This window comes from Cuculus canorus, chromosome 12 (assembly GCF_017976375.1).
Source record: "Cuculus canorus isolate bCucCan1 chromosome 12, bCucCan1.pri, whole genome shotgun sequence".
Classification (NCBI taxonomy): Eukaryota; Metazoa; Chordata; class Aves; order Cuculiformes; family Cuculidae; genus Cuculus; species Cuculus canorus.
Genome location: NC_071412.1, coordinates 3,264,456 through 3,552,813, shown reverse-complemented (window position 1 = coordinate 3,552,813; position 288,358 = coordinate 3,264,456). Strand labels below are relative to the sequence as shown.

The following is a 288,358-nucleotide window of genomic DNA, read 5'->3' as shown; positions in this document are numbered from 1 at the left end:
TAATCCTTGCTGTGGCTTTTGTTTTGATTTGGTTTTCTGACTAAAAAGCTTTCCAGCAATGAGCCACAAAGCCTGGCTTTGAAGCTGTTGGTCTGACGGGACACGCTGTGGCATTGACTCAGTGAGCACGAGGCTGGGAGCAGCTGGCCCTGGCTCAGGTGTTCCCAGGAACCTGCTGTCCTCACTGCGGGGCTTCCTGCTCCCCCGGCACTCATTTCCTGCCTCCAAGAAGCAGAGTTTGTTCTTTCCGTCCTCAACAGAGCAGCGTGACCTTGCGTGTTTGTTTTGAAAAACTGTCTGCAGAACTCTTTAGGGTTGTTCTCTGTTATAAAAGGGAAAAATTAAAATCAAGTGAACAGTCACCTCTTTAAAAAATAAAAGGAAAGCAAGTGATTTTGCTTTGCGTAGCAAGATGCACTGGCTTCTGCATTTGCCAAGGATAATGGTTACAGATTTTACCGGCATAAAGTGACTTACAGCTTAAATTTTTCCCACAAGTCCCTAAGGCCAGACCTACATTAGAAGCTCACGATAATAAAGAGATGCTGGTTAAAGAGAAGATTTCTTTTATGCCATTTCTGTGTCATTAAAAAACCATTGTAGGTGTATAATTAACTCCACTTTTTTTTCCTGTTTAGGTTATTTTACCTACTGAACTGGGAGAGGCTCTGCCAGCAATGGTATCCTTACCAGGAAAGTTTTTTCATTTTTACTGCAATGAGAAGAGGTGGTGTTAGAGACAGAGCTGCTGTGCCAAGGCTTTTTTTTTTTTTTCTAGACTATGTCTTCAGACCAGAGATTTAAGTGTATTTTGGATAGCAGGTAGTTGTCAAACTGCCTTTAGCAGTCTGAATCCTGGGGACTAAAGCCAATCAACCATCAGTGTAACTTCTATGATCAGATGTAACTTCTATCACCCAGTTCCACCCCCTGCCACAGGCAAGGGACACCTCCCACTGGCTCAGGCTGCCCAAGGCCCATCCAGCCTGGCCTGGAACCCCTCCAGGGATGGGGCAGCCACAGCTTCCCTGGGCAACCTGGGCCAGGGCCTCACCACTGTCATCATGAAGAATTTCTTCCTAATGTCTAATCTAAATCTTCCCCATTCCAATTTAAAGCCATTTGCCTTCATCCTCTCACTCCACGCCCTTGTAAAAAGTCCCTCCTCAGCTCTCTGTAGCCCCTTCAGGTACTGGAAGGTCACTCTAAGGTCTCCTTGGAGCCTTCTTTTCACCAGGCTGAACAACCCCAAGTCTCTCAGCCTGTCCTCATAGCAAAGGTGCTCCATTCCTCTGATCGTCTTTGTAGCCCTCCTCTGGACCTGTTCCAACAGCTCCATCCTCTTATCTGGGAATTCCAGAACTGGACACAGTGCTCCAACTGGTGTCTCATGAGAGCAGAGTAGAGGGGCAGAATCCCCTCCCTCGCCCTGCTGGCCACATTTCTTTTGATGCAGCCCAGGACATGGTTGGCCTTCTGGGCTGCGAGCACGTGTTGCTGGCTCATGTTGAGCTTCTCATCAATCTGCACCCCCAAAGTCCTCCACAGGGCTACTCTCAATCACATTGTCCTCTATCCTGTATTGAATCCATGGATTTCCCCAGGTGTAAGACTTTGGTGCATGTACTGCTTATGTGAATAGTATAACTGAGGTATCAAAGCAGCTTTTGAGTTGGAGAATCTGAGTACTCTTTTGATTCTGATGCAGCAAACTGTTTAAGAATATGCTTATCTCTGTTATAGATCTGACTGGTTAAAAAATGAAACAGAGAACTGTGGTGTAGTAGCCAAATCTCCAGTGCTGATTTAAGGCTTTTCTTCCCTTTGTGGTTTTCTTCTGTCTGGGATTTACAGATGAAAAAAAAAAGAAAAAAGCAAGTAGAGAGCAGCTTCTGGCTGTTCTGGCAGCCCTGAGCAGCAGCCAAGAGGTGCAGAAGGACCTTTTATCCAGAGAGAAGAGCGGTAGATCCAATACATGGGATGGAAGAGTTGTTCCCACATTCTCCAAGGCTTGCAATGGTGTTTGTCAAGTGAAGTTTGTCTAGCTAGACTTCCACTCACAGATCCATGGGAGCTATTACTGACACCGAGTGTCCTGTCCAAGTGCTATTGTGTCCTACATTTTTAGCATTGCTGAGTGTATAACAGATAAGGAGAACGGGCTGCTAAAAAGAGTAAGTGAAGTAGACTCCCAGCTTGGATTACAACAGAGAGCAGAGGCACAAGGTCATGGGAGGAGCATGGGCAACACCACTGGGTGATCAACTCACAGAGCAGCCACAGACTGGGAGAATCAGAAAGGTCATGGAGTGCCTGTGCAAGGGTAGGAGAGGTTTACAGTCCTTATTTCCAGTGGGCAGCAAACAGATGTGGTATTTAAGGCAAAGAAACTCATTGTCATGTACAGGGTTTTACGTTCAGAAACGCTGACAGTTCAGGAGCAGGTCTGATGGTTCAAGCAATGCATCCTCAGAGCTGCTGCACTGCACTGAGTACAGTCTGCTGCTCCGTCAAAGGCTGGGCTCCTGACCTGCCTCTTCTGGCTCTGCTTTAGTCCTTTCCCGGAGCTTCCAGCTGCCATTTTCCTTACCAGCCTGAAACCCTATGTCCTGCCTACCATAAAGATTTGAATTCTGAGCAAGTCTGCACTGAGGTAGTTATTTTGGTCAGAGATTCTGTAAGAGCCTGTAGTTTTAGCAGTTTTGCTTTGAGTTTTGGGTGGAAACCTGCAGGCAAAGTGAGATTCACATGGTGCAAAAGAACCAGGCAGAAGCATTTGCACAAACTTCCGAAAGTTAAAGTTTCAGATTTGTTCAGCCCCTAGAACAGAGTTCTTTTCTGTTCTGAGAGCGCTGGAGCGTAAAGGTGACTCTTGGCAAGAGGGGATGCAGCACACATCCTTCTGTTTCTGACCCTTCTCCCTCTTCAGCCTTACCTCCAAGAGGTTTTATGTGAGGTGCTCTTGGCTAGCATCTGGCTGGATCATCCCACCAGCAAGGGCACCCTAACCTTGTCCCATGTGCGTGGCAGTGAGACCCTACAGCACACACTGTCTGGGTGTGGGGGGGTTGTTCAAATCAGAGGGCCAGCTGAAGACCAAAGTAAATTGAGTGGATGGGTCCTTTATTGGAAAAAAAAAGGGATTGGAGCCTAGGATTTCAGTCACAAACTTCCTTCTTGTTGTAGAAGCCATGAATGGTAAAGATGGACATCTGGGAAACAGGGGAACAGTCAACCTTCTTCAGTGGCTGAGGGAACAGGGTTGTTTAGCCTAGAGAAGGGGAGACCTCTGCACTGTCTACAACTGCCTGAAAGAGAGGTGGGTGCTGGTCTCTTCTCCCATGTAACAAGCGATAGGACGAGAAGGAATGGGCTCAAGCTGTGCCAGGGGAGGTTCAGATTGACATTAGGAAAAACTTCTTCACTAAAAGGGTTCTCAAGCACTGGAAGAGCTGCCCAGGGAGGTGGTGGAGTCACCGTCCCTGGAGGTATTTAAAAGACAGGGAGATGGAGTACTTTGGGATATGATTTAGCAGTGGACAGGTACGGCTGGGCTTGATGTTCTCAAAGGTCTTTTCCAACCTAGCAAGTCTATGATTCTATGATTATACGGAGCTGTAGCATGGCCTACAGTAGTCCTGCTGCTTATCTGTAGGGTCCTGCAGACTTTTTGGGCCTTTTGGTTGTGTGTGTGTCAACTATAGTGGTTGAACCTTAGAGACTCTTGACCTGCTTCTCTTTTGCTGTGGGCCTATTGCTGGTTACCTACTGATCTTGGGGCATGGGTAATATCTGGGCTCTATCAAGCCCAGTTTTTGAGAGAACTGTATATCATTGAGCTCGATCTTTATTTTAATGCTAATTCACTGGCAGGTCACAGACATAGTTTTCTTTCCCTTCCCTTGTCCTGTAGTCCTAGTTGGATGCCTTGGCTGCATGCTGGACAATTTCTGTGTCCTGTGAAGGATGAGGCTGTGGTTGTGCCTTTTATTCTATGACAAGTTCAGTATTTTTTTGAAAGTGCCTGGGCTGAAATTTGGAAGTAAGGGAAGAAGAGACCCAAGTGCAGGTGGTGAGGTGCCAGCCCTCCCTCCCTTCTCTGCCTCGCTGCCTTCCGTGCCTCCCCAGCCCCAAGGGAGAAGCAATACTAGTCTCAGGACTCAGCGCAACATCTGAATTTATGTAATATCTCTGTCCTGTAGTGGCTTAAATGAAGAGCCAACTATTAAAACGACAAAATGCTGTGGGAGCCTGTCTGATTTGAGATCCAAATGTGTGGGATGTTTCTAATTGTCATTGTGTGTGTCCATCCCTAAAGCCACCCCCTCTCCAAATATACAAATGGAGCATCTAGAAGAAAGGAGCTCTGTGACTTCTCAGGACGAGGACAGACACTGCTCCATTTGTCCTCCTCCAGAAAGCATGCTCTCCATGCTGGAGCTGGAAGTCATTAACTGGCATATTTCCAAATACTTTGAACTCTGATCTAAGCCTATTATGCAGAGTTTCCTCTTTGGATCTGTGCAGTGCTGGTTTCGCTGCTGCTCTGATGAAAGAATAGCTGTTTGGAGGCTTGAACACTACATCTTTGCTATGCCCTTGTGACCTGCTCAGAAGATATGGGCTTAATAAGGCAGGATTGTAGGTACTTACAGTCCCACCTGCGCAATGGGAAGGAAGCATGTGCCTGTTTAAATGGGAAGCTGTCTGGAATACAGGAAACCTACTCTGGAACAGGCAGCACTGGAAGGCCCAGTATATACAGCAGTATATATAAGCCATATGTAAGTTGAAGCATTGTTAAGTATTTTCTTGTCCCATGGGACAAAATGAGGAAATGAGCCCCATTCATCTTTGCAATCAGTGAGATTTTGTCCGAGCAAGTGGAGTAGGGCTGAAGATTTTGACTAACCTGCAAAAATAAAGGATTGAAATTAAAAAGTGTAATGCTGCACCAAGTCTGCCTGTAGTGACAGGGACAAAAGGTTTTAAAAGTGGGATACCAAAAGCATATTTGTGACTAGGTGGTCCTGGAGAAATTTAATTGAGGGAATATCTAAATTGTTTATCCTTTCTCAGGGGTGAGGAGAGTCATGAATAAACTGATGTGAGCTTTGATTGACAGTTAATGGCTGCATTCCCTTCTGTCCCCTTCTCACCATAAGAAATGGTTATTGAACAAAGCCCTGTCCAGCCTGGTTGTGTAAACGTATTAAACAGTTTCCATTTAAACTTGATATGTTGATCTAATGTATTCTGTAAGTATACAGGTACATACTCCTAGTGATAGCATCTGGTTCAAAAGGGAAAAAACTGCATCACTGCATCACTGATGTTATTGCAAAGATCACTGAGGGTAGCTACAGTTTCCCTGAGAATTGCTGCTATTTTATTTTACTGCAAGAACATCTGTACAAAGGATATTGTAGCACTTTAAGCTGCTTGATCCTCACGCGCAATATGACCTCTGATTTTTTCCCCCTTCTTTCTTTGCCTTTCCTCTGTTCCCCCTCTCTGTAATAGTTGTTTGTTCTAGAATTTGATCTCCTTACAGAGGTTTTCCTACGTTCATCAGCATTGAGGCCGGTTCATTTGCAGGGTGAGGACTGAGCCAGATACAGCGAGCACGTGGCAGGGTATTTCCACATTTGGGGTAGCGTATCTGTTGTGGATGTTATGTTTCCAGTCTCTGAAGACACACATTCAAACCTCTTGGGTCAAGTCAGTAGGCAGCAAGGTGAATTGCTCCTTACGGAATTACCTCTCGTGTACAGCAGGCACTAACACCACTTCTTACGTGCAACCACTTGTCTTCAGAGAACTTGTAGAACTGTCTAAGACTGGCTATGTCTGTGCTGCCCTGTTACAGCTTCATCCCAGTTATGACCTTCAGGCTTAATATTTTGCTATGCAAGTTGCTGAAATGGCTTTAGTTGGGCCAAAAAAAAGGGGCTGTAAGGGAGGCTGAGCAGGTAAAGCAGGTAGAGCAGAGAGCTGGATTTCTCAAGCAATACCTCAGCCTGCTTTAGCATCTCGGTTGAAAGCACGAGAGCTGGTGGTGCTGAAGGCAAAATAATGACAGTTCAGCTGCAAGCTCTGTAGGGAGACGCCAGCCAAAACAGTATCCCGTACTTAGCTCCACTGACAACTCCCGTGTATCGAGACAGCAAAAGGGTGAGGACTCGCTGAGTGGTCAGCACTCAGCAGGCAGAGCCTTCCACGCAGGTGGCACTGCTGAAGCCCAAGTGCTGAATCTGCAGCATCAACAGCCTCAGTGGTGGGGGCCTCAGGCTGAGGCAGGTGGCCTGGCAGTAGCAGCTTTTATAAGCAGAGATGCTAATTGGCTATCGAGACAGCTGAGGGCCATAAGGCTTTTCTTTTGGCTTTCTTCTACTGAGCCTTGCAGCTTAGTACAGGACATCTCTTAATGAGCAATCAAATGGGCAGCCCAAAACCTGAGTCTCAAGTCCAGAAGCAGGGGGCAGCTTAGCTTGTTACCTCGTGGCCAGCAGAGCTTGGCCAGGACATGGCACGTACTTTGTTCCCTGTGTCCCTCAGGAGCTGCCCATGGCCACTGGGAGCATTAGCACCAAAGAGAAGCGAGGGCACAAGGAGGAGAGAGGAACCTGCCCGTGCTGGACTTGGGCAGCCCTGGGAAAGCATGGGGCCCTCCAGGAGCTGTGGACTCCGAGCTGTGTGAACTTGTTCCCATAAATTGACCTAATCTCTGCTTGGCTGTCCTGGTTGGGCTGTGACTAGTGCGTGCAGGCTTTAGGCAGAGGGCTGACTTCTGAGTAAGAGTGGGGTTTTTGTTTGTTTGTTTTGGCTTTTTTCTTTCCCCTGGTGCAGCACTGTCCAGTCTGGGCCAGCTAGCAGGGCTGGAACAGCCGTTTGCAGGAGCTACTTGCACTGAAGGAACAGTGGATTGGGTTTTTAATGAGAAGAAAAATCTTCTCCCTTTCTTTTTTTTCTGGATCAGCGCTCTTCGAAAGAACATTAAACTGCCTTATTTTTCCTTACCCAGCCCTTTCCACAAAACACTCTTCTATTCTTGTCTCTTTTAGCAACTCCTCTTGCTTGAGTGAGGCATCCTAATAACAAAATATCTCTAGGCTGCTGGCACAGGCTTGGCAAAGCCATCCAGCCCTCCTGAGACGAATATCTATGCAGGGCAATGCCACCAGGTGTAAAGATCCTCTGGAGACAAGGCGGGAAGGGAGATCTGGTCCTCTGCTTGGTTTGTACCCCGAGAGTAGGGGCCTGAATGAGGCTTCATTTTCTGGCCTCTAGCGAGAGTGAATAGTGTGGCGTGGGCTTGGCACCACGGCCAGGCTGTACGTTATGGCAGGTGGAGGAGAGAGAACTGTAGGTGTGGAGAAGGGTGGGTGCAGAGAAACTACTCAGTGGAGAGGTAAGTTAAGAAGGAGTGGGTAGGGAAGAGCCAGAGGCATAGGTGTCAGTTAGGATACTGGTGAGGTGGCTCCTGCCGTTGCGCTCCTCTGGCATCATGCATAACCTTCTTCTGGGCAAACCCTCTTTTGTGGGATTGTTGGACTAAGGAAGGGTCTCCTAGAACACCTCGCCTTCTGAAATCTTCAGGCATTTATCACGAGGTCCTGGAGCATCACAGCACAGCAGTTCTGCTGTTTCCAGTGCCCTGGTCCCTGCCCAGCAGCAATGGATACAAATTTGTGCCCAGACTCACTGCAGGTACAACCAAACACGTAATGGCATTCAAGTATACACCACCCATGTCACTCAGCCTCAGAGAACTCTGAGGTGACAGTGGTGCAACTGGACTTGATGGTACTGCCCAACAGTGCTACCAGCTGCTGGGCATGGCTGTGTCCAGGGAGCTCTGTCAGGGACGTGTGTTGTGTCACAGAGAGTGGTCCCATAGCCAATAGGTTTGCAACAGGCATCACTTTCCTTGGAAACATATTCTCCTCTTCCTCCCTAGCCATCAGAGCCACAGCTCGTTCGAGTGTGCTGGAGCAGCAAATTCTCTAGGTGATGACAGACAGAGCTCCTTACACAGGGCCAAGCTGTGGCAAGGTTTGTGTCAGGGAAACTGAGCATCCTTGGATGAGGAGCAGGTGGTCCTGGCATTGTCTACCCCTTCTCACTGTATATAATGCCCAGGAGAGACTAGGAAGAAATGAAAGTTGCTTTTTCCCATCAGCTTCTTTAAATGTACGTGCCATTACTTCAACCCTGAACCTCAAGAAGGTGTGCTGAAAATCTGGGAGTCCACAGCAAGGTCACTCATGGGTCACAAAGCAGCAAAACACAGTCTCTGCTACCACGGGACAGGGAAGGAGGTTAATGTTTCACAGTATAGTTAGAGTGTGGCGTAGAGCGGAGTAGCTCTGTCAGTGTTTCACTTGGTAGAAATTATTTATTGACAAGGAGGGTTTCCAGACTGTCTCAAGGAAAACTTTTGGGGAAGCTGTTGGGATTACTTCGAAGTTCAGAGAAGCTATTTGGATCATGAGCTGAAAACTGACCCAGGGATGCACTCTCCCATCGATCAGTAGCATTTAGGAAAGAAAAGATTTAAAAACCCAGAGACAGACCCAAACGCTTAAAAGGCAGAAGTATTTGCATTTATTCCAGTGGTAAAATGCCAAGCCTTGAGATTTTATGGACCATATACAGAAAAATGAAAAATATGAACAGGCCAAATACTTAGATCCTCATTACAGAAAAAGGTTGTTTGAAAGTACCTATGATCTGGCCTCCCATCATGGAGATACAACAATTGAGGAAGTTCTTATTGTAGCCCTCAGCCTTGTGCTCAGCATCCTCATTTTTCCTCATCTGCTAACTTTCTTTTTGTTTCCATTCCAATTAAAAGAAAAAAAGAGATGAAACCATCTGCTCTAATTTTACTCTTATTTGTCTGTAGATAAACTGCACGTTAAATGATTCATAGATCTTTATCACTTCAGAAAGTTTAGACTATAAAAAGCTTACCCCCCCTATTTTGACTGATAAAAAAACTATGTAAGCTTTGTGACTGCTGCTTGAAGTCTAAATTAGATGGAGCACTTCTGAGAGCATTTGTTAGTTCCTCAAGTGAGCTCTGGGGCCTTTGCAGAGACAGAGGCAAGTTTGTCCACTCATGTGGCCTTCAGGAAGCATGACTGCATGGTTTCATCCTGAAAGGCCAAGCTATGGAGCCCAGCGAGTTAAAGAAAAGTTGGGTATGGGTGCAAGCTGTGTTTGACTATGTGTGGGGCTGGGCTCAGCAGTCTGCATCTGCTGGTTGTACCTTTAAACCCTAGCGCTGCTAATCAAATTAGAATTTGCATCTGATGAGGGTTTGTGGGTTTTGGTGATAGCACGGCTCTTCACACTAACCCCTCTGTTCCTAGAGCAAGTGCAGTGGCCAGCCTTGCAGTCAACTATTCCACGTCCGTGAGCTGCTCCTTTGCTGTGGTGAGGGGCCTGACGCTTGGTGATGAGAGGAATGAATGAACGGTGTGATATCTTTTGAGCTACAAGTCAGGTTACTTCTTTTTGAAATGAGAGTTTCAGCGGAGCAAACTGCCACTAACCAATGTTTGAATTTTGTACTCAGCCCTTCTCTAATTGGCACATGTCTTCTCCAAGGTCAATGGAGGCTACCTTCAAATCCACAGGAGACGCATTTCAGCACAGAAGTGCACCCAAGGGCTCTTGAGAAATTAGTGGTAGCCTCTTTGGGCATGATTTCTTGCTGGGGAATGGTGAAGTGAACAAGGACATGATTCAACAGAAAAGCTTTGTGAGACACGTATTGTATAAATGGAAACCTTGTTAAACTCTGAGTGTGGATATGGACTAAAAGAACAAGAAGGCATGCAAGGAGGAATCTCTAAGAAGAAACTTCTGAAGGACAAGCGAATCTTTCCCAAGGGAACAGGATGGAGCACTGAGCCCAACTGCAACTGTAATTGTAACTGCAAGAAGATAAACAGAACTTGAAGTAGCAACATAGCAACAATGAATTAACAAGGGACAATGAATTAATAAAGAGCAAATAGTTTTAGTAACTAATCATGTATAAGCTATAACAAAGCACAAAGCACAAAGCATCTTTTGAATGTTAAGGTATATAATCCGGGTTGATTTTGAATAAAGTCGAAGCTTGCCTTATCACTCACACTGAGTCGTCCGCTTGCTTCCCTCGCCCGTCGCAATTTCTGTGTTAGTATCATATTTTAGAAACAAAAAGGATTTGTTGAATTTGCCTTTTATAACAAAGTGCATAGGCTGGATTGGCGTGGCTTTCAGGCAAATACTGGACAAAGCCTGAGAAAGGCTTGACCTCAGAGGTATTTCTCAACAGAGACTGAAGCCTCTTCTGAACCAAGACTTTGGATTCAAACAGCAACTTGTTCTGTCACTGGAAGAAGAGTGAATCTAAGCTTGGGCTTCTGGGCCACCTCAGACCTTGTACATTGATCTGGTTGCCACCAAGCCCAGCTTGAAATTGATGGTTGCCCATAAAGACTGTACAAAATCTATTCCAATGTGGTATTTTATGGAAGCTATTAAATCTGTCAGCTGACCAAATCTGTAACTGAAAATGTTTATCTTCTGTCACACATTCACCTTTCATTAACAATTCAGTAGTTGCAAAGACTTTTTAACCTTTGTCCACACTTTTTCTTCTGATTTAAAATGATAAATGCTCTCCTTGTTAATGTTTATCATTATGCTTCATGCAGTTGCTTTTTAAAATGCAGACTAAAAGGAAGGAGGGAATAGTAGTGACATCTCTTCACCTTGCTAACTTCTCCAGGCTACTGAAGAGCAATGGGAAAACTGGAGGCTGCTCTGCCAATTATTTTAGCAATTGTACATGAATGCTTTGAAATCTAGAGAACAAGGAGGATTTTGGTATGTGAGTATATAGTGTGGAGGAGGATGTACAAGGAAGAAGGGAGCGAGTTTGACTTATCTTAAATCATGTTTAGTACTACTAGTATAGAGAGCAGCAAATATTTCGCATTCCAGTGAACCAGACCAAACCCCTTCACGTAGAGAGAGAGGTTTGCTGCTTTACAGGGACTCTTCCAGCGTTCTTCCTCAGCTGTTCTGTGGCCAGTGACACAACTCAGCATTCAAGTTGGTTGAAGACTGAGCCCTCCGACTGCTGTGATTGGGGGTGCATCTTTAGGAGGGCAAATAGTCTTCAGCCTCACAATAATTAAAATACACTTGTTGGGGCTGGAGCTGTCACTCGAGGCCAACACAGAAGCTCAAGGAACTGGAGGATGGCTTCTACCTCTGCATGTGACTTGGAACACGTGAGTCCAAGCTGGGAGTGCTAAAGGAGTAGGTGGCTGATTCCAGCCTTGTGTATCTGTCCTACCCACGAAACAGCAACGGTGTTGGAGCTGGAGGGAGGGCTCTGCCAGGCATTAAAACTAAACTAGTATGGCAGGTCTGTTCTTCCAGCACTCCCAAAATCCAAGGAGGAAGAGCCCAGCCCCTCCTGCATTAGTGTAATTACTTATCTAGAGAAGGGGGTATCTTCCTGCAGATGAGTGTCTAGATCAATTCTCCCCATTCCTCCTACAGGCCCAGGGGTCTGATTGTGCTTTATGTACAGACCTTTGTAGCAAGTTACGAAAACCAGTCTTAAATGGTCATTCTACTCGGATACTGATAACGGATATGGAGAAGAACTGACGAGTGGTGTTTTCTGCTATGTATTAAGAACACAGCAGGATGCAGCAAATAAAAACCGCGTATCAGTCAGCCCAAAGTAATAACATAAACTCAGGCTGTTTGCAAACTTGATCTTGAAGGATTAGGCTAATTAAATGAAAGGGGCAAAGGGGGAACATCTAGCTCAAATAGGGGAAAAAAAGAACATTTCTGATGAAGAATTTACCTTGGTGTGCCGAGAACTGATGTTACTGCATGTGTTTGCATCTCTTAATTGTTGTACTTTGTGTAGTTTGTATTTTCATGATGAGCGCTAAGCTGAATGTTTCTCTGTGGGTTTGTTCTGTTAAAAACTATTTGTAATTTAGCCTCATGGATATTTCTCGAGCCTGTGTCTGTATTTCTGGTTAAATGGTTGCTCATTACCTTTACGGAGTTATATAGTCAACAAGGCGATGCTCAGCCAGGGGTGTCATAGTAACACTCTTCCTGCTAACGAGGAGGAGTTGTACAGAACTAAAAGGGAAAAAAACCCCCAAAAACTAGCATGTGAGGTATATTTATATTGAATCATTGGACAAAGTTGTGCAACCCTATATGCAACCAAGCGTGGTCAGGCTGCCTCTCCTGCCAGGGATGCCACCCACAGCTGCCTGGGTTATGCCTGCATCAGCTGTTTCCTCCAGCCGTCCACCTTGTGCTGAGCCTGCTGTTGCTGGGTGTTGCTGCTCTACCTCCTGACGTTCCTCCAGGGTCTCTGGGGCTGAGGCTCTGCTCCTCACAACATCTCCTCCTGCAGGCAGCTACGCCTGCTCCTCCTCAGGTGCCTTAGGTCTCCTCAGCCTGCCCATGCCAGAGACCCTGATGGGCCAAGATAATGGAACAAGCCTGGAGGTAAGTAAGCCCTGATTAAAGAAAAAGTTTTTTATCAACGTGTCAGTCACTAACTGGCAAAGTACAGCAGTGATTCAGTAATTCACTGCAAGGAAGTGCTAGGTGAGGCTCCTGCTGGCAGCTGCTTGCAGGAAGCACAGAAGCTTGCTGGAAATACACTGAAATCCAAGAAACACCACGTACAAACCTAGATCACTGGTTGCTGGATCAATTTGTTCTTTAGGTAATGGCTGTTTCTGAGAGTAGAAACAGAATTTAACTTGCAACTGTAAAAACAGGATAATTTCCAGACTTCTTTGGGGACCAGTTTGCCCACTTTTATTCATGAGGTAATGAAAACCTTCCCACTCTATAACTCCTAATGCTCTTTCTGTATTGGTGGCCTATTTTTCTGCTTAAGGACAGGGAGGGACCGTTGAGTCACACACAATCTCATGCCCTCCTCCTCCTCTCATTTAAATATTAATATGATGAATTATTACTAGAATAACAGCTGTGCACTACTCATATCACAGCAACATAACCTTCCCCTCCTCATCGGAGCACAGCTATTCCTGACTCGCATTTTCTGGTCGACCTTCTCACTTCTTCTGGATGACCTTTTAGAAATTACTTTGTTAGTTCTGGTGTGGTATCATTAGGATAATTGTTTGTTCTGTTCTTTCTGCTTAAATATTAATGATTCTGAGGAAGTCAAAAGATAGCTTCAGTAATGGTAAGTTAAATGTCTGTGTGTATTCTCTTATGAGATCTGTTTGTTTAGAGAGAAAGAAGTATAAGGGATTAAGATTGATCTTTCTAGCACTTAAAAACATCTCCCTCTTTGAGAATTACCAAAATAATATATTGTCTTTTATATAAATAAAATCATTGTATATCAGTCAGCTGGTATGTATAGATAGTTCAGAGGAATACCTACCATTGGACCGAGAACTACTAACTCACTGCATTCTCTGTAGATAAAGTATTAGAAGCGAGAGTGCTAATAAAATCATGAGACATCTCTGTATAGACTGCTGAAAACAAATATTTGGCATCAAACAAAGAAGGGGAGGGTATATGAAGGAAAGATAAAACACCATGACTTAACTCAGTATGATTGGAAATACCAAGGTAAAGCATCCCCAGGCAGAGTTGGAAACTACTAGATGTTTTGTGGGTAAAAGTCTTCCTCTGCTGAGCACCTTTTGCACGGTTCTTGTGTTTGTGTGCGTGGTTTACAAACCCACAGGGTTTTTCTCCTTGAAAATGATACTTTCCTGCTGCAGAGAGGGGCAGCTGGATTTGTTGGTTTCTGCATCATTGTTGGGAAGAACTTAAAGCCAGCAGGAGTTTGTAGAAACCAGGTTTACTGGATTTGCTCATATTTAGCACTGGATGAAAATTTTAACTCGAGGCTCTTGCTACTTAGAGAGAAAAAAAATGTGAAATGTTTTTACAGAGGTTTTAAATGTCCATGTTTTTATTTGATCTTTTTTATTTTTAAAATTTGTTTTGGTAAATCAGTTTTATTGAAGTCAAAGAAAATGCTTTCTATTTGAATAAAATATTGTTTTACTGTTTTGTTGGGTTTTTTTAAATAGCTCACAAATATAACGGGGAACCCAAAAAATTAATCCCAATTTGTAAACGATATCCTCCTTTTCCTACTCCTGAAGAAATCAGTTGACATTTTTTTTCCCCAATCAGCCTTATCAGCAATGGGAGGAAGGGAGGCAGGAAGCCCAAGAACTCTTCCCATCCAAAATTAGTGTCTAACCCCATGCCTGGGGTTGGGGTCGGGGAGAAGAAAGAATGAAGAGAGAGTACTGGAAAATGTGTTTCTAAGTCATTGACTGCTGTGATGTAATGCTGAAAGTGGTGCTCTTGTTGAATTATTTTTCCACTCTACTTTTTTCTGAAGAAGTAGTTAGTGGAAACAAAGAGCCCAATTCTGACTGCTTGCGATTCCCACTATAGTCAACAAGAGTAAACTCATGACTGAGACATGCTCAGTACCACCTATAAATATATATATTAGTTTTTTCCCCTCTGTGTTCTCTTCCTCCAAAAGTTTGTAGGTGTTGGAAATTTCCTTTTTCTCAATTTACCATTAACATCGGGGTGTGTGTGTGTGGGGGTGTGTGTTAATTCTTGTGCAGGTTACTGTATTGTGAATTATTTGGCAAAAATTCTGCTTTTAGAAAAAGCCTTGATAAACTTGTAGCATTGTAGCATGTCCTCCAGATAAAATCTCATTTCGAACAGTCCCTTCCGATGATTATCTGCAGTGATTGCCAATGAACCTCGTAGCAATCTCATAACAACTGACCTCGTGGACGGAAAAGAAACCTGCTGTCAGAACTACAAATAATTTACGTAACCCAATTTAAAGCTCTCACAAAATGTTCCCTTGTTAAGAGGATTGTTACACTTGATGTGTGAGATGAAAATACTTTCTGGAGGTCAGGAATGCACAGAAGATAGATTAGATCGCTCAAAAAGACAAAAAATAGGTTTCTACCAGAAATTTTTCCTCTGTCAGATATTCAACTTGGCATTCTCTGAAGCTTATATAAGCACAGCTTTATTTCCTGCAAATGCTGTGTTTGCTCTGCAGAGGGAGAGGAGCCTCAGAGCTCCAGCTCTGCACATAGAAAAATGTAACTGAAGGCAGACTGGGTACTCAGGCTATTTTTTGCCACCTCTGGCAGTATAAATAAAAGGGTTTTTTTAAAGAATACAAGGGTAGATTTTTGGATCTATTTCCTGGATTGTACTGCAGCTAGCATTAAGCTGAAGGACCCCAGGCAGTTTATGTCCCTGCTGCAGGTGAGGCTGTGGGTTCCCAGCAGCTAGCGTGGGGCCAGCCCAGCTGAGGTCCTGCTGGTGGGATTGCATGGGCTTGCTGATGCGTTATGGCATTAACTCATGTAAGCAGGAGTGGCGGGACTGAGCTATCCCTTTCTGTGAGGTCTTCTGCTCATGACCATAGCTTGGTAAAGGCGCTGGAACTGACCTGCCTGCTGCTGAATGACCAAGGGGTGGGACAGCCTCTGCTGAGGCTGGAGATGGGGTCTCCGAGAAATACATCTGACCCAGACAAGGTATCAGAGCACTGAGTCGTGCAGGCCTGGTGTTCAGTGACCTGCTTGCTTACGCTCAGAAGTTAATGCTGTCTTCATAAAAATGTCAAGCAGAGCCACAAAACCTGAATTTGACATGTTGGAAAAGAGCTTTGTGAGATCCAGCTTTTCATAATAGGATCTGGGGGTGGGGCAGGTCTTGAAATGCTTTTCACACAGGATACAGTGGAAATAAAAAGAAATTACAGCTTCTGTAACCAAAGTCAAGTACTGTTGCTGTTGTCTCCACACTCTGCGCAGAGTCACGTGGTTTCTGTCTGTCCCTCCAATTAGCCAAAAATTGAGATTACAAAGAAGGTGATGATGGAGATTATTTAAACAGTTATCTCCTTGCCTCCTTCGATGGTTCATTCCCCTAGTTCCTGGGGTCCCCCTCTTGTAACCCTGCTGTCTCCTACCTGCCCTGATGCTGGCTGCCCCCCAGCCCTGCTAACGGCAGCGGCAGTGAGGGGGCATGGGGTCTGTGCCCAGGACGCAGAGGAAGCAGGAGGGATTGGGTGGCAGTAGAGGCTGAGTGACTGAGCATCTGAGCAAAGTAATAGTAAGAAACTTTGTCCTAAAGAGTGAGGTGTTTTCTTACAGGAAATGTCCTCTTGGTTTCCGCTGCTGAGAGTTGGGTTTTTTTCATAAAATACCTTTGCAAAGGGGAAGAGAAGCTTGAAAAGGGCCCTCTGCATCCCAGCAGTGAGTGCCCGGTGCACTTACGGAACTTCCCTGAGTCCCCCAGCAACCTCTAACCAACCTATGGGGAGAACACTGACAGGCCCATATCTTTCTCAGAAGCTCTCTGGTCCACTTTTTTCCCCCTAATGCATTCCTGTGTAGAAAGACCTTTTTACCACTACCTTCCCTGAGAGCTGGTGGCTGTGGAGCCCCAGGGGTGTCAGAAGAAGGCTGCCTGGAAAGTTGACACAGCCCATGTTAGCTTTCTGTGTACGTTCTGCTGCGGGAGGAGAAAGTGTGAATGTGACTGTTCCTTTGCCCCAGCAGAGGAGTAGAGATGGACAGAGGCTGTACGTGCTGGGAGCAGTGGCATAGCAAAGCAGAACATGGCACATGGCTTGGGCGAGGCTGGGAAGCTCTTGTGTTTGGATTGCCTTGGTCTCAGTGCTTGCCTCAGTTTCAATAGACCATGACTTTGCTGATGGCTAATTCTTTGGAAGGAAAGATTTTTGTGCTAGTTACATTTCCAAATCTGAACTTTGCTGGAACATTTAGCTCAAACATTTTGCCTTTCATTTTACAAGAACCAGGGTGCAGGAGAGCATTAATTTTGTCCTATTTAAAAACAGGCAAACAAAAACCAGTTTTTAAAAGGCTCTTGCCTGCTTCAGAAGAGGAGGGTACTCTTGAAATCCAAAAACAAAGATGTGCATTTTATCTTTGTGGAAAATCTCTTGATGCCTATGAACTAGAGACTTCAGGATTTGCAGACTGAATAGATGTGGTAGCAGATAAATTCCCACACTGTCTGTCGGTCCTGGGCATGCTCTAGCCCAGTCAACTTCTGAACAGCAATTTTCCTGTGACTGCATCCATGGGTTGCTGCAGGCTGTGTTGGGTTTGGGCACCTTAATTGAATATAAGTGGACTGTTCCTCCCACGCACTGCTTTTAGAGGCTCCTGTTGGCTCCAGTTAAGAGCTAGAGGTAGCTGCCTGACTCACGTGCAGAAGAAACAAGGACCAAATAGCTAGGAAATTTTTAAAGAGTAGGTTGGGAAAAAAAAACCCCTTGTAAAAATGAGATTTGAACAGGAAAGGAAAAAAGAAAATAGACACTGCGAAACAGGAGGAGACTTGTAGAAAGGTAAGTAGCTGCAAGGGAGTGCAAGGGCTGGTGTATGGGGTATGCAAACACAGCTACTTGGAGCGTACAAGAACAGATATTCAGCAGCTTCTGGTGCTGGGGAAAATCAGAACTGCCTGGACAAAGCCCAGAATAACTTGCCAAAACTGAGCATTCAGAACTTTGTGAATCTGCACTTGGTGCAAGTCCAATCACTTTGAAAAGTAGGCTGAAAAGTTCAAGAGTGGAATAATAAAGTACCAATCTTTTGCAAAATTCATTTCTGGCAATCTTAGATTGTGCACTAGCTAGTAAGGGCTAGTGTGACCTTGCTCTTTGTGACTCAGTTCAGGGAAGTGGTAATGATAATATCCCAACACTCCTGCAGACTGTAGAAATTAATTTAATGGGTGTTTGCAGAGCCCTAAAACCCTGGTGGTTCTGTCCTCAGACCAGGGCAATATCTGATGAATAAGACATTGGGCAGTACACTTTTTTCTTGGTATCTAATTACTGTTAATCAGGTGAGCTCTTGTCTTGTGCAATGAGTGAAGCAGAGCACTGAGCCACTTGTGAGGAGAAAACGGAATATCTGTTCATGCAGTAAAGCTGTATCAGAGCAGATAGAGCCTGTTCTAATTACTGTGGTTGTCATGTCACATTGAGTTCCTTTGAAAGGTCAGAGTTTACTAGCTGGCATTAAGGCCCATATTCCCATGTTCTCCTGCTATCTGAAACATTACAGCAATCAGGAAGATAAATCTTCTTGTTCCTCTGTGTGAAAAGGTTCAAAAGTTTCCATTACTACCCTGCTGTTTCACTTGATTTCAGCAGTTGCTGAGGGTTCTTGGTTGAAGTTTTCCTATTGACAAGAGCCTATTATAGCCTTGCCACTGATTTACCATTGCCTGGTAATAATTACATTTGTATTGTTTACTAACAAGTATCATTTGACCTAGGATGATAAACATGGGGTGCAGTGTAGTACTTTGATCGCAAATTGTATGTGTAGTCCTTGAATCATTTCTTACTACAAGTAAATGAATTGCCTTAATTATTTAAACAGGGATATTATCACAAACCATAATAATCTCACTTTACTCTGTACTTCTAGGAAGTGTTTAGATAGTCCACACAGCTGTGGGAATACCAGCTTAGGTAGTCTGTCAGAAAAAAAAATGAACAGCTAACATCTCAAAACCTTTGCTGGGGTGGTTTAACTTTGAAAGCAAGGACTGAGACTCATGTCCATCTCTTATTCCTCGGATATACCTTTTCCAAGATAGTCTGTAACTAGTTAATGGCAAGTTAAAGCTGAGAGGTTTGTGAGCTTCTATCTTACCTCTCTGGGCCACGTTTCAAGACACAGGCTGCCAGGAAGAGTTTGTCTGCTGTTGTCTGAAGCCTGATTCTTCATTGCTTTGGGTGGCCAGGTGAGATCTCCGACCGTGCACCTTGACCTTGTCACAAATAGTCTCCCGCTACTGAACACAAGTGAGTGGATTTGTGCACCTAACCTCTGTGAGAATGGATGCAAGGGCACAGAAGAAGGGCTTTCAGCTGGCTTGTGGTGCTGTGAGCCAGTGGGGACATCAGATTACTTAGGAAGCACATGGCAGCTCCTGCTGTCATCCAGGGCAGTGCTGGAGCTGGTAGCAGAGCACACATGGACTATAATCAAGTTGGAGTCGGTTGAATTGCAGCAATCATGAGAACTAAGTCTTGCAATTAGAGTTGGTCCAAAGGCTGAAAGTCCTCTTGTTTGAATCATCTCAATAGCTTTTGTTTTGGGAGTGTCCAGATTAAACAATAAGAAGAAATAAGAGATAACAGTTAGCAACATTTTGTTTACTAAAACAGATTCATCAGCAAATGATTTTAAATTGAGGCCTAAATAGTTCTCCAGTGTTTTATAAAACATGAATAATGAGGGAGGAATATCTTTTCCCCTGTCACAAAATATAGCTTTAGATGTATGTGGTATCTCTTAAGTTTTGGTTTAACAGCTTCTGACCCAGTGCGATCAAAAACTGTTCAGAGATATGCTGGAGATAAAAGAATTCTGATGCATAAACCAGCAGATTTCTCTACCTCTTTAATCTTTCTTAGTTCCAGCTCACTTGCAAAGTAAATCTCACTATTCAGTTCATGAAGGAACCTCTAGGCATAACTATACAGTGAAATGTTTTTCTATACCAGAAAACTTTCTGGTTTTAGGACTGCTTCTCAGTGATTTCTCAGCACCAAGGTGTCCTAGGGAGATATTCCTGAGAAGCAGGCTGCATGAGCCCTGCACAAGAGTGTGTCTGTGGAGGAAGCTATCCAGTGGTGCAATAAATAGGCATGTGAGACAAATTTCCACATAGGTCAAGAAACAATAAAAGATATACAGGATTTCTTTCCAAGTGCAAAAAGAACGAAGCTGGGCTTTACAATTTTAGGCAGAGGTTATGCTTGTGGTCATTAAAGACAGTTGGATTTCCTGCACTGGAGGTCTCATCGAGCTCTGCAAAGGCTGACGGCCTTGTCTGCCTTCTCTTGTACCCTTCTCTCCTGCATACATGCAGGGTGTGAACACCCACTAACAAGTGGATTTACTTTTATGTCCTGGAATGCATACATGAACCGATGTATTCCATTTCTGATTACACAGTCTTTAACTGAGAAAGTATGTAATGGCCCAGTTTCAGAACTGTCACACCTTTAATAGAGGTATTAAATCTTATGTTTCCAAAATAAGAAAAATTCAGATGGATTTTTTTTGGCCTTTAACCAAAAAAAGAAAATTTAGATCATGGGTAAAATCAGTTATTCAGTACAAAAGCTCGAAACCTGTGTAATGTATTATTTACTCCTTTCATAGGTAGCAGGAGCGCTTCCAGGCTGTTCTGCCTGTCGTGGGAACAGATACCTTACAAATGATGGGTAGAAACCATCCACTCCCGATAGCAGGAAGTCTCTGAGGTGTGGTCACAAGAGGGATCAAACATGCACTTTTCTCTTAAAGCAATATTTGTTCCCCTATTCCAAATAAAGCATTTATTTGGGGATAAATTACTGGGTTTTATCTTTACAGAAACCAATAGAAACAAAATGAGACAGTGAGTTGATTCTACAATCTGTGTTACTATTGTGAAGAGGAACAGATAGTTCATGGGATCAGATGAATAGATACAGATTAACCTCTAAGCAGCTATTATTGGAGCCTATTTAAATAGTTTGAGTTGGAAGAGCCTCTGCTGAATCTGATGGGATATGCCAGGGTAAGAAGATGATCCCAATGTTTGGCACCAGTCGGAGTCTGGAGAAACTCCAATGCATGTGTTGGTATTTATAGCATGTCAGGAGGGGAAAGCTCCTCCTCAAGAGTAAAAGGAGCAAATCAGACAATTCTCAGCAGTTTTTCCTCTTCAAAGGAAAATTTAATGTTCCTGGTTTTCATTGTACTGTCGTTGCAAGCAGACAGACTTTTTGCTTGAGCTCTAATAAGACAGAGATCTTGTGTTTCAAAAGCCTCATACCCTCTGCAGTAAATGATGCTTCTGTGGATATTTTTTCCCCGTGTCAATGGTGCAAGTCCCTCTTTCTGAGCACTTCAGGCAGTTGCTCTCCGTGGAGTGGCCTGAGATCTTGCATCATTTCCTGTCATCTGTCCAAAGCTATTTATAAAATGTCTGCTGTTTGTGGCACATAGCCAAAACCCAGTTTTCATGAGAAAACAAATAGTTTGGAAATCTATTCCTTTCCCCTACCAGTGTCTCAAAAGTGTTCAGAAAACCTGCAATGTCCAAGAAAATCTTGGAATGAAAGCTAAGCCATAACGGGGTTGGGGAAAAGAGTAGTCCAATGCATTTGTAGTGGAAATCTATAGAAATAGATGGTGCAACACAGGCTAAGAAAAAGTTGCAGAATATTAAGAGGGAGGAGGTGGTTCCAAAATGTATTTGTTAGGAAAAAAAAACACTTTGGGTTTTTGTTGTCTTAAAATACAACAAAAGTGACTCAAGGTAGCTTCTCTGACATTAAATATTTGCTGTATAATTTGATGGTAGATGTTCTATAAGAAGTTTTTACTTTTCAGTATCTCTTAGGTTTTCAATGTCTTTAGTCTCAGGACTGGAGTACGAGTCTGGCAGAGACAGCAAGAAGCATTAAGCAAAGCAGCGTTCTTCCCAGTCAATCTGCTGTTTATGATAAGTGCTATTTTGGGAACCCTGAAAGAGCGTGTTGGCCACAGACAAAACGCACCCTGAGCAACAGCACTAACATCAACTTCCCATTGGCCTGCCTTGACCCTGCTGGCACTGTATTTCTTGCCTCTTGATCTCTAGCCATCCAATATGCTGCTTGCTTATGAAACAGCTTCATCCGTGAGCTTTGGGCATGTTGGAGGCCACTGTGTGCAGAGCAAAGTGAATGGAGGATGACCTTGGCCTCAGCAGTCACAAAGATACAATTTCTGAATGTGTCTCACAATCCAGCTTGTTTCATCCTGTTTTCACAAAGCACCATAAGTACCAAAGTGCCGCAGGTGGCCTAGGCAGGATTGGAGTCCATGTCCCACTCATGACGGCCTCTACAGGGTACAAATATAAGTAGCAGTAGAGGTCTGAGACTCTTCCACTATGATCCATTAGTATTGCTTTTGTAACGCCTAAGTGTCTCATGGCAGCAACGGATCATCTTCTTGATGGCTAACAGAGATTCACTTCTGGCCATGCCATTCAGATGTAGTTTATTGCGAAATAATAAGTGAAAGTATTTGAGATGTCTCAACTGGCTGCATCTCCCTTCTCTTGCAGGCTTGTAGGTTAACATTTGTTGCTATTTGTTAGGTAAAAGTTGTATAGCCTCAGGCTGCTAAAGCAATGTATTAGCTGATGCCCACGTGTTTGTACTGAACTTTGTCCCCTGTGACTGTATTTCAAGAGGATTCCAACGCTGGTGAAAATGTTAGCAAACGCTGGTATGATTTTTTTCTTCCCTGTAAATGACAAGCATTGCAGCACCAGCTGTATTTATGATTGCACAGCAGAGACTTCATCTCTGTAACGCAATAGCAATCAAAATGCTGCATATAGGAAGGTTTACTGTTCTATAAGAATGAATAAGAACAGTTCCACCTCGCAATATGGATAGATCTGCAACTAAATGCAGTAGTTCTACAAAAACGTATAATTGTTCCACAGGGAAAAAAAAAATCATCAGGCCTTTCCAACTTCTGCTCAAGAGCTCATGTATTTTCCAGTAGGAATCCAAAACCAAATGCATTTTTTGCTGAGAGCATCCGGCCCTGCTTCCAGGGCATGTCTCTACACTGGAGTACTCAAGGTATTACAGGTATTTAAATAATATCTGTAATGTGTTGCCTTACAACTCTAGCAGCACTGCTGGCTATGTGATAACTTAGCACAGGCATGCCTTAAACGATTCCTCTGGTGCCACGACTGTGGGCAGACACGTGATCTCCTAACTGCTTCCCTTGAAATTTTGGAGGTGGAGATGGGAGCAGTGCCTTCGTGTGTGCCTGAATGGGCAGAACAGTCATACACAGAATTCTCTTGTACTCGCTCTGAAGTACTGGGAAAAAAAAACATTTGGTGCTTTTTTGTTTCAGCTTCATCCTATGCTTTGCCTTGTCACTGCTTTCTCTAGAAGGTTTTTCAGCTGTGGATTGATCCACTGAATGGATCGACAGCCTGGGTTCAGCACACCTCCTGTGTTCCGCATTAGGAAGTTAGAAGCAACTCAGGTCACTTGGAGCACCTGCATGTGGAAACATTGGTATTAGGTCATCCTTTAAAAGGTGATTAAACCTGACACACGCTGCCTTAATGGCCTACCTTGGTAAATTTTTCTACTTTTGCTATTCTGTGCACGAAATCCTGCTAGCTACCTATATGCAGTTTTAATTAATGAGGAATTAATGAAGGGCTGAGAAATCTGGGAAAGCTCCAGCCCTGCAAGTGAATTTCACACACAGAAGGCTGATGTTTCCAGTGACGATCCAGCTACAACAGAAGGTTCCTAAGCTTCCCTCTCCTCCCAGTACTGCCGTGGCATTGCCAGCTCCTGGTTTAGGCAGCTGCTCTGCCCCTCTGCTAAGTGTTGGTAAGACATAGATAATGTAGGCAAAGGAATTGCCTGACTTAATAAAATTGTGTGATATCATGCGGTGAGCCTGCACACAGCTAGCTGTACAGATTACTGATGATTTACTAAGGGGAAGGAAAGTTTTGGTTTAGTGTTTAATGACATTTCTGGCTGCAGATTCACAGAATTTCCAAAGTATGTCACAGATCCTATTTATTTCTAACTTCAAAGCTGAACATTTTCTGTGACTTTCTTTTTCCACCTCCATTTGCCCTTTGTACTTTGCTGCTTTTGGTTAGAGTTGGTCTCTGTTAACAGTCTGCTCTTTTCCAGTCTTCCTATTGTTTCACGCAGGGAAAAAGATCTTAGGGTTTGCCTTTTTCCTTTCTTCTAAGTCTCCTAATATTCTCCTAGCTTCTTTCCTGATCAGAATGTAGATGGTACAAATCTTGCTGTAGCAAATTCAATTCCACCAAGCAAGTGCAAGTGAGGTGATAGCATGCTGTCTGTGCCCAGGTAGCTTTGGCTACTGCCAAGTAGACTTCAACTAAAGAAGGATTTTGATGCAAAAAATTGTTTAAAGTTTTTAAGATGGCAACTTCTCTGTGGTTGCCTCCTAATAACAGTGGCATGAAGTATACTTTAATATTTATTGGGAAAACGTTAAAGTCTGCAAACCCAGAGAACATTTTTTAGGAAAATGTGTTTGTGTTAAAAAGACCAAATCCTCTCCCCCCTGCATTTCTAGTATGGAATGATGTAGTCCCACTTTTTGCAGGAAACAGAAGAGCCCAGGAAGTGAAGCTACCTGAACTGCTGGGTTGTCAGCGAAACTCAAATTTAGCTGGACTGTTGGTGCTGAACATTAGCACTGCGAAACTGCAAGCTGGGAGAGCAAGTGATTTATAAAGGCTTTGCTTAACACCTGCAGAGAAGTAGGCTAATTGGACAAGGGAACAGTTAAAGGAGACTCAAACAAAGTATTAAAAACCCTTGTGAGCTCTGCCAGGAAAACCAAATTGAACTTCAGGACCCAGATCTCCCTGCAGAACACAGGTAAGCAGGAACAGGCCAAGGAGGAAGCAGAAACCAAGTGGTTCTCGAACCTCTCCCCATCCCCTTTTAATAAGTTGGGTCTTCTCTCTAAACTCATCCCTACCCTCATGCAAAATTAATCCCAAACTCTGATAAGAAGCATAGGCAGTCCTTAGAAATGTATCCTAGGATATTTTTCCCTTCTTCTGGGAAGCAGTGGCAGGAGTGGTCTGGAGGGCATGGAGGATACTCTCTGCTGTCAGAGTTTTCCCCTATGTGTCTTAGCAAGATCCCGCAGGACAGGCCAAGAACCAGATATCGCCTTTGACACCTTAATCTTCATGGGGAGTGGAGGCTGCTTGATGTGAGGTATGCGCTTAAGTTAAACCTCTTCTGAAAATACCCAGACTCATCAGAGAGAGCTGCATAATACCAGAAAACAAAGATTTCCCGCAGAAAAGCCTAGCAAAGCAGTGAAACTGAGCCAAAAGCCCAGAGCTGCCAAGTCACCTTGGGCAACCTTTTCAAACCATCTCCAAATCTTTCTTCCTTTGCCAATCATAATGGGTGTGGACACTTAAAAATACTTCATTGCCTTTTATGCCACAAGTAACAGTTCACACACAGGATTGAAATATTACATTGGAATTCACTGTTTGATCTTTTTCAACATAGATATAATAAATGAATCATTGCTTTACTTCTAATTATTTTTTAATTGCTGGACTTTATGACCTTCAAAGTCCAGTTCTTTTCTTACTCTGCGTTTTCTTGACAGTTAATATCTGCTAATGTTTTAGAATGATTTGGTATCATATAGCACATCATCTACATGTTACGTAGTTGCATTCTTGCAAGGAATGAGGAAATAATTTGGTATAGTCATTTATAGCCTAATCAATATGATATTAGAATCTGAGAAGAGATTAGCAATTTGCTGGATTAGATAGCCATAAATTGCCAGGTGACGCACAATTAAATTCGAAGCAACTCTCTCTCTTGTGCATTGTAATTCTGTAAATTACGAAGCTGAAAACAAGTAACATTCCCGCACCACGCTCTTCCTCATTGTGTGATTTTGCTCTAGATTGAAGGATCTTGTTCACTAGATCCTACCACAGACTATGCTCTTCAAATTACAGAAAAGAATTTCGAGGGAAAAGAAAAAAAGAAGAGGTAAAATAAGAAAGTAGGTCATAATTTATTAATTAGGAACACAGAAAAATGGTAGTACCTCTGGACTATGTGAGATTTATGTGTGTGTGTTAGCCAGGTGAGGAAGCCTGCTACTTGCTGCAAGCCTCCTCTGTGTTTGCTAAGCTGCTTTCCAAACAGTCTAGGCTTCTGCAGAGCAAACTCCATGGATGCACAATTTCTCCTCCTCACTTATCAGTGGCAATGTGGGTATTGGCAAACAATCAAGTGGGCACCTTATGACTCTCCAGGTGCTGTCGCAAGGCTGTAATATATTTTTTTTCTTACTGCAGTACACTAGGATCAGCTTGCTCTTTTGTCTCTCACAATGAAAATACTTTGCAAGGGCGAAAGGATTCTTTAATTAACTAAATAGCTCTGGATTTAGACATACAACCACTACTGCTCCTGCCTTTTTTGAGTCCCAAATCTCTTCCTTTAACGTAAGTAAACACTCCTCTGTGGCTTGGCTCTGCTTGTCGTCCTAACATCACCTCTTCCAAATATGCACTCCTGCAGTTTTTTTCATAGACTGTATTTAAATACAAGCCCTCTGGAGCAGCCAGAGCTGTAATCTTTCAACGCTTATTTTGCTGGGTGGGCAGAACTACTGCAGCTTTGTTTCTGACTTTTGTCCACTGTTGGCAGCATGGTTAGCTGCCTCTAAATTAGAAAATACCATGACGTGTTGGTTTAGTTACTTACTTCTGTAGGCATGTCATTAGTACAGTGCTGTATTATCAAATGCCCCAGTCACCTCTCCTGCTAGTGGAGGCAGTGTCAGAGTTAGCAATGCATCTGACTAAATTAAAGCAGTTAATGCTTGGTTCCATAATTTAAGAGGTTTTAAAAGTTATTTAAATAACTTTAGAGAAACTGGGTATGGAGCTCCCTAATGCTGATGTACGACTTGTTTACTAAAAACATGGTTATGTGATTTAAAAGCACAAGGGTCAATTAAATGCTTCCGTCCAGATGGCAGCAGAGCAAGCTGCAAAGCCCTATGCAATGTAACTTCTATCCTTGTACTGACTATAGATAACCTGTTTAACCAGACAAAAAATAGTATTAATTGTTTCATCTTCTTTTGAGTCATCCTGCACTGAAAAGGCATACGAGGGACCTAGTGAAACCGCACCCTGTCTTGAGAGTTGTACTGAAACCATGTTAGTGGAAGTGTAAGTCTCTGTTACCTAAGGCCTGCTGTTTTCATGCCTGTCTTGCCCAAATAAGACTGCTGTATAAAAGTCTCACAGAGAAAAAAAATATAATTTATATTGTTTTGCTTTATTTTGTTGTGATTTTCAGGGAAAGGTATTTTACTGTTTCTGCTTGTGTTCGTTTAAGGAGATGCAATATCAAGAGACAAATCCTTTCTGGTGTCTGCAGGGGTGACAGCAATGGCAAGTGGTTTGTAGATGCTTGTGATGAGAACATTCAGATCCTCCATGACACTAAGCCCTCAGAACATCTGAGCCAAAATGCCCCCTTCAGAGAAGGAAAGCCTGCCTCTGTGGTTCCTGCCTGCTCTCTTCCAGCAGTGGTTTTGTTTCTCTGCCATGAGGGGCATCTAAAGCCAGGATGGTTGAAGGAGGCCCACATAACCACTTCCCCAGCTGTCGTTGTTCAGAGCCGCACATGTTGACATCTGTGGGAGCCTCCTTGTCCCACTCTCACCATAGAATCATAGAAAGGTTTGGTTGGAAGGGACCTTAAAGATCACCCAGTTCCAACCCTCTGCCACAGGGAGAGACACCTCCCACTGGATCAGGTTGTTCCAAGGCCCATCCAACCTGGCCTTGAACATGTCCAGATATGGGGCAGCCACAGCTCCCCTGGGCAACCTGGGCCGGTGCCTCATGACCCTCTCAGTAAAAGATTTCTTCCTAATGTCTAGTCTAAATCTCTCCTCTTTCAGCTCCACTCCCTTTCCTCTCCCCCAGCTGTCTCAGGACCTCTAACTCAGGCCTGGAGATATGACCCAGCTCTCACTCCCACATCTCCCCCTTGCATTCCTTCCAGCTGCAGAAAATCTGCATTCCCGCTCCCTTCTCTACCTGTGGGTTTCTTGTGGTGTGCTGTGTTGTGGCTGAGGGAAATGGCAAAGAAATCCAGCCCTAGGCATTGCTGAGTGAGGTTCTGCCAGGGCTCAGGTCAAACGCAGGTTTCCAAGGCATATGTTTGACTGTAGGGAAGCCATCAGGAGGCAGCAGAGATCAAACAGGAGGAGGAAGCAGTGATCTTCATTAGGGAATCAGAATGGTTTGTGTTAGAAGGGACCTCAAAGATCATCCAGTCCCAAACCCCCTGCCATGGGGCACCTCCCCCCAGACCAGGCTGTCCAGCCTGGCCTTGAACACCTCCAGAGATGGGGCAGCCACAACTTTCCTGGGCAACCTGTGCCAGTGCCTCACTGCCCTCATTGTGAAGAAATTCCTTCTTATGTCTAGTCTTACTCTACCCCTCTCCAGTTTATAGCCATTGCCCCTCATCCTATCACCACAAGCTTTGTAAACAGCCCCTCTCCAGCTTTTTTGTAGCCCCTTCAGGTATTGGAAGGTCACTATAAGATCTCCTCAGAGCCTTCTCCAGGCTGAACAAGCCCAATTCTCTCAGCCTGTCCTTGTATGGGAGGTACTCCAGCCCTCAGATCATCTTTGTAGCCCATTCCAACAGCTCCATCTCCTTCTTATGTTGCGGATTCCAGAACTGGACATAATACTCCAGATGAGGTCTCACAAGAGAGGAATAGAGGGGCAGAATCCTCTCCCTCACCCTTCTCGTCACGTTTCTTTTGATGCAGCCCAGGACACAGCTCGTTTCTGGGCTGCGAGCGCACATTGTCAGCTCATGTACAGCTTCTCATCAATGAGCACTCCAAGTCCTTCTCTGCAGGGCTGCTCTCAATCACATCATCCCCCATCCTGTACTGAAACCAGGGATTGCCCCGACGCAGGTATAGGACCTTGCCCTTGGCCTTGTTGAACCTCATGAGGTTCTCACAGCCCCACTTCTCCAGCCTGTCCAGGTCCCTCTGGATGACATCCTGTCTTTCTGGTGAGGCAACTGCAGCACTCAGCTTGGTGTCATCTGCAGACTTGCTGAGGGTGTACTTGATCACTGATGAAGATATTGAACAGCTCTGGTCCCAGTATGGATCCCTGAGGGACACCACTTGTCATGGATCACCATCTGGACTTCAAGCCACTGACCACTACTCTCTGAATATGACCATCCAATCAGTTTCTTGTCCACCGAACCAACCACCCATCAAATCCATCTCTCTCCAATTCTGAGAGAAGGATATTGTGGGGGACTGTGTCAAAGGCTTTGCAGAAATCCAGACAGATCACGTCTGTCGGCTTACCCATCTCCACTGCTGCGGTTTTTCTCATAGGTTGGTCATACAGGATTTGCCCTTGGTGAAGCCATGCTGGCTGCCATTAATCACCTCTGTGTCCTCCATGTGCTTCAGCATAGCTTCTAGGAGGATCTGCCCCATATCTTCCAAGGCACAGAGGTGAGACTGACAGGTCGATAGTTCCCAGGGTCATCCTTTCTACCCTTTTTAAAAATGGGCACAATGTCACCCTACTTCCAGTCACCAGGGACTTCTCCTGACTGCCATGACTTTTCAAATATCAGGGGAGTGGCTTGGTCACCACATCGGCCAGTTCCCTCAGGACTCTGGGAGGCATCTGTGGAGCGGGTGAGGGAACTGGGGTTGTTTAGCCTGGAGAAGAGGAGGCTGAGGGGAGACCTTATTGCTCTCTACAACTGCCTGAAAGGAGGTTGTGGAGAGGAGGGAGCTGGGCTCTTCTCCCAAGTGACAGGGGACAGGACAAGGGGGAATGGCCTCAAGCTCCACCAGGGCAGGTTCAGACTGGATATCAGGAAAAAAATTTTCACAGAAAGGGTCATTGGGCACTGGAACAGCTGCCCAGGGAGGGGGTGGAGTCACCACCCTTGGAGGTATCTAAAAGATGGGTAGACGGGGTGCTGAGGGACACAGTTTAGTGGCAGACAGGAATGGTTGGACTTGGTGATCCAAGAGGTCTTTTCCAGCCTGGTGATTCTGTGATTCTAGTGATTCTATGATTCTATCTCATCCGGTCCCATAGACTTAGATATGTTCAGGTTCCTCAAGTGGTCACGACCCCGATCCTCCTTTCCAATAGGAGGGTGATCCCTGGGAAAATGTATCCATTTGCGTGTAAGTGGGAAATCTATTCTGTAACAGCTCTTGTCTCGCTGCATTGATGGATTGATGGAAGGTACCAGAGCACTTTCCACACGAGGACAGGCTGCGAGAGTTGGGCTTGATCAGCCTGGGGAAGAGAAGGCTCAGAGGAGACCTTAGAGCGGCTTTCCAGTACCTGAAAGCAGCTACAAGAAAGATGGGGAGGGACTTCATGGATGGATGGATGGATGGATGGATGGATGGATGGAGGTCGCTCCCTCGCGTCGCCCCGGTCTGATACACGACACCCGCCTCCCACACTCCACCCGGAGCCTCTCAGCCCTCCGTCGGCGCTGTTCTCGGTGTGACACCGCCTCTCCCCGCCCCGGAGGCGGCGCCTCCCGCTCCTCCCCGCGCCGCGTTCCATGGCGGTGGCGGTGGCTGCGGCGGCCACTGCGGCGAGGCGGGCGGGCGGCGGGCCGGAGGCGGCGGCGGGGCGGCGGGGCCCGGCCGTGTGAGAGCAGCGCAGCCCCTCGAGGAGCCTGGGACGGGCCGTGAGTGGCGGCGGCGGCGGCGATGGGATGAGGGGAAGGATGGCGGGGATGGCCCCGGCGCCGCACAAAGGCGCTTTGTTCCTGGCGGGGCGGCTCCGCACTGCGGCGGCCCCGGGTGAAGGGCGTTTGAAGGCCGCCCGGTGCCCTCCCGGACCCGCCGCGATGGGCTCGGGATCCCTGCCTTCCCCCCCTCTCTGTGTGCGGGAGAAAATGCGTTAGAGTCAGCGAATAGTTCGGGTTGGAAGGCACCTTAAAGCCCACCCGGTTCCAACCCCCCTGCTCTGGGCAGGGACATCCCACAAACGTCCTCCCGGGTGGGTTTGAAACGGATGGAAAAGAGGGGGTTTGGGGGTTGGGAGGAGCGGGCGGGGGGCGCCTCTGCTTTGGGGTAAATCAGGGCCATTTTGGATCAGGCGAAGTTAATTGTGTCGTGGAGGAAGAAAGCGTGGTTGGTTGGTGTCCCTGTCACACGAGTGAGGAGAGCGTTGGTGCTGCCGGCCGGCTTTTATTTCTCTCCGTGGATCTATATCTGTGCCTCTGTGTGTGTAGAAAACGAGTTCGGTGTTTTTATAAAGCAGTTACAAATGCCTGAAAGTGGTGGCGTAAAATAGAGGTAGATTTCAGTTTGGGGTTCAGGAAGTGTGTGTGCTATAAAGCTTAAAGATGGTGGTTTTATAAACCAGTTACAAATTCAAGAAAGTGATGGCTTAAAGTTAGAGGGAGATTTCAGTTTTCGGTTCGGGAGATGTGTGCTGTATAAATCAGAAAGCGGTGGCTTAAAGTAGAGGTAGATTTCAGCTTGGGGTTCAGGAAACGTGTGCTGTAAAGCATATAAACACCAGCTTGGTCTTTTTATAAACCAGTTACGAATTCCAGAAAGTGGTGGCTTAAAATGGATGTAGATTTCAGTTTGGGGTTCAGGAAGTTTGTGCTGTAAAGCTTGAAAATGGTATTTTTATAAAGCAGTTACAAGTTCCAGAAAGTGGTGGCTTAAAGTAGAGGTAGATTTCACTTTGGTGATGTGGTTCAGGAAGCGTGTGCTCTAAAGCATAAAAACACCAACTTGGTCTTTTTATAAACCAGTTACAAATTCCAGAAAGTGGTGGCTTAAAATAGACGTAGATTTCTCTTTGGGGTTCAGGAAACGTGTGTTGTAAACCTTAAAAACACCAGCGTGGTGTCTTTATAAACCGGTTATAAATACCAGAAAGTGGTGGCTTAAAGTTGACTGGTTAACTGTTCAGTGGAACAGCCGATGGTGACAGATCTGCCAAGGTGCTTGTGAGAATTAGTTGGTAAGTTTTGCTGCAGCTGGTATGTACGTTTAATTATCTTGTAATATAAATTTGTCTTGTATCAAGGGATAATGTGCAGATGATCTCCAGACAAGGATGAATAACCTGAAAGAATAAATGGTCTCTTAGAATTGCAAGAATTTATTCATATGCTTAATTGTCTTGTAGCTGGTTTAGGTCAAGAGAGAACCTGTCTTAAGGTTGCAAGAATTTATTCATGTTCTTGATTGACTTGTGAGATGTAGTTGTCTTGGGTCAGGAAATAACCATGTCTGGAGACTTCCTTCAGGTTGGATAACCTAAAAAAATAAACATTCTTTGAGGACTTACGCAGTTCTTTGTCTAAAACTAGCACATATACCTACTGCTTTTGTATGATGGGATGCCTTTTTAGAAGGGTATCCAATTCATCGTTGAATTGTTAAGATAAAAATATTATTGCCTTTGCCTAGAAGACTTTGTCCTTTTAAATAATTTACCAGTGAATAAGTGTTTCTCACATGCAGAAGGCTGATGGTAGGTGTCCTCAGTGGTGAGCTTTCGTTAGATTATCTGAAGGGTTTTTATTTATGATGCAGAAAAATGCAGTGGATTTTTTGTGTGCTTTTACAGATCCTTCAGAAGATTTATAAACTAATAGTAACATTTGCTGACTGCCAGCGCAGAGTTCCCTAAACAGTGTGAGGAGCAAGTAGGAGGCTTTAGAAAAGCGGCAGTTTGGTGAGTTGGACGATGACTCACTCTGCCTACTGACTGCAACGTGGCTGAGCTAAAAAAAATACTTCTGTGCCCTGTATTTTTATAGTCAAAGGGATAGTACTTAGCAGGTTGTATAATATGTCATTAGTCACTGTTGGTCTTTCTCTTGTGAGTAATGATTTGATCATTATGTGGTTTGCATAATCAAATTAACTGGTATCTTTTATTCTTATTTGTATTTCTGAAAAAGTGAACGTCTCATACTTGACTGTGTTTCAGTGTACATCCTGTTTCCTGAAAACTGTGATAAATCCACGTGCAGAGGTTGAGCACAAATTGAAGGGGCTACTTGCATAATACATAAAGCTGGTCCTGTGATGCCTACCAGCACGAGGAATAATTCCAAAGAAGACAACCCTTCTATGGGTCACTTCTGTTTCCTTCTTTAGAACAGATCAGTTGTCTGAAAGCATAGATGTAAACCATTAAAGAAACCAGTATCTTTGTGCCTCCCTCTTTAAACTTTGTGGGAGGAAGGATTGAAAGTATTACTTGGGAAGAAAAAATAACAAACCCACTAGTTCATATAAACTAAATTAAAACATCAGTGCCTATGTGAATAGGCTGTTTGGCCAAAATTGAAATGATAACCCCTACTTTTTTAATGCCACAGTCCATGTATTTCCAGTGGCTAGAGCATGTTGCACAACTGAAAAGGAATTTGTCAATTTTGTTCATTTAGTGTGTATTTTCAAGACAGTTGGTCTAATGGTTATAACTTTCATTGAAACAGAAAATATATAAACATAACAGGTGTTGGCATCACTCTTTGTAAGTGTTAGTGTTTTTGAGAACCCACCTCATTATTTTCCGAAGTTAAAAACGATTATAGGATGCCAACAAGATTTAACAAGATTTGTTACTTCGAGCTCATTTTGGCTTGAGAAAAGCCTTCATTTCTTCTAGATGATTACCCTTTAAGTAACTATGTTAGTCAGAGTGAAAGAAAGTTTGAGGCTAACTTTTTATTTTCCATCCCTCCTATCTGCTTCTGGTCTGCAGGACTATTTGTCTGAAATGTCTGTTTGCTATTAACTCGTGAATGGAGAGACTGGTTTAGCTGCTTCCCGGGCTCCTGGAGCAGGCGGTGCTGGGGGGCTGCCCTCCTGGTGGAGGGGCCACCTCATGAAGAAGCTGGGAGCAGAGGGCTGGCTGGGGGAGAGCTGCATCTGGCATAGTGAAAGAAGTATATCTTGAATGCAAAAGAGGAGATAACTGTAGTTAATGTGTGGGGCTAATTTAGAAGCTTTAAGACCTGCTACAGCATTGTCATCTATTATGTTTCCAAAGTAGAATTTTCAGTGGCAGTAAAGGAAAGATCATTCTGAGATACTGAATCTTAATTTCATTTGGTTTAATAGTGAGGCTCTTTTTGCTAGGACAGTCTCTAATTGTCCTGACCGTATTCATGTGATCTGTATCTGGTAGATATGCTGCCTTTTGGTCAGCTTCCTAGGCCTAGATCCTGTTCTGAATGATAACAGGGCCCTGCTTTTTCTGGCTTCGGGATTAAGTGCTTTGCACATAGTTAAGTAGGAAGTTTGTAGCAGGATCAGGTCAAACTGAAGGCTGCCAGGGGTCGCTTACGTTGTCAACACTTGTTTTCTTAGCTAAATCACTCCGATTCTAAAAATCATAACTACATACCTTCTGAAGATGTTGCAATTAGTGGTCGCCTAGTGGAAGAATGTAGTATAAGCGGATGATTACAAATGCATCATTTCAGGGATGCAGAATGGAAATTTTAGGATTCGTATTGCAGTAAGCAAATGGGCCGTAACTCACTTTCTCCTTGAAGGAGTTATGTCCTAACTGCTCTTGCATCATAGTTCTGCTGCTGCCTTTATTTAGTCACAGCTGTGAAGGGTAAGATCTGAGTTTCGTTGACGAGATCAGCAGATCTTCCTTCTTGCTAGTGATGTGCATCGTCTTGAATCTGAACTTGAAATGCAGTTTAATGGAACTAGCTAAAGAGAGGTTCCAGATGTGTCACCCAGCTGGTACAAACTATTTCAGTATGGGTGCATATTGAAGACATCAGCAATGTGAAACAATAAGCCTAATTATTAGGAAGAATACAACTGGTTTTAGATGGTCCCAAGGATATAAGCTACAGCTTATTGCAGGGTGTTTGAACAGAGGCATTGGACCTCGCGTTAACGTGAAATTTAAAGTGTTGGTATAAGCTACAAAAATGATTTTCCATAACGATTGAGGGGGGTTGTGTGAAAGGAAAATGGTCTGGGGTGATGTGAAGTTTTTTACAGGCACCAGCTCAGAATGAGTGAGCCTGAAAGTGGTGTGTGTGAGTGAGAAAATATTTTTAGGTTTTTTTTTAAAAAAAAAGTTTAAAATCAAGAGGCTTGACTTCTGGTTTTAATAAATCGTTTTTATAATTGTGAACAAAGACTTGGATAGTCACTGGTGCCATCCCAATTAACTCTAGGATAAATTTTATATTCTTTAAGTAAATTTGTGGGTACTACAAGACATCAGTGTGAGGACCCTTCTCAGTACTGATATAAATTCAAGATATCTTTGGAAAAAGTAGTAGTGTTACCTCATTACCTTTGTACAAACATTATAATAACCCTTTTAAAATGCAGTCTAAAATTAGGACTCTTGCCGGTATGTGAAGAAAGGAATCTCAAGGCAATAGTTACGCATGCTGAGTAAAGAAAACTCTGAAGTTCACCCTTCTGGCAGGGTACTGTACGACAGAGGTGGAGGGCAGTTCAGTGCTTTTCAGTTTAGAAATGGTACATTTGTGATCTTTATGTTGGAAAACCCAGCAGAGAGCAAGGTGGTTTTCCTTCTTCCCTGTGTTTATCAGGTGACTGCACAAATACCTGGAGGCAGATGGTGTGTGGCAGAGGGAGTGAGCCAGGGCACTGGGGCTCTGTGTCTTGGTGGCATTAGGGCTTGAGCCTAAGGAACGGTAGTATTTACATGTCTTGAAACAGTCTTGTTTCTGTTTGCTAGTGTGCTTTTCTTTATTTTTTTTTTCTAGATGCAATTCTGATTACTTTAGTGAATTGAGACTGTTATTTAGAATATGTTAATAATTTGTCAGCTGCTCTTGCTGCAGTGGGAAAACTTGTTTTGCTTGGTCCCACTGAAGTGTTAGCACAGTTCTAAGGGAAAACACTTGTATGATTAACTCTTAAATGTTGAAGTAGTTTGGGGAACATTTATTTAGAGAACTGGGTAAAGAGCTAAGATCAAAGTGAAGGCATTTAGTGGTTTCATATGACCTATAGTTGTAGGGAAAGAACATGCAAGTGACTTGTAATGGAATTGCCCAAACCTCACCACACTGTGTAAGGTATACCTTTGACTCTTTGTGGCATCTTTGAGCCTTTAAAAGAAATGAGGATGTTGTGCAAAAGTGAACATGTGGTCTTTATAACTACACTCCGCTGCAGCAGACAGGAAACTCACTGCGAAAATTACCATTTTTGTTTTCGTAAACAGTAGCTGCATTCATTAGACTATTAAAAATAAATGGTGTCTAGGAGTGCCCATATGTTAGGGGAAATGGTTATAGAATATCTTGGTTAGTGTGTAAAATATACTCACTGTTTAGGGTTTTTTTTTGCAGTCTAGGATGACTGTTATAGATATAGAAGTAATTTGTGAAGTAATAATGTTTGTCTCCTGTGGAGGAATGACCCCTAATGATTCCTCTAACAATGATGTGTAGAGACAAAAGCATTACTTGAGATGTTAGTAAACTTTATTCAAAATTGCAAGGGTTTAAACTTTATAAGTGACATTGTATGTGCACTGTATATTCTGGGAAGTCAGTAAATACTGTGAGTGCACAAACCTTACCATTTTCACGTGGGCAGTACCCAGTTATCTGTTATTATGGTGAAATTGTCGAAACCATGGTTTTGTCTTTGAGTAAAAGTTTAGTGGAAAGAATTATTCCCGTTTAGTGACTGAGGTGCAAGATATCATAGTTTGACTTGTCTCTTAACAGCTGTATTGGAGAATTACCAAGTATTCTGTGATATTCCCTTCTTTATTAAGATACAGTAGGATTTTTTCATTGCGTGCCTTATGTTCTCAATAGGTTGTATCTCAGACTTTCACAACATATGTTTAGAAACACTGGTTGGTGATTATTGACAGTTTTCTTCCGCAAGTATGAAACGTGTGTCATTTCTAGTTAGCTTAGCTTTTGTGGTGGTTTCTTATTTCGTAACTAGACACTAGTTGTAAGGTTAGGACAACTTGAGTTGGAGGAGGAGGAAGAATTGTGTGTGCTGGAATACTGATGTGTTTTTCTCTCCTTTTCAGGTTGTCACGGAGTAAAATGGATGGTAGCTTTGACTGTGATTGTGGTGAGCTGGAGCCACCTGATCATTAACAGAAGGCATCTTTTGTAAATCAAGAGCTGCCAGTTTCCCGTTTAACTAGACTGTAAACAAAGGAGAGGAAAAAAAAAGGAGGAAGAAGGAAAAAAATAGTGCTTACCAGCACCGTAGAATGACGCTGCTCAGGACCAGTCCAACACTGAATGTATCTGCACTGTGAGGAGGAGGATGTTAATAGAAGCCTATTACGTGCATATTTATTCACATTTTTGTTAAATGTTAACCAGTTTAGCACAGTAGAGCTGAGTGCATAGTATGTCATTTCATTCCGTTTGAGTTTCTTGTATTTTCTTTAATGTCTGCAGAAATGCTGCACCTTTCTTGAACTATGAATGCTGCAATCTTTCTATCTTATGCTCGGTTTGAGTTCTAGAGCTTACGAGCTCTAATTTCAAGGGGACACAACAGGCCTGGCTGGCTCATAATGAAATGAGAGTGTCAAGAAACCATCTTGCAGTCAAAGCCAAGTGTTTCTTCTCCCTTTCTGCAAGACCTTTCCTCCAGATACCAGTGGAAGTGTCTCCGTGTGTTTACAGAAGCTTAGTAGTTTGAGGAAAAAGAAGCGTAAAGAATTTTAAAATGGCAGAAAAATTTGAAAGTCTCATGAACATTCATGGTTTTGATCTGGGCTCTCGGTATATGGACTTAAAACCACTGGGCTGTGGTGGAAATGGCTTAGTTTTTTCTGCTGTCGATAATGACTGTGATAAAAGAGTGGCCGTCAAGAAAATTGTCCTTACGGATCCCCAGAGTGTTAAACATGCTCTACGTGAGATCAAAATTATTCGAAGACTTGACCATGATAACATTGTCAAAGTATTTGAAATTCTTGGTCCTAGTGGAAGCCAGTTAACAGATGATGTGGGCTCCCTTACAGAATTGAACTGTGTTTACATTGTCCAGGAATACATGGAGACAGATCTGGCTAATCTGCTAGAGCAAGGCCCTTTATTGGAAGATCATGCCAGGCTTTTTATGTACCAGCTGCTACGTGGGCTCAAGTATATTCACTCTGCAAATGTTCTGCATAGAGATCTCAAACCAGCTAATCTTTTCATTAATACTGAAGACTTGGTGCTGAAGATTGGTGACTTTGGTCTTGCACGAATCATGGATCCTCATTATTCCCACAAGGTATGTGAAGAGTGGGAGTATTGAAGAGATGCACTGACAACCGTGCCTTCTTAAAATAGCATCTTTCTCCCTTTCGCAGACATAGATAGTCTGTGGAAGGCCCCGTTAGCAGGTTGGATATGTTAGGCATCACACAGTAGAACTGGAATGCTTGCAGGTGGAGTAAAACAGATCTCTGGAGGATGTTTTGTCTTGGGTAGGACTACTTGCAAGCATAAAACAAAATTACTTTTTTTTTTTTTTACTAGATGTGTTCAGAAAAGCAGATTTTTTAACAGTGAATACAGAACCTGAGATTAAGAGCAGCCGTTAGAGGCATAAATATAGAAGCCTTAAATAGGTTTATAAGTGGTGCGTTTGTATTGTGTGGATACTTCCTGGGATTGATTTAGAGATACTGTCTTCCTGGATCAGATGTCATTTCACAAGAGAGGTCCATATCATCTCTGCATTTGTTTGGCGTCTGGGAGTAAGAAAGTTTTGCTGCAGTATCTCACTTGGCTAATAAATAGTGTGATACTTCCATATTGTTGCTGGTCCATTTTGAAAGGTAGAAGAAGGGTTTAGTCAGGGGCACTTGGTTCTGTCCCTAGGACCTTAAGACCAAAATAAATCTTGTAGAAGTATATTAAAAGATAAGAAACCATAATTTTGAAAGTACCTCTTAAAAATCTTAAGTAAGCTTTTTTGTTCTTAATTTCATTAGGGCCATCTTTCCGAAGGACTAGTTACTAAATGGTACAGATCGCCCCGTCTTTTGCTTTCTCCTAACAACTACACTAAAGCCATTGACATGTGGGCTGCAGGTTGCATCTTTGCTGAAATGCTGACTGGGAAAACCCTCTTTGCAGGTGGGTAGAATAAAAGTGTATATGTGTATTCCTAAAAGGAGTGGTACTCTTTAACTGCCTTCCTAAGGCAAGTTGAGTCTGATGGCTAATATCAATAGTCATTGACTATCAGGATATACTATATTATTGCGTAATTATATAAGCAAGCTATAAATTGATGTTTTTGTAAAGAAATGAGATATTTCCATTTTTATTACTCGTACCGGTGTGTATTTAGATAAATATCACAGTTTCATTTGGTACTCCTATATGGTAAATCTGTCTGTAATTATTTTAAGTTAAATTTATTGGATGCCTAAGAAGCGTTCTAAATATATCAGTTCACTAAAATACATGTATCCAGGGAGTATTTGAGGATTATGAATGCCCAGAATACCATATTCATAAAGATGTTGTTAAGGTAGTCACGCTAATGACTTCTCACTTCTTTATATCTTAAATTATGAAAGAGTAGCCATTTTTTCCCTGTTCTCGATATATATATATTTTTTTTTTTTTTTGGTCATCTACAGGCTGGTTTGACCTGACGTTTGTTTCAGTGGTATGGAAATGATTGTTAAGGCTTAAAATTTAGTGTGGCATATCAAGGAAATGTGTAAACTGCAAATGTTTCTGGTAAGATAGGAAGCAATGCTCTGGTCTCCCTGGGTGTGTCTACATTAGTGCTTTGATTAAGATCAGGAACAAATCTTTGAAGCAAATGTCTTGATGGCCATCCTGTACCACATAGCTGATCTAGCTCTGTGAGCCTTTTTTGATAAAATTAAACTCTCATTTGCGACTGGGAAATCACCCAGCGTGCTCCACCTGCTGGTAGGCATTCAGTTGGTGGGAGCAGATGAGCTAGTCTAGAGTAAACCCCTGAAATGCTTATTTTGTGTGCACCCTGGGGCCTCAGCAGCAGCTGTCTCATTTAGGCTCACTCTTCGATTTCCTCCTGATGGATTATATTAAGTAATTTGTAGGAGTCTGAAGTAGGAAGACAAACCAGCTATTTCAATCCAGCGAACAAGTTAACACGAGGCAGTACTAATTCGTTTGGCGAACGCAGGTCTTGAACAGATTTTCTGTAGTGACTTTGCCCCAGCTTTTTTTGAAGTCGAAGTGTGGTAGCATGTCCAGTGCAGACTGCTGTGCAAACTGCTGAAGTGAACTGGTAGTGCATACATTTGGGGATGGTACAATCTCTTTGTGGGACTATTTAGTTTTGTATTTAATGTCATGTGTACCAGTATTGCTGCTGATTACCCAGGGCTGCTTGGTGAAGGAGACAAACGCTGGTGTGCAAACAATCCTGTATAGTTGCATCTGCTGGTTGAATCTCTAGGGTGCTACGTGCTTCTTGGAGCTGAACAATAAATTGAGGTAGAAAAGCTGTATTTCTGGGTACTCCAGCTGCACTGGCACTGAATATAGATGCTGTTCATTGTTCAAAATTGACCTGCTGTATAGGCCCTTATACTTCTTACCCAGGGAGACTTCAGCTAGTGCTATAAGTGTACTATAATTACAGTCATAATACAGTGCTTTTTTTTAAACAAGATTGCATTGTTTAACTGTCAGATTATTTTTGTCTCGCACCTGAGAGTAATATAGGGTTTCAAAGTATAATATTGATACAAATGGTTGTGCCATGTAAGATCTTTTGCTGAGGTAAACCACTACTGTTTTTACTAATAAGGGACGTATCATTTGAAGTCCAGTCAAATACTGAATTAGGTGAAGCATGGCAGTGTCTAGTTTATATGAAAAAGACAGGGAGTTCCTGTAGGATACCTCTTCCATGGTGAAAACATCCTTGCAAAAGCTTAAGGTTAGGTTGCTTTATCTGCATGTAGCAGCTCTGTAATTCTTTATATGCTACAGCATTTTTGAGAGCTCTTCAGATTTATTATCATTCAAATGTAGAACTTCAGCCTTTCCTCTGTTATAGGATATAATAGACTTGAACTGAAAATAGCTGCTCAGAGCACAAAATTTTGATATGCTTTTTGTATACAGGGATTGAAAGTGTTTGAAATTGAAATGGCAGCTTGTATTTTCTCTTGGTGCTTAGGTGCACATGAACTTGAACAGATGCAGTTGATCCTAGAATCAATTCCTGTTGTACACGAGGAGGACCGTCAGGAGCTTCTCAATGTAATTCCAGTTTACATTAGAAATGATATGACTGAGCCACACAAACCTTTAACTCAGTTGCTTCCAGGCATCAGTCCTGAAGGTAAGTAATTCGGAAAAAAGCACCTCCTGTATTTCAAAATCACAAAATAGTGAACAATTTTACAGTGCGTGTATGTGATTGTTAAAAGCAGGTTTCAGTTGGAAGAATCTGTGTGTTCTCTGAAGATTGTCTTCTGCTGCAATAAAAAAAAAAAATTTGCTTACATGATAACTACTTTTCATCTTTGGGAGTAGAATTGTGAATTTCTGCTGGACCTGTTTGCACTGGATTTGCTCTATTTTGAGACCGGGAACATTGGAATGGAGTCAGTATAAAACAACTGTCTTTCAAATGTTCTTGAAAGAAAGCCCTTCAACCAAACTAGTAGCAATCTTTTCGTATAGCTGTTGGTGGATATTGATTCAGCTTGAAATGTTCTGTTTCTTAGTATCTTTTCCTGCTTTAATTTAAATTACTGTTGATCTTAGATTTGACCTCTACTCTTCTACCTTTCCTGTGGCTGCAGATCACATAGTTGGCAATATACTGTTACTATCAGTTGCTGTTACTTCACAGGTGGCTTCTTGTAAGCAAATGCACACCTTGAGAGCAAAGCACTGCACCTTAATCTCAAATTGTAGATGTCTGAAATGTCATTTTTCTCCTATTTAATGAAAACTTTTTCTACACAGCACTGGACTTTCTGGAGCAAATTTTGACATTTAGTCCCATGGATCGCTTGACAGCAGAAGAAGCTTTGTCCCATCCTTATATGAGCATTTATTCCTTTCCAACGGATGAGCCTATTTCAAGTCATCCTTTTCACATTGAAGACGAGGTTGATGATATTCTGCTGATGGATGAAAGTCACAGCCATATTTACAACTGGGAAAGGTAAATCAATCAGTTTATTGTGGCATGCAACTAATTGAATAGTTTTGTGCTTGAAGTAATGTTGTTTTATGGGCAGCATCATTTCCTGTTCTGTTTATTTCTTCTTAGCTGACCTGAGAATAATCTTTTCCCTTATAGGCAGTGTGTTGTCATTGGGTTTGTAATTCGTTAGACTGACTTGGATATGCTGGTGCATTCCTGAGATGTTCTCAGGGCTCTAGAATCTGAAGTTAATCCCTCCATTACTCTTTTCCTTCAGAATATTTCTCTAAAAAATAAACTTTAAAGGAAGAGAGTTTTGTCAAATGCTTCGCACGTGTGTTAGTAAAGGTTTACAGTAGTCACTTAAGGTCAATTGAACACACTTCAAGAAAGAGCTCTGTAAATGGAGTGAGGTACTGTACATAATTCTGGACTTAGATCTTCCAGATATGCATGTGAGGATTGCTTTATACCAGATTAAATTAAAAACCTGGAAGAGGTACCCAATTGGATTGAGGAAAAACTTTATCTATGTTGAATTTCATTATTCTGTAAGGGAATTTCTAACTGTCTCTATCTTGGGAGCTAGAAGACTGTTTTGTAGCTGCTAACGCTTAGGAAATTGTTTTACAGATACCATGAAAGTCAGTTTTCAGACCATGACTGGCCTATTCATAATAACTATGAAGCTGATGAAGTTCAGCGTGATCCAAGGGCTCTTTCTGATGTTACTGATGAGGAAGAAGTGCAAGTAGATCCTCGCAAATATTTGGATGGAGATCGTGAAAAGTATCTGGAGGATCCTGCCTTTGACACCCACTTCTCTACTGAGCCTTGCTGGCAGTATTCAGATCACCATGAAAACAAGTATTGTGATCTGGAATGTAGTCACACTTGTAATTACAAAATGCGGTCATCTTCATACCTAGATAATTTAGTTTGGCGAGACAGTGAGGTTAACCATTACTATGAGCCCAAGCTTATTATAGATCTTTCAAACTGGAAGGAACAGAGCAAAGAAAAGTCTGATAAGAAAGGCAAGTCTAAATGTGAAAAGAATGGGTTGGTGAAAGCTCAGATAGCACTCGAGGAAGCATCGCAGCAACTTGTTGAAAAAGAAAGGGAGAAGAATAAAGGATTTGACTTTGATTCCTTTATAGCAGAAACCATTCAGCTTAGTTTACAACACGAGTCTACTGATGTTGATAAATTAAATGACTTGAATAGCTCAGTGTCTCAAATAGAGTTGAAAGGATTGATCTCAAAGTCAGTAAGCAGAGAGAAGCAGGAGAAAGGAATGGCTAATTTGGCGCAGTTAGAAGCTCTGTACCAAACTTCTTGGGACAGTCAGTTTGTAGGTAGTGGGGAGGAGTGCTTCCTCATAGACCAGTTCTGTTGTGAAGTAAGAAAAGATGAACAAGTTGAAAAAGAAAATACTTACACCAGTTACTTGGACAAATTTTTTAGTAAGAAAGAAGATGCTGAAATGCTAGAACCTGAGCCAGTAGAAGAGGGGAAGCTTGGGGAGAAGGAGAGAGAAGAGAGCTTTCTCAGTAACAGTGGAGAACTCCTCTTCAACAAGCAGCTTGAGGCTATAGGTATTCCTCAGTTTCACAGCCCTGTTGGTTCGCCACTGAAATCAATACAGGCCACGTTAACGCCTTCTGCTATGAAATCATCTCCCCAAATTCCCCACAAAACATACAGCAGCATTCTGAAACATCTAAATTAAAACACTCAGCAGACTTTTCTTTTATATTCATGAGATGTGTTTGTCTTTTTTTATTACTAGTGTAAGTAATTTTTTTACTTGAATCAGACAGTGTAATTTTGGTATGGATTTCATTAGTTTTCTGTTTACCATTGTTTTTACAATCCAGAATTACTTTCTATACATGAGTTAGTTTTGTTTTTAAACTGGCATGTCGTTTGCACACAAAATTCAAGAATAGAGCAAAGTAATGCAAAATGCAGGAGGTAACAAATATGCACTAAACCAAGTAAAAAACATTCTCTCAGTAAAAGTGTCCATGTTTTGCAGAAAAAGAACCTTGCCTTGAAATTTACACAGTGAGACTGTACATAATTGCATGAAAATATCTATTTTTCCCAAAACATTTTTTCATTCATGTGTATTTTAGAGTTTTTCATACTGTACACATTTCTTAGACACATGATACCAGCAGCAACTGAAATGAATGCAGAATTTGGTACGCATGTGTTATCTACCTCAAGGTAACAGCAGTATGTGGCAAAACATTAACCACCCATAGTGCTTCTCATTATGCACTTCTATTTAGCCAGCATTATTGTCGTAGTTATTCTTATTGAAAATCATTCAATATTTATAAATGTTCTGGTATGCATTCTTTATAGTGAAGTGTTAATATGCAGCACTTTTATTTATTTTAGCAAATAAGTATATTTCTGTAATTATAGAAAGTCAACTTAATTTTTGAGTTACTTTTCAGATAAAAGTTTTTGTTTAGCACTATGGTTTTATTGCCTACATAGCTGGATATATATTAACATCAGCTTATTCTGAGGCTATCCAATACATATTTTATTTGTATTTTCTAGTTTTCATTTCAAGTAAAGCACTCACTGTGTATAGGAGTTTGTAATTGGAGGTGCTTGATCTCTACAAAAGAAATTAGGAATTGCTTTATTATCAAATGCTCCTAGAAGTCTTAATTGTATTCATTTTTAAAAAATTTTGTAATGTTAGTTGTGTGCATGGAAATAATTGAGGTACAACATTACTGTAGGTTAAAGTTCTATATGGTGAGACATTTTGTTTTTACTGTATGTTTTTACTGAATGATTCCTGTCCCACTCCCATTCCCTCTCAAAAGCAAGCATGAATAAAATTAGGTTAAATATAGCATGTAGCATCTCCGTCTTCTGAAAATTTGTTTTACCTTCTGATTTTTTTAAATACTGGATGTATTATTGGCTCCCCTGTTTAAAACGAAAAACAAATAAAAACATGGCCAGCAGAAATGACTTTGTTTTTGATGCTTTGTACAATGAGAAAGATAAAGACCTGCTCATGTACTGAGCTGGTTGTACTGTCAAGACAGGCCTGCTTGCCTGCACTCCCTAGTACAAGGTGCTCAAGGAAGCATGAGAAATTGTCTTGCAGTCTACCCTAGAAGTGCTGTTGCTGTGGGGATGCAGTGCCCTGAAGGAGACTCCAGAACTACCCTTTCATCTCAGTGCCGACAGCCTGCATGGAAGAAAATCTTGTTTAATGGTATGGCTCTGAAGGCATAAGTGAATGGTAGTGTCAGTAACCATTTTTGTTGAAGATAAGATTGACTTGCAGAGCATAAATGAGCATTATTGTGTTATCGACTTTTTAGACAGAATAGCGTTAAAGTGGAAAAGTGGCTGCAAGTGTGTGCGAGCACCGTCATGTCACTGGCAACCTGCAGTGAAGGTAGTCATGCAGGTCCTTCGGCCGAAAGGGTGTCTGGAGCACTTTCACAAGGAGATTTCAGGAGCAGGACCAGGTAACTCCTATGGGATGTTTCAAAATGTGCAACTCAGGTCTCTGTAGCAGCAAGCCCTAAGAACAGTATGTATTTCTCTTAGAGTTCCTCCTGCCAGAACATCTCCCAAGGGAGCTAATTAGCCCTACATAAAGGTACATCTGGCAAACTCCCACAGTTTTTTTCCATAACGGTGTCTTAGTTCTTCCAAATTTTTCCGTCCCTCCTTCCCTGCTCCTCTGGCATATAGAACAGCTGGGACTTGCCTAAAACAAGGAGCTGCCCCCTCAGCATGCCGGAAAGTGGTCACCTTGGGGAGGTGGGGACTCAGTGTATGTCCTTGGGCAGAGTACCTGAATGATTATTTAGCCCTATCAGTTTGGTGGTATGGGGCTGTAGGGAGGAGGAAATGTGGGGTTGCCCTCTCCCCTAGGGAAGGTACTGTTTTGAAGTGGCTGGGTAGGTTTTTTTGAGATTGGATGAAAGCAGTGGGAAGTGCTTAGAAACTGGAAACAAAACTCAGCTTAAAAATACATCTTGTGCAAATGAAGTGGTTTGTTTGTTTGTTTGTTTTAAGAACACCCAATGAAACTCAAGGTGCTTGCGGTGGTAGAAAAGGAACACTTTATACTTAAAAAGAAAAGGGGGAGTCAAGTGTTGAGCCTAAATCCAGTGTGGTGCTTCACTGCCCTTGACTTCTAGTTGTGTTGGAGGAGCAACGCTTTACAGGCACTGCTGGCTGCTTTGGTGAAAGACCTTCTGATAACAGGCTCCAACTATGGATCATTGGAGGGTACAGCTAGGCAGTTTGGCATATGAATTAGAAGTTATTCGCTCTGTGGAGAACAGTAAAGAAAATAAAAGTACTTCTTGAGGACCTAGCAAAGTGAAATCTACTGCCAGAAAATGAAGATATTCTTGAGTGTGGAATTGAATTCTCCCTTGGCAAACTGCTGGATTCTTGCATTGGGAGAGCAGTCAGCAGAAAGTGTGGGGTTTCGTGGGGTGTGCCCAGCAGGTGGGACATGGTTTCTGGCCCACACTCATCAGATATGGCTGTCCCTGCAAGAAAAAAAAATAGGACATTTTAAAATTTGTCTTTAAAAAACAAATAATGGAAGAGGCTTAAATTATAAACCAGATAGTGGGACCAGTGTTTCATTCCAAGGTGCTTGTGAAGTAAAATGGAACACCCTTATTTGACAAAAAAAAAATCCAGGAAATGAGGATGTTAAACATCTTTTAAAATTACCTTTTTCTCCTCTATGTGGTCTTTGGTTAAAAGGCAGCATTTTAAAGTGTATCTAATAATAAATTTGGCTAGAAGAGCTGATGTTTGCCCTTACTGAACAGACCGGGACAGAACATGTTACATGTACTGCCATCACATGAGATCTAATACATACAAACTGGCACAATGCTGAACACTTTGTTCTGATCAGGAGTTCTCAGTCACGATCAGTTAACTTTCTCACAATTGTATTTAATTGTAATGAAATAAGGGTTACTATATATAATCTTGTCTATTTATAGAAGACTTTGCCCATGCTGCTGGTCGTGCTATGATTACACCATGAGTAGTGTGTCTTGGGTAGTCTTTGCTGTGAGCGCAGCAGGTCTGCTGGGGTTGTAGGCTGGCCTGGGGCAGCTCTGCAGTCCTTGCTGCAACGACATCTCCACTCCTGGTCAGCAAGATAGCCTGGATCTCCAGCAGTGAATCCACTGCTCACAGCTGACTTTGCATGACTGGATTTACTTTCTTTACTGGTCACCTTGCTATTGCTTTTTTCTGTGCTGTAGAAGTTCTAAGAAGTGTGCCTGGTACATACATTTAAACCCTTGCTAAATTCTCACTTTAGTCTGGCTTATTGCCTGGAGGCATTATTTTACAGAGAGGTTTTTAATGCTTTTTTCACAGAGAGTCGGTTTCTTTTATATGCAACCAATCGGGGATCTGAACAGGCTGGACCGCTGGGCCGAGGCCAATGGCATGAGGTTCAACAAGGCCAAATGCCGGGTCCTGCACTTGGGGCACAACAACCCTATGCAGTGCTACAGACTGGGGGAAGAGTGGCTGGAGAGCTGCACGGAGGAGAAGGACCTGGGGGTGTTGGTTGACAGCAACTGAACATGAGCCAGCAGTGTGCCCAGGTGGCCAAGAAGGCCAATGGCATCTTGGCTTGGATCAGAAACGGTGTGACCAGCAGGGCCAGGGAGGTGATTCTCCCTCTGTACTCGGCACTGGTGAGACCCCACCTTGAGTACTGTGCTCAGTTCTGGGCCCCTCACCACAAGAAGGATGTTGAGGCTCTGGAGTGTGTCCAGAGAAGAGCAACAAAGCTGGTGAGGGGGCTGGAGAACAAGTCTGACGAGGAGCGGCTGAGAGAGCTGGGGTTGTTTAGCCTGGACAAGAGGAGGCTGAAGGGAGACCTTATTGCTCTCTACAACTACCTGAAAGGAGGTTGTGGAGAGGAGGGAGCTGGGCTCTTCTCCCAAGTGACAGGGGACAGGACAAGGGGGAATGGCCTGGAGCTCCACCAGGGGAGGTTCAGGCTGGACATCAGGAAAAAATTTTTCACGGAAAGAGTCATTGGGCACTGGCAGAGGCTGCCCAGGGAGGTGGTGGAGTCACCTTCCCTGGAGGTGTTTAAGGGATGGATGGATGAGGTGCTGAGGGGCATGGTGTAGTGGTTGATAAGAATGGTTGGACTCGATGATATATAGAATCATAGAATCACTAGGTTCCTTTCCAACCTAGTGTTTCTATGATTCTACATATCATCGAGTCCAACCATTCCTAACAATCCCTAAACCATGCCCCTCAGCACGTCATCCACCCATCCCTTAAACAATAGTCAGAAGTAGCAATTTTTATCCATGTATGGACTTTTCATCCCCTATTCTACAGCCATGTATGCTACAAAACACAGCAAAGTGTGTTTGGATCTTGAGGAATTCAATTACACACCATGGTGCAGATCATTTTTGGGTATCGATAGAGGGGAAAAGCATCCTTGAACTAGATCTGCTCTTACAAGTCTTCTTCCCTTTATTTATACTCGCTTTTCTTTTCTGTTGCTGAGATCTGGAAGTGCTTGTCAAGCCTTCAGTTAGGTTTTACGGGTAATTAAACAGTAGACTGTCTTGGTTCTTCCAAAGATACAAGCCTGAGCAAGAGCAGCTCTGAACCAATCTGTTCCTTATTCCTTGAATTATTTCAGTGCTTACAAAATCCTGCAAATTCTTGTTTGCTGTTCTGCCACTCTTTATGTCAGACGTGAGCCAAACAACCTGGGAAGTAACACTGTGGGGTATTTAGTGACAAGCAAATAATCCAGATCACCACTGGCACGCTGCGCGCTTGGGCTGCCATTCCAGCGTCTCTATATTTAAAATGGTTATCTGCTTACTCCTTAAAATATTCGTTGTTGAAAAGTTCAATGTCTTCTTTCAGCTGAGAATTAGCATCACTGATAAGGTGATTTGCATGCATCAGACCACCTAGGGAGAGAGCTCTGCCCTGGTAGCTCTGTGGATGTGGTCATAGCTGGGTACGACCATGCTCTGCAGAGAGCTGTGTCAATAGTTGGCAGCAGCCATTGCAAAATGTCATTGACTCCTCTGGAATCTGTCTGTCGCATCCTGTCTGCAAAGCATCCCTTCTATAGTGGACTCCGAGAATAAAATTCCCCTTGTAATCTATGTGCTGGGCTTCTGCAGCTAAAATTACTTTCAACCTTCATGTCACCCGGCCTGGATGTTATGCGTGGTATGAAATACAAAGGTGTGCTTTTTGCAGTTGGGTGCAAGACAGGAAACTTATGACTTGGCTGGCTTCGGAGCCAGTGACACCATTGCCTTCCGCAACCTGCTCACCCTCCCCAGCTTTGGCTCCGTTGTTGATAAATAAAGGTGCTGGGCTGTGTTTACTGGCAGGACTGCAGGCAGTGTGCCGGGGCTCCTACTCTGGCTGCCGCATCCTGAACTGCCACAGGGACCGGGCTCCCCTGCTGTCGTCTGGGATGAAGGGCACAGCTGTATTGAGGGATGCGTAGGAAGGAGTTCTGTGCTAACTGGGGACTTGGGGTAATCTACTGTCACTGATAATATGCTTGATCAGCGTTTCTGGGATAGGGAGTTATTCCTAAATTAGTGACTGATGGTTTACTGTTTTTTTTCCAGTTTGTTGGAAGGCTGATATAAGTTGTCCTAATTTGGTGTAGTTCCACATTACTTGTGCCTTCCCTTACACTTCTGATTTTTCCAAATTTCTTGTAACTTCTGATTTAGGCTTATTATGTACTTCTACACTTGTAGCTGAGCACAGTCCGAGGCCTGTGGGTGTTCTCCTGCCTGCTTGGTTAAAGATTACTGGCCACTCTCAGAACAAATGTGAGGCTGGATAAAATAAAGGCTTTCCTTTATATCTAAGTTTTGCCATACTACAAGGCTCCCTTGCTGTGCAGCGTGGGGACTTCTTTGCCACACTAATCGCACCATGGCTGGTACCAGGCAAGTATAAACCTAATCATTTTTTTTCTCGTCATCATCTCTACAGCGTTTTCCCAAAAAGGCGTCTCCACACCACAAGCATCACCAGGGTAGAGTTTCTGCTTTACAAGGTGATTGATCCTTAGACACAGTTTGAGTTTGCAGCCGAGGCTTCAGCTATGGATGCACCAAACCTGGACTCTGGCAATAAAAGGACATTTTCTCATTGCTGTTGTTGGAGGTGCTGTTCAGATGGGCTTAAAGCTCGAACCATCAGTGCTAGAGGCTGTAGAGAGATGATGTTACCATTTAATGTCAGTCTTTGAATTTTATAATTTTTAATCATTTAAAGTCACGTAACTGAGTAACTGAATGACAAATCTACTGTGACTTCTGTGTTTGTTTGGATATAGATTTAAAGAGTACAGTTCTTGAAATAGGTGGATAACTAGCAGAGACATTTTAAAGCTGGTAATTAAGGAAGCAGATGGGTTTGGGTTTTATTTTGTGTTATGTCTGCCTCAGATTTTTTCTGCTAATTCTAGAGTTTCTTAGCAAATTTGATGTTGAAATATACCAAAAGATTAAGTTACTTCTACATGCTGAATTATCTTTTGAGCCCTTACACATGATATTTCTCTGATTTTCCATGCTTCTTTGTTTTCCTATGAAAGAGCAAGGTGCCAGTCTATACAGCTATTGGAGTGCAAAGCAGATGGGAATGTCCTTTGTGTATTGCTGGCACTTATATCCGTATTTCTTTTGACCTTGCTAACAGCATCACGTAGAGTACAGCATTGATTTCCAGCGAGACAAGGTACAAAGCTTCACTCTGTGATTGGCTCAGGGACCTGTACAGAGTGAGGAGATTCATCAACCAGGGCAGAGGAAATCTAAGAGCAGAGCAAACCCTGAAATTCAAGTGAAGCTGTGGCAAACTGGGCAGCCACTGAGCGCCTCCCAGTTTGCAGCTGCACACCAAAAATTCACCACTAGCTGGGGAGAGCATGGAAGAGCCGGGCTGTCCAAGCCCGTAGCAGCTAATCGTTGCCTCATAAAAGCATAAATTATATAAATCATAATTATGTCAACAATGAAGCAGGTTTTTCAGCTCTTCATCCATCATGCAGCAAAATATGGAAGTGCACAGTTGCTTGAGCAATTTTTTGGCTTAGCGGATTTGAAATGACTTTATGTGAAACAGGCAGTTTGCCGTGATGGGGGGCTGAGGCCTCTGGCAGGTAGCGGTGCCAAAAGCGGAGAGGAGCCAAGCGCGACCACGGGAGAGTCCAGCTCATCCACCACAATGCTGGTGCAGCCAGGGAGGAGATTTCCACCCTGCCTGCCAGGAATTACAGTGTGCCTTGGCATGGGCAGGAGGAAAAATATGGTGGGAAACAGGGAGATTAAAATAACTCCGGTGAAAACAGGATGTTGGAAAGCTGGTAATGGAGCAGGGCTGTAGGACCGTCTGTCTGCAGAGGGCTATCTGTCTGTCTGCAGAGGGAGCAGGGAGGCTCACACACAGGCGCTGTTTCGGGGAAAACACCCAGTTCTCGTGTGTTTATGGTCCCACACCAAATCACCGAGGCAGAGGCAGTGCAGCCCTGCTGGCGGCAGGCTGGCATCTCGTGTTCCCCAAAACATGACTGGTCGTGGATATTTACACAAATGTGTTCACTCACCTTCTCTCACCACCTGCCTCTGCTCTCTTTTTCATCAGATGAAGGTCATAAACTATTCCCTACAACGCATCAGCCTGGCATCATATTTATTTAACTGATATGACCTCGCAGGCACTGCCAAGCAGTGAAACGAAGCTCTATTTCACAGCTCAGCTGTCACTGGGGAGCTGTATTTCCCTCCAGCTGATCGCAGCCTGCTCTTCGAGCTATGATCCATGGCTTCCTTCCAGCCTAAGACAAAATAAAAACTAAACTGTGTTTTTCCCTTGCTAACTGGCTCTTCCTTTCAGGGGATGACAGCAGCAGTTACTGGACTGGATTTACAGCAGGGATAGTGGGTTCCTGCAGACGGAGGAGCTGGTTCCCATCCCCAGTAGCCAGTTTGTGAACCATCAGAGCCTTTTGCTGCAGCTGGTGATGAGTTGCTGACTGGCGTTCAGCCAGCTCATCGAATACCTCTCACACACATCCCTGAGGTGTTTCTCTTCCTTTGTGAGTGGGAAGAAATGGGTCCCAGTGGCTGCTCTCAGCCTGGGGTAACGTGATGGTCTCACGAGAGGGCTTTACATTGTGAAGTCCTACTCTCCAGCCTGTGTAGACCACGCTCGGGAGCAAGTATAACCTAATCCTTAACCCCATGAGTTCTTTGAGCCATTAGAAAACGCACACTGAAATCTCTGAGGCTAAACCAAACTGGCTTATTCCTTACGGTAATATAAACATTACCATTTTCCATGAGTCTAAACTGCTATCTGCTTATTTACTATCCATGGTCAAATTTAATCTGCTGTGTACACTGCAAGTGTTTGTCGATGCAATGCAGAATCAGATGGATGCAAAACAGTCCTTGGCTGAGAACTGTATTATTAGTTTTAATCAGCTGGGCTGTGATAATCCCAGAGCAATTTTTCTTGGTCATCTGGTCTTCTTCCAGATGGGCGTTGCAGTTAGATGGGCATCATTCTCTGTCTCAGAGACCTTTCGGCAGGGGAAGACAAGCTCAGTAAATGGTGACTGCCCCAGGCTCTACCCCAGACCGTGCAGGTCCTGCAGCAGTGGAGCTGAGTTCCACTGGATTTCCCTCCTGTATCTGCAAGCTCCTTTTCTAATCAGCGTTGCAGACATTTGGGGTCCTTAGGATGCCAACATGACTGGTATTTCTTGTAGCCTCAGCTTCTCTCCTTCCGCGCTCAATCAGATACATTTGCTCTCTAGGTCCATAAAATAGTTGAAATGCTATGCTCATCCATGAACATCATGGATATTAACTGCATCATGTGATTTTCATGACAGATAAGAAATAATAGAAGGTGATGGAGTGCTTAAAGGGGAATAATTAGCTGAAGTTAGTGCCCTGTCTGCCCTGGGAGCTTAGGCAGTTCCCCGGAGCATGAGGATGCCCAGGCCTTCTAGCAATCAGCCTCAGTACAATTATTTTTTCCCGAGCAGAGATGAGAAGATCTATTTTTAAGCTGAACTTCTTCACCGTTGTGGGATTTGACGTGAATCTTGGTATCTGCAGACAGTGTCACACAAGAGCTGGCTTCAAACCCAGAGAGCAAGAGCTGGGGAGCCCCCCAGCGTGCTGGGAGGGTGATATGGGGGCACCCCTGTGGCAGCCCAGAAAACAGTTCAAATTCATGTTAGTTTTAGATATTTGACTCTAGAAATCTCTCCAGGCACCACTGTAATCCAATTTATTGCATCTGGCTCAAGTGAAGTATGAGAAGAATTTGCTTAAGCTATTCGAGCAGTGCTGTGCTGTGGTTGTGAGCTGTCCCATAGGACCGTGGTGACCCAGGAGCCTGGAGGGCTTGGGAAAGCACCAGCTCCCCAGCGTGGGCACCCCACTGCCTGGCAGTGAGGACAAAGTGGCAGAAGTAGGTGGCAGAACACCTTAGTCCTTCCCTGCTTCTTCTTAAAGTGCTTAGGAAGCTGCTGTGAAAGGCAAGTTGGAGCCCCTGCTGCTCGTGCCCTGCAGTAATTTGCCAGCGGGGCGTGTGGCCTCCGGGTGTCAGGGCTCCTCGCTGCCATCTCACCGCCATGGGCCTCCCCAGCCCCATCACCCACCCGGCTGAGCTCACAGAAATTTGGGAATGAGATCCTTTTGCAACAGTTTAAGCTACCTTCATTTCCTGGTGAAGAAGTCTCGGAAGGCTTTGCAGTAGGTTCAGGTGTTAATTGCTTTCTTCCTGCACCCCTAAGAAATGTGTGTGTTGTCTTTTCCACTTGGAAATGGAAGGTGGAGCGGTTAAGCCTCGGTCCAGCAGAGCAGGGGGATGGCTGGGGTGGGACAACCTGGGCTCCTCCGAGGTGCTGGCATCTGGATCATGTGGGAAGAAGCTTAAGGTAAGGAGAAAAAGTAATTTACAAGATTTAGCTCTTTGTAACTGGATTCTATACAGTGTCCTGGTCATTTATAGAAACTAATGAACCCTGTCATCTGAATATGGAGCAGTTGCAGGGAGAATTGGAGCAGTGGTGGTGATTAAAGGTAGCAGCCAGGCAAGAAAGCAGTAGAAGGGCTCAGCACGGTGCTCCTGTTGGAGAGCAAAGTGTGCCAACGTGGAGAGTGGTGTCATTTGGCAGAGGTAACCAACACATCCTACCTGGACACAGCACTCCAGCTGTGCCGCCTTGTAGGATACTGGGCTGCACTGAGATTTGCTGGCAAAGGAGTGGGGCTCACTGGGACACACCCTGCAAGGCTGGGGCATATCCGGCCTTTGGGGTGAGCGGTGCTCCCAGTGGATGCCGTGCGGGTGATGCTGGAGGTTGCAGCCATGACCGCATCACTGCCCAGGCTCTCAGCTGCTCAGCGTTCCCCACCAGCCCCGGGGGAAGCCCCTGTGGCCTCTCCTCCCACAGGCTCTCACTGTCGGGGTTTGCGGGGTTCCCTCACAGCAGTGTGCCAGGGGGCGCAAGCCCAAGGTGCAGAGCCCCAACCGAGTGACTCAATGTCCTTGTGGCTGTGTTTACCACTTGCTATTTTCCTTGTGGCATTTCTGTGCCTCTGCCCAGGCCCTGCTGCACACAGGTGCTGCTTCCGCTCTTCTCCTTGGGTGAGGGTTGCATTACCAGGGTGATTCCTGACCTTGCTTTCAGGGACGGCACGGAGGGAGAGAAAGAGACAGAAGGTTTGGTCCAGACCGAATGGAAGGGAGGGAAGATCAGGTAAACCTGTTACTGCTGAAATTGTGCCGTTTACCCTGGTAGCATTCGTAACAGAGTAGTCTCAAGGATGGCATCATCACTGCAAGGTGGGATCTTCCACTTCTCTGTTTCTGGAGTTCCTCATACCAGGAAACCAAAGTGGGTCCAGCGTCCAGCTGCTGCTGAAGGACTTGTTTGCGTGGCAGTGCTGGAGCTCCTGCATTCCTGGGGTATGCGCAGAGACTGCCATTCCCTGAGAGCAAGGGTGTAATAATGCCACGGTGAAGCTGTGACGTCCAGAGCCTGGCAGCACAGTGCAGCACAGTCTTATTCCACCTCTGTGGTAAAGCAGTTTTTTCTCACTTGTGACAGACACAAACCTTTTCATGGCTGTGGCACAGCTGCATGAGCTGGCCCTGGGGACAGTCATGTGGCCGTGCATCCAAATTGGCTCAGCTGCCTCTAGTGCAGTTGTAGAAGTATTTTACGGCCATCGTCACCATCTTTCCTGCCTTTCCCTCAGCAGAGGGCTTGGGGAATAATTAATTCATTAGAAACTATAGTTGTACAAATGCCAAGGTAAGTCATTTTATATTGCTAAATAATCAGTTCCAGTTAATGTGTTCTTTTAATTTCTGAGAACGATGCCGCAGTCACTTGGGTGACGTCAGTACTGTTCCCACCCGCTGTAACAGCCCGGACTTTAGGAAGTTGACCGGGCAGTGCCGAGCTGCCGTCTCGGCTATGTTGGCAACACATCCACAGCATTACAGATGAAAATTTCCAAACACGAAGGCAATACTGAGGGAGAGGAAAATCTCCCTCTAGCAAAGTATTCTGCTATTGTTGGGGAACTGTGGAGTGAAAGCAAAAAGGATTTCAAGACCGGCTTTCAGCTGCATGTTGAAGCTCTGATTATAAAACGCAGCCTGAATGCACCATGCCTGAACCAACCCCTCCCCCTGCCCAAACCTTAAGCCTAAGGATTTAAACAAGCTCTTATGTAACACGGGTTTAGTGTTTCCAGTAGAAATAGGTGTTCTAAATATAAATGATTTGCAGATAAAATAGGCTTATATAAAATGCTTTACTTTTATATAACTCTATATTGGCATTGCACCCGACACCTCTATCCTTCACGAGCCCAGCAGACGTGGTGCCGCAGTGCCTGGTGTGGGTGCCTGCCTGGCGGGGCGCAGGCTCGAGAGCCTGCTGGCATAGGTGATCACGAGCCAGTCCTTGTCCTGTCCCCAGCGGCCAGTCAGGCCTCCAGGGATGGTGCCTGCTGGAACAGGTGTGCTTACGTGGATACTTCTCATATTGAAACCCCTGCCTGGGGATTCACACGCAGCAGTGATCGCAGGAGCATCCCATGCTGTGCCCATCAGTGTTGACCCTCAAGCCAGTGAGGACACCTCCAGTTTCTCAGGCTTGAGAGAGTTGGTGTTGTTCAGCCTGGAGAAGAGAAGGCTTCAAGGAGACCTTACAGCAACCTTCCAGTGCCTGAAGGGGCTACAGAAAAGCTGGGGAGGGGCTGTTCACAAAGGCTTGTGGGGATGGGACGAGGGGCAATGGGTGTAAACTGGAGAGGGGCAGATTTAGACCAGACACACGGAGGAATTTCTTCACCATGAGGGTGGTGAGGCCCTGGCCCAGGTTGCCCAGGGAAGCTGTGGCTGCCCCATCCCTGGAGGGGTTCCAGGCCAGGTTGGATGGACCTTGGGCAGCCTGATCCAGTGGGAGCTGTTCCTACCCATGGCAAGGGGATTGGAGTTAGGTGGGCTTGGAGTTCCCTTCCAACCCAAACCATTCTATGATTCCAGCAGCAGTGGCATAGTGGTGGCGATCATCCAGGCTCAGCAGCTGGATGCTGCAGGTACTGTCCCTTGGGGTCAACTGCTTTGGTGCTTTAGGCAAAGAAAGTTGTTTTGAACATTGAGAGCTGGACATCTCCATCCCTATAAACATGAAGGGATGTGTGTGCATATATATATATATGTATATTATAGGTATATATGATGTAGTAAAAGAGCATGCCAGCCTCCTTCAACTTAGGTTTGCAGCCTGGCCTCAGGCTATGGGCTTTTCTCAAGCAGTGGCCACAGGCTCGCTCAGTAGCCAGGCACAGCTTGCCGTCACCGTGAGGCCATATAAACACTTCAGGTTCTTAAGCTAAACATCTCCTTCGCCACAGAGCGTGCTGTCAAAGCGTGAGCCCTCATTTGCAATGCCTCTTCCCCGTGGCCAGCTTCATCAACACCGGTATTGATTTAAGCCAATGTGCTTCTTGTCTCACTCAGTAGTGCATCAGGAGCCGTGACAGCAGCCACTAATATAGCTAAGCAACATATGGCTCGCAACAATTGGCTTGGAAATAGCGTCTTCTGAGCAGAAAACAGTGGCTGCAAAGTAACAATCTTTCTGTATAGGAAAGATATTTAGTCAATCTTGCACAAGAACCTTCAGTGCATGACACCAACCATTTGCTCTTACACGAAGCACTGATTACTAAGTATTTTTAGCTACTGAAGTGTACAACACATGCATGGAGTTCTGTTTGAATATATGGAGGTATGTTTAGATATGCATATCTTGTTTATACACAAAAATATATATTCTCATATATATGAGAAACAAGATGCCTTTTTCAGCTACAGTGTATTTTTACAGTATAATTTATATCTCTTTGCCATTAACATTTCTGCTCAAATAACACCTTATTTATGCCGATTGCAGAGAAGCTCTTTTGACAATGTGGGAAGATACTTTTTTGTTGTGAAGCCGGAACTGTCAGCAGCCTCTATTATTGCTGGTGGGACTGTCAGTCCTCCAAATAACATGACTTCATTTTTAATTCAGGTCTGTTGGAAGGCATTTAATCTGTCCTGCTTTTGTCAGTCACCGAAGGCAAACTTGCCATAAGGAAATGTTATGTGTGACCTTCAAAAGTGACTGTCACCCTTTCCACCCAGGTCTGTGCTCTATTCTTCATAAAAGCCTGTTTTTGTTGTGTATTACGAGGGATATAAGCCATTCATCTTTGTCTCCGCTGCCCTCACTCCTGCTAGGAGAGTCACTGCCTGCAGGAACACAGCAAATTCTGGGTCAAACAGCACTTGGGCATCTTCTAGAGCTGGACCTGCAGCAAATCATCAGTCGCTTCCCTTCTGGAAATCAATAGTTGTCTGTAGTACAAGTGTTTCCGACCCCTGAAAGTTATTAAGTCATACACAGCTAAAAAGCAAAAAAAAATACCCCAAGCAACCCAAATCAAAACAATAGATCTACAAAGTGGTCACAGAGTGTTTTAGACCTGCCAGTACTGAGATCAGCTCTGCAGTGGAGGCTGCACTTGAGCCTCAGTGGTACCTTCAGGTCCATTGACGTAGCTGGGGTGCAGCAGCTTCTTCAGTTTAAATTAATGGTTGTCATAAGTACATAGAAGGCTTCGGGGGCTGTAAATAGGAGCCGAGGCTGTGTGAAGAATGGCATAGCAGACTGAGGTCCAGAGATCTCTTCTTGCGTAGGGCACTGACAACAAGCCCATGTCAAAGCAGTGTTTTGGAGCATGTTTGTGCATGGCACGTCCCTCTCCCTGTCCCTCTTCTTTCTCCCTCTCCTCTCCCTCGAGGTATAATGTGCTTTGCAGCTTCGAGGGCAGTCCATAGACTTTTGTAGTCAACCAGACTTGACACAATGTGCTTAAGCTCAGATTTTATTAATACTTTACCAGATTTTTTTCTCTCTGCAGTTTGTCTCTCAGCCTGTTGTGGTTTTGGGGCATTTACCCCACCATATAAAGAGCCACTGCCAGTGCACCAGTGCATCCCAGCACACCTGGGGCAGTGGCAGACTGCAATCCCAAAGCCTCTTTGAAACCAAGCTGGGCCTCTGCCCAGCCCACCTGTGGCAGCACCAGGTTGTAATTTACTGGTTAAACTCACCAGTTTAATTCCAATGCTCCACAGCGCAGCTTCATGTACATCCTTAGCTTAGAGAAAGAGGCTGAGCACACCCGTTTTTCTCCTGGTGGCTGCAGATGGGCCGTGCGTGCTGTGTGGCGTGGCTGCCCTAACCTTTCTCCCAGCGTTGCGGTGCAGAGAGATACAGCAATTCCCTGGAAAAGGTGCATCTCATAGCAAGGAGGACTCACGGCACATGGTGGAGCCAGAGCACGCTGGCAGAGAGATGGAGAGCGAGCCTTCCTGTATCCCCCTAGAATGAAATCTCTCCTTGCCAGAATGGATGCCTGGGTGCAGTCAAGAAATACCTACATTTTCCATGGCAGTTATAGAATAGCTCAGCAAATTGTCTTCTTGCTGCTGCTGTGCCCTGGTTTAGCACACAGACAGGGCAGACACTGCCAGAGCAGGTAATGCCACAGGCTGTCATAAACATGGACCTAAGAGCTCCTTCCTTTGTAAGGGTGGAAAGACAGAGCCGCATAAGCCACTGCTATGAAAATGGAACTGGAATCACCTTCGAATTACAGTACATTCACATTTGTACTGAAAAATTCCCAGCACAACCAAGCTACAGAGTTATACCGGGAGAAATACATACACTCCTGTATATAATCAGGGCCACCTTCTCTCCCCCCACAGCAAATGCTACGCCAGAAGCAAGTGAGGAGCAAAACTCAGATTGCTCTTTGCACAGTGAAGTGCTGGCTCCTGGGTAAGGCAGCAAAGCAGGAAGAAACGATGACCCTCGGTCTAAATGCTTGATGCCAGTATTGCTCTTTGAATGGAGGGCTCTGCCAGTTCCCCCGTGCTGTGGGAGTCAGGGAGGTACTGCGGCCCTTCTGCCAAATGTAATAGGGCTGGAGAACATGAGAAAAAAAACCCCACAGCTGCAGAGAGGGCTGCAAAGCAGCCAAAGCCCCTGAAGCTTCCTAGGGATGGTTTGTGTATATATATATATATGTATTATGTTTATATATACAGATGTGTGTATTACAGTTATAAATATGTGTATATGCATCTATGTGTTTACATATATATATATATATATATTTCTCGACATATACACATACATATACATACACAGATACAGACAGCTACTCAAACAGATAAGAAGCTCAGCTTGTACAGGTAATTTGCAGTCTTTAAGCAGGCGACCCAGGCAGTAGCACACAGCTCTCTTACTTCCAGTGTTTGTTCTTTTAGGAGCTCCACAGTGATGCTTAGCCCTGGGCCCTTGCAGTAGAAAGTGGTTCACAGTACCTTGATTCAACATAAACCTGCATTTGTACTGGTAACACTTTTCTCCCAAGCTTTCAGCTCACACAGGGTGTGTTCAGCCGTGTGCTTGTGTGAGGTGCTGCAGAGCCCCTCATGCTGACACTGGCCGCATTTGGCCTCCAAACCAAGGGACTGCGGTGGATTTCCCACTTTACAGCCTTGACTGTTTATCGTCCCGGTTTATGGCAATACACAGCTAGTCTCTCTGCCAGAGAGAGATGGCACTTTTCTCTACAGCTTTTACAGTAATGTAAAAAGGCAGTCTGACCTGTGGGGCTCGCATACACGTAGCTAGGTCTTGTCCTGATGCGCTTTGTGCTTTACAATTCATTAAAAACCTAAATTTTGGTTGTGAGACAGCCATGATGCAGTGAGATTGGCGCACCAAAAAAATAAGCTGTCCCTAAGACCCCACCCCTGCCCCTTATTCTGTGTTGCTATATTTCTAAGAAGATGGTTATTATTAATGTGCCACTTTATTTTTCCAGTGACTATGAGAAAAATAAAAATGCTAAGGAAACTGCTGGCAGAAATGCGAAGAAAACTTCCTGGTCTGAAGCTGGGTGATGGGGCACTCAGCATGAAAGTGTACATAAGACTATGAGCCATGCTCATTAAAACTTAATCCAACTTCAGTGGCAGCTCCTGGCAGCAGCCCTTGGCAAACCTCGATCTGTGTGGGTCAACACCATTTCTTCAGATGTAGCGGAGCCTCTGCTAGAAGCTTTGGTTCGGACACTATCCGAGTGCTGCCCGATGACAGCTCAGGTTACTTAGCACACTTTTCCTGCTGTGCTGTATTAGCTTATTTTTAATGCTGTGCTCCTTCCCAGTTTGCTTTCTGTTCCATACCCCTGAAGTACATAAAAATGCCATGTATTTTGCTGCAGAAGGTCAGGGTGCTGGAGGGATTGTAGCTTGCAGCAGCAGCTGTAGGACTACTTTGAGGGCTTCTGTTAACAGCCTACGTCAAGTACACATGAAACCAAGACAGGGCACAAGCACTGCTGAGCTGCACTTCTTCAGAAATAAGTCATCCTATTCACTACATGCATCGGTGTGGTCAGAGCCTGCCTACCTCCCTGCCCATGTCAGAGGGGTTTGTCTGAATGGTGCCAGGGAGATTTGCTCCTTTGCAGTACTGCACTTGCAGCCAGGAAGGAAGCACAGAACTGGTGAATAAATTGTCTTTCATGTCTAACATTGCAGATGGAAATAAGAAGTTATTTTATTGGCAAAAAATATTCAGGTGAGTACTTTTGCAGGCATAAACCAAGCAGCTGCTTGGCAGCCAGGTAGCATGTGGCTGGGAGAAGTCTGTGTGTTGCTATGGAGGGTGAACTCCTGCTCATGGAAAGCTAACAGCAACATTTTTGAGCTAGAATGGCATCTCTGTGGAGAGGAAGGCAGCAGAAAACATAGCTGACCCTTGTGGAGGGAGCAAATCATATCTGTTTTTGCAGGAGGCATGACATGCATATTTCTGTTAAAGCAACAGCATAAAGCACCAAGAACAACCACTGGAAAATTGGCAACATCTGGTTTTCAGTGCTGAAAACATGCCAGCCCAAGCAGGCAACGTGGGACAATTTTAGGAGCTCAAAGACAATGGATGAAATACAGCTACACCCTTGTGTTTTGTATCTGGTGCAGTGATAGCTGGGCACTATGCTGTCACGCTCCGCAGGCTGGCCGGTGCCGGCTGCCATCCAAGCACTGGCCACGCTCAGTCCCGGCATCCCCAGATCAGGCACAAGGCATGCAGGAGATGGTGCTTCCATTTGGTCTCTTGCTTGCTAAACGACACCGCTTGCCCTTGACCAGCTCAGCTTGCCTTTCCTTCGGCTTCTAACAGAGCACCTGTGCTGCAGGACTCCGGCCTCATCTGCTGGTGTGAGTTTGCTGAGTAATAGCAATTTAAACAGCTGAAAAAAGAAAATGGCAATGACCTCAGCTCGTGTTTGACACTGGCTTTTGGTAGTTTCTCCTGAAGTGTGAGACAAAGGCTCTACTTTGCCTGGAGCAGCCCCCTTACTGACATCCAGGACCATCAGCACCAGTCCCTTGACCAGCTTTTCCCTGGGGACATCTGGGGCTGGAGCTCTACCCACAGCAGGGCTCTATTCATGGGCCTCCTTCACTGCATGACCTTCACCTCCCATTCTGTGAGGCAATACCTAAGGAATTTAGATTTAAATTAATCCTTTGGCACCATCAGTCTTCCACCATGAAGACTAATGAGTTGCATTAAGATTAAATCCCATGAAGAATACCAATGTCTTTGCTACTCGGTACTTGTTCAGACCCTTCCACAATCGCAGTCACAGTGCTCTGCGCTCACACTGTTTGGGCTCCAGGGGCTCAGTGGCCACTGAGCGCTGAGCAGCCCGATAAAGCTGGACCTACACTCAGCAAGAGGGAGAGAGAGCATCTTTCAACCTAACTTTCTATGTAGTACTGTAGTACCAAAAGCTTTCTCATAGAAATAACAATAAACTAAAAAAGAAAAGTAGCTACGATAGATACTACCTCTACAGGAGCCTCTGTCTTCTGCTGTTGTTTTCATGTATAACATTGTCACGAGCAGCCCTTTCTTCTGTATTTATCGGCGTAAAACTGACAGAGAAAATGCCTAAGAGAAAAGTAATTTTCTATTAAAGTCTCTGGCATAAATGAAGAACTGTGACTTGCAGGGTTTTTAGTTGGACTCTCTTGTCTCTCTGACTGAAGTCCCTGGGAGTTGTAAGCCCAGCCACCCTCACCACAGACTGCAAAGCCAAAAGCACCTAAAACTCATGGTCACGCTTGAAATAGCAGCTATAAAAAAGAAACGGAGGCACAAACCTACATAAAACTTAAGCATTGCACAGCTGAACTGAAATCCTCAAACTGAAGCTGCCTCTTGAACTTTGGGAAGATTGTCTCAAGATTTGGGCACAGATTTGTGCCTGAACTTTGTACCTCCTAACCATCTCAAATATGCAGCTCAAACTCTTCAGTGATCTCTGATCTTTCAGGGTTAATGTACATATGCAGCTTTGAAGCCCCTGAACTTGTGAACCAGGATGTGTTGGGAAAGGCTGAGGCATGCAAAGATTAGCTGTTTCTCAGGAGCGGAGCATTAGCTGAAGCGATGGGGAGGGTCTGTGTTTGCCAGGGATTTTGCTGATGGGAGGTGATGCTGTGGCCCTGGATTCAGCACACATGGGAGCTCCAGCAGCTTTTCCACACTCATCACCACATGAAATCAGCAGCAGGCACAAATCCACGCCTGCTGCATTTTGCTGTGTGGGGATGGATTGTGCTCTTTTTTAATCTGGTTTCAGCTCAACAGAGATCAAATCCAATCATTTATTACAATTTTTTCTGCAAGGCAGAGCTCCATTCACCCTGCAGCTGCTCAGCCAAACTAACCTAAACCATCACCTCGTGAACCATTTAGACACAAGCGGAGGGCTCCCTGCCTCACAGCCTGAAACTCAAGCCTGGGATGGGGGCAGCTCTGTAGTCCCCACCCTGGGCTGGTGGCCATGCCTGTACCCACCCCACCAGGCTGCGGGGTGTGTGTCCCACACCAACCCAAGATTCCCCATTGCTTTATCTCTGGGTCTTTTGCCCATCACCCCTCCCAGGCATGGCAAGTATTTCCCAAATTATTTGAGTTTTACAATTTAATTTGGTTTTTTACAGTGACCTTCCTGTATCTGAAAGGGCTACAAGAAAACTGGAGAGGGGCAGATTCAGATGAGACATAAGGAGGAATTTCTTCACGCTGAGAGTCGTGATGTCCTGGCCCAGGTTGCCCAGGGAAGCTGTGGAAGTCGTACCCCATCCCTGGAGGTGTTCCAGGCCAGGTTGGATGGGCCTTGGGCAGCCTGAGCCAGTGGGAGGTGTCCCTGCCCATGGCAGGGGGTTGCAATTAGATGATCTTTAAGGTCCCTTCCAATCCAAACTATTCTATGATTAGGATATTATCTGGTACGGAAGACTAAGCAGAGCAACTCGAATGAGATGCAAGATGTGTGTATGTAAAAACTCATTTCTAAAAGAAATTTGAAAACTGGGTACTTCTCCAGAAGAAACTTTTTCTTCCCGTTTCTCTGTTACATATTTCAAAGCAGAATCATATACGATTTTATAGCCATACCTGACCCGGCATCATGCTGTTACCTCCTCAGCAAACATGAGTTCACCATGGAGCAACCTGAACAGGAAAAGCAGCAGCTTTAGAGTTGAGAAAACATTTGTCTAAATTGAGATTGTTGTTTTAAGCCTCTCTGTTTTCTTCCCGTCCCCTCAGCCCTTTTCTACAGGGCGAGGGGTCCCATCACCATGCACGTGGAACCCTTTGCCCAGGCTTTCGGGAGGTTTTGGTGTTCTCCTCCCACAATGACCAAACGAAGGGCGCCTATTCGGCCCATCCGAGGATGCTCGGGGCTCTCACAGCTCAAAAAAACCCTGTTGAGATGCATTTCTTCGCTGCTGGAAGAGGAGAAGCCGCAGAGGGCGGCGGCCGCTGCTCCTCGTGCCGCCCGCAGGGGGCGCTGAAGCCCCGCGCCAGAGACCCCGCGGGTGCCCGGCCGGCAGCGACCCCCGCTGGGCGGAGCGGGAACTGCAGCCCGCACAGCGCCGGGGCGGGGGGAGAGGGGCGGGGGGTTAACGGGCACCGAGTAAACGCCACACGTGTGCGAAGTGAGTACATCTCTGCGCTACAGGCGTGTGCAGTGCTGTTTAATGTCATAGGAACCATAGAACAGTTTGGGTCGAAAGGGACCTTAAAGATCATCTAATTGCAACCCCCCTGCCCTGGGCAGGGACACCTCCCACTGGCTCAGGCTGCCCAAGGCCCATCCAACCTGGCCTGGAACCCCTCCAGGGATGGGGCAGCCACAGCTTCCCTGGGCAACCTGGGCCAGGGCCTCACCGCCCTCAGAGTGAAGAAATTCCTCCTTATGTCTCATCTAAATCTGCCCCTCTCCAGTTTGTCCCCGTCCCCCCCTTGTCCTATCACTACAAGCCTTCGTAAACAGTCCCATCAAGAGTCCCATACTTGATGATAAACAGAGATCATCAAGTCCAACCATACTTGTCCACCACTAAATCATATCCCTAAGCACTTCACTTAAATACCTCCAGGGACAGTGACTCCACCACCACCCTGGGCAGCTGTTCCAGTGCTTGAGAAACCTTTCAGTGAAGAAGTTTTTCCTAATGTCTAATCTGAACCTGCTCTGGCACAACTTGAGGCCGTTTCTTCTCATCCTATCTCCTGTCACCTGGGAGAAGAGACCAACACCCACCTTTCCACTTTCAGGTAGTTGCAGACAGTGGTGAGGTCATCCCTCAATCTCCTTTTCTCCAGACTAAACAATCCCAGTCCCCTCAGCCACTCCTCGTAAGACTTTGTATGCAGCCTCTTCCCCAGCTCCATTGCTCTTTGGACGTGCTTCAGGATCTCAATGTCTTTCCGGCCCAAGACTGAACCCAGGATTCAAGATGCGGTCTCACCAGTGCTGAGTAAAGGGGAAGAACCACCTCCCTGGATCTGCTGGTCACGCCGTTTCTGATCCAAGCCAAGATGCCATTGGCCTTCTTGGCCACCTGGGCACACTGCTGGCTCATGTTCAGTCGGCTGTCAACCAACACCCCCAGGTTCTTCTCCTCCGTGCAGCTTTCCAGCTGCTCTTCCCTAAGCCTGTAGCTGCACGGGGTTGTTGTGCCCCAAGTGCAGGACTCGGCATTTGGCCTTGTTGAACCTCATCTCGTTGGTCTCAGCCCATCGATCCAGCCTGTTCGGATCCCTTTGCAGAGCCTCCATGTAGACATACATGTGTGTATGTGTGTGTGTATGTATGTGTATATGTTAATTGTTTCTACATGCTGTGCATGCTGTTTATTTCACTTCTGCAGGAAAGGATGACTGTGGTTCCTGCTTTCTTACAGGAGCTGCACCCAGGGACGGGAGATAGTGGGAACGAGGGGAGGCAGGGATGGAGGGAGGCAAAGATGGAGAGAGGCAGCGATGAAAGCAGGCAGGGATAGGGAAGGCAAGGATGGAGGAAGGCAGTGATGAAAGGAGGCAGGAACAGCAGGAGGCAGGGATGAAGGGAAGCAAGGATGGAGGCAAACGAGGGTGGAGGCAGGTGAGGGAGGATGGAAGGAGGCAGGGATGGAGGGAAGAAAAGACAGAGGGAGGCAGGGATGGATGGACGGACGGTGGCCACAGCCCACAGGAATACGTACTAGGTGGGTGTCTGATTCCGAGGGAACCAGTGTTCACTCAGTCATGGACAACTCCACCAACAACAGAGCTGTTTAAAGGCTTGTTATGTTGTCACTCAGCTGCTGCTCCAGCTGGCTGTGTAATGCCCAACAAAATATTCTCCTCATTTGGATATTTTCTGGTGTCACCTAGAAGTAAGATGACATAGTTGACAGGTGAGAATGGAGATTAGAGCCTCTACTGGCTGTCCGGTGTTCATCTAGAAACACCGATTGCATCAGGGCTCCAACCTGCAGGACAAAAGAAAAACGCCAGCCCCTCATGCCTGCGCAGATACTGCAAAAGGCATTCAGGCAAAACACTAAAGGCCTTCAGAAAATTAAATTCCTGCAAGTGGTTAAGAGCTTTGAACCAGCAAAAAGGAAAAGATACAAAACTAAGAATTTGAGAGGGGGTGAGACCACCCCAGCCTCTGCCCAGAGCCACAACCTGGGCTGGAGGCAAGCTAGACATCCACCTAGAGGTATCCTGCTACAGCAAGACAGACCTGTAAAGTTCAGCTTCACTTCATCCTGTCTTGATAAAACACACACTTCTAACTACAAAGCACAGTAGAACATCAAGGCTGGCCATTAGCAATTGCACTTCCTGCAGCCAGTCTCCAACAATATCAGGTTTCTGCCCTTATCTCTCATCTGGAAAGACTAAGAATTCCCTAGTGAAATGTCTCTCATATTTCAGAAGCAGAAGATCCCTGTACCCAATGTAATACACTTCTGTCCTTCAGTCAGCCTTTAGCACTTCAAAATATTTAAGATCCTCTGTGTAATATTGAACTTTTAGGCACTAAGGAGAGGGGAAATATTTTTCCTTATGTTTTGCTTTTGGCATTGACAAAGCACTTTCATGTCCTGATTTGCAGTCACTTGATTACTGGTGCAAGACACACCATATGATCCCACCATATGATGTGGCATTTGGAGGCGAGGAGCTGTGGCTCTGCATGCCCACAGTGCTGACGGGTCCACACTGGCCCCTGACACAAAGGCTCTGCCACGGGGGCAGCAGTGGGGCGGATCGGGGTAATCGTAGCCCTGCAGCACGCTGTGGGCGTAGGCAGAGTGCGGCTGCAACTTGGGGCTGCGGTTCATTATGGTATAGAATCATAGAATAGTTTGGGTTGGAAGGGACCTTAACGAACATTCCAACCTCCCTGCCACGCGCAGGGACACACTGGCTCAAGCTGCCCAAGGCCCATCCAACCTGGCCTGGAACCCCTCCAGGGATGGGGCAGCCACAGCTTCCCTGGGCAACCTGGGTCAGTGTCTCGCCACCCTCATGGTGAAGAAATTCCTCCTTATGTCCAGTCTAAACCTGCCCCCCTCCAGTTAATACTCATTCCCCCTCGTCCTATGACTACAAGCCTTTGTGAACAGCCCCTCCCCAGCTTTCTTGTAGCCCCTTCGGGTACTGGAAGGTCGCTGGAAGGTCTCCTCAGAGCCTTCTTTTCTCCAGGCTGAACAACCCCGACTCAGCCTGTCCTTGTACAAGAGGTGCTCCAGCCCTTTGATCATCCTTGTAGCCTCCTCTGGACCCGTTCCAAAAGCTCCATCTCCTTCTTATATTGAGGATTCCAGAACTGGACGCAATCCTCCAGATGAGGTCTCACAAGAGAGGAGCAGAGGGGCAGAATCCCCTCCCTCGCCCTGCTGGCCACGCTGCTTTTGATGCAGCCCAGGACACAGTTGGCCTTCTGGGCTGCGAGTGCACGTTGCCAGCTCATATTGATCTTCTCATCAATCAGCATCTCGTGAAAGTCCTAATTTCTTGTGCGCATTACCCAGGCTTTCCTCCTCCAGCACCAACCTGCTGCACAGCCACCCGCCGAGACCTGCCGACAGCTCACGCAGGCGCTGCAAGGGGCTAAGCTCTGGCTTGGCTCACTTACAGCAAAAACCACATGGCAACCTCTAGTGAAAGATACCTGCAGCTGCACATGAAAGTGATCTGTTGTGGAGTTTGGTGCTGGTAAGCCATGCAGTGCCTTCAGCTTGTGTCCTCCACGCAGGTTAAATAGCCTCCAGGACCTGTAATAATTAATAAACATATTAATTTAACCAGCAACGTTGCTCCTGGGAAATACGCAGAGACTCCTAGACTGCCTGACGGACCCACTCATTCATTCACACTGTGTTCTATCAAAGAAGCAAGGGCTGGGACAGAAGGAGCTATCAGGACAGGAAGAGCTATCAGGACACAAGGAGCTATTAGGATAGAAGGGGCTATCGGGGTGAAACGTGGGTGCTGGCAGTGGGGAGATAGTGGGTGCCCTGCTCACCTCGCCCCAGGGGGACAAGGTGACCCTGAGAAGGTGCTGCTGGTCCAGCAGGACAGGGAGCGGAGAGGTTGCATTGGGCTTCACAACCAGCAGCAGCTGTGCCTCTGCTCACCAGAGCTTTGATGGTGGCCTGGAACCTCTGCTCAGGAGCGGCCCCACACAGGCTCCTGGGCATCCTCAGCTTTACCGCAGCACATTTGTGTATGGCAAGGCCATATCAGCCCTCAGCAAGAACTTGTGTCAAGGCCAGTAGCTAAGGCAGAAAGTAGCCTGGCTGCAGTGGTTCCCAACTGCTTTCACAGCTCAAGGAGTCTGCAATGAAAAAAAAATCCCAAAGCAGTGAAGTTTGGGAAAGTTTAGTTTACTAAAGTACCTCTGAGCAATAACCATGTGCCCTGCAGGAGTGCTCAGCAGACCAGACATGCTGGAGACGTGCAGAGCTGTGCTGATTTCACTCTGATCTGATGAAGACAGGGTTGGTTTTTGCAATTGGTGATAACAGCATTTTGCAAGAATGGTGAAAATGTGTGGTAAACCCCAGGCGAACGGGAGCAGCCTGTGCACACAAACCATGCAGCATGGGTTTTCAGCAGAGTCAGGCTAAGAGCTTTAACTCTGCTGTGCCTGTCCCCTGCACCCCTGTGGCACAAGGCAAGCCCTGACGCCCACACCCAGCCATCAGCCACCTCCTGCGGCTTCTTTGCTTCCTCTGAGACTTGTGCCTGGGTTTCGGGGGTGCCCTGGGGTGCAGGTGGCCCTGCTCCCATGGGAACACTCCTGCAGCTCAGCAGTGGGTAAAACCCCGCAGCCAGGCCAGCTGGGGACGCTGAGCGCCGGAGGTGTACGGGGCTGAGCACCGCCGTGCTCGCTAGCTGGGCAGAGCCTCGCTAGCAGCTTCCCAAGGGCTTGCAGTGGGTGACCAAAACAGTAGAAAAAAATCAATTTGCTCTGACAGTGTGTCTTTACTGCCTGTGAACTGGCTTGTATTAATAAAATCATTACAGCATTACATAAAACGGACACCCACACTGGCACAGGGAGTAGCTATGTGTCCTGTCCTTGCTCCAAATGCTGAGGGTCTCATCCGAAAGTAAAGATGCCAGTGTTTTGAAAGCATAAACAGGATAACGCCGGAGGAAAGTCACCATGACCTGAGCCCAGGCACGTGCTGATTAATTCAGTTCCTCTCCCTTAAATGGTTTATTTCTGCTCATCAAGAAAGGCTGACAGAAGACAGATCTGTTCACAGTATCTCGCTGTGGTGCTGGTAGAGGATGCTTACATTTGGCACCTCTTTACTTGGTATTGTGTCCTGACTCAGAACTAGAGTAATGCAAAAGGCAATATAGTCCATAATAACAGTGGCAAAACCTGTCCAGCTCACAGGTTTGAAAGCCAGCTTTAAGCCATGAACAAGCATCAAGTAGATGTTTTATTGGAGAAGAATTTTCTTTTTCCCTTTTCAAAATCTCACAATTTTAATCCATGACCAGGCTGAAACCACCATAATTAACACAGAATCCAGGTTCTGGCTCCAGAGCTGGGCTCACTGGACACACAGAAAATGCCTTGCTACAGACAAATATAAAAAACAGAGGTAAAAGACAGACTCAGGGATGGGATGTGGTGGTTGGACCAGACCTGTGGAGACTTGATGGACTCTCACGGAAACAGAGGGGCTCATTCAATTTAGGAATAAAAACCCTGAAGTAGAAACGCCCCCAGTAAGCCCCAGCATGAGTGCTGCTGGGATGGCACATCCCATTCTTGTGGCCACAACCCCTCCCAGCAGAGAGCTTCAACAATGGGAAGGACTGTGTAGCACAGGAGCTTCTCTGCTGCTGGAGGGGAGGCGTGCAGCTCAGACAAAGCCACCTACAACCCACCAGGTCTGTTCCCGATCACCAGCCCTCGTGCAATGTTCCCGCTTGCCTTGTGCTGTGGAAGCATCACCACAAATAACACTCAGCTGCTTCAAATGGATAGTTACAGGTGGCATCCCTGTAAAGAGACCCAAACAAAGAGCCACAGCATAAGCAAAATCCTTTACAGCAAGGCCAGCTAAAATCAGATCTGTGTGTCCGGCACGCAGAGTGGCATTGAACTGAATTTTAAGGGAAATACTATTTTTGGGGGGTCTATTTTACAATTGCACATACTTTTCAAAGGCCACAGTGAGATTATTAGAGGCTCCACTGGCAAGTGAGCAGCCACAAAACATGCAAAGCAAAAAGTACCTTGAAAATACAACCAGATCCATGAGAACTCCTCTCACCTGAAGGGTATCCACAGGCCCATAATGAACACCCCAAGAATAGCCTTTGGTGGGGCAGGTTAAACCATGTCTGCTCTAGGCAGCCGGACATGTGAGACATGGGCTGCTGTAGCCTTCTGCTCTCACACAGTATTTTTTTCTAGTTATTAGTGAAATGAGCTTTGAGACTTTCCTCCTTGAAAGAGCTTTATTTATCCGCAGGTCCTTGAAACAGCTTTATTTATCCACAGGAGCAAGAATGCCAAAAACCCCTCAGTTGCTACCTAAGCAAGACATTGGCAGCTCCGGGCATCCTTTCCTTCTCTTTGAGACAAATAAGGGTGACCAAAACTGGCCAAGAAACTTTTGTTACTCCCCAGTTTCAAGCCTCAGAAATAAATGCTCTTGGACTTCTTTTTCATTTGGTTGTTATCTCCTTGAGGAGTCTCTAGGACACTTTGGAGGCTTCAAATAAGATTATGGCCAATTATGAAGGGAAGAAAGAGCTCATCCCTTGATACCCTTCTGGACAAACAATCTAGGGTAAACAAGGTTTAGCAGATTCTCTGGGCTTGCAGGGTTTAGGTTCCCATGAACTAATCCTGATGCTGTAAACTCGAAATGAAGCCTGGCCGATTTTCTAGCCTGGCAGTATCTTATCTGCTCTGACTCCTTGCTCCCACTGGCCAAACTCACCCAGTCAACCTTTTCTTGCAATCCGCCCATAAAATGCTGTAGGGATGACATGGTTTCTTCACCTTTTGTCCCACTCTTTAAAGCTGTGAGTAGTCATCAGCAGCTTTGCACCCTGGTTAGATTGGTGGTGGATCACTGGGGGCTTTGTGTCCCCAGCACAACTGACACAAGCCCTGCGTGTCTCCTCTGTGACCCTCATGCTTTGCAAAACCCTGATACAGCTGTTCACCAGCAGATTGGTAGCAGGCCCAATGAGAGGAAATATCTCCTATAGAGGAGCTGCCGTTCCTGGCATCCCCCTTTATTCATTTTATTGTTGTTACAGCCCATGCCACATACCTGGCGCCACTGGGGCTCTGCTAGACTGGAAGAAAAGTGAAAAGAAGGTAAAATTCCTGTGCCCACACAACAAGAACTTTTTATAGCCAGGAGAATGAGGTTTCTTATTCTTTCCTATTTTTCCACTTAGGGAGTAAACAGGAAAACCAACCTGGCCTAGTAGCTAATTTGGGAGCAGACAGTGCCTCTCTGTGATGCTTTCTGTCGTCTCCTGCCATGTCGTGGGCAGTGGAGCAGCATTGGGACCAACACTGTGTTCCCAAAGTGTCCCTTGAAGGGAGCAAACAGCCCTTGGCTGCTCCTGAACAGGGACCAAGACTGTCACCAATTACACCCAGAGCCAGCGCTGGGCATGTGAGGCCAGTCAGTATGCGGTAGTGGTGGGCAAAGTGAAGGGTGAGTGCGAGCACCACACCTCAGCCACTCACAGGGCAAACGTTTTCGCTTTGGTTTGCCGTTGGGAACATTTTCTCCTGCCCTTGCTTTACGGCAATGCACCCTGATATGCTGGGTACCCACCACCCACTGGACACCCACCAGTGCAGGGTGGTGGCCTGGGGAAGGGCTGTGGAGGACAGGCTGGGGGAGTGAGTGTGAAGACACAGGCTTAGATCAACATACACAGCTCCCTCATCTCCTCAGCACATTCATAGCATCTCTACAGCTCCCACCACAGTGCCTCTGAGCGAGCTGCAGATGGCCTTACACCTCCCTGCGTGGGGCTGAACAGGTTTGTGTGCACCGGCACCCACGTAGCTTCCTTACTTGTGGATCTTCACTCGTGTTCATGTTTGTAGTGTGAAGACTCCCACAAAGAGAAACGCAGGCGTCCCTGGAACTGGAGTACGGTGCTACCATTCATCAGCCTTCATTGCCTTGCTTGGCCACACGGCTGGGTGACGAGCTAACCAACATCTGCTCCACAGACACACATCACCAACTCTGAAATTCCTCCCCCTTAATCCATCCGTGGATGGAACAAAGCTGAATGAAACCCCCCACCGTGGTGGTGTTCCCATCTCCTGCCTTGTTCCACTTCCCCAGTGAAATGTGTCACATTTACTCCATGCCACCATCTGTGCCCCTGTGCTCACCACCCTGGGGGTGTGGTGGATGCATGGCCCAGGGGAGGTGACCATCGTCACCGAGCAATTGCTCTCAACAGCAATGCATTGCCTCCTCCAGGACACAAGTCAGGAGAACACGCCTTTGCCTTCAGCAAGGGAAAGACACTGGCAACTGCAAGACAGACAAAGAAAAAAGGCAGTAGAGCAGGCAACAAGCGGAACCCAAACTGTGGTGAGTTTTCAGGCCCTGAGAGATGTAGGTCCAGCCACTCAGCAAGACAGTCCGTGTAAAAGCAGTGAGCCCAGCAGCAGCAGCAGCCTTGGTGGCAACACAATGACTTTAGTCATAATCACAAGGCTGAAACAGCCAGGAGGGGGAAGTTTTCTCAAATCCCAGAGAGGAAAGTTGCGTAACCACTGCCCAGACCCTTCAAACATGGCCTGGTTTCCCCTCCAAAATTAGGATGACTTCCCCATGCAGTTTCCAGCTGCATCTGTGGCACAGAGCAAACTGGGGTCTTGTGGTCCTCATCCATAGGGTGAACTGGGACAAGCAGCGGCAGGAGGAGAGTGCCCACCCCATGCCATGGCTCGGCAGCTCAAGAGGGTGGGAAAACACCTCAAAACCCTTGACCTGCAAAGGCTAATCACAGCAAACAGCTTTGAAGCTCCTTCATTAAGAGATCACATGCAGGTAACCAAAGGGCTGAACCTTGGAAGTTCAGTGGGAAGTCTCTTGACGGGAGCCAGGGCAAGATGCTCTGCTGTACACTTCTGAAGGACTCTGGGACCCTCTGGACCACCTGGGACAGCAGCAGAAAGCTTCAAGAGGCTTTGACAACAAGACTACAGTAAGGGTTTAGGTTTGATTATTTTTGATCCCCTTCCAAACAGAGAGGAAAAGTAAGGCAAACAGAACTCAGATGCAGGTGTAAGAGCTCACGGCATACAAACAGGCACGTGCCCAATGCAAGGACATCTGTGAGACTGGCGCTGGTACCCCCGAGCAGTGAGAAGCAGGCTGGATGTTGGAGGTAAAAGGCTGCCACGGTCATCATTGCTCACTCCCAAACACCATTCATGTGCGTGAATCACCGGCCCTACCTTTGAACCATTAATCACTGCAAAATCAATAAAGGCCACATATGTTTTTCATGTATCAGCCATCAGTTTGACCTTGTGTCTATCTCTGTAGAGGATATGAAATAAAAGCATTTCAGATCAAAGCAATCAGCACTAAATTTACCCAGCACTAGCACCCGGCGGAGCCCTCTGATTCACAGCAGCTGAGCTCATACCGAGGTTGGTTTTTTTTCCCCAGAGCCCTGGGCAGTTACAAAGCCCCTGTTGTCCTCTAGGGACAGGAACAGTCAGGAAGGGGCTGCTCCAAACGCATGTTCTGTTTGTTTATTTCCTTAAAAACAGGGTCTGCTTTCTTGTCCAAAAGCAAGTGTCTATACTGCGCTCAGGGATGAGCTGCTGCATCTCCTTCCCTATCAGTCACAAATGGAGTGATGGTACCTAGAGCTGCATGTGAGCGCGTATCCCCCCCTGCAGTACCTGCCCCAGCTGCCTTGCTTTGCTTCAGCCTTCCATGCTCTACTGCCGCGAAACAAACACCTTGCCCAGCAAAGCCTGCTGGAGACACACCATTGCTGGTGAGGGAAACCAGAAGGACCCAAGTCATTCACCACAAACAGGGCACAGTAAACTCAGCCTTTTGCCAGCAGCCTTGCCCTGTGCAGCCCTTGAACCACAGGCTGAAGCCCCCCCATCTCCAGCCAATGCCCCAGCCACCAGACAGACTACCTAAATTTTTTCTGAACCCATTTATTTCTTTTGAGACTGAGACACCGAGAGCCTCCAGGCAGCACTGCCGACCAGTTACCATCACTATTGATCACTTCTGCATGCAGCTTTCTGGGTCAGGCCTCTCTAATTTTGTTAGCAGCAGGCAAAGAGACAGTGAACCAGGAAATTGCAGTGCTCAGAGACGCCCCTGGAACACAGAGACAAGTCAAACAGGTCCAGAAAACCCAAACTCCTTCCAAATGCCCATGATCTGGAGGCAGTTATGCTACTCTCCTACATCGACCACCGATGACTGTACACCAACCCCCTTATTAGACTGTCGCAGTGCCCCTAATTATCTCTGGCTGATGCTGCAGCAGAGGCCACAGAAATATCTGACTAAGGAAACAGGATAGTTTGCTTTCCAGAATGAAAAATTGGTCTTTGTTCTCAGTGGGCAGATGGGAGGGTGGGTTAGGACACTGCAAGGAGACACAGAACGTGGACCTAAGCAGTCTCAGGACTTCTCAAAACCTGAAATCAGAAATAACTCTGCTGACTAAAGACAGTTCTTTATTGCTTTGGGCTTAATTTAAAATCATCTCCTGTTTACACTTCCCTAGATTTGAGTCTAGGAACTGTATCAGGTCCCAGCTGTCCCTGCCCCCTCTCACAAATGCCATGGTCCTGAGGAAGGTGCAGGTGCCAGCTGGGCCTTGCAGGCTGAATTCCATCCACTTCTCTCTGTAAACCCCCTCTGAAACATCAAAGTGTACCACTCTACCCCAGTCCAAGTGCCATTCGGCACATGAAGGTGTCCAGCAGACACCATCCCTTTGTGCCCTCCCTATTAGCTGGATTCTCTTTCACTGCATGCATTTTTACTGGCAACACCTCTGTGCTCAGCACTCTCTCGGCACTTAAATATCTGGGGCCAGACTGCGGCCCCAGCTTTCATATGCTCTTGCAGCTTTCATAGCCAGGTTTGTACTGCTGCCTCCCTCCAGCATGACATCCTCGCCTTTATCTTCCTCCTCACAGTCACTTATCTCCAGGTGAGCTATAGCGAAGGTTTTCACCCTGTGTCAGGCTGACGTGCACTGTGTCACATGCAGGCACAGCCCCTCTGCCTGTCTGAAGCATCACCATCGGCCACCCTGAGGCCAGAGGCTTGTGTCCCATCACCCTGCAAACCAGCTCCCTCCTGGACAGGCAGAGCTGGGAGACAAGCAGGATTTAGCCAGGAAAATCTGAATCTTATGCTTCTCTCTCCCAAAACACCATGAAGTTTCTGAATGCTCTCAAGGACCTGGGGCTCAGCCTCCATGGACCTGTCGGCTCAGCATGCACCAACAGCCCCGGGACGGAGCCGCCTGCAGCAGCTCATCAACACCACCAGCCTCCTGAGATATTATGAGGCCTTTTAGTTTCAAAGAAAACCACAAGAGCCTTTCTACTTTAATTTCTTTTCTCACTCACTCAGCTGTAGCTACAGACGCAGTCCTTGCCTTCCCGTGCTCAACGGTCCTCATTCCAAGCCTGGGTGTGCAGGAACCCCCAAGGGAACCAGCAGCACGGCACAGCACCGCAGGACACCGGCACAGTGCACAATTGCTCAGCAGCACCAGAGATGAAGTACTGAGTAGTCAGGGGGTGATTCTGGGCTGATCATAGAATCATAGACTAGTTTGGGTTGGAAGGGACCTTAACGATCATCCAGTTCCAACTCCCTTGCCACATGCAGGGTCACCTCCCACTAGATCAGGCTGCCCAAGGCCCATCCAACTTGGCCTTGAACACCTCCAGGGATGGGGCAGCCACAGCTTCCCTGGGCAACCCGGGCCAGGGTCTTGCCACCCTCATTGTGAAGAAATTCCTCCTTATGCCCAGCCTAAATCTGCCCCTCTCCAGTTTATCCCCATTCCCCCTCGTCCTATCACCACAAGCTTTGTAAACAGCCCCTCCCCAGCTTTCCTGTAGCCCCTTCAGGCACTGGAAGGTTGCTCTAAGGTCTCCTCAGAGCCTTCTCTTTTCCAGGTTGAACAACCCCAACTCTTTCAGCCTGTCCTTGTATGGAAGGTGTTCCAGTCCTCGGATCATCCTTGTAGCCTCCTCTGGACCCATTCCAACAGCTCCATCTCCCTCTTATGTTGAGGATTCCAGAACTGGACACAATACTCCAGATGAGGTCTCACAAGAGAGGAATAGAGGGGCAGAATCCTTTCCGTCGCCCTGCTGGCCACGCTGCTTTGGATGCAGCCCAGCATTTTCTTTTGATGTCATCCCCTGTGTGGCTGCAGACAACATCCCAAACTCAGCTCTTCCCATGAACACAGGTGCCTGTCAGGTGTGAGGATAGGAACATGCCATGGCAATAGAAATTTGGGAAGTTCAGCCATGGCCTGCTGTTTTTCCCAGCTCTTCATTATCACCCCCAGCCCTGAACAGATGGACAAATAAATACAAACACATACTGCTGATCTCAATCTGCCATTCCCAGAATAATCCTGTCATACAAATGAGTCAGGTTTCTTGTGTGTATGCAAACCATGGGCAACCTCCCTATCCAAATTTGGTAGTCAATGGTCCACACCTCTCTGGCTCAGAAAACAAACAACCCTGCTACACTACTTTGCCTTGGGCTCTCGTCAGTGAGAACTCCTCCCAGGCAAAGCCTTCAGCAGCCCCAACGCTCATTGCCCAATGCCCCTGCGTCGGCACCACGATAGGTTTTTGGGCTTTTTTGGTGCTCGATGAACATCATGTGACAGAAGTAAACATCCCCACGCTGCACTAGCAAAATTTCCCAAAGATTATATGGGGGATTTAATTTGAGGGAGATTCTGGTTTAATTCTGCAGCTGGGCTTACTATAAACCTTTGAACACGTATCAAATAACTCCACCTGCCTAGCTGATTACATTGGGATATTGTTATTAAAAATGTTACTTTGACATTTATAATCAAACATACAGGTTTAATGTTGAGGGATGGCAGAGGGCCAGTGCTGGGCAGCCACCAGGGGAGGACAAGCTCCCTCCACCCCGCGCGGATGCAGGTTGTGTCGGGACAGGCAGCCCCTGCCCACCTCTGCCTGCGCTCATGCTGGAGGGTAGGATGCCCGTGACTGAACATTCCAGCACTGATGGTCTCCCCACATCAGTGAACTGGTGAGACTGCACCTCGAATCCTGGGTTCAGTTCTGGGCCCTTCGCTACAAGAAGGATGTTGAGGCTCTGAAGCGTGTCCAGAGAAGAGCAATGAAGCTGGTGAAGGGCTGGAGAATAAGTCTGATGAGGAGCGGCTGAGAGAGCTGGGGTTGTTTAGCCTGGAGAAGAGGAGGCTGAGGGGAGACCTTATTGCTCTCTACAACTACCTGAAAGGAGGTTGTGGAGAGGAGGGAGCTGAGCTCTGCTCCCAAGTGACAGGGGACAGGACAAGGGGGAATGCTGCACCAGGGGAGGTTCAGACTGGATATCAGGAACAAATTTTTCACAGAAAAAATTGGGCACTGGAACAGCTGCCCAGGGAGGTGGTAGAGTCACCATCCTTGGAGGTATTTAAAAGACAGGTAGAGGAGGTGCTCAGGGACCAGGGACATGGTGTAGTGGTTGATAGGAATGGTTGGACTCGATGACCCAAGAGGTCTTTTCCAACCTGGTGATTCTATGATTCTCCATTAGGGCTGCAGTGGGCAAACATGCAGCTCATCGCACTGGAACCAGTCTCCTGCCCTGTCCCAGCAGCAAGCACAGCACCTACAGCAACAGTAACCAAAAGAGCCAAGGAGTTCGGTTGGTTTTTTTCCCCTTACATTGCATTTTATTCTTTTCTTCTGCCTTTTAAAATTCCAGATGAGAAAAATAAATATTGGAAGGTTATCCTTTGTATCTCATGATCAGATCACAAGCTAGCATGTGACTTGGGAGGGAAAAACAAGTCTTTCCAGCAGATGTCAAATGCAGTGAGTGAGCTCTGCTGACTGCTGTACCTTGATGTCTGCTGCCAAAGTCAATTTTTGGTGCATCCTTGAGGTAAAGAACCTCATGATTCATCAGGATCTTATTCTAATTAAAGAAAACTCAGATGACTTTCATTTTGCGTTGCCTGTGGAGCAACTCTGAATGTAACGTGTATGTAAGGATAAACAGCAGCCCTCAGCCGCTGTTTTGTAAACAGGCTGCAGCTCGGAATGGGGAGGGCAGGTTTGGAGCTACCCTGTAAGTTATGTGCTAAGGGGACTGAGCAAAAAGGAACTGATCAAACAGGAGCCCAGGTAGCCTCCCAGCCGGCCAATAGCCTGCAGAATGGCCTATAACGTACTCTGAATGGGATTATACTCTATAATGTACGGTGGGCACTAGCAAGTGGGGCCACGCTGCCTCTGGACAGCCAAGAAGCATCTCTTCATAGAGGAGGGGATCCAGCATTAAACAAGCCTGCTGCCTTCCCTCTTAAAGCACACTGGGGTTTGCCTGTTCCTGGGGGCTGGTGTCCGGGTGCCCCGGCATACCGTAAGCCAGCGATGCTGTGTCTGGCAGCAGCAGCCCTGCAGCAGCTCCCATCACATGATGGGTCAGCAGTTCGTGGGAAGTCGCGGACTGAAAGCTCAAAAAAAAAACCCCAAGTTACTTTAGCCAGCTCCTTCCCCACAGGAAATAAAAATTGGAGCTGAGCTTTAGCAATTTCGGTTTGATCAGACTTCTCTTGCCTGAGGCCCAGGGTGGGTTTGTCTCACCGAGCTCCAGACTGAGCTCCCAGCCGTCAAACCTGGCAGGGAAAGCACTCACAGAAGGGCAGGAGGGGCAGATACAGGGGTAAAAAAGGAGTTACTGTAGCTCTCCTAAAGCCCCGCTCAGGATGACTTTTCATGGAGAAGAAAGCCTCTCCCAGAACCTCCTGTCCCCACAAAGCTGATGGGAAAAGCCAACAGAGCAAATATTCCCACGGTTCCCATCCTCTTGTCCCGGCTCAGCCGGTGAAGCCAATCCCGGTGCACAGTGCAGCACCGATAGACTTTTGCCCTTCCTTTGCCCAAGCTCCATGGACAATTGCACGGCTATTTTTAAACTGGCTTTTTCTTTTCCCCCTGCATAGATGCTTGAATGGTTTTCCTTTTGCATACGAAAGCGCAGGGAACACGGCCGTCATCTCTCATTGTGATTGGAAAGGTTATCGGGTACAAAACAAAAGTGAAATCATCCACAGGCATTCCAGGGACCAAAATAGCGACCTGCTCTCCAGTGCTGACGTTATCGCAGGGGAAGGCAGGCTCCGGATACAGGCAGTCCTGCTCCAGGGCTCATGTACCGACCCTGCAGCGAGCCAACACCCGGGCTTAATGTGAGCAAGAGTGAAACGAGGTATTCTTGCCATGGAAGATGAAAGATAACTTAGTGGTGAGGTCCCAAAGTTGCCATCACTCCCAAGCAGCTCCAGAGCATCACTCCAGTGACAGCCCAGCACAAACCCTCAGCTGTCTTGTGTTGATGTGCAGCACTAGAGACTTTCAGAGGATGGCTGGGGAGCAGGGAAAGCTGTGGCAGATGGACAATCCGAACAGGGGGAATCTGTGAACTGCCAGCCCCCTGCTCCCAGCAAGCTGGGTGCTGTGGGGTCCTGCCCACTCCGGAAAGGAGCTGGGGCTGCCAGGGACACGGTGAACTGCCAAGGCAAAACTTGGCTGTCAGCCTGCTAAAAGCATCTTTGCTTTTGGACTTATCTGGGATTTTGTTGGTGGTGGTGCTGGTTTCGCCTCTTGCATGAAGCCAGCTGCATCGATCAGGTCTGTCCCAACAGAGCTGCTTAGGCATTTCTCAACTGAGATTTGTCACAAACACCAGTTTGCTGAAAGCAGAGCCTTCCACCAGCCCGCAGGCCTGTGTGCTCAGGATGGCTCTGGTGCAGGGTTGCCCAGCATCACTCTGAGCCATCAGTGTGTCCTCATTTGACTGAAGCACTGCCCCCACCCCAGTCCCCTGATTGACTTGTGCCTTTGTGCAGCTGCTCCCATCAGACTCTCTACAAGAAACACCAGCGAAGCACCCAGATCCCAATACCAGCTACTCCCTGGGGATCTCCCATGCTTCCTGCTGTGGGAAACAAAACCACTGGAGAGTCCTTTCGATTTCTCTTCTCGAGGCAGGACTGTGCAGGCACGGAGCACAGCCCGAGGCTGGCTGTTGTCCCCATAGAAACCATTTCTAGCCAAACTCAGAGGAAGAGGAGTCAGAATGGGGAGATCCCACGGACACTCCAACACCCCAGGCTGCCCAGGGAGGTGGTCGAGTCACCTTCCTTGGAGGTGTTTAAGGAACGGGTTGATGAAGTGCTTACGGACATGGTTTAAGGGAGTGTTATGAATGGTTGGACTCAATGATCCAGTGGGTCCTTTCCAAACTGGTGATTCTATGATACCCCAGACCAGTTGCTGCTTGCAGCCTTGCTTGCCAATTGCAACTAAGCCAAAAAACCTGGGTCAGAGCTGCAGTTCCAGGCTGGGAGGGCTGTGGGGTGCGTTGCAGATGGAGAAGGTAGGGGCACCCAGGAGATCCTGCAGAGCGCAGTGGAGACAGCAAGCCAGAGCTACATTGGCCAGGATGTGGGGTTTGGGGAACGCTTCAGTGCTGAGCAACCCTCTGTGCTGCTGTCGGCCCTTCCCAGCCTCGAAGAGGAGCTCATCTGAGGTGGGCATCTGAGCTGAGGAGGTCAATCTCCTGCAAAGCACAGACTTCATTGCATAAATATCTCCCTGTGAGATGACTGCCAGGGCGAGGGGTGAGCTGTGACAGCATTGAAGCTGAGAACCAAGGAATGTGAAGACTAGGACTAAATTTTATTTCCTGCAAACATACAGTAAAACATTTACCAAAATTATCTAAGGCATTTTCAAAATCAGCTCAGCACTACACTGCCTGCCAAGCAGATTCTTTTGAGAGAAGATTTAAGACTCTTCTTCATTTGAATTGCAGTAATGAACTAATACAGTGAGTGCCTTCAGCTGCCAGCAGCTGGCTCAGACTTCATTGCACTCGGGAGCCTTTCGCAGGAGCTGCGGATCTGCCCCGCACCCAGCCCAGGCACAGGAGAGGCCCACAAGCACTGCAAATGTTGGTTCATGCGAAACCAAGCAGGTCAGGAAACGCAAGCCAGTGCTGTCCATACAGACTCGGTGGGGACACGAGCCTCAGTGTGGCTTTCCTGGCTTTGTTGACGGGTATGGCTTTATCGCTGTTAAAACACCATGTGTTGCTGTGACTTTCCTCCCACCCGCCCCCCACTCCCCCCCCAGCACTTCTTAAATGTCAACTTCAAAAGGAAAAATCGGGAAAGGTCACTTTCCAGAGAGACTGGAACAACTCCAGTCACTTGGATAAACACGTGTAGGGTCAGCTGCTGCGAGAGGGGATTTTAAACCAGTTATTTACCTGGTTGAACAACTGTTGTGTTTCTGCGGGAGGGTGAGACATTATGTACCTTGCAGGAGGCAATCAATCTCCTTATCACCCATCCATACACTCCTGGGATCGTTAACCCTTCCAGACACCCAGGTGGAGAAGATGCTTCACTCGGCATACCTAGTTCCTTATTCTAAAGGGGCACAAGCACCCATCATAGAATCATAGAATCACCAGGTTGGAAAGGACCCACTGGATCATTGAGTCCAACCATTCCCAACACTCCCTTAAACCATGTCCCTAAGCACTTCATCAACCCATTCCTTAAACACCTCCAGGGAAGGTGACTCGACCCCCTCCCTGGGCAGCCTGGGGTGTTGGAGTGTCCATGGGATCTCCCCATTCTGACTCCTCAAAGCCCCAGGCCACTGGTCTAATGCTATGGAGAGCTGCTCACCAGCAGGGACCACCCCTTCTCCTCTTCCCCAGAGACCCATTGGGGCTGCTCTGCACCCCTGTATTACACTTGGTTCTCCAGGCCAGTAGAGTCACAAATATTTGACTGGAAGCAACATGCCAGAGATCCCGTTAGTGAGGAGCAGCATTACACGTACTCAGATGCATGCAGAACAGATCCAGAGTCAGGCACGTTGAGTCCTGTTCTTAACAGCAGTGTGAGCAGAGACCTGCTGCACTCCTCCGCTTTTGCCAGCTGTAAAAAGAAGGATAACCAGGACATCCCATTGATAAAAAGGCACTCATTTAGAAGATTAGGGAAATGAGGTGGGGTTTTCATTACCCCCAGCTACGGTGGGGAATTACAAGGTGAAAACTCTGCACCACCTTACTGCCTTCCCAAAGATGCATCAGCATCCAACAAACCCGGAATACAAACCTTTACCACTGCTCCTTATGTCCCAGCCGGTGCCCAGACCCCTTCAGCCCATGTTGGAGTGAGCCCAGCATTCACAGCCCTCCAGCCCTGCAAACTGGTGGCAGTTTGCCCCTTGATTTGCAGGCACTCACCAAATCTGGTAATTGCCCCAGCTGACAGCTGTAGAGTGAGGCAGGAGTTCGCCTGCTGACCTGGGGAGCAAGGAGGCTTTGGCAGCCCCAACCATGCCCGCTATCCTTTTTGGGGAGCCTGGAAAGCTTAGGTGGGGAGGAACCACAGGGGGTTCCTGCGAGGTCTCGCCAAACACCACAACCCGCCGCTCACCTGCCTGGCAGCAGAGCAGCAGGCATTCCCAGCAGCTCTAAGTGCTCCCCGCTGCCCAGGCGCTGTTCTTGTTTCAGTGCCAGCAGCGCACGGTCGGGGGCCTGATAACTACAGCTCCTTCCCAGCTTCCCAAAGCCGCAGGTGGCAAGGGGCTGTTTTTGCAAAGAGGTCAGCAGGTGCACAGATACGGAGCAGCCCCTCCAGCCTGGGCCTTGCAATGCCCTTTAGCTCTACCTGCTGCTGCGCTTGATCTCGGCAAGTAATTTTGTCTCTCACCCGGTATATTTCCACCTCACCGCTGAACACGCTAGCTGCAGCCAAGTCAAGGATTTGACTAAAATAATAAACCTTTTTCCACTTGTCTTCCCTGTTCCAGCCTTCATCCCCACAGCTTCTCAACAATGGAAACTTCAGAATTTCATTCAACAAATTCCCTTCATTTTTGCCCTTATTTGTAAGCAGTTTGGTCATTTATGACTTGCACAGAGTTCTCCATTGCTCAGTAGCACCCAAACTAGCATATGGACCACAGCAATTCCCACTGATCTGCCAGCTAAACAAATGTGCTGCAAGATGGGTCTCCAAACCACTGCCACCAGCTGAAGCAATCTGGTCGATCAAGGTCCCTCAACACACACCTTCTCCATTGCCTCAGCATCCTCTTACTGCTTGGTGCACATCCTGCACCCAATGCTTCCACAAGGGCCTGGATGAGACCATCACCCACTACAAAGTGGGAAGGCTGGAGTTATTCCAGAGGGGCAGCACTAACCTGGCAGCAGGCACAGAACAGCTTTGCAGGCACCTGCTTTGTGGTCATGCCCTGCAGCCACCTCTGCTGAGCAATCTCCTGATGGCAGCCCCGGCTTCAGTGGGAGCAGAGCACGCCTCTGCCAGCCCACCAGCACCACGGGCGCAGTCAGCAGAGAGGTCCAGCCAAGGTGCACGCTGAGCCAGACCAAGGTATGTTTTGGCACAAGCACTCTTCCCACAGCACGAAGGGCACCGTCTGTGATTAAGTTCAGCTCTGTTGACAGTTGCAGTGCTTACTCCTAAATGAAAGCTGAGAACACAGGCTTATTCAGGACAACTACTCGGCTGCAGGAACCTGAAGGCTTCTGCTGACCCTGTAAGGAAACCAACACCAGTCAGAGACCCTATGTTGGCACCGTTCAAAACAACCAATGCTGCGCAAACCTAACAACTCACGTTATCGTGAGCAACGAATGGCTTTATGGCCTCCAGCAGCCATGCAAAGGGTACGCAGCGGTGCAAGGTCAAAGGCATAAGTTCTCTGTCCAGTAGGAAACCACCACCATGAGGCTTTCAGAAGTTGAACTAGACAGAAGAATTGTCAGCAGTGGGAAAAAGGGCAGCTGTTGGTCCTGCCAGTAAAAACAAAAAAGGAGAAATCACCCCACCACCGCTTCCGATCGGATGTGACAGCTCTGTCTGAGGTCCTCAGCCTGTGTTGCAAGCACAGCAGGAGAGCCAGGAGCTCCCAAGCCACGAGAAATAGAGGGCTGTGGCTCCAGGGACACATGAGGAGGAGTCACAAAAAGCAGTCCCTGGTTCTGCTCTTCCTCTCAGCCAGCATTATGGACCGGCTCACACGCATCATAGGAAGGAGCCCAGGCCCCGTGCCATGGCGCTGTTGATGCTGGTGTCCCATCTCGGTAGCCTTCCCTGAACGGGGGATGAGTTTCTCTAAGAAAATCAGAGACAGATAATTTCTTAGAGCTAGGGAAATAAAGAGCCTCTTGCATGTCTGTGCTGGCCAGCAGAGATGGCTTCAGGCGGGCTGTTCCCAAACACAGCAATGCGTTCCCACCAGCCCCTCTCCCCTTGAAATAATTCATTTTCTGTGGAATTCAGTCACTTCAAAAAAAAAAAAAAACCAACAGAAAACCCTTCCACAGGCTTGCAGCAATATTTTGTCTGTAAATAATCTGGAGAGCAAGGTCACATTCCCAAGTGAAAGTGGAGCAGGGGAGGGTGGGCAGGGATTGGAGGAGGCGTGCGGTGCAGAGGGGGTGTGCAGCCCGCAGCCCTGGGCACAGCCGGGCTGGGGGACCCAGCGGGGAAGCAGAAAACTGGGGGCTGGGTGAAGGGGTGAAGGAGAAGGGGGACTTGGAGATAAGAGACAAGATGACTTCACCTTTCTTTCACCAGCTGTGGCAGAGGGTAAGCTACAGGCACTGAGATCTCAGCGTGCCCCAGCACTGCCCGCTCGCAGGCTGCCGCACATCTCTGTGCTCCCGTCCCTCGTCTGTGAAGGTGGCGCAAGCAACACCTCCATCCTCCCACACTTTGGCACGCGTTCCAGGCAGGATGGCGTGCTGGCACAGAGCCGTGTGGGGCACAGCGTGCCCTGCTGCTGCCTGGCAGGGACGGCGGCAGAGGCTGGGCGCAGGCTGCCTCACTCTCCAGGGAGCATCGCACACCGCTGCTGCATTGCTGCCAAGATGGAAACACTGAGCATTCCCAGGGAAGCAGAGGCTGTCCTGCCCGAGCCCTCCCTATGGGCATGGCACAGGATGCGCTGACCCTGGCATCCCCCAGTGCTCACTCTGTTCACGTCAAAAGCACTGGAGTTGGTGCTTTTCTGGATTGCCACTGGAGCAGGCTCCCAGCAGCAGCTCCAGTGCGGCGGTTGGGCCACAGTGCCCGGCTTTGCCCTGCCAAAGGGCAGTTCTGCTGCGAGAAAGGAAATGCAAATCCTGCCTGGCTCTGCAGTGCCAGCTCAGAGAATTTAAAACCCTCCACCAGCGAAGGGAGCGAGAGCACTCTGGGAAACCACCCACAGCCCTGGATCAAGTGCTGAGCAGATGGCAGAACAAACAGCACCGGGATTTCTGTTTCACAAAATCTTTTACCCTACTCACTCCCACATTTAACCTTCTCCTACCATGGAGCAGGCATTCTCTCGGAAAAGGGGACCAGGAACATTGGAAGGGTTTCAGAGCGCCAGGTGGTATTCTGCTCTGAACATCACCATGGACAATACACAAGACCCTAGAGGATGTTTAATTTTTTTTTTCCTTCTCTTTAAAGATTCAGACGAGCTGTGCGCTATTTTCTGCCCTTCTGTCAACGATTTTATGATAAATTAATTTTTCTTTTTCTAGTAATGCTGCTATGGCAGAGTTGCCTACATGACTGGCAGTAAGAACATTTAAGGAAGCTGTGTTTCCACGCTAAGGCTCTGAGTGTGACATACCCTGCACAGGAGGGGTGCTTGTGCTGGCACTGCCAGCAAGGCTTCTGGAGGTACACGTTCTCCAGGGCATCTAAGGGTTAGGGAAAAAAATAAGTAAAAAAAAAAAAAAAAGAGAAAAAATTCAAACCCCACACGTTTTACAGACTTCCCACATGCCAAAAAGCTCAGGGGGTTCTGTGGAGTTTTGGGATGGAAACCACGTACCGACTGGCTGTGTCTGCAGGGCCAGGTTTCACCCGCAGCTGGCAGTGGCTGTGTGACAACCCCACGCCCTGTCACAGAGGACACCAGCCCAGCCCAGCAGTACTGCCCCATCCCGGGGCAGCGTGAGGAGACAGGATCTGACACAGCCTAAGCAGGAACCCAGCCCTCCTCAGCAGAGCCAGCACCTACTGGACCCCTCCCAAGTTCACCTTGAAAATGACAGCATCCAGCTTGGGTACGAAATGCTCAAGGAACCACATCACTTGCAGGCTCCCAGAATAATGAGGTTCAACATTTAATGCATTTGTCTGTATCAAAGCACTCACCGAGTACATGCTGGATATCAGGAACAAGTGTTTGCTCTGCACGTCAACCACCATCGGCTCTCAGCTGCCGTTGGTCTCGTCATCACCGTTTTACAAGGTTATTTTACACCCAACTGGTGGAATTTGTTCTTGCTTATGCATTATAATCATTAGAAAGTCATCTAATCACCATCCACTCAGTATAGCACCAATATGACCACTCCTTCATGACCTTGTGCTTGGCACCAAGAGGCAGCATGGCTGTGCTGCCAGGGGCAAGACCCTGCCAGGCGCACCCCAGCACGGCCACAATTCCAGCAAACAGGCTGCTGGGACCTCTGGGAGCGCATCCTTTGCCTCAGGAGAGGGGGGAAAGCCCCAGGCTGGTGAGGAGCAGGAGAGTCCAGCCTATATGCCAAGAGTAGGGGTGTTGAGTGAGCTTTAGGTGACGGCTACTGGAGAGACAAGAGTTAACACTGCCCGCCCTGCACTGACTCCTCACCAGAGCCACGTGGCTCTGCCTGTATTTTAAGAGGCTCATCATAAAGCTTCACAATTAATGCTTAGAAATTAATAACAGTTTGGGATTCTTCTAAAGACACTAATAGCTACAAGGAAGAAGCCAATCAGCCTATTAGCTCAGCACACTAGACGAGGATTTCTCTCTAGCACTGTGATGAAGCCAAGCACTTTCACACTTAGTATTATGCATTGCAAATGCATAATTAAAAGTGCCAGCAAGAGCTCCTTTCTTTGGTGTCAAGGTGCAGAGCAGGCTGCCCAGAACAGAGCTCCAGGTCCCATGCCTGCTCCTCCCTGAGGTGCAGCGCAGCATGGACAATTTCCCTGCAGTTCAACCGAGCCAGGTCACCATTCTCCACAGACTCTGCTGTGTACAAGCCACATTTTATTTAAAAATAAAAAGCAGACAGTATCCAAGAGCTCTAAGCAGGGTGTGGGGTTCCTGCTGTTATTCACCATGTGCTGAGCTGTTCAGAGACAAACAAAAGAGCAGGTTGGGTCAAACACAGGAACTCCCTCAAGTGAACTGTTGTCACAGGTCAGAATCATTAAAGGGATTAAATCCAGAGAGCACAAATTTTCTACGGTGGTCTGCGGACAGGCTTTTCTAATTCCCTGCACTGTAGTGTCTCCTACTACAGTACATCATGGATTTCATCCACCCCAATAGCTGGTCCCCTAATTAATTTAACCAGTTGTTTTAATAGGTTTAATTCTTCATTAACAGAAATGTGTAACACGTGTCACCTCAGACACAAAATGGGTGATCATCCAGAAAACATGAGATTGCCAGTTTGTGAATATCATTTTCAGGCTGTAGTGCTAGAAACTTACCACGGGTTGGGCAGGAACAAATGGTGTGTCTGAAAAGAGACCTACTTGACAAGGAAAGGCAGGTCCTCTCTTCCTTGTCTCATTTGAATAAAACAAATAGACCAAGCCCAGGCAGAGAAAAAGAAGCAACAAAACAACCTTGTTAGTTCAGCACAGAGTTGATTTTTAGACTTCCTACATTAAACTTCAAGTAAATAAGGATTTATTACCTTTTTAAACTCTGTTCTTATTTAAGAACTTCAATTTGTGACACTGCTGCAAATAACAGCAGCATTTATGAAGGAAGTACACTGACTCTGACTTTTTAAACCTGAAAACAACTCATTTCCCAGCTGTGCCTGCTCTCCCCACGCTGCATCAAGGACAACCCAGCTTGAACCTGGTAAAGAAAGCAGCCAGAGAAACAGAAGTGAAAGACAGAAGTTTGTTTTCATTATCCTAACTGAATGAATACAAGAAATGAAATTATGTGAATAACTGCCACGTACTCCATCTTTTTTCCTTCCAGTGATTTTGGGGTTTTTTTTTGCTGCCCGATTAGGAAGTCATTTGTGACAGGGCTCTCCCATCCTAGCTGGGCTTGGGTACCACCCTGCAGGTCAGCCTCACACCACACCCCATCACGCACTTGGGCAAAAAAGGATGCAGCACCAGCCACAAATCCTCCAGCAAGCCATGCCAAACCAGATTTTTTGCATACCACAGCAAAGCAGCTCACAAACTGCCATATAACACCATTCTGCAACTCATGTTTTTTTGAGCTCTAGCAGCTTCTCATTTTTTCCAAGCCACAAAGAAACCCACTGCCTAGTTCTACACTCTTAAGAAGCCTGATGAATGGATTTCTCTTTCCTTTAACAAGGAGACAGCTGGGCCTCTCCAACAGCACGGCAGCTTTTTGCTGTAGCTACAATGGACGCCCCTTCAGAAGGGAACAGCGAGGAAGCAGGTGCAGTGCCAGCAGATAACACCAACGGCTCTAGTGAAACCATTGTGACCACTCCTGTAAATCAGGAACGCCGCCTTCTCCGCCTCTTGGCCCTGCGGAGGTCTCTGTACACGGCAGAGCAGGAAAGACTCAGAACGGATAAGAACCAGGCAACGGCCACGGCTCAGCCAGCACCTTTATTTCTCTCCTCATGAGACCCTGCCCAGCACTCAGGTGCCTCTAAGCGACTAACAACTGATGGCTTCTGCAGCCGTAGGCACAATGGAGCCCCAGCAGAATCTACAGCAATTGCTGTATGCGAAGCGTCAGAGAGGATGACGCCTGTTGCATCCACCACCTGCCCGGGAAGTACACCAAAGCCGAAGAGCTGAAAGCTGTCAGGAGAATTAGAAGCAGCCTTGTGCTTAAACACCACCTACTCTCCTTCTGCATTTAGGAACAGCAGCCTCTTGCTTCCCTTTCCTGAGGCAGAAAAAGAGGATGAGCAGCAGTTTTCAACTGAAAGGCAGGAGTTCATTGAGACAAACAGTCAGGCTGAAACTGAAAAGAAAAAAAAAGATAAAATCAGAAGAGTCATGTAAATGTAAGTTAGTCTAAATCACCCTGAAATCAATGGGGCTTCAGTTATTTAAGCCCTGGTCTTCAACCTTACATCACTGCAGTCTCCGTAGAGACCGCCAGAGTGGCCCAGGGAGCACGGCTCTGGTGGGGACAGGCAGGATATCTCCCAATGCCAAGTTCCAGTAGGCTGGGCTGTGCTCACTGCTCAAAGGGTGGCTGAGCAGAGCACCCTCAAGCACAGCCTGCCAGCAGACTGGAGCTGCCCAGCTCCGGGCATCAGGAAGCTACTGGAAGCATTGCTTCTATGCTGCTGAGCTGTGCTGTAGTCTCCTGACTCAGTCTTACAGCTTTCCTAAATTACCTCTGGTTTTTCTACCAGGGTACCAGGTAGGAAACCTACCCTCAGCTTGTCCCAGGCCAGGAAAAATGTCAGATACTCCAAGCTGCACCTTGTAAAGGGTCAGGTTTACGCCAAAGGCTGATGAGACCTTATTCTAGGACATTTCCAAAGTGTTTACTTCTCTTTTCCAGAGCACACAGTAACAACCAGCATAATATCCTCTCTGCTATTGCTTTTGTGAGGCCTGCCACAGCAAGCTACACTGGAAATCAAGATACTGATATTTTATCTTTGTCCTGCTTGACATCGGAAAGACACTGAGATCCACAGCATGACATTTCCAAGTAGCACTGGACCTGCTTAGAGCATTTTTTTCCCTCTTTGCCAGGCTTTTCAACATACATACCCCTGGGCACCCCATGTTTTGGAAACTACCTTCAGATCCCAGCACCAGCCAGCTCAGTCCGACCACAGCCAAAGTATCAGGCACCACAGCCTCCTGCCTGCCCAGGACAACCAGAGGCAGGTCCCAAGAGCATCCAGCTGCTGCCACAGTGGGTGCCATCCGTGTGGGCACTAAGAGAGGAACTGAGCACAATGGTCTCACGCTGTAGGGTATTAATCCTTCTGCCGAGAGGAGCCAAGCTGGAGTTTAGAGAACTGGAAGTCAGAGAACAAGCAGATGTTTGTTCAGAGGGAGCAGCGCGAGGGGGAGGACCGCGAGCTCCTTCCCGCCTCTGCGAGACTTACCGTCCCTGAATGTCCCTTTTTATCCTTCTCTCTGCAATCTGCGGCCAGTTGGCACAACGCGGCTCTGTCCGGTATGGGGCCACAGCTCCCACTGCTGCCTCCCTGGAGCCCGGCAGCCAGCAACAGAAGCAGGGTGGTCACTGTCATGGCAATACTGACTAGATTGCTAGGCTGATCTTTCCCACGAGGAATTCTGCTGCCCACCTGGTGTTCCTCCATGAATACGCTCTAGAAGGGCAGAGCAGTGGGCTGACCAGCTGCCAGAGAGAGGAATGCCCAGTGCCACAGAAACATCCTACCTGGGAGAAGGGAGCATGAGACTGCTTTTTAAGAGTTAAGTCCAAGACCCTCAAAAACTACAGCTGCTCAGTATTACTAATCTGAGAAGGCTGAATACTGTCACCTATTGCTCAGTGATTACCGTAACTCATATCAGAAACTCCAGTTTCAGTAAAAAAGTGCGTGAGTGTGAAAGAGAGGCAGCAGCAAGTTCTTGGCAGAGAAGAAACAAGAGCTCTGTCGCTCTCTACAAGCAGAAGCAGCTCTTAGGAGCCTGTCTGTACCCAGCTGTGTTAGTAAACTTTGGAAAGTTTTGGCCTACAAAAACACCAGGTTCTTTCCAGTCGCAGTGACAAAGACAGGCCTTTCAGACTGGATTTTCCCCTTAGGCTCTCTTCGCTCAAGTTCTGACTGCAGGACTCCTCTGCGATGAAGCCTGTTATCACACTGCTCTGCAGCCACACAGCTCCTCATTTCAGGTCAAAGCACTAGCAAACTGGGTACGAACGGATGCATCCAGGTAATCACTGAAACACTCCCAGTCTGAGCACTATCACCCACCCGGTCAAATAAGCAGAAAGTTTTTTTAAAATAAAAATACTTAACATTTATTCACCTTTGAAGTCACCATAGTAAAATTGTACACGCTATGAGTAACCCAGGAACGTTATTAAAAGCTACTGGAAACATAAGGCAATTTGTACAACCATTAAAAGAAATACACAGCATGTTGAAAACAGAGTGAAATATTACTCAAACAAGACAACGCTTGATACACACTAGAGTGACAAGAACCAGCATTAAGTTTTAAACAAAAATAAAAGATGTCATGGCTACAAGTATTATACAGTGATAAATACTTAAAAAATATATTAAGATATATGGAAATTCTCGTTTTGTCATGGAAACCCAGAGAAATTCCAGCCTCCACTGGATTTCCATATACCAATTAAGGTTTAATATTTAAATTCCTTTCCTTTCAGTAAGAAACAGTACTGCAGCCATTACTGTCCTGTATCAATTCTTATCTTCTTGTAGTGTAATGAAATCAGCCTTATGCTGTATTATGCCTTAATGCCTCTCACATCACAGGCACTAACTGCCCTAAAACGACCAACAAGTTCCCTTTTGGTAACAAGTGCCTTGCACTGCATTTGAAGCCATAAACCATGTTAAATCACAGTTGACATTCACCCACTTTACAGTATTAATGGAAGGCAGGTTGAAAGACTTTCCTCCATGTAAATAAGACATCTCAAACAGAGGGCTTAGTAGCAAGTCCACCATAACGTTTTCCTAGCATAACATTGAGCACTCGGAAGTTACAGTACATGAATCATGCTAAAGTTTAGGTTACACCTTCAAAAAGAAAGTCCAGAGGACGTTTGGAGAGGTTTTGAACATGCACAAATGGCGGTTTAGCACAGATCTGTTTGTGCTGTTATTGGGCAGCGAGTGAAGCAGTTTATAGCCAAGGATTTGGTGAGATAGTTTTCTGAGCCAGTTTAAAAATATAAACTTCTTAGAGGGTCTGTTTTATAGAAAATAGAGTGAAATCTGGTAAATTGTCAGTTTTCAGAGTACTTTCCCATGGCAAGATCCTTTCATCAGCCTACCGCACAGCCAAGAGAAAAGCCAATCCTGCTATTCCAAACCCCGCCGCGGCCATGATTGCATTGCTTATGGTGTTGCTCTGGTCAGTCGTCTGGGAGCCATGTCTGCCGAAGAAGCGACAGAAGCCATCCTAGAAACACCAGAGAAAGGACATTGAGTCGGTTGGCTTACAATTAACCAGATTTCTTGTAACAAGTCTTTGAGCACAGTTTAGTTCACACTCCCAGCACAGCGGTTGTCAGCTGCAGAATTCTCTGTTTTCATCATGAAAGTCTAAGCCTGCTGCCTTCGGTACATAAAAATGCTTTCCAAAAGCCTCTGCACAAGGCAGGAGCTACAAGTGTTTGTACACTTTTGCTCAAAAGACAACTGTAAACTTCCTATCAAGATGCTTAGCATGTCGTTACGTTATTTTTGCCCTTTTAGGCAAGCTTCTGATGAGAGCTGCCAGCATTGTTCCCCCTCATTCAAATTCCAGAAAGCATATGAAACACAGGATATGGAAATTTCCATTTGAAACACAGGAGTCCAAAGCTGGTCCCATCTCTGGTCCCATCTTGGTGGCCACGGGACTGATTACACATTCTCTTGGAAGGGCCAAGTGGACACTGCTCAAAGCTGACCTATGACAGAGCAAAGCTGGCAGCTGCTCTCCCAGATCGTTATTTGTGATAATCAGAAGTGGCAGCAATACAACTCCAGATGGCTGCATTTGAACTCTGCTCCGCAGATGTCTACGTAAACAAGTTATACTCTTAATTTCTTCCGGAACTTTGTTCTTTACACTTTAATTTGTGCGAACAGGCAGTACAACCCGTGCCAAGTGGCAGCGTATATTGTAGCCAACCACCACACTGTTCCGAGCGGTCAGACGGATCAGTGACCACTGGAAAACTAGGTTCACTTTGGTCTCTGAAAAAGTCAGCAAAACCAGTGGCTGCTTCCCCCCCACTTTCTATTTTTAGTGCTTATTTGTACTGGCATGAAATATTCCACTAGGACTGAAAAGAGGAAATGTGCAGTTGTGTGGGACTGCTGAAATATTGTTCAGAAATGCAGGCAGGGTTGCATGGGCGCCTTACAAGCTGTACTTTCAGCGTGCATCTCGAGCCTCAGAGAGCAGCAGCGGCCATCGCTCTACATCGCAGTGTTCATTAATGCTATTGCCCACACTCTCCTGAGGGACCAACCCAACCAGTCTCTGGACAGACAGGAACCGGAGCAGCAGGGCAGGCAGACGGGTGCCTTCTCCCGAGCGTAAACACAAAATACCGGTGTGCTTGTGTGTGAAGACCTGTGTCAGCCTGCTTTCCACAACTGAAGGATGCACACCTGACGAGAGGGCAGACCTTGTCCCTAAGCACCAGCAGTCCTCCCCAGTTCAGGAGGCTGCAGCTGGACATGGCTCTGGCCACCAGGACCTGTGGAGAAGGGGCCCACGCCACAGGGCAGGGCACCCACCAGCTCCTGGGACACCCAGCCTGAGTCACAGAATGGCTTGGGTTGGAGGGGACCTCAAAGCCCAACCAGTTCCACCCCTGCCATGGACAGGGACACCTCCCACTGGATCAGGGGCTCCGAGCCCCATCCAACCTGGCCTGGAACCCCTCCAGGGATGGGGCAGCCACAGCTCCCCTGGGCAGCCTGGGCCAGGGCCTCACGGCCCTCACAGCGAAGAGATTCGGCCTCATGTCTAGTCTAAATCTTCCCACTCATTTTATCACCGCAGGCCCTTGCAAACAGCCCCTCTCATCTTTCCTGGAGCCCCTTTCAGTCCTGGAAGCTGCTGTAAGGTCTCCCCGGAGCTTTCTCTTCTCCGGGCCGAACAGCCCCCGCTCTCCCCGCCTGTCCCCACGGCAGAGGATGCGCCGCTCCCCACCCACGCTCCGCAGCCCCTCCCGCAGGCCATGCCCTCGTCGGGCTGCAGCCCCGCTCGGAACCGGCCACGAAGGGGCCGCTCCCCCACGGCCCGACCCGCGCTCCCTCCCCGCTCCACACGCCCTCGGCCCCGCGCGGGGCTCACCCATCCTCCGTGCTCCTCCATCCACTCCCTCCTCTCCTCGGCCAGGTAGTCGGCGAGCGCGGCGGCCAGGCAGCGCGGCCCGTCGGTGCAGCCCCGCTCTGCCAGCGCGGCGGCCAGCGCGCCGGCGAACACCACGAGCGCCAGCAGCCGCCCCCAGTTGAGGCCGCCCTCGGCCTCCAGCTGCTCCGCCACCCGCCGCAGCAGCGCCGCCGCCTCCCGCGGCTCGGCCCGCGCCAGCGGCGCGCACGAGCGGAAGAAGGGGCGCTCGCGCCGCTCCAGCTCCGCCGCCGCCCCGCGCAGCGCGGCCGCCGTGGGGCTGGGGGGCTGCGCGCCGCCGCCGCTGCGGTGCTGGAAGTAATCCTCCAGCAGCAGCGCCGTCTGCTCCCTCAGCGAGCCCGGCATGGCTGCGGCCCCGCGGCGCCCGCTGCGCGCACCGAGAGCGGCGCGATGCCCTCCCCCGGGGCGGGGCCGGGGCGGGCCCAGTGCGGGGAGGGAGGTCAGTCCGTAGAGAAGCACAGAGTGGCTCGGGTTGGAAGGGGTATCCAAGCGCATCCAGTTCCATGCCCTGCCATGGGCAGGGACACCTCCCACTGGCTCAGGCTGCCCAAGGCCCATCCAGCCTGGCCTGGAACCCCTCCAGGGATGGGGCAGCCACAGCTTCCCTGGACAACCTGGGCCAGGGCCTCACCACCCTCAGCGTGAAGAATTTCCTCCTTATGCCTAATCTAAATCTGCCCCTCTCCAGTTTAAAGCCATTCACCCTCATCCTCTCACTCCATGCCATTGTAAACAGCCCCTCTCCAGCTTGCTTGTAGCAATTTCAGGTACTGGAAGGTCGCACTAAGTTCTCCTCAGAGCCTTCTCTTCTCCAGGCGGAACAACAACTCTCTCAGCCTGATCTTGTACGGCAGGCTCTCCAGCCCTCGGATCATCTTTGTAGCCTCCTCTGGACCCGTTCCAACAGCTCCATCTCCTTCTTATGTTGAGGATTCCAGAACTGCACACAACCCTCCAGATGAGGTCTCACAAGAGAGGAACAGAGGGGCAGAATCCCCTCCCTCGCCCTGCTGGTCACACTGCTTTAGATGCAGCCCAGGACACAGTTGGTTTCTGGGCTGTGAGCACACGTTGCCGGCTCATGTCAAGCGTCTCATCCACCAGCACCCCAAGTCCTTCTCTGCAGGGCTGCTCTCAATCACATCGTCCCCCATCCTGTATTGAAATTCGTGATTGCCCCAACTCGGGTGTAGGACCTTGCACTTGGCCTTGTTGAACCTCATGAGGTTACCCAAACCTGTGTTCTTCACACCAAAGGAACTTCATGTTTTCTAGGACTACAGGATGATTGCATTGTGTATTTACCAAACAAATGTAGTAGCCTTCTAAACTGGCATACAGGCAAAATTTAGGATGAGGACCTTTGTGCTGCAAAGGTTGTGTCCTTCGCTACCGCAGGTGTAAAATAAAACGTCTGGGAACATCACTGGCCAAGAGGTGTCATTTGCACAGCACGGTGGCGATGTCTCAGCCAGATACTTGCCCTGCATCCTGGCTGTGCCCTTCGAGTTGCAAGCACCATCAACTGCTGAACACATCATCAAACCTCCCACAATCACCACCTCAGGATCTACAGCAGGCCCAGCAGAGGTATAGCCGCTTGTGCTTCAGTGCCAGTTTGTGGGCAAGGACCAGCTGGCCGGTGCAAAAGCGTGGCTGCGACTGTCACTGCGCAGCCTTGTGCCAGCTCTGGAAGAGGTGCCGCCGCCTCTCGCCTCTCGTCACACAGTGGCTCGAGGTGCCCAACATGCCAGCACAGGACTCCTCATCTTCACTCCACTTATCCTGAGATACAGCGCTCCATCCCCAATGTAGATCACCATTCAAAAAGATAAAAATAGATGCTTGGAATCAATCCGATTGCAATTTCTCAGATCGCTATCAAGAATTGGCCTGATCTGTGACAATCGTTCCTAAGGCAAACTCTTTTACATCCCCATATTTGGCTTTTGTTTTTAAGCAGAGAAATCTCGTCTGTGTTTATGCAGTAAACTCCAGTATGTGGAGCAGTAGCTGGAATGACATCTTGGCTTTTCACCAGTGATTTACACACATGCTTCTCTAACTAGAGTTTTCCTTATGATTGTTAATCCTGGAGCAGGAATTTCCTATTGCATTCTTCGCAGCAGGAGAGCAAGAGGGAGAGGCTGATCTTTCTCTAGCAATATCCTTTTCCACCCTTCCTGTTTATATAGCATTTTTGTTTGACAGGACCGTCTGACAGTGACTTTGCCCTGGCTATAGCTCCCTCGCTTTCCAGATGTCTAAACTGGTTATAGACCTCTCGAGTAGCCTTTCGGGACTGCTTTTCCTTCACCTCCAGGCTTGAGCTGAGGAGCAGGTCAGGAAAGTAAGGCCGGTGCCAGGGCTTTAATGTGACACTGCTGCTTCTCTGCTGCACCCAGAGCTGCACGGCTCTTCTCCAAGGCTGGGAAACGCTGGGGAAAGGACAAGCAGCAGGTTAAAACCTCTCCTTCGGGAAAGGAATAGAGAGGTCTCTGAGATACAAATAGCCAGGGGAGAGGGGGTTGTGTCTCAAAACTCCTGGTTTTCCAAAGCCTCTGCGGCCAACTTTTACTGAGTAGGAAAAACAATGGATACTTCAGCATCCTGTTCCTCTGTCCTCATTTATCCAATGGGAATTTGTGACCCGTCCTTATTCGCAGCTTTCACTGTTACTTCAGGAACAAACAGGTGATTTTCACAGGGGCTGAATCCACGCAGCCCAACTTATGAGTCCGCAGGCAGTGGCCGCAAAGCGTAACAACCACGGGATTTCTCCCGGCGAGAACAGAAGTGCAAGATGCAACGTCAGCCTCATTTTCACTGGAACTGGGGATGTTTTGGGCACTGATGTCACGGAGAACAAGCTGGCTCAGCACTTTCCCCAGCTCTTCAGAGGGAAGGAAATGAAAGAATGAGCCAAAATGGAGGAGTAGCCTTTTCAGTGTCTAAACCAACCACTTCCACCAACCACCTTCGTGCAGACCACAAAGCCCACACTGAGGTGGAGAGGACAGCTGACCCCAGCACAGTTCTCTACTGACGAAGCAGAAAGCTGAACTGCTGCATCTCGAGGTGATCTGCAAATATGGTTTACCCAAACAGTGACAGCCCGAGCCCTCAACAGGATTTTGGTGCCCCGCTTTCATTGGTGTCTCAATGTGATATGAGGAGAAACCTGTGATCCCACAAAACACATACTGTGCATTTTCAAGTGTGTGCCTGGGTATAATGATGAGGATCTGGAAAGAAAGCATCACTTCAGCCGTGATCCTCTGAGCAGGGAAACACAACCTGATTTCTGGTCTCCGGAATGCAGAAGGAACTCGGATGGAGTTTCAGGTACTTTCAAGTTCTGCTAGCTCTCAGTTGCTCTGGCTCATCTTGGGTATTTCCAGAAGATATTCCAGAAGCAATTGCCTGGTAGATCTGGATTTTGCCCAAGATTTTTTACAGGACAAATGATCTAAGAAACTTTATAGTGCAAAAATGAAATGCCAAAAACTCCAGAAACAATAGCTACTATTCCAAGTATCTGACTGATGGGAAGAATGACTGTATACATGTTTTCAATATGTAAAATACAATTTATTGTATTTAGGTCATTCATAAGTATCAACACAATGTAGTATGTTTGAAACAATCATCTTACCAATAAATACTATCTAAACATTAATATTAATCTTTCAATCAAATGTGTACAGTGTATTGACTCAGTATTGCACAGTGAGCTCTACATGACATTTCTGTAGTGCATTCAGTTTGTTACAGGGATAGTTTGCCACAAATATTGCAAAGCATCAGAGTTGACTTTTCCAAGTGAAAACAGCTGAACTATTTCATAAGAGGCTGAAGGCTGATACAAATTCCAGTGTCCTAGGTTAATTGGTTATGGATTCGTGGAACCTGATGTTTTCATGAATGAGGAGACTTTGTTGCTAATACAATTCTTATATAATTGTAAAAAAAATTTCCCACTTTCAAATAGAATGAGGATATTATCATCTAACTCATGTGAAATGGAAAATCCAATGATCCAGTGAGCTTCTTTTCTCGTTTCTATCTAAATAGAAATCAAATCTTTGCTCTTTTCAGAGTTGTGCCTCACCACTTGCCTTTCAAAGGCCAGACGACGCAAGCGCCCAGTGTTCTACCAGCACTTTGCTTCCTTACGTGCCTCTACTCAGGTTCAGTACCTGTCAGCATAAGCAGAGGTTACACACTCCAGTCTCAATAGTATTCAACTTAGAAGTGCCGATATAATTTCCCAACAGTTCTATAATTAACTGCATCTCAGCTTTATCTGATTAAAAGTTAATTCCACAGCATCAGCTCCACATGGGGGTGGTCCTGCCGGTTTGTATTCCATTGCCACGCTCACACAGAGGGCCGAGTGCTGCCAGGAACGTGGCCGGCTGTACTGGTTCCCTGAAACCCAGCGGCTCCTGGATCCCATGGGCTTGTGGGCTCTGGTGAGCACAGTAACAAACGCTGGCAGGACTGTGGCCCACAGCAGGTTTTCAACAACTCACTGTTGTTCATTCTCAAGTCCAACTATGATAAAATTATGTCCACACCAGTGGGAGATTACTATTAGCATAAGGACTGTACGATTCGGCTTGTAAGGTTTGACCCACATCTGCATGGACGTACGCTGCTCTGACATTTCAGAGGACCTTAAACTGGGCATATACTGCCTTAATACACATTCAAGCTACGTTCCCTGCCAAAGTGGTATGAGCTGCTCAAAATAAGATTCACAGAATTCACAGAATGACTATGACCACCTTGGAAAAGATTTGACCATCAGTATAACGGTGCTTAGAGCTTAGCGTGTCATATCCCTTAGTGCTTAGCATGTAGTATTCCTTTAAGTAAAAGAAAATTCACTCACCAAGTGATACAATTGCAAATTTCTAAGAAACTACTGGTTAAGTATTACCTCATGATTATGTAAATCATGTTTATATCCCTCATCTTTGCAGTTTATAATTTTGTATATATTTTAATTATTTATATTCAGGTAACAGAGAAGAAATACTTATTTCTATCTAAAAAGACAGTAGGAAAAAACAAGGATTGAAAGGATTCCTTTTCTGTACAAAAAATACATTTTTATGACAACAGCCAGTACCTTCATAGTAGGTCCTTTGCTCCTCTGCTTACTGCCAAAGTTCAGTCATCCTTAACACCATCATAAAGTAGCAGATCTGTTCTTCAACACCAAAATTCAATGCACTACTATGGAATGTTTCCACAGTCTTGTGCTACATCCTGACAAAATCAGGAATCTTTTTTCTTTTTCTTTCTTTTTTTTTTTTTTTAACTTTAAAAAGGAACTCATTTCATGCAAATAAATACATAATGTGCACTGAAATAATCTATCATACAGGTGACTTCAGACAAAAGTCCCTTTATAATTATCTAAACTAGTTCTAATAAAAGAAGATAGTTTCAAAACAGAATTAAAACTATTTCACTTGACTACAAGTTGTTGTTTGCTATGTGTTCAAGCAGATTATCCTTTCTACTTAGCTGTGTTAATCTGTGGGTTCAGTGTTATTCTTTTGTAGTGTAGCAAATGTTTGATTTTGAGGGATGGCTTTTTATGCAGCTTTTGTGGTCCAGGGTGTTGTTCTCCATTTGATTTTGCACACAGTATGTCAGATTAAGCCCAGATCTGCAGAGAAAGAGTTGAACAATTGTTTATGACATTGACTATTCTATCAAATGTTTAATTAAAATTTGGCAAGGCAGTCAGATTAGTGGTACAGCATATCAGCAGCGATGATATTATTGAACACGTAAGTTCAAAATTCCCGTAACATTTCTGCTATTACGTTGTAGGGATTTTCTAATTTGAATTTTCTGTTCATGTTTTATACTGCACTGTTTTTTTATCCTCGTTAGCCCCTCTAGAGTCAATCTTCCCATAACAACCCTTCCCTCCTACCCCCTTTTTTTAAAAAATCAAGCAAACAAAGGAAGAAGCACCTAAGGCAGGTGCTCCCAGCACTTACTCGGAGAGTGTGGTCCCAGGAGCCCGAGCAGAATGCCGTCCCATCGGGAGAGACCCTCAAGGTGCTGACACGATTTTCATGTCCAAACAGAATGGATACACGGGAGCCTTTCAGCACATCCCAGACATTTATGGTGTAATCGTTATACCCTGCAAACAGCAGGCGACCTACAAAAAGAATGAGATGTGTTTGAAGTCAGGTCTTCAGTAGGTTAACATATCTTGGCTGCAGCAAGAACCTCCTGCAGGGCATTCATTGCCCAAGCAAGCCGTGACCCAGCTTTCCTGTGCCAATATACATGGTCACCCCCCGCCCACGGCTAGCCTTGCTCCTATTAGACACCCCCAATCCACTGCTGAACCATCCATACTAAATGGTGAACTAATTAACATTTACTAGTTAAAAAATATAGTTAAAATTGAGTTACATAGACTCTGTTCAGTCATTAGTGATGAGGGCTGACTCCAAATCATGACAGACCGAAGGGCACTTCAATGGCTAACGTCGGGTAAGAAGATTTTGCTCAGACTTTATGCAAGAGGTTGAATACAAATGGTTGAATGATTAGTAGACAATTTTGTAAGTGATTCATCGTCCCCAGCAGGACAAGCTGTGGTACTTGTGACCATGACCAAGACATTTGCCTCTGTCCCAGGCCGAGGGCAGATCACCACCCACTCATCCCCACATAGGGGGACTGCATTTGTGCTTGGGCAGGAGAGAGAAGACTTGAGCTCGCGTCTCCAGATCCATAGTGAAAAATGGCAGTGTTTCTGTCTTCATGCTTCTCTACAGTATGTTTACTGTCTATTAATCATTTATTATCCTTTTATAAACTATTTATGAAAGTGTGCTTAATAGTCTAGTTACATTTCATGTTTCTTTCGAAATGTTTATAATCATTGTTGTGAAATTCTAGCCCAGCTGTAGTTAATGGCAAAATATTTCCTGCCTCAGTAGGGCCAGGAAAATACTTTTCATTGCTACAACAAAGCACTAGCCAGTTAGGTTATTTACAGAATAATTATTTTTACAGAGGCAAAAAAAAAAAAGGCTTCCATGTGTTAAATGCTTCTTTTGGTATTTAGTATTACTCTTAATAACTTCTAATAATAAATGCTATATTAAATCAAACTGACAAAATTTTACAGTCTGCCCCAAATCCCAACACCAAGGTAATCTCCAATATTCAGATCTCACCACTGAGAGAGAAGTCCACACTGGATGCTCCAAAAATGATGCTCTCTTTGGAATAAATTGCTACTTCCCTGTCCGCACGAAGGTCATATAAACGACACTAGGATTAAATCAAAACAAACACACGTGCATCAGTAAAGGCTTGAGTCAATGGCTACTACATTTCATTGGAAAAAAACTGAGTGGGAAAGTCTGCAGCCTAACAGTCATCATGGGAAGCGGCTGCATGGCTTCTTTCCTTTCCATTTCTGTCTGCTGGGACTCCTCCAGCATGGATCCAAGCAACACAAGGCTGTTTTGTACAAACTGAGGAAAGAACTTGCTTTCCCAAACCAATTCTCTAAGCCTGTCCTGCTATAATGAGATGAGTGGTGGGGTTTGGCTACTCCTTTAAAGTCCCCCCACCCTCTTGCTTCATCACTGTGGTTTCCTACATATTAGGGCATCCCGCTGCTCGCGGGGTGCATGGGGAGACAGTCTGTAAAGGCAGCAGTTTAGCCGCAGCTGGAGTCTAGGAGACAGAGGATTACATCTCTTGTTATCTTGGAGAACATGGACCACATGGCATGGTGTTCAGACAGACCCTCGGCACGGAGAAGCCTGGATGGTAGTCCTTGCTCTGAGCAACACAGGACAGCCCCTGCCCTGCCGTGAGGCCTCTCTGTCTGAAACATCTATGGGAAAAAGAATTCAAGTGAAATAATAATTCGTTATACAGATCTCTGCTTTTCCTCTCTTATGGAAAATCTCCAATCGCCTCTACAACCTGCACTTCCTCTCGTGATCATTTGCCAGCATACTTGGGCTTGTTTAACATAGAAATAACGTATGGACAGAACAGACTTCAATGCCACGCAGAAAGGCAGTCTGCTAGCCCTAAAATCAAAATGCATTATTTGACCTGAAAGCCTGCTTCAATAAATTTCCACTGGCCAGATGGGTTTGCTAATATTAAGGCTTTACTAATGAAAAACGGCAGGTATTCACGCCTGCGGATAAAGGAGAGGCTGTTTCATTTGCAGGGCTGCAGGGAGCTGCCGGGTATGTGAGGTCCAGGTCTCCCAGTGCTTCACGCTGATGAGTAATTCCATCAGACTGCCCTGATAAGGAGCTGGGGTCACCCTAGGTGACAGCACTGCCATGTGAGCATGCTTTTATGGTTTCCCTCCAGACAGTCAGGATTATCTGTTCCTCGAAATTCCCAAGTATATAAACCAGGTCAAGGATACCCATCAGTGTATCAGTCTGTAACACTGAAAACACTGATGTCTTCATATAAAGAATGAAGTAATGGAAACTGCCAAAACCTCTGTCAGAAGTACAGAGATGGAGTTTCTCCTGTTCAAGTTGGGGGTGTCCGGAATAGTTAAGAGATTAAAAAACCTCATCAAATAAATTAGTAAGAACAGGAACCCTGAGCCTGTGATGCTGGGCTTAAAAAGAGAGTACTCTCATTGGAATTTAATGATGGATTATTTCTCCATCTCACTCTCTCAGCATCTCAAGTGCTCACAGTTCTGAATTCGAATGTGTGGAGAGGCACTGGGCTCACCACTGAGCTAGAGGTATTAATTTATAATAACGGCTTTTAAGACCTAAAAGCAGCATACTCTCCCCAGAAGAGCCTTCAAAGTCCTCCACACCCAGTGAAAACAAAGGGATTGTTTCTACTGAGTTCAGCTAGTACTGGAGCAGACTCAAAACATACTCTGAGGGCAGGGTACTTTAGAAAGAATCTTCACCCTCATGCAACTCAGTGTGATGTTTTGAATAAACAGGAGAAACAAGGTGCCAGGTGCCTCCCCAAGTTACTGCCAGCTTGGTTCCTGCAGGGCTGTGGTACAGGCAGAGCCTGGTCCCCTATGGGGAGCCCCCGGCTGCAGTGAGAGCAGCCCGCCTAAGGGGCTCTAAGGCACCAGGAGATGAGTGGCCTTTTGCATACAATGTACTGACCAAAGTTACCTGTTAATACATACCATGCCCCTCCTAGCAGCTCACTCATAGATCAGCAAGATTCAGTAAGAGCTATTGTATTATCTAGGATGACCTGGATGTGGTGACTCACCACTGTGAAGCGTGTTGGCAGTGAGTCAGGTTGACAGGGAGGAGATGTGTGTGGCCAAGGCCATCCTGGGGCCACACTCTCAGCATGTCGAGGCCAGCTGAATGCGTCTGCCCGGCTCTGCACTGAGCCCACAGCCTCTCTGCTTGACAGGATGTGTGCACTCATGTGCGGGCTCCCTTCATGCCCTGTGCTGATTCTTCCGACCCTGTCTGCAGCATTTCATCTGGTTCCTCCCACGCTGTGACCAACAACTATATGAAGCCAAATCTCTTCCAGTAAGAAAACTAATCATGAAACTTCAAAACACAAAGTCTAAAATGAATATTTGGACAGTACCTCACATAGAAACGTTTCCAGAGGTGACCTACCAAGTGTTTCTAGATTTTCCCTATGGCATCACGCCTAATATGTATTATTAATGTCTATCATGTCTAATGTGTATTATACTATAGCATTATTATTTCTGCAATTTTGGTGTCACAGGCCCAGTTTAGTCACATAAAGTCCTCTTTGGATGTGTCTTTCAAGAAAATCTGATTTGGGAAGTACTAGAACTTCCCTAAATTAGGTTGCTGAATTAACATACCGTGGCATCATCTGAACCAGAGGCAAAAGCATCTCCGCTTGGGTAATATCTGTGCATGAGTAAAAAAAAGACCAGAAGATATTACATTGCTTGCATGAGGTCAGACTTCTAAAATAGAACGAGCACATTGCTCAACATCGCAAATATGCCCTCTCCCAAAAACATACTGACCTGACACTGTTGATATCTGAATCATGGGTTTCAAATGACTGGATGCACTGACCAGACCGCATATCCCAAACCATGGCTTTCTTGTCACATCCCTAATAAGACAAAAAAACCACTGTGGTTGTGCAACTGGTGACATCTGCCTCTCATGTGCCTGATACATGTCTTCAAGCCCAGCTATTCAAAGGCTCTGAACATCACAGCTCTGAAGGCAATCTTTGCCGAGCAAAGCAGCCCTAGAACTGGCTGTACTGGTACCCCCTCAAGCCTGGGACAGTTGCAGTTAGGAACATTGTATGCCACAAAGGTTGGACCCTCAGCAGCACTGCCCTTCAGCACAGAGGGGTGCAGACAGGCAGGAGGTGTTTGGGCAGTCAGTCCCATACTAACTGGCACTTGCAGCCCTGCTCTGCTTGTCCTGCTGCCGTACCCGTGTCTGCAGTCCCACCATGCCACAAAGCTCCATAACTGACTCACTCCCTTACCACTCAACGTGCCCAATATAAAAAATTAATACCAGCCATTTAAAGTTTTATAACTAATTCTTTCCATACACTGAAATAGAAAATGAAGTAAAGTCTCCTGCCCTGCCTCCTACCAGAGTTAACCCCTGCCTCGGTCCTGCACCCAAATGCTCAATGGCATTGCTGGGATGAGAAAAGAACTTTAACACCAGTTTGTCTCATTGTCAAGCTCCAACTTGCCCTTTCAAGCCGTGCTTTGAAAAGATCATTTAACACTGGCGCTTGGGCGAGGTGCTCAGTAAAGGGCTCAGCCCTTGTAGTCTACAAGGTCCTGGGGGCAGGAACCACCTCACACCCATAAGGCCAGGCTCTCAGCTCTGATGTCTGGCTGCTGTCACAATCGCAGTGACAGGAAAAAAAACCCCATGGGCTTCCCTTTTAATAGTGACAGGAGATTTTAATCAATATGATGCTGCTGAGGAGCAGGCTGTAGGCAGGCTCAGGGCTGGGGGCTCAGGCTCTCTGAGGCTGCATGGGAAGTTCAGGGCAGGTGAGGCGGCTGCTGCTCCTGCCCAGCCAGTGCATCCTGCCCAGCAGACCATGCGACACATGGGTTTTTTTTTTTTATTTTTAATCAACTATCATCGCTAATGAAATTAAACAGTCTTTTCACAATTTGCATCTTCACGGGTTTTCCTAATTCTCTTGTTAAAATGAAATCCCAGTTTTTCACTAATTATGTCATTACTTAAAAGAAGTAATGTTCCTTTGTACCAACTTGTGGTTTCTGTGCAGGGGAAACCTAATAGGATAGAGAACATTTTGGACTCAGCATATTTCCCTCTTGAGCCCCGCCACAGCCCAAGCCCAGCCCTTTCTATTGCTTCCATGTGCACTGTTCTTACTGATCTTACTAACACTTGGTGGGACAACACGAATCTGACAAGCTTCTGCTTTGACTCCTAACATTTGAAGGAGAAACTAGCAACCACCTACAGAGAAATGGCCCCCCTGAGTGTTATCCAACTCACCCCAAGGAGCGGTGCTCAGAGGGCACTGAGCACAACAGCTCAGGATGCAGCCCTGAGCTCACCCAGGAGGGCTGGGATTTTTAGTTAAGTTGTTGAACGTAAGAGCACCCAATCTCCACATGGATGGATTGATATTGCTGTGTTACACAGACACAAGACGTGGGGAGTCTCTCTGTGGCACCAGACCTTCAGGTTCCACTGCTTTGGCTACACCTGTGCTGATGTGATATGAAGCCTATCTTCACTGAAGTGGTATTTTGCATGTGATTAATTAAGCGAGTCCCTGTGAGCATGGACGTGCCCAAGCTACTATATCAACACAAGTATAACATATTCTCTTAGCAGTACCATAGCTGCTTGTGATTCTTCGCCCTATAATAAGCTGAGCTGTTCCCAGGGAGAACAAATCTGTCCTTTCTGGGAAGTAAGCTTGGTGACAGGAAAGCCCAGGAGGTGTAATGCATTTGGATGGAATTAGCTTTCAGTCACGCTTCAGAGCAGCTGTGCTAACAGCAGGCAAAGTGGACCAGTGCACTGGGCTCTGCTCCTCACAGGCCAGCCAAATTTGATAAAAGAGCCATAATAGAAAAAGTCCAGGGTTTGGGTAGGGATGGGACCATGACTCTGAGCACAAGTGGAATCCCCTGTCCACAGTCAGCATCTTCCAACACAATGGTAATTTCCACCAGCAAGCACAGGACCAGCCCTGGGCCAGTGCTGGTGGAGCTCAGAATCCAGATACATTCAGCAAAGTTACTGGTAGCAACTTGCCTCCAGTCAGAGCTCATCTCTCAGCTCCTGCCAGCTCCCACTTGCACACTTGATTTCTGATGTGGGAAGGACCAGGATCACTTGAAAAGGCGCTGAGCCTCATCCCACTCACCTTTTTGCCTTGCCTGCCTCACTGTCAGGCTGCATGCCAATGGTTTGGCTGCCCAGGAACAGCCATGCCTCAGCAGCACAACAAGATCTGGAAGATGTCCTGGATACTTTCCCAGGCCAGTCCTCCAGCCCTAGCAAGGTCTGCATGCTTCTCTGGGCCAGGACAGGGAGCAGGCAGTGTTCAGCTGATGAAGGGGCTTTAAATGCTTCCGGTACCACTGGAAGGCACAGGGAATTCAGCAGTGGCTGAAGATGTGGCCACACCTCACCTCCCTGCTCCAACTTGTAGGAGCGTTTAGCCAGCACAAGCTACCCCTTGGCTTCTGGGGAGTGGGTGACACCATGGCACGCACATTCTGTGCAGCCCCACTTCGATGCCCTGTGCAGCCACCTGCCACAACCTGCCTGCTTCCAAAGAGCTGGGCACAAGAAAGAAGACAAACCTGGGACATTGTCTTCTATGCTGTGCTCCTGTCCACAGGGGCTCACACCTCTGCTGTGGTGCAAGCTCGCTGCTCTAACTCCATGCCTTTCCCTTCCCGGGACAGGCGTTGTTTTGATCTCAGGCTGGATTGCTTTGGTGTAGGGTGGAATTTGCTAAGTAAGCAGAACTGCAGTCAGACTGGCTGGGTGGGTTTGACGCCACAGTCAGGGGTTTAATTTGCTCCAGCTTGGAAAATGTGCTTGCAATGAGTGGATTGCATTGGGGCTTCCAACACATATTCCAGCACTCTGTTAATAAGATAGGAAGGCTCTTGCTTTACTGCGTTTTCCCTTCTATATTTCTTAATTTTATTTTATGATAGGAAGCTCCTGCTTACCCCAGAGACAAACGTATTTCCCGTCTCAGAAGGGGCCAGGTCCAGGCACAGGACATCAGCTCCATGACCATGGAAACTCTGTAGAAGCTGCCCACTCTCAACATCCCACAGAGCACAAGTTCCATCTCCACTTGCTGTCAGGATCTATAGCATGTGGCAAGAAGAGACACAACAGAAAAATCAGCAGATGATCGTCAAGCTCACAAAGTAACAACTGCCATCCTACACATATACCAATGATAGCCGTAATTTAAAGAAATATTATCAAAACCATAAAACCAATGTGAATCTAAGTACAGTTTGTGGGTTTTATTTTCAAGGAAAGAAGTTACAGTGGAAAGGAGGGCTGTACTGACACAGCTATACCTACCTACATGGTGTTTCAATAATGGTCAGTTTTGGAGAACTGATGGCAGTAAGGATCTGATGGTATTTGCATATCCTCCAAAAGGCAGGTAGAACCAGACTGGGCTTCCTGTCTGTCCCTGTATTTAACCCCATCCATATTTAGGATGTAATTCAATGCAGGTAGAAAAGAATAATTTGAGTTAAGTATACCTGTTTAACACTCTAAATTTTATTTCTGCTTGAAAAAGCCAGGTTAAACCTAATTAATTTGGCTTACGACATGGATTTTCTGAAAGGGAAGTAAGCCTGTCTAGACAGTTGTTTGATAAGTCCATCACCTCTCACTTGTCCAAAACCATTTGTGTGTGAAAGCGCTTGAGCACACATTGACCGAACATAGCTCTCACAGCTTCCCTCATCTGCTACAGTGCTTGTAGAGAGCACATGTGATCAGTGCTTGTTATTGTGGCTAAATCCTGATGATGCTCAATTGTTCAAAATTTCCCCTTGGCACCCGAAGCTGTTATGCAATCACAAATTCTGTAGGTTGAAAGGGCCCATGTGCACTGGTGTGGAAGGAAGCAAGGGTGAATTTAGGAGGGCTCTCCATGTTGTACACAGGATTTTCTCATAGTCAGTGAGGAAACTCAAGGAATCCCAGTGGGTAGTTAGAAGTCAAAAAGAAAATACTCTTCAAGAAGAAAAAGATCATTAAACCATTCACTGAGTTGCATAAAGGTTAAACACTGAACATGTTTGACAGATGCTCCAGAAACTCCTCCCGTAAACAGAGGTCTGCAAAGCTGCAGAACAGCCTGTTCCAAACCCTGCAGTAGAGAGACGATAGTACTCTGAGATGATAATAGCAGAAGTCCTGACTTGTCTTTCTGGCCAGCTTCTGAGCCCAGATCAATGCACTCCTCTGTTCCAAGGAACATTTGTACTCAGATGAGGAATGAAGACTTGGAGCTCTGAGGATTTGCTCTTGTAATAATGTGTAAGAAAGAGATAAGGGAACCAGGAGTAGCTGAAGGTGTAAGCGAGGGCTCTACTGGCAACTCAGAGCTCCAATTAACGCCTGAGGAGAAAGGTTATGGATTCAAGTTCAGGGTATTGCTATTAAAAAAAAACCCTCTAAACATAACATCAACCCCCTGAATCCAAAACCAAAAGGGAATTAAACCCCTTTGCCATTAGGCTCTGGCACGCTCCCCACGGGGCTCTGGCAGCACTGGATGCCCAGGGCAGGGACACAGCCCCTGCTCGCCAGCAGCACGTGCGCCACGGGTGGGAACAGTGGCAAGGGCAGAGAGGCCACCCTCACCTCTGCCTCCTCCGCCATAGCCGTGAGCCTCATCCTGCTCCCCAGCCCTGGCGCACCAGGAGTAGGGCTGCCTGCCCTATGCAAAACACTTGACATCCCAATTAACTGTTGCTATTAATACACATGGAGCGTTGTCATGTGGTGGGGTAGAATTATCACACACAAAACTGCAGATACCTAATTTAGGAAGCGAGGCTCCCTATGTCTCTGTGCGCTGAAGTGGGGGAGGCTCTCTCTGGCAAGACTGATGTGGGGCACCGAGAAGGAGAAGCCGTGCAGCTCAGCACTTGCCTTGGCTCAGGGTAAGAACATGATGAGAAGCAAGGGTGGGACTCTCCTCTTTCTGCAGTCACACAACATGAGAAGGTCTTTAATCAATGACAGACCACCCCCAGACCTTCTTTCTTTCCACTGCCCTACCAGATGCTCACGAGCACTCCAACTCCTAACTCTTACTCTGTCTTTCATTGCTTTGAGGGAAAAACCAAGCTATCATTTAAGACAGCAGCCAAGGCAAAGCACCACAGCAGTGGTGCATTCACAAGGCATTCACTGCACGGTGCTGCGGGTGCACTGGGTTGGGGGACACCTTCAGAACGTGCCAGGACTGCTCCAAGACAGGTACCACATCCCTCGGAGACACAAACTGGGACAACATTGCAGCTCCGCACACAGCTGGGAAAGCTCCTGCACAGTCCGCTTGTTGCACTGCACATCCTCAGTTACTACATAATTTTAACTCTGAGGCTGTTGTGTAAAAGTAGAAAGATAAAAAAATCTGGGATTCTGTAGGATCCCCTACATAACAGTGTCCTAGCAGAAGCCTGGCCAACCCACCTGCTTGTATTTGTTTCAATAATAACGTGTAGTGCTATAAATGATCACTTATATGCCTACTAGTCACAAGAAAAATTCATTTTAAGGTCTGAATCATTCAATATAAAGCACATAACCCACTGTGGTATTATTTAACAATAGTAATATCATCTTCAATATCAATGTAGTTTGCTGTATTTAATATGGATAAGAAAGACCCAACTTTTCTTTCTTTTTTTATTACAAAAAATAAAGAATCATTTTTCTCTTCATAGGATTTAATCACTTTGCATATAGGCACGGACAAGAAAAGAGAATACTGGTTTTCTATCTCATCAAAAACATTCCACTTAATTTAGGCTGCCCTAATTACACAGGGCTCCTGCACAGGAAGGTCAGGACTAACCAAGCCTGAGCGCTGGGTACTTCCACCACTTGTTTCCATGGCAATGAACTTTAATTAGCACCTCAGAGTCATTACAGAAACCACAGAATCCCAAACAACAACAAACTCTTGGGCACCTTATGTCCTGAAACAGAAGCAGTGAGAGGTGATACTTCCTTCAGAAGAGCTCCAAATATCTGGAAGAAGGGGACAAGGTATTCCCTTTCCAGCAGTTCTGCTGACACAGAGAGCAATGAAAATGCTCCTTTCTGCCACATATTTCGCTGCGGAGCTCCAATTAAATGAAAAAAACAGAGAGGACAAGAAGATTCTCCTGGCTCCTTTCATCATCTTTCGTGTACCTGGAGAAAGAGATCTTTGAGATACTTGCTACAGAGGAAGGCTGGGTCAGTCTCAGAACATCTGCATTTAGTTCCTGGCTTTGCCATCATCTCCCACTGTGGGCCTCTGTGCTCAAAGCCCGCGCCTGCAAGATGGGGATAGCATCACTCCTTTCTCTCAAGGGAATGCACCACTGCATGTAGTGATAACAGGGCTGGCCCTGTGGGACCATCCTCAAGCTCGAATACCTCCCTTGTTACAAACGAAAAATATTAAGAATGAAGCAAAAGCAAAGTTGGCTGGATGGCCAGGATGAAGCAGGCAAACAGCTCAGTCTCCATCAGCTTGCATAGCACATACCAAGCCTGCTCCTGGCCGAACTGAGTTTTTAACTATTTGCATTAGTTTGAGCTCCTGAAAACACAGGCTGGCAAAGACCCAGGAGCAGAGAACACACAGGTACCAGCGAGCACCCTCTGCGGAAGCTACGGGCTTGTGCTGGGCGCAGGCACGGCAGCCTGGCCACAGACCACCAGCATTTCTTTACAGCACCTTCACTGCAGCCCCTGCACAGGGCAGAACGTGGCCCTGGGTGCAAGGAAGGTTACTTGCATCACGTACGAGTGCAGGTCGTGTTAAGTGTCGCTCGACAGTGAGCAGCGGGTCGGGAATGCATTTACCTGCATGTCTGAGTTAGTGAAGCTGCAGGCAGACAAGTAGTTTGTGTGCATTGCAACTGATTTCTTCTTCGCAGCCATATTTTCATTTTTGTCAAATGTCAGAGGGTACACAGAACACTTGTTGTCCAGACCACTAAAGAAAAGTAATAAGAGCAATAACAGAGAGAGAAGAACTGGTTAAAATGACAAAACGACAAAAGGCGAGTGATGATAAGAAGGAAACCACCTGTCAGTGCTGTGCTGCCAAACTCTTACAAGTACCGACTTCCCTGTATTGTGCTGTCCGGGATCTCCCTGTGTAGGGAAGCCCCAGCTGCCTCCCCAAGCTGCCTGCTTTACAGAACTTGAACAGCTGCGCCTCAGTATTTTTTACCCTCACGGAGTTTATAAATGGCACTGAATGAAACCTCATGAAAGCATAAGCTGGGAGGTGACATCGCAGTCACCTCAGGGTTAATATTTCACATACAGCCCAACTGCCATTTTTCTGTTGACATCCATCATTGCAACGAGCAGTATTTAAGCATCGTTATTTATCTACCTTCAATACGTGTGACCTGACTCTTCTGAAAGAGAGAACAGAGCAAGCCAGGGGTGTGAAGAACAGGGCTTTTAGAAGAGCTTGCAAAAAAGGTAACAGAAGCACTGACTTCTGCAGCTGGTGTGCTCCTCCTGGGCAGTTACACTAGTTAAGCCTCCCAGGCCAGAGGTGGGACTGTTTTCTAAAGAGTCTGACTTGTGTCTCACCCTTTTCTAGAGCTGTGGGAGATGTGCCATGCCCTGATCCCTGGGATCCCAGCACACCACCAGGTGCTGGTTCTGTGCCTTATATTACATGCACAGTGCTTAAATGACAGCACAAATGAAATGCAGAATTAAGTAGTGTAATGCATATATGCCCTCCCTGTCTCTCTTAGAAGTCCGAGGTTTCTTGCTGTTCTTTGAGTTTTAGTCAAAAATATAGTTTCCAGACTCCCTCGCCATAAACATTTATGGAGTCTGCCTGTCTTAGTCTGCTGCTTCCTAGATTTGCAACCTGCATGGTGGTCTCCTTTTGTTCGTTTCTCTCGCCCCAAGCTTGCTTTGTCTGAGCCATCTAGTTCATTTTTGAAAGGCATTTTGCCAACATCCCATCTCTTTGTTTTCTCCCCTGCATAAACTCAAGTTTTCCAAGCCTGAGCCCTTAGAAAACGTGGAGATTATCAAGGATGGGGTTACTTCTCTCCACCCCATTCTGGCAAGATCTATTCATGTGCTGGTAATCATTAATGACTAACAATCTCTACTTTGTAGAAGAAAGAGTGCAAAGTAAGAACAGAGCTAAACCCACTCTCCCTTATAAGATATATCCAACACACAGCCAAACTACAACAGAGAAGTTGCATGCATACAGAATTCCTAACCCATGATATAAATGCTGAAAGAGGATTATTTTCCGTGCTTACACACAACAAATGCTATTGCACTGAAGTCAGTGGAGATAAAGTGTACAAGCCATTATGGGAACAGAATCAGAGGCACTCAATGTAGCCCTCCCACCCATAATAGAGGCACGCAAGCTTCTAGCTGTAGGCACCAGGACACCACTACAAATCAAGCTTCTCTGTGTAAGCAGCTCTGGGAACTGGGAACTTACCCACAAGCAATGGCACATCCAGATGGGGCATAAGCACAAGCCATCACCCAAGTACATGGCATCGTCACTGCATGTTCCTGAAACACAACAGCTCTTTAAACTGGCATGTCCCTGTTTCTCTAATCAGTGCAAGAAAAACAGTGCAAAGTAGTAAGTCCAGTATTTCTGTGGGATGCTCATAGAGTCAGTCAAAGGTACAGGTGTATCCCTCAGCCACAACTCACATGTAAGGCTGGGACAATCCTAAACTGTAGAACCCAGCAGAGCAGCAGGAGGATGGCTAGTCCCTCCCTGACACTTTCCACCTTATTCACGAGTCCCAAACTGATCACAGAGCATGTTTTATTTGGGTTACTGAGAGCTGTAAAAGGTCCCCACTGCTGCAAGTATAAAAGGGAGTTACAAACAAGCTGGTTTTCATCAGCTGTGTGGAGCAGGGTGCTGCAAGGCAGCCCCGGCAGGGCTTGGGGGAGCAGGGGCACCATTTCGCAGTGAAAGCCTTGGCTGAACGATCCTGAGTGATCACACATGGCACCTGGTACAGGGGTTACCCACAGAGGGCCTCTGTTTTGCTGTCTGGGCTCTGTCCTCAGCTGGGAACCCTCCCTTGTCAGCAAAGAGCCTCCCACTGGAGACCACTACAAATCCCAGTGCTGACAGGGATTTTGCTGCGAAACAGGTCAAGGAATGTGGTTTGCACTGGGCCCCTTGGTTTGAGGTGCTGGTGGAGATTTGTGTGTTATCTCATCAACCTGCTGCCTTCTGCGAGCCCTTCAGCCCTCCATCTTAACCCACTGTCATTTTGTCCATGCAGAGAAATCTGACTTTCGCTGAAGTTTTGCTTACCTTGTTGGTAGTGAAGGAATCCCACACAATCACCTTTCCATCCTAAATGAAAGCACACAGAGAGAGAAATTGAAGCATTCCAGAGACATGGCTGTCAGCCTACTTCCCAGATTTAAGGAAAACTGCTGCTTGTTTCCATCCCCTAGTCTGTTATGCAAGGAAATTTTTGTCTCCACTTTCACAACATCACAACGGTCACAGCAAAGCACCAAAGAGACACTCTGCAGTAGTTGTGTCTTTGACCAGAAGAACAGCATATCTCCTCCTCACTGAGATGACTGATGTTGGCTTAAGAGATCGATTTTTTATTCCTCTCTTCCCCCCACCATCTCTTTTAGTGGCTTTATGAGAACTCTCGCTTGCCACACAAACCATGGACAGGACCATCTCCCCAGGAAACTGCCACTAGCGAGCCCTCACTTGCCTCCTTTCAGACATGATGTGTTTCTCCTGGCCTGTAATCACCACCTACAAACCCCACCACCTCTTCCAGGCGATATCTGTCAGCGGCTTAGCATGGGGCCTTACAAATACAAGAGGTGACCTGCATTACAAATCATTTTCTGAGCTGGTGGCACTCATGGGGACTATTTATGGACATTGCAATGTTTATTCATCTTCCCTTTTCTGTCTTTTCCTGGTTTTCCCTTTACTTCTCACTACGCTTACTTAACCTTCAATTATCCATTGATACAATCTGCTAAATAGCCATCCTAAGAACGCTCTACAGAGGGCAACACAATCACTCAGTGCACGCCAGTTACACTCATGCCAGCTCCTTTGCCCTATGCATACAATATTGTTATCCTCCCAGTATCATGAAAGCAAAATGTTTATTACTGAACAACAATTGTTGCTGTACCTGGATTCATGAATAGAGTAAAAAGTGCAAAAATGCATTACAACTTGCCAGTTCAAGTTTCTGATCTACCCACTGACATTTGAACCCCTTTAGAAAATGTGACATTCATTATTTAAAATTATTCTCTTTGCTGAGATCACCATGAATGGTAAAAACTCACAGCAACTGAAGGTGGCTTGCAATGCAGATTGCCTATTTTTATCTCTCAAGTGAGACCCCTGACAGATCTCATGTAGGTCAATGAACAGCTGTGAGATGCAACAAGCTCACTCATTGCTATACTGGGCTCAGGATGAACCAGGGGATCTAGAAAGTAATTATCTCATTACCTCCTCCAGCTCAAAAGACTGGTCTCGAGCAGGTGTTAGGACTGTTTCCCAAAACGCCCAGCAGTAATTTTGGCAGGATGTTAGAGGCTCTCAAGGCTGCACTAATCATAGACACCGCAGAAGGAATTTCTGTGCATAGAAATCTCTAGCAGAATCAGCATTTCTTCCCTTGCCTTTTCTCTGATGACATAAACTGAAATAGTTACTAAATATTTTACCATTAAGAACAAAGAAATAGAATTGGCCTTAGATGAGTTCTCTCTGTTTTCTATTGTAGTAGATAGTATAGGGAAAAGCTGTATATGACTGATCAAGAAATATTTAGGATGATTAAAAACTTGGATTTGTGCTGTCTTGGAGTTGTTCAGCCTAGAGAAGAGAAGGCTCCGAGGAGACCTCACAGCAGCCTTCCAGTACTTAAAGGGGGCCTACAGGAAAGCTGGGGAGGAGTTCTTTATCAGAGAGTGCAGGAATGCAATGAGGGGAAACGGTTTTAAGCTGAAAGAGGGGAAATTTAGATTAGACATTGGAATAAATTTTTGACTTTGAGTGTGGTGAGGCACTGGCACAGGTTGCCCAGAGAAGTCATGGCTGCCCCATCCGTGGAGGTGTTCAAGGCCAGGCTGGATGGGGCTTTGAGCAACCTGATCCAGTGGGAGGGGTCCCGTGGCAGGGGGTTAGAACTGGATGGGCTTTGAGGTCCCTTCCAACTCAAACCATTCTTTGACTACAGTACCAGTGAACTGCTTTAAGCCCATCTTGAAAATGTTCACGGCATGTTCATCTGCAAAGAGTAGAACAGAGATTTGTATAGTGCCCAACAGCAGCTTTGAAACATATCTGCCCAACACCATACCTGGGAAGAGCTCACAATTCTTCTCTTGTCTTTGCACCAGTCCATACAGAGAACTTTATTCCCGTGGCCCTTCAGGGTCCTCCTGGTCTTCATCACAAACTGGCCCAGTGCCTCCACTCGCTCTGCCACCTGGTGAACTGCAAACAACTGACAGTTAGAGAACCCCACATCAAAGCTCTGCCCTCGCAAACATCTATGCTCATAAGTAATGTCACTTGGAGGAATTAATCCATGAAGTTTGAGTCTATGGTAGAAGCCAACAAACTCTGCTTCAGAGCTCGCAGGTAGTAGAAGCAAGGTGGGCGGCACGTGAATATGTTCACCAGATAAAGATAAGGATGAATTCACCCAGGGTTTGAATTCCAGCACTGTAGCAGCTGAAGCTCTGGCAGACCATAACACCCAATTATAACCGGACAACAGATTACCCCTTTGCCCCCTTTTGGTGGGAAATCCTCAATCTAACAGAGACTTGCATGTGCTTCAAGGTACTCAGCAGAAGTGAAGGCCACTACTGGGTCTTGGAGGAAAAAGAAGAGGGTAAGCATCAAACCTCCACCATTTCAATGGTAAAATACTTGTTCTGGATATGCGACTCCCAGCCACAGTCAGATCTCAGCACCACAGTGGTAGCACAGTGTGATACAGGTACTAGCAACTGGTGCTAGAGATTTCTCCTCTGGCCAGGGGAGCACTAGGGGCCAGGACACAGCTCTGGGTGAGCAGGGAAGCTTGGTGTTTGCTCTAAGAGTGCACTACCCAACTTCTTAACAGTGTCTACAGACATCAAGGACTTCATGGGTGGGTCAGCCTTTTCTTCTACGAGAAAGAGAAACAGAGAGAGCAAGCAAGCAACTTTCCTGAGTAGCGTCCTTCGGTGGAGAAGTCATAACTCATTTAAGGCCGTACTTTCAGGTAAAGGTCTTAAAAACTCAACAAGTTTACATTTCCAATTGTGCAAACTCATTTTGACACAAAATCCATCCCACTGCAGCTGACACAACTAAAAGGTGCCTCATGTAACACTGATGCCTCACGCTGCACGTCTGGGAGAAAGCATCATCTGAAGAAATCTATTTGCTCTGCTCCAGCATTGTTCATCCAGCATGGAGCTGAGTAGGGCCATGATGCATCTTAGCAGCCTGTGGCAGCTTGGACACACTTCACACAGAGCATCACAGAATCATAGAATAGTTTGGATTGGAAGGGACCTTAAAGATCACCCAGTTCTAACCCCCTGCCATGGGCAGGGACACCTCCCACCAGCCCAGGCTGCCCAAGGCCCATCCAACCTGGCCTGGAACACCTCCAGGGATGGGGCAGCCACAGCTTCCCTGGGCAACCTGGGCCAGGGCCTCACTGCCCTCATCATGGTGTGTATTCCTCCTTATGTGTAATCTAACTCTGCCCCTCTCCAGTTTATACCCGTTCCCCCTCATCCTATCACCACAAGCGTTTGTAAACAGCCCCTCCCCAGGTTTCTTGTAGCCCCTTTAGGTATTGGAAGGTCGCTCTAAGGTCTCCTTAGAGCCTTCTCTTCTCCAGGATGAACAACACCAACTCTCTCAGCCTGTCCTTGTACAGAAGGTGCTCCAGCCCTCCGACCATCCTTGTAGCCTCCTCTGGAACCGTTCCAACAGCTCCATCTCCTTATGTTGAGGATTCCAGAACACAATACTCCAGATGGGGTCTCACAAGAGAGGAATAGAGGGGCAGAATCCCCTCCCCTCGCCCTGCTGGCCACAACTCACTTCAGATCTCACAGCAAAGTAGAGGTCCTGGGGCAGGAGACCCTCGCACCAGAACTGAAAATGACTCCGTCTAGAGAAGAGCTACTGGGATCCATTGCTTCCCTGTTGTGTATTCATCCATGCTGAACGCTATGATGATTCAGCTGCTGTCAGTTAAGTGGACTCAAACCCTTTGAAAGCAAAGCAGAAGCTCATGCGCTTTAGTGAGTTAGTGGATGAAATCTTAAGTTTTTTCAACGATGTGCTGGAGGCTGAGCTCCACGTCCCACCTGGTGGGTGACTGCTCTGGAGCTGCACTGCTGCTTCACCCTTCATCACCCTCCTAGAGCTGCAAGAAAGCTCACTGGCTAGGAAGGGCTGTCACAGCGAAAGAGTAGGCATCCTCACCTTTGAGCTCATTCCCTGGCACAGGGTCAGGGGAGCAATTTCTGCCCAAAGCAGAGACTGATTTTTAGTGGATTAACTTCTCAAGAGCTGTCTTTCAAAACCACCAGCCCCACAGGCTGTGCCAGAACAATGTTCTCAACTGAAATCTCTGCTCAACCAGCCTCACCTAGCCAGGTGCAAGTGCTGCTTGCTGCTCCTGACAATTTGTTTGTACCAACCCTAACAGGAGGTCAGGAGCAAGCTTCTGAGAAAGTACCATGTAACCCTACTGAGGAAAAGATACATTTCCTCCTACTGTTGCCCGTGGAAACCTGCCAAATGATCCAATCAAAAGACACGAAAACACAGGACAGGCAGCTGGAAAGATGCTTGTGTCCAGAACCTATCTGAAAAAAACAAACGTTTCATAGACAATGGGCAAAGAGTTTCCATTGTGTCAATACAGCCGAGACTCTGTGGAATTGCCTGGCTTAGCCCTACTGATTCTCTGAGGACGCTTATCTCCAGCCACAGCCATAACAGTCCTGCACCTGCCTAGCACAGGTTTTAGAGTCAGATAATTACATGAAGCATTCTCCAGTATTGTTTCAAGATAGGTGAAAATTATGAACTCGGGCAAGTAGATCAGCTAAAGCCAATAAGTAGCTCGAGTGGTTTTACAAATGTCCGGATAGAATAGGCTATTTTTCTAAATATTCTATTTTTTCTATTTTTCTATTGTTTGGCCTGAACAGGAGATGCAGGTACAATTGGGTCTTCGATCATTTCTGTGCTAGAAGTCAGTTGGTTTTAATGGTCTCTTCTAGCCTTGAAAATTTATGGATTGCATGCGCAGAATAAACTGTTTTATCTACACCTAAAATCTGAAGGGATGGAATTGAATCTTTAAAATTGCAAGACTGCAAATCAAATACACATTCAGTATTTCCTTTTTCTACCCATTTTTTGAGAGCTGCTGTTCAAAAACCAGTTAAACAAATAAGTACAGTCGTGGTTCAGCCAGCTGTTTGTTTTGGGAACCATAGAAGGAAAGTCATGATCAGAGCAAAACAATGCAAAAGATACAATTTTAGACTAGAGGAAAAAAAAAAAAACCAAAACCAAAAACAGAGGAGATGCTTTATTCTGAAACTTACCATCTCCACATAAATAGTTCTTGGAGATAATTTAAGCGCAAAAAAAGCTTTGATGATGAATCATTGACATAAAATATCACTAGGGGTGACTGTTCTACTGCAGCGTAAGACTTTTGTCTTAAAAACCCACATCATGGCTATGCAAACATAACCTTCCAGTGTAAGCTTACAGATTTTACATATGACAAAGAAATATCCTATGACTATCAATGACACACGCAGTTAGGGTATCACTGCAATCACAGGTAAAACTTTGTGAGCAAAAATCAATTCAAGAGGTCTGTTAAACAGAGGCCCCACCACTCAAGATACAGCAATTGCACTGTGAGAATATAATGATTGATGGTAATGTTTCTGTAATGAGGCCATCTACATTCATTTAAGGGTTCCTATGGATAGGATGCTCATATAATATATGACTGTATAACTTAGACAAGAAAATGCCCTATTTACTCCACAAAAACAAATAATCTTTTAACCCTCCCTCACCTTAAATTTAAGAATGTTTGCCAGTCCCTCAACCGTACAAAAACACTAAGATACAGGCTCAGATTCCTTTTCAACATTTAAGGCATCAAAATAGCTCAAATAAAAGTTCTAATGCCCTGCTAATATTTCTAATAAAGTGAGCTATATTATTTCAGGGGCATACAGTAATTTACATGTTTTTCTCAAAAACTCCACCCTACAATACATTATGTCATTGTAATTCTAAAAAATCAAATGATGAAAACAAAAGAATTTTTATATCTCAGGACAGATATATTAATACTTATTTGAGAAACGTCATAAAAACAAGGTTAGCTGATTTTTTTTTTCCCCCTGGATGGAGGAAGGGCACGATTGAAATCTGCCCATGTTAATTCTGTTCCATTTACCACAGGTCTTAAAACCGCACTGATGCTGGTGAGTTGACAGCTCATCCTGCACCTCTGAATTGCCACTGGATCCCTGCAAGTTATTTCCTTGGAAGAAAAGGGTGGAGAAGGAGCTGGCTTGGGTTCCTTTTTCTTTTTTTTTTTTTAAGCCTTTCCACCTTAAAAGCAATTCCCATCAACTTCCACGGGGTTTAACCTCTCAGCTGCTATGATGCACGTTAAAACCGTGCCAAGAAATCGCACCGTGGGGGATATTTCACGCTCTCTTTCCATCCCTGCTTCCCACTAAGGCTAAAAGCAGCACGGGGCAGCTGGAGAACGGGGACCATCACATGGAACTGGATCGCCTGCATCCCATCTGCATCCTATTTATCCCAGAATCGTCCAAGCTCCAGCAAACACGAAAAAACGCCTGTCATCACAGCAAACCTCCGGCTTCCAGCTACGCCTTTTCTATTTGGGGCAGGGTTTTCCATTTTCCCCCCTTTTGGTCCCCCAACTCACGCTCCACATCGTGCAGCTTGGCTCGCTCCTCCTCCAATTTGCCCTTGAGGGTCTCGGCTTCGTTTTTCAGCGATGCCAAGGTCTCGTTCTCATGCAGCCCTTCGGTTGCCATCTTTGCAAAGGAAGCAGGGAAAGAGAAACGAGATGAGAACGGGAGGGAGGGAGGAGTTTGCTCGCCTGGCTCTCAGGGATGCTGCTGAGCCTCCTGCTGCCTCAGCAACGGAGCCAGCCAGGGCTCCCTCCCCATGCTGACGTCCAGCGTTGGAATGGATGCTCCTCCAGACCTGTGTGCAACAAATACCTTGAAGGAAGGAATAAATCATTATGTTAAGGGAATAAATTAGCTCGAGCAATAATAAGAATCAAATCTTGGCCAGCTTGCAGTATAAACGTCATGTAACCAGTCTCAATAGTTGGACACATTAGGAGGGTTACTCCATGTGTAACCCAGCACCACTTATTAAAAGGATACCTGCTTAATAATCAAATTGGGATTGATTATTGAGATTCACGGCATCAACCTGAAACACCGCCTGGAAAAACATTCCTGCGAGCCAGCAGCCCCTGCCCAGCCCCGTGCAGCACCAGCAGGCTCAGCATCCCCGCTGGCCTCCACCAGCTTGGGGTCAGCCTCCCCTCCTGCCCTCCACCAGCTGGAATTTGCTGTACATCCTGTGAGAAACCCTTATTCACCAGTAAAATATTGAAAAGGACAAAGTCTTTGAGGCAAAGACAATAATATTTTTCTTTTACAATTCAGTGCTGAATTGGATGCCCTTCTCAAAAAGACATCCCATCTCACAAAAGCAGTGGGTATATGTACTAGTTTTGGACAAAGAACCATCTGAGTCCTAAAAGAAGGTTTTATTTTTTTAGGTTATCCAACCATATCTGGAGACTTCCTTCGGGTTATCTCCTGACCTAAGCCAGCTATATCTTACAAGACAGCTAAGCATATCAATACATTCTTGCAGCCCTAAGACAGGTTCTTTCTTGAGCTGAAACAGCTACATCTCACAAGACAATTAAGCATATCAATAAATTCTTGCAACCGCAAGACAGCATTTATTCTTTCAGGTTATTTATCCATGCCTGGAGATTGTCTGCATATTGTCTCTTGATACAAGACATATTTATATGACAACATAACTAAACATACAAACCAGCTGCAGCAAAACTTACGAATTCTCACAATCCCCAGGCACTTTCATAACACAAAAGGCTTAATTTCCCCAGAAATACATGCAAAAGGGTGGTTCTGCTTTGTACTCAAATTTGTTTGTACCACAAGTTGCACTCTGTGGGGGAAGGAGAGAAAAATAAAAAGTTATTGGTCACCTTAACAGGATTTTAAAATAGCCCACTGGGATAGATCCTGTTCAGGCTTAGCAAATCCCAGCTCAGCTCCATCCTTCCCTCACACCCGCTGGGTATGGCACGAGGGGACGGTCACTGGGGTGGTCTCTGGCCCAGCTGCTCTGCCAGCAGGACAGATGCAGAGCTGCGAACCCTTCTCTCTACTATGCTTCAAATTCCTCGTTTTTAAATTTTGTATTATCATGGTGGGGTTTTTGTCGTTTTGGGTTTTTTTTTCCTCACTTGAACAAGCCACCTCTGTCCGCTGCGTGCAGAAGGCCTGTGCCCTTCCCAGGCTTTAAAAGGGATCAGATTCCAAAACCCCAAAGGGAACAAAGAATGCTCCAGTTTAGTGTTGGTGGGAGCCCAGGGCACAGCCCCAGAGCTCTGCTTGGGGACAGATCCGGAGCGTGTGCTGGGCACACAGAGCAGCTGACATTTCCAGAGAAAAAGCATGGCACACAGCCTTGCAGCTTCTCATTCCCTGGAAGGGGAGTTGTGTCCTCTTCTTATTACATTAATTGTCCTTGATCTACACAAAGTAACTTTGCTCACATTGACTCATACAGGACAAGGGGCAATGGGTATAAACCGGAGAGATTTAGACCAGACATAAGAAAGAAATTCTTCACGCTGAGAGTGGTGAGGCCCTGGCCCAGGCTGCCCAGGGAAGCTGTGGCTGCCCCATCCCTGGAGGTGTTCCAGGCCAGGTTGGATGGGCCTTGGGCAGCCTGAGCCAGTGGGAGGTGTCCCTGCCCATGGCAGGGGGTGGGACTGGATGGGCTTTGAGGTCCTTTCCAACACAAACCATTCTATGACTCCCATTGTCTTCCATTAGCCAGAAAATAGATGATCCAATGGCTATTGTTCAACCTGGAGATGTGTCAAGATCGGGAAGAGAGATAAGAAAATACACGTTTGCAGCTGTTGTTTAGGCTCTGGGCACATCCTGGCCACAGTGTGGGTCCCAGAGAGCAGGAAAAAAATGTCCTTTCCCACAGTGAGCTTAGCAGCAGTGTCATTGTTGGGACTGGGGTGCGTGGGTAGAGCTGTGGAGCTCTTCAGTGTCGCTCAGAAGGCTGAATTCGGTCCTTGCTCTGAACCCACACTTGAGGTCTCCAAGTCAACAGATCTGCCAGCAGGAACTGGGTTCCTTTGCTGGAGAGTGAAAGGCAGTGTATGTATTTCCAGTCTTCTCATTGTCCACAGAAACTGGTGTGACCTCACCCCACCAGCCTGATGGCTACGTAGGCAACCCTGAATTTGACATTTTGAATCCTGAACTGAATTGATCCATTCTCATGCAGTATGACAAAAGAACAAGCAGGCAGTATGGATTAAATGTACTGCTGGATCTAGGAACACCCTCCAAAGCCCCTCAGAGCAAACAGCACATTTGAAACGCCTTCCAGCACACTGACAGTGCCAAGGAAATCAAAATTCAGTGTTTTAGAGTCATACCAAAAGAACAAAAAAAGCATCTTTTAGCAGGAAAGTGACAGGAAGCATCTAGTGTGTTATCTTCATGTCTGAAAAATTAAACCTACTAAACTCAGTAATGCAGCTGTGTTCCGAGGGAGTGGCAGGGGAAGATTTTGAAGATGAAACTTCATCTTTGAAGGATTTTAATCGGTAACAAATGCGCTAATTCTGATACCTGGTAGGCGTGAAGGGGCCCAGAAGTTAAATCCAACAAAGACCAGAGGAAATTTCTTTGCCTTGGTAGGAAAACGTCTGCTCTAAAGAATTTGGCTTAGATAACACCTGTATGTCAGAAAATTGGCACAGTTCTAACAGTGAAAACCCCAGACTTTCTTGCCTTATGGATGTGAACAGTCTCAATGCCTTGGGAAATGAGATTAAGAAGTCTGCAAGAGCAGCACAGAAGGTGAGGCCTTTGGGAACCATGTGTGTTCAGACCAATAGATGATACCAGTCCCAAGACAACAGGGATAAGCAGAGCTATGATGTGAAAGAGTAACTTCTGCCAGAGTGAGCTATAGAAGCATGTGATACATAACGTGTATTTCATTAGTTTGAATTTAAAGAAAAAGTATTAGCTCATCTGACCAAGCTGCTTAACTATGCATGCAGTCATTAGCTAACCATGCAAAAAACACAGGTTAGAGTAAGGCCATTTGGGAGCTTTAAATAAAATGAACCAGGGCTGGATTAATTTAGAGAATAACGTAGTACTAGGTCAACTAAAAATGCTACTATTCAGTAAATAATCAAGGCTTATGTTCCTTCCTTTACATAAAATCTAACCATACTGAAGGAAATGTACTTTTAACAACACATTAGCAATTGCTTAAAAAAATTGTTAGTAGTAAATAATGTACACAGTGTTAGAATTCACTATGCTGAAGGCATGTTCAGTCTGAAATGGCAGTTCAGGGAGCAGCGGTGGATAAAGTATAGTCTGGTCTCTCTTAGTCTGGCCTCTGCTTTCAGATGAGTTTGGAAACTCATCAGCACAGGACAAAAGGCTGTGAAAATATTCTGCACAGGAGACATGGTATGTGGAATAGATGGAAAAGCAGTTACAAGTCACTGAACTCCATTTTGTAATGTTATCCATTGTGCAGTAACAACTAGCACATGCAAGTTACTAACACTTCCGTGGGCGGACTAAACTAGCAAACACTGACTGAATTTCTACTGATTAGCACCAATCTCCAAAGCAGAAAAAAAAAAGAGAGGGAAAAGATTATTTTGTCTAAAAAGTAAATAATTGAAGTAGGATGATCTCAACACTGGGAATCGGCCATTTCTAATTATGTTATCCCTCAACATACGTTGGTTTGGGGAAAATCATTAAGACCTGCTGATAAAAATGCATGTGTGGATCTTCTGGACTGATATTAGGAGCTGCATGTGCAACTCAGGAAGTTGCAAAAGGATCAGCCAATTATACACCACATTACACACATGCATCCACAAACACATGCACAGGTGCGGCAAGGATATACCGTGCATTTTTATACAAGTCAAAGCATACCCACAGCTCCAAAAAAACAATTCAAAAGAGGATACAGTTTCCCTATCCATGTGTATTTTGGTGCTAGTGCAAAGAGCTTTCTGTGTTCTATTAGTTTTTAAATGTGTTACAAAATAAACATGAAGAAGCAAGCTGAAGGAGATCTACCAGAGTCCAAGATCCTACTGCAGTGCTGAAAGGAAGCTAACGGGCTGTTAGGTACTGACGCAATTCTTCCTGAAGCCTCAATCTGCTTCCACCTAGCAGCTGTTTCAGCTGGTAAGAGCCCAGCTTCCATAATGTGAATAATAAGGAGAAAGTTGCAGGAACTGTAAATAGCAAACAGCCAGTTTCCTGCAATTGCAGTGTGCGTTTATCACGTCATGCAAAAGTTTACCAGATAAGCAGCTATATATAGGCTGTTGGCCAAGAAAGACCTGATCAAAGCAGCAATTTCAAAGTCAGGGGAAGTAAATAACCCAGAAAGGGACCATCTTTTGTCTTGCAGTCATTACATCTAAATTTCCTTCTAACAATGTAAAGCATGAGAATGTGCTGTGTCAGCCAATGAACTGTACACACTGCACCACCTACAACCACTAAATCAGTGCTCTAATCTGCCTGTTTTACAGTGTTTTGTAAACACAGCTAGTTAAACTTTTTGGCATTCCTGCAGAGATCACATCATCCAACACTCAAATACAATAAACTATGGGACCCTACTCAGTTGTGGCAGAGATCAGTTCTGGGGAAGAAACAGCAAAGGATGTCTTCTCCAACTGATAATACACAATAGTTCAGGGAGATAAAATAAAACTACTCCAAGCTGGAGTATAACCAGGACACTTCTTATGTTTACAAAAGGAGTTTTGGAGATCAGCTCTTCAGCAGCCACATAGGTTCATGACCTTGGTTTTGTATTTAGTCTAAAACAATACCCACAGTGATGTCTCTAGAACAGTGCCCCCTACTAGGAGTGTGGGATATCACCTCACCTGTAATTGCTGGAGATTAAAAAGCCTCCAACATCATCCCTTCTTCTTGTAGGTATTGCGGCAGGACCTGCTGGTCAGGCTAGCAGGTTTGCTAGTCTCCCCCATTACCAGCTCCGTGGTGACACAAACACATGGTGACAGAAGACACTCCAGTGCTGTGCAACCTTTTGCTACCTTATCCTCATTGTAGCTACTTCCAGCTCTCACCCAAGTACTGCACGAAGCATACGAGACAACATGGTTTCAGTACGAAATGTGGGCCACGGAGAAGTTCTGACAGCACTTCACTTGCATCTCATTTTTACTGAGCCATGCTAGATGAATTTCACATCCCCTAATCACTAGCGAATGAGTTCATTGCAATGATTTCATCTTTTTTTTGTTAAGTTCTGTTAAAGGTAATGGAAAACACTCAAGATCATAGGCCAAGGAGACTTGCACACGTATACCTAGCACTGAGTTCACAGAGGCACGTAACATCTCCACCACTAAGGACGGTGGTACCCTAAGGGAGAAAAGCTCACGGCTATTTTCCAATCAAGAGTCATAAAACACATCCTTGAACCCCAGGGCCATCTCTGTTGCTGGCTTGTGGAAACACCAGGTGTTTGCAGAAGTGTTTGCTTGGCAGTCTACAGGCATAGCAACGCTTATTTGCTGTCCAGAAAAATCCAACGTAACAGACCATTAGTACACCCAACCCCTGTTTTTTGCAGTCTTTCCACGTTCTGGCTGATAAAATCAATAACATACCATTTCCACACATAGTGAGCAGTAGCTGAGTTGTTCTGATTTGATGTAAACAGCCCTAAGGGGCTTCTCTTTGGAGCACTTGTCACATGGACCAAATACAACTGCTAAAAACGTCTGGTCACACATCTTTGCAGTTTGAAAGAGCTGAAAGAGACAGAGAAAAAAAGAAAGAAAGAAGGAGTGCGTTCCAGTCCAGGACAAAGCTTCCCACTACCACTCTGCCACCTAATACAGCTTAGACTGTATATAGGCATCCGTAGGCTGGATAATCTCTGTGACTAATCTCTCAAGCTTGATGAACTGTCACTACAGGCAAGACAGTCACATGCTCTACAGATTATATTTTTACCAAGAAAAATAAAAGCAAAATATATATTGTGTTATAATCGTGCACTGATTACACATCATCATAAGGTGCACTGTGCCCATGGATTCATTACATGCAGGAAATTGCTCTTAGTTTTCACTTAACTGCTGTCAGCAGACAATAACCACAAATGCGTAATGATAGTTGGATTTGTGAGAAATCAGAGCAATATTTATTTAATAGTCAATATTATGCATTATTTTTAAAGCTGAAAAGATGACCTAGGACTCCGTCAGCAGCTACAAAAACATTATGAACCATGTGCTGCTTGAACAGAAATTGATGCTTCAAGCACTGATAGCTGGGTCATTATGAGCCCACTTTTATTCTCAAGCCAGGCATCTCTAGGATCAAAGTACTATCATCAACAGAGAATTAAAAACTATTGAAGAGTCAGAAAATCAAACAAGAATAATATGGTAGTGTCATCTTTCTCTGTACATTTCTCATAGGGAAAACAGGACCTTTCATCACTTCTAAAATGAAAGCTTTTAATATTATTTAGACACATACATAAATGATGAGTGTGTGGTTAACAATTAGAAGAAGCTACTGCAAGAGAAATTTAAGTGGAGCAAAAGAAATTCAATGAGCTATGGAGATTTCGGAATTTGTTTGGCTGGAAACCATACAAAAACCCAAACAAACTTTATTCTATGTACCTGCCTACATTCTGCTGCTCATTCTTAAGCATTTCAGTGGACTATCTGAAAAATGAGATGATAATCTCAGAAATCCTGCCCAGACTCACGTAAATAAAAGTTTTGCTGTTGTCTCCAGGATATGCATAACTTCATCCCAAAACATGTGCGGAGCAATGTGTCCTGAAAAGAACTACAGCACATTAATCTGATATTGCCATGGAGCTCTCCATCAGCTACACACAGCCAAGGAGCGTTAGTGTCCATTTGAAGCTTTTAATGCATCTTCCTGCAAGCAATAAGCCCGAGACCACAAGGTGCCATCCTTTCAGGAAGCTTCTCTGTGCTAGTATTGCTCATGGCTTTACAGTGACTACAGCGCCAGGGCTCAGTTCCGCTAGACTCTGAAAACTGGACAGTCACAACTGAATAACCCATTACTCCTAGATTCTTAGAATCAGTGGTTCCCACTGAGGACAAATCAACAGATTTCTATACTTGGTGTGAAGCCGCAAGAAGCCAGGCCAACGAGATTTTGGGAAGAAAAGCTTTCATTTCAGAAGTGCAAAAAGAAGGTTTTGTAAAGAAAAAGGCCATCTTATTTGAACAAAATATCATTATTTGATCTAGAAACCTTAGACAGGCATTCGTTAGGCTTGGAATAAATACTCTGCGCAGAATTAGTCATTGATAAAGTGTGAGAATTTGCCAGAGTAAGTTACAGAGGGAATCACACACTTTTACCTCAGATGAGATTATGACCCATAACAAAATTTTGCTACAGAAGAAACCACCAAAACTTCTGAATTATTAAAAAGCAATATTATAATGATAGATTTGTCTATTATTTTATAAAGATAAAAACTATTTAACTCAAAAGGGTCTAAAAAGATTACAGCTTTGCACTGTAGTTTGAGATTTTAAACTTATTAGGTTTTTAAAGTTCCAGCCGAGATTTTAAAATGGTAGCATGGTGAAACACTAACAAATATACTATTCTTTACAATTAATCTTCTTGATAAATTATGCAAAATTACTCACCTTTTCAAACAGCAAGAACCTAGAGATTCTCAAGATGGCTAAAGATGCCGTGTGCAACTGCTGACATAGAAAAGCAACCTTCCTATTAAGTCTACTTAAAGGCTATTTAAAGCTCAGCCTCTCTGGTTGTATCACCTCAGGTCAGTCATGTACTGATGATTATAGCTGAAAGGCTTTATTTTAACTTTCAGGATATAGAATAAAGTACATAAACTATTAGATAAACTAGATTGTACCTGCTTGATCCATGCAGCAGCAATTTTTGGATGGTTTATGACTGTTAAAGTTTAAACATACTGGGGAGGTGACTGACAACAGATTTTTCCAACCATCAAATTGAAATTCTGACAAATAACACTCTCAATGTTAAGTTTATCTCATATTCTTAATGAAATTTAAAAGTCAAGCAGACTGATTAGTGCCCATCCTAGTTCTTCTTTGGATGTACTTTGGTATTTTTTATTGTTTTAAGACAATACACATTAAATCAGTAAGACTAAAACTTGCTGGTTTGCACTCTTTAAAAAAATGTGGGGAAAATTTATAAGAACGCATGCGAAAAATTTAGAAGTGCTGAGGGTCACAGCTGCTATGGAGATGCAGAAATCATGCCAACAGACGTTGCATTTGACATGCATTTGATAGGCAAGAGAATCCGAGACAAAATGAGGAAAAAAGAGAAAAAGGGAGGGAGGGAGGAAGGAAGGGAGGAAGGAAGGGAGGAAGGAAGGGAGGAAGGAAGGGAGGAAGGAAGGGAGGGAGGGAGGGAGGGAGGGAGGGAGGGAGGAAGGAAGGAAGGAAGGAAGGAAGGAAGGAAGGAAGGAAGGAAGGAAGGAAGGAAGGAAGGAAGGAAGGAAGGAAGGAAGGAAGGAAAGGAAGGAAGGAAGGAAGGAAGGAAGGAAGGAAGGAAGGAAGGAAGGAAGGAAGGAAGGAAGGAAGGAAGGAAGGAAGGAAGGAAGGAAGGAAGGAAGGAAGGAAGGAAGGAATTAGGTCTCAGCCAAGCAGAGACTTAGGTAAAAGTAACCTGTCCTAATGTTTTTTTATTAGAATATTATGGGAACATAGGACTGAAAGGGACCACAGCTTGGCCTTCAAATGTCCCAAAACCCAAACCATTCTACGATTCTATGCTGCCTAGTCCTGTTCCCAGGAACTGTAGGTCTCGTGTCTAAGTGCACCCGAAGATGCCAATAGAATCTTACGCATCTCTCCACAAGCCATTTAAGTGCTTTCCCACTGCAGTAATGGATCATCATCCAGCATTTTCCCATTTGAATGAACGAGCTTTCTCCTTTACTAATATTCTATGAATGTTAACCTCAGTAATGCCTCATTTGTGTATCTACCGTCACTAGAACAGCTCCTTACATTTAGAAGAATTACAGATAACAGAATTTCATACCTACACACTGGTCGACTGACTATGTACTGTCAGCAAAAGCCAGAGGAGTTCCTGAGACAATACAGTTCACACTGATAACTTTGAACTTTCTTTAAAAAGACCCTTTTTTTGTTTGCACACATGGTGTTAACAGCATACTTCACACAAACCTCTCAAAGCAACCCAACACCAAATTGCCAGAACAATTGCCCTTGATCAATAATTTTTATCATAAAAACATACATATCTTCTGACACTTCTATGTGACATAGATGTAAGAGTGGACTGTGATTTTACTCACACCATACCAGGTAACAGACATGCAGCTCCAGTAATGTAAAAACAGCCATGTACAAATTACAGCAACAAAATTCCTTGCACTAAAATATTTACAGAAATTCGTGCAGAGCCAACTGTTCTACCAGGAAGATAAGTGATGTTACAGCAAAGCAACAGAACCATTAAACAAATGTTCATGGTGCAATATAATGCAGACAGCATTCACTAATGTTCCCACAGTTTCAAGTAACTTCTTTCAGATAATCCTGTCCTGAAGACCCAACCATTGCATCACTCAAAGCAGTACAAATTGATTTAAAAGCTACTTTATTTAAAAGATCAAAACACTAGTCTACCTACGTCTGTGATATTTTATACAGCTTTTACTGCTATTGAACAAAACACAACAGTTTTCTTTCCTATATTTTTAATATATCTCTGTGGATATCACCAAGAATATTTCACTGTACACAGTAAACACCAAGGATACTAAATAGCAAGAATGATTCCTTCTTTATATTTACAGTTTGTTCTGTGAAATTAAACAAGAACTACTGATACTGTGTATCAAAAAAATATTCAAATCAATGTTCTTTCCTGTAATATTTGAAGTAATTAAATTAATTAGAATCCATTAAATATTTCAAAGCTTTTGTACTCTATTTTAATAACTCTGTCTAATAGACTAGCTAGAAAACTACCATTATTTACTGAGGACTTTAAGGACAGACATCATGGTACTGAGTTGAACGCTGTTTCTCCAGTTGTTCTGACAGGGTCCAGTACTAAATAAAGTTACTGTTCACTGCATTCTGACTACAGGGAGAAGGCAGAACAAAAAAACGGGAGCGCTTCTGCTTCTAAGGATCCTGCAATTGAAATGAAATAAATAAAGGTGAAAGGCAAGGATTTAAGCTTGGTTTATCAGTAAGACCAGACCACAGTAGCTGCATTCGCTCCTATCAGTGTCTGGACCGGAAGAAGGAAACCAGCAAAAAGAAAAGGAAGAAACAAGATGCGCAGACGTGTGCATACACAGTGTATATTCTGAAACACACTGCACTAGAGATGAACCCTGTTTTTTAAAGTAACAAGCTTATAATTCAAACCTGGATCATGATGTGAATTTTACATCTGACTTTTCTATTATAGTGACTGATACGAAAATCCAGACTTGTCACTGCAAAGCACAAAACTGAAATCTGTATCCAAGAAGAGCACCTGAATCCTTCTGCCCTGCCTGAAGAGCTGTCTAGTGTGCGTGAGCTGTAACACAAGCATTCAGGGTGAGCCCAGCCAGCATGCCTACAAAAAGACAATGTGGGTTTATAACAGCAATTCTCTTAGAATGATCTCAGATCCCTAGTTTCAATGTAGCTATTTATATTGATTTTTTATAAACAACTGTGGAAAGATCTTCCCTTCCATCCTACAACACCTTTCTGGAAGAAGTGTTATAAAAGACTTCTTTTATGAAAGGAATAAAGGTATGAGAAGCATAGAAGGGTGAAGGCTTACTCTAAAACAGATCCAGTATGTCAAGGCACTAAACAGATTTACCTTAAGATAAAAAATATCTCTTGTTACAGCAAGAGAAGGAAAATCATAAAGTAATAATCTTTATTGTTCTCCATTCTGACTGGTGCTGAAAGGGCACCAATGCAAACTTGTCAGATAAATGGTTTTCCTGTCAGGTTTGGGCTAAAAAACTGCATGGTTAGCTTTGTGTTCACCTGATGATATAAAGTCATCATTGTAGGACTGTAATGAAGAGAGAAGAGTAAGAAGAGAGAGAAAGAAATCACAAGCTGAAAGTAGTCCCACTTTTCAAGTCTTGACTCAAGAACAAGTTTTTAACAGCTTAATTCACTGAAAGCTCCCATACTATCCACCAGCTGGAGAAATGAATCATGAAAGTCTGCCTGTCTTTCTACAGTCCCTGAGGAAATACCCATGCATTGGTTTTATTAAACCCTTGTGAGAAAGCCAAGTTTGAAGCTGCTGGGGACTTGTATCATTTCCAAGGCATGTGGAGAGGGGGTGAAAGGAAACGTCACTTGAAAGAGATATTTGGTATCCAGCATCAACTGCGGAACATCCTCACGATTGTTTAGCATAGCCTGAAATTATAACAGAAAGGATAAGAAAATATTGCATTAAGAATCAAAAGAAAACCAGTTCATCATTTGCTTCCCATTGCAAATCTTGCTTTCACATTTCTGCCCAGGGGAGTGGTGAAGTCCCCATCCCTGGAGGTGTTTAAAAGACGATGAAGTGCTTAGGATTATGATTTATTAGTGGACAGGTACGGTTGGACTCAATGATCTGAAAGTTCTTTTCCAACCTAGTGATTCTATGATGTTGAGGCAACTTGTTTTGACCAGCTCCATACATCTAGAAACTAATACTACTATGTGAAGGTCAAGTATAACTACGCAGCATCAAAAAACGTGTCTATGAAGTATCCTGTAACTCGAATATAAGAAAGAATAGTTGTTGCTCTTACCTGGACTTTACGAACAAATGATGGAGTCACTCTTTTCTCAAAATCATCTATTGGAGTGTATGAGTTGAGGATCTTAATTATCTGTTCAAATTACAGAAGATTAATTTAGTATTTAACAAAAAGAGAGAAGACAAAAACAGGAACACATTAAGACATCATCTTTATTGGAAGCTCCAGTAAAGAATTTTACAACAGAGAATTTTGACTAGCCATCTAACGAGATGTTACATATTTGATAATTGCTATGAATCATTTCCAGAGGGGTCAGTAGGATCAAGAACATGTAGAAAAAGCTGAATGGATTAAGGGAAACAACAAAAAAAGCCTGTAACAAGGTAAATAAAATACACTGTGGAACTAAAACAGGGGATATAACAAAGCAGATAAGTACCCACTAGAGGAGCAGTTAAAATGCTAACAATTAGGAATAAGGAGTTAAAAAATTCAGCTTAACGAGTGGTGATGTGGAATGCTGAGGAACGCTGTTTTTATCAAATGAAAGGCCAATAGCTCTTTGCAACAAATTATTTTAGATACCTCAGATTCTGCAATTGGTGCTGCCAGGAGAAACAGGTGGTTCATTACCTGCACAGTTGAAAGAGATGTGCAGTGTTCGCATATTTCCTTGGCATCATCATCTGTGATCTTTTTGACCTGAAGGAGCCACGCTGCTTGAGACAGAGGCTCCAAGGTTTCTTTGGCATTGCTGCTTTGAAGATTCTTGTCCTTAAGCCATTCTTCCAAGTAGCTGATATTACATCTGAGTTAAACCATGAACGGACAACAGAAATGTCAGGTTCCCCCTAACAAGCAACTTACAATAAAGACTTCCAAAGAAGGAATGCTCCTCTAAAGCAGTGTTCAGATGCATACATTTTAAGTTAAAAACCATAATAATGAAACAAATAATAGCTTATTTATCAGCATGTTTAATTCTTTGTATATTTCAATCCTCTTTTTTTTTTCATTTCTTAAAGCTTGGGTAATAGAAAGTTACTAGTTTAGCCATTGTTTACAGAAAATTACTAATATATACTGACATTGCCTATAACACTGTAGCACCACATGCTTTCAAAATATTAATTCACAACTGAGCTTATGGAGGAAATGGGAACAATTTTTGCACATTACAAAGCTGAACTGGGCTTACAACTGATGATCTGAAGGTTAAGGCAGCTTTCTTCTAATAACATGGCCAGAGGAGTCGAGATTTTACTGATTTTCTTTTACCTTAGTCTGCAGATTGTTTAAAGGAGAACAAATGAACTGTATCTTCTGCAAAATAGTTAAAAGCATGTTCTCTTAATGCTTGTAACAAGACAGATGAAGCCCAATTTAAACCCTCAAAGTCTCAGTGCCTTTCTCATCAAGAGCATGAAAAATGCAAGTCAGCTTTTGTCCATCTGCCAGCCAGGGGACACCGCACCTGTTTACTATAGTTAGGAAGAACTAAAAATACTATTTGTGACAACATGAATGAACTAGCATGGAAAGAATTCTAAACATGTCTAGCTTTCAACTCTAGCCTGTAATTTTCTGTGTCTTTTCCTTTATTAGTGTTTCCATGGAAAGAACAATTTGTAATTTGTTATGTTCACAGAATCACCAGGTTGGAAAAGACCTCTAGAATCATCCAGTCCAACCATTTCTATCAACCACTAAACCATGTCCCTGAGCACCTTGTCTACCCATCTTTTAAATACCTCCAGAGATGGTGACTCCACCCTCTCCCTGGGCAGCTGTTCCAGTGCCCCATGACCCTTTCTGTGAAAATTTTTTTTCTGATGTCCAGCCTGAACCTGCCCTGGTGCAGCTTGAGGCCATTCCTCCTTATCCTGTCCCCTGTCACTTGGGAGAAGAGCCCAGCTCCCTCCTCTCCACAACCTCCTTTCAGTTAGTTGTAGAGAGCAATAAGGTCTCCCCTCAGCCTTCTCTTCTCCAGGCTAAACAACCCCAGCTCTCTCAGCCACTCCTCATAAGACTTGTTCTCCAGCCCCTCACCAGCTTTGTTGCTCTTCTCTGGACACACTCCAGAGCCTCAACATCCTTCTTGTGGTGAGGGGCCCAAAACTGAACACAGGATTGGAGGTGCAGCCTCACTAGTGTCGAGTCCAGGGGCAGAATCCCCTCCCTGGACCTGCTGGTCACACCGTTTCTGATCCAAGCCAAGATGCCATTGGCCTTCTTGGCCACCTGGGCACACTGCTGGCTCATGTTCAGTGGCTGTCAGCCAACACCCCCAGGTCCTTCTCCTCCAGGCAGCTTTCTAGCCAGACTTCCCCCAGTCTGTAGCACTGCATAGGGTTGTTGTGCCCCAAGTGCAGGACCCGGCATTTGGCCTTGTTAAACCTCATGCCACTGGCCTCAGCCCAGCGGTCCAGCCTGCTCAGATCCCTTTGCAGAGCCTCCCTACCCTCCAGCAGATCGACACTTCCACCCAGTGTCATCCCCAAACTTACTTAGGGTGCAAAAGATGTACTTTCACAAAAAGAGTAAAAAACAACTGGCTACTTCCTCATGAAGGGTTACAGAATATTCAGTGACTTAGAGATAAAGGATATTAACAGAAAAGTGTTCAAAAACCAGTCTCAAGTAACTGTTTGTTGAAACTTTACCGGCTTTACCTTATCTGCATTCCTTTTCTGCAGGAGCACATGTCCTTGCGGAGGAAGAGACTGTTGAGGGTGATAGCTCCAATCAGAAAAAAAAGCTGCTTCACTGCCTGCTTTAAAAGCTCAGAGTCCAAGCCATTCTGGCACATAGTACTATAAAAGTAGCTGAGCTGTTGCAGGATAGAGGTCATTGTGTAGGTATCCGTGTCATCTATACTAGAGGAACGTTTACGGAACCCTGTAGGTTTCAAGCCAGAAATTCCCTGAAGACTCTCATATTCCAGCATGCCTGGTACTGAAAGACAACAGAAAATAACTTATAAGACCAACACTCCTAAGGCTCCTTTCAGTTAATGTTAATTACTGAACAAAATCTACATTCAGTATATTTCAAAAGTTAAACGATACAAGAAAAATAAGATGCTGACAAAAGCTTGATGTATAAACCAACAGGAGAAAGGTTGTTCCATCCTTTGCCCCCATGTATAAGCTTTATTCACATACTTCACAAGCTACATGTAAGTCTGTTTGAGTTGCTGCTGTCTTACCAATCATGGGCTGAATGTTGTTCTCCATTACAATAATGAATTGTTGATAGATGCGAATAGACAAATCACTAAGAATCTGTCTGTATTCTGAGAGATCAAAATGCTTCAAACAGTTCTTATTCTGACGTGGAGTGTTACACTTCATAAATTCCTACAAGTAAGTTGTAAATACAATTATTAGAAATCCCATAACATCATAATTATAAACTGTTACTATAACGTAATGTACATGTTAGAGTAACCCATTCCATCTCTGGCTGAACACAGCCTCAGAAAGAGTCAAACTACAGTTAACTTCAATGGGTGCTTCCAGTTCTGGTCTTTCTGTACGTAATTTTCCATTTTATGTTGATATTTACTCTGCTCCTAAAGCCTGCTGAAGCCAAAGGAAAGATATAAGTAGATTTCAATGAACTTTCCTAGATCAGAAAGCAAACTCCACCCTCCCCAAAAAGATAAAATGCAGCTGGAAACGGGCGGGGGGGGGGGGGGGGGGGGGGGGGGCGGGGAAGAGAATTACATTTTACTGCTGAAAAAAGATCTCATTTTTTGATTTTTCATTAGGAAAGTTCTGACTTCAAAAGTCTAGACTAAATCCTACCTTGTGCAAAGACTTGGATGTTCAAAAAAAAAAAAAGAGGTTAAAACTCTAAATTCAGACCTTTCCCTACTGTTGCAAATGAATTATAAAAGACATTAATAAAGATCCACTGCTCTTTAGATGTTATTGATATGACCACCAGAGGGAGTATTGTTGTCTAGGTAGTACACACTGTGATTCCAAGGCTTTATGTTACCTCTTTGCTTTAGACCTGAAAGGTATATTCTCATGTGCCTACGGAATTTCAATTCAGTCACCCTAAATTTATAAAACCTAACAATAAAATATAGTAAGTGTTTGCAATTTTAAAGACTTTGAAAGAATTTTGGATTTCAGGATAAAACCTAGCTTAAACAAGCAAAAAATAAGGAAAAAGATTGGGTATTTTATTGCTTTGCTCCTTTCACTAGGTTTTCTTCTGTTATTTCATACTGGCAGCAGTAGTTGTTTGGTCACGATTATAAAACAGTAAAACTGGCGTGTGTGTGTGTATGTGTATATATATATGTAGTTAGACACCTGAAGTTCAACTCGCATTAAAGTCCTGTGGAAGAGATCAAATTAAGTAGCAGTTTCCACATTACTTCTTTAACCTACTTTAGAAATATTTCCTTGATTCACTTGATCTGATAGTTCTACACTGTCTAATTATTTGTGCAAGACGTATAACACCACTGCGGAGCAAGACAAATACCTAAATATCTGGAAGGAATTGTAGTGAGCTGGTGAATAATTATCTATTGTTGCTGGTTTTCATTCCAATTAAAATCTGTCACAATTAAAGTAAGGGAATTTGATGAAATCCTTCCTACCTCTTCCCCGCTGTACTGCTTCAAACAGTTAAGAAAATAGTATGTGTTGGAAAGCCAAAAGGACAACATCTCAAAGTCTTCTGAATGCTCCTGAAAACATTAAGTAACACAGTCTTATAATGGAATTGTCTCGTGAAAATAATTTAATAACTAAACTTAATACCATTACAAAGCGCGGATAGTAGAGCCCATATATAGCAGAAGGAGCATACAGCATCTATAACACGCTAGCTGAACAAATCATGCTGTGTTTTCAGGCTAATATACATATAGCCAAGATCCCTCTTTTATCTGGTAATGCTCTTTAGGTCTTCTGATATGACAGACTGGCTAAATAATCTGAACCAGTCTGTCCCATTTCTATGTATAGAGTTGCAACGTACTGGATGCCTTCCTGCAAAAAAGTGTGAACAGCCTGTATACATGAATGAAAATGAATTACATATAAACACAATGTTAACTACGTTTAAGTATGTTTTATTATTGCTAGCTAAGTAAGCACAAGTTTTTCTAATGAATAAACTGTGGTATAAATTTGTTTGCCAACAACTATAGGTATTCTCTATATAATCAATTCAACCGCACAAACCACAGTCCATTCCTGACTGGGTTACAAAGCACGCTTGGCATTTTATTGCATTATAAATCCATAATAAAACATTCACATAGCTGAAATGGTTATGTAGATGAGATAGCAGGCTAACAATTCTTGTTTATAAACTTATTTTGTAAACCGGCTGGCAACATAACTTTAATTGTTTGGGTACTAATGCTGCAGTACCAAACAATACGCTAAAAAAAAATCACACTAGTAGAACAGCAGTGTAAAAAACTCTTGAAATTCCCATACCTGCCTGCTGCCAAACATACTAACCTTCATTTATGTCCATCCAACTTTTACCAGTGCTGAAAGCACAAGTGCATTTCATGGAATTCGCTACTCATTGTAAAACAAGTTCTTTAGATAATAATAATTTCTGTTAATATCTTGTGTGTATTCTGTGTCCAGCACAGTAAAGCCTTACCTGGAGGCTTTACAGGGACACTACTACAAACTTCAAAAGAAGTGTCACTAATAATTACTATTCTATTACAGGAATATTGGCAAATGAAAGCGTGAGCATTCCCGAGGTACTACACATGCATCTTGTAAACCTTACATTCAAAATCAATAAGTACAGTACAGACAACAGAATTCCTACCTTAACAACTTGTTTGATACCATCAATAGTTACGTTCATGAAAGATTTCAGCATGTCAGCATCATTCAGATAATCTGCATACCTCACACACATGAATAGGATGTGAGCTGGAAGGCCAGGTATCATATTGACTACAACTCCACGTGGCTTTAAATCTGCAAAAAGGAGAGTCCTCTTTATTATATTAAAAAAAAGCAACAATTCAATGAATCATTCTGAAAAACACAAGCACTATGGGGCCCATTTCTACTTAATAATTTATCTACTCATTAATTGCTTTTTTTCTGAAAAGTTCTGTAACAATATTGTTCAGATAAGAGTATTAATTAAGTTTTCCAGAGTAATAGAAGAGTACTGTAGCAAACTCTACAGTCCAGCATGGCCTACAGCAGAAAGGACAACTTCAAAAAGCGATTTGCATTTAACTGCCCCATTGGAGGCCCCACCAAATTCTGACATTGCTTAATGATACACATTTGTTCACAAAGATATAAACATTCACAAGGCTCAAGTAGGTGGGAAGAAAAGGAAAACGTTGTTTCCAAGCAGAAGTTTATAAGAGTACTAATGTACATGGAAAATATGCTTAATTTTAAGCTAATGCAAAAGGCTGGCTTGGCAGTAAGATTGACACAGTGAAGTAACTCAGAGGAAGGACAAAATTCCTCTGCAAGAGAAACACGAAAGTAAAGTTCCCTTCAGTGAAGAGACTGATATGGAAAGGACAGACAGGAGGTCTCATCAATCACACACGGATATAAGCCCAGTGACTTACAGACTTAGTAGATGATCAAGAAGAAAATAAATGCAAGTCCCTGGAGTGCTCTGGAGATTGACAGCTTTATAAGTGAATAAATAAGAAAGATAATAGTGTCATCATTAGATAGAGCAGGAAAAAATATTTCTTACACAGATAAAGCACTTCAGTATTTGAAATGACTGGCAGTGGAAAAAGAGCAATATAGAGCCTCCAAGTCATATTGGTGGTAAGAGAGTGGAAAAAAGGCAACTTTAAAAGTAAATGAAATGCCTTGTAGGTTTTTTTGTAGTATTCTTTGCTGAATATTATGCACTACTGACAAAAAGTGAAGTATTACTAAAATACCAAGGATCAGATTTTGAATGATCCTTTCTTCATCCTCTTTTTTGTACTCCATCATTCCAACGTACTCTTTGGTTGAAGTTGGCACAGGAGCTTCAGCTGTCAAAAACAAAAGCATTGTTAGCTGCAGGCAAATGGCTAAGCTAACATTCATATCAGAACAAACTACTGTGGAAAAGCAGTTTTCTCTGTAATAAACAGAGTATGCACCCTGTTCACAATGCCCTTTGCTTACGGTTCCAAGCATTACCAGTTAAATAACTTTTATACTACTAATGTGATTCGTTTCACTGGATTCGGCAGAATTACTTGCACTAAGACAACAAATAAACAGCAACAATATGGCTCTAAATTAGTCACCTCTTAAAGAGTAATCTATAGTGAAGAACTACTTGCTATATAAGAACTCTGTACAAACTAATCTGCAGTTGGGAACCATCTGACATTTGAAGGCTAATGGGAGAAGCTACTCATCTGGTGCAAAACTAATGCTCATCGGCTCAGAGACAGTTTTTGTGAGGGTATGTATTGAATTTTGTTGACAGAACCTGATGCCCCTGGTTTAATTCTTTATCGTATAGCCTAGGTCCCATATGCAAAAATATGGCAAAGACCTTACATAATTTCTCTCTGGCACTTTTTTTTTGACCACCTCAAACCCTATGTTTTTCTCTTTTTAAAATATACCTTCTTTCAAACACACACTGAACATTCAAATCTATATTTTAAAAATAAATTAAAAAACACGTAACAATATCTTACTTTTTTCAATAGCCTTGGTAAGAGTTTTGATCTGATCCTCCAATTTCTTTATGATTCTATCTTTCATGTCTAGTTTTTCTTCAAGATCCTGTAATAATCAAAGCGAGTTCAGAGCAACCACAATTTAGAAACGTCTTCTACTGCTAAACATTATTGCCATAATTAAAGAGCACTATGATCTGCTTTTACTTTTACTTGGTGGAAGAAACATGAAACTTTCACGTCATTTTTTCTCCCCCAGTGAATCGAGATGACATCCTGCCCATACCATGAATCCATGATTTCTTTCTTAATATCCTGTATTTCAGGTACAGTTTCTTAATGACATCTTCATTCTCTCACCATGTTTTCTACAGTAAGTCGAGTTGTTTCGTGCTTTATCTTGCTTTTTACTCCATTCAGGATTTCATCTTGATTCAAACCATTGCTCAGTCCTTCAATTTCTTGGGTTGTGACTTTCAGTGTCTCTTTTTCTTTTATGTCCATTTCATTCTGGGCCTCATTTGTTCTAAGAACAGATAGATAGAAAGCTTTGTGTCTTATCTTCTTTCATTAAAGCATAGTCATATCATATTTGTCCATTACTTGTTAACTGCACGCAAGAGCGTAAGGCAAACCTTACACTGGATGTGGTACTTTCAGGGGCTTAAGTGACTTTGTTACACCTGCTTATGGCAATGACATTTCTTACATTTTAAAACACCCCAAACACTTACCGTGTTTGTTTTCTATCCTCTAGTTCATAATGCAGCCGGTTAGACATCTCTGTTATTTTTTTCAGCAACAATTGGCAACAAAACCGAAAACAGAAGAAAAACAACAGTCACATTTGCTTACCATTCTGTACCAGTATTTAGTGAATGTCTTTTTACGCTCATAACTTTGTTTCATCTAGTGAAATTGAATGACATGACAGATAATGTATCAGAGAAATATCTGACTACTCCACAGAGAAGATACACAGGATACAGAATTTTGACACTATTAACTTCCTACAATTGGCAGTAAAACTACTTGCAAGTTTTAAATCATTTGCCTAGGAAGACACTACAGTAAGAGCAACTCAGATACCTCAGCAAAATATGTTTTTCTAAATTGAGAACTCTGAAACAAGCAAATTTAGCAAGAACTTTTCCCTTCTGAATTTTTCGACACCCGCTGGAGTCCACCTCATAAAATAAGCTTTAAGTTCCATCTTTCCCTTTTACAATTGTTTCCAAAGACCATACTCCATTATTCCACATTTGATTAGATGATCTTTAAGGTCCCTTCCAACCCAAACTATTCTACGTGGGATGTATCCCTGCCCATGGCAGTAGGGTTGGAACTAGATGATCTTTAAGGTCACTTCCAACCCAAACTACTCTACGATTCTATGATTCTATTACACATTCTTAGCAGAGCCCTACTGAATACACTTGCAGACATACAAACCACAGATCTGAGTAACCTAAAAGAAGGTTGGAAAAAGAAAAAAGCCCCACATACTTGCATGCATTTTATTCTTTAATAACAAAGATATAAACTACACAACACATTTTTTCATTGTTTCTTACATTTTACTAGCAAGAAAGCACATAATCAGGCAATGAAGTTATCACGTAACATTGCTTCAGCTCTTAAAAATGTAAACATAGGGAAGTGAACGTGTTCATCTTAAACAACTGTAAGATTAGGGACCACGCCAATACTTTACCTTTCAATTTTACAGTCTGTTCCTGAAGACGGTTTTCAAGATCTAATTTTTGATTTTCAAGTTCAGAAATTTGCTGTTTAAGATCTGGGATCACCTTTTAGAGAAAAAAGGAGATTTGTGTATTTCAGCGCCTTCCTTCTTTTCAAATGTCTGCAATAGTTCCTATGACACTGGAAGACCTTCATCTGCAAATAGTCAAAGACTGGGGAGACACTGTTACTTGCTTGCCGAACTTGTTTAACATTGCTGGAGGCAACTGCTGCTGGCCACTCTTAAAAATGAAATCATAAGCTAAGTAAATGTTTGGACTGGCCAAGTACAAGCGGTCTTTCGTTCTAGTTTAAAGAAAATTACACTGTGGCTTTAATTGCCTTACCTCAATCAATATTGGGAAAAATCCTCAATATGCTACATGATGTGGATTTTTTTTTTAAATGACCTTAAGTAACCTTTCCTTATATTTTCAATTTTAGGCATTTACTTGAAATTTATTTTGAAAATATTTCTTTAGTTATTTTTCACTCAGCAGAAAAATAATATGATGCCTCCTATCTTTTGGAACCGCAGTCCTTCCTTGTGCTAGGTGAGTCCTACACAGTACTAATTAGGCACTCAAGCCTTGCCTGCAGTTAGTCAGCAGCTTGGAATGCTTAGCTGCCCTCTGGTGGGGAGCGCCTCAGAACCACACAGATCTGTAACCACAGGCATGTGGGTTTCACTATCAAAATAGAACTTGTCAACCTGAGAGACAAGAACAGCTTTAAAGAGGCTTTTGAGAAAAAGATGCTAATTTCTGTCCTCTGACTACAGGGGAAGAAGAAATTAGCTAAATTCTGAACGTGAATGCCTCGGTACGATTAAAGATGAAGCTGGTTGCTGTGGGCTTACCCTGGCTGGCCAGCAGAGCTGCTCATTCCCCCCTGACCCCATGCTCCAGCAGAACAGGCAGAAAAGAATAGGAAGAGCAGAAAAGAGAAAACATCTGGGTCAAGATAAAGTCAAGATAAAGCCAAACAGAAACTTTCTACTTCCCCTACCTCAGCTTCTATAGCTGATCATGACATATGGTAGGAAATATCTTTCTGGTCAGCTAGGGTCCGCTGTTTAGACTGTGTGCCTTCCCAACTTCTTGCCCTTCCCCAGTGTAACTTGCTGAGGTGGGGCAGAGTAGGAAAAAAGAAAGCCTTGACACTGCAGTCTCTGTTCAGCAACAGCCAAAACTCCCTTGTGTCATCAACACCGTTTTGCCCCTAAATCCAAAATGCAGCATCATACCGACTGCTACAACCAAAGCAACTCCATCCTGGACAGGCCCAGAACACTGTTGTAATGATGACCCATAGAAAGTTACAGTATCACAAAAGTGCTTTTCATTAACTCTGAAATAACAGTGTTCCATCAGAAAAACACATGGTCTGACCAAAAACTAGCTATTTTTTTTTAATTATCAGATGAGAAGTTTAAATTAGGTATGTATTAAAAAAAGGTATGGTGAGCTAACTTTATGGTCACTGCTAAGCATCTGATTAATTTTTTAGTTAAAATTCCACGTAAATAAAAAACATAAAGAAATACGTCTTTCTTTATGACCTGCAGTGTAAAGCTGAATATCTGTAGAAATTACATCCTTCAAAAGTTCTTTGTATAGCTGAGAAACTGCAAAAAGCACAACCGAAATATTTCTAGGAGCTCAGCAATGGATATCCTGCCAACATTTTGAAGTTCAAAACAACTTTTATATAATCTGAATATTCAGCCACATAAGAATACAAGGGTTCAAACACATTCCAAAGACTCAGTGTCTCTCAAGCTATCAACAACAGAAGCCAAAGCCTGTGCGTGCACTACACACAAAGGCAGAGTTTGTAAAAAGGCTGCCATTCTGCAATTAGAATCAAATTTCAATTCAGGTTTATACAAAAGAAAAGGGAAAAAGCTCCAGAGAGTCAGGAGCTGTACATTCGGACAATAAATTTGGCTGCCTCCTATCACATTAGCCCAGCATGCAAGGAAAAAGCCCGTATGGATGGGTGAACTTAGACAGCCGTATCTATTTAAGCCTTGAGATTTCAAAGATCTGACTACAAGATTTTGAGGGTGTTGTGCCACAAACACATTTTGATTGTATTACTAAGTAACAAAAATATACTTTGCTTTCCCACACCTTGATCTTACCAGGTTTTCTGAAGTTAGCCTGCTAACTTCAAGTCGAATACCATCATTTATGTCATTTTCCTCTCGAAATAATTTTTGTAGATGATTAATATCTTGGCTAAGATGTTCAACTTTAAAATTCAAACCTTCAATCTCCTTTTCATATATTTCCTTCTGAGATTGGAAATGGCTTTCCATTACTCTGTTAAAAAAAGGGAGAAAGAACATGGCAGATGCAGTACGACCTCAATGTAATATAGGTCAAGTTTAATACAAAATGAAAACAAAGTACCGTGGTTAACATGCAGACATTCCATTACATCACCTGTACTAAGGGAGTTGAAAGTTACGTATGGTATCTCAGAGCAAACATTTCCTCGACTGACACACACTTATCTCATTTAGTGTAAGTTTTTTTAAGTGATGCCGATCAGCCAGTCACAGAATGTAATGTTTGTTCATTATTAAACAGATGTTCAGCATTGCACTGCCAAATTAGTTACTGATCTTTCCATTTATTTTCTAGATCATAGCTTGGAGTTACAAAAACATTAAAGAGCTGAACTAACCTTGTAGCCTTTTTCAAGCCCTCATAAGCAAACCACAGTTCTCCATCTTCATTTAAGTGTTCCAAATCCTCTGTAGAAAGTCTAGAATACAAGGCAGTAATATTCACACGTAGCGAAAAAAATGCATTTCTTAAGCTTTTATAAAGAGACCTCAGAATAAAATTACCTGCTTCTCACATCATCAAAATCATAACTTTCAAGAAGCTGTTTCGTAACTTCTGACATCTTTTCTGGGAAAAAAACCCAAAATTTATTACATGAATAATTTTCTCTGCACATTCAAATTAAGCTTAATTATAAAAAACAAACCAACCTCTTCCTAAATCTACAAATTTATTTCCTGGAATGCAGTAAATATGCCTGATTTACTAAAAGAATATGAGGAGGGATGTGGTTCTACTTCTGGACATGTAAGGTGGACTGGATAGGTACGCTATCAATATTGGGGGGGTTTCTGAACACATCAAACTTCCAATGAAAAGTTACATCTTCCTGCTCCGAATCTGGACAACTGCTAGAGCTGTAGAGATGATTTGTCAGTCGCTACACTAAATGCTGCAGATACAGGTTTAATCTAGGACATTGTTATCATTGCACAAAGTGTACAACAGTAGTACTTCTTATTAAGTACCTTTTCCCAAAGGGAATCCAATTCAGCACATTATGTAAGTATTTAACATTTATTGGAGATAAGGCTAAAGATAAGATGAATGAAACCTAGATGATGTGCTGCTTCTGTATTCTTGGGTATTCCTCCTTATTCTTCTCATAAGCTACTTTTAAAATTTTAAGTGAAGTTTAAATCATTAGTATTGATTTTTAAACACAAAGGATAAATGCTTGAAATCAGAGTTTCTTCAAAGGGGTACCCCAGATCTCACTATTCAGTGATCCCCTTTGTAAAATTCACCTGCTGGGTTTTTTCACCCCTCCTTGTGAGTAAAGGTATGAATAGAATGAAATCACCATTGCATGGGGAAGAGAACTAGATTTTTGTCAAAGCTACGTGGAAGTAATGTTTAAACTGGCCTGGTACACATTGTACTTGAGCTTACCCCTCAATTCTCGCTTCTGTGACTGGGACTGCTTTTCAACATCCAATTTTTGTGTCTGTAGCAGTTCAATTTCCTTTTGCAACTCAGGTATTTTCTGAATCAGATAAAAGTTATGGATTGAGACAAGAGCTGAATATCAGTTAAATCATAAAATAATTACAGAATCATACAATCCCTAGGTTGGAAAAGACCTTTGAGAACATCAAGTCCAGCCGTACCCGTCCACTACTAAATCATATCCCTAAGCACTTCATCCACCCATCTCTAGACCCTTCCAGGGATGGCGACTCTACCTTCCCTGGGTAGCTGTTCCAGTGCTTGAAAACCCTTTCTGTGAACAGGTTTTTCCTAATGCCCAATCCGAAACTCCTCTGGTGTAGCTTGTACTTATAATTAAGAACAAGTTCATATGCCAAATGCATAAAATGGGTTGTCCTTAAAGCATCCAGTTCTCAGTCATCAGAGCAGAACAGGAACGTGATGTAGTGAAACCAAATGTGTTTGTGTTATGAAAATGACTCAGAAAAAATGTGACTTTGCACAAAAGTACTATTTTCAGGTTCAGTTTCTAAACTACATTTATGAAAAATCCCCTGAAAAACTAATACTTTCTTGGAAAAAAGAAGGAAAAAAAAGTCCACATATTTAAAGGTATAAATATTTAGGCACAATTACTCTTCAAAACAAGCAAATTTCTGTGAGCAATAACTTACTCATATCACGTATTACGTAAAAGCAATGCAACAGAGTGGTGTATCAAATACAGCTTATTAACTACAACTTCTAAAAATGCACTGGAGATAAAAGAATTGGTGAAGATAATCTATAAATAAAACACCAACATTCTCTACTTGCTTTATCTAGCAAAGACGCCAAACTTAAATGTGTTACCTCTGCTTGTTTTGCTAGTTGCCCTACTTCCATCTTCAAGCCATCCTGAATGACAGTTTCTTGCTGAATTTGATGTTGTAGCCAATTTTTTTCTTCTTTCAGATCTTTAATTTCTCCCTTAAGCGATTCAATCTCCTTTTCATAGTCCTGTTTCTGATTTTGGAAATTTTTCTCAAGTATCCTAAACAAGACAACGTAAAGTTGGTTTTATTTTCCTATATAAGTAAGTCAAAGAGTGGGCTTTGGTTTTGGTTCATCTTGAAGGAAATTTCATTGAAGAATTATTTTCAATGAACAATAATTGCTTGAAAATACCATCCTACATCCTCAGAATCAATCTACAAAACGGATGATAATGGGATGAGAATGTGCCTAAATTTCCCTATATCCAATTCAGATATTCGGACTGAATTCGAGGTTAAACCGAGTTTTTTCCACTTAAAGGCTAATTCACTAACTCTGTGAGACTCAGCCTAATGAGTAGCTTTCCGCTACATTTCTGCCCACAGTCAGCAATGAAGAAGGACACGGCAACAGAAAGCCCTGTGTCTTTCCCAGTAACACTTTGAAAGAAGCCTTCCATTTTCTACCAGTCCCTGCTGAAATGGACTTGCCTCCAACATAACATAGCAACGGGCAAAGCAGAAAAATAGCAAAGAAGCCCTCTTAGTATAGTCTGAAGTTATTTATAGTTGAAATCAGACTGAGCTGAAACACCATATGGCTTTCAACCCTCAGGAACAGTGACTGATTGCACTCTTCACACTTTAGAGAATAGGATTTATCTGGTACCTAAGGATCACTGTCTCATACTGGTAAAGAGTTAGTGGGAAATAAACACTTGATCAGAAAAAAGCATACCGCAAAGCAGCAACAATTCAGTGCTAAATAATACGATTTTAAATACTGCTGAAATACAAAAGGTGGGAAAAAACCCAAATGTTCTTTACAAACAGTTTCTTTCCTTCAAGCTGAATCTCTCCATTTTGTCCTTCACTAGGCCCTTCACAGGAATTCTGACTGGTATGGCCATCATCTGCTCTTCCAGTTCTGACCGATTTCTAAGGATATCTCCAAAGAAACCATTATGAACAGGGTTTCAGTTCCCAGAAAGACACATGAAAAGGCAGCAATCTGCAAAAGCAAGAACAGCCTCAAGTCCACAATTTCCTGTATGTGACTGATCCCCAAGCTTGTGCTTTTCCTCAACTGTACATGAAGTACTTCAGAACTAGCATCAACATCCAAGAATACTGACAGATTCATAGCAATATGAGCCAAAACATTTACAGCAGGAGAAAGGAAGGCCATGAAATATTAAAAAAAACCAAAAATTAATGCTGTTTCAAAGCAATCAAACTCAGATTCCATACATTCTCTGATTTTCTTCTTTTTGTACATCATTGAAGAGCTGCTTCGTGAGGTCATCCATTTTCTCTGTCAAAAAAAAATTTGAAGATTTCAGAAACTTTCATGCAATTATGTGCATTACTAAAACAGTATGACAACAATGAGAAGTTTTATTTTAATAAGCAATCCTTAACATATTTTAAGGCTGAAATTAGTCTCTCAGGCGCCAAAAATTATCACAGTAGATTTTACAAATCATGCTATAGTATAAAAAGTTTCTGAAACACCAAAGTATACTTGATCTCATGCACTGCCAGTGTCATTTGAAATTGATACTTAAAAGCAGTATGTTAAAGGAACCAAGGATGAAGTGACTCTTCAACGGAATGCATGTGCATGAGACAGTAAACATACTAGGAGGAGAGTTTTTGCCACTGAAAGAACAGATTTAACTTAGTTATTAAATTAAAAGCATTTGCACTACACATTCTAAACAGAGAAGCTGAGGACCAACTTTTAGTTTACCGTAAATTCAGCACTTATACGGCTTTTATTAGTACAAAAGTAATTCACCTTTGCTGAAAACCTGACTTTAAAACTTTCCTCCACTATAACTCCTTTATAACTCCTTTTATTTATCCTACCTTTCATTTCCTCATTTTTTTCTTGGAGTTTTATTTCCAAGATCTCCTTCTGGTTTTGTAACTCTTTATTCTGAATCTCAAGTTCTAAGATTTTCTGTAAACACAAAAAGCAAGCATAACATACAAATTACAAAGGAGGAGAAATAGGTCACAGGAGGTCTTACCTTTTAATAAGCATATATGGATCTCTCTCCTTCCCCACCATCCCCTCAAAAGCAAAGTTACTGAGTAAGTCTCAAATCACGCATTTGATAAATCAAATAACTGAAAAAAATTTAATTGAAATAAAAGCATCCAGAAGACAATTAAAATTTACCTGTTCAGTGTCCTCTTTATATTTTTTCCTTTCATTTTCATATATGCTCTTCTCAGCAGTTAACTTTTCAAGATCTAACTGGAGTTTCTGAATTGTATTCATGTCGTTCATATGAGTTGAAGCCAGACTGGTCAATCGCTCCAGTAAACCATGATTTTCTCTACTCTACAGTGAGCAATACAGGTTAAAAGAAAACAGAAAAATGCGCACCAGAAACTATTTAGCGGGGTTCTGAAGGAAACACCTGACTTATTTCTGCTCATTGTCCCATCTCAGTCCTGATAATTTCAAGTATAGGGTTTAGATTAAAGCTACCATCTTAATGGTGATTTGGCTGGTATGGCTCTTAATAACAAACCGTAAAACAACCATAATATGGAATTCCAAAAGCTGCTAAACATGTTGCAGCATCTCACACATCCTTCATCCTAATACAAGGAACACTATCCAGAGATTGGGTAGAGTAAGAAACAGTAAAAACGTTCATTGCAGATTCTTCTCATTGGCACAACTGACCCAAAAACACAGCGAAACCCTGGATGATTCTTTCTACCCTGGACGGAAGAAGAATACTTGTGGTTTATCACAAAGGATCATATCCCTGAAAAATTCTCCTGTTTTGTCAAGTGAAGTATAGAGATTGCAATTCATGTTAAGTCTCTGGTCAACATGAGAACTCTAAATAAAACTGATATGATAAAAAATCTAGTGCAAATCAAAACTGACTGGTGTCCCTCACCTGTTCTTCCACCTTTTTCTGCAGTTGCTGAACTCTGTATGAGAGTTGGATATTCAATACAAACCGCCGAATATTCTGAAATCTGCGCCTGGCAAGCCACGCACGGGCGTGCTTCTGAAGGATCACTGCCTTGTATTCTTCAAACATCTTTAAAATAAAATATTAGCATCTGTATGTAATTATCTGTGGGTCAATCAGCATCAATTAACTATAGATTCATAGAACGTTACATACACTGGTAATGACAATGCTTCACCTGGGAGTATCAAAATATGGAGGTACCCAGAATGCTAACACCTTTGAACCACTGTAGTAATCACTCTAAATGATCTGCATCAAGTATAAACCAGGCAGAGTTCTCGGTAGCTCAGAGATTAGATCTAAGTTACTGGGCATCAGTATTTTTACAGTAACATAATGAAAATAGAGTAGAAGATACGAGAACCAGACATGTAAAAGGTAAAGGATTAGGGATCACTGCCCGTGTCCCCATCTTTCTTATGCACTAACTGAAATAAAATTTTTGACAGGCTGTACCTTCCGATATTTTTTTCTTGCTAGAAATCCTCTTGTATAAGCTTGAATTGTTACAGCAGCCACCTGGATGAGCTGGTAAATTCTACGGACCAGGTAACCTCGACAGTATTTCTGAATAACAATAGCTGCCCACGTTTGCTTCAGAGTTCTTGCAGTTATGGCTTGCCTTAATTCAAAAGACAATAAAGTTTACTTAGGTCACATTACATTTTTCATGCCTATTCTTTCCAAAGCACACACACAAAAAGAAGATCTTGAAAACAGGCACCCACTGTCTAAAACAAAGCTTTTTCTTCAATCAAAATGAAAAAGAGAGAATTACGCACAATCTTTGAAACCTGTTGCACGAGCAATTACATACAGCCATGTTCCTCTCAGTCTGTTCTGTGAACGACTGGTACAGTTTCTCTGCTGTGTAATTCCTTGCAATAATTTGTATGTACTCATTTGTATCCCCTTGTAAACTGCTTTCCCTCTCTGCCACATGACTTCTTTCTGCCTCTGAGGCTAAGCAGTAAGCTCAAGCCAACAACTGGGTTACTCATCATCAGCTAAGGATTGATCTTACAGGCAGACAGGCTTCTCAGGAATCTGGCAGATGACATTTGAAATCTGCTAGAGCACCTTCTTCATATCAGTCGAATAACACAAACAAGTCAATAACAAATAACAATCCATAATTACAATAAAGAGAAACGGGAAACACAATCTGAATTGCTCTTTTGTAAAAATCACACTCCCAAATTAGTTCTGGGCATTAGTTTGACCTTCTACATCCCTTCAGGAACACCCTAACACAAAATTTATTTATCAGCCAAAAGTACCGTATGGTCCGCTGTCCTCGGAAATACTGCTGTACTATAACAGCTGCTTGTTTTACACGAAGGAATTTCTTCCGCTGCAGCCATCCGCGAACACTCTTTTGAATCACGATGCATGCGTTTCTCAGTTTATCAGATCGCAGTTTTTCTAAGTAAGCAACCTGTCCAGCTCTGAAGAAAATTTTTGTTCTCCCAAACTGATATTGGTTATGATCCTGAAAAAGAAAACAATAGGTATATTAAGTTTTTGGTTTATTATTGTAGACTAGACACTCTTTTATAATTTGTCACTTCAGACAAGCTCTCCTGAAACAATGTGTTCTTGCTAAATAAGAATATGCCCTCTGCCTTCTTTGTAAATAGGCGTATATGAGGGAAAAAAGCCACTTAACAGGAAAGAACCCAAGAATTACATCTAAAAATCACACCCTAGATTAAATTATCTGTCTACAGATAGAGGTAAAATTATCTGTCTACAGCCATGTCATGGCTCTGTCACCGCACAAGGTTATTGACTCACAGGTCTACATGCAACACAATAAATCAGGAAAGGTGATAATGTAAATATCTTCCTTATTTGAGGAGTGAAATACTAATCTTGCCAAAACAGACCTTTTATCAATAACAGATGCTATAATACTTCATGGGTGAGTGCATGCAAACCAACCTGGATTAGCCGCTGCAAAACAATCTTGCAAATCTGCTTCTTATCATTTATGGAAAGTTCCTGCTGTGTCATGAGAATGCTGTAACGGCTGAAAAACTCAATGTAAGTCCACCTGAAAAATCAAAAGTTAGTAAATGCACTTCATTTCAGAGACAACTAAGTAGTTTTTGACATAGAGAGGCCCACTGCTCTCCCCACCTGGATGGGTAGCTCTGTGCGCTAATCCGAATAGTCTCCAAAACACCACATGCTCGCAGTTGCTGAGCCACTCTTTTTGAATCAAACCTAAAAAAGCAAAATTATATATTGCATTTTTGCTGTTTTGACATGATGTAATAATTCTACAAGCTGGATTTCTATTTCTGCCTATGGGATGCAGAGCTCTGCAGTTTATATATGGTGTCTTAATTGATTTTTTTAATATGCAATAGGGAATATCTGGAGTTTCTTTTTCTGCCTCAGAACAAAAGGAAGACTATATTTTTCTCTTACAAGAAGTCCTGTTTCTTTTCAGCATTAACTGAAAACTCATATCACCATGTGCCAAAGAATCACACTACTTGGTGCAAAACATACACAGAAATAAATTCCCTCAGCAGTCTATTGGGAAATAACTTTCTCTAGGTACTCTTCAGCACATCTATTATGAACAAACCAGGATTTATTCATGAATATATAGGTTTAAGATTATCAACATAAGACACGGAAAGACCCTTTCCAATTCTGAATTAGACCTGGTATGCCCACAGAGCATAATGCTATAGTGTTGACCCAGTACCAGCTAAGAGATCCCTATGGCTGACAGATGACTATACTATAGTTTCACAAATATATATATATATAGTTTCACAAACTTATGATAAGCTCTTCTAGTCTAACTCGGACGTACTTTAATCTTAACCAAGTTATTTCCACTCTCACTGCTGTTACAGGGAATAATGAGGTCTCAATGCAGTGATATCAAACCAGTACCGTTTGTAACATGTTTTGCCCAGACAGATTTTGTCTGGCTTCAAGAAAATAATCTAAAATATTTTAAAAAATTAATTTATAATCAAAGTTTACCTCTTCGCTCCTACTCAGATATGACAAAAGCTTTTATTTCATTTGTCATTAAGCTATCTTCCAGCTGTACAACTGAAACTGGATTCTACAGGCCAGGCTGGACGAGGCTTTGAGCAACCTGGTCTAGCAGGTGTTCCTGCCCGTGGCAGGGGATTGGAACTGGATGATCTTTAAGGTTCCTTCCAACCCAAACCATTCTAGGATTCTATGATTTTGTGTCTGCCCACACAGCAGACCAATAGTTGCATCATCGAGGTTAACTCCTGCTTACAGTTAAACATAGGAAGTATGAGAACTGGCATAATATGATGTATTATAACACTAAAATGATATAAAATTGTGGGAAAAAGCCAAGGCCATGTTTAACACTGCTCATCCCTTTTCTGACTTCTAAAGCTCCTCTAAATATTCCTGTGAGCAAAAGGGAAGTTCACAAAGGAAACAGCAGTGGCTTTTATTACTTAAATATGAATTGTTGCTAATCCATACTGCAGAAGAGCAAACAAACCTAAACAAAATATCCATCCATTTAATCAAAGTTGGACACCCTTTCCCCTAAACATGTTACAGCAAATACACAAACAGCAATATCCATCTTAATAATTCTTTATTACCCTAAATTTTTTCAAAGTATCAATAACCGTTACTGAATTATTCCATTTTTGTAAGAAGACAATTTTTTTTTTTTTTACTTCAGCTATCTTGAAAAGAAAAATATGTCCTGTGTTGGAAATAGTTCCAACAATAAAAATTTAGCTGCTAACAAGCAGCTACCGTGAAATAGAAAAACACTCTTAATTTTAAAGGTAATATAACTGCTCAGCACAATAACATACTTACTCAAAAGGCAGCTTCTCATCATTTGGCTTTATGCATCGTACATAATGAGGGGTGGTTGCATTGAGTGTCGCCATAAGTAAAGACAAAGAACTCCGGAACTAGAAAATATCAGACGCAACAGTTTTGGTAATGAAATATTTACAGCCAATAAAAAGTAATATCCTAAGGGTTTAAGTCTTTGCTAGGTTTTGGTTGAACACTGGGAGATTTTCTTGGGATTTAGATCCTAAACACAGGAAATTTAACAGAGCTAATTGTATCCAACAGTCTCCTATATATTGCCAGCAATGTGTAATCACAGCTCAGAAGGCCAACCATGTCCTGGGCTGCATCCAAAGCAGTGTGGCCAGCAGGGCGAGGGAGGGGATTCTGCCCCTCTATTCCTCCCTTGTGAGACTCCACCTGGAGTATTGTGTCCAGTTCTGGAATCCTCAACATAAGAAGGAGGTGGAGCTGTTGGAACGGGTCCAGAGGAGGATACGAAGATAAACAGAGGCCTGGAGCACTTTCCCTACAAAGACAGGCTGAGTTGGGGTTATTTAGCCTGAAGAAGAGAAGGCTCAGAGAAGACCTTAAAGCGACCTTCCAGTACGTGAAGGGGGCCTACAGGAAAGCTGGAGAGGGGCTATTCGTAAAGGCTTGTGGGGATAGGACCGGGGCAATGGGGATAAACTGGAGAGGGGCAGATTTAGCCTAGACATAAGGAGAAATTTCTTCACCATGATGGGTGGTGAGACCCTGGCCCAGGTTGCCCAGGGGAGCTGTGGCTGCCCCATCCCTGGAGGGGTTCCAGGCCAGGCTGGATGGGCCTTGGGCAGCCTGAGCCAGTGGGAAGTGTCCCTGCCCATGGAAAGGGGGTTGGAATTGGATGGTCTTTAAGGTCGCTTCTAACCCAAACTATTCTATGATTCTATGATATAAATTAGAAACATCTACTTATAACGCCAGCCTGGACCGTTGCACTGTGGCTGGCTCCTGCTGTACTGAAAACTACGCAGTTCACTGTGAATAGTAACAGGATACAGCACCAGAGCCTCAGACTGCCCAGTACACTTCCTCAAAAGCACAAGCATCACAGAATAGCTCATTTATGTAGTACCTTACTGCCCACAGTCATCCGGAGCTGTTTGTTAGGTGACTTGAGAACAGGTCTTGCAGACTTGATGCTGATAGTTGAACTGAAAGGTGAAACGGACACTGGATTGTCTTGAAAAAAATTTGCACACAGATGAAACTAAAAGTGTGGTGAAAGAATCACAGTTAAAATACTGTGCAACTGTAATAACATTTAAATAAAAATTACAGTAACACAAAATGCTAACCCCATCCATCTTAATGCTTAGGCCAGAGGACTTGGAACCAAATCCTTAAGCCACAAACAAAAAACAATTGAAGAAAGAGTTGCAACAGTTCCAAGTCTATCATGTAGCACTTCCACATTTCACGGACAGAGCTCAAAAATTGTTAAGTAAGCCGCCAAAGCTATTTCAATATGAGTAAACATGGACACAAATACAGAACAAAGTCAAAAATAAGAACACTTATGGTTGTATTTTCACAATATTTCATTAAATTAAGAATATGCTTTTTGGTCAGATTAAATCAGCTTTGTAACAGTACTTCTGCAGTATCAAACTTGTAGAGCTGCCTTCAAGCAGATGGGAAGTGGAAAGCACACATAAGACATTTGATATTTTCCCTGCTGTAGCATTCTCTTAATCTCTTTTGAAGAATAAACAAAGGCAGCTGTTAATGATAAGCCACCTATCACAGCGACATATAATGACTATAGGAAAAAAAGAAATTAGGTGAACTGTTCAGTTTAAAGAATTCCAAAATGCTATTCAAGTGAGATATTAAGAAAACAAAGAATACTAACATAACTAGGAAAAGCAAATGCACGTATATAAAAAGTTGCATTCTGTGGCTTTATTTCTTGTTGGTTATTTTGATGTTAAAAATACACACTTGTAGAATATTAATAAAAATTAAGACTAATTGATGCAACCTATTAAAAATCTTTAAAAATCAGATCGGAATGAATTCTAGTAAAATCAGGCATTCCGAAAATTAATCATTACTGATTGTTCACAAACCTTGCTCTCTTTCAAGATTTCTATCAATACTTCATGTACTGTATCCCTGTTTTTTTCCAGAAATCCTTCGCATTTATATTCTACCTGTGCAAAGAAGTGAAATAATTAACTCAATTAATTTTCAGCAATACAGGAACAGTGAGCAAATCAATAATTTTCACTCTCTAAGCTGCAGTGACCAACAGGTCTTTTTTAGTCTTAAACACAATGACTGAAACATTGCTTTTACCAGTTTCATTATAGCAAGTAAGCATACATGCACACTGCAAATTTAAAGCGGGACAAACTGTCAAAATTCACTATCAACCACAATTTCCTTCTGCTTTCATTAGGAATTTCTTTCATCCTCTTCTCATTCTTCTATGATTTCAAATCAAAATACCAACAAAAGGAATACTACCTTTGAAAAGTAAATAACTGAGACTAAAATGTGAAGGCGCTACAATCTTAACTATTTCACTTATACACTGCGCTCTTTTCCTGCCTCTTTATCTTGGTGAGTTATTTTTATATTCTCAAATTCATTATCTTAAGCATTTTTTACATTTAAATTGCATGTTATGGGAAGTCTCAATAAATACATAGTACCATGTATTGAAGATAGATTTTTTTTAGAAGTTCCAAACAAGCCTGGCTAATGTTTCCTCTATTTTATAAGTTTGTTTCTTTATAAATGAGAAACTACTAGAAACAGAGTGAAATAATACTGGGTTGTTTACACTCTACCTTATCAGCGAAGTGTTGAATGATGAAAGACGTGTTTGACATCCTTGGCTTTTCAAAGAATGCATTTTTATCAACAAAATTATTATATAGCTTTTGAAGCCAGTTTTCATCTGTACCATGAGGTAACTGTAAAAATTAGAAGGACAAATTCTTTATCAAAACGCTGCTGGACTGTTAAAACCAGCAATTCCACTTATTATCAATAAAGCATGCCTGAATAATGTATCTTCAGCGAATTACAACACCTGCTAACAACCAGTTTTGGCTTTCCAGAAAAGCCAGTGGCTCGATGTAGCAAATGCTTTTAAGGAAGAAGGTCATATTAACGTTAACTAGTTAATTCTCTGATGTATCTGAATCATTTTGTCCTAAGAGGATGCTGCCTACAATCAGGGACAATCTGATCCCTGAGAATGCTAGTGAGCAGGATAACAGATAAGATAAGAAATTAGGGAATATTCTCTATGGGATTATTCTCTTATATTACTACATGTTTTGGATTCTGAGAAGTATAACTTGCCAACATCACCAAAGCCCCTTTAACGGGACATTTTAGAGGGCTTTCCCTGCCCTGCTCTTCTCAGACAAAGCTATTTCAATAGGTTCAGAAGCTGAAGGAAATTACAAATATGGAGAAGAAAAAAATACAGATTTAGGAATTGCTACAGTCAGAAGAGAAGCACAGAAAAAAAAGGAATATTAAGAGGAATGTCTACAAGCTTTGGAAGAAGGGATAGACATCTTGTGGAGACTACAGGGAGGAAGTGAGATCGTGCAGGGGAAAAATCAGGAGGGCCAAGGCCCAACTAGAAATCAAATTGGCTAAATCTGTGACAGATAATAAAAAATCTTTCTACAAATACATTAACAAGAAAAGGAGGACTGGGGAGATATTCAGTCCCTATTGGATGCAGAAGGAACAACAGTGACAAGGGATGAGGACAAGGCTGAGGTACTTAATGCCTTCTTTGCCTCAGTCTTTTAACAGTAAGGGAAGTTGTTCCCTCTGTGTACAAACCCAGGAGTCAGAGAAGCAGAATGAGGCTTCCATGATCCAAGAGGAGGGGGTTAGAGACTTGCTTGCCCAGCGAGACACCCACAAGTCTATGGGGCCGGATGGGATCCACCCAAGAGTATTGAAGGAGCTGGCAGATGTCTTTTCCAAATCGCTTCCCATCATCTTTCCATCTACAAGAAGGGTTGCAAGGAGGATCCAGGGAACTACAGGCCTGTCAGTCTGACCTCAGTGCTGGGGAATTAATGGAACAGGTGATCTTGAGTGCTATCATGAAGCACATGCAAGAGAACCGGGTGATCAGGCCCAGCCAATACGGGTTCACGAAAGGCAGGTCTTGCCAAACTAACCTGATTGCCTTCTATGACAAAGTGACTCGACTACTGGATGGGGGAAAGGCTGTGGATGGAGTCTTCTGGGACTTCAGTAAAGCCTTTGACAGTTTCTCACAGCATTCTGCTTCACAAACTGTCAGCCTCTGGCCTGGACAGGTGCACACTCTCCTGGGTGGAAAACTGGTTGGATGGCCGGGCCCTGAGAGTGGTGGTCAATGGAGTTAACTCCAGCTGGAGGCCAGTTACAAGTGGGGTTCCTCAGGGCTCAGTACTGGGCCCAGCTCTTTTCAATGTCTTTATCAATGACCTGGATGAAGGCATTGAGTGGACCCTTAGCAAGTTTGCAGATGGCACTAAGCTGGGTGGAAGTGTGGATCTGCTGGAGGGTAGGGAGGCTCTGCAAAGGGATCTGAACAGGCTGGACCGCTGGGCCGAGGCCAATGGCATGAGGTTCAACAGGGCCAAATGCCGGGTCCTGCACTTGGGGCACAACAACCCTGTGCAGTGCAGACTAGGAAAAGTCTGGCTAGAAAGCTGCCTGGAGGAGAAGGACCTGGGGGTGTTGGTTGACAGCCGACTGAACATGAGCCAGCAGTGTGCCCAGGTGGCCAAGAAGGCCAATGGCATCTTGGCTTGGATCAGAAACGGTGTGACCAGCAGGTCCAGGGAAGTTATTCTCCCTCTGTACTTGGCACTGGTGAGACCCCACCTTGAGTACTGTGTTCAGTTCTGGGACCTCACCACAAGAAGGATGTTGAGGCTCTGGAGTGTGTCCAGAGGAGAGCAACGCAGCTGGTGAGGGGCTGGAGAACAAGTCTGACGAGGAGCGGCTGAGAGAGCTGGGGTTGTTTAGCCTGGAGAAGAGGAGGCTGAAGGGAGACCTTATTGCTCTCTACAACTACCTGAAAGGAGGTTGCGGAGAGGAGGGAGCTGGGCTCTTCTCTCAAGTGACAGGGGACAGGACAAGGGGGAATGGCCTGAAGCTCCACCAGAGGAGGTTCAGGCTGGACATCAGGAAAAAATTTTTCACAGAAAGGGTCACTGGGCGCTGGCAGAGGCTGCCCAGGGAGGTGGTGGAGTCACCTTCCCTGGAGGTGTTTAAGGGATGGGTGGATGAGGTGCTGAGGGACATGGTTTAGGGAGTGTTAGGAATGGTTGGACTCGATGATCCAGTGGGTCCTTTCCAACCTGGTGATTCTATGATCCTATGACTAAAGAGCAAAAAGCAAAGATGTAGTTTTGGTGCATTCAACAAGAACTTGTAAAAATGGAAAGGAAGACTGTTTTTTTCTACCAAAATTAGTGATTTGTGGAATAACTAACTGAATTGTACAAATTTCGGTGGAACAGACCCCTGGAGCCTGAGCAGTCCAAACTCCTGCTCAGAGCAAGGCTACCACAAACACTAAATCAAGCTTCCATTTGAACTCAGATTTCAGAAGTATCTAAGGAAGGGGATCCCACTGCATCTCTGCTTAACCTGTTCTCTACTGCACTACTCAAACAGTGAAGAAATCTAGTTGCTGTGTTAGATTCGACTTTAAGAATCTAGTTTTAAGTTCTTAAATTTTTAAGATAAAATAGACTTAAATGGCTTACAATTAAAATTACCCAATAGAGGGCAAACCCTAACATTCCTTTTATGAGGAAAACGCTCCACTTCTCATTTAAAAGGAACAAAATACAGATTAACCCACAAGCTTTTTTTATGAGTTTATAAATACAAGAATTTTAAATTACCAAGCATTCTTCATCCAGAAGCTCTAAAATTCCCATTTTAGCTTCAATAAGGTCAATGACAGGCTGGTTGTCATAGAAGTCTATTAAAGTCCATGGGATATCTTCCTTCATATATTCTTCTTGTTCAAGTTTAAAGACATGCTACATATGAGAAAATTATGAAAATGTAAGGTTACAATTAAGAAAGCAAATCTATATAATGTGTGGTTGTATGCGATTTCATAGATAAGATAGAAGCAAAATATTTACATATTTTGTAATATAGTCTATGTCTGTCTTGTAAAAAAATAAACTTAGAAATTTTCATTTAGATATATGTGTGTATCTATGTATATATATAAAAATAAAATACTTCTAATCTATCACTGGATTGCTAGTATCCAGAAATATCCATTACTCAAATACAAATAGCACTTGCTAATACCTATAATTGATAATTTCTAAACTGAAGCAAAATAAGATAAAGAACAATAGCAAATAAAAGAACATACCAGGTTAAATTGCTGCTGCAGTTTTTCATTAGCATAATTAATGCAAAATTGCTCAAAACTGTTGATATCAAACGTTTCAAAGCTGAAACACATGTCAAATAAGAAAAAAAAAAACCACAGTGATGCAACAGTATTGGCGAAAACAAATCCCGTGGCATATAAATACAAATAGTAGCATCCCTCTAAGACTTTGGAGCTATCCTAGTACTTCTAAGTAAATTAAACAGCTGTAAGAGTAATGAAGATGTTAAGGCACTTCAAAACTTCCCTGGAAGTTAATGTTAACAGACATAACATAGCTAAAAGAATCCAGACTTAAATCTAAAAGTATCCTGTCAAAAGTTAAATGTAAACCTCATTCACAGAAAATACTATTATTTATAATTTGCCGAATGTTTACAGTACTCTGGATGCTAAAGAACTTGCACAACTATGACGTTTCAGCAAAACAAAAGCCTCCAAATTCATCAGCAGCACAAATTTAAAAGCGCCTCAACTCCAAAGAAAAGGCACAACCTGAAGTAAATTTGTTTCAGAGACATTCTTACCCATAAATGTCCAAAACACCAATAAAAGTATGTTGCTTGCCAGGGAACTGCAAAGCTTCATTAATTCTTTCCACAACAAAGTCAAATAAATGAGAATAGATCTTCTTTGCCAGAGCATCCCTTGCATTAACAGCCTGAGCTCTTGTCATTGGCTTTATTACGGTCTCCGAGGTAGTCATAATCTTTCGGTGGCACAACCACTGTGCCATTTTGTCACAGTTCAAATCCAGAAGTTCACAGAATATATTAAGATGTTTATCTTCCAGCTTTAAAGAACATAAATAAATATTATTAGATCATGAATACTTTTAACTTCTGGTTACTTTTAACATGGTACTGCTGACATCAAATTATGACTTTTACTTTTAATAGACAAGGGCCTCTGTTCACTTCTTCATCTGGCAAAATACAAAGAAGAGCTAAAACAACTATTACTGGATAGAGTTCCTGATACTAGAGGGAAAAATTTAAACTGGATGAGATGCTTTAGATTAAGACACTGAAAGAAAAATGCTACTTTAGTCTATATTTAGGTGTCCTTGCTTTTTAGACTAGCATAATTTGCTGGGACACATTCCGAGCAGCTTTGGCAACGGTCTGCTTCCTACATCCTGCAGGCAGTTCCAAATGACTTTTCCAACTGCTATGGATCAACTGAATATGGGTTTCTCAGCCAATTTTGTCTTTTTTTCAGACTTTCTGAACCCAGGCATAAAGTAGGATTCACATAAACAGTCACTCTGATTCTATACAGATGAAGACGGAGAAATCTCTCAAATGTAGCAGACCAGATTCAATGCTACTCTAAGCCCCGTAGATGAGAAAAACTATTGCCAAAGGACTTTTGGCACAGAATATAAAAGAAATGTTGGTACATGAACGAGCTACTTCCTTACACTGATGGATGATCTTTCATCTCCAACAGCCTTTATTCCTACGTTGCCTAAGTGTAGAATTGCTGCCAACATTTTAAAAACATCCATCTGAAAATCCCCCTTCAGACCTAAAAAAAATATAAATAAATCCTTGATTATTTTAAATACTAACAGTACAATTACTTAAAATAGCACAATGCTGGATTACTTGCTTTATTGTGTAGCCAAGAATTGTACATAGCATCTCTGCAGACAGCTATGCAAAGCCTTGGTTCTGCCTACTTTTTGCCTGTTCCATCCAAAGAGAGATAAGGCATAGATTCCTGTAGCTCCCCAGGTGCCAGCTCAAGTCTGATAAGCCATACAGGGGCAAAGAGGCTTCCAATTCCACTTCTGACACAGCACCTTAGCTTAAGGGTCAAGAAGACTCCAGCCCTTACTGACTTCAATCATTAACAATGACTGCTAAGAGCCATTTGCTGTTCCCTAGTGCTTTTAAAACAGACTAACAGTCCAGTGGGTAAGCTATGGAAGAAATTATTTTGGTAATTACTACTAAAGTTTTGGACATTTTGGCAACAATCTGCCTTTGCCCACTTCAGAAAAAAAACCCCAATTTTTACATCTATTCAAAAGGTATTCCCAAGAATTTACCCAGTAAGGCAAACGTCTTCTGAGTCTCCACCATATTTGCTCTATCATCAACTCCTTCTATTACTGTGTTGCCACCCATTCTTGTGTAGTTAAATTCTTCTGCGCTTCCTACAAATAAGAAACAAAACTTGTAGTACTAGAAAATACAAGGCTGGGAGTAGCCCCTTCAAGACTCTTGTAACACCAGAAAATCAAAGATGCTGTTAAATGACTGCGAGATGGAGGTCTTCTTTTTACATGCACCTAACTCTGTTAAGCTGACACAAATTGGTGTTCATAATTCCTAGCAGTCTTAATACTTGGTCTAATAAATAGGAATGAAAAATGAGTAAACGTATCCCTATCGTCTGCTTCTTTCAGGTGGCATTAAAGCTCCTCTGTAGATAAATTAATCAAGTCCTTAAACTGTTGTTATGGCATTTGTCACTACAGAAAGTAAGATTTTCAAAGACACTTACGTACTCGATCATGCACTATTGAAGTTACTAGAGATTTGCTACCAAGTTCAATACAAGCAGGATTAATACCTAAGTGACTTTAAAATGCAAGTCCCATTGCAAGTCTGTGAGATTTATGCTATAAAACATTTAACATCCTAGCATTTGAAAATCCAATCTTCAAACCAGTGCACTGCAGAAATGAAGAGTAGATTATTTTCTTGAGACCTACCCAATTTAAGTTGCTTAAATTCAGGTTGCACAGCAGATGCACACAACTGATAAAATATATGGTAGTTCCTTTCATTCTCTGACTGTAAATTAGAGCAAAGAAGAGTGTTAAAGAAAATAAAAGCACAAAACACAAAAAACAAGCAAACAGAAAAACATTTGATATTCAACACTGCTGTAGAGATCATTACACTGCTGTAATGATACTTGAAGGCTAAATTATGCTGAAACATAGTCTGGCAAAGAAATTGCTCAGTATTGAAATGGCACATTTTAGACTTCAACAAGAGCTTTGAAAGTGATGTATTTAAGTATACTTTGTTCCCATTACCAATACGCTGAGTTCTTTCCCCAAAGCTGTTACTCGAAGAAAACAGTTTCTTCGGCTTGAACAATTGCCTACTAATAAGACAAATACGATAATAAACAACTGTACAGGAGTGCCAGCTGAAACACTGCCCCATGGTAACTCACAAAATTCTCTATTTCCGAGCTATATTTCAGGCAGCAGATACACAGAAGTATTTTTCATATTACTTAAAAAGATACTTTTATAAAGGAAAACTTTATAAAAACAGTTCTATAAAATTAAACACTTTCTTTAGTAGATTATCACAATTATGCAGTGTAATTATCACAATTATGTTGTGTATTATCACAATTATGACGTTGTAATGAGTCACATGCAATAAGCTCTGGCCTTCTACATTTTCAGCCACTGTTTTACTGAGATTCTCTCTGCCCTATACACAATGCTTCTTTCCAGATATAATCAGCATGTGTCATTATCGTGACTGAAAGTCACAGACTTCTCAAATACTTCTTGCACTTTAATCTCAGAGAATTGTCTCCGAGATACATCCTCAACTTAATAGAAGGAAGAACACAGAATAAGTTAGTTTCTTGTTATAAATAAGATTGGCAGTTATTAAAAAATACATCAAATGCTGATTAGACATACTACTCAGAACTTTGCGTTACATTTTACATATGAAATGAGTAAAGGGATAGTACATTATAACTATACTGACACTGACTGTTTAAAACTTTATTTTACCCACCTGAAAGACAACTCTGGATTTCTCAAGCAGGTATGTTCTCATGTTAGCTCCAATGATTTGGTAACTTTGATCAAAACTGATTTCAGTGTATTTCCCAAACCGACTGCTATTATCATTCCGCGTGGTTTTTGCATTACCAACAGCCTACAAAAATTACAAAATTTAGAATTTATTTTACTTGCATCTTTCATGAGACTAGCTTTGTCAAAACAGGACTCAACTACAAGTTCCTAAAATTAAAGGATCAATCTCAGCATTGAGCTGTACGATTTAAATTTTGAAGCTTAAATCTGATCATAAGCCTCAAGTCAAATAGTATAACATCACATAAACTGAGAATTAGAGAAAGTACGTTTTCCTACCATAAGGAGCCTTAATCAGTTTCTATTCCAATTAATAAAACCAAACAATTTGTTCATCATCTAATTAACAGGATGTGGTCAGATAAAACTCTGGAGGCAAACTAGTGCCTCCAAGGGGCCACTGGTAAGTGAGGCAGAACCTGGGTATTCCTGAAGCTGACTCCCATCAGCAACATTCAGAGACTAAACTTCTCTTTTAGATATTTAAGTAAGGCAACTAACACATCCCTAAAGATTAAAAAAAAAAAAGATTCCCAGCAGCTCTCAGAATTCTTGTCTTGATGAGTACAGTCTTGATAGATACTCTCTGAACTTACCTCGGTTATTGGATTGGATGCCAGTACTTTATCCTCCATGTGTGCATTGCTGCTTGACTTACTCACAGTGGCAAAGTATCTCATAGTGTACCTTGCAGACACGGTCTTTCCAGCTCCTGATTCTCCACTGACTATAATAGACTGATTTTTGTTATTTCTAAAACCAAATAATCAGACAGTTTAAATCAGCTATGTCTTAAATGCACATATAAATGATAGAATTATGCATATGAAACAAACATATGAAAACAGAGCTGTAGCAAACTGTTCTATCAGTTCCATCCTTCATCTGCTCTTCTCTTACTCCTCTTTGTAACCTCTAAGATGATGTCACTGCTATTCACTCGGCTAAGACAGTGCTTTATCCCTCATCAAGAATGAAAATAGTTGTGAGTTCTCAAAATTCCTCAGCTGGTTATGGAATTATTCCTCCTTTACTTCAGTTAACCATTCAAAGGTATTCTTAATAGCCAATGGCACATACAGAGTTAAATTAAGTTACAATTAACAGTGACTGCCACTAGACTTCAAGTGTTTTCTATGGACATTAAGCAACATACTGAACCTTGCCATCTGCTTGTATGCTTCTTCTGCCACAGCAAATATATGTGGATCCATGTCTCCCATGTTTTGGCCACTATATGCGTGGATAATAGCATCTCCATATATTGGCAATTGTTTATAGGGGTTTATTGCAACCAAAATTATTCCTACAATCAAGTGTGAAAAACAAAAATAAAACACAGGTTAGTTCAATGAAATGCCAGGTTTTGGCAACAATAGTTAAACTGATCCAAAGTAGCAATATTATCTAAACTACCTAGGAGATCCTGATCAACAAACAAGCCTATACTCATCCAAAAAAAAGAATTAACTTGAATGAGCTAAAATACACTTAAGGAAAACATTACCCACATCATATTGCAAACTAACCCAAGATTTTAATTTTTTATTATTTTAAGATTTTTTTCAACCCTGCATTTTACTTTGCTTACCACTATAGGTGTAGATAAGCTTAGACTCCACAAAACGAACTTTAAGATTGTGTAGAACAGCTGGCTCGTGGAGATAACTGAGTGCAGTGAGGTCATTTTCACCAACAAGTATGTCAGGATTTCGTAGGGGTGGCAAAGCAGCTGGATCAACAGCGTAATTCAGTTCCTGTCAACAAAAAATGACTTGAAATATCATCAAATGCCTTATGTTTGCAAAACTGATCTTCTACTTATACACAAAGTTATAGGTTTGACAGAGCCCTGTCCAATCTTGTATTTCATCAGCTCCACACATCACACTGAACTTAGGCAGCTGGGGCATCATGAAAGTAAGATAGAGCTCTTCATTATTTTTCAAAAAAAAAAAAAGTATGTTCCCTTTTTCATGGTATTCTGTATTGAAACTTCTAAAAACGTTTAGCTCTCTAACCACTTGTGAATTTCAAGTACAGATGAAAAGCACAGACCAGCTGCAACTGAGTGAAAGTAAACACCTGGTCTGAACCAAACCTATCAGCCCCAAAACTATCCTTACTTGCAACTTGTCAGCTTTCTTTACACAACGGTTAAAACTCACTTTGGTTTCTTTCAACAAATCATTTAGTCACACATTTGATACTTGTCTTTACAGAGCAGGAATGCAGAAAAACTGTTTTCAAAATATTAAATCTGTAAAGAACTCTGATACTAAAAATAACACATCTTACATAAAACAACAACTTAGGGAAAAAAAGGCAACAGCTAGCCTGTGACAGATGATGTCTGCCTTGCACTTCCAATTTACTTCAACATAAAGTGAGTTTCAGTGTTTTTTTTAAAAAGTAGAGTGGTTGTTGTCCTTCAAGGGATGTGTTCTATACTAACATGATACAGATAGTAAAATCCTACTCTTTATATTTTTAGGTAACGGTTGTTTACTGTACAAATTTCAGTATGATAAAATTCTGGTCACTGCAGGGTTAGCATAAAAGAAAAAACGGACAAGTCATTTCCATTCTGTAATGGTGAGTCCTATGTTTCTGCATAAACATATCTCACACCCCACAATACTAAAGGCTTTTCTCCTTACAGTTCCATCTTCTAATCGCACAGAGAGAAAACGGTCTCCAGCTTTATAGTTTTTTGTGATTTCTGCAGACTGCCAAACTTCTTCACTATCAGGGATCCAAACCCTGTTGTACTAAAAGAGAAAAACAAGATAATAGTTAGCTTAGTTACTATCATAACATCAGATTAGCATTAAAAAAAGAGTTTTCAAACATCAAGTGCAACCTAAAACCTAAAACTGGATGCCAGGACCTTTTGGGATTATTACTAGCTCTGACCCTTTCAGCGGGCAATATTTTGGGGTTTATTCTTTGTGAAAGGAAAAAAAAATAGAGCAGACTCGCTGATCTGCAATGTGCTTCTTCTACTCCTGTTCAGTGTAAAGTCTGCAGAACAACAGAATGCAGGGAGGTGACCAAAGGCCAGACTGTCACCAGGCTCTTCAGACCTTCTAATATCGAACAAGGAGAATAAAGCACGCTCATGGCAGAGCCTTGATTTCTAGGAGGTTTCAAATTAGCAAGTATCAGAGAAAGCCCCTCATTCAGCAGAGTTCAGACAATCACTTCCCTGAATTCAAGTATCAGACATTGAACTCAGAAAGCATTTTGCCATGGGCACAGAGGTATACAAAAGAAAGACTCTGCACAGTTAACTTTCTTCTAACAGGTCTGAAGTGCAACCTCCAAACACTTTTCTAGGGCAAATTTTGAAGACTACCAACAAGTTCCTTTCCTTACAAGCAATCACCTGGCTTAGTTGAGCTCAGTACCAGTCAGGTACTTTAGTTCTGCCTCAGGAAGAAAACATCCTCCCTAGAAGCACTTATGTGCAATAGAAGCAAATTAGAATTTTTTTTTAGGTATTTGAAGAATCAGAACAACAGAATTACCTCTAGCCTTTTGAAGCATAGATGTTCAAACCATCTAGTTCTCCTATGCTGAAGTTAAAATGCTGAAGCATTAGCAATACGTTAAACGCTCTGCCCTAGAAGCTTTAGGAAATACGCCAGAAGCTATTGGAAACGGCATTCCTTAAAGGACATAACACAGATGTCAACCTCAGCAAGTCAGGAATTTCTTCACTGATGTGGATTGTGTCCTTCTTGCCCTGACAGGGTTTAACAAAGTGACATCATCCCTAAAAGCCTCCCTAATGCATCAATTACGCACTATTAGATACTAGGTGTAGTAACACTGAAATCACTTTCGTTTAGGGATTTGCAGTTTGAGATCACTTCCCATACATCCTCCTTAAACCTTGGTGCAAAATATTTTTTATACCATGCAGTGTGCATCTCATATGACAATAACATTGCAGACTGTATTTGGATGTAAGAAGACAGGAGGAAGGACAGCGATGTCAGAAAAAAGCCTGAAAATTACCAGTACCCGTTTCTTATAGGCCATCTCTCCTCTGATTTGTGATTAAGTAACACTAGAGAGCACAGAACTCTTCAGTCCCTACTTGTACAAGCAACCACACCACAGAATCTTCTTCCAACATCTTTCTGTTTTGATAGCTAGAATTCTTCGTTTAACTCCCCTACCCTAGCTATATTCATGGCCAGTTTAAATCAACTGTGTTTAAATAAATCCATGAGAACTGTTGCAGCTGCTTATTTGAAAAATCAACACCAGTCAGGGATTTCACTAAGTGTTAGCATACCCACAGATACACTGGAGACTCCTACCTCTACTCACTTCGGTGTTGCAAACTGTTGGGTTTGGCACAAACCACTTTTTTCTTCTCTAATTTGGAGGAAGCCCTGGAAGCTCCAGCAGACCCTCGGAATATGACACTCTCTGCCCCAAGGAACCCCACTGAACACACCACCCACGGCCAGTGGTGTAGAGAGGTCCCTACAAACTGCACCGCATCTCAGCAGTAGCTTTCTCAACTCTAACCCCCAAGGATCAACACCAAATAATTTAGGATGAGAGGGACTTTGTCAGGGTCATCCTACACGTGAGCCTGGGTTGCTCAGTAACCTCTCCAGCTGAGTTTTCACTATCTCTAAGGATGAAGACTGACCTTTCTGGTCAACCACATGTCAGCCTGGCATGTGTGTCAGGTGATGAAAGCAAGTGAAGTTTCAATTAGTGTTCATGATACCTCTTTGCTGATGCCTTCAGCATGATGGAATTTTTTTCACACAATATCCAAAACCACAAAGACCTTTTCTAAACAACCCCAAAATACTACAATGACAATATCACCTATTTGACAAAAGGTGAAAGCTTAAGAAATATCTATTCAATAGGGAAATGAAAGACAGGGCTAAATAAAATCAGTTTTCACTTTGCTTTTTACATGTGTATCTAAGTATAAACTGACTTTCATGTCATTCTCACACTATGCTGATTTCTTGGCTTATAAAAAATAATCATGCATTCACAGCTGTTCAGCTGAATTCTTTATTTGCCGTTACGCTATGGGAGTCAAGAACATGACCACCAAATAGCCTCAGGGCCACACAATGCGTTCCCATGTAAGGAGGTGAACTGCACCAGGTCACAGGAAAGAAAGAGGGGAAAACACATGTGATCAAAGCACTGATCCTTCAGAAAAGGTCCCTGCAGTTTCAGGAGCCTCCATTGGCAAATGCACCCAGCCTACCAAAGTTTGCCTTCTCCAAACCCTGCCTTACAAGTAAACAGAAGAGAGTTTGCTCATTTTCGTATCACGTTACACCCACACTCCTTCCTCCCCTCCACCTGCCCAACACTATTCCCGACTGAAAAAAAAACCTTTTTCAGCTGCTCAGAGGGTGATGCTAACACAGCATCTGAATAAATGCCACTGGAGCACAAAGCTAAACATGAGGTCTTTATAGCAGCTGCTTTTGCAGTAGAAGAGATACAGGCTTATAAATTAGCTATGTACATGTTATTTTTGTTATCTAAGCAAAGAAATTATATGTCACAATACTCTGGTGACTCCAAGAAAAGCAGAAAACTAAAAAAAACCCAGAAAATACAGAGGAGTAATAATCTTCGGTTTAGTGCCAAGTTCTGCCAAACATTCAATATTTGCATAAAAGCAGAGCAAGCACTTAGCGACCAAGTGCCCTGGGAAGCACTGCCCAGCCTCACAGCTGCCCAATCGCTGACACAAATCACTTTTCCTCTCTAATTTGGAGGAAGCCCTGGAAGCGCTAGAAGATCCTCAGAACGTGAGGGTCTCTGCCCCAAGAACCCCACTGAACACACCACCCATGGCAGGTGCCTAGAGAGGTCCCTACAAACCGCACTGTACTCAGCAGCAGCTTTCTCAACTCCAGCTCCTGAGGACCAACACCAAATTATTTGGGACAAGAAGGACTTTGTCAGAGTATCCTACACGTGAGTCTGCATTGCTCAGGAACCTCTCCAGCTGAGTTTCCACTATCTCTAAGGATCATAGGATGGTTTGAATTGGAAGAGACCCCAAAGATCATCTAATTCCAACCCCCTGCCATAGGCAGGGACACCTCCCACTGGCTCAGGCTGCCCAAGGCCCATCCAACCTGGCCTGGAACCCCTCCAGGGATGGGGCAGCCACAGCTTCCCTGGGCAACCTGGGCCAGGGCCTCACCACCCTGAGCATGAAGAAATTCCTCCTTACGTCTGGTCTAAATCTGCCCCTCTCCAGTTTATAGCCGTTCCCCCTCGTCCCATCCCCACAAGCCTTTGTAAACAGCCCCTCCCCAGCTTTCCTGTAGCCCCTTCAGGCACTGGAAGGTCACTATAAGGTCTCCTCAGAGCCTTCTCTTCTCCAGGCTGAACAACCCCAACTCTCTCAGCCTGTCCTCGTATGGAAGGTGCTCCAGCCCTCTGACCATCCTTGTAGCCTCCTCTGGACCCGTTCCAACAGCTCCATCTCCTTCTTACATTGAGGATTCCAGAACTGCACACAATCCTCCAGATGAAATCTGACCAGAGAGGACTCGAGGGGCAGAATCCCCTCCCTTGATAGACGGAGACTTCAAGGATGGAAACTGACCCTTCTGGTCAACCACACACCAGCCCAAACGCTGCCCAGCGCCTCGCACACGAAGAAAACAACAAGTCCGGGAGAAGAAGGTGTTTTTCCCGCAAGAAAAGAGCGACTGCCCCCCCTTCCCGCTCACCTGCGCGTACAGCCCGGGCAGCGCCATGGGGCAGCGCCGGGTGCGGCCCCGGCGGGAGGAGGCGGCGCCGGGCGGGGGCGGCTCCGGCCCCGCGGGGACCTTAAAGGGATCCGAGGCGGCTTCGGCACCTCCGGCTGACCTGAGGGAAAGGCACGGAGCGGCTGAAGGGCGTCCAGAGAAGGGCAACGAGGCTGGAGAACAAGTCCTGTGGTGGGGGGTGGGGGGTGTTTAACCTGCGGAAAAGGAGGCTGAGGGGAGAGCTGAGCGCGGCCTACGACTGCCTGAAAGGTGGTTGTGAAGCTGTGGGTGTTGGTTTCTTTGCCCAAGTGACAGGTGATGGGGCGAGAGGGAACAACGTCAAACTGCACCAGGGGAGGCTCAGATTGGACATTAGGAAAAACTTCTTCACCAAACGGGTTCTCAAGCTTGGAACAGCTGCCCAGGGAGGTTAGTGGAGTCACCATAGAATAGTTTGTGTTGGAAGGGACCTTAAAGCCCATCCAGTTCCACCCCCTGTCATGGGCAGGGACACCTCCCACCAGACCAGGCTGCCCAAGGCCCATCCAACCTGGCCTGGAACACCTCCAGGGATGGGGCAGCCACAGCTTCCCTGGGCAACCTGGGCCAGGGCCTCACTGCCCTCAGCGTGAAGAAATTCCTCCTTATGTCTAGTCTAAATCTGCCCCTGTCCAGTTTATACCCGTCCCTCCTTGTCCTGTCACCACTACCCTTTGTAAACAGCCCCTCTCCAGCTTTCTCGTAGCCCTTCTGGTACTGGAAGGTCACTCTAAGATCTCCTCAGAGCCTTCTCTTCTCCAGGCTGAACAACCCCAACTCTCTCAGTCTGCCCTTGTATGGAAGGTGCTCCAGCCCTCCAAACATCTTTGTGGCCTCCTCTGGACCCGTTCCAACAGCTCCATCTCATTCTTACGTTGAGGATTCCAGAACTGGATACAATACTACAAATGAGATCTCACAAGAGAGGAATAGAGGGGCAGAATCCCCTCCCTCACCCTGCTGGCCACGTTTCTTTAGATGCAGCCCAGGACACAGTTCTGGGCTGCGAGTACACATTGCGGCTCATGTCGAGCTTCTCATCAATGAGCACTTCAAGTCCTTCTCTGCTCTCAAGCACATCATCCCCCATCCTGTATTGAAACCGGGGATTGCCCCGACCCAGGTGTACGACTTGGCCTTGTTGAACCTCATGAGGTTCTCACAGCCCCACTTCTCCAGCCTGTCCAGGTCCCTCTGGATGACATCCTGTCCTTCTGGTGTGGCAAACTGCACCACTCAGCTTGATGTCAACTGCAAACATGCTGAGGGTGCACTCGATCTCACTGTCTACATCATGGATCCCTGGAGGTGTTTAAAAGACGAGTGGATGAAGCGCTCAGGGATGTGATTTAGTAGTGGACAGGTACGGTTGGGCTTGGTGATCTCAAAGGTCTTTTCCAACCTAGGGATTCTATGATTAGGAATGATGGCCACTGGGGAGCCATTCCTGACCAAGAGGGCAATAGCAATGGAAACATTAATCACCTTCCTATAAGGCAACATGAAAGATTTTCTGACACACTTAGAATAAGAGAAAGACTAACAACATGAAATGTATTTGTGAGCTTAGGGCACTAATAGGTGTTACATTTAATACCCTTTATAAGAAAGACAATTTGAATAAACACGAGGCTGGGTTTTGGCAGGTAGATACGCGTGCACAAGCCCTGCCTGCCGCCAGAGCTTTTGTGGCACAGAAGACAAGGTTTTAGCAAAGCACACGTCTTAGTTCTTCTTTCACAGAATCACAGAAAGGTTTGGGTTGGAAGGGACCTTAACGATCATCCAGTTCCAACCCCCCTGCCATGGGCAGGGACACCTCCCACTGGCTCAGGCTGCCCAAGGCCCATCCAACCTGGCCTGGAACACCTCCAGGGATGGGGCAGCCACAGCTTCCCTGGGCAACCTGGGCCAGGGCCTCACCACTCTCACTGTGAAGAATTTCTTCCTAATGTCTAATCTTAATCTTCCCCCCTCTAATTTAAAACCTTTCTAGCCTTATTAGGTGTTACATTTAAATACCCTTTATGAGAACAACAATTTGAATAAACACAGAGCCGGGTTTTGGCAGGTAGATACGCGCCCAGAGGCCACCAGCCCTGCCTGCTGCCAAAGAGCGTTTGTGGCACAAAGGACAGGGTTTTAGCAAAGCACACACCTTAGTTCTTATTTCAGTAATGGTTAATATTTGGTGACAAAATATCCTAACAGAACTGGGTTTTGTCTAATATGCACAGCAGTTTATGGCACGCTGTTGGCATCTGGGTGTGTATTTATACAGCCCTTGGATTTTATCCACTTCCCTTGGCAGGCAACACCAAGTCTGCCATGAAGGCAGAGGGAACCCAGGTGATCCTCTGGGGAACATGCTAGCACACAGCTTTATGGATAACCAACCAACCAAGCAAACAAAAATAATCCAAAGCATATCATACAGTTGTATTTTTATTTGGACACGTTCCAGTGATAGCTATTAGGCTACAGTTTTTATGATGCATACATTTACTAGGTACAACATCAGACACTACAACAGATCAGAGCTCAGGTCATTCTGACAATGTTTCGTTTTTCCTCTATGTACTGTAGTGGCATCGAGTGAAAACCTATGCTTAAAGGCTTTTATTTATCACATGAAGTATCAGCATCTTAAAAAAAACAAGTGTTTACTCATACTTTTTTGTACTGTTTTTGAAATGTGTTCAGTTTAAATCACGAATTACACAGACCTTCAAATTGCAAATGCTGGTGTTTCCAAGTTGAGAATGAATGTTACTGGATATCAATCCACATTTCAACGTTGAAATTGAGCCTACTTTTTTTTTTTTCTATGATAGATAGACTAGATTGATTGCATTTAACAGATTTAAGCACTTTCATGTTGCATCCCAGACTGAAGTCTGAGAAGCCATTTTTCCAAATTCAGATGAAAGACTGTGTCCTAAACATCAGAGCAAAATGATCACTGGAATAAAAATACACCAAAACTGAATGAGGTAATTATTGTGCAAAATCTCTAGAATAACTGTATATAATTCTAAGGGGTCATTGAGAAGTAGTTTTCCAGCATCTGATAAAACCTATCATAGCAATAGATAATAAATTAAAATATAAAAGATATGTCCACCTTAAAAGAGCATAATAATGATTCAAAGGAAAAAAAAGTTGTTAAAACAATTCTGCATTATAGTCCATGATTAAAGAGATATTAGTCCTAAGGTGAGAGATATATTATACATTGACACTAAAATTTTACTTCCGAAAAGTGCATGTAAAATACTGCCATGTAAAATATTAGATGAATTACCAATTACACATCTATTCCAACTTAAAAATATTTTCCTTTAAAACATGTCAAGCAGCATATACTTTTAATGTGATATAAAAGTAATACCAGTCAAACCACTGAGTTTAAGGATAATACCTATAAATTACTAAACACTACTTTTTTTAAGGAAACAAGATACAATAAGGCTTTTTACAGGTAAACAAACTTAAAAAAATAAACAAAAATACATTTAGGCATACATTTTAATACACCAATGCTTAAGTAGTGGATACAATTCCTGATTTACAGTATGAAAATACTGTAATGCCAATTGTTTGTTTTTCAATAGGACAAAACTTTTATAGGTCAGCATGTTCTCATTCATCTTCTTTCCTAACCTCGCTACTGGATGTGATGGCTTTCTCATTACATTCTCACAAGTACAGTACCCCTAACAGACTGAAAACTACGTTACACCTTATTTGGAGCCACTTCACAGTAGCTGTAGCTTCAGAAACCAAGTAACAATTGAAAACAGAGCATTTGGTTTACCGTGCACAGGAAAACAATCATTTAGCAAAGATCATTCAAAAGATTTATGCAATGCTGCATCAGGTTTTTGGAAGTACTGGCATGATCCAGCAAACTTAATTATGGGGCACACACTGTGGAAAATAAGAGGACATGAGCATTGACTGGTCTAGTGAGACACGGTTGGAACTGGATGATCTTTAAGGTTCCTTCCAACCCAAACTATTCTATGATACTGACAACGTTGAGGTTGTCTTTACTACCGGTTCTAGCAACCATACAAACAGCGTGTCTACTTCTCAAGTAAAACACAACTGAAATGTTTCAGTCTGCTGTTAAGCAATTTTTTTTCTGTGAGTTTGCAGGCTAACAGATCAGTACCAAATAGTCTAATAGTGTACCTCTAGATTATTTCTCAGTATTTTAAACGAAATTAACGATAATGCTAAGTTACTAATTAGTATAACACATAAAAAATATTGCACAATGCAATTGGGCAATGTGTGTGGCTTTTTTTTTACATGTATATTTGAGCCATACACCACAAACTGCTTGCTTTAAAGTTCAGAATTGGAACCTTAAGCAAGGCTTCTGCGCTTACATTGCACACTGTGAAATACAAACTCTATATGGCAGATCCAAGACACTTGAGACAGGAAAATCTTTCCAATAAGATGTGCAATATCCAAAATAACTCAGTTTCTCATTATGCACTTTGGATCTCCAACCATTAAATCAACATGAATCATAGTCAAGGGACAGCACCAGTCAAAACCTACTTAGCGTTCTTGTTAGTCAACCTTTTAAAGAATGAGAGCATTGAGCCACTGCAAAATTTTTTTTATTAAAGTCTTTCCTCTTAAATTCCAGTATGAAAGAATACCTTTTTTTTCTTTTCTTTTAAGTGGCAACAAAACAAGCAATTATACTCAAAATACACACTGTCATCTCTGGGATCTACCGACAAAGAAGACCAGCCTACAAAATCTAAATAAATACTAAAATCATTATTGACTTCTGATAGTTTGTTTCAAGATTTCGTATTTTATAAAGAACTACTTTAAACAATAACTAAACATGTAATTTCCAGTGTTCTACTTGTGCTTAGTTACCGTTTTCCTTTACGGGTGTTATTTGATATCATTTTCAAAAATCCAGTTAAAGCAACAAACTGCATCAGACTGTAAATAAGGTTGACAACAAAAAAATGAAATATCTTATTTTTAGTGCCTAGCATGATACTGTCATACATTTAAAAGAACACAATATGCAGCAGCAATTTAGTATGCTTGGTAAACCACAGTACTAACAAATAAACACCTAAGTTATAGCATATAGTGAGCTCTAAGACTTATCACTAGAATTTATGTCAGACTGACATAAATAAGGAAGTGGTTTAAGAAATCATTTTATATATTGCCAGTTTGTGTTTCTCCATTCCAGTTTTTACAAATTAAATGTAACAGGCTCCCCAGTGACTGTGTATTCTTCTACAAAATGCCTTACACTTTCAAGTCTTCCATGTTCAGGACTGGTCCCTGCCTATGAGAAGTTTACATATGGAGTTTATTTTACACTATTTAAATATGTTACTAAAGATCTAAAAATGTCTCTAGACAGCTGAAGACACAATTTTTGTCCAAGCCTGATTTCCATATTCTGGAAAAGTATGAATCAGAGATGTCCTCCTAAATGCAACGACTGAACACAAACACACATCTTTCTATTAGCCTTCAACCTGTGGTGCTGTTACATAGTTTTCCATCTACTTTTGCTACAGGTCTGGGCATATACAGACTGTTCAGAAAATGTGTTTTCAGTGCTCACTATGTTTTAATGGGCAAAGATATCAGGCAACTGATGCTCCTTCTAACACTGACGGTACATCCTTGGGATCAGACACGTGATATGAAGCCCAAGCCCAAGCTGGCTGGGATCTGAATGGTTTCTAATGCCAGAGAGGATGGATTAAATGGAAAAGTAACAGGGAAGATGTGTTTAGCATCCATGAGCAACTGAGGAGAGTCCATCCTGTCTCGCAGACGCATCTGCAAAGATAAAGTGATTACATTAGCATTTAGCCACTTCATTGATAATTATCTTGCAAAGAGGTGGTATTTCATCAGTGCTTACAGATACACGTGTACAGACACACTCTCTGTTAAATTGACAAGATACATTTGCAACAATTGTGACATTAAACTGTAGTGACTTTTATTGTTTTCGGTTCTGTGTATCTTTCCCTTACAATGCACTCTGAAGATATTTAGATTCCCTGAAAAAGGAAGAATTTTTCCACCATCTAGTAACTTCATCTTTTCACTAAGTGGAATTATCATCTAATTTCTACCTTCCCAATCCCCCTTATCCTGACAGTTATGTCATTTGATTCCTAACAGACCAGAAAGATCATCTTTGTTTCCTTTATTTGGCGCTATTCAGTGCTTTTGTTTGGAGTTTTCAGAATCATTTTCATCAATACATATAAAACTAAAGGGGCTAAACGAAGAGCTCTGGAATGCACAAAGGCCTCCATTTTCTAAGCAGTTGGAACTTCTCATGCAGACAGACACAGGTCTGACAAAAGTAAATGCCCGGATGTAAATGTTACCACTTGAGAAGTTGGCATGCAAGCGTGTTTATATACACAAAGATGCATAAGCACAAAAGCCTTTCACCTTCCAAAAATCTCATACATACTGACAGGGAAAGTAGCATCTTCACGCAATTTCAGAGACAGTAAATTGTGATCGCTTAAAATTTTAAGGCTGACATCCCCCTTTACAGCATGGCCAAAAAGTGATAGCTATAAAGCCTAGTTTACTTCAGATTCCTGAATGTACTTTGGGACACAAGCTGTTTCGGCTCACCAAAGGGTTTCTCAGAAGTAGTCAAATGATTTTTGATTAAAAGATATAGCCATACCTGTATTGTACGTATAAATGATACCAAGACTCTCTCTTCAAACTCATTAACCGGAGTATACAAATTCAGAACTTTTACAATCTGTGAGGAAGAGAAACATCTTTAGGCTCATTCTACTGATGAATCAACAGATGCATCCATGGTTACTTATAATATATTTTTAAAATTAGCTATTTAAATAAAAGAATTCTTTACAAGTATTTGTTATTTTTTCTTTCTTGATTCATACAGAATTCCATCACCTGTTTAATGCTATGGTATACGACTGCCTTCCTCAGAACATGCGTTCTTTGGAGGAAGAAACTCTAAAATTCAACACGTGTATAAAAAATACCAAAGTATGGAAAAGTCATACGATAAGTAACTGATTGCGTTCCTACATGCCCTGATAACATGCTGTATTTCTCTCACTAGTGTTGATCCTATAATTACAGTAGCTTCCGTTCAAGAGTCTTATGACTTTGCTATTTTTCAAAAAGTGAGTTATTTCTCTAAAATAGGGCAAAAGCCACTACACAAAAGAACAGCAACAGAGTCTTTAAATAACATAGGTTAAGCGTGTAAAACTTGTAAAAAATGCTCTTCATTTTTTTAACATGATTTTCTTAACACCCTCCCCCCAACAACTTTTAACAAAGTTGAAGCACTTGAAGCATGTGTAATTGTAACTTCTTATTTCAGTACAAAACTAACAGATTTTCCAGCAACGTGAGTTACTAACTCAAAACAGCTATATCAGTGCCACTGCTCGTGCTGACACCATTGTGAAAGAAATACAGAATTTTTTTTCTTTTTCCTGATGTGAATGTTCAGTTGGATCTGTTTATTCCTGAACAAGCTCTATGCAAACATAGCACAGTTAAAGAAAAAGTCTAACTTATCTATACAAAATATAAGCTTTCATAGATCAGCTGTTACCGAGATCCAGTTGGTTCAGCTTTTCTGAGGCCTAGGGCAGTAACTTAACACTTTTCTTTGCATACCCTGAGACAACAGCTCCGTGTGAACCGTCCATTAACTTAACTGGATACAAACTGACGGCAGAAAGATCATTTCCTAGTGTCCCAGGCAGAGCTGTCCGGAGCACAGAGACGTGTTTGAGAGAAGGGTTTTCTCTAAGGATTTTCATCGACTGAGAGGCTGCATATAGTGCTATGCACTGTGCAATCTATTGAGCTTGCTCTCATTTGTTCAAAACTTATGTTCAACAACAGGCCTGATAAAGGTCTGGTCCTCTTTTTACCCCTCCAACTTAATCTGTTTTAATTGTACTAATGCAGAATGAAGTAAGAAATCTTTGAGAAATGCAGCAGCAGTGCAGGCGGGCACAGACACAAACAGAGCAGAGAACTGCTCGAAAATGACAGCAAAAACAGACAATGAGAATTTGCTTACCTGAGCAGTAGTCAGTGCATTGCACATTGAACAAATGGCTTCTGCATCTTCATCCGTTTTCTTTTTTACTTGCAATAACTGAGCAGCCTGGATGAGGGGTTCCAGTGTTTCTTTAGCCCCACTGTTCATCAGATTTTTATCACGTAGCCATTCTTCCAGTTGACTCACATTGTATCTATGGAAAGATGTAAGAGTATCAAGACATTAGTGCTTGATTGAGGCCAAATCAAAAACACATGCAACTTCTCTTTCACAGCGTTTCTTCTTTGTCCTTACATGCTTTTACTTCACACTTGTCATCCCTTGTAATTTTGTCTTCATAGTGTTTGTGATTAAGGCAGGAAATTTTGAGTTTCAAACCAGTTAGAAACTTCGGCCAAAGACTTCCACTAACTAGCTTTTCCCATTTGTTTCTGTTCCTATTAATTGCAGGAATGCGGCGAGTATAAGAAGAAAGTAAATGAGATTTTGTCCATGCAAATGTGCAGTGAGGCTTCGCAAGGTTACCTGAGGGACTGGAATGCCTTGGCTAAATTTCCTGGCATATGCCAGTGGAATGCATTGGACAACTAGTTGATGCCAAATGCAGGAATAGAATAAGATGGCTTTACCGCAGGATGCAGGAAACTATAGTGTGGATGAACACAGCAAATAACTCCTGAGCCACCAGCATACAAAGGATGCAGCAGGCACATTTGTTATTCTTCACTAAAAGCTGAGAAAGCAACTACTAACATTCACCCATAGTTCTGATTCCTACTTGGTGATGAAATACTTTTGCTTTACTTCTACCACATTTCCTTGAGAGCCAGGTAGGATTCGGTCTAAGTTAACAAACTTCTTTTTAACTGAACCTCAGATAATCAGTTTAACAGCATCTGCAACTGTTTGTGTGCAGAAAAAGAAATATTCAAAATGCATCTGCTATTCCACCAAAATGATGTCCAGCAATGTCAAAAGTTTGCTAAGATTTCCAGCAGCACATTCAAGGAAAGTATAACATGAGTTCTCCTACCTTATCTGCATTCCTTTGCTCCATGAGCACATGTCCTTGCGCAGGAGAAGATTATTAAGCGTTACAGCCCCAATGATGTAGAACATCTGCTTGACGACCTGTTTGATCAGCTCTGGATCCATTCCGTGCTGACACATCACTGAATGGAAAGAGTTCAGCTGCCGAATAATGGAGTCCAAAGTGTAGGTTCCTTCATCAGCAATGCTGGATGTTCTCTTCCGTAGGCCTGTTGGTTTCACCCCTGAGACACCTTGGATAGTCTCATGCTCCAGCATTCCTGAAACTGTTTGATTGACAACATTATTATAATGACTGAAAACTGCCAACATGCAGCTGTGCAAGACAGCAAAGCTTTGTATTTACACAGAAAGAGCTGGCTGGGCTTTCTGCTAACCACACTTTACCACAATTTCCAGCAATTGTGCGTCCCACTTTGTTCTGAAAAAATCTAAGCTTACAGGGTTTTTACAAAGATTCCAGTATGTGTATTTGTCTAATTCTAGCTCAGGAAAATACTTTTTCCTCCCATGGTCATATGGGCAGCGTCAGCAAACCAAGAGCTACTCCATTCTTCTAAGCACTGCAATCAGAAAGTGTAATGAAAATTTCTGAAAAAGTACTGTCTGACAAGAAAAATGAAAAGTACCTTTAATGAAAAAAAAATGTCTGAATGGGAGCTTCTTCACTCTAGCTATTTCATTGCTAATTGCTGTCCACGATAGCAGCCAACCATTTTTATCCATATTCATTTGAGTGTTCACTTAATTAAAGTCTAATTTTTACATATTTCTCAAAAGACAGGGCAACAAATGTCAGACTGTCCTAATGTTTTCTTCCTGTAAATGCATGATTTATGACAAGCATCAATATTGATTTGTCCTGTCACTGCCAGAAGAACCAGCTACAGTTCAGTTTCTCCTCTAATCCAATCTGCCCAGTGTAGTCCTTGTCATCTATAAACAGAACACCACCAGAACTTTTAATTAAACTCTACTGATTAGGAAAAAATACAAGGTACGATCACAATTTTCCTTTTGGCACTAGGGTGTCAAGTTTAAGGAATTAAACTTTGCCTTACCGATCATTGGTTGCAGAATGTTTTCCAACACTCGGACAAGTTGTTGGTAGATCTGAATAGCCAAGTCACTCAGTACCTGTCTGTATTCAGCTAAATCGAAATTAGTGAGGCAGTGTTCATTTTGACGAGGTGTATTATGCTTCATAAACCCCTGAATTGATAAAATAACAGAAACAAATGCTTCAATGGAATACAGAAATATTACACAAAACCAGTATGGATATTTTTTCATGCAAATGACAAATAACACTTTCAAAATAATAGCCACAGCCCCTCAAAACTTTAATTTGGGAGTTCTGACTGAGGCTAATGCTAAGATTTGCTTTTCAGTTGTGACTTGTGCCATGTCTGCTTCCTTGACTGCAATTCAAATCTCTAACATAGGAACAAACGCTGCCAGCTTTCTGGGAAGACCCTTCCCTCCCACTCCAACACGGCTTTTTCACCTAGCTGTTTATAGCCGAAATCCCAGTTAAGTTCTTCATAGAATACCACAGTCTCCAAACACAGAATGGTCTGCTGTACTATGGTTAAAAGGTGTTTTTCATAGGAAGTTCAGCGCATCATTACTGAACAATATAGTGGACACAGATTCTTCTACTTAGTCTGAGTTGGCACTTCTGGGAGCAAAATGTCCTCTAGCCTCGGGGGCCCCAGCCTGCAATAATGGGAAACTGCTTCAAATCTTACCTCCTCATGCTTTCCACTGATGTCATCACCATTATTCCAGAGAACATAGCTGTTCTAAAAGACTTTGACTAGATTTTGACATATTACAGGAATTTGTTAAAGAGTATTACACACAATAGTTTTATAAAGAAACCAGAGAAAGGGCACTGCTTACCTCTTCTCCACTATATTGCTTCAAACAGTGCAAAAATCGGCAGGTGTTAGATAGCCAGAAGGACACTGTTTCAAAGTCATCACCTCTTTTCTGAAGATAAAAATAAAACATTTCAACAAAAACAGGTAGGAAGAATAAAATAAAATGCTAGATAAACCATTAAGCATTTAAAATCCAATTTCTTGTAGCTACTAACATTCTGATACTTTGCAAACCTTTGTGTATTTCTGTAAGGCATTAGGAAAGCAAGGCTTTTGGCAAAATACTATTAAATGCCCTTCCTGTTTCCATTTTCTGTAATTGTTTTAAAAAGCTTTCAAAGTATTATTTCCCCCACAGATATAATCATTTTGTGTCTTACAGGCATCCTAACTACTCTGTGTAGAAATCACAGGGCAATGTGACTGTATTCCCAAAACACTCATTCTGTGGCACAATGACTCTTGTGAGGAGCCCGACATGGAGGATGGGAATGATGCAGAACCAGCAGGAGGAGCAGAGAACAATTTGGTTTGCATGAATGTCACTTACATCATAACCGTTTTGGCAGCCTGATATGGAGAGCAAATAAAACAAAAAGTCCTCCTCAACAAAGAATGTAGAATATGCTATCCAAGTAGTTAAAATTTCTAGAGCTCTGTATGCACACCATTCACTTAAATATACCCCCAAATTTCTATGAATATCTAAGCTCCTACTGGATTGTTTAATAAACACTTTTTTTTAATGTAGCTTGGTTAAATACTTGGGGTTTGAGCACATCTGCTTTATTTAAAAACTATAAACCTCCACGAAGCATAAGGCATATTCATGTCTTAATACTGCTTTCAAGATATCCCTGGAGTAAACTCTCCTAGGCAACTCATTATGAACACCTCAGGCAGTAACATATTACCATCAATTTAATCTCTATGTGAAGCAAATGAGGAAATCAGTGAACCAAAATGGCAAATGAAACATTTAATTAAGTATTCTGGATTACAAAGTCTCACTATGCAAAATCTGACTCCCATTCAAAACTTTATAGGCACACCTTCAGAGGAGGAAGTCTACTCAAAATAAAGAGAAGGTAGTTCTTTTTCCACTAATTCAAACAATCTGTAGTATTATGTGGATAAAAATCACTATGATTTGATGCTTGTTAACTACTTCTGGCAACTTTGGTGGGAAGACTTCACTGATCAGAAATCCAGCTCCAATTCATTTAAAGTCTATTCCTCACCCTCTATACATAAAATTAAAAGCAAATTTTAAATTCATATCATCCTAAACCAAGCAGACTAACTAACCTTCAATACTTTTTTGATGCCATTGATAGTGGAAGTCAACAACGACCGCACTTTTTGGTCATCATTAAGGTAATCTGCATGGCGTACACACATGAACAAAATATATGCTGGTAGTCCTGGAATCAGATTGACAGCTACTCCACGTGGTTTCAGCTCTTGGGAAAAACAAACATAAATTGTTTTGTTAAGTGTAAAGCCATTGGAAGGTGTTATTTGTCATAATCACAATCTCCCCAGGTAATTGTACATAGATATCTATACATGCCCAGTGAAAACTATAAGTAAAACTAAGAGTCACTTTCTTGGTAAAATCTCAGAACAGAATAAAACAAACTACCTGCTAAAAAATACAAAGGCACATTAATATGTGCTGCGTATTTTACTGTATGTCATGAAGGATGATTAAATTACAACAGACATTTAGGCATTTAAGATAAACTGCACATTGTCAAAACCAAAATAAGTTCTTCATTTCCTAATGCACATACTGTGTTCTTTGATTAATTTTTCAGGGTCTGTGCATCACCTTCAGAAAGATGATTACCTAAAATAAGATTCTTGACAAGTTTTTGTTCATCCTCCTTCTTATATTCTAACATCCCTTGGAAGTCCTTTTCCTTCCGTGGAATATTAACTGGACGAATAGGTTCGTCAATGATTTGTCCAGGTGATATGTTCTCCATCTGGCCCACTTCAGAGAAATGAAAAGAAATTATATTTTTACAACATTTTCCAGGAGGAAATTATGACATTTCTGAAAAAGAACTCCAGCATACAGAACTAAGAAACATTTTTCTTTGGTTCAGTGTAACAGCAACAAAACTCCCATTAAACAAAAAGAGAGATTGTTGATAAATTCATCTTGCAGTGGCATTCTTCTTCTGAAGAAGGGTTTAAGTGTGTGAATGGCATCCATTAATACAGACTTACAGTTGATTTTCTGGATTTTATCCTATAAAAGCATAAAGGCAAAGCAACAGCCGTTAATCAGAATCACGGACTAATACTGCAAGGGTCACTGTTAATTGTTCTGGGAAATGCCAGTATTTTTCAAGCTTGTTGTCTATTACCTATTGTGGCAGGTTTACCTGATCACCAGGCAAGCACCCGCACCCCGACACTGGCTCAGCCCCCCCCATCCTCCAGCAGGACAGGGGAGAGAACATTAAGAGCATAAGAAAAAAATATCTGGATCGAAATGAAGACAGTTTAATAGGTGAAGGAAAGAGAGAAGGGGAAAGCAAAGCAAAGGCAATCGCTCATGCTCCCCTGCTCCAGGGGACTGATGCCCATCCAGTCTCCAAATAGCAGACACCTTATATACAAAAGCCCCTCCTCTGGCTCCCGACGTTAGGTGGTATGGAATATGGAATATCCCTTTGGCCAGTTTGGGTCACCTGCCTCAGCTGTGTGCCTCCCCACCCCGCTAGCTTCACTGAGGGGGCAGAGTGGGAAAAGAGGTGAAACCTTGACACTGTGCAAGCTCTGTTCAGCAACAGCCAAAACACTAGTGTGTTACCAACACTGTTCTAGCCACAAATCCCAAACACGGCATCATACAGGCTGCTATGAAGAAACTTCGCCCTATCCCAGCCAGACCTACTACATCTAAGTTAATTAGTTAACAAATACAGACTAAACTATGTTTTCAGAAACATTTTCTCGCTCCGTATTTTGTATGAATACTGCTGTGACCTTGTCCACAGTAGTAACCAAACAATATTGAAAGACTTTTTAAAAACAATCTTAATTTCAGTAACCTTTTGAAAGGCTATATGAAATATCCACCTTGTTGCATACAGTGCCTCACATTACCACACGAAATACCTGTGGTCCAGGCTGCACATTTGTTTTCAAAAAGCAAAACTTGGCTTCAACCCACGACAGCTACATCCACTTCTCACAATTCTCCTAGCTGCATGCAGTCTACTAACTATTGCACATCCTGTACGTATGCTAAAGCTGCATGCCTGTCAAGTGGAATAGAACATGCACAACTCAAAACTGGAGCTCAAGGAGAGCTGCCACTAGCTAAAGAGTAATATACACTTGTTAATCCAGGTTTAACTAGATATCACTGTTCTTTACAAACACTGAGGCATAGAAGACTACAGTCATTAATTTCAATCTCAGTACTAAATAAAATAGCTCATTAGACAGTGAGCTTGTTGCTGGAGGAAGCAAATGACTATAAAAAGCTTCTGGAAGAGTAGGATCAGGATTATTTAAAAACAAAGTCATACTTCAACTACATAACATTATTTATTGCTTTTAGCAATTAAAATTACTTTACTTATGCAGAGACATAAGCTCTCAGTCTTGCCAGTCCTAAGATCCTAAGGCAACTCACTCTGATGCTCATAAAAATAAAATAAGCTTAGTCCATATCTCAGCATTCTCATATTCAAGTTTGCCCAGCAGCTCTGAAAGAAAACCTCAAGCGGAGAAAGACAGTCTCAGCATTCTGGGCGCCAGTGATGTAGAAATTCACAAGGGGAAACCAGGTAAATTATTTCTGCCTGGTTCGTATTTACTATTGCTCTTGTCTTTACGAAAAGAGATGCTGTCTTGAGTACACAAACAGCCCAGGTAACATCCCTTTATGTTTAAATGGTTTCAGCGTTCACAGAAATATCAATCTCCTTTTACTCACTGCTTCAAAGTATGAGCAACTTTCTAAAGGTTTATAAAGGAACACAGAGAACTCTGTGTGTATCTCCTGTTTCCGGAATCCTTTAACAGAGGCTAACGCTACCAAAGAGCTCAGGCCCACCCACCCAACTTTCTCTTCCTCTCAAAACATGAAAGTACCTTCAAGTTCACCAATCTTCTTAGCAAATACTTTCAATTGCTTCTTTAACTTGCGAACAGTTTTGTCTTGCTTTTCAAGCTGCTCCATTAAATCCTGTAAATTAAAATGTGAGAATGATTAAAATATAAGAAAGTGTCATAATGTGTGACAGAGACAAAAATCAGTGGTGTTAGAATCGCAAGGCGGAGAAGAAAGCTGAACTGTGGTGCCATCCTCTGGCTGAGGTTTGCAAGCTGGTATGCTGCCTGTAACACAAGCCAAATATCACAAATATTATGCACAGCAGGACAAAGGCAAAGGTCCGAGGCAGGTATGTTCCGCAGACACTCAGAACTAGGTCAGTTCTTATGGCAGAAGGCGTTTTGTTGCAAAAACATCTCCCTAATGCTTCCTCCCTGTTCTTCCAAACGCCTCGCAGAAATAATTTTCTTTATTATTTAATAGTTAACCTGTATTTCTGCATCAGTTATTCATGCCTTCAGGACTGACTCATTATTCAGACCTATCCATTTTACAAGACTAGAAGAAGAGAGATGTTCAGAATGACCGTGACTGGCACTCAAATTTACCAAAACCATCAAACATCCAAACATGCAACAGTACTTGCAATTCTCTGCCATCTCCTTATCACTTGCTGTCATCACATTTTCTCAGACTGAAACTAGGGTGTTACAGCTTTTTATTCTGTATCTGAACAACACCTACCACCTGAAAGTCCTACTCTCACAAGAAAGCAGCATTTTTCTTTCAAAGACGGGTTCCCCATAAATCTATCTTTGAATAATTCTGTGACCTATGGTAGTGCATGCATGAAATAATCATGTAATTAAAAAAGGGCGAGTATTTCTAAACGAAGCAAAACCTCAGCTCAAAAATCCTGAGAGACGTGCCAGGTTAAGGGTTTGAAAGCAGCTTATAAGAAAAATGTTCTTTGGTAAGCATGATTCTTCAGGTCACTGGTAAGAACAAAGGGACCATGAGCTCCTTGCATCAAAAGCATCATCAGGGAAACTACACCTTTACTAAAAGTGCAGAAAAATATTAGTGTAGCATTAGCAACAAATTTTAATTAGGCACAAAATTGCTTTCAATTATGTGATAAAGAGTTTACAACCTAATATACTGAAGCAGTAAGACACTAGGCCTGTTGAAAGAACAGAACCAAGATCATGCTTCAAATTAAAAGTAGTGTTCAATATTACAACAGAAATCCCGTAAATAACACAACATACTTATCAGATAGAAAAATTTCTACCAAAATTAATTAAAAAAAAAGCGTATAAGTTCAAGAGACTGTTTTGAAAATATCAGTAAAGGGATATGATTTCTGAATAACAAATATAAGGAGGAAAAAAAGCTCTGTCTACAGTTTCTCTAAACAAATTGAACAGTTCGCACATCTCATCAAGATTTGGAATCTCATCAACTATATTCTTTCAAGATGACAGCTGCTATCTCCATTTCTTATCCTTAATTATTATGGAAATACAGTATTATTTCCAATGTTATCCTTCAGACCTTACATTTTTGAAAGCTTATGTATTTATATTCTGCTAGATTTATTCATTCCAGATGTCAGCACTGTAAAGAACTCAATGAACAAATTCAGGCTAAGACTAGGCTACTCACAATTGTAGGCATTATTCACCTTCATAAGTATCTGTATGATCTGACCTCTATTTTCCTGAATTTAATTTAAATGTATCAAAGTTTCAAAGCAAAGAGTGGTTCTGAAAACTGAGCATCTTTTGCATCAGGTACTTCTTTTTCAGGGCAGTATTAACTAGTATTCAAAAATAAACTGCTTTGGTCACAGTGCAAGGCTTATATTAGTAACAAAAACTGTGCATCAAAAAGAGACACAGATTACACAGAGGACACTAAGACTAACAAAAAAAGCAGTGAGGTGAGCAATTGGCACCGTGAAGCTCTCTGCAGATTTCCTTTAAAAGAGAAAGAGGTAGGCAGCCTGGTTTTCAATTAGTACTCCAGAAATAGCAAACAAGACAACAGAGAAACAGTTTTCACGTGATCTACATACAATCATCCGTTTGTAAAGTGAAATCCGGTACGACTGATACTTCTTGGGATCATCTGCATACAACTCCTCACAAAACTGTAAAAATACGCACAGGATTGTTTTTCCCCTGCCTTTGAGACAATTATACTTCAGTAAGCACTATACAGATGAAATCAGACAAAAACAAGATCAAGAATCTCTAATTTTTAGGTTACCTAGTCCTTAGTTGCGGTGTTTACTCCAGCCTCTCCCGGAGAGAAGGTGATGTAGATGACCTACAGAACAGTCACCTCTTTTAAAAATTGGCAGTGCAAATACCGTAAAAGGCCGGAATATAACATTTGTGAGAACCTAGACTGGACATTTTTTTATGCTAATCAAGATGGGATTGTAGTGAATACTGCAATTCTCGCACCGCATCTGGAAAGCCTCTACATTATTTCCACTTTAGGGCTAGGAGTGGACTTGCAATACTCAAACATTGGTAGTGAAATATTAAGGAATGAGTCTATATTTAACAAGTAAAATTACATTCTCTGTATTTCAAAATAAAGTGAGCTCCTCTGGAATGTAATTACATGATCGTGTGCTTTCTTGGGAACACAAGAAAGTGAGGAGTAGGTCTCGGGAGGGGAGACGGCTAAAAATCGTAACATATCACTATGCAGCAAGAGAGAGCTGTCAGAGACCGAAACATTCTCCACTTCTCTGCCAGGGGAAGAGAGCTGCTGCTGAGGCAAACTTGTACTTCGAATCAGTTTTCCAAACTCTATTCACTGAATTATCTGATGCTTTCCTTACAAACTCTGGTACTAAGACAAGAGCCCAACAACGATAACTTCTTTAACATATATAAGCAGCAAAGACTACTCGGCTTGTCTAGCGGGAGCAACGATACTCAGAACTAGGGCTTTTCTTTCTGAAGTGGCATGGTTCCCCTTACAAATAACAGTGATAAGCCAACAGTATTCCAACAATGGCCTCTCTGGGAAATTTCCCCAGAACTGAACTAGCCTGCACATGACGAGCACATTCCTCTGCAGGGAAATCCATGGAGTTTCACCCAATCCTTCCTTTATACACAGAAGCTGTGCAGTAAACAAGGAATACCAATTATTAGCTAAGTGACTTCCAAGCAAGTTCCTTTTTCTGGAACTACTTATTTCTTCAAAACATACTGAACAGCTGTAGCTCATAACACAGTGGATTGTCTTAGTTTCAGGCAGGGAGAGGGGAAAGAAAAGTGACATTAAATAATGGAGGAACTACATCAGAGTTTTTCATTAAAATTAATATATATCAGAGGAAACACCAATACTTGTTCCTAATATTTTTTATGAGTTCCCTGCATATCAATCATTCTATTTAGCAATCATTAAACTCATCCCCTGAAAGCTGGGACCCACAAGCTTTCTCCATGTCACAAACTTTGAACAAATTCCCTGAAAGGTTATTACTTCATCAGTAACCACAAACCTTTATCTCCCATTAGCTTACCTACAAAAAGACCCACTGCAATCGTGGCATTTTTTGCAGAAGGTTGTCATCTGAAAACCAGTAAGAACTTACAGGCACAGCAGGTCTATAAGCCCCCCAAAGCCTGCTCCTGCCACGTAATTTCCCTTACCAAGTTCTCATTTGTCAGCCGGGTGATCTCATGCTGTAGACTGGCTTCAATGCGAGCCTCTGGAGGCAGTTGCAGATTCTGGGCTAGGAGCTGCTGCTGGTGATTGTTTTCTTCCTTCAGACTTTGGATCTCGCCTCGCAGCGATTCCAGTTCATTCTCGTGGCTCTTCTTCTGTGACTGAAGCTGAGACTCCAGCAGCCTAAAAAAGTTGAGCAACAGTTGTGTGAACACACTTAAAAAGTTACAGCCCCAATTCTCAGAGGGAGTGTAAAGCTTTAGCTGCTGCTCAGGAACAATTAGCCATGGCTCGCAAACGAAAATGAAAAAGGCAGAGTACTCTTTAAACCCTTCAGTATGCCTTCTAATTAAATAAAGCTTGCATGATCAAAAACTGGAGAGAAACTAATTGTGACACTGCTTTGCATTTCCTTTGTGATTGAACTCATCCTGTGTGTGGTGCCACTGAGAACATGTAGCAAAAAATGTTTATTTTAAGTCTTCACCAACTGTCACTGCTTTTAAAGGGGTTTCAAAAAGGCTTTATCTCTAACCAAATCAAACAAATTGGATAAGATGAGGAAGCCACTGTGTTCGCTTAAGCTCGGACTCTGCAATACTAACAAAGGGAAGTCTTTTCAGAGTTAACTCTGTTCAGTCAGAAACCATTTATTTGCAAATGCGCATAAATAACCTTTATTTTAATATTAAATCATCATTTTGCAAAGGGTTGTCATTAGTGCAGTGAAGGTTAACAACAGAACTCAGGACTGGGATTTCGGAGCTCTATTTTATCCTCACCACTGACTCACTCTTTCCCCGTGGGTGCATCACGTCTCAAATTCTCCCCATGTGAAATGAGGATAACACGTAGCAGCCTCCTTCTGAGCAGCGCTGTGGGGATCTACTCCTTCTCGCCAGGCACTGTCCAAGTGCTCTGACTCGTTTTGTATATACACACACAGGAAATGACATTACTAGTGACTACTAGTGTTCAATTAGACAATCTTTCAGGGTTTAAATATGCATAAGGCAGGCACATTTATTAGTAACCAGACTGATCAAGCACACAAGGGCAAACAGTCATTTACCTGCATTGCCCTGCAGTATGTTTAATACACAGCTTCTTGTCTCTACAGCGCCAGGACAAGAAACAGTAGGCGCAGAGCAACCACTCTCACATCCTGCTCTGCAGAACACTTGCTCCCAGTTAGATCTTCGCAGGCTCACAAAACAATGTTAGGTGTAGAATTTGTTAGCACAGGAAAAGGAAAGACTTGAGTTAGTAGCATTGGTTGCAAAATACCTCCTTCTTTAGTTACTACTACCAAATGTGTGTCTTGAAGAAGATCGGCACTGCTGATCTATTGAATTAGTTGTCAGTGCAGGACTAGGAAGCGTTTTGGAAGCCTGGGACACGTATGGATCTGGGGCCAAGATGCGCCCCCAGAGCCAGGGCTGCGTTTCCTAACACACCAAGTCTCGCCCACTACACGACCAGCGAGCAGTCTCTGCAGCGACTGCAGGGATTGCACTGAGGCTTCAACAGGGCCACGATGAACTAAAGAGTACTTCTCTTTGTTGCTTCTTTTGTGTCTTGCAGTTTGAATCTTGTACAGAGAGACACAGGAGACGAATGTTCAATTTACTGAACTGGAGTCCCAACAAGGAGCACAAGATTTATAACTGTTTCAAATTTAAGAATAAACTGCAGCTATTGAAACAATAGTTCTATAATTACTAAAACGACTGTATTTCTTTAGGTTGAAAAATTGTAAGGGACATTAATTTTGAGATCAGACATAAAGGCAGACAAAAAAATACATAACTACCAATCTTTTCTAGTTGTGGAGCTTAAGGTATTTTACTGTATTTTTGTGCAAATATTCTTATGAATTATGTATTAGCTACTGCCACTATCCTAAGTTTCTAAATTATGTAACTTGACAAGTAGAAAAGTTTGGGGACTAAGTTTGAGGAAACTTTAATTTGTATAATTTGCGATGAATTTTTTTCTGTTAAAGCAATAGAAATACTGTAGATAAAGCAAACCCATAGCAAGGGGCACAGTTAGCTAGAAAAGAAGATGCAAGTGAAGAAAAAAAAAAACATTCTGAGAAGTCTGGTAACCTGTTGGCTTGTTTTAACCCTTCATAAACCAGCCAAAGTTCTCCGTCCTCATTCAGCACATGATAGTCCTGAGGAGATTGCCTTTCAAGAAAAGTGTTTAAAAAAATACAAGAGAGAGATGTGATGGTGATGAGACGACATGTTAAGGACATTACACACTAAATTACAGGTACTATATAAGAGAAACAAACAATGCTCTAAAATAACCCAGCAAATTTCTTTATTATATGTATTTCTTCTTAGTGATGAAATTCAGCTTTCTGTGTTAGCCCGACTGGGTACAGCACTTCATGCTATTACAATAAATGTATTATGACAGACTACTGTGACAACTACGGGACAAAAGGTAAAAAAAAACCAGCATGGGGAAAGGCACACAGTTTGAGCAATGCAGCAATTAAAGACTGAGAAGATGGAAACCTGGGAGCCTGATTTTGCATTTCCCCATTGTTTCCTAATCCTTTCAAATATCGCATACAGCAATTTTACTAATCAAATAAAATTATAACCCCAACTACAAGTGTTGTCTAAGTATCTAGACTTAACATGGATGCAACTTACTGAACATGATATACGCAGAGAGTCAGAGCAGACCCCAACGGATTGTAGGTTAAAGAAAGAGAACTTGTACCTGTTTGTTTCCTTCAGTCCAATATAGGCCTGGGCTATTTCTCCTTTGTCTTTCATCTTCTGCACGTCCTCCAGGAGGATTGTAGAATCTGTCATGGTATTCTGGAAAAAGATTTCCAGGGTAAATGTAACACTGTAATTTTCTTTGAACCTATACTTTCATTGCTTCACCAAGGTGGAACACTAATCCTTGGGTAACGACGTTAAAGTCAGTGGGGGTAGCCGAGGAGGTTTGTCCATTTGGTGTTATCTTTTAAAATGAACGCATTCAACATGGTCAAATATCAGTCTGTCTAATAAGTGGGTACATGTCTTAACCTCTTTTCATTTGTTCAGTATGTAAATGGAACAAAATAAATTTCATGAAATTATGAATTTGCATTTTATTTACCAGGAAATAGCTGCTAATACTGAACCTGAGGCAGCAGAATTTTGCAAGCTTGTTTCTATTAATATTTCTTAAGCATAGCATTGCATGCAGTCTTCCAAATCTCATAAATAAGGTCCATCCCTCACTTATATATTTTATTTATATATTTTAACTTCTCTGGCAAAGCAGGAAATAATTTATAAGGGCTTGAGATTTTTTTTTAAGTTAGATATTATCATAATACCATTTTGTTTCAGTTTTCAATGTTTATTATGCCTCTTTGCTTTTTCTTCAGTAAAACTTGCACACTTGGCAGCTGTTTACAGTCACCTCAGCCAGTCTGATCTGAGTCATTACTATGGAATAATTACAGTGGAACCACAGGAGCCTAATAATCATAAGAGATGGAATTCCAAGTTTTATTTTCGACTTTCAAAACAATCAAATGTCATTTTCTTGAGCAAAATTTTGTAAAGCATTTACAATAACCACTCTGTGGACATAAATTTTGGACCCTAGGTCTTTATGCTTAGTATGATTTGTGTTATTTAATATGAAAACAAATAAAATACATATGCTTCTCAAAGAATTATTCCAAATATCCTTATGAGATCTTTGTGATTCTTTTGCTATTGTTTTATAACACGGTAAAACTGCTGTATCTCACCTGCCAATCTATTAAGGTTTAGCTGTCTGAATATATTTATTATTTTTGTACTGACTGAAAGAAATGCTAATTACTCTTATATCTTCAAGAACACTCCACCTGCTTTAGTTGCAACATTCGAATTAACAGCCTTCATTTAGGGTCAATTCAATTTCTCATACTCCTAAATACTATGTGCTCAACTACATTTTCTAATCAAGCATTCAGCAATTTCCATCTAATATCTACAGATCACAATGTGAGACCTGAATGTTTGCTGCATGCCAAGGATACCAAACAGTATAAAGTAATGTAGTTCTTCAAACCACAGAATATTTTTGTAAAATTCAGGCATTCTGCAACTTAACTAAGATCGGATTCCTGAATCACAGTGCTGCTCTTATTCTCCTAACGCTCTCAGCAAGATAAATTGATTAAGAAGACTAGACCAATTCCTTTCATGCTTGCATTACCATAAAGTAACAGTTCAAAATTGTTAAATCTGCTTGTTTTGAAGTAATTTGTTCCCTTGCATGGAGTGGGAAGATGGGGGCATGGGGAACATAGGATAACGAGGTTTTTCAATAACAGCAAAGTGCATGAAGAAGTATCCTACATGAATTTGAAGTTATGAGAGGCAGAGAAATGACAGTTCAAGAATTGCTGAGGGGTTTTTTTTAGCATTTAATTTTCTGGTTTATAATTGTAGAAGAAAACGTGTACCTTATCCTCCTGGCAATCAAATTGGTAGGCAAGAAAGAAGAAAAACAAGTTGTTAAAAAAAACCAACTGTCTGTGCTGCAGCTGTCCAACCCAACAAGCAGATGCTATCTGCAAAACTGGCTCTCAGCCATCCCACTGGTCACCTTCATACCTCCCTCAAAAGCGTAACTGCTGTAAAAACAACACTTGCATCCCAACACTTCTCAGTTATTCAAGGATTTACTATACAAATATTTATTTTACAGTGTTCTAAATATTACAGAAAAATGAGTTTTGTTTTCTTTATAAATAATTGCATAAAGCAAGACGTACCTTCAGACATCACAGACTTTCATTTTATTTAGGACAACTATAAACAGAGCTTTGCAGTAGCAAAGGCGAGATGACATATCTGTTTGATCCTTGCTGTGGTCATAAAACAGCAGATAGCTGTGTTCAGTGGAAATCACTAATTCCTGGATTTACGTGATACATTTTCAGGCTGAATGACTCTTAATTTTCAAAGCTATTAATTCCCTAAGTATCTCATCAGAATTAGAGCATTTTGGAATATATGCATTTCAGTGGTCGTAATCTACTCTTCTCAACCACACCACATAGCACCTATCAAGCAATAACACAGAATTTCTATCTACATAGGTCACCTTTATGAAATGTTATCTATTCACAATCATCCCTGGAGGTGTTCAAGGCCGGGTTGGATGGGGCCTTGGGCAGCCTGATCTAGCAGGACGTGACCCCGTGCCCATGGCAGGGGGTTGGAACTGGATGATCTCTTCAAAACTAAACTATTCTATGATTCTACGATTTATGATCCTCCACAGATTTAGAAGAAATTGTTCCTTGTATCTCCTACTGAACTATTCATTAAAAAGAATTCCTGAGAACTGTTGTAAATTTTCCAGCCAAACTCCTTACTCACTAGAGAAATTATAGTGCTCCAAATGAGAATTATTTCTGCATTGTTACAGGAGTCTGAAGAGATCCTGGCCTGATCATTGGTATCTGCAGCCTGGTGTGATCAGTACAACATCTTTACGTGAATGCTGGTAGACAAATGCAAAATCCATTTGTTAACAGAGTCTCCCAACTCGAACTGCTGCAATTTATCCACTAACAATGGATCAATGGATTACAACCAGAAAGGCTTTCAAACCTAGGCCATCTTTTTCTGCCTTTTCAAGTACACTGTTAAATAAAATAAAGCACGTCACTGATGCAATACGACTTTATTACATAGAGCATCCACCGACCATTATTTACCTTGGGTTGAATAGCCTCTTTCTGGCTAACAAGCTGAGATCTCAGGATGAGGACTTCTTCCTTGCGTACCTCAAGCTCTTCACTTACTGAAGTCAGTTGATCCAGGAGGACTCTATATGCAGGAGCACCAGGAGCAGTTACCTCTGGCGCTCGTGTTTCTGTGAGGGCTTTCTGCAGCTCATTCAACTCATTCTTCAGTTTTTTATTCTCAGATTCAAGTTCTTGACGCTGCAAGAAATAGGGACAATTCCGTCACCCAACAGCATTCCAACATGCCTATAAAGCTCCAGGTGCAAAACTATGAATAGAAAGAGTAAAAAAATTAGTAACTACAACAAATCAATCCATCTTTTGCATATCCTTGGCCTCTTGACTACAGTGAGTAGGGCCTGGGAGGACTTCACTATCAGAGTTAACCTTCTGGCTGAAGCAGGAAATCAGAACACACGTTCATGAATCATACAGACTTGATAGGAAAAAAATTACTCATCTTTTATTTCCCCTCTTATTCTCCCCTTAACAACAAAAGATCACAACAAATAATGGGCAGGAGGCTAAGAAGATTCTGCATCATTCACTGATACTGGGAAATAATTTTAGTTTCAGAGGTTTAAGCTATGCGTTAATTTAAATAATGTTTGGAAAAGAGAGCTATATTTACCACTACATTTTTTCTCTACTTAACTTGCAAGCTCTCCTAAGTGTTTCAACAGAGAACACCCCACCTCACCCCGTTTTAGGGAATCTTTTTGTTCTGCAGCCCCAGCCACACACTCTACCCCTCAAAAAGTGCAATAACATAACATAACAATTGCCAAGGAATTTTTGTTCTAGTTTCTCCAGCTAATATTCTGAAAAAGGAGGGACGATACAATTTTCTATGCCAACACATACAATGGGTGGCAATATTCTCAGAACAAAAATAACAGAAACCTCCTTTCTAGAATTACCTTGAGCGACTCGTACTCCAGCTCTGCACCTCTTATTGGAGGCCTTTCTTCCTCCTATCATAGAATAGAGACAAGTGTGAAAAATAAAATCCAGTCCTTTCAGGGAGCTGAAAGTATTTTCCTATAAAACTGGAAAATACTTATTGCGGTATTGCTGAGTATTTTAATCTGAATGTTGGCATTGTCTCCTTTAATTTACTTATGACTTTATGACACATACTGGTGAATATAAGAAAAATCACGTACAAATCACGCTGCTGTTCTTGGTAAAGAAACAGAGCAGGACGAATGCCAGGATGGTCAAGAAATTCACTGGTGAAAGAGCAATAAGAAACAATTGCCAAAACTGGTTTCATATTTTTATAAGTACTTAAGGAGACCAAATCAGAGGAGAGTTTCTAATAAAATCTGCTAAACATGTCTAATTCCAGCACTTTGGCTCTGGTTCTTAATCTGCCTAAAATGAACAACTAGTCATTCTCCACATCGTTTAAGCAGATTTCTATGTTGCTAATTCCTTAATAAAAATGGGCTTTTTTTTTTAAAAAAGCAATGTCCCAAGCATGTTTTGCTCCTGTTAACTTCCACCAGAAGTTCTCAAAGACCTTGGAAAACTAAATAACCAGTCCCTAGCAGTAAGCAGCTCGTATAAAACTTGTCATTACATAAAACAAGCACTGGAGGAAGATAAGGATTTAGTAAAAAGCCAGTCAGCATCCACACAGCTACTATTTCACAAGACAATACTCTGGCGTCAGCATTTGATCAGCAAGAAGGAGCCCACCTTAGCTTTGGCACGGAGAGCCTGTTGTTCTTCCTTTCTGTCCAGTTCATCCTGCAGGGATTGCTTTTCTTGTTCCAGCTCTGTAACCCGTTTCTGCAGCTTGAGGAACAGAGACATATCCAATGGTGCCTTTTTCTCACTTGGTTCCTGCTTTAGAAAGAACAGAAGGAAGTCAAGAAGTATTCCTCTCCCACATCACGAGGAGGTACTATAGTGAGTAAAGATGGGAAATAGACTCGGGAAAGAGAGGAACACAGGAACGTTACTTGATTCTGAGCTGACTATTGGCATCTAAAATATTTCATTCGCTGTCAAATGCTATTTAACAAAATCATCCACTAGTATAGAATACGTCTAAGCCTAAAGCCTAGCAAACGAAAGCACTAGCGTCTACCTAGCAGCAGGACGTCTATAATTAACCATACCTTTCATTCTTACTTGTTTGGAGGGGGAAAGGAGAAAAAAAATTTTGTAGTTAGACTCACCTGGAAACAACTGTAATTCAGACTTCGCTTTTTCTTTTTTTTTTTAGCTTTAAATTATTTATACAGTAAGTTCTTCTACTACAGTGGAATCTCTCTGCTGACTTTAGATTTACAGGTTAATTTAGGTGGATGAGACATAAATAGGTACCAAAAGATCTATTTTATTCTTTTTTCCTTTTATTATTGGATATTATTACTTGGATATTAGGAAGAACTTCTTTACTGAAAGAGTGGTCAAGCATTGGAACAGCTGCCCAGGGAAGTGGTGCAGTCACCACTTCTCGAGGTGTTCAAAGAATGCGTATATGTGGCACTACAGGACACGTTTTTTTAGGCATGATGGTGGTGGGCTGATGGCGGGATTTGATGATCTTCTTAGAGGTCTTTTCTCAACCTCAATTATTCTATGATCATGCTAATTATACAGCTTGTTCTGGGCCCAATCCACTACGTTTTTCACTATATTCTGAGCAAGGACCAGTGTGTGTAATCTGAAGGTGCACCAGAAATTGTCCATCAGCCATTTTGTACTTTATGTAGCAAGAAGATCAAAGCATTTATAATGAAGTGCACCATAAATTTTTGAAGCCAAGAAAAGAAACTAGAATTAATATTAATGACTGCAGCAGACAAGCAAGCACAGCCATTTCCACTTCATCTCCTTTTACTGTTGAGGGGAAGAGTCATAAACCACACCAACAGCTCAGGAAAAAGAAAACAGCTTTTGAGTTTTCTGGCTTTACTGGTTTGTATTGAGAGAGACCCTATTTTTTCATATAGTTTTATATCGCTAATCTAAATTGTTAGCCTAGAATCAAAATGGCGTTTGAAACCTTAAAGGTTTCAAACACTGATTTAATCCTCTCGGAGCTGCATTTATTCACACCCTCGTGTGAGTCTATTTTTTTCATTTATATTCAAAATCCAAAACTGGCTCAATCACAGCATTTCAGTAAGTCCATCAGCCAAAAGAAAAGGTGACATTTGGTTTGTATGTGAAATCCAATCACATGTAGTCACCTTGTCCTTTTCCTGACTTTCCATGAAGTTAGGAGCATCCTTCTGAAACAATTATGCAAGGCAGAACACGTAAGAGGGAAGGCAAATTATGAAAGAGTCTTCATGGAATATGTGTCAGCATCAACATGTCAAGGCATTTGCATCCATAGTAGAAAATAATTTTCTGCAGAGGCTTTCAAAAACAGTAATGACAGCCTGCAAAAAGCAACTGTAGAGATAGCTAACTCGGACAGAGGGCAAATGGAGCAAGCTGCGCAACAGCTCACAGTTAGGATGATCTCTAGAATGCATAGAAAACGCTTTGCATCTGCAAACCACCAGGCACAGTCAGAACACCAACGTGACATTTCTCTGCTCTGTTACCAGTCCCACTTCTTTGGGAGGAGTCAAAAGGGAGAATTATCTTGGAAAATACTAAGCACGGCTTGGAGCTGCACTACAAATTATTCATTATTATTCTTCATTAGCTGAATCAAGAGAGTCATCTCTTTGAAAATGTTTAAGTACTCTGGGGTCTGTATCACTGCTTATGCAAAGGGACGGTATATTGTCAGAGTTTTATTCATCTCTATGAAAGAGAGGAAAAATGAATCAACATGATGTTCTCACCCTTAATAGGGAACTCATTCCATGTAGCTACTAAAAATGTGGCTAAATATCTTGCCACTTGCAACCCTTGAATGTGCAGTATACAGACTTCTCAGGAAGTCTCACTGTTTTTATCAATTCCCACTTTGTGCTGAAAAAGGTGATTGTGCTTACAAACACCGGCAAGCAAATGTTTTACAGATGTAAATCAACTGGATGGCCAAGTATCTAGTCTATATTTACTGTAATACAGAAGAATTCAAAGCACCCCTGCACAAGGATAGGATCACAACTAACTAGAGAATTGTTTTAAAAAATGAAATGGGAAAAGTTGGATTGTAGCATTAGATATCTCAATATAAGGATATGGTGTTCACAAACACATGAACAAAAGAAAAAAGGACACAGGAATGAGTTCAACCATCAATCAATGAAAAGTAATGCGTTTTTTTAACATTACCTCCATCCTCAATGGTAAGTCTTCTGCTTCTGTGATCTCAGAGCTAAAAGTGTATTCAGATTCATTGCTACTGTGAGTCGAATCCGTTCTTTTGTGACCAGGCTTGGGGATGCTCTAGAGTGCAAATGAAACAAATCAGTACCACTGTATGGTTTTCCCTGTAACCGTTTCCTCACAATCTATAATTTAGCATCTAATATTTGGTATTATTTCACTGCTATCAATATTTATAAGACAAGATTTTTCATTCTAGTCTCTCATGCCACCTAAAGAGATATAGCTCGCAATCAAATCTATGGAGACAGGTCAGATCCTACTCCATCAAGCATTGCTGCAGAAAGCAGAACCAGCATTTTGTGGGAAAGAAAAGCTCAGTTTACAAGAAGCACAGGCAGCAATTTTCTAACTTTCCAGACATTGTATGAGGAATACTTTTTCTTCCTGTCACATAAAATATTACCAGAACTAGCTAAAACTTAACACCAGATAAATGTGGTATAGACAACCCTGGTACATGTGAATAACATCAGGGCAAAGTAAGGGCAGACAGCACGTACAATACCATTAGCAGAGTCACAGCAGAAATTTAGCCTTCTTCACAAGATGAAATAAAAATAATTTAAAAAAAAAAATCAACCACAAATTTGAAGTGTATTTGTTTTAGTTGAGCTAATCTAATTAATCAATATTTAAGAGGACAAATTCTCTTTTCAGATACAGGTCACCAGCACACAGCTGACAGCATAATTAGTGACTAAAGTACACCACTAGATTCTGCCTAAACACATTTGTGAAGAGCTTTTGGTTTCTCAGATGTTTAGCCACTTACCACTATTAAGTTCATTTCATCCTTTAGATCATCATACCGCTCCTCTAATCGGCTGAACTCATTCAGCAGGTTCTGGTATCGTAACCGTTCATCATTCAGATCTAGCTCTAGCTGTTTCGTTTCCTCCACTAGCTTCTTTTCCATCGTCTCTGCCATGGAGAACAGGAATCCAAAGTGAGAACTCCCGTTCTACCTACCATGCAGCACATCCACCTTGGAGGTACAGGCGTGTGTCTGCACCAGGAACACAGATGGTGAAACACTGCTGTTTGAAGCTGGTGTGTGGTATTTGTGCTTCTGTAGGCAAACATTAAGCCAAATACATGAAGGACCAAAGCATTATTGTGGTAGCCACAGAAGGGTTCATTCAGTCAAGTTTGTTATTCTGTTAGCACCTTGCATTAGTAATTCCAGAAGGGAGGAATTACTTCCAGCTAGTGCTAGAAGGCACTAGCCCAGTACTGTTTTGTGTAAAAAGCAAATTGTGAGATGGTTTACGCCTCAAGAACACAGACCCTCCTCATCACAGCTGTCCCCATCACAGCCTTCGCATCTAGAATTACGCTCTCCTTGCTGCTCTCTGCTTAGTCACAGCAGCCAGAGGAGCTGCAGTAGATTAACTGTATTAAACATCAGAGCCTTCTTTTTAAAAGTAACCCACTTCGTAACAGCCTCCCTCCTCAAAAAGACCCCCAAACTCTTCACGGAAATTCAAATAGCAAATAATTCAGATGCATGCAAGTTCTTTAAACAAAGAAATTAAATGATTAAACTAAAAAGAACTGCAAACTAAGGCAAATTAGCCCAATCTGGGCAGTAGAAAATTGCTTTACAAGCTAACATGAATAAGAAAACCTGAGTGAAGAGAACAGATCCAACCTGTTATTTCCCTCGCTTGGTCATGGATACGGCGGTTCAGCTCCTCCTTTTCGGTTTTCAGTAATGTGTTCTGCTCTTTCAACTCTGACACCAGCTACAGAGAGAATAAAATATTTGACTCAGGATGCATTTACCTTTCATCAGTAGCTCTAACAGCAACTATACCCTTGTTGTGAGGGTTCAAATACACTTTTATTCCTTAAAAGAGAAATATTCCTAAAATAGGAACAAATTTGGTAGGTCTGTTATATATTCCGTTGCATTGGGTAACAGCATAATCTAATATTTTGCCTCTGCCCAAAAGCTGTGCCACTATAACCATGCCCAGGTTTGCCAGTTACTCATTTGTCTCTGGTTATGATTATTCTGCATTCACTTTGCTTAATCAATTCATATTTTGCTTTATGTTTATCTCATCTTGAAGCATATCACTGCAGCATCACATAATGATGGAATGGCTCTTCCAATATTCAAAACCTCCATCATTATCAGAAAGTAATCTTGATGGGAAACAACCTGTTTGATATGTTCATGGTTAAAGCGAAGATATGGGTTAGTCAAAACCTGCTGAACTAGACTGTGTACACATACATGAGTTTAGTAGGATATAAGCAGGTACCTTTGAATTCTGCATATGGAACAGATTTCTCATATCTATGTGATTGCATTCTCTAGGTAGGCAAAATGATTTCTTTTTATGAATGCACTATCTCTGACGAATTGAGGAAGCTTAAGTATTTGGATTTGCAAATACTTTCAATATCAAGATCTGAACAGATTGACTCTATATATATACATACAATACATACTTCAGTACATTCTTCTACCCATAGGTGTAGTTATATAGGTATCAAGCCTATTTGGGATTGTACAGATATAACATTACTTAACAGCACTGTAAAAACATCAGCCACACAACTCAAGCAGTTAAGCCGGGACAAAACCTGAGTGGATGCCAGGGCCCTATATATCTTCTCATGCATCTGAGACTGCACACTTACCTGCTCGGTTTCATGTTTGTATTTGTCTGCCCACTCCTCAATGGTCTTCTTCTCAGTCTGAGTTTGGTGCAGCTCCTTCCGGAGCTTGGCAATCTCCTCCTGAAGGCTGATGACTCGGTTGGTTGCATTCTTAGCCTCCTCCTCACTCATTCGAAGCCTTTCCACATCATTCCGCAGTTTCTCTGTCTCCGTACTGTACGTGATCTCCAGGTTGCTCAGCTTCTCCAGCAGAGATTTATACTCTTTGTTCTTTGCAAAACATAACACAGACATAGCAGCTGTTGGAGATGAGCTGGTTTAAGAGAGCCTTCTACAGAATACACAGACATGGAAGCAAAAGAGCAGCTTCCCCATTTCCAAAGTGTTTCAGTTCGTTTTCACAGAATCGCCTAATGAGGTGACAGAACAGTCCGGTCTCTAAGCCTGTGTGTCAACACCCCAAACTAAAATCAGACAGAGAGCCCACATACATCAAACACGATCACCTCACCTTCCCTGTAAAAGGAGCAACTGATTTAAAGGCGCACACTCTCCTGGGTGGAAAACTGGTTGGATGGCCGGACCCTGAGAGTGGTGGTCAATGGAGTTAACTCCAGCTGGAGGCCAGTCACAAGTGGAGTTCCCCAGGGCTCGGTACTGGGTCCAGCCCTGTTCAATGTCTTTATCAATGACCTGGATGAAGGCATTGAGTGCACCCTCAGCAAGTTTGCAGATGACACTAAGCTGGGTGGAAGTGTGGATCTGCTGGAGGGTAGGGAGGCTCTGCAAAGGGATCTGAACAGGCTGGACCACGGGGCTGAGACCAATGGCGTGAGGTTCAACAAGGCCAAATGCCGGGTCCTGCACTTGGGGCACAACAACCCTATGCAGTGCTACAGACTGGGGGAAGTCTGGCTAGAAAGCTGCCTGGAGGAGAAGGACCTGGGGGTGTTGGTTGACAGCCCAGTGAACATGAGCCAGCAGTGTGCCCAGGGGGCCAAGAAGGCCAATGGCATCTTGGCTTGGATCAGAAATGGTGTGACCAGCAGGTCCAGGGAGGCGATTCTCCCTCTGTACTTGGCACTGGTGAGACCGCACCTTGAGTACTGTGTTCAGTTCTGGGCCCCTCACCACAAGAAGGATGTTGAGGCTCTGGAGTGTGTCCAGAGAAGAGCAACGAAGCTGGTGAGGGGCTGGAGAACAAGTCTGACGAGGAGCGGCTGAGAGAGCTGGGGGTGTTTAGCCTGGAGAAGAGGAGGCTGAGGGGAGACCTTATTGCTCTCTACAACTACCTGAAAGGAGGTTGTGGAGAGGAGGGAGCTGGGCTCTTCTCTCAAGTGACAGGGGACAGGACAAGGGGGAATGGCCTCAAGCTCCAGCAGGGGAGGTTCAGGCTGGACATCAGGAAAAAATTTTTTGGGGGCACTGGCAGAGGCTGCCCAGGGAGGTGGTTGAGTCACCTTCCCTGGAGGTGTTTAAGGGATGGGTGGATGAGGTCCTGAGGGGCATGCTTTAGGGAGTGTTAGGAATGGTTGGACTCGATGACCCAGTGGGTCCCTTCCAACCTGGTGATTCTACGATTCTATGTGCTTCAAATGAAATACTGGCATTAAGGGAGCAGACGTTTTCTCTCAGTGCTGCTGAGAGACACAAACAGATGCTTTACTGTTCCAGTTCTACTGTGGACTCCCTTTCTCTTCTATCAATGTTCTTCAGCTGAAAAGAGAACTGACACCTTACAGTGAAAATTCAGTGCATTTTTCTGTGATTGCCCACACCACTACTGAGAAAGGGCAATACAAGATTTCAGTATTTTCCCTGAGGCCAGGGAGCTTTTACCTGCTCATCAATTTTTCGCTGCAGCTGCATGATCTTGTTCTCCAAGCCAATGTGAAGCTTCTTATAGCGTTCTACAGAACGGGCTTCTATCTTCAGTTTCTTCAGCTCCCTCTTGGCCATCATGCGTCGGTAACAGCATTGTAAGTAAACAATGGCCTTCAAGGTCCTGCGGTAGTGCACTCGAGCCAGCCAACCTCTGACATGTTTCTGAATAATCGTAGACTTGTGCTCCCGAAGCATCTACAGTTAAGAAAAAACACCACCAGGGGTATTAGAGTTGTAAACTACACCTGCTCAGTTAAACAGACTCCAACATGAGAGGTGTAAAGATAATGTACACACAGAGACATCTCAGCCTGGAAAGAGAAATGTCTGGTGAAGAGTTCACAAGAAATTAATAAGGAAGTAATTTAAACAAAAAGGAAGAGGAAAAGAAAACAGGAATAAGGAAGATGACAGGGAATAAAATGAAAAGGAACCAGAAGGAAAAAGAGGGAAAGAAAGAATTAGAGGCACAAAGAAGAACCAGGCATTCCTTTGTGTTGATGTCAGATCTGAGCTAATTACAAAAATATATGGTTCCTGCTGGCAAGATTACAAATACAATCCTTTTTTTCTTTTGTCACTGCGTCTTTTATATTGAAACATCTTAGAATCGTGAACATACGTTGCACAGCATTTATCAATACAAAGTTCAAAATGACTACACTCAATACGCAATGTGGGTAGCACACACAAGAACCCACAGTAAATTGTAGCAGCTGTTTAAACCAGCAGCCACACTCAAGAGTCTACAAGTTCCAGTCAGTTGTTTAGGGTTTTTTTCACATATTTTAGACTTGCAAGCATGGAAAAATCTCCATTTATTGTAATCAGAAATTTTATATTGTAATTATTCCAATTTATTTCATAGCTGAAATTTCAACCATAGCTTTGAGGTGTAAAAGAAAAAATAAAGTCATAATACTTTTGAATGAAAAACAGTCAAGAATGCCAGCGACCTTCATTAGCGTGTTAGCCAGAGGATTCCACCATGAGTCCACTACTTGGTTTTGGATCTTTCACCCACTGATTCAATCAGAGATCCCCAGCTCTGGAGCACCTGAATTCCAGCCCAGAGAGTCTGCTGAAAGCCACAATGACTTTGAGAACTTTTAAGCTCACTTAATAAAGCTTCTGCAAATTAATCATGTATTTTGAAAAAGAAAACTATTCAAGATTTTATGTTACTTCATGGATTTGATAGTTTAAAGATCACATGCAGTTCACATTCTTACACTGATTACCACAAAGCTGATAAGGGTAACAACAGTTCTATTTTCTTTTATATTTCTTAGCAAATGAACCGAAATGTGTTAGAAGCATCACATTTCTGGATCAATGAATTTAAGAGGTTCACTGGCACAGTGGCAAGACTATAAGATACATAAAGTTTTCCTTCAGTATTTATCTCTAAACAAAAAATGAGACTTGAAATACCAGCACTTGGTTAAACAGCACACCAAGGTAAGGAAATAGCACTCTCAAAAGTACAGCAAGGTCAAAAGCCAAAGTCCTTCTGACTGCCTTTCATGCAGTTAGCATTCCTACCTCCTTCTTACACATTTCCTGGTACGGTCCTTCAGGTTACCCGCGGGTCCCTGAACGGCTCCAACACAACTGGCTTTCAACAACATTTTCACCTCAAGTTTGAAAGCAACAAGTCCCATAGAATACCTCCATTGCGCAGGGAGGGTCGACATCTGCCAGTGAATTCTCACGCCCATGCAATCCCGTGAGGCAATTGGCCACTCCAACGTGAGGCGAGAGGATCAGGAAAGTTACTGAATTTACCAGGTATTTCCCAGGAGAGCTTCTGAAAAAGCTATGGAAGATCTAAACTCCTTATTGAGCCGAGAAGCACATCGCAATGTCTCGGGCAGAAGCTTTCCAACCAGGACGTGTGAAATAGATGATTCAACCACTTAAAATTCCTTGTTGCAGTCATGTGACCGACACATGCCCTCTCTTCGAACAACAACAACAGGCACCTTTCACAATCCTAACGAACAACACGTGTACCACATATTACTTAGAGTCACGGCTCAGGCCAAAGTGCTGTCACAGGGCAACCTTTTGGTTTCACTCATTTGCAATCATCGCCAACTTCAGCACAACCATGTTTACCTTCCTACGGCAAGCAGTGCCCGTGCTGCTCTCTCTGGCCATCCTTGTACATCAGCTTTAATGAAATTCCACCTCGCAGCACAACCCAGGTGCACTTGTCAGAACTTCCTGAAGAACAATTCCCTGCTCGAGGGGGATGCTCTCTGACAGGCGAGCCTGATCGCCCCTTACGGGGATCCCTCCAGTAATCTGCCATCTCTATTAAGAGGATGTCGTGGTTTAGCCTCCAGTCCTGGCCTGGTCAGCAGCTAAACACGGGCAGTTGTGACCCAAATCCACCCCCCATGCACAGGGAAAGAGACTTGTGGGTTGGAAACTAACACTAAAAGAGCTTTAATGAAATACTAATATGGAGTAAAATAATAAGAAAATGATAAAATATATACAAAATCAACCACCACCACCCCCCGATGACTATACAACACCAGTGATGCTGCAGGGAAGGTATGCGGAAAGGTCCCAGACTGGACTTGGTGGCAGATGGGATGCCGGATTCAGGAACATACAGATGGGGGCAGGAGGGGATGAGAGGGTAAAAGGACAGACAAGGTCCTCACTAGACACAGTCCATTGAAGAAGGCGGCTTGGCCCTCGTGATCCCTCAGTTTTACCCTGAGTATGACATATATGGAACGGAATATTCTGTTGGTCAGTGTTGGGTCACCTGTCCTGCCCACTCATCCCTGCAGGTGTAAGCCTTTTCACTCTTTTGACTTACAGCATTCCACCAATGCGAGGATGACCTTGGTTTCTACAGGAATAAGCATAAGCAATGGCCTTTCTGCATTCCAGTGCCCCATTACTTTGGCAATAACTATAAATCCTAAGCATTATCACTTCAGACAGTCTGAAAATTATGTTCTTAACTTTCAGAAAATGAAGTTACTTAGACAGGTTTAGCTGAAAAGTTAGAAAATAGGCACTTCTTTACCTCAAACCAGAACAGAGAGATTACAACAGGTTTATAAAACTCTGCGCTACAGGGTAGATGTGGTACGTATCCCTCACACAACTAATTTCAGGCATACAGAATCATCTCCTGTTTTCCTAAGTATGGCTTTTAGTCCACATATTGCTGTGACTCATGTTTCACTTTGTCACATCTGCCAGATCACTGTTGAAAACCGTATATATATATCTATATATCTTATATAGCTTCACAACAAAAATATGGTTCGTAATAATGAAAATGCTAAGAATTCCAATAAAAAAGCAAGTAGATACCCACACAAAAGAACAGCTGAGTCAAGCACAGGGATCCTACTACTTAGAAATTATCAGGGATTACTTGTTTTCAAATGTTCTGGTTAGTACATGTTAGAAAACAGTGATTTAGACACATCCACATACAGCTATGTTGGCAACTGATATAAACATAGAAAAATATACAGATACTGCATCTATAAAATATAAAAAAGGAATACAAGTAACACAAGTAACACAAGCACTAGTTGGCATTTAGTTATATGCCTTCAATAGCCACCTACTTGGGAAAAAAACAGAACTCCTTTGGCTAGCTTTTTAGTGAAATACAGGTTGACTTTTGAGCCTAGCAAACACTGATCTCCTTCAGTATATTCCACAAGAACCACTTAAATCAGGGGTGGATTAGGAATAGTAGTGCATCACGTGTATACTGATGTAAGCAATACTGGTTTGGACTCATGGAGACACATTTATGGGAGGCCGTTTTCAGTATTTATTTGACATACTTCGACACTCTATACAACAAACGAAAATGTTCTCAAGAGAAATGCTGTAAATCCCTGTTAGTTTCTCCACTAAAAGTCTACGCACATCCACATTAAAAGACAATGTGAATATCTTTAAAATAACAAGGTCATTGATTGCAGTATCAGATCTTTCTAATTTCCAGGTGCTGTCCTTCAGCCCATGCTGTGATATTTTCTCTGTGCATTAGAGGTAACAGCATGCACACAAGCATTTCAATCCCCAAGGGGGCACCTGAGAGCAGCTTTGTCCCGAAGGAAAGGGGACACAAAGCTAAAGTGGAGAAGTAAAACGTTATGATAGCTTACCATTTGGTACTTGTTCCTGGCCATGTAACCTCTTAAGAGAGCCTGAAGAGCAATAGTAGCAGCTCGCATGCATTGGTATCGTTTGCGGACCACATACATGCGCTGGAACTTCTGAATAGTGATGGCAGCCCGCGTTCTTCGCAGGAACTTGGCATAGCTAAACAAGAAAAAAATTACAAATAATATCTGTAATTATTTTCCAGTACTTGAAAACAATTTTTTTACATCTTATTCCTTCATCTGCTTTCTCAACGGCTGCATTTTCTACTTCAGTTTCTTTTTAATGTTGTTGGTGGCACAGCATATTTACTTGCTGCTCTACCATATGACAGCACAAGAGAATGACAAATTAACAGAAACCTTGCAAGGTTTTATGGGGAAATGTTTTCACTTCCTCTGAGAACTGTGCTATAGAACTGACAAGATAAATTCAGTTTAATTTCTCATCTCCTTTTCTCCAGCTTTAAAGCTATTTCCACTATGCCATCTTCCAGATTTCCTCTCGTAACCGCAACGTGTAAAAAATGTTTGCTTGTTCTTGGCCCTCTCAGCAAGACAATTACAAAGCATCTTGACGTAAGCCTTTTTCCAAAGGTCTTCACAACCACTTTGTCTCTGAACAATGCCCTCTGTACTCCTACTCTTTCTCTGGCCCATCCATAGCCATCCCCCAGAAGTTAATCCAAACAAATGACTCCATCTGACGTATTTACCCTCACGGCTGCACCCTGGATGAGCAAGGGCTTCTCTGGCAGGACAGACACACCCAGCTGCGAGGACACATGGAAACTGGGCAATAAGGACTCAGCCAAGAGTCCTGCCTTACCTCACCTCCAACATATCTCCTAGGAATACCTCTACTCTGCTCCCATTAACAACGTACTTTTCTAAGCATCACACAGCCAGGGTGCTACTGTCCTCTCAGGAAGGTCAAAACCAAGCAGGACAAACACACTCATGTTCAATTCCCTTTTTTTCCCTGGAAAATAATTTCCTCTCAGCTAGTATAGGAAGGAGAGAACAAATGTATCACATCTAAATGTCCTACTTAAAGGAATCTGAATTGAGGCTGGTGTGGGTTTTTCCATAGCATCGCTTACCATCGTGCTTGGTACCCTCTGACATATCTCTGAACGGTGATGGCAGCCTTCCTCATACGCACGTACTTCTTTCGCATCAGCCAGCCTCGGATTGTCTTTTGGATGCGGATACAGGCAGCTCTCAACTTATCTGCCCTTATTTTTTCCAGATAGGCTACTTGACCAGCCCGGAAAAATATTTTTGTCTTACCAAACTGGTACTTATCCTTGTCCTATTTTCAGAGGCAAAAAAAGGATCAGTTACAGCATTAAATGTTGGTGGTTTAAAAAAAAGGCACAAAGGGCTAAATGAAAGTAGAGTTAGTAAAGACGCAAAATTATCTGTGTGATATTTCAAGTAAACCTAGATTTAAATTAAGTAGAGGAGGAGTGTATTTTCTCTGTATGATTCTGTTAACAAATTAATATGATCAGGCCATAAGAGTGGTCTAAAGGAGTAAGAGGAGATCATCGCTTATATAAGAATGCCACAAAGACGATAAGTCGTGAAAGGCTAAAGGAGATGATGAAGGCCCAGAGAACAAAAGCAATACAGGCAATGCACATGTATGATTTCCTGCTTAAAATGGAGATGATCCCTCTGAGCCGTACATCTTCAACCACATTGCACAGAACAAACAAAACAGCTGGGGCTTCAAACACGTGCACATCATTTACTGCACCAGCACCAAGCCTGAGTAGAACATCTTGCTGCGGCTCAAACATATCTGAAATGTCAAAACTAAACTAGAAAGAGAATAATATACTATTTCTATCGGTTGTCATACTCCTTGGAGGGAAAAAGAATATATAAATACAAGACTATATAAAGGTAAATTATGAGACTATATAAAGATACATTGAAAAAAAAATTTTGTTAATTGTTTGATGTTAAATTAAAATGGACAGCAGACGAAGAGCTACAGATTAGGATACATTTAACACTACACATTAACACTATAAACACAGATATACATATAAACCAAAAGATTTTAGTTTCACAAACCCAATGACACAGAATCTAAAAAGCCAAGCCCCAATCTGCTTCCGTTTCTGTCTTTGTTTCCATCAATCCCCCAGCACCAGCACTGCAATTCAGCAAGGTAAGCTTTCTTGCTTTGATAGCTTCAGTAAACTTTGTCTTTTTCTCTTCCTAACTGGTATTTCTGAGTTAAGTCTCAGTTAACCACTTCCTACTGAGAACTGGCTGGAACTATCTCTTTGCAGCCTGCCTGCCCTCTGCTCTTCATCAGTCCTTAAGAAATCCCAAGAAACCACCAGTGCAGGTGCAATGCCAGTGGTGTGGATGGCATTCGCATCCTGGGAATGGAAGGTTGCAACTGGAGGCGGGAGGCAAAGCAAGAGGCTGCCGAGATGCAAGGACAGCCACAGTGCTGAGCACGGAGATAGTCACAAGGACCAAAGGAGTGAAAAAGGTTCTTGAGCACAGGAGCTCAGAGGAGCACTGTGCGAGACACAAACATACAGACAGAAACACCTCTACAAAAGAAGACCTCCAGATAACTATACCTTCCTTAAGGTGTGGTTAATGCATCTTGCTGTTAAGCAAGGTAAAGCTCACCCTCAACCCACTCACATGTAAAATCACTTTCTTCCTTTCCCATGACACACTGGGAAATTCTACAGTTCTTGTGCTAATATTGGTGGTTCAGTACTTTGTAGAAGTACTAAAATAGTGTGGCTGAGGGAATAAGGGACTCTATCTTTAGTCGTTCGCATTCCAAATACTCCCAGCTCTAAGTCTAGTACCAGAATCAGCTTCTCCAGGACATTTTTGCACGTCTGCTTTCGGTCACTAAGGACATCTCTCTGCTTCATTAGAACACGATAACGGCTGAAGAACTCTTGGTATGTCCACCTGTCCCAAAAACAGACACAGTGTCAGTCCCGACAATGAATATTTCTCTTAAGAAGAGCTGCAGCTGAAAGCAATCAAACACACCTGGAAGGGAAGCCAGCTGCACTGATTCGGATGGTCTCCAGGACGCCACAAGCTCTCAGCTGCTGCACTGCGCGCTTTTCATCGAATCTACATAGGAATAAAAAGAGCCTGTGGGCATTACATGGGATCTCTGGCCCTGCACGCACTTGGGGCAGGAGCAGCATGGAGGGGGAGCAGGGCTGGCATATGATGGGCAGTTAAGAAGTCCAGCTAGTGCTTCTGCAGCTCAGCAATAACCAGAGGACAGCCTGGCCATGGAATTCCCTGAGCCTGTGGGCTGCTGGAAGCTCCTCATCTCGTCCTGTGTCCCCATTGCCTGCCCAATAGCCGTAGGAGTCTTTGCGTGCCCTGATTTTAATCAGACTTTCGAGGGAAGCTCTAAGCAAGTTCATATATGAAAAAAGATAATAAGTAAGACACTGGAATCTGTAAAAGCAAATTCCAGCAAATGTCAAATGAACTTAAGGCGTGCAAACTGCCAGTCACATTTAAAACAACTAGCAGTGAAAATGCTGTTATTTTTTCCATTTATCACCATAAACAAAAAAACCAGCACCAAGAAGTATTTCTCCCTCTATTCTCCTGCTGTAAGTACACCTACACATGCAAAATGAGTCCATAACAAGAGAAAGCAGACACACCACTTCCCTCCTGAGTGAGCACAGCTTAGCAGAACCTCAGTCCTCTGAGGCCCTGGGCAATTCCCTCCCTTGCAGCAGCTATACGAACCATACATGAACCAGCTTACGTGAATGGAAACTTGAAGTCGTTAGGCTTAATACAGCGCACATAGTGTGGAGTTGTAGCGTTCAGGGTTTCCATCAGCAGATGAAGAGAATTTCGAAACTTTTGAAAAAGAAAATGGGGAAAAATATCAGGAAATAAATTAATAAGCTCAGTCATGTTTGAGATAACCCCAGGAAGCAGATGTGTTGCTTATTTGTAATAACACTTTTGGTAATAAAACACCAGCTTGGTTTTGTTATGGCAATAGATTTTAGTTTCAGATACCATCTTTGGGTGAATTATGCTACAGTGAGACTTACTTCTACGGGAGTAAAGCTGCCATATTAGCATGTGATAAATTACAAAAACATGGGATAGACAGAGGTATCTTCAGCTTTTGCCTAGTCTTTGTCTAATCCATCTCTTCATGACTAAACCTCATGGCATATTACTGAACAGCCACTTAATTTTAAAAGAATTCTAAAACAAATTTAAAATCAACAGAGTGGTAAAAAAAAAAAAGTCTAAATTTCTTCAGCTCCACTGACCCCAGTGTAAAACCTACTGAAGAGAACTTTGAAAGGCCAATATCCAAAACTTTTAGGAGCTTTACTTCTTTAGAAGTATTAGGACCACAGATACCTAACTTACTGCAGTATATTCTTCTAACAGAATGCCCTAATAAAGAAACGTAAGAAAACATGGCCCGAGATATTTTAAACCTATTGGTATGGGTTTTCCTCTTTCTGTTGAACTCACGATTCTAACCAAACATCTATTTCTACACTGAATATGATAAAAATCACTTCTGCATTAGATTTCTTTAAAATTCATAAATTAATATACATGGTTGATTGATAGGGGTACTCTCATACTGCTGCTAACACTTCAACTCATAGTTTCAGTCACGTTACAGAACTGTTAGGCCTCTATCAGCCTCAGGACACTTGTCTGTTTGCAAAATCAGGAATGATGCTCATATTAAAAAGATAACTGGGCAGCAGTTCTCTTGCATGAACTGCAGAAGACTGAAATTCGCAGCCTGTACCATGAATACAGACTAAGTAGATTTCCATTCTGCACGGTAGCATGAATAATCACTTCTATTCCCACCCACAGCCCGACACAGCTTGCTTGGGAAAGGTTATAGAGAAATTATGAATATCCAAATGAAACATTCTCTGCGTTCCCCAATTCTCAGTAGCATGATTAGCTACTAACACTCCACAGTCACTGCACTATCTTTGTTACGGAATCGACAACCATCCAAGACAGCAAACAAAGCCCATGCATTTTTGGTGATTTTATCAGAACTCCAAGCACACAAGAGATGTGGCTGGTCTATCTTCAAGAACCGGCAGGGGACTGTGATACAAAGAACTTATGCTCCCTGAGAGCTAATTTATATTTAAGGCTGTGCTACAGTAACATAAAAAGAGTTATCCAGACAGACCTCCTGAAATCTCCAGACAAAAGGATAACGCCACTACTCACTGGCAAGTAGATAAAATTGAGTACTAAGCTGTCCAAGAAGTTCTTCTTGGCTCATATGTATACTCTGAGGGACAACCTGTCATGTATAAAACACTGACTGGGGACACAACCATGTTCAGAAAACACCTGTTGAATCTGTTGAGCGGAACGTAATAGAGAAGTGAATTCTCCAGCCATACTCAACTGCATGCTTCTAATTTAATACTGGCACATATACATGGATATTTTATGTTTAGCCCATTGACAACTGGAATCAAGTTTCCTGGGGACTCCAGAGATCTGATTTGAGTCAGGCAATGTGGCCCATGATCAAAAAGACAAGATCAAAAAGACCCAGTATAAGATTTTCAAAGCTTATCAGCATCTAGCATGTGAAATCTATTTTGAAAAACATGAGTTTTGGTTTTGGCGTCACAATAAGAACCGAGTTCCCTAAAATTGTGGCCCAAAATGTATTAGTAATTAGCGCATATTTGCTCCAAACTGTAAGTCATAGCAGGCTGCACCCATCTCAAAAATCAAGAAGCATCAGCACCCCCTGAAACCTATGAGATAGAGGCAGGCAAAGGGAGAGATTATTTCATAGACCTGAATCTTCAGACTCACCTGATGCCCCACAGTTTTCTTATGCTCCTTGCTGGCCTGACCTGGCCTGGCCTTAGCAGGTTTTACAGCTGTTCGAGACAAAGGCACGCGCCCTGAAGGAGTTGCTGACGTGGGGCTGAGGACCTTCTCCTCATCCTGGAATAACTCTGGTAGCAGCTTAAACTGGTATAACAGCAGAAAAAGCACAGGGTAAGAATCCAGCAAGTGACTGCACCCTTCTGTGTTTAAGGTAGTTGGAATCCAGGCTCAGTTTTTGTAAGCACTGGGATTTTTCCTAACTCCACATGGGGACAAATGCAAAAAAGCATCCAAGCTAGTCAGATAGTAAGTGGGCCATGTTTTAGTACTAAAAATTTTGTGGGTTTGATCAGTGACTCTCCTTCTGAAGACAGAATTCTGATTTGAGTTTTTTTTTTTAATAGAGCCAGCAATAGCTTCTGTGTGAAACTGTTAAGATACTGACAGCAGTTTCATAAATACCGATTGCCATTATATATGGCTGCTTTGATCTAAGAAGGAAACAACAGGGTCCTCTCACATTCCAGTGGAACATCAGACTCCTTTGTGGCTGAGAAATATCTAGGACACTGAGTAACCCAGCAGGCAACAAAGAATATTCCCGCTTTATCATTCTAAAGTGAAATAATCTACTTAAAAGGGGAACCATCAACAACAAAAAAAGCATTGGCCAGATTTATCTGACTGAAGATCTACTCTCAGGCCGGTGCGAGTAGAGGAAAAACCTGAGACATCTTTCCAAACATCACTCAGGGCTTCTGGTTCCCTGTTTCCAATAGCTACAAAATACGCTCATTATAATAGCTGCTGCTTTGAAGTAACTTATAACTAAAAATAGCACCACTAGGTCTTTCTACTGAGAACTATAGCACTTCAGAAGCATTATAGGAGTAAGGAAATCTGAACTTCTCTACCTGTCAATGAATAATCTTTTATCTAGCATCTGTGCATTTTCTCCCAAGGGATAGGAGTATTCAATTTTCAGTACTAGAAAGTGCTTGGGCTAAGTACAATCTAAAAAATAAAAGAATTGGTTTTGCCTTCTAAAACTTGGTGAGCATGCACAATATCCAACAAAACATGCTGCGCAACAAAATGGTACTTGTGTTCTGTGGTTGTGCCAGACGGGCCAGCAGAAGGCATCAAACGTTCCTCAGTAGCATCTAAGCACAGCACTCCAGCATAACACAATGACTATGAATGCTACACAGGTATCCTAAATTCCTGCACTAAAAAAGAAGTACCACAGCTTAGCTTTTTCTCACCTGAGCCGGCCGGATCAGGAGCATGATCACCTTAGATCACCTCTGTAGGTGGTGGAAGAATGACATTTCCAGAGGGTGATTTAGCCTGTCTCCTTCCACTGACTCAACTAAGAGTCCAGGGTGATCAGGCCACCACCACCTCCTTCAGCTGCCTGCAGTCAGATGGAGCGAGTCCATACGCGCAGGCATCGGAGCTACAGAGCCAACAAGTCCTTTCATCTCATAAAGTAACTTATTTGAATGCAATATGCATTGTCTGAAATTCCTGATGCTCTCACACGCCAGGGTGGGGGTAGGAAATGGGTCTCCTGTGTCCTGACTGTACTGTCCTGATGGCTGAGTTCTTCTCAGCTCTCGGTATGTAAGACTCATTCCCTCTTTCCAGCCCTGAAAAATGCTGCCTGTAAAAATGGACAAGTGCATTTCAAAGGTGCCATTTTCACAGACACTGCCTCAGTTACCGCACGCAGAAGAAGGGAGTGTGGCCTTCTGCAGCAGAGGTCAACAACACGAGAGCATTGCTGAGATGATCCACGCTGCAGGGGGTGCAGTCATGTTTTCATTGGGTTTGAGTTTTAGTATCTTAACAATTTTCTTTGTTTTGCAGAACACTAGGAGTGTTCAAATAGAGAGAAAACACTGATCAAAGGGCAGATAATTCAATGGTAGAAAACAAGCAAGCAAGCATTTTTTCCCTGTAGTTTTTCAGACGACTTAACAGACATGCTGCTAACAATCCTACAGACCATTTCTTTCAATACAGAGCCCCAACAGAAGAATCTAACAACATGCCAGTAGCAAGCACAAAAGCTGAGGACTGTTGTATTCCTTTCATGACACATGCATGGAAACTGAACCAGTTCAAAGAGGTCCTGTGGGTGGATTTATAGAGAAGGCCAAAATAAATAGCTAAATACTACAGTGCCTGCCAAGAGCAATGTGTGTCATGCACTTTAGAGAGCACAGAAGCATTCAAGCTGTATGTGAGACAATGTACATGGGCAAGATGACAGATTATGCACTCAATTTAGAATTACCTTCTGTTGAACGTTCACAGCAAACCCAGAAAATGGTGACAACAAAAAAAAAATAAAAATCAGAAATGCCATCCCACTACAATTACTAATAAAGAGGGCCTGCTGGAAAATAAAAATGAAGTCTTCTTTTGAAAATCTATTTTCTTCACAGTTGATTTTTTTTTTTTAACGCTGCTTTTGATTAGATTTACCATTAGGGAAAACCACCTTGTTTCTTGAGTGTTTACACTGCATTGACTCAACTTACTGGGTCAACCAGAGCTGTTGTCATGCTCTTAGGGCAGCTGTGTCCCCATCACCACTTACTCACTGGACTGCATCCCCTGGAGCACCCCCGCACCTCCACCCTGCCCAGCACGCTGCAGCAGAGCCAGAGCGAAACAGACATTTGGTTCTTGCCTGCTCCCTGAGGATGCCACACACAACAATTGACTTCACTCAAACCACTTCAACACTTCTCTCAGTAGAAAAGTCTGCTGTGGTTTTTCATTATACTACATGTTTTAATCATTTACCTTCATATATCTGCTCAGAATAGAAACAGAAGGGAAAAAACACATTGGTTGTCCTGATAAATGGTGTAATTTTAAATAGCCTGTCCTTGACAGCCAGTTTCCTGGGCCATTAGAGCTAGCAAATTCCCAACAGCCATCACAGCACAATGGCAAGTTAACTGTCTTTACATTTCAGAAGAGCACAACTAACATTTTTGCTAGAAGAAGACAATGCCACCAAAGGCCTGTTTTATAATATATACTTCACGCTGTATTTTTCAATTCAGATGGTATCTTTCTTTCATAGATCAAGAAGGCAAGACTCCATAAACTCTGGTTCATGTGCTTAGGGTCTATACATTTCATTCCTCTCTCATTTTGCTTCTGAAACAGGATTTGTATCGCCTCCAGAAATTTTATGCTCAGTTGTCAGGCCATAAACAAGGAGTTTCTGTTTCCGGATTACAAAATTAATGGCTTAACTGTTAAGCCTTCTTGTACTACTATAGTATGTTAGAAGTCTTTGGTACCTTTACAGAAAAATAACAAAGTTTTGTGAAAAGTAAAAATAAAAAGCCACGAAAAAGAAAACAAAAAAAAACAATAAAAAAACCCAATGAAATCAGTGGCTAAATATAAACTGATCTTACATGGAGCAAAATTAGGCTACAGGACTCTGCAAATTCACACAGATAACCAAGTAAAAGACAAATTATCTTGAATTTCAGTTGATCTGATACTAAGGGAGAAATATTTCCTAGGTTTATAAGAAATTTTGTATGATCCCTAATTCAATGGCAAAAGAAGAAAAAAAAAATCCTTATACTAACCTTACTTGATTTTAGGACCTTAATTTGTTCTTCATAAACTGTGTCTTTATTCTTTTCCAGAAAGCCTTCACATTGATATTCCACCTGAAAAGCACAATGTTAGAAAAAAGTAAGTTTGAAATGTATTTAATAAGAATATTTTGCATAGAATTTACCAGCTGTAACATTCACATTTAAATCAGATAATTCTTGTGGATGTTGAAAATATCAGGTACCAAGTGGATCTTTGTTAAATACAGATCTTCCTCAAAGTGGGTGTTTTCCAGTAATATGTAAAACACAGAGATGAATGCTGTTATTGCATTATACCAGATATACTTCACTGCTGAGAAGTGCTTGTGGTAAGACAGTGCGATTGAATGGTTACCGTAAAGGTAATCAAAACGTGTGTTAAGCATCTCCTTCGCTGAAGTTACCAGGTCTGCAATATTGTCTGAAATCCAGATGCAGCTGAGAGCAAAGCAGACACTCATCGCATCAGCTGAGAGGCAATAAATAGATTTGCCCACAGCTTAATATGAAAATGCCTCATTTGTACTCAGGAGGACTGTTTTTACCCGAAGAAATAAAAAATCTGAATGTTGTGACAACACATAACAATCCTCTATCATGGGTCTCCTGGAGTAAAGAAGAGCCAGAACATCAGATTAAAATCTAGTATTTATTTCACTGTCCTAATCTGAGGTTGAACAAAATCAAAAAACTTACTGTCAATTCTGTATGTTAGAATTCAATATTAATTAATGTAAATATGCTAACTCAAGCGTTTCACGCTAACTCTTCAGTCTTGTATCAGCAGAAGGGCAGACTATAAAATATCAGAGCAGACCCTTATAGGACTTTTATTCCTCCACTGCAGACAGACTGACAGCCCCGCTTTTTGGGGGGGCTACACAATGACACTCTTGCAGAAGAAAAAGGCAAAGGATCTCCCCAAGGCCTCCCCACAGCCGAAAGCCCACTTTGAACATCTTCTTAGGTACCATTCCACCACCGAACAGTACACCCTTCAAATCCATCTCTCTCCAATTCAGAGAGAAGGACGTTGTGGGGGACTGTGTCAAAGGCTTTACAGAAGTCCAGACAGATCACAGCCAGTGGTTTTCCTGTGAACACTGCAGCGGTTATCCCATTGCAGAAAGCTCCCAAGTTGGTCAGACAGGACTTGCCTCTGGTGAAGCCGTGCTGACTGCAGTTAATCACCTCACCTCTCGGGGAGGGACTGTTTACAAAGGCTTGTACTGATAGGACGAGGGGCAACGGGTATGAGCTGGAGAGGGGCAGAGTTAGACTAGACATGGGGAGGAATTTCTTCATGCTGAGGGTGGTGAGGCCCTGGCCCAGGTTGCCCCATCCCTGGAGGGGTTCCAGGCCAGGTTGGATGGGCCTCGGGCAGCCTGAGCCGGTGGGAGGTGTCCCTGCCCACGGCAGGAGAGTGGGAACTAGATGATCTTTAAGGTCCCCTCAAACCCAGACTAGTCTATGATTCTATGATTTCCCGTCGTTACTGCTGGAGACCATGCCACGAGAGGGCAGTAGAATCTCCACCTTCTCCCAAAGAAGAAAACCATCAAGGCACAGGGGTTACTAACCTGATAGCTACAGCTTTATTTTTTACCTTCAAGATGTTTCAATGCATTCACGTAAGCATAGAGTAAAGCATAAAATGCTTACCACAGACAGCACATCAGAGCTTCGAGCTTTGCCAATACCTGCTTGGAGCTACTTTCAGTTTCCCTTGGCCCTCACTGCTCAGACTAGGCACAGGAAAGTCTTGCTTTCAAATATCAAGTTTAGCATAACGAACAGTATATGACATATTAATTAATAGTTCTCGAATACACCAGATAAAACAGAGCTCATTAATCTAAACAGTTACAGAGATGTTCCTGCCGCTTTAATTAAGGTAACGCTAGACACAACAAGAACATCACCCCTCTTCCAAGCATAAATTCAAGAATCTAGGAGAAAATAAGTGGAGGCAAATAAAAGCCTCAAACCTCCATGTCCACACATACAGACCTACTGATAACAATCCTAGAGCTCCTCCAGACTTTTTTTGACAAAGCTGACAATGTTCTGAGGCAGCCTCTTTGTTTAACAAGAAAATTATCTTAAAACAGGATTTTTAAATGTTTTAGTTTATTTTGACCAGAGGAGTTGCTCAGTTTGATGACGCATTGTGGGAGCTGAACGACGCATGCATTCCACTGAGACACCCCTCCTCCAGCTTCCTAGAAAAATCTGTTTGCTGACATGCAGAGGCAAGGGTGGGAGCAGTACATACCGCTCCAGCAGTAAGAAGGGTGAGTTAGCCTCTTTCTTGTTCACACATCAAGATGGAAGCAAAACCAACATGGTTTTGTTGTTGCTCTTTAGCTAAAACTACAGTGAGGTATATGAATTTCTGTGGGAGCAACGCCAAATATATGGAAGATTAATTGGGACTAAGATAAAGCATGAAATTGGTACCAAGCATATTAGAATAAACTTTAAAAGACCAGGTGTTCCCAACTAGACACACAGGATAACGAATCTTGATTGTGTGAGAAGGCCAGGCTGAAAAAAAAGGCCTGGGAATAAGTGAATTGGAGATATGACTGAAAACAGTCACAAGAGTGTAGAACAGATAAAACCAAAAACATCCTGTTTGTCTGAAGCTCAGAAGCCGAAGAGCTGTATAAAGATCCGCCTGAATGAAAGAAGCCAGTAGTACTTTCTTAATTCAACTCCTGTATGCCGAGTTGAGTATTAAAAGAATACGCTTAGAGAAGATTAGGAGGTCTGTCTCTCCTTCATCACCACAAATTTCTATTTTGTGTAGCATAACTGGAATTGACAGAATTATAATGTGAATCGCAAATACACGAAGCTATCATGTTTTGAAAACTTATGATTAGCGGTTACAGCATGTGACAGGATCGGGAGCTCTTGTTTGTGTTCCTGGCTCTGCACAGCTGCCAGGTCAACTTTCTTCTCCTGATCAGGAGTACAGGCAGGCACACATCTTGGAAGAAGGCGAGGAGAGCCAGGAACACCAGTGCCCAGTTGCTGCCTGCAACAGCTGTTCACCCCAGATCCCCGTCCTGCACACAGCCTCAGCATGGAAAGAGGTACAACAGAAAAAGTCCTTACCTTGTCAGCAAAGTGCTTGATGATAAAAGCCTTATTTGACAAACGTGGTTTTTCAAAGAGGGCACATTTATTCAAATGAGTATTGTACAGTTTTTGAGCCCAAGTGTCATCCGAACCTTTTGGCATCTAAGGAAGACAACACACAGCCATTTAAAATGTCTTGAGAACATTTCCATAGCAAAAGAAACTAAGATGACAGGGGACAACACTTTGTGGTTTGCTTTCAAAGTCCCAGCTCCTCAGATTTCCAGCACTGCCATAAGCAAGGAAGCCAGTAACCAGATAAGCATTTGTGTTTTCAATGTTCTGGACCGGGCACAGCCCTGCAGCAGGCATAGCTGCTATGTGACACATAACAACACTAATAATGCTTCCAGTGTCACACACCTGAGGGTGGGGATCCAGAGGTAAGTTATCTGACTGGACAGCATCTCAATCGGTCAGAACTCGCCCACCCCCATTAGAGGTTGCTCATGATGCTTTGTGATATACAAAAATCCCAAGCTGGGTTTCCACTGAAGTGGGCACAACACACCATCCCCTGCATATGGCTTGGCATAAATTAAGCTAAGATAAAAACCAGAAAGTGAGACACCAAGCGAGAGGCAGTTTGGAGAAATCCGAAATGACTGCACATACTACGCCCAGGAAAAAGAAATTTGCCAGTATCAAAACAAAGGCTTTTCGGAGACACAGATACAGACACATGATGGAGAGGAGAGGAAAAAAAAGCATCATTTTTTCTGTTCCTGTAATTGCTAATTCTGTTCGTACGTTCGCCAAATCCTTTCAACAGCGGAGTGTCAAAATGATGGCTGTACACGAATGACTTTTCCCCATGAGGCCCCAGAAGCAGAACAACTGATGACCTCTTTCTCTGTGAAAGGTCTTGAACACGCACCTTGCACTCCTCATCCAACAGATCCAGAATTCCCATTTTGGCCTCTATAAGGTTGATGCAAGGCTGATTGTCATAGAAATCAATCAAGGTCCATGGTATTTGTTCCTTCATATATTCTTCTTGTTCCAGCTTAAAGACATGCTACAGGGCAAAAAGAAGACAGTTTTCTGTGAAATAAAATGCAGAATAAATACATCCACCTCTCACTTGAATTCATCTTGGCACGTTAATCCAGGCTGTCAAGTGACACACTAGTTCAACTAAATAAACCCTTTAACAAGTACGTGTATGAAAAATAAATTAACCTTTTTTCTGCACCTAAAAATCAACAGACTAAATCCAAGCACTCGTCCATATTCTCTGCAAATAAGGTCTATTTTTTCCTATTTTTTACTATATTGTCCCACCATTACTATAAGCTCTTTCCTCTTATTAAAAACAAAAACCATTAGAACCCAGAGAAAGCCTCAAGAACAGGACCAGCAACCTATACAGTGAGATGTGCCATGCATTTATGAATCTAAAGTTATGAATACTGCTCTATTTCAAGTAAAATTTCACTATAAATACTTTTGCATTTCCTGGTAAAAGAAGAGAGTTCCATTTTCTCTTAAATGGCTGATGATTTTTTTCTTTGATGATGCAGTGCATTAAAAATACTCTTCAGCAAAAACCTGCAAGAATGACTCTAGAAGTATTAGCACAAGAAATCCTTCTAGCAAAATCTTGTGGAAGATTTATCTGGTATGAAGATCAATAACAATGTAGTTGCGTATTTATTCAAAAATATTGCCACAAAATAAACCCTGCACAGCTTTAATGAAATGTGCACAGGAGATGAATTAAAACTTCGGGGGAAGAAAGACAGTAAGGTATTAAACAGGCAAATTGTGCTCTTAATAGCAGAAGCACTCCTTAAAAACAAAAAGACTGTTCACTTCAGTTATTTTAAATGTTGTTTTATCTCTCATTTAAATTTTAATGCATACTAACTGCTCTGGCAGGCAGAATTGAAGCCAGGGCATACCCCAGCCAGCAGCAGAGAGCAGCACTGCAGGCAAGGTTTGGAGGCTGCTGCAAACCCCTGTATTTGTGGAGCCCGCCTCACCTGCCCTCTGAGCTCAGGTACGCATCCACAGCCACCTCACAGCTCTCTGGCATGCAAAAAACCCTACCCTGATGAAGCGGTTTATCCCTTTTATTTCATTAGTTTAACACCATCCTCTCCCAAGCAGCGTTCCTTAACGGTGCCCGTGGGAGCCATTCCCACCCCGCCCTGGGTTACACACTGAGCTAATTCCGGACAGGAAAGCCAGGGATAGCATTTTATTGGCGAGTCATACACAATTCAAGTCATGAAAGAAAACATAAAACCATTTCTCTCACTGTAAAGGAATTAGCAATTATGTGGTGAAAAACGTTTTCAGACACGATTTTCGCTATGGGTTGTGGGTGGCCAGGCAGGGAAGGGCGGCCGGGGAGGCCAGGCAGTCCCCAGCAGCCCTCAGCTGGGCTCAGGGTGCCCTGAGCAGCACGTGAAGGCTTGCTGGCTGCCACCACAGACACAGGGCTTTAATTTAAAACATCTTCCATCCTGGGCATGGCAGCCCAATGGGTCCATGTTCCCAGAATGGTTTGGGTTGGAAGAGACCTTAAAGATCATCTAGCTCAAGATCATCGGTGTTCACAGGTGCCGAGTGCGGTAGCTTAGCAGGGCATCAACACAAAAGCCCCATCCTTCATAGAATCATAGAACCATAGAATAGTTTGGGTCGGAAGGGACCTTAAAGATCATACAGTTCCAACCCCGTGCCATGGGCAGGGACACCTCCCACTGGCTCAGGCTGCCCAAGGCCCATCCAACCCGGCCTGGAACTCCTCCAGGAATGGGGCAGCCACAGCTTCCCTGGGCAACCTGGGCCAGGGCCTCACCACCCTCACGGTGAAGAAATTTTTCCTTATGTCTGGTCTAAATCTGCCCCTCTCCAGTTAATACCCGTTCCCTCTCATCCTATCACCACAAGCCTTCATGAAGCTTCTGTTCATGAGATAAGCGCTTATAGCAACAGCACGAGGGGGAAGGAAACACAGGGACGGTGATCTTTACTAAAGAAGAAAACCTTTAGAATTCTTACAGTGACTAGATTTTTGCTGTAGAGCTGAGAAAACTCCAAGATAGGGAGTGCTTAGAACTTATGACACTCTGCTTATGGAGGTGAAGCCAGCTGTGGCACTACCAGCACGGAAAGGGCACATGGGGGCTGGAAGGCCCAGCAACCAGCTCACTCCTTGACATACATCCCTGCTGCTGGGATGAACAACAGCAAAGAGGTATCCAGCCCTGTGAGCACGCATTCTCTGCTTGTAAAGAGAGTTCAAAGCTATTCCTGTACTGCAGCACAGCCTAGCAACAGAGCTGGCATAAATAACTTTCCTCATCATGATTCAGGTAAGATATATAATTACAAACGTCACTAAGGCTGAGGAAAGAGGGAATCGTGATCTCTCTGGAGGAGCAGGAAGAGGCGCTTCTTGCCATACGTCAGTCACCAACTTCAGGATGTGGGTGAAAGCCCTCAAAAATAACACCGGGGAAGGAAGTGTGGATGGCAAATATCCAGCAGCACAGCGCTGCTCTCTGCTGCTTGTGCACAGGCTCTCGTGGAGGTTACGGAGACACAGCTAACTTCAACTTCATTCACACGCTGCCCTCACTGACAGGCAATCTCAGGGTCTTAATTGCCAAGCTCTACTTCTGTCTTATAATTGTTACTGTGATCGGAATTTCAAATAGTCCCAGAGCAGCAGTTAGTCATAAAATCTATTTCTAGGAGATAGCCAATCTTCCCCCATCCCCCAAAGCCCACGACCAGGAAAGCTGGTTAATAGACTGAAGGAATTCATCGTAACCACCGGGGACCCAATTAGCAGAATGGACTTGGGTAAGGGGAAAGGGAAGAGGAAATGCCAGTCATTTCCTACTTACCATATTGAACTGCTGCTGCAGTTTTTCATTGGCATAGTTGATACAGAACTGTTCAAAGCTGTTGATTTCGAATGTCTCAAATCTAAAATACGCAGATACTCAAAATTACTAGTGCAGTGAAAAAACAAGACTGAATGAGCCCATCATTTTAAATTTCCTCCCTCCAGTCAAATTCATTGCATTATTTCAGGCATAAACAACCACAGTCAAGCAATAAAACCCACAGGGAAACAGGAAATTGCAGTATATGGGACAATTCTGTGATGTTCCCTCTGTAGGCAGGGATGAGGAACACAGGAAAGGGACTCATGTTCCTGAAGACCATGTTAGTTATCTTTGTCCCCTCTACAAGTGTCACTCTACAGGAAGCATGAGATGACAATTCCCTTGTAACTTTCCCCAGTGCAAAACATAAAGGAATTATCAACAGCGAAAATCTGAAAACCCACTAAAAATGTCAAACCTGAATGTCAAAATAAAGATCTTGGACAGCATGTCAAAACTAAACACCTACTTCCTTCAGCTGGAATAAGGAGCTGCTAAGGGTTTGGGCTTTTTGTGTGTAATGCATGCAGTGCTAAATGATAAAGACAAAGACACTTTGCAGTAAGTTTATTACGTAAGAGGTGCCATACCTCTGACAGAAACACTCACCCATAAATGTCCAACACTCCAATGAAAGAATGCTGTTTTACAGTAGCGTGAAGAGCTTTGTTCACATGATCTACAATCCAGTTAAAGAGATTAGCATAGATATGTTTGGCAAGCGCATCTCTGGCATTGATAGCATGAAGTTTAGAAATTGGCTTGATATAGGTTTCGGTGGCAGTTGCGAGCTTCCTATGGCAAAGCCAGTGGGCCATCTCTTCATACTCCACGCCCATGAGGTCACAGAAGACGGTGAGGGGTTCATGCTTGGGCTAATAAAAACAATCTCTTTAGGTCCTGAAACAGTATTGCAAATAGCACACATGCAATTGTGCAATCATAAGAACTGCCTGCCTGCCATCATCCAACAATAAGCAGCAACAGCAGCTTCCTCCTTCAAAACGTAACAAGTTCCCTACCCACTTAGCACATTCACATCATCGAAGTAAAGGGAATCACAGTTTCCCCAAAGGCATTTTACTATACTTGTGTTCAGCATAAAGGCCCACAGAGGGAACCTGCAACTGCAACAATGAAGCACCTAACTTCGCAGGGATGGGCTTGGTGTTTTGCATTCTTATAACTGACCGTCTCTGTTTTGAGCAAAGAAGGTAGAGAAAAGCAGAGGAATGGGGCATAAGCTGCGTGCTGGGGTCAGAATGGACTACAGCTACCGAGTAGTGCTCTCATCTGTTCATATGCATCCATAGCACGGAGCAACAGGTAATGGGATATCACAGCTCAAGCCAAGAATGAAGAGAAAGAAGTGTAGCAGGGCTTTACTGCTCTGGTCTCAGTATTTAACACAGTATTTTCTCAGTGAATTCTGGATACAAACGTTAAGAGACTGGAGCACACAAATTATGTTCTCTAACTCTCAAATTGGACTGTACAAGTAAAAAAAACTGACCTCTGTCTAACTGACTTTGTTCAGCTTTGTAAAATCAATTAGCAAGGCTTTCGCACTGAGATGGGTGTAAATGGTATCTGCATAAAAATCAGTGCAGTGCATTTACGACTCAAACAGTTAAGATACTATACCTCATGACTAACAAGAGAACAATAGCTAGAAATTAAAGAGGACAGACGGGTCTTTCCTCCTAAGGAACTCTTCTAACACTACTTCCTCACCACATTCACTTTCCACATAGCAGCTCAACAGGATGCTGACAAGCAGCATCTTGACAAGGACAGATTACAAGGGATTGTTGCTACATGCCCAGTAGCTTCAGAGTATATCAGCTTTATCTTTTGATTTCCACATCCCTCTGACTTCTGTAGGGCTTCTCCCAGTCCTTACAGCATACAGGTCCCATGGCAGTGCTCTTTCACCTCCAAATCCAGGTAACTGAGCACGTCATCTTTCAGCTTAGCCATACCACTCAAACTGGCTCAGAAGACAATAATAAAGTAATAATAATGCTGCACAAAAGAGTGTCATGTTAGGATTACTCAAGCTGACATTAACCAAACTGATTCATTCACACTGTGCCATATAGAGCCCTTCACTGAGCTCCCTGAAGCAGCACCATTGCATCACCACACCAGTGATTCCCAAGCAGACCAGCCTGCATGGCAACAGAGCTCTGCAATGACATGATTATTGTCAGAGAAGAGCACGGCTCAGGCAGCAGATGCCGTTGAGCAGAAACTCACCTCCCCCTGCTAGATGTTTACCATGTGAGGATAGCATTGCACAGGAACTTGCAGCTTTGTACTGGCTTATTCAGTGGGATTCCTGTACTGGAGTTAGTCATTACAACACAGGCCAACTCATCACGTCCTGGGGCTCATCAGCCTTCTACTGGTGATTAGTAAATGAAAATTTCTTTGTAGTGAAAACCTTTTTGAGACACACCAAAGAGCTAGACTATTGCTGTGGTTTCCCAGCAGCTATCCATTAGATCCCATGGACAGATGGTGTCAGACCAGGCATACCGATCATGCGTGGCCCAATGAGACCTGTTGTCTCAGCTCCAGAAACTGCTACTGCAGATTCTTCAGAAAGTGACTGAAAGTAAAATGAGAAAAAAAACCCCTGCAATTGTTTCTACTATTTGAACAGAGAGAAAGATGAAGGCTGTGCAGCTCAGCAGTAGAAACCGAAGGAAAGGCAAAAGGAGAAACTGGTCACTTGTGAACCCAAGGAGGTGAAAAGCACCAAGCCAGATCTTTTTTGTTTCTCAATTCCAGAATACAGACTTCCATAAGAAGCACTACTGTGCACTGAATGAGGTTTATTTCAGTTCAGATTATGCAGTCTTCATTGCTGATTTCCACAAAGATAAAGAAGGACTGATAAAACCACAACACTTAGATGAGTCACGCAAATCATACCTGCATATCCTAAAGCTTCTGTCTACTCATCCCAGAGGACTCTCACAATTGTTGAGGTCAGTTTGGCATTTAACATTAAGAAAAACATCCTGCAAAGCATTTATTGTGGGCAGAGAATGTATTCATACACAAATATAAAGATCTAGATTTCAAAGAAGCCTTTCTAGTAGACTTTTCTAGGACAGATCAATTACAGTTTTGAAATGAAATTAAGGCAGCCACTGTTAAGAGAAAACATTCTGAAGGCTCTAAAATGAGAACAGTTGAATCCATCTGTAAAAAGAACTGTGAAAATGGTAACACGCTAGACATAAACACATTGCTTGTGTTTTCATATTATTACTCTTTTTCAGAAAAGGTCCCTGCAAACAAGCAGAAGGCAGAAACTGTCAGAGTAGAAACCATGCCCTTCAGCTCATCTACTACTCACAGGAACAGTGCAGCTGTCAGAATCCCGAGATGCAAACTCCACGTTGCCCAAGTGAAGGATTCCAGCAAGGATTCGAAAAATCCCCATCTGGTAGGAATCACTAATCCCTGAAAAATCATGAATAAAATGTTTTGAATGGAGAGAGAAGTAAAGAACCACAAGCTGAAGTTGATGAAAAAAAAATGTATTAAAAAGAGGAAAAACTGCCACCATTGTGTATTGTCTTTCCAAAGAATCTGGTATTTCAAAGTACTGTTTGACTCCACTTCTATCAAAAATATTTTACAATCAGATGCAGAAAAAGATCTGTTAGAATGAGATATCTAATTTGTTGTTTCAAAGTGTTTTCTCAGTGACTTCCAACACTGTACATGCTACACCAAGGGAATCCACCATTTATTTATGTTCATATAAGCTCTATTACTACACTAGGTGTAGTGTAGTGTAGTGACTTCAATACTACTCAACTACCCTTTTAATGCAATAAAAATTACCTCAGTCCCAAAGTTTATCAAATTCCTTTCTTTAAATACAACAAGTTACGAACAAAACATACACCAATAACATAGAAACTGCTTGCAGGTATGTTGGATTTGGGATACGATTGTGTTTTACAAATTACCTAGCAAAGTGCAGGCCTGCCTGGTGTTTACCATTTCCTTGGCATCATCGACACCGTCAATCACAGGGCTTCCACCTTGCTTTGTATAGTGAAAGTAATTTGCATTCCCTGTAAGAGAAGAAAAACAAATCTTTTACACACACTGATACAGAAACTCATAACACATCTGTAAAGCTGTGTAATGATTAAGTTGCTGTTGGCAGAATCCAGGATTTGAAATACATCAGTATACTCCTGTCTCCTGGCTCATAGGACCCACTTATACTGCAGAAGAATTTTTTGAAGATTTAACACCACAAATACTTATTATTAAGCTACCTGGTTCCTACAATAGGCCCTTGAGCATATTCTCTACCTAACCTTGGTTCAGACTGCCACACCTGTGGAATAATCACTTTGGAAGCAATTATTCTTCAAGTCTGAGCCAACCACCTAGGGGCAGAGATGCAGAGTTGACAGCAGCAGCACTTTGAGATTATGTGGCAGGTATTATTATGCCATTATTATACCAGGATATTTTTAAAACTCTATTTTGCCCGTTTTCTTCTTGTTTCTTATTTATGGTCTGGTTTAGGTTGATGAGTATCTGCGATCTCTTCTAGCTGGGAATTTGTGGTTGGAGAACTGATAGCTTCATACCGCTCTGGAAACAGCCCTAGCCTTCAGGAGAGCAGCAGCTCTCCTGGATACTGTGTAAAGTCCTACCATCTCAGTGGCCACGCTTCCAGCTGCAGTAATAGACTCCTTTTCTTCTGATCTGCTAAGGTTCCAAGAATGCTGAAAGAGAAGTCTGCTAAATGGCTTCTTTAGTTATAATTACATCAGTTCCTCTCTTTCCTGTGTCAGCAGATGTGAATCCTAAATGTGCCAGGATGGTGCAGAAGACCAGAGAAACACTTTAAAACCAGAATGCTATTCCAGAAATGAGTGCTGACAGGCTCTGCGGTTTTCTTACTATGAAGTTAACTTTTAAAAAATATACAAATAGCACTGATATTTATATTGAATTTTAAAAATGCTGAGGTGACTGCAAGGCTCAAGGTTATTGTCATGCTGTGCTTTTAGAAAGTACCAGTTCCTGTCAAATGAGAAACCCTTCCTTTATCAACGTTTTAATGTGAAAAAATAATAAGGTGACTTATCAGTTTTGTGATCACCGAGTTAGCAGAGATGGTAAAGTAATTGCTGGTAACAGCCCAAGTGAAAGTATGCAGGTGCAAAATAAGCTTTTCAGGTGTTTATACCAGAAATGGTAAAACTCTCTATTAGCTGAAGCCATGAAAAAATGATTTTGAAGGTCCAAGAGAAGAGAATTTCACCCTCGCCACGGGAAAACTACTCTGCGACCCAGGGCACAGTAAGTCCTAGTGATTCCAAATGCAGTGCTTTACAGTGTGCTGAATAAACAGATTTGTTACTTTCGTTTTATTTAGAAAACACAAAATCTGAGATCTGCAGTTTTAATTATTTTGGATGTATTTTTCTATTTGAAGGCTTAACAGTTTAGAATTTAAAAGCCAGCAATTCTTCTTTTGGTTCTATGGCTCAAAAAGCTCAGAGATGCTGCTTTGTACCTACAGCTACACAACAGAATGAATGTGAATTTCATACCTAATCGTAAAGTTTTAAACTCGGGTAATGCTGCAGAGGCACATAGTTGGTAAAAGATGTGGTAATTTCTCTCCTCTTCTGCCTTTAAAAGGAAAGGAATTGATTATTAACTTAACAAGTGCCAGAAACATTCCATGAGCAGAAAAGAACTACTATGTTTAAAGCTTGCTCTATAGTGTTACATTGAAAGCATAGATGCCACATGGAAAAAGGAAAGATAAATCAGCATCTATCATTTCCTTCTTGAATAATTTAATCCATTTTCAACAGCAAGAAGCATGCAGACATTTTCATTTTAAAAAAATGTATGATTTCACTTTTCGGAACTGTGGATTACTATCAAATATAGATCAGGATTCTATGGGTGGGTGAAATGATCATACTTAAAAGCTTTTCATTTTCCAAAAATAACTAATACCATTTGCCTCAGCATTTATAGTAAGCTGGTGAAAGGAGTATCTTTCTTGCCAAGGCAAAGTTGGAATTTTAAAATGAAGGACAAACAGCTTAAGAACATTATGACTCATGACAAACACCATAATTTGAAGTTAAGCACTCTAAATTTCCTAACTTCAAAATAAAAAACCCAGAAAAGGATTCTCAGCTTAACCACGTGCAAAAAGTCTCTTTATTTTGAAAATATAGAACAATACTTCATGTAATGCTCCTACACAACACAAACTGCAATTGTTTGTTTCATGCCTTTAGGCAGCCAGTCAAGGATAAGCCCGTTTTTACTGAGCTGCAAACTATAAGTTAGGCAAAGACGGAGAGTAAGTATAGGAGATAAAAAGGTTGGGGACTGGTTCAAATAGGAGAGTTCAAGAAGGATTAAATGACATGTTCTTATCTGCCTAAATAACAGCTATTAAGACCCATTCATAATTATTGTGATAGCAGTGGGTTTTAACTGGAGATTGAAAGTGAGCTAAGATAGCAGCTTTAAAACCACAACAGAGAGCTCTTTTTGAGCACCAGTCGTTTTTCTACTAGATTTTGAAGTCCTGTTCTATAATACTATGGTAAACACAAACTTGTATCTAGTAGTGCACTGAAGGTATTTCATGTTGAAATACACAGCCTTTTTAATACACATTTTACAACTGCAAATAGTTCATATAATAAAGGGCTGACTTGGTTTTCCTTCTCTCCTCCCTCCCTACATGTGCTGTATTACAAATACAGTATTACAACCATCTCTTAGGAAAGATACCCATTATCAGCAAGCAATAGTTTTTTCTTTTCTTTAGCATAGTCACACAACACACAACATGACGACTGCATCAGTATTACCTGAAACACCACTCTTGATTTTTCCAAGAGGTAAGTTCTCATGTTAGCACCAATGATTCGATACCTCTTATCAAAACCAATTTCAATGTATTTACCAAAGCGACTGCTGTTGTCATTCCTTGTAGTTTTGGCATTTCCAATAGACTGAAAAAAGGGAATATTGTAAAGGTTAAACAGCTTTTAGAAATTATCAAATCTGTTTTGTTATCTCATAAACATTTGATAACATTAATTTTGTCCTGGTTTCAAAATAGTTAAGAATTTAATACACAATGATCTCTACCTAGTCAGCAAGTTACATCAAAATGTGGTTATTACATTGATGCAAAATCTGGAGCTGATCTTCCTAGCTATAATTTCACTTCCACAAAGTCCAATTTTCCAGCTAAAAATCCTTTATGCTTCTCTGAAGTCTTTTAAAAGGATTAAAGAGTCTAACAGAACGCTCAGATACACCCACATTTCTTTGAAAGACTTAATAAACTATAACAATCTTTTCCCACTGTATACATTTATATCTATACATGTATGGAATATGTGTACTACTTGCAACCTCTGTAAGCCAACCTATCATAAACTCAGAGCCCAGCACACAGCCCCCAGGCTCTGTCTGATTAAGAGTTTATTATTATTATTATTACTCTACAATCAACCACATTTCCAAACTAGTTCTGTAAACATATAATTATAAAATATTTACTGTGTGCCTAAATATAATCTAAAAATTAATATGCACAGACTCACATCATTTGCCTGAAACTGAATCCCTTCCATAGCAGCTTGGTTAGTGACTTAGAAACAGTCTTCAACACTGCCATATGCACCTAACTTTCTCAGATTAATTCAATATAGCTTTATACACAATAAACAATATTTAGAATCATAGAATAGTTTGGGTTGGAAGGGACCTTAAAGCCCATCCAGTTCCAACCCCCCTGCCATGGGCAGGGACACCTCCCACTGGCTCAGGCTGCCCAAGGCCCATCCAACCTGGCCTGGAACACCTCCTGGATGGAGCAGCCACAGCTTCCCTGGGCAACCTGTGCCAGCGCCTCACCACCCTCATCGTGAAGAAATTCTTCCTTATGTCTAGTCTAAATCTGCCCCCCTCCAAATTTAATGTATTTCTTCTATATTAATGTATTTTTTCTATAGTACGTGGTCTTGAGATGCACAGGGCGAATGATAACTGTGGTTCCTAAACATTCCTGATGCACCTTTACCTTACCTTGTCAGCAGTAGGCATGCAAATCACAACATGCTGCACTTCAAAACAAAAAGCATCTCCTCTTCCCAATTAGATCATGTTTTAGACATCCTAGAGCAATTCACCTTCCAAAACAAGACTAAAGATACTTCTCTCTCAGACGAAATGGCACTCAGAGTAATTCTGACACAGCACACTATCTTTTATCATAGGCCACTGTGTGTATCACAGGCCACCTAACTCTAAAATACACTGTAACTACAGAATGCAGAGTTGTATCCATGTCCAAGCTTCCTAGTTTGCATAGCCACCCATAGGAACTCTGTACTGAAATCAATCTTGGGACAAACAGATGAGACCAAATAGTAATGCTGAATATCGGTATTCCAAATCCATAAACCAAAGGTGGTGAATCGGTGAGGACCAGCTGGGTACAGCATGGGAAGCAGGGATTAGACTTTGAGAAACCCCATCAGAGCCCAACCGAGCAGATGGCAAAGTGGGTATCAGATGAACAGCTGCTATAAAGGATGTAAGAACAAATTTCATCTCTGCAGTTCTAAGATATACTGTACTTATTCAAACTGAACATACTCAAACTGCACGTCTTGTGTTTTAAAAGTATTGCTACAGAGATATTTGGTGGTGGTGGTAGCAATGTAATATTGCAATATTTTCAGAAACAAATCACTGCTTTGCAAGGTATTACTAATAAAAACAGTCAAGAAAGACTTTGGTATTATAAGATTACTAACCGGAGTGCATACTAAGCTCTAAAATTCACATAACTATACAAGGTAACAAAGAATGAGAGGTAATAAGAAATTGCATATAAAGATATATTTTAAGACTTGACAACTTCTACATTTGTAAAACAAAATCCATATATAGTTATTGACTACAAAACTAATTATTCAGATAGGTGCTAGAAATGTACTGCGTGTACTGGTCATTTGACAGTAAAGCATTTAGTAGGCAAAGATGATGTGAAATTCTGACACTAATGATGCTAGCTCATAAAACGCTGAAGTTTACGTTGTCCAAATAGAAAGGAAAAAATAAAATTACCTTCTGCTCCTAAGATTTTAAAATCAACTTAGCAAATAAGAAGTTTCCCATTTCTAAAATGAATTACTAATTTTCTTCCTAATCTACATGGATTAATTTGTATTTCTGCTGATTTATGAACTGAAGAGTTTGAACCATTAATTTTGCTGTCCAAGAGTCTGTCTCAAGAGCAGCTTTCAAAACACTCACTCTAAAGTTTATTTAAAGTTCAAGTGTTTGAAGTGAAAAGGATAACTTTCTTCCAATTACAACATCTAAAGTAATTGAAATTTCAGATAAACCCATGTTCATGAAACTTTTATTATCCCTAGAAAATAAAAACGTGAGAGAGAAGGATGTTTGGTTTAGGCTTTGAGACCAAAGAAAGAAGTGGCACAGGGAAACCAGGAGGGAAACCAGTTTGAATATCCCTCAGCAAACACTAAAACGCAGACCTGTCCTGCAGAGTCTCTCACTGTAGCTGTCACTTAGCAGACAGGCGGTGAGGACACAGCCACCTGCCTGGCCGCAGGTGCCACCTCTGTGGTACACAGGGGATGGCAGAATGGGCATTTGGCACTCCTGGTCATGTCAACCATGCACCAAACCTCAACACGGCCAAGGATCGCAAACGCCGGAGCAGTGAAAGGAGTGCTCTGGGATTAGTTTACATCTTCAAAGCGGGTGTTGCTTCCGAGGGCCCAGGCTGCTCCCGTTGGGGTAGGTGCAGCTCAAGACAAGGCTTAGGTCCCCTGGCTTCCTCCCAGAGCTGGACATATGATTTGTACGCCCACTGCTCATCATGGTACAGCTTGCTTCATCCCACAAAACCGTTTCAAAGCATCACACAGCACCACAAACCAGGCACAATTACCTTGTGACAGAACACACACAACTGTGATGGGGCACTTTGAGTATCATGAACTCCTCATGCCAAGAAAAAGAAGGAATAAAACACAGATAATTTTAAAAAATACCTGAGAAAGAAAACAATGGCAGCATTTTGCATTTCACATTTCACTGCGTGCGCTCCATTTACTCATGTCTATCCACTAATATCTCACACTATGACATAGAGATGCTAAACATTTACCAAGGCATCAGTTGCCTACCACTTTCTTATGCTGTCCATAGACATGCACATGTACATGTCTGTGGACAGTGCTACTTCTTTCAGGGAATTCCCCCCAAACTGTTTCTGTCTGGTGAATCACTTCTTAACATAGTTCCTTAACTTCAGCCCCCATGTGAATCTACACAAAGGCAAAGACACAAAACCCAAGTCAGATCAGCCTAAGAAATGTTCTCTGCTTGGCCACAACATCAGAGTTACAGCATCTACTGAGCTTCCAAAAGAAGAGATATCCTGAAGCAGGAGGAAACCATGCTTGTTATCTCACAGTCTATGCCAGCAACAATGCTTCCAAGCCAATGATTTTTGGACTTGATTACTGCTAGTTACACAAATTTCCAGAACTGAAACATCAGTCCGAGCTAATTATAGCAAACTTATGTCTTGTGTCATGTTTTTCCCCTTTGAAAGAAAACCGTAAGTATTTAATAGAATCATAGAATAGTTTGGGTTGGAAGGGACCTTAAAGATCACTTAGTTCCAACCCCCCTGCCGTGGGCAGGGACACCTCCCACTGGCTCAGGCTGCCCAAGGCCCATCCAACCTGGCCTGGAACACCTCCAGGGATGGGGCAGCCACAACCTGCTTGGGCAATCTGGGCCAGGGACTCACCACTCTCATAGAGAAGAAATTCCTTCTTCTGTCCAGTCTAAATCTGCCCCTCTCCAGTTTATACCTATTACCTCCCGTTCTACTACTACAAGCCTTTGTAAACAGTCCCTCCCCAGCTTCCACGTAGCCCCTTTGGGTACTTTGCTTCCTTAGTCTTTCTTCCCTAAACACATTTCCTAAAACTGAACATTTGCTTTACTCAACAACTCCCTTTCACTTTGAAGTATAATCTACCTGTTCCCACTGTGTGATGTACGTGCTTGGTGTGTAAAACCAGAAGTTTTAATTCTCTTTGCAATTTTACACACAAACCCAGCCCTCTGCTCTTGCGTTTGGCCAGCGGTCTGGGAACCAGCAGGGTTACAAAGCTGAATAGATTTAAGGCACTATTCATATAAAAAATTACTTTGTTATGTGAAATACATTAACAACACTGAAACATTACCTTTTGTGTTCTCTCAATCTTTCATAAACGCTACACAAAACCATGCCTAAAGCACTTCTTGGTAAATGGATTAAAACCAAAATTTTACAATATATGTCTTCTAGTTTCTTTGATGCTTAAAAAAAAAAGTACGTAATGCTCTCTCTGTTGAATGCTTATGATACCTCCAGAATAATAAGTGCAGATGGAGGGTGGGAGTTGGTGCAGTAGCTATCTCACCTCCATGATGGGGTTAGAGGCCAAGACTTTCTCTTCAACATTGGCTTCACTGGCAGATCCGCTGACCGTGGCAAAGTACCTCATGGCATACTTAGCAGAGACGGTCTTTCCGGCTCCAGATTCTCCACTGACAATGATTGACTGATTTCGCTCATCTCTGAAATACAAAGACATGTTAATTACCAGCTGTTTTCTCAAGGGCATTTATTTTTTGTGTCCCCAACCTGGCAACAACCCATCCACCATAAATGTTAGCATACAGCAAGAACGTAAATGCATGTGGCAGAAATAAGGTTGTTAGTAACCAAGCTGCCTGACTGGCTGATTGGACTGCCTGCAACCGGGATGCTCAGCCAGGATTGATGCTCTTGCAACAGTCCAGCCAGCCAGCAGAGCTGCTCCAGAGCTTCTGGTTACAGGAAAGTACCTGTTACCACCATTCACTATGTGCTTCTGCAGCTACTTCTATCCAGAGTCTCTGGTCTCTATAATTTAGTGCTCCACTAAATTATCAGTGCTCATTAGTAAAGATCATTAATGCCATCTTACAGATAGAGAAATCAACAGCAGAGCCAGCAACAGAAACCTTTCGTCCTTCTGATCTAATCATCAGCTTTTCCCAGAATTGTTCTGCATCTGGAAAAATTCAAGCAGCGCTGTTCAGACACAAATAGCAGCTCTGGTGTGAAGACAATCCCTTTGTGGTGAAGTAATTTCTTCTCATTTTAAAAAAAAAAGAATCTTCATTTGCTACTAAAATATTTTTTTCTCATCTCAATGAGGGCTCTATCCATGAATCCCAACTGTATGACTAACAAACACACTAAAAAATAGCAAGGGTAGAAATTAGCATTTATAAAGCCTGAATCTTTTAAAATAAAGACCACACATGTTATACAGTATTTTATATTTCCAAAGCAAAAGAAGTTAAAACGACTGCTATTTCAAAATACTCCTAGGACCTGGGTGAGCTTAACTCTACTCTACCTTGCATACTGGAAACTGGAGAAAGAAGGAATAAAACTCTACCCCAAAGATTTTCAGAGCTGGGGTTGGAACACAGAAAGTATGGCCAAAGCCCTCACCAGGCTGCACTCGCAGAACAGTAACTGTGAACCCAAAAATGTTGGGTATGCATATGTTCAGACAGCACATGTGCAGTCTGCACAGCCCCCAAAAGCCTGCTGAGGCCACCAGTAAATGCTGTGCAGCGAAGCAAAGACTTATGCATGAGAAACTATTTGTGGTTTCTATAGCCTACAATTCCTCCAGAAGATCTGAGGTTCTATTTCTGAGACTGTCAAAAAAAAATCTGGTGATGATGATATAAAGGTAAATTACAGTAAATCACAATATTACTTTCAAGCTGTTAGCAATCTCGAAAAATACCATAAAGCCCTCAGATAAGAGCACAAATCCAGCATTTACTTTGCGTTGCGCAAAGATGTAGGCTAAAGAAGCCACTGATTACATCACACACCTCCAGGAGAGCCAAGGTGGGATTTGTTTAACTGAATGAAGGCACTGGCTGAGGAAGATTTTCTACATTTCAGTAAAAGAAAATTGCTTGAATTGGCTGGCTGCTGATTTAAATTTAATAGGCAAGTGTTAAGAAGATCAAAGCAACCTAATTTTGCTTTCTCAACTTCCACTTAACACATGTGGTAGGTGTGAATGACTGCAGCATAGTCCATACATTCTCACACACACCACGCTGTCAGTCTCAGTGGAAAAGTAAAGGTTGTGAGTTAAGTACCAGCTTGATAACCAGGTTGTGTATAGCCCAGGTCACGCAGACCCAACTGCCAGAGACGCTAGCCGTGGCCACAGGAAAATGAAAACACCCACTGTCAAGAACTCCTGTCCCAGCAGCCAGCGAGCCCGCTGTGCATGCTCGAGCGAGGTCTGCTGTGCCGGGAATGGCTTGCAGTAGCAATGAAGATTTCACGCTGGGAAATGAGGATGAAATGCTCTTCCTTCTTCTTCATTCACCCTCATGGAGTCCACCAGTGTTAGGCACGCATGAGGGACAGCTTGTAGCTCTGCACGTTGGGAGGAGGTATAAGTTACGTGGATGCTCACTGCGAAAAAGAGCAGCAGAAGGACATGGGACAAGCCTAACCAAAGGCATAAATGGGACAACCGATAACAATGCATTTTCCTCTCATACAGACAGTCCCTGCAGCAAGTCAAAACCAGAATATTTTCTTCATAGGACTGGTAGTGCACTCTCTTCTATTCCTCCTGTGCTCTTTCACACACAAAAAAAACCAAACCATACCACTCCAAAATATGATACTTCACGTCTGATTTGAGGAGCTGCCCAACACAGGAGATGGGCAACAACATAACAAGCTTCTTATCCGTACATCACCAGCTCTGTTTCATGTATTGAATATCATTAAATATATGAAGACTCACGAAGCTCAAGTCCTATGAAATGTATCCTCTGATGAAAAAGCTTATTTTTAGCTTAGTTCCCAAAGTACAGAAGGCTTTCAAAAAACAAAGTATCGCAGCCTCGGTAATACAGACTTCTGACAAAACTGTCAATAGAAAAACTAACTCCGTTGCCAAGAGAAGAACATCAAAATAAATCTCCTTCTTATTGTCACATCCCTAAAGGACATGTGTAAGCGCGGAAATCGCACACTGGTTTTGCAGTCCCTAGGCTCTCCTAGGAGCAGTAGGAAACACTTCTCTCTTCAGAGCACTGCAGAGGAGGGAGCTCCAAATTTTCAGACTGTAATGAAAAAATCAGGTTGAAATAATTTCTGCTTAAGTATCCTGCTGCTAATTAGCCTAAACTTTCCTTTATCTACCTCATAAGATACAAAGCCATACTTTTCCATTTAGCACTCATTCACGTGCTCAGGAATAAGTGATCCATTATTGCATTACTGTATGAGCACATATACACACACACTTCTCTTAAATTCGCCCAGAGAAGATACGGCTGGCTCTGTGCAAGCTGAAAACATTGCTGCCATCTCCTCTGCAATGAGCATTTGTGTTTGCAGCAGCTACGGCAATCATGAGGGACAAAGGGCTCGCTCATTGTCTGCAGCAGAGTCCTCTTGCAATGCCCTACCAGCGCTTCATCCACGCTCAGAGAGACTCTTGTCTTCCAAAGTACATTAGTCCATTGTTTTGCTTGAACACATTGGAGTAACCATCCTCTAGCATATTATTCTTTCTGGATTTTGTCAAAGAGAAAGGAAAACACAGAAAAATAGCCAAGATCACACTTGACATTTGAAGAAGTAGAAAAGATAGCACAACACAACACCCCAGACGCCACAGCAGCAGGGGATGAGGTGGTACTGCCGCAACCCCAGGGAAGACGTAGCATATGAACATCCTACCACAGGCAGCAATTATGAAAATTTCATTTGGCATTAGCAGAGATTATATTTTAGACTGACTATTGTTTACACCAAACCGTTAAAAATAGTCACCACCACATTTCATGCACTATCCAAAGTATTTTGATTCTATTTTCCTTACTAATCTTAGCTTAGTTTTTCAAGGAGGAGGATTGAGTGGCCCTGCCAGGCAGCCACGACAGCTCGGCAGAGGGCTCATTTATGTCATTAAACTTTAAAGAAACAAAATGCCACACTGAAAGGAAAATAGAAAGGAAAATAGAATCAAAATACTTCGGATAGCGCACGAAATGTGGTGGTGACTTTTTTTAACGGTTTCGTGTAAAGAATAGTCAGTCTAAAATATAATCTCTGCTAATGCCAAATGAAATTTTCATAATCAGGCTGCATTAAAAACAAAACAACAACAACAAAAATCCAAAACAAAATAAGAAATCCCTTGAAAACACAAGTAACAACACCCTGAGTTCTTTCTCAAGTATAGATAACACTTTGAGAATTATTTTTAGCTAGATCATTAGCCTCCAACCTTTGACCCGACATTTTGAGCACTTAACATGTCATCAGTCAGGAAAAAAAGCTATAATTAAAACTTTCCGCCAGTGAAGCAAGGAAGTAGGGCAGCAGCGTTATGTGTTACACCACTTTGCAGTCTGATGCCACAATCCATTATCTATGCAACGCTTCATCTTTTTGGAGCTTTTGCTCTGAATAAAGCACATAATTACATGATTTTAAAATTAAGATTATTTCTGAATGGAGGGAACATTTTAGTTGGGCTTTTACAAAGAGAAACAAGGGAAAGCAAGCCTGGGAGACAAGAAGGTGGAGTCCTCCTCTTTCACCGAAAGGTGGGTAACGATCACATCCTACGATACAGAATTACATTATAGTGATAAGATACCAGGTCAAATGATCTTTAAAAGAGGTCTTCCAGCACAGCAGACCGAAACAGATTGACTAGGAGCAGTTTATCACTCATGGAAACATAAAGTATTATGTTCAGGTATTGGTCAGGATACTACATTCAGCTTTTGCCATTTCTAAACAGTGCAAAAGAATGAAGGAATGACAAAACCAAAATAAAACTTCAGTTTTCAGACGACACGCCCAAATATTTCACAAGCTGAAATGTGAAACGATAGGCTGGAATTGCTTACAGTAGCACAGGACTTGATTCAGAAATCTTCCACATCCATTCTCTCAGGCCTGTACTTTTAAGAGTCATGCGAGGGTAAAAGATACTTCTTGTCAAATAAAAGAATAGTAGCACTCTACGGAATAAATAACTGATCATTTAAAATAGCGTTATCTATCCACAAAAATAATGCTGATGTCCAATTTTGAAAGGTAATATTCAGATGCTGTAATCCAAGCCATATACAACCCTACTCCTTATAACAAGTAATAGTCATAGAATAAGCAATAAATGTCACTAATTTTTCATATATAATTCCCATGATGGACATATTTGTGCATCAGCTGGTAAATTTTAAAGACTATTTTGCCTTACCTACAAAATTTTGTTGACGGGCAAAATGTTTGTGAGGAAATTCACTGTCAGAGTGCCAAAACAGAAGAGATGTAGGCTTACCTAACTCCTGGAAGCTTACGACTACAACCTGCATTTCAGCGGCAGGGGGTTACCGCTTTGAAAAAACACTGCAAAATTCAACACTGAAGACAGCTTCTGCTAAAAGGAAGTTCAGCACTGAGGAAAAAAAAAAAGAGTGCTATAAACTGACTTGAGATATCTTACATGCTGAAAAGGGTTTTGCAAAACACAAATGAAATGTCAAAGAACAAAAACCCAGAAAAAATTTACCCAGATGTAAAAGAATAAAAAAAAATCTTCTTCTCAAGATGTGAAAAAAAAATCCTTTGTTGAGAATGTGCATATATTTTAATGCAATACCCTTAAGAGCATTGACTACTACCAACTCTAAATTCTGTATTTCAAAGAAATCTAAGGGGGATGCTTTACGAAGGGCTCAGAGTGGAGGAAATGCCTCTCCCATGATGTCACGCTTGTTGGCGTCAGTGGCAGAAAGAATAAAACCATCACTGGGCACCTTCGATGGGTACAGACTGGTGCAATAAAACGAGCTAGTCATTGATAGCTGTCACTATCTAAGGCACCTTTTAACGATTTCAGTCATCCAATGGCAAAATCAAAGCAAAAAAAAAAAAGACAAAAAAGCAGTTCAGGTAATGAAGTCACTAATATTAAAGGCAGAGATGTCAATTTTCAAACAATTTTTATCCCTTAAGATCACTACATCCACTGAAGCTGGTTCCCTGAAAAACCAAACTAGCTAACTGCATCACTGTTGTTATTTCCATAGCAAACTGTCCAAACAGATCAGGATAATCGAGACATATAGACTGAAAAATCCGTACAGATATCTCTGTTTACCTTCTTCCTCTACACGAACAGAAAATCCTTCTCTGAAGCAGGAACACTAAACCAGCTAAAGACCTACCCATCAATAAGCATTTCAGAGGGAGTGGATTAAAGAAGCCCAGAGCTATTCAATTTAATCACGAAAGTACAACATTGTTTTTATGGGTTTTTGCTTCCTATGACTGATGCATCGGATGTATCACTTGATCTTGTCTTTCAGACTCATGACTCCACAGCAAATAACGTCAAATAGACGTATATAAGCACAGATCCCACAAAACCATCAGGCTGGGAAAACAAAGGAGTACAGAATTATTGACATGAACATCAATATTCATATCATCCACCCATACCCAAGCCACCACCTTCACTATCTGGCAAAAGTGTATCATTAACAGCTGATTTTAAAAGATTCTGATACGGACTTTGCCTTTGATGAACTGCTTCAAAGTTAAGTTGTCTCATGCCATACAACACAGATCAGCCTGGCAGAAAATATCAGAGTGAGCTATCCTTAATATGAAATAAAGAGATCAAACAGAGGGCAATCTGATGACAAGAACATTAGAAGTTACTATGCCTCTGATCTCAAATCATCTGCATTTGTTAACCTTGAGGACACTGCCAAAATGCCGCTATTTTTAAGGAAGCATCTTGTCAGGGTAGTTGCCACCTTCAGGATATCTTCTCACCTCACTGCTCCAGTACTAAGAGGTTTAACTCAATCTACCGCCCTTTTCTTTGTGGAGTTGCTACTGGTTTCTTCTTTTGCTTCGGAATAGCAAGTTCAGGTTATGTCTAAAGGCACCAACTCAATGGCATACGACAGTTCTATTTTTTATTTAAATCAAAACAGTGCAAGCTGCTGCCAAAGGCCTGACCCTGCAATCTTCCAGCACTGAATCTCCCACTGCTTCAATGCAAGAACAAGAACAAAATAAATAGCTTTTATTGTCTAGCTCTTCCTCTACTGTTCTGTTGTAATAAGGTAGACATATAAGCCGAAATTGCTTTGCATTTCAAAACGGTGAATTTTGAATGATCAAAGAACCTGACATAAAATCCCAAGGAAGGAATCTGTGACTCAGAGAACATTTGGGATAGATCCCGTTCTCAGTGAAGACACATAATTACCACTAACATCAATGTACACCACGCTCATCAAAGACTGAAAAGGATCTTAGTGATGTGCCATCCTACAGCTGAATTACAGCAGCAGGAAAACCGACCCAAGAAAATAACTTAAAACCTAATGACACTGCTAAAAGGTCAGATAGGATTCGTTCTGAAAGGCTGGAACGTTTGAAATCTTGCTGTACCTCCATTAGCTGCAGCTACTCTGGGAGCCATAGCATTAACGAGGGACCAACACAAACCTAGCTGAAGGTAAGCAATGTTTTACATCCTGCAGTACAAAGCTGATTTGCAAACTGTGCAAGGATACACATGCAGCTGACATGATTGTTTTCAGAAATGCAAACATAACTGGTCAAAGTAAGCATCCTATTTTCTGCAGTCAATCTCTCAGCATTCCAGTTGCATATTTGTGACAACGTATGACCAAAATAATCTGCGGAATCTACAGTCAGAACATTTACACACCTTTGTATATGAGAGTATGACTTAATAAATCTGTTTAATAAAGATGCTTCCCCCCATGACGTAGCTATAACAAAAGCAAGAGCACAGAAAATGTTACCAAGTAACTTCCTCTTTGACCAGATGAAATAAAAGCAGTTTACACAATGCACTGAAAATAAATGCAGTGTGGAAGTGCTAAATACCATTGTAACTGCTTTATCAATGTTCCCAAATAATTTAAAAGCACTGATGTGATAGGAATAGGGGAATACATCCAATATTCCACCCACTCCAAACAGCTAATTTAGTCTTGGAATAATTACCCACAGAAAATTCAAACTAATTTCTTGTGAAATCCATCGGCTTTTATGAGATGTCAATATAAGGTTAAGTTATAAAGTTCTCTGTAGTATCGAAAGTTTTCTGAGCCTCACAGAAAGCAGCTTGATTAACTTCTAAGAAATTTAGGAAGGAACTTCCCAGCTGGCGAAGACCAGCCCCAGCAGGCTAAAGGGAGCACCGCCTTCAAGGGACCGGGCATCTTCCAAAGTAGGCAAGAGGATGTAGAGCAGACAAAATGTGAGGAAATGAATAAAGCAACACAAGGACAAATGCATAGCGTAAGATGAAATGATTAGGTTTTGCACACCTCATCTGAAGGCTCATTAAAAAGGGCTGACTTCAATAAACGTTGAAATAAATAAAGTGTTTCCTAAAAATATCAGTGATGGTAAACTTGAAATCACAATATATCCATGGGGTTTTTTTTCCTAGAATGTTCTTCTTTCTTCAGCATGAAATGAGGTTTGAGAGAGGGGGGATTTTTTTGGCAGAGCTCATCAGCCCATGTTCTCCCCAGCTCCTGCCCTCCCCAGCCTTCTGGCAGGGTAGGTCCCAGATTCACTCTCTGGGTAATCCTGCCCCACTTTTGTGTGATGCTTCTACCACTACAGAAGACCAAAACCGCTTTTTACACTTACCCTAAAATGAAAGGCAGCTGTAAAACCCACTGGCCTCAGAAGGTTTAACACGAGTCAGTGCAATGTATTTAGCTTCACCTTTGCCTCAGCGTGGTGTTGTCTGGCAGCAAACAAGGCTGGGCATCCTTAGCAGAGCTTTTTCAGTGCAAAGGCCTTTGAAATTCAGCCCAGGGTGTGCGGCAGCTGTTAGGAGCCATTATAAAAATTGGCAACTCTTCAAACCCTGGATTTGCTTTTAAGTAGAAGTAATTTGACTGTTCAATAAATAAACAAATAAATATTCATTCAGCAGTTTTGTAATGCTCTCGGACGGATCTACAACAGCAGCAGCCGGATTTGGGCAGGCTTCCCATGACCTCTCTCATTGAGAGCAGGAGGCAGCATCTTGCCCTTCATCAACCTTCTGAACAAAGTGTTTTAGTCACGAAAGTTCTTTGCAGCCCTAAGTAAGTTCCTTTATCTCATTTCTGGATTTGGCTATTGGTCTCCTTAACACAGGAAAGCACCCGTTTTCTTTGCTTACTTTCCAACTGTTTCCTACAGCCCACGTAACGCAAGCATATCTTTCCATTCTCTTTACATAGTTGCTGAGCCCCTCTGGGAGATTACCTTCCCCTGCAGCATTCTTCCCTGCAGTCTCCCTCCACCAATAAATGTTATCCCACTGCTCCACGTTCCCCTGCTCTGCTGGAAACTCTTTTCCCCCATTTTTGAAGTTTCCTCCTTGTAGAGTTCACTTGCCCAGCAGGCACAGCGCCTCCTCCCCTGCAGAGCCACATCATCCTGGTGTTCCCAGAGCCAAAGCCTCCCAATTCACTTGCATTGGCACATCCCAAAAGGTGCGGCCCGACACACGTAATTATTTTTTCCATAATCAAAAGGCTGTTGTGTGGATTAACATGGGAACTCTTGTAAAACACCCAAAATGTGCAAAGTGCTACATATATGCTAAGGATTCATAGACTCATAGAACCACCAGGTTGGAAAAGACCTCTTGGATCATCAAGTCCAACCATTCCTATCTGCCACTAAACCATATCCCTGAGAACCTCATCTACCCATCTTTTACATACCTCCAGGGATGGCAGTACCACCCTCTCCCTGGGCAGCTGTTCCAGTACCCAATGATCCTTTCTGTGAAAAATTTCTTCCTGATATCCGTCTGAACTTCCCCTGGTGGAGCCTTAGGCCATTCCCCCTTGTCCAATCACCTGCCGTTTGGGAGAAGAGCCCAGCTCCCTCCTCTCCACACCCTCCTTTCAGGCAGTTGTAGAGAGCAATAAGGTCTCCCCTCAGCCTCCTCTTCTCCAGGCTAAACAATCCCAGGTCCCTCAGCCGCTCCTCATAAGACTTGTTCTCCAGCCCCCTCACCAGCTTTGTTGCTCTTCTCTGGAGACACTCCAGAGCATTATTATTATTATTATTATTATTATTATTATAGACTAAAGTGCTTTGAACCCTTCTGTGATGATGTGTTGAAGGAGAGGGAAAAGAACAAGCAAGTTTCTAGCACTATTCCCCAGGAGGAAGCATTGCTTCTTGTGCAGAGCAGCAGCCCCATTTCTTGGGCTGTTCCACCTGCACACTCTGTACCCATTGGTTTATTTTGACTATCTGGATCTGGCGTCTAATCCTTGTATCTCTCCTAAGCCACATTTCGTGCTGAAGAAAGAGTCTTGTAGGATCTGACACCTCCCAGCCTTCACTGACACCATGCATTAACAATTCCGTGGATTGTTCAGCTGCATCCTGAGTCACAACAATTCCTTCTGTCTAAGCAGTAAATTAAGTCTTTGTAAAATCACTCCTTTTTAATAGGTTTGAAACACTAGGCCAACAAACGATGTCCTTTAACCACATTTCTAAATATATTTCCAGTTTAACTGCTTTTTAAGCCTAACAGCACTTCTCAGTGACATCTTCTTTAGCTGCTGGGAAAAAAAGGAGATTCTGAGCACAGGACCAGGAGCTGGAAGCTCAGCACCCAGGACCAGCTCTGAGCTGATCCAGGCATGGCCACAGCACACCATGTCTGCCTTACTTGTCTTTTATACAAGCAGAAATTGATATACTAGAGAAGACAGACTTCGGTGAATGCATGTAAAGCACCTGGAAGATATGAAGCCTTCTGTGAAAGGCAAACGTTATTAAGAAATGTATGTTATCTGGCACAGAGACCCCTTAATGCTGAAGGAAATGTAGGCGTGCAAAATACAGTATGTTATTTTTTATATTGAAAACTAGTTTTGGGAGAAAGTTACCAGGAAACCCATTTAACTGCAGCACTATCAATTACATACTCTGTTCTCAAATATTTTATTATCAAGCTGGTACGATCAAGTCATTAGATACTGGGTCAAGATTTTCAATTCAGGGGCTCTACGCTCTGCTGCTTTGCTTTTGCTGCCTTGAAGAACTGTCAAAGTTGCTCTCCCACTCCCCATGTCTGTTTTAACCTATAAAATGGAAATATTGTTGCAAAGGTGAAATATTATTACACACAAGGTGAATTCTCTAAAGTCTTTCAGCTGCAAACTCAGCCACTCCAAAACACCTCAAGTTCTTAAGCATCTTTTAGATCTCTTCAAGAATAGCTTAGTAAAATAGCTTTGTAAAATAGCTTAGTATGACTCTCTATGTCATACTCTAACGAATAAATGTACTGGGTATTTTTGGTTTTAATTAACAAATTGCACCGCTTGCCATTTTAATTGTATCCATGGAACACAACTCTGGGCTGTAAAAATGGCAAAAGGTGAAAAGGTAATGAATTGACAGTAACATCTTTGGATATATGCAAATGAAGAAAACAGAGGTCAGGACATGCTGCAAAACAGACTGCACTCCAGAGAAGCACAAAGATGAGCCAGCACTATGCAACTGATTTATCTGGGGATTAGTCAGAGGTCACTTCTGCAGTAGTTTAGGAAAGCTCATTGCTTAGTGACCAGCAGGACACCTCACATGAACTCTAGCTATGACCATACTTAACCCTTCGGTTGCCTCACAATTATCACTGCTCAGACAAGTAGGTCCCCGGTGTTACATCAAGTTGATTACCCCATCTGCTGTCTTGTAACCGTAACGTCATAAATACTCAGCTGCAAAGTGTAAAAGGCAATACCAAATATCACCTGTTCTAGCCAGAAAAGACAACTTCCCTGTTCATTCTAACAGAGCACCAAAAGTATCATCTCTTTTCAATGGAAATATTTCATTTAAAACGTCGTATATCAAAGTTGTAAGCCACTGAAGGCTGCTCTGTGTTCGTACAGTGCCCACCAAAGCAGGCTCTCACTTCATAACTGGATGAAGAAGATCTATCATGGGTTGTTAATCATCCCCCTCCCAACTTGTGCTAGGGGAGAATAAAACTATCCATTTATCAGACGCTCAAAAGCAAAGCAGCAGCTGATCTAATGTGCGTGTTCGTAATAGGACATCATCCCGGGATGCTTGGGATAACTGCAGACTGTCAGTCAAGGTGCTTTCGAAACACCTACTCATCAGCTCACCAAGCTTCCTCTTGAACAAAATGCGATAGCAAAAAGATCTTCATGTAGCTGAGAGCCATCAGACACATGCTGAAAATCTGACAAACAGAAAGACAGCCTGCTTATTAAAGATAATGTACTGAAAAAGATACACAGTAACATTGAGTACATCCTTATACGTCCTCCAAACAGAAAAAGCAAAACTTTGGAGACTGACACTTTAAACACTGTTGCTTTCCATCCTGATATTCCTTGAGTTTTATAGTAATCTCAGCAGTATGTCATTCTGTTTGCAAACGTTACTTCCAGCTTGTGCTTTGCTAAACAACTTTACTAATTCATCAGAAGGAAATTTCCAAGTTAATTTATTAAATTGAAAAGCACTGAACTCTGCTGCATCTGTCGTCGAGCAGAATGGAACAAAACAGATCAAATTGGTGATAAAGAACCACATTATCTTAATTACCACAACATGCCCTTACTCGGCAGAGGAAAGGATCCTGTGTAAGATCGATTTAGAACTTCTTTCCCTAATAGTGTTAGGAAACTGATAATCTTCAAGTCTCATACATTAGTGCAATTCTTAACAGTTTCAAGAGTATAATCATCATCTCCTCTTACTGCAAACCATACAGTTAAAAATGGAATCTTCTGCTGTATTACAAAGAGAATAAGCTGCATCCGCTGGTGGTTATGATTCCTATTGAAGTTGTAATGCTTTAGTTAAAAAAAAAAAAAAAAAAAAATCAAATACTTGCCAACTGATGCTTTGCTTCAATTTTCATATTTACCACAGAGGGGTAACCGTGAAAACTGAACTTCTTTACTGTTAATATGGTAATTCTGACTTACGAAAGTGACATGCACTGTAGGTCAGAGGGTTTAACACATGCAAATACCCCCATGCTGACATTATGGTGTATGTTTCTTAGACAAAAGTAAGTTCTTTGGTAATAATTTACTTCCTTTCAAATCATTCGTCTGCCTTCAACATTGTTCCAAACCTGTGTATGTTCGCTCAAATAAATCAACCTATCCATGAAGAGTGTACTGTCTGTCTGTGAGAAAGGAGAGGCCTCCGAGTGAAGGTCCCAGCCCCTTCCACAAGCACAGCCTGTTACTGCTCTGCTACAGAGCCACAGCAGCCACCAAACCACGCTGTGTGAAAGCCCTGTGGAAGGAGGGAGCCCCTTGGACGGGACCCCATCCGACTGATCCTGCTCCCTCCCGCATGGACACGCTCGTATGCACATCTCCTGCTCCTCTGGAGCAGTCTGGAGGACCACACAACCCAAACCAATAATGTCATTGGGAAGTATGAGGTGTACGTAACCCAAAGCCTAACACAATTTAAATGCAGTTGGTAAATAAAATTGCTTCTTTTGGGCACAGCAGAAGAAAAGTGTTGGAAATGAAGCTGTCAGTCAGTGCAGAGGAGCTGTAGGAGATGGAAAGAAAAAGGCAGAAAGATACAGATGAGTAGGGGAGGAAGAAATAATAATCCAAAATGAGATCTGTGCACAGTTTCCTGTGCTGGAAAAGACAAGAAGCTACTGAGCAAAGACTGAGCGAAGACGAGCCACATTCCCTTATGCGATCTCACCGCTGGAAACTGGTGACAGAACTGCTGTTGATGGAGGAAATAATGCACACCCAAACAGGTACACTACACCACATCATTTTACTCTATGCAGAAAAATTCAGAAAAATTCAGAAACGGAGGTATCTTTGTTTGCTGCTTTATACTGCAATTAACCCCCAGCAGCTGTCAAATATCCTTTTTTGTGCACAAGCCAGATGTGAGCTCCATGTGAGCTCTGTCATTCAAGACGCCAACATTTTTTGCACTGTATTTTTCAGAAGACATGATGCAAATACTTAATGTACAACCACTACCTTTCCTGACTGCTGTTATGGGGCGTTTTCTTTGGCTGAAGAAGATCACAAATACCATCTTGTTACAACAACGCACACGGAAAGAGTTTCTCAGCCACAGTAGATGAAGTAATATAATGAAGCCACCAAGAAAAAAAAATCTAAATCATTAAATTATAAATTAACAAGGCGACCCGAGGAGTTAATATTTAGAAGAGCTCACTGATGCCTTATGGAAGCATCACCACCAATTATTCAAGTGATCATTTACATATGGAGTTAGGAAAGATCACAAACAACAGAAAAATAAATCTCACATGCATAAATGCAGATTGTAGCTGTACGGATAGATACCATATGAATATTCAATGCAATAATTAAAGTGCTAATGAAAGAGCAACAGACAATCTAATTTTCATTTTTAAGTAACCAGGTGCAGAAATGTAAATCTGCACATTTTTTTTCTTTAACATCATAATTTGGGAGTGAAAGGTGAATTGTCCAGAGTATAGAAAGCATCACTGAAGCTAAAGGTCAGGACAACTGACTAAGGAACTGAAAACAGCATTAAGAAATGAAATTCAATGAGCAAACCCAGTATGTTCAAAGGACAGAGAAAGTTCTTAAATACAAACAAGTAAAAAAAAAAATAGAGATAAAAGGAAACAAACATTGAGAAAATAAACAATGACATTGTTACTTCAGCATAGAATAGTTTCATTTTCATTGTGTGCTCAGCTTTCATTTTGCACCTATGAAAGTACTGTCAGACATCCATAAAAGAATCACAAATTGTTTCTAACATTGTAGACACACAAAGGAATTAATTCATTAATGCAAAAGGATTATTCAAGATCAGTTCCACGCTTATATAATTTCTCATCATTTGTTTCAAAAAGGAACTTCTGCCACATTTCTTGTTATTCAGGACAGCAGAATTGCTGGAGGTGCAGCGAGAGCTGAAGAGCAAGCAATTAACACTAAAAGGAAAAACCACAGCAGAACCTCTAGCCAAAATCTCAGCCCTCCAAGTCTTCCTCTGACAGCAGAGAATGCAGATGGTGGCAGACGGAAATCTCTTCCGCACAGGCTTCAGCTAACAAGCACACAGAACACCGGCAATGCAGCAATTTGAAATATCAACAGAGGTTAAGAGGTAAACCCACTCCAGACTGTAGTTAGAGGCAGCCAGGGGAGAGAGATCCCCCTCCAACCTCTTAATTCTGCTCGTTAATATTAAGAACAAAAATTCTGGGAATTTGGATTACATCCATCACTGACACAGAACTGCAGATCACTGTACCGTGCCTCAGACATCAAGCAAGGCTAATAAATTCTTAAAGAGCTTTTAGAGGGACGCGAGTAGCAAGTCTTCTAGAACAAGTGATCTAGATTGAAAGAGCCACAACGCAGATGTGACTGTCAAAACCCACAGTTTTGCCCTCCTGTTTCCATACCCAATTACAAGCCTATTTTGTTAGCAAAAAGGAAGTAATGTTGTTCGATAGTGCAGATATGGAGTATTTTTGAAACACTGGCTATTTCAAAATTACCCTCAGTCATGAAATGCTGCGCTGTATTGTACCATTTTCTTTTGAAAGTATCTCTAACATAGGCACTGTGAATCACCATATTCATGTATGCGCTCACTAACTTCACAGCGTATGGAGCATTTTATTCATTTTAGCTCTTGTACAGATACTTAAATGAACAGATAGCTAATTTCAAAGATGCACATTTTATTATTTTCAGCCCATTCTCCCTCTGCCTCCACCTCCTGCTGTACGGCTTGAGGGCCCCACAGTTAATCCAGAGATCTGCCACCATTTTACTTGATAAATTTGATCATGGGCTGTATTGTCAACAAGGAAAACCATTATCGATAGCTTGCAGTTAACCAGTGAGGGTATCAGGAACCAACTTGTTAAGCAAAAAAGACACAGTAGCCCAAAAGATCTTTATCCTAGAAATGAAATATTTCAAAAGCTTCTCAAATTGGCAGGCTCTTGGGGTGGAGGGGAAGAAGTTTCTAATAACCACTCGCCTTGGGTGACAAGTTCATTTTCATGCAATATTTTAAGAAATCAGGATTTCCTGCACAGCTGTTACAGTGCCCTTAGAGACACCGTTTTCAGGCACTCTGTGCAGTCATCTCTCTGCTCCCTCTTAATTCTAATCAATAGCCACAGGCAGATTATGTAGCTGGGACTTTACCAACAGGACTAGGAGCCTATAACTGCACTCATAAGCCAAGCGATATTTTCTCTGTTGTCAGTATCCCAAATAAGTACAAAATAGTTAAGAATCCGGCACCTTCCTCTTTAAAAATCTACAGATGATTATAAAATATCTCTACAGTTTGCTAGTCAAACTAAAACAACATAATCTTATAAAGCACTGGGCTATTTTTAGACCTAAATACTGACCAGATCCCTGGCTATTCCTGTTACCTGTCAGAGGCCACGATCTCCACGGCACTGATAATGCTTTACAGTTGACTAACTTAGGCAACTTATCCTCTTGTGAGATGTACTAAAATACTGGATAAAAGCCAAGTCTTCCAAAATATTATGAGCTACAAATGAAAGAGAAGGCCACCAGACTGAAATTTTAAGTCCTACTCCTTTTAGAAAAGCAACAGACTTAAGACTCACAGTCTACTAACCTCGCCATCTGCTTATACGCTTCTTCCGCCACCGCAAAGATATGGGGATCCATATCCCCCATATTTTGGCCACTGTATGCATTGATGATATCTTCGCCATAGATAGGCAGTTGTTCATAAGGATTTATGGCCACTAAAACGATACCTACAAAGGAAATGAAACAAAAGAAAAGAGTTTACTTCCACCTTACTTTAGGAAACACATCAGGGACAACTTTTACCTTTTCTCTCTGTCTGCCTTTTCTAAAGTTATCATGTGTGGAACAAAGAGACTCGGAGCGCGTCAACTTGAAACACATCCTGCTCAGTGCAGTAAAACAATGAATGTATCTTCTACTTCCCTGTGATTTACTCTGAATTACAAATGATAATGTGAGTTGTGAATTACAACTACTACATGGCCTCGCTGACTGTCAGTTTGGATATATGAAGTGTCTTAACCCTTCAGCCATTACTGTGCTCAGAAATAACACCTTCAGCTTTTGTAACAAGCAACAAAGTAGAGCCATGGTGTAACCTGGGTTCCAGTGCATCTCTACCAGTCAGGCAGGACAACCTCCTCCTCAAAGGGATCAAAAAAATATATGTAGACATATTTCATAGGACTTGTACACAGTGGTACAAAATCACATCAGGAAATTAAGTAATTACAACTCTAGAAGGCATCATAAACCCCTCATCTTACCCCATCGTACTTACACTTCCAACTTCCTAGTTCTTCCATTCCAATTAAACACATATCTGCCTTTCTTTCATACCACTTATTACTACAGCATTTCTAAACTCTTGCCATTCTTTTAGTCTCCCCACACAGGAAGACTTAAATTTCACTCTGTTCATCCTTCCTGCATACAAAGTGAGATCTCAAATGCTTTTGGTATGATTTTCTGTTTCATGAGAAATGAGGCTTGCTCTGCCCACAGAGATGATTTCACAAAGATTACCTATAACCTTCTCTCCTGTGGCATTTACAATGGGTAGGGGACACTTATTTGTTTTGTGCAGGACTGAAAACACCGATCACTACCACGTGAGACCCAGCTGTGCCAGGCAAACCGTGCTCTCTTGACATGGCAATTCCTCCTCACTTTGACAATGTGATATGGGGAGGAGGGGAAATAACTGTGACCATGTTTTAAAAATAGAACTTCTTCTGACAAAGATATTTTGGTGCCTAGAAGTGACAATCCAGGTGCAGATGGCTGCAGAGTGACTATAGCAAGCATGCTACACCCACTCCTTGGACAAACCATCCCTGAAGAAACTCCACCAGAAGCATTTCCATAGCACTCAACTCGCTTCTAAATTTCCTCAGAAATTCAAAGGCACACACACAGACTTCCTCAGCGCAGATCCCAGTGTTCTGCTCTGTGCAGATTACAGTGTTGTGATGTCTATCTAAGAAATTTTCCATGGAAAAGCTGGGAGAAGGGAAGTGAAGGCTTCCACAGTCCGGCACTGCTGCTGGGAGCATCATCCCATATTTAAACACTGTCACACATTTCTAGATGAAGCACAAACTAGAGCTAAAAAAAATAAACAACAACAGAGTATCTTTCACACAGAGAAGTGAGAGACCTTGATCTACTTCCTCAACTATACAGCAAGTTTTATGGTCTAGACACGCCTATGGAAGTAGAACCAGTGTTTTTCCATCAGCCATTACTTCAGCAAAATGACTCACGGGCTTAAGTAAAAACCCTCTATAAAATGTATGCCAAGTTGTAACGCTGTAGTGATGAGCCAAAAAAGAGGAGGGGGAATAGGGAGGGGAAGGGATCTCGGTACTAGCAGACTCAAGGAACATTTTTGGTGCTGTTTTTTTTAACATTTGCCCTTTGTAACTGAGAAAAAGTAATAAAAAGCTAAGTAAGGCCACGACGTCGAGCTAAGTCTTCCAGGCTTGCAAGTCTAATCAAAGAGACAGTAAAAAAAAACAAGACTGCAGACAATTCTCTCCTGCTTTTGGCTGTGTTAGCAAAAATGAACTCTTGAATTCAAAACAAGCAGCCTCATGACAAGTCTCCAGCACATTAAATCACTTAACTTCAGTAGTGAACTGTAAAATTAAGAAGGAACTACCATCTGGAAATATCCAAAACCAAGTGAGTTAGGAATTGCATGCCTTCTGTGGAACTTCTAAATCAGTCTGTCTCATGGGACTACAATCCAGATTAATTTATATATAACTTCTCTTTATCCCCACTAAATTATATTGCTATTTTAAGAAATATTGTTGCCTTTCCCAAGTCAGATCTATGTGTGGTTTTGTTCCTACATTACACTAAATTGAACTCTGGCTACTCTTTTTGCCATTTTTCTTATCAACAGTCAAAATAAGTGTGTCTAATTCTTTTATCTTGAATGTATTTACAATCTGTGCACAAAATGGATATTAACATAAATAATTTATTAATTCAAATTAAAGTTTGCTCTTCTGCATAGCAGGCAGTACTGTATACCTTTGAACTACCCAGCAGTATTCACTGAAATTTCACCACAACCGAAGCAGTTTTTCCATGTAAGCATTTAAATTGTCCTTCGTAACTTTCAACGTCCTTCATTAATTTTTCATTTCATGTTCCCAACTGTAAAGCAAAGTTATAAATCACCTCTGAATTGCTGGTGAAAGGCTGACTTGGAATTAAGAAATCAGAGGGGTTTCTGTTTAAAAGTTTGGACTACTTTAAAGTGAAATTTTAAAGAACTGAATATTCATTTAACACGTTACACTAAGACAGCACAGTTACATTCATTTCTAGGGCTGGGACATCATTCTACCCACCCACCCCAGTTCTAGTTCTGCTGGTTGAGATTAACATTACCATAATTCTCTTGGTGGATTAAAATGTTTTTAATCTCCTTTGGGCTAAATCAGCTGGGTTAGCTCAAACCACCTTCACAAGGTATTTAAACTAACCTGGCTAACGGGTGAGTCAGATTAAAGAGGCAAATACAGTCCGTTCTGCAGGCAGGGCTCTACAGCACTGATCTTCACACAGGGAAAGTAACTTGTACTCAAGACAGGAACTAACAGAACCGTTTGAAAGGCGAATGGTTGCAGCGCAGCCACACGGAGATCGGGTTTCTAAAGGCCAACACATCAACTTTATTTTCCTTATAACAGAACGTTCATAAGCCTACAACCCTAGCTAATAAATTCACAGCACACTGCATTCCTCAAGTCACTAGGTAGCCTCAAACCTCCTTCACCCACACTTTGACCACCAGGAACCCCCACACGTTTCTAATAAGCCCCCACACAGCTCCCAGAAGCATCACGTGTGTTTTGTTTGGGAGCAAAACAGCCAACCAAGCTCCACTATCCCAGGACCTTTGGCAGACCCATCCATGAAAAGCTAAAGGCCTTCCAGTCCTAGAAGAAACTATGAAACCAGCCAAAGCCACAACTAAAGCTGCACTAGGGAAAACATTTCGCACTAGGCAAAAGAAAACTACCAGACAGCACATTCCTCTTGAAAGCCTCTTAAATACTAAACACAGAGCATGCTTGCACGCAGCCGAAACACAAACCAGGCAGGCTGTCTCCTGGGAGGAGCATGGTGGTATCAGCAGGCACAGGACCATGAAACTCAGACTAACAAGCTCGGGCCATGAGACTCCAGTTGCACAAAAGCCCTTTCACAAAGCATTCTCCCATCAAGAGCTTTGCCCTGGGGTCACTAGGCAAACAGAGAGAATGTCTACACTGTGGGAACTGAGGTGGTTTCCCAGCCAGAACATGCAGCCCCAGCAGCGGCTATCCAGGGAGGCTGCTGTATCTCCATCACTGGAGAGACACAAACACTCACATACTTCAGCTGGTCCGAGCCCTGAGCAACTTCATCTAGTCAGACCTGCTCGAAGTTGGGAGCTCCACGGAAGACTTCCAGAGGTGTCTTCAAATCTAAATTATTCTGTCCCTCTAGTTGTGCTCTGACTGCATGATGGGATGAGACGTGGGTATGAATCATCTCCCACTCCTATGAGGATGAAAGCCAGCTGGAAGCAGAGGGTGGCAACATCTGATTCAGTCTCCTGCGGTCTGGACACTGCTGAGAGCAGAACTGGGAGCACATGCACTCTGCTGAGCATCCACAGATTAGGAATAGCTGGAGCGAGCAAACTGTGGCAGGATATTAATGCCTACAGTCAGTCCATCGTAACATGTTTAACGCGCTGGGTTGCCTTAGCTCTCCATACCCATCACCATGGGTGGGGCTGAAACAGTGACCAAACGAGAGAAAATCCAAGCCTTGGCATTCCATAGGCAGACCAGGACAGAACAAATTCCTGCTGCAGATACCTGCAGCCATAACCGATACCTGTCAAGGGCCAGATTGCAACATGACCTCTCTACTCTGTAGTTTGCAAAACCACATTGAATACAATGAAATTATAAACAGCAAGTCTAATGATATAGCTTAACATCAAGAAAGCTCAGTATACTCTGGCTGACAATATCAAGAACTGGGACTGCCCTACAGACGTCTGATTAGAGACAAAGTTAAATCATACATTAAAAAAGAAATCACAGGGCGTGTTTTCTGCCGGCATAAACTGGACTACAATGAATATGCTGATGATGATTTGACTACATGTACTAGAAATATGTGTTCTCACCTTAATTAGACACATTTGGGAAAGAAATTTATAGTGCCTAGTTTCTAGCAACACATCATCATATTATGTTTTGTTTTACTCAGATTAAAACGTAAAAAATCCACTAATGACTTAAACTTCCGTTATGCACAAGCACAGTGTCCAAAAACAGATAAACTAGGGAAATATTTGAAAAATTTACACAGCTTAAGTACACTGAAATGTCATATTAGCAGTTAGCAAAGTTGACTAAGCACTGAGATTTAAAGAAACACATACACATAGAGAAAAAAGCCCAGAAGTATGAAATCTAAATTTTAAGCCTAAATTATCTCACAATGTTTTTTTTAAAATAGAACTACTCAGCTGCAATTCTGCACATATAATGAAGTGATCATTAAAGTAATTTCCCCCCATTCTGGCCATTTGACAATATCAGAGGTGACTACAACTTCAGGTAACCTCTACTGTGAGTTAAATTATATTTTTAAAAACAATAGTGTTCCTAATTGTGATCAGACAAGCATTGGCTCATGCACTGTTACAAATTCACTCCTATCGCTGCACTGATTGGAAAATACAAAAAAGAAAATAAACTGCTATCTTCCAAACAGTGATGGAGGTGCTCAACACAAAGGCAGGCAATTATAGCTGGGGGATAAATCCACCAAAGAGAAAGGTGAGCTGCCAGTATCTGCACTGGCTGAAGCCCTCCTCCAGCTCGTGCCCATCTAAGCGAGCCTGAGGGGAACACCAACCAGCCAGGAATCGCACTGATAAGCTAAAATTGCTGAAGACACGTTTGATAAGCAGAGTCTGTTGGGAAGCTAAAAGAACACACTTTGGAGTCAATTTTCTTTGAACCTTAATACTTTCAAGGCTATTTGATGTCCTTAACAACCACAAACAGACTTCTGTAAGAACAGCCCAATGTGCCCTATCATTAAAATGACTTTAACTTAAAGGCAGACATATCAATAATCAACTTTCCTATTCCTGTCTAGGGCATTCTCTGTAAAGATTATGGTATGAAACAACAGTACTTGCCACAATAGGTATAGATTAGTTTAGAGTCTATAAATCGAACTTTCAGGTTGTGTAAAACAGCTGGTTCATGGAGATAACTGAGCGCTGTGAGGTCATTTTCACCAACAAGTATGTCAGGGTTTCGCAAGGGTGGGAGTTCCTTCGTCTTCGGATCTAGGCAAAATTCTATGTCCTGAAAATCAAATGGAAACATACGCTGAAAGAGTTGGTGTTTAGGTTTCCTCATTCAGTCCTTCCAACCATTCTTTCCAGCAAAACACATCCAAGTTACAAAAACACAATGCAAGATTTAAATTATCTGGTGATTTGAGTTAGCAGCTGTTTCTCCAAAAATGGCTTTTAAAATTTCTCAAAAGGGTTTTCTATATGTATAACAGGCAACCATAAAGAGATGCTATCTTTTTAGACTATTACTTAAGCAAACCCCTTGCTTTTGCTGCCACATTTTATTACATTAAAAAAAAGAAGTTATATCATAAATGCAATCAGGTTTTCCATACTATTTTCCTCTGGAGTAGAACAGACAGCAGAAGCAGATTCCCATCAGTTCCATCATACCCAGCTTCATACACAGCAAAATGACACGAGAATGTTGGCAGAATTCCATGAAGCACACAAACTGAAAAAAACGCTACTTACAATTTTTACAGACGCAAATTAATTTCCAATATAGACGTTTTAATAGCATCTTTCTCTAGATCTAAAATCACTTTATTTACCTGCTTTTGCCTTGTCCCTATGTGATGTGACTAAATTGGTAAACATTCTCATTCTATTACATGCAATGTGCAGCATAACCACACAGCCTGGAATATGTGGGGGGGAAATTAATCTTGTCAGATTAAAAAGGCTGTACTCAGCTTGCTACACAAGAAATGTGAGTGAGTCAAAGACTGCCATTCATTCCAGTAAGGTATTTTATTTAGAAGCTGTTCTATATACATCTAAAATTATTTCTACTTCATTGCTATGTAGGCCTGTACATCAAACTAGGATGTAACCTGCTCACTGGTAAGAAAAGAAGAAATTAAAAACAAATATCTGACTAATTGCAGTAGATCCTTGTTTGACATTAGAAGATCTGGGGAATCACCATCATTACATATTTAAATTAAATATTCATTTAAATGGCATGAAAAAAAACCTCTACTAGAAGGATGTGAGCTTTCCATAGATTCTTCTTCATTTCTCTACACCGTATTTAGCGTCAGTTTTGTAATGCCCTTAATCCTTGCCTCCTTTTATCTTTATTAATCTTCTATTGATCGCTCTCAATTTAAAAGTCACAGTTCTTTCTCTGCAACACTGTCCTCTCAGTAACACTGTTTTCACTTTAACACCAAACCCGTGTTATAGGTATAACAGCATAAGTAGAAGAAGATGATGCAACTGAACATAACAGGCCATTGGATAAAAGCAGCAACCTTATTATTTTATTTATTTTAAAAAATCAGGTAAAATCTATTTTTGTAACTAAACGGTATAATTTTCACACCAAAAAATACTGATAGTGGACAAGAGCAATTGCACATACATAAATAAGAATATATTTTGACAGTACAGCTCCCTGCGTTGAATACTTCAGTCTCCAGTTAAGAACAACAACTGGCTTATGAGCAATATGCAGACCTACCTTGCCCTCCTCAAGTCGAAGCTGGAGGACTTTATCTCCAGGTTTATAATCTTTGAGAAGTTCTGCTGACTTCCACACCTCTTCTGGATCAGGGATCCAAACCCTGGCATACTGCAATATAATAACAACAGCAAGAAATCAGTGACTTCTTGTTGCAATACAGTTAAATCATCAATACACAATGACACCAAACCCCTTTTTGTCTTTTTTAAATTCATGTTTAACAGTGAAACCCTTAAGCAAGAGACAAGTTAAATAGCACATCTGAGATGAATAAGTCATTCTATTGATAAAAGGCTACATGAGCTTAGTTTTATTGTCTATACAGAAAGAAAAAGGTGTTTCCCATGAAAAATAATGTACCAAGATACACATTTAATGCTGAAAATCTAAAAAGATAAAAATCTGTATTTTCAGAGAGACCAAAAACTCAGCTATCAAAAACATTACTTAAAATAAATCTTCTGAGTAGGTTCTAAATGCATTTGTAGCATAACATATAGATTTTTTTTTTTTGCCCTTCTTTCCCCTAAAAGAACACTTTGGCAAAGCTACCTGATCTCAAGTATTAAAAGCTCTTTCCTTCAGAGTTGCAAACAGGACAAGTTTTAAATTAATTATCTCTGGAATGCCAAAAGAAAAAACCTGAAAAGAGTCAGGAGAAAAGGCCTGCAAATAATAGAAAAAAAAACCCAATCAAACGAACAACAAATCAGCATTCCAGTTAATGACCCGCACATTATTCATAAAAGTAACTCAGAACAAATACATGAGTTTTTTTCAAAACCAGAAAGAATATTCATTTTTTTAAATGAACAACAATGTAATGGTTACCTCATACTGAAGAATCAATTAAAGGTATACGGAAACCATTTGGTTACTTATACAGTTTGGTGTACATGCAAATGCGTACATATAAAAACAGCTCTTGAGTAACACAAGGAAAAGGCTATAACAGTTTTAATACATTAAAGCTTCTGAACTGATGCTCTTGCAATGCCTAGAAAGCCCTGAGATCACCCCACACCCTCTACCTTTGCAAGCAAAGCACCTTCCTGGCTCTGGAGGTGCAGCCGTGTTACAAAACATTCTCGATTCACTCACTTATTTCAAAATAACTGCAATGTTTTTGTCAAAGCACAGCATTTGATGGCAGAGAAAACTGCATTTCCTCATACAGTTTCGTCACCTGATCTTACACAACTGATTTCTGTATAGCATCTTCTGCCTCAAAGAAGGCCGCAGGTTTTGTTTTCCTCTTATTAACCCAGTTTTCCCACTACTTAAATGACCGACTGCTTGTTTCTACTAAGCATTTTTTGAAAGACCAAATTTCGTATTGCTTTCTTGTTTCAAGACAGAAAACGATGAAATGTGTTCAACCAAGGCAGTGAATTGGGCAGCAAGACCGGAGGAGCCCCAGCCCCTGGCCAAGGAGAGGGACGTGCACTCTGCCAAGCTGGAGGCCGCCAGGGAGGCTCAGTGCCTGCAATTATTTCAACCTTCACAAAGCAATTTGCTTCCCATACCCCTATTTTCAGTGGCACAGACAGCAGGATTGAATTGCACCCTCAGCAAGTTTGCAGATGACACCAAGCTCAGTAGCGTGGTTGACACACCTGAGGGATGGGTTGCCTCCCAGAGGGACCTGGACGAGCTTGAGAAGTGTGACAGTATGAACATCACAAGGTTCAACAAGTCAAGTGCAAGGTCCTGCACCTGGGTCAGGGCGATGCCCAGTATCCACACAGGCTGGGGAATGAATGAATGGAGAGCAGCCCTGCCAAGAGGACTTGGAGGTATTACTGGATAAAAAGCTGGACATGAGGCACCAATGTGCACTCACATCCCAGAAAGCCAACCATATCCTGGGCCACATCAACAGAAGCGTGGCCAGCAAGTTGAGGGAGGTGATTCTACCTTTCTTCTCCGCTCTGGTGAGACCTCACCTGGAGTCCTGCATCCAGCTCTGAAATCCTCAGCACGGGAAAGACAGAGATCTGTTGGAGCAAGTCCAGAGGAGGCTACAAAAATGATCAGAGGAATGAAGAAGAAAGGCTGAGAGAGTTGGGGTTGTTCAGCCTGAAGAAGAGAAGTCTCTGCAGAGACCTTATTGTGGTCTTTCAGCACTTAAAGGCGGCCTACAAGTATAATAGGGACAAACCTTTTAGCAGGGGCTGTCGTGGTTGGACAAGGGATAATCCTTTTGAATAAAAAAGGGGCAGATTTAGACTAGATAAAAGGAAGAATTTTTTTACAGTGAGAGCAGTGAGACACTGGAACAGGTTGTCCAGAGAAGTCACAGGTGCCCCATCCCTGGAAATATTCAGGGTCAGGTTGGATGGGGCTCTGAGGAACCTTATCGAGCTGAAGCTGTCCCTGCTCACTGCACAGGAGGTTGGACTACATGACTTTTAAAAGTCACTTCCAACTCAAACCATTCTATCACACTTCTCAAGAACAGTGCACACAAGTAACTTGCAACAGACTAAATCAATGGCTTTTACCCTCAACACATCGCAGCCTTTAAAGCACTGCTGCTTTCATCTAGAAAGCTCCTGAACTCATGAAAAGATTATGTCATACGTGTAAACCAATTCTCTCTACAGAGCAAGAAATAAAGGATCATAAATTCATTTTCATTGTTTCCATTACAGAACACACTGTGCTTCCACACCTTAATCTTCACCGGGTGTTTATGCCAGCCCTAAGAATCTTCCTTCTAGGAAGATGAGAAACTTAGTTCTTTGCAGTAAATATCTGGTTGTGTTGGTTTTCTTCTTTGACCTTTATTAGTTTCAAATGCATTTGGTATAGTTTTCAGTAGAAAAGTGCAATATTGTTTTTATTATTTACATACCCTCTTCCCCACTCCTCCAAAAGATTAGAATACACAACAGCAGTGGACACAGCAAAAAACAATGGAGCGGCTGGGAAACCAGCAACAGAAGCCATGGTTTGGACACTTAGACTATTTGTTTGTTTTCAGCCCTGATATATCCACGAGTCACAAACTAAGAAACATAGTTTGAATTAAAATGAAGATGTGTGGTTACAAGTGTATGTGGCAATGTAAATACGGACCTACAGAATAATTCCACAATAGTTAATTAGGGTGTGACAATACAGGTGCAGTATCAGAGTCAAGTAGTACACTCAGGAACAATGTTTTCTTTCCTTTCAACTTGGTTTTTAAACAAAATATTCCCTGTAAAACTTCACAAACTTCCCAAAAAATTCATAAAACTTCCTTCTGTCATCCAAAGTGACCTGGAGAAGCTGGAGAAGTGGTTGGATGGGCCTAGGGCAGCCTGATCCGGTGGGAGATGCCCCTGCCCATGGCAGGGGGGTTGGAACTGGGTGATCTTTAAGGTCCCTTTCAAACCAAACTATTCTATGATTCTATAAACACACATCTCTCCAAACTTACCCCAACAAGACTGTCCACAGATCTCTGTTATTTTAGAAAAAAAAAAAAAAAGAAAAAAAAAACAAAATATAAACTAAAACCAAAACCCTCCCAGAGAGCAAGGAAGTTTTTAATTTAACACAAAGAAGCTACAGTGTCAGACACAGCTGAAGACTGAATACAAACCACCACACTCTACCCCCATGTCTCAGCTACAGCAGCAGTTCCCCATCCTTAATATTTCTAACGGGATATTGCTGCCCTCTCATCACAGGGCCTAACAGAAAGCGAAGTAAATGTAATACAAAAGAGGAAAAGCCTTTAAGGACTGTCTAGCAAAACAGGTTAGCAGGCTGGTTTCCTCTAGGCTACATAAAGAAAAGTCTCCTGATGTAAAAAAAGGCAGCAGCCTTGAAAGACAAAAATGCTATTACTTCAGGCAGCAAATGCTGTGTAGCAGTTTCTAAGTACGTGATCTATGGCAGCATGAAATAGGCACCTTTAATTTATTCATCTGAAACTGTACTTTTTCTACTGTCTAGAGAAGGGAAAGAGAAAGCAGAAAATAGATCACCATAGAAACCGGGTTACTACAGACAGCTGAACCTTCTATATGACTTAACCCTACAGATATTCAAGCACTAAGCTGTAGCTTTTTTGTCTCTAGCATCATTGCTGAGCCTTAAATCCCTGCCAAAGAACCCACCTGTTCTTTTTGCCAGGCGTTAGGAAAGAGAGAGATGCTCCTAATTATAAACACTGAATCATATCACAACATTCCCACCTCATTAATTTAAGCAAATGATTTGTAAATTCAGATTTTCATCCTACCTTTTATATAATCGGTTGATATTCCCTTGTGGCCCAGCCTTTAGTGGGATCCAACCGTACAGCAGAAAACAAAGCATCACCACTGGTGAAAAAAGGACCAAGAGCCTCTGTCCGGGAAAATACCTTACACTAGTATCTCTACTATTCATCTCTCTTTATTTACTAGTATATAAAATCAAGTTTATGACTACATAAAAATAAGACTAAAATATGATAAACTCCTAGAGACATTGTTTTACAAATCAGCCTTCTGAAAAGAGAAGGAAATTACAGCCTAAAATTGATAACAAATTCTAAAATTCTAGCACTAAAATTACGACAAAAATGACAGCAAAGATCAAATTAACTTTACGATCAATGAATATACTATTCTTTGTAATAGCTCAATGCAAATCTCGAACCACTAGAATAAAACTGCTGACAGGGAAGATAGCAGTATGATTTACTGAAAGAAAGGCAGTGAATGAAATTTTAGGTAAATATTGTTACCATACATGTCACTCCAAGCTTACCAACAGCATCACCTACATTTTACACTTCCCTATTCATTTGGCTCTAAAAAAGCTTTGTTATGCAGGTATTAATGTTGTACTTTCTTTATGGGTTTATTTCTGGCTCACCACTGATGACTTCTTCCAATCCTTATCGGAGATGGAGGACTGGAAGAGGCACATGGAGAACATGCCTGTCAGCCTGTTCTCCTGACCTACGACAAAGCCACACCATCATGCTCGCACTCTGGGTCAGAGACAGCAGCCAGCTGTCATTCACAGGAGCATCGCTTACTCTAAACTAGTTTAAAAATAATCAGAATAAAAGTGTAAAGCACACAGATGAGACACCCTTGAATTCAGAAGCAAACAAAATAATTAAATGCATACTGATGGGACTATTTTAAAACTTATTTTCTTACCTAGACTTTCTGTCAGCCTCAGCAGGCTGATATAAAAAACGCCACCACCTCCAAAATCAGATAGAAATGTGGAATCACCATACTTTATTCAAAGAAGGACAAGCTGGGCTGCTGCAAGGCAATGCTTAGTGATATCTATATAGTGACTCTAAAAGAATGGAGAGCAGAAAAAGATTCAGTGAGAAGTGTTCATGTTTTACTGGTGGGTCAGAAAGCTATTTGTACTACCACAATTTTTCATAATAAGAAAATATAATAGGAAATCGCATTGTTCTCTCATACCTCATGATTTCATCTTAGATCACATGCAGAAATCAGCAGACTATAATAATTATCAAATGAGATCATATGACTCACAAAGCCTTCTCCTGAGATATTAACCTCTTGAAGTACTAATTGACATTGCTGACAGAACTGAATTAGCAGTGCAAGCAGCTCAGCAGTCCCTTCAGCAGTAGAATAGTTTTCTACTTCCACTGTACAATCACCAGCACTGAAGCAGGAGATAACAGCTATCTTTACAGCTTAACAGCTCTTTAAATAAGAGCTGAAAGAGTTCCTTGAATTACCCACATCCTAAAAGCAAAAGGGAAATTTCAACCTATAAAAAGCTATCCCTAGTTTCTCAGCAATATCTACCCATACAAGTGAATTCGAACCATTTTTCACTCTGCAGAGACCATCTATTTATTTATTTACAGATAGTCTCAGAAACCACAGTCTTTCAAGCATTAACCACACAAAAATTATGAGAGATGTTGCCCCCCTCTCTTCCAAGAATTACCTCGGTTTTGGGTAGGAATAAAGCAACTCACTAATATCTGGATCAAAGAGACACCGTCAATTCTGGCAGCACCAGATGAAGGAGCCAATGGAATAGCAACAGCTGCTGAAAGTCAAAGCCAAATTTGCCCCAAATCATTCAATGCGAACCAGTTGCTAACTGAACACGGCCACCTGGAGACAGCAGGCTGCATTATTAGGCTGGAAAAAGAAAAATATCCATGCTAGCAAGGCATATCTATACAAAATACAAGCTTATCAGAAAAGGATTTCCAAGATGTGGGATTTCCTTGGATGCGGTTGCTCAGAAAACTTGATTTGATGCTATTAGAATAACTTCCTTTCAGCTTTATACTTTCCCCTATGCTTGGTCCACAGTGCCATGACCATGAATGATAATAGTCCAGAACCACTTGAAATGCACCCTTAGCAAGTTTGCGGATGGCACTAAGCTGGGTGGAAGCGTGGATCTGCTGGAGGGTAGGGAGGCTCTGCAAAGGGATCTGAACAGGCTGGACCGCTGGGCCAAGACCAATGGCATGAGGTTCAACAAGGCCAAATGCCGGGTCCTGCACTTGGGGCACAACAACCCTATGCAGTGCTACAGACTGGGGGAAGAGTGGCTGGAGAGCTGCATGGAGGAGAAGGACCTGGGGGTGTTGGTTAACAGCCAACTGAACATGAGCCAGCAGTGTGCCCAGGTGGCCAAGAAGGCCAATGGCATCTTGGCTTGGATCAGAAACGGCGTGACCAGCAGGTCCAGGGAGGTGATTCTCCCTCTGTACTTGGCACTGGTGAGACCGCACCTTGAGTACTGTGCCCCTCACCACAAGAAGGATGTTGAGGCTCTGGAGTGTGTCCAGAGGAGAGCAACGAAGCTGGTGAGGGGCTGGAGAACAAGTCTGACGAGGAGCGGCTGAGAGAGCTGGGGTTGTTTAGCCTGGAGAAGAGGAGGCTGAGGGGAGACCTTATTGCTCTCTACAACTACCTGAAAGGAGGTTGTGGAGAGGAGGGAGCTGGGCTCTTCTCCCAAGTGACAGAGGACAGGACAAGGGGGAATGGCCTGAAGCTCCACCAGGGGAGGTTCAGACTTGACATCAGGAAAAAAATTTTCATGGAAAGGGTCACTGGGCACTGGAACAGCTGCCCAGGGAGGGGGTGGAGTCACCTTCCCTGGAGGTGTTTATGGGATGGATGGATGAGGTGCTGAGGGGTATGGTTTAGGGAGTGTTAGGAATGGTTGGACTCAATGATCCAATGGGTCCCTACCAACCTGGTGATACTATGATTCTATGAAATAGAGAGGTGTAGCTTTCATGTTAATGACATAAGCAGATGCAGAGCCAGGTGAGCAACAGGTTGAACATAAGCCTTGACTTGACCACCCTGGATCTCCTACAAACAGATCCTGATCACTCACACAGGAAGCAGCAGGAGGTCCCATTGTTTCCATTGCTGAAACCACTAAAATTTCTTCCATCTGTTCTACGTTAGAGAGGCAGTCCCAAGGAAGCACTGTGTTTCTGTTAACAAAGTGCTGATGCTGGTTGCAGTTTGAAAAGAAAGACAAGACTTTACTCTCCTTTCGTAAAACTGCAAAGCAACCATGGAAGATTGGAAAGTAGAGCATTTCCATGACAAGCAGGCTGCCGTTAAACCTCTAACTGACTCATCTAAATTCTTCTGAGGTCCTGAGGGAAATGCCATCATTAACTTTGCAAAAGAATAAAAACAAAAGTTATCAATTTTCCTACAGGCAGTAGCATTCTTTGGGCATGGAACGTATTTTCTGTCTTGCACTCGCAGCCCAGAAGGGTACTGTATCCTGGGCTGCATCAAAAGCAGTGTGGCCAGCAGGGAGGGAGAGGATTCTGCCCCTCTATTCCTCTCTGTGAGACCTTATCTGGAGTATTGTGTTCAGTTCTGGAATCCTCAACATAGGAAGGAGATGGAGCTGTTGGAATGGATCCAAAGGAGGCTACAACGATGATCAGAGGGCTGGAACACCTCCCATACGAGGACCGGCTGAGAGAGCTGGGCTTGTTCCGCCTGGAGAAGAGAAGGCTCTGAGGAGATCTTATAGCGACCTTCCCGTACCTGAAAGGGGCTACAAGAAAGCTGGGGAGGGGCTGTTCACAAAGGCTTGTAGAATCACAGAATCATAGAATAGTTTGGGTTGGAAGGGACCTTAAAGATCATCCAGTTCCAACCCCTGCCATGGACACCTCCCACTGGCTCAGGCTGCCCGAGGCCCATCCAACCTGGCCTTGAACACCTCCAGGGATGGGGCAGCCACAGCTTCCCTGGGCAACCTGGGCCAGGGTCTCATCAATCCATCGTGAAGAAATTCCTCCTTTTGTTTGGTCTAAACCTGCCCCTCTCCAGTTTATCCCCATTCCCCCTTGTCCCATCCCCACAAGCCTTTATGAACAGCCCCTCTCCAGCTTTCTTGTAGCCCCTTTCAGACACTGGGAGGTCGCTCTGAGGTCTCCTCAGAGCCTTCTTTTCTCCAGGCGGAACAAGCCCAACTCTGTCACTTGCAGTGATAGGACAAGGGGCAAATGGGGGCAATCCTCAGCCAGTGGTCAGGGTTACAATCTTGTGCTCTGTGACTTACTCTTGTGTCACCAGTAGCCCCTGCCATCGAAAATCTCTGGACAGTGGTGGGAAGTCACACTCAACGCTGCTGGGGTGCACCATGAATTTGCCCACATGGTGTTTCTAACAGGGCTTTACTGCAGGCTCTATTATCAACTAGAGAAAACTAAGACACATTCCACAAAGTACCACACAAAGACTGGGAGACATTATCCTGGCCAGGGTGTTAAAAGGAAAATGCAGCCACATCCTTCTCTATGACCCTGCCATGGCCACGAGTCTGCACAGGAGTGATGCTCCTGCATTGCTACGCCTGCAGCTCCCTATTTGTCCTGTCCTACGGGATTATGGATACACCACCCATCATCAGCAAAACTACTGCCTGCCCACCCGCAATAACAACTCAGTGAGACAGGAGTACTTCTATCTCACTTGCTGCCGTATGCTAATATCATATAATTCAGCACTCTTCTCAATAAATGTTCATGTAAAGTAAATCTGGCTTAGAAAAATATACTCAAAGAAAAATCAATGTTTAAGAAAGTTTTGTGTTTTAAACAGTTTTGATTTCTAGACCTGTCAAAGGCGTGAACGTGGCTCTGAAAGACCTTCAAAAAAAAAAATTATGGCTAGATGAAAACTGGCAATGTTTTGGTCACTACTTGAGGCACAAACCAGCTGAATAACCACAAAAAACTCAGCAAAAACATTCCGCAGACTGAGCAACAGGAAAATATTCTGACTTACAGAAAACTTCATTTGGGGTCATACCTACAGAGAGGCATACATGGTATTGCATTTTGATTCAAACCACTCACACAAAGGCCAGCACTGAATTATATCCTAGTGATTTCAAAAAGAAGTTAATTATAAGCCTGCCTTAAAACACCTAATTCATCCAACCTGACAAACACGTTACAAGAAATGTAAGGGCAAATGAAACAACTACAACCACCCCCTGAATATTAAGCTAACAAGACACGCTACATTGAAGAAAGAATATTAGGAAAAGGATGCACGATTTCATACCTGTGTGCTTACAGTGAATGTTGTTGGTATATTACAAAAATACCCAATTAAAAAAAAAATTTTAAAAGTCAATACTTACACAAAAAAATATTCAACGTGCCATGATTAACTTCATTGGTGCCTGAATTTAAGATCTAAGAACACATATACTATGAGGCCAAATGAAACAAGTGGTTTTAGGATTCTCTTTTAATGCTAAGACAATGCAAGTCATAATGGGCTGCATCAAAAGCAGTGTGGCCAGCAGGGAGGGAGAGGATTCTGCCCCTCTGTTCCTCTCTTGTGAGACTTCACCGGGAGGATTGTGTCCAGTTCTGGAATCCTCAATGTAACAGGGAGATGGAGCTGTTGGAATGGGTCCAGAGGAGGCTACAAAGATGATCCGAGGGCTGGAGCACCTCCCATACGAGGACAGGCTGAAAGAGTTGGGGTTGTTGAGCCTGGAGAAGAGAAGGCTCTGAGGAGACCTTAGAGTGACCTTCCAGTACTGAAAGGGCTACAGGAAAGCTGGGGAGGGACTGTTCACAAGGCCTGTGGAGATAGGATGAGGGGCAATTGGAGAGGGGCAGATTTAGACTGGACATAAGGAGGAATTTCTTCACTATGAGGGTGGTGAGGCCCTGGCCCAGGCTGCCCAGGGAAGCTGTGGCTGCCCCATCCCTGCAGGTGTTCCAGGCCAGGTTGGATGGGCCTTGGGCAGCCTGAGCCAGTGGGAGGTGTCCCTGCCCATGGCAGGGGGTTGGAACTGGATGGTCTTTAAGGTCCCTTCCAACTCAAATTATGCTATGATTCTATAACACAGAATTCACAGTATAATTAACGAAATGCTGAAATCATTAATATTTCCAGACCACTGGTAGCAATTCTGTCAAGACCTTCACCTCTCATATATTTTTACGTGCTGGTGTCACACAGCGAAACTTTGATTTCATTTCCTCACGTTCTTAAATGGATTTAAGATCTTACAGATGCTTTTTATAATTATTTTCCCCAAGTTAGGATTCTAGAAACCTCACCCATAGGAGGGGCGGAGGGGCAAGACAACAAAGTCGTTTGCCGCAGCACGCAACGCAGCCCAAGTTCTGCTCAGGGACAGAAGGGGCCCATAGCACCAGGCTGCAGCTGGTTGCTCATCTCGGATCCACACATGCAGCAAAAGGAAGCGTTGTCTTTTGTCTCAGTGTCTCTCCTTCAGCACAGAGCCATCTGCATCATTGCCATGAGATTATTTGGTGTATCCAGCACTCACTTAGGCAGAGAAATAAAGGGCTGTATTGATCAGACAGATGCACTACGCCGTGCTGTGCTACTGCGCTGGAGTTTGAAACAAGCAGTTATTGAGGAAAAAAAACCGTAGTGGAACTATAACTGATCACCAAGTTCACAGAGGTGAAATAAGGCTGAATTTTTTGATATCTATAAAGCATCTGGAGCGCGGGAAATTGCTGACTTAACTGTGAAAGCTTAATTTAAAAGTTAAAAATAAAAGGAAGGATATTTGGCATAAACTTTGATAGCAGATAAGGCTGTACTTTCTCAAGTCCAAACAGCATCATTTTGGTTTTACTTAATCCAAGCCCCTCCCACAAAGTCACACTGAAATGAAAACACCTGCTTGAGGTTCCAAAAATCCAAAATTAACTGATTGTTTTTTGTTAGAATGAAACAGAAGCCCCAGGCTGAGAGGTAGCTACATCATTAAAACAGAGATTTTACTGACTTAGCTCGAGTTATTCAGGGAAAACTATTTTTACTCAGCTAACCCAGAACATGCCTGTCATTATGGCCAAGTCCACACCACAGACACCTTTCTGCCATATTACAACAGCAACGTGAGATCAGTGAAGCACATCTAATGGCTTCTTATTTAGTCCTACCATTTTTTTCATGGGAAATTAACAGCAAATCCCCATGCAAAGAAATCAGAAACTACATGTGTGACCTGTCAAGCCCTAACTTAAAACCAGCAAGCAGAGTTAAACCTCCCAAAGAGCCTCCACAAGCATCAGAGGAAGCTGTGAAAGCAGAACTAGGGTTAACGCTCACAGCGTTGCTCTCAGAAACTCTGCATTTCTTCCCCTGGGATTTCCAGCCCTGCCTTCCTAAACTCCCAAGCGAAAAGCATACACACGCGCTGTGAGCACTGCTGGGACCCGAGTGCTGCCTGGTCCAGCCCATTTCATTAGTGCAATTCTAACCTTGATTAGCATGAGAAATTATGGAAAACACACCTGTGCTGGAGAGAGGAGTGAAACTAGAAACCTGCTTGCTAGTTGGAAATTGTATACCATATTTAACCTTAGAGATGCTACTCCATTCCTTCTCTCTACAAGCGTTATTTATTTCATTGTTGGTCAAAAGTTTTTATTGCCTTTGGATTTCCAATATATAAGATTATCACAAAGAAGAAGTGAACTCTGACATCAAATTCTAACAAGTTCTGCAAATGCTTCTCCTCATATAAGATTTTTCTAAGGGAAACAATGTCCTAGACAATTTAGATTACTGTCTGGCACGTTTGAAAAAGTCTTCCTGTATCTCCAGATCATATGTAAAAACTCTACTTACTTTAAACCTTTATTAACAAACTATTATATTAATAAGCTATTATTATATACTTGGCTACACAGTCTTCACCTATGTTACAACAAAGAAAACAACTAAAGATATTCTACTTACTTGGACAAACATACAGTCTAAACCATCTTTTTCCATTCCATATCTCTTGTAACACAGATTTTCAGCACTTTCAGACGCACTTGGAGTTTCCTTCCCAGGCAAAACAGGCTCAATCTCCATCGAAAATATTTCCATATTTCTTGTATTGGTGTACACTAACTCATAAGGCGACTTGGGAATCTCTCTCCCTCTGGTGTCCTCAGCAAAACAACTGAGGTCATCTGCTTTAAAGATACTTATGAATAACCCATAGAGTCTGCAGAGTGTAACGTGTGACAAGCCATGCTAAGGCAATGAATTCCCTCATTGTTACACCAATTCATAGTATTTTTAGTTTATTTGTCTGGCTCTACAAAGAGCAAGAGTGTCCTCCTGTAAATCACAAAGTAATCGCAAAATTCTCTTGTCTTATGATAATCAAATGGAAGAACTCAAAGATACCATTGGTAACTGCAGCGAGACTTCATGGTTTTCAATATCCATCGCAAAAAAAAGAGACCATATGAGTAAGGAAGTCACTCAGATGAAAAGCATCTTTTCTATTTAGGACTGTGAAGCTAGAAAGGCACAGTTCACATTTAACTACAGAGCAATCATAGGAAAGTTGACACAAGTCACAGGTTGTATTTGTGCCCTGCGTAAACTACTCTAAAGACAGAATGAGAGCTCTTCATAGCAACACTGCTTTAGCCTTTACATCTAATTTCAAAGCAAGAGCTGTCATCAGACCACACCAGGTAGCCTAGAAGGGTCTGCTTTCAACCATTCCCATTGTCTCCTAAGAGCTAAATAAACTCAAGAAACCACTTCTGCTAATTACCAGTTCTAATTCTGTGTGAATTACCCTGACGGCCTTACCTCCAGCCACACCTGAAGCAGGGTTAAAATGCAAATTTGAAGACATGATGAGCAATGAGGGAAATGCAACAGCTTTCAAGGTGTTCAGAAAATAACCACAGCTTTCACCAAGGAGGTAACTCAAAGACAACCCTGCAGGTACAGCCGCATTCTGCTTTCTTGACTGCTTCTTCAGTTTAATCTTCATCCTGCTTGCTCAGACCATTCATAAGCATGGTGATTTCTCATTCATACTTTGATTATTTGATGTTAGGTTTGCACCTTCTTCTCCCTTAACACTTTAAGAAGCTTTATCCCAGCCTTGAGTACCTCCATACCGTCATTATTCAGGGAAAGATCTGTGATAAATCCTGCTATTGTCCCAGATTAACAGGCCAAAGAAATTAAATCCATGCCACTGAGAACAGATGGTGTAAAGACACAAGATCTCTGCTTTTGTAAATAATCCATTTTCACCTTCTTCAGAATTTGCATTAAAATTCACAGACACTCCATTAAAAGTTGTGTCAATATCTGCAATGCACAGACATTCAGAAGGAGTGAAATCTTTAAACTTTAGTAGTAAAGCTTACTCTACTACTGTGCTTATGTTCCAGCACCTTAGAGCCCAGAATTCAGCAAGAAGGGCACTCCTCTAACATAATCCTACCAAGTAAGCATCTTCTTTTTAAAAACAAAAACAAACCACACACACACAAAAAAAACCCCACCAACCTTTTAGCCAGTACTGAACTCTTCTTTACATTTTATTTGTATATAAATAGCCTAAGAGAAATAGAAATAAAACTACTAAATACTGCAATGAACAAAGAGCAGGCAACAAAGCAGCTATATTGTGACAGAAAAGGCATGGGTTATGCCCTGGATTGCCAGGAGCAAGAAGACCCCAAAATCATCAAGATCTTCAGCTCGAAAGCTCTGGTGCTTTTGACATTTGCCTAGTGCTGGGCAGTTGAGGTTATTTATCTCACACACTATTTTACCTCAGGCTGCTGCCTGTAGCAGAAGGAAAAAGTGGGCTATGCTAAAAGCAGATGAGTGGAATTATTATCTCCCTGACACTGTGGGTCCTGAAAAAAAAGAAGCTACTCCTGAAAATACACTCTTACCACTAAATATTAAAATTGAGTTTTAAGTGGACAGGTCCTAACTTACTGCAACACCGCATACACAGAGCTTATAAAGAACTTAACAAGATGACGTCCCTCAGATATGTTTCAATTTGTTTTCCTGCACAAATTATTCTGAGCAGGTATATGACAGCAAAGTTATTTCCCTGCAATAAGAGGAAACACAGAATCAAAGGCCCAGTCTTTCAGATTTACACGCTTTATTTCAAAGCATAAAATTAAGCAATGGAATTACTCACATGGAATAAAAATAAATCTTTGCAGGATCAGGCTTAAGCAAACTCGGGGTTAAGCAAAGCCAAGTAACACTGAGAACGAGGAGGAAATGATGCAGTCCTAAGCAAAGGGTAGCACACAAAGCGGCACTGGCATGGCCATGAAAGAGCAGTTATCTGCCAGGAAAGTCACTAAAAGGCTTGCTATTTTTGTTGGTAAACGAGGCCTTAGCAACCCATTCATACAACTCTCCCTCCTGGATGCAGCCTGAAAGTAAAGCCAACAAAAGGAAAAAGTTACTGTACAAAGAACCTTTGAACTCCACAGAGTTTGAATTTTCTCTGCCTCCCATGACCTTTAGATAACAGGTTTCATTTTGTGCCTAATGCATTTCTACTCACCTAGAAGTTTTGATACTGATTGAAAGCATTCAAACTCCTAGGAGCATCACCCCCAAAACAAACCCATGCATCTGTTGTGGGGTATCGTGAATGGGCTTAAGCTCTAGAAAAAGAACCTAAGCAAAAAGTTACAGTCTAAAGAAAGAGCCAAAGTCACAGAGGTTATGAAAATTTCCAAGATTCAAGGGTTTATTCTGACCCTAACACTGTATTTTCTAGAGCAAGAACCACCCAGTTTAAGGAAAATAGTAAGTTCTTCCTTGCTATTTCAGCAGCAGAGAAGACAAGCAGAAGGTGCATACTGCTGCTTCAACTCGTTTGAGTAGTTTGCTAACGAAGCAGCAAACGCCGCTTCTTGGCCCTGGGCCCAGCCCTACAAATATCCACTATCAGAATCAAGCTCGATACGCACAGTAGTAAACTGCTTCACTCCAGGGAGCACAGAGATAACCTCTGCGCTTCATGCGTACAGGAGTTCAAACTCTGCTCACCCCTAACTTTACACAGGCAAACCAAGCTAAGCCGACTTCTATCAAGAGGCATAAAACAAACCGCTGGCTTTTATCAGACGAGCTCCTGCTGCTTGGCAGCACGAGGTGAAACTGGGTCCGTCATCGTCCCCTTAGCCAAGACGCCTTTCAAACCAGCAATGTCTGCACTTTTGCCCACATATCCACAGAGGTGTCAAAGACCCCAGCATATAAACAAGGCTCCTAATAGTTTGGTTTGTGTATGGTTTGTGTTTTCAATTCAAGGAATGTGGAATCCTCAACATAAGAAAGAGATGGAGGTGTTGGAAGGGGTCCAGAGGAGGCTACAAAGATGATCCGAGGGCTGGAGCACCTCCCATACGAGGACAGGCTGAGAGAGTTGGGGTTGTTCAGCCTGGAGAGGAGAAGGCTCCAAGGAGACCTCAGAGCGACCTTCCAGTGTCTGAAGGGGCTACAGGAAAGCTGAGGAGGGGTTTGTGGTGACAGGACGAGGGGCAATGGGGATAAACTGGAGAGGGGCAGGTTTAGACCAGACATAAGGAGGAATTTCTTCACGATGGATTGATGAGGCCCTGGCCCAGGTTGCCCAGGGAAGCTGTGCCTGCCCCATCCCTGCAGGTGTTCAAGGCCAGGTTGGATGGGCCTTGGGCAGCCTGAGCCAGTAGGAGGTGTCCCTGCCCATGGCAGGGCTTAGAACTGGGTGATCTTTAAGGTCCCTTCCAACCCAAACTATTCTATGATTAATGTCCCTGTAGAACACCCCAGGTGACCGGCTCTTCCGAGGTGTGCTGCAGAGGCTCTTCTCACCTGCCAGAAATGCAGGCACCACCGCACTATTACCCACAGGACAGCAGACTTGTCAGCCGCACAGCGCTTTTCCCTCACAGCAGAAACACCATCTACTATTAACCTATCACTTCCTGCTTTTTTTAAAATCCTATTAAAAATAGACTATCCAGAAACAGTGAAAACTTGTGATACTGGTGGTTTCTGTGACTTCCTCCAATTCAACTGGTTCAATGCGCAAATTTCAATAATAAAAATGCTTTCTTTAGTCCTACAGAGATTAAACAATGAATCTCATTAAAAAGAAAGACCAGTTACTTTGTTACTGGAACACATGGAGAGGATTAAATTTCCGAAGACCCCAGGAAGAAACCCTAAGAGCCAGGTACACCTGCCTGACCTGCCGCCTATTCCTTCTAACTCAACCTGGAGCTCACCAAAAGGTAGTGGTGGTCCTCACACACATTTCCTGACATAGCAGGAGCTCAACAGCACTTGATCTGATCATTTATTTATCTAAAAAACCAACAGTAATCCATTACCTAAACCATCTGGTACATGCTATAAAATTACTGCAGTAGAAACAAACTGCAAATAACCAATGGCAGCCTGATGCACAGATAATATTATTATGCAAAGATTTCTGATGGCCATTTACAGGGGATCCCATATAATCCAATAATATTATTATGCTAAATGTTTTACCATGATACTCAAAGAACTAAACAAACAAGACCAATTATTATAAATGGGGCGTTCACTATTGCTCTTTACGTGTAACAAAGAAGTCACAACTTTCAAGAGCAGGTCTACACCCAAAAAACAATTTATTTTTTTATAATAGAAAGCTGTGATGTCCTCTTACTCAAAAGTAGCTCCCAATGGTGTTACACTTCCAGTGTTTCAGGACAGACCCTCCCAAAATCCATCCACGGGCTGCAAGAAGCTTTCACAAACAGCTTGCTGCCTCTCCAGCCCCACCGCCCTGACCAGGGTGGTATCATTTCCTCCTTTGGACACACTTGGTGCCCAGGAGAGCAGCTCTGGCGCAGACTGGGCTCTGACTCAAACCATCACTCATCCTGCTTCCCAAGGCCCACAGTTTCTTTAAAGAAGAAGATAGCTTGCTGGCATGTCATAAAACTCCCATTAGAAGAGCTTTTTTCATTTCTAAGGCTGCTGTGGTTGGCATTCAACTACAGGAAACTATTTTTCTTTACAAAAACATAATAAAATCTCAAGGTTAGCTTGAACCAAGTATCATTAGACTGCCGGGTAATTATATTCTAGTACCTTTAGTTTAAAGGCAATAGGAATAAAGTTGGTGCACAAAGTTCTAAGTTGCCACTGGCAGAGCTGACATCTAGTTTATTCCAGTGACACAGCAGGTCCCTGAAGCAGAAAAGCAACTGAAATATCCCCTTTTCTGCTGCTGCATTAGATTTTTAGAAGAGGCAGAGATACAGTTATAAAACACTGCCATATGCAGATGTACTTGCTCGCCAGTATACATCTGATTTCTGCAACAGCATCTCTGCTCCAAACTGCACAGCTCTGACTTGAGCAGAGCAGGAAACCTGAGTTGTGTGTTGAGACGAAGGACTCTCATCGCTGCATGACTGGACAGCATGGCTCTAGAAGAACAAAATAGCACATCTACTGAGACAACTGGTTACTGTCTGATGTTTAAAAAACACTTCTGTCACATGCAAATAGTTTGAACAGCAGTGCTCAAGACTATGTAGTAGGGCAGCTTTTTTTTTTTAACCTTCAAGAAAAGCTTGCTTATAAGCACAGAAGTTTGGAAATACAGTTCTGTTTTCTCTCTTATGCTCAGATTGGGTTTTTTGCTCTATTTCTCATTAACTAAAACGAGCCTGGTCACAGTCTGCCTTCTGCCATTTTCACTTGCAAGGGCTCAGCACAGCTGAAGGGGAAGACCAAGCCTTGTAACACTCTGGGTTCCAACCTGAGGCAGCAGCCTGCACACAGCCCCAGGAAAGCAAGAAAGGGCTCCTTGTGGCACTGGGGACTGCACAAGCGGTTTTTTTGTTTTACGCAGTTCCCTCTGATACTTCCCTAACTCAATTTACTGCTTATAAACCCTCAAATTGAAACACTTCAAGGAGAGAGTGGCAGGACAGGAGTAATTTCTTCACAATGAGGGTGGTGAGGCCCTGGCCCAGGCTGCCCAGGGAAGCTGTGGCTGCTCCATCTCTGGAGGTGTCCAAGGCCAGGTTGGATGGGGTTTGGGCAGCCTGGTCTGGTGGGATGTGTCCCTGCCCATGGTTGGAGGGTTGGAGCTGGATGATCTGTAAGGTCCTTTCCAACCCAAACTATTCTGATTCTACAACTGAAGGCCAGCTACTGAGTTCAGCTTGCCCAAATCGTGTTCTCCAGCAAAAACTCTTTATCAGTCCCTCTATGTTCAAAGGAACATCTCTACTCCCTTTAACTGAAATTGTAGTGGGTCCTAAATTAGCAGCAAGCTAGTTGGAGCTACCTGCCCCAAACCTCAAAGGTACTGGAAAGGGAGGAACATCTTGGTAGCAGTAACAATAAAAAGAAAAGAATGCCTGACTGAGGGGATAATAAATAAATAAGCACATTGCACACAGCCACTCAAAACGAAAACAGGAATCCCAAGAGACCAAAGCAGCATGCTGGTCTGTGAAAGCACGGCACAAAACAGAAACAACTCAAACCCAGGGGAAAAAAAGGATGGAAATGGAGAAGAAAAATGACTGAATGATGTCAACTCTTCACTGACTTTAAAAGAGGTGGCATAAATACAGTGTCAGATAGGTTTTGTTAATCTTCATGTCCAGGTAATGAGAGCATGTGCTGGGTCTCGGTTTGACCCACCTAGAACTCACAAAGCTGCTGTCTAACACCAAAGGCGGCAGAAGTCAGAGGAGATGCAGGCCTAGGCGAAGTGTTATCACTTGTTCTCAGGTTCCAAGGAAAGCAGATTACACTTAGTAAAATCCGATGCATGGCCAAGATTGTCCATATCAGTCTTTAAGGGGCAGCAGAACTGGGTATATATCTGTTGTTGGTCAGCAGTTACTGAAATACGGATCAGCTACATCCAGACATCACTCAGCAGGACTACAGAGATTCACAAACACATCAAGACTCTTTGTTTCCAAAGTCAAAGAACCAAAACTTTCAGAAACAATCTTACAGGAGGACCACCAGCCTGCTAATGACAAACGTCCAATAGGATGGGTTCAAGAGAGCTCACAGGCATAATATTTTAAATAAGAATGCCTGGGATATAATGCATGGAGCGGTTTTTAACTGCTGCACCCAAAAACTGAAGCCTTTCATGCAGAGCCTGTACTTGCGGCGTCACCGGGTACAGGAATACAAAGCCCAGCATGATCCAGGCCCATTGTTCACAATTAGCTTGTGAGTGTACCTGAGACAGTCCTTTACCTTAAATCCGAATTTCTAGATCAGCTATAAAGATATGCAACAATAAGGCTGTCTATATAGTCACCAAGTTTAGATATACACTTGGATGAATCAAAGGAATAGGATTTTCATAAGACTGGCACAACTTCTTCAAAAACGTACACTGCTGGTTTCTAAGAGCTTGGGAGAATAAGACCTCCTTTATATTTCAAGACAGGACATGTGGTTGGGACAGACTATTTTTACACTGGCATGCAAAGAACCCCAATATGAAAGGTTAACAGTCCACGTTATCAAAACTAGACACACTGAAGCATGCAACAGGGTGCCCCACATCCACAAACAACAGCTGGAAATAAGAAGTCTTGTTTTTCCCATTCTCTGACCACATTCGAAATGTTGATGACTTGTTTGCAACACTGGTCACCCAACCATTAACATTATTTTACCAACTTGTGTTCCAAGTATCTACTTGAACAACTCAGGCAAGCATGGATGTGGGTTTCGAGTGGGAGAGGGCAATAGATCTGCCGGTTACTTCACTTCAGAACACGCACGTGTGCACACGCACACAGTCAGCAACAATGTGCTGCAAATTCATGCCCTGCTCTGCTTGCCAGTAGAATATTTACACCAATATCACACATTAAGCATCGAAGCTGTACTGGAAGCTCTGGTACTTTAAGTAGCTGTCCCAAATGACAATCCTGACTATAACAAGTTGTGAAAGTTGCTCTTTCTGTACCTACATATGGCTCTAAAGAGAAGAACAGCCTGTGGTGTGAGACTAAAGCACAGAAGCAATCTCTCTGGCCTCCGTTACCCAGCGAGTCCCTGCTAGAGGATCATCCCTGCACTCGTTTGACTTTGTGTTTGCCACTTTTTACCACTGCATGCTATGACCTTAACTTCGTTGTTTACGTTACTTAATCAAGGGTGACATACTGAACATGATTTAAGCGGCATGATGGCTTTACCTGGAGAAAAAGCAAGCAGAGGGGGAAGACAGAGACTGCCTCTCTTGAACACAGCAGCTTTCCTGTCCCACTGCCCAAGTCGGAAGTGTCCCATGTCCTCCTTGGGAACTACGAGGGGTCCTGAGCTTTCCATTGCAATGCGGTCCCAAGACAATAGAGCATCCACATTTTTGAGGCAGCTTCTGACCAAAGGACCTAACCACTCATCAAAGTCCATTCAAGGTCAGACAGAGTGGGAAATACATATTAAAAAAAAAATATACTTCTGATCAACTCTTCACAAGATGTTTTAATTCCACAATAAGAACATCCACTGAGATAGATAAATCAAGAGCACTTTTCCAAAGTAAGTACTTATAAAGAGGACATCTATGGAGCACCTGGGAACAATTTTACAGTAGCATTGCTCTCTTGACCAGAATGCTAAATTTCACCCCTTTTTCCAATGACAGTTAACAAAGATGCTCTTCTGTGAGACACAAAACACCAAGATGCCTCATATCAACTGAGGTACTCAGCTTACTTTAGGGGTGCAGGGACGCACACTTCCTCACATTCAATCTCTCCCACAGAAATATACAATTCAGGCATAGTCAAGCTCATCAAAATGACTCTCCAGTTTGATTTGTACCCATGCACGGTACACATGCCGCCCACTGTATCCGAGCGGAAGGAGTCTACAAAGAAGGTGAACTATTCAGGCCAAAACAAAGGCTGTTTCCTTTCCTTTCTCTCCCCACACAAAGGACTGGAGATAACTGCAGACTATGTCATACAGTGGCTCAAGGACCCAGATCCCGTGGGTTTTGATAAAACACACATTGACTGTGCAACCTTTTTGAAAGAAGCGTTTGAAGTTCGCCACGCTGTACTGCAGCGCTTGGTCCTGGTGACCCCAGCCACCTCTTCTGCCCTTAAAAACCTGTGGCCTGTCATTTGCTTCAGGTTTTTGCACTAGGACAAGGCAGAGCAAGGAAAACAATGCACTGCTAGCGGATAAAAGAATCGTTTCCACAGCTCTCGATTTGCAGGCTTTGCCATCATCAAGATGTGCAGGGCAGTAACTGTTTCCGGGTAGAAAGCGATGAGATAGTAACACAGGGCTAAAAAGATTAGAAAAATGTCTGCTTAAAGAGCACGTGAGAGTCACACACAGCATCACTGCCGACCGTACGGCTCCTGAACGACCGCCAAAAGAATATATATAACCTCATGTATATAATACAATTCAAAAGTGCAGTGTCATCAGAATGGTCAGTTTAATATCAACGCATCTATAGGGCAGGAGTTTTTCTATAAGGAACGGGACGGTATTTCCCAAGGAGCTTCCAAACCACGCAGCACCGGCTAGTCCAGCCCTCAGTGCTTTCTTGTCCGGTTGGGCTTGATGATCTCAAAGGTCTTTTGCAACCGAGGGATTCAGTGGTTCCCGAGACTCACGGGCAGCGGGACCGAACCCCCGGGCCAGGATTCGGGAGCATCTTGGGAAGAGACGGTGGGACCGGACCTCCCTTTCCCCCCAGCCGCGATGCGGGAGCACCTTGGGAAGAGGCGGAGGGACGTTCCTACCCCCACACCCCGGGATGTGGGAGCACCGGGGGAAGAGGCGATGGGACCTTCCCCACCCCCCCGGGATGCGGGAGCACCGGGGGAAGAGCCGGTAGAACCTACCCCCACCCCGGGATGTGGGAGCACCTTAGGAAGAGGCGGTGGGACCTTCCCCGCCCCCCCGGGATGCGGGAGCACCAAGGGAAGAGGCGGTGGGACCTGTTCCCCCTCCCCCTCAACCGGGATGCGGGAGCATCTCGGGAAGCGGCGACGCGACCTTCCCTCGCCGAACGCGGCACCGTCTCGGGAAGAGGCGGCGACACCTTCCCCCCCCCGCCGGGATGCGGGAGCATCTCGGGAAAACGGGGACCGCCTCGGGCAAAGGCGGAGCCCTCCCCGGGATGCGGGACCATCTCGGGAGAGGCGGGGATGCAGGAGCCGCTCGGGCCGCAATGCCCGGTGCGGGGAGGCCGTCCGGGCCCCGCTGCCCCCCTACCTTGGTGTAGAGCTCGGAGGCGGCCATGGCGCGGGCGCGGCGCGGCGGGAGGCGCGGAGGATGCTCAGCCGCGCCGCGCCATGGCGGTACCTGCGGCGCGGAGCACTGTGGGAGCGGCGGGCGGGGCCGGGGCGGGAGCAGCCCCCGGGCCTCCCCTCCCTGTCGGCGGGTGGCTTTGCTTTCGACCTCAAGGGAATAAATCGGTGCTTTGCGATGGGTTTGCCCTGTCCATCGCCCCCGGAGGAGGGGATCGGCCCCTGGCAGGGCTGTCCGCCCGCGGCCCCTGCGGGGACCGGCGCTGTGGGGTGTCTGTGTCAGTGGTATTGACAGCGAGATCGAGGGCACCCTCAGCAAGTCTGCAGGTGACACCCAGATGAGTGCTGCAGTTGCCTCACCAGAAGGATGGGATGTCATCCAGAGGGCCCTGGACAGGCTGGAGAAGTGGGGCTGTGAGAACCTCGTGAGGTTCAACAAGGCCAAGGGCAAGGTCCTACAGCTGGGTTGGGGCAATCCCTGGTTTCAGTACAGGATGGGGCATGATGTGGTTGAGAACAGCCCTGAGGAGAAGGACTTGGAGTGCTCATTGATGAGAAGCTCAACATGAGCTGACAATGTGTGCTCACAGCCCAGAAACGAGCTGTGTCCTGGGCTGCATCAAAAGAAACGTGATGAGAAGGGTGAGGGAGAGGATTCTGCCCCTCTATTCCTCTCTTGTGAGACCTCATCCGGAGGATTGTGTCCAGTTCTGGAATCCTCAATGTAAGAAGGAGATGGAGCTGTTGGAGCGGCTCCAGAGGACGCTACAAAGATGATCCAGGGGCTGGAGAGCCTTCCATATGAGGACAGGCTGAGAGAGTTGGGGTTGTTCACTCTGGAGAAGAGAAGGCTCCGAAGAGGTCTTATAGTGACCTTCCAGTACTTTTCAGGACCTGAGCTCAACAAGAGGGCACAATGAGGAAGGATATAAGAGGCAAACAGAAGACCCAAAGAAGCTGTGATGTACATACAAGAGTGGGTGATAAACTATGATAATAAGTTCCCAGAAAAACAATGGACATGTAACATAATTCCCAGCATCTATATGAGTATGTATATTGAACCAGTATAGAAGTTATGTAACCAGTCTCAATCGTTGGACACATTAGGCAGGTTACCCCATGTGTACCCCGGCACCATTTATTAGAAGGATACCTGCTTAATAATCAAATTGGCATTGATTGAGGTTGGCTTTTCACAACATCGCTCATCCGTCACTTTCTGCCTATATTTCCCAGATGCTGAGCTTTTCATTTTTCTGTTTTCTCTCTCCGATTATGTTCCAACCGTACAAATTGCCTACAGCCTCTCCCAAATCGATCACATCCCGCTCACCCAAACCGCTGCTGGAAATGCTGAAGAGAACTGGGCCCAGACAGCTCCTTTGATAAGAGAGTACAGTTCTCACCAAGAAATGAAGTTACACCTCCTTGAAACGTTTAACTTCCAGTCAAAGGGGAATTTAAAACATAATCCATGTCCTGGCTAGGTCGTAAGATGGTAGCTCATTTGATTATGAATCATTAAGGAGTGGTTTTTTACAGCTTGTGTCATGGCAAGAGTTCTTTTGACAGTAGAACTGACGCTATTACTGTCTTTCTGTATTTTCTGTTTTCTCCTTGGGAATGTATTCTAACAGTCCAAGCAATCCCAAATACAAAACAAGTTTGAAGCAGTTATCTTTTGCCACACTCTCCACCAAAATGCTTTGTTTGACTTTTTAAGCAGCAGAATCTCTGCAGAATTCAACTGTTTAGATAACAGCTCTGGGTTCAGCTGCCAGTATCTGGACTCCCCCTGAAACTCACCACAACCGATTATCAAAGAAACAAACCAACCTGCTCTACAGAGAAAATGAGCCATAAAAGAGATGGGTGACCTGCTCAAAATCACTCAACTAAAAACCGGGAAGAAAAAGCAAGCCATAAACACTCCCAACAAACACAAACATCTAGCCGTGCTTTACTGCTGCTGTCTGAAGGTAAGGAGATGGAGAAAAAAGCAAACACAAATAACGAAGAAAAATAGTGCAGATGAAAATACAGAGCCTTGCCTAGAGCTGTTGGTATTAGGTGCAGATATGTGGTCTTCCCAGCCAGTAAAGCAAGGTTAATAAAGTCAGAAAAGAGCTTTAAAAAAATAAATAAATCTTGATTTTGCTGCGAGAATTCGGAGTTGAAACTCTAATGAGAAATGAATTTAAAAAATACCTTCCTTCCTAGGGTTTTTCTAATATGTCGAGGATTACCAACCAGGATTACTGGAGGCTCACTCCCATGAACAGACCGGGACATTTGCTGGCCGTCCTACGAGAAGCCCAGAACTGGCTCCTGCCAATTGCTCTCCAGGTCAGGGTGTTTTTGGCTAAGAAGCTTGCACAGCTGCTCTTCATGTGTGCACCAAGGTAAAACAGAGAGATCTAGACTAAAGCTGCCACTCATCTTTAATGTGTAACACGAGAGTGATGTGGGATTCACTGAAGAGTGGGATCAGCTGCCTTTAACAGGCCCAGTCTAAGAATCTGGAGGTACGAACCACAGAAACTTTTGTTTTCTGAAGGGACCTAAACCTCCCCTCAGGCTCTGTGCTGCTTCACATGTGACATTAACACCTTTTCTTCTGGATGATATTTATTCTAAATTCAAAGACACTCATTTCAGGAGTTCACTTGGACTGTGGATTACTGTATGAGCCATTCACAGCTGGAGCTCAGGAGACAAATGTAATTATAAGCCCCAGCAAAAAATAGATATCCCAGTCCAAAATATGCTACGATTTGACACAATTTGCATAAACCAGGATTTCAAATCTGTCATTAAGGACAGGAATTGGGGGCACTGAAAGTTGCCAAGAAACCACCTGTTGGTAACGAATCTAGACTATTTAATTATTATTTTAACATGCATCTGCTGCTTCAAAAACTCACTGGCAAGATTTTAAATGCCTTTCTATCTTGCACAGCATCTTTTCAAAAAGATAATTTCTGGCATTTGATTTCAGAGCATAAATCCCAAGGGATTCCAGATGAGAATGTGTGGCTGATGCAGCTCACACTGTCCACATGCAGATTTTTATACTGAATTTGAACTATATATACATTTTAAAAGAAAAGGATACAATAATCCTTCTGTGAGTTGAGATTAGTTTATGTAATTTTTTTCAGAAGTGACAGCAAAACATCAGTCCTGTTTTTATTTAACCAAGAAGTGCTATTAGAGGCATAGAAATGATACCTACTGGCAACATAAGGAAGGTGAGGTGGTTTGTGGGGCACAGTGGATGGGCCTATCCAGTCCTTGAGAAAAGCATCTGTATATTCAATATGGACCAGCAGTTTAACTCCAGGGTGCTTTCGCTGGAAAGACAGACAAAGCTAACTGAGGAATTCATAGGGTAAAATCCTCCTCCCGCCCTTTCCTATATTCTCACACTGCAAGGATTAGGCCTGTCACTTTCAGCTGTCAGAAACAAACATGTCTGGTTTCAAACAAACATGTCATGTTCAGCCAGTACTCATTGAACTGTTTCCAGTTAAGAACTCTGAAATGCAACTCAAGAGATACGTAGAAAGAGAAAATTATGTACCATGTATGTATTCTCCTGGCAACACTTGGGATTTACTTCCAGATTTTTGGGGCTTATAGAAAAGACAAAACCTTTACAATTAATTGCCCATGAAGAAAGCTTGTCTTGATCCATCTGTGCCTACACTAAAATTTCTCGTCTCTAGAACATCACACACATTTTCTTTTCTATGTATTTGCCAGATTTTTTCAACCATCACCTGAGAACAGACCTGAAGTTCAGAAGAATCCACAGCTCCCACTCTCGCATCAACGCATCCTTGTAATGTGAGCCATATATTTTGCCTCCTAGAAAATGCCACACATTTAAAAAATCCAAATCCTGTTTCTTAAGGAAAACTCCTAAGGGTTTTTTTTTTTTACCTCAAAACCAGTAAGGAAACAACCCTAGCACAATGACATAGACAGAAGTACCATCAGAGGTTGTATCCAGTCTCTGGGGAGAGAGGATTGCCAAGGGAAGCCGATAGATAATCCAGCCATATTCCTCTTTTAACAAGAGCTACACTGTTCTGCAATAAGGTAAAAAAACTAAACCCAACTGAAATCTGTTATTAAATTTAGAGATAGTAAGAAACAAAAAGCACTTTGCCTTTCTATTTTAAACCAAAGTCAAGTAAACATCCATCGGAAACAGGTGGGGGCTTTGCCAATGTTTCCCAAAGCAGTAAGTAAGCAGAATTCTGTGCCTGCTACATATATGCGAGAATATTTATCATTAACATATATCAAGCAGCATCCTTGCTGTAACAAAGATGTACTGCCTGAGGAAGAGAGGGACAATCCAGTCATCTGCCCCTTTTTCAAGCACGTCAGTTAACCTTAAGGCTCTCCATGCTACTACTCCAGAGATGTTTTCAATATAAATATTTAGTGGGAATAAATGGTTTGAATATGCATAGAACTTTTCAGATTTCAAATTTACTCTGGATCTATAGACGCCAGAGATTGGGATCAAAAAACCAAAGATGCACATCTAAAAGAGGGTGGCTTGCTTGTACTAAGGCACGGATAATCAAACCACATATTCAGCACAGCTGCACTTTTAAGTTTAAAAAAAACAGA

The 288,358-nt window shown here is 43.0% G+C and overlaps 5 protein-coding genes and 1 long non-coding RNA gene across 8 annotated transcripts; 1 reads left to right on the top strand and 5 right to left on the bottom strand.

Moving 5' to 3' along the window:
- Nucleotides 1–12,402: 12,402 nt before the first annotated feature.
- On the top strand, nucleotides 12,403–43,735 carry MAPK6 (mitogen-activated protein kinase 6). Of its 3 annotated transcripts, none has more exons than XM_054077765.1 (6): nucleotides 12,403–12,555; nucleotides 36,883–38,093; nucleotides 38,800–38,944; nucleotides 41,001–41,165; nucleotides 41,798–41,999; nucleotides 42,615–43,735. In XM_054077765.1, exons 2-6 carry the CDS (start codon nucleotides 37,539–37,541, stop codon nucleotides 43,711–43,713), a joined length of 2,166 nt encoding a protein of 721 aa, XP_053933740.1. In that variant the 5' UTR covers nucleotides 12,403–12,555; nucleotides 36,883–37,538; the 3' UTR covers nucleotides 43,714–43,735. The 3 variants fall into 3 exon arrangements, with proteins under 3 accessions (XP_053933740.1, XP_009554637.2, XP_053933739.1); XM_009556342.2 differs by lacking the exon at nucleotides 12,403–12,555 and adding an exon at nucleotides 13,061–13,270; XM_054077764.1 differs by lacking the exon at nucleotides 12,403–12,555 and adding an exon at nucleotides 30,369–30,523.
- Nucleotides 43,736–54,013: 10,278 nt separating this feature from the next.
- Nucleotides 54,014–67,617, bottom strand: LOC128853369 (uncharacterized). Its single transcript, XR_008451885.1, has 3 exons — nucleotides 66,291–67,617; nucleotides 64,195–64,251; nucleotides 54,014–62,679 (listed from the first exon to the last, which is right to left on the bottom strand). It is a non-coding gene; the product is annotated as an uncharacterized LOC128853369 (long non-coding RNA).
- A 19,327-nt stretch (nucleotides 67,618–86,944) lies between these two features.
- On the bottom strand, nucleotides 86,945–95,432 carry BCL2L10 (BCL2 like 10). The gene is made up of 2 exons (XM_054077948.1): nucleotides 94,972–95,432; nucleotides 86,945–93,078 (listed from the first exon to the last, which is right to left on the bottom strand). Exons 1-2 carry the CDS (start codon nucleotides 95,371–95,373, stop codon nucleotides 92,947–92,949), a joined length of 534 nt encoding a protein of 177 aa, XP_053933923.1. The 5' UTR covers nucleotides 95,374–95,432; the 3' UTR covers nucleotides 86,945–92,946.
- Nucleotides 95,433–98,595: 3,163 nt separating this feature from the next.
- Nucleotides 98,596–129,579, bottom strand: GNB5 (G protein subunit beta 5). Its single transcript, XM_054077773.1, has 13 exons — nucleotides 129,479–129,579; nucleotides 127,430–127,573; nucleotides 121,346–121,457; nucleotides 116,690–116,826; nucleotides 114,643–114,684; nucleotides 113,797–113,873; nucleotides 112,161–112,293; nucleotides 108,266–108,409; nucleotides 105,071–105,162; nucleotides 104,900–104,948; nucleotides 102,252–102,348; nucleotides 101,052–101,218; nucleotides 98,596–100,711 (listed from the first exon to the last, which is right to left on the bottom strand). Exons 2-13 carry the CDS (start codon nucleotides 127,553–127,555, stop codon nucleotides 100,700–100,702), a joined length of 1,188 nt encoding a protein of 395 aa, XP_053933748.1. The 5' UTR covers nucleotides 127,556–127,573; nucleotides 129,479–129,579; the 3' UTR covers nucleotides 98,596–100,699.
- A 1,031-nt stretch (nucleotides 129,580–130,610) lies between these two features.
- Nucleotides 130,611–171,708, bottom strand: MYO5C (myosin VC). The gene is made up of 41 exons (XM_054078027.1): nucleotides 171,669–171,708; nucleotides 167,580–167,690; nucleotides 166,511–166,676; nucleotides 166,081–166,225; nucleotides 165,516–165,672; nucleotides 164,837–164,980; nucleotides 163,777–163,858; nucleotides 163,108–163,215; nucleotides 162,475–162,581; nucleotides 161,579–161,844; nucleotides 161,031–161,112; nucleotides 160,540–160,680; nucleotides 157,450–157,575; nucleotides 156,724–156,807; nucleotides 155,727–155,861; nucleotides 154,628–154,725; nucleotides 152,921–153,007; nucleotides 152,723–152,834; nucleotides 152,059–152,270; nucleotides 151,235–151,400; nucleotides 150,698–150,844; nucleotides 149,959–150,123; nucleotides 149,643–149,736; nucleotides 149,022–149,085; nucleotides 147,649–147,829; nucleotides 146,758–146,851; nucleotides 145,869–145,932; nucleotides 145,703–145,783; nucleotides 145,155–145,335; nucleotides 142,980–143,073; nucleotides 142,000–142,048; nucleotides 141,626–141,791; nucleotides 141,284–141,371; nucleotides 140,525–140,620; nucleotides 139,420–139,574; nucleotides 138,218–138,307; nucleotides 136,805–136,955; nucleotides 136,269–136,551; nucleotides 134,230–134,404; nucleotides 133,645–133,725; nucleotides 130,611–133,258 (listed from the first exon to the last, which is right to left on the bottom strand). Exons 1-41 carry the CDS (start codon nucleotides 171,693–171,695, stop codon nucleotides 133,106–133,108), a joined length of 5,208 nt encoding a protein of 1,735 aa, XP_053934002.1. The 5' UTR covers nucleotides 171,696–171,708; the 3' UTR covers nucleotides 130,611–133,105.
- A 2,449-nt stretch (nucleotides 171,709–174,157) lies between these two features.
- Nucleotides 174,158–283,782, bottom strand: MYO5A (myosin VA). Its single transcript, XM_054077382.1, has 41 exons — nucleotides 283,674–283,782; nucleotides 261,109–261,219; nucleotides 259,476–259,647; nucleotides 253,827–253,971; nucleotides 237,442–237,598; nucleotides 232,780–232,923; nucleotides 231,487–231,568; nucleotides 229,876–229,983; nucleotides 229,254–229,360; nucleotides 226,493–226,758; nucleotides 225,839–225,920; nucleotides 222,853–222,993; nucleotides 221,952–222,077; nucleotides 218,817–218,900; nucleotides 215,173–215,334; nucleotides 213,095–213,192; nucleotides 212,347–212,433; nucleotides 212,154–212,262; nucleotides 210,405–210,616; nucleotides 209,305–209,461; nucleotides 205,100–205,339; nucleotides 203,282–203,530; nucleotides 202,281–202,374; nucleotides 201,402–201,550; nucleotides 200,573–200,686; nucleotides 198,020–198,169; nucleotides 197,236–197,289; nucleotides 196,286–196,513; nucleotides 193,285–193,385; nucleotides 192,654–192,734; nucleotides 190,527–190,725; nucleotides 188,921–188,995; nucleotides 186,879–186,972; nucleotides 184,612–184,758; nucleotides 184,068–184,222; nucleotides 182,779–182,868; nucleotides 181,935–182,085; nucleotides 180,857–181,139; nucleotides 179,842–180,016; nucleotides 178,447–178,527; nucleotides 174,158–177,569 (listed from the first exon to the last, which is right to left on the bottom strand). Exons 1-41 carry the CDS (start codon nucleotides 283,698–283,700, stop codon nucleotides 177,417–177,419), a joined length of 5,640 nt encoding a protein of 1,879 aa, XP_053933357.1. The 5' UTR covers nucleotides 283,701–283,782; the 3' UTR covers nucleotides 174,158–177,416.
- Between the last annotated feature and the right edge of the window lie 4,576 nt (nucleotides 283,783–288,358).

Coding starts and splice junctions, on each gene's coding strand:
- MAPK6 (XM_054077765.1), top strand. CDS start 37,539: ATGGCAGAAAAATTTGAAAGTCTCATGAACATTCATGGTTTTGATCTG. Junction 38,094..38,799: donor ATCCTCATTATTCCCACAAG/GTATGTGAAGAG, acceptor TAATTTCATTAG/GGCCATCTTTCCGAAGGACT. Junction 38,945..41,000: donor TGGGAAAACCCTCTTTGCAG/GTGGGTAGAATA, acceptor CTTGGTGCTTAG/GTGCACATGAACTTGAACAG.
- MYO5C (XM_054078027.1), bottom strand. CDS start 171,695: ATGGCGCTGCCCGGGCTGTACGCGCAG. Junction 165,673..166,080: donor GCATACAAGCAGATGGCAAG/GTTCAGTATGTT, acceptor ATTTGGTTTTAG/AAATAACAAAAATCAGTCTA. Junction 161,113..161,578: donor GGTGTTTTGGACATTTATGG/GTAAGAATGTCT, acceptor CATGTGTTTCAG/CTTTGAAACGTTTGATATCA.
- GNB5 (XM_054077773.1), bottom strand. CDS start 127,555: ATGTGTGACCAGACGTTTTTAGCAGTTGTATTTGGTCCATGTGACAAG. Junction 116,827..121,345: donor CAAGCTGCACGATGTGGAGC/GTGAGTTGGGGG, acceptor AGTTGTTTGCAG/TTCACCAGGTGGCAGAGCGA. Junction 114,685..116,689: donor GAATTGTGAGCTCTTCCCAG/GTATGGTGTTGG, acceptor GCTTTCATTTAG/GATGGAAAGGTGATTGTGTG.
- MYO5A (XM_054077382.1), bottom strand. CDS start 283,700: ATGGCCGCCTCCGAGCTCTACACCAAG. Junction 209,462..210,404: donor AGAGGGTACCAAGCACGATG/GTAAGCGATGCT, acceptor TTTCTTGTTTAG/CTATGCCAAGTTCCTGCGAA. Junction 197,290..198,019: donor CTCTCCGTGCCAAAGCTAAG/GTGGGCTCCTTC, acceptor ATTCTATGATAG/GAGGAAGAAAGGCCTCCAAT.
- BCL2L10 (XM_054077948.1), bottom strand. CDS start 95,373: ATGCCGGGCTCGCTGAGGGAGCAGACGGCGCTGCTGCTGGAGGATTAC. Junction 93,079..94,971: donor TGGAGGAGCACGGAGGATGG/GTGAGCCCCGCG, acceptor TGGTGTTTCTAG/GATGGCTTCTGTCGCTTCTT.